The sequence below is a fragment of the Capra hircus genome, chromosome 21 (genome assembly GCF_001704415.2).
Source record: "Capra hircus breed San Clemente chromosome 21, ASM170441v1, whole genome shotgun sequence".
Lineage (NCBI taxonomy): Eukaryota > Metazoa > Chordata > Mammalia > Artiodactyla > Bovidae > Capra > Capra hircus.
Genome location: NC_030828.1, coordinates 64,478,799 through 64,762,431, shown reverse-complemented (window position 1 = coordinate 64,762,431; position 283,633 = coordinate 64,478,799). Strand labels below are relative to the sequence as shown.

Sequence of the window (283,633 nt, the reverse complement as noted above, 5' to 3'; positions counted from 1 at the left end):
AAGGGGACAGGAGGCTGACTGGAGCCAGCGGACCTGCTGGGGCTTCCCACCAACATGAACGTGTCTGGATCTGAGAGCTGCTCTTCTGGAAGCTACTGAGGGCATCCTTTGAACCCCAAGCAGTGAAGCGGACGGCCATTTCCACGGGGTTTTTCTTTTTATATTGTGTCTCCTGCCCCGGACACACGTACACACAGCTGTGATCTGACAGCTGCAGGTGGGGGAGCAGAGGAGACAGCCAACTTTCCCTGCCTGGACCCCGTCTCCCCGCCCCTGCTCCCAGGACCTCCGCGGTTCTCAGTCCTCAGCAGGCCTCGCTCGGCCTTGCCCCGGAGCTGCGGGAAGGCGGCTGGCCCCAGGCGCGGTGGCCGGGATCAGGGGCGGGTTGGAGGGCGGCCCGGCGGCCCGCAGAGCCACCATCTGCTCCTCGGCTCCGAGCGCGGCGGGCTGCAGAGAGGAGCGTGAGCTGGCAGCGCCCCTGAAGCGAGCGGAGCCGCGGCCACTCCGCGCCCCGACCGTGGGCCTGCCGACTGGCTACGGGGAGGCAGGAAGGGCCGTTCTCGCTGCCTCCGATTTCCTTTCGGAAAAGTACACAGAACAAAGAGCGCACAGCTGTGCACCCGCCGCACAGAAGTGACAATCACTGGCATTTTGTGCCGATTGTTTCAACTCCTCTCTCTTTTAACGCAGAATATGGAAACATAACAGATAATGTGAAGTCCTCTGCGAGTCCCCGGGTCGGGTGGGGACCAGCCAAGACTCAGACGTTTCTTGCCAGAGACAGGAGTACTTCGGAGGTACACACCGTGCCCAAGCTGGCTGGGGCGGGGGGGTCCCCACCATGGGCCCCTGGCTCCTCGTACCCACAAGACAAATGGTGACTCTAACCCCCACTTCTCAGCCAGGGACACTGACCTGCCGGATATGACTGCCTCCGCCCCAGGAAGATGGTCACCCAAGAAAGCATCACCTTAGCAGCATCCCTGGAACCCAGACTCCTCCACACATCAGTTCTCTCAGCCCTGGTGTATCAGCCTGGCAAGATGGTCCTTGGTTCCCCGTGTCACTCACAAACACAGCACATCTCCAGGGAAAAGACGTGCTGTCTGTGCTATGTCCCTCTTTCACGGGTCCCCATGGAGCCTTGTACACTCTACCCCGGTCTCCTCGGCCTGCTCCAGTGGGCTTCCCGGACCGCTGCTGATGAGGGCAATGGCACGCTGTGATTGGCTTGGAGGTCACGTTCAGGAAGCCAGGTGACCAGAGCAAATCAAGGTTCCCTTGGTGAGGAGGAAGGGCGGGAAGGGAGTGAGTAGAAGGGTGTGGGCAGACAACTCCAGCCAGCATCAGTCACCCTTGTGAGTGGACCACAGTCAGCAGGAGGAGGAAGCAGAAATGAGGTCAGACTGTCCGCACCAAAGCCACGTCCGTGCGCCGCAGCGGGCACATGGCCTGCACTGCCTCTGCCCCCTGCCTGTGCCACCAAATCACCAAACTCTCCCAGCTCGGCCACACGCCAGCCCCCCACCGCCCTGCCAGCGCACCACTGGTCCACCCTCCCCACTGCAACGTGGCCACACCATCCTCACCACTCCATCTTGTAAGGTGAGTGGGGCCCTGGAGTGAGGGACCGCGGCTAGGGGTGGATCGAGGAACACAAGCAGGGTTAGGAAGCAGAGCCCGGAGCACAGGCCACCCTTGGGCCAGCTATAGAGGGTGGGAGGAAAGCCCAGACCCAGGCTAGATGGAATGACTGGTGACCCGGCATGACACCAGCCTCATCACTCCTCACTGTGGAGCCACGTCCTCTGGGCACTCTTTGGTTGGACGTTTAAGAGGAAAATCGGGGTGGGCTGGGATGAGAGGGTATATCCATTAGAATTAGGCTTGGCTGCAAAGCAGAAAGCACTAAATAATGCAGGATTAAGCACACAAGGATTTATTTTCTCAAGTGACAGAAACTGAGAAGTTGTGCAGAGCTGCTGGGACTGGGCCCTAGGCTCCTTCCATCCATCTCTCTCCCTGCATCCTTAGCAGGTAGCTTTCATCCTGTAAGTCACTTCCTGGTCTAAGAAAGCTCCTGGGGCTCCAGCCATCATGTCTTAATCCCAGATAATAGGAAAGAGGATAGGAGACTGCAAAGGGAAACTTTGCCCAATTGTCTGTCTGCCCTGAGAAGTCATACAAAGCACCTCCATTTCCAGCCAAAATAGAGTAGCAAATTTACCCTCCAGTCTTAAACTACACACACACACACACACACACACACACACACACACACACACACACACGAAATTATGGTTTTCAGATACTTGATAAAATGTATCCCAGGGCAGGAAGCTCTGACAGAAGGCAAACAAATGAGGTGAGTGTGATGAACGACCCCCAGAGAGAGCTTTCAGGCCACATCCGGAGAAGGGAAACCTAATCAGAGTCCAGTGGTGTCTCTGAGTTGGTACATAGAGATCAGAGCATCCCAGACATCTCTAATTCATGGTGTGGACCTCAGAGAAGAGAGAGCTGCACAGAGATAAAGAGCTTCAGTGGTTTGCAGAGGGCTCTCCTCCAGTCTTTAGCCAAGTACTGAGTATGAGGAAATCAGCAAGGCCGAAGAAAGAGCAACCAGAACGGAAGAGACAGAACAATCCCCTGGATTTGTACAGGGAGAAGAATGGTTCATCTTCCCATCAGCCCAAGTGGAAAAACTTCATGACAATAGGGCATAAGTAGAGTCCTCACAAGAGTATTGCCTTTACAGTGAGGTCAAATTAGCCCTAGACTAAAGGTTGATCATAAAAGAATCCGCCTGCAATGTAGGAGACCCTGGTTCAATTCCTGGGTCAGAAAGATCTCCTGGAGAAGGGATAAGTTACCCACTCCCGTATTGTTGGGCTTCCCTTGTGGCTCAGCTGGTAAAGAATCTGCCTGCAATGTGAGAGACCTGGGTTCAGTCCCTGGGTTGGGAAGATCCCCTGGAGAAGAGAAAGGCTACACGCTCCAGTATTCCGGCCTGGAGAATTCCATGGACTGCATAGTCCATCAGGTCACAAAGAGTCAGACACAACTGAGCAACTTTCACTTCACTTTCAAAGGCTGATCTGGATCTGCCTACAAACCTTTAAAGTAAATCTCAAAAGAATCAAATTGTCCCCAAGTAACTTGATTGCATATCAGAACAAAGCCAAGAACATTTAAAGAAATATGAAAAACTCTAGCACCTAACAAAGTGAAATTACAATGCCTGACATCTAATCAAAAATTACCAGGACTATAAAGATGGAGGAAAATAGGATCCATAAGAAGACAAATCAATACAAACGCATCCATAAATGACCAGATGATAGAATGAGGGGAAAAGATGATAAAATAGGTGAAAGAAGGTAGAGGAAATCATGAGCTTGAAAGTGAAAGAAATAGAGTATATTTTTGAAGGCCCAGATTGAACTTTTAGAGTTAAAAATACAGTGTGCAACATGAAAAGATGCTCAACAGCACTAATTATTGGGGAAAGGCAGATCAAAACCACCGTGAGGTCCCACCTCATACTCATCAAAATGGCCATCACCAAAACAACTACAAACAACCAATGCTGGAGAGGCTGTGGAGAGAAGGGACGCCTCCTTGTTGGTGGGAATGTAAGTTGGTGCAGCCATTATGAAAAACAGTATGCAGGTTTCTCAGAAAACTAAAAGGAAAATTACCATATGATCCTGCAATCTCACTCCTGGGCATATATCTGGACAAATCTATGATTCAAAAAAATACATGCACCCCTGTGTTCAGAGCAGCACTACTCACAATGGTCAAAACAGGAAAACAATCTAAATGTCCATAAAGAAATGAATGGATAAAGAAGACGTGGTGCAGATATGCAAAGGAGCAGTACTCCGCCACAAAGAGAAGGCAATAATGCCGTCTGCAGCCACACGCGTGCAACTGGAGACTATTAGACTGACTGAAGTCAGAAAGAGAAAGACAAATGCCATGAGATATCACCTATGATTTACTTATTTTAACTGAAGGAGAATTGCCTTGCAGAATTGTGCTGTCTTCTGTCAAACCTCAACATGAATCAGCCATGGGTATACATATATCCACTTCCTCTTGAGTCTCCCTCCCACCTCCCTCCCTACCCCACCCCTCTAGGCTGATACAGAGCTCCTGTTTGAGTTTCCTGAGACATAAATTTTTTGAAAAAAAAAAAAAATCACTTATATGTAGAATCTAAAATATGTCACAAATGAACATATCTACAAAACAGAAACAGCCTCATAGGCATAGAGAAGAGCCTTGTGGTTGCCAAGAGGGTGAAGGGAAGGGAGGGGGATGGATTGGGAGTATGGGATTGGTAGATGCAAACTGTTACATTCAGAAAGGATAAACAACAAGGTCCTAATGTATAGCACAGGGAACTATATTTGTATCCTATGATAAACCACAATGGAAATGAATATTTTTAAAAAAATTGTTCTCAAACCAAACCAAAAAAAATTCAATATGCAAGACCGAAAAAATACACTAGGCAGAAAAAATACACTAGGTGGGATTTAACAGCAGATTAAACACTTCAAAAGGAAAGATTAGTGAACTGGAAGCCGTAGAAATAAAAACTATCCAAAATTAAACATAGAGAAGAGAATGGGGGAAAGAAATAAATGGGGACAACATCAACATATGTGTAATTGGTGTCATGGGGGGGAAAGGAAAGGGGGCAGAAAAAAATAATTTAAGAAATAATAACCAAAATTTTTCTAAATTTGATGAAAAGTATAAATCTATAGAACCAAAAACCTCAATGACCCCCCAAGCAGGGAAAAAAAACAAAACAAGGAATCTCTTTGAATCCCAAGCAGGTAAAGAAAACTACACCAGGCCATATCATAATCAAATCGCTGAAAACCTATAAAAGTACAATAAAAAGGCAAATTATGTACAGAGAACAAAAGATAAGAGTAACAGCAGACTTCTTGCTGGAAACAATCCAAGCCAGAAGATAATGGTGCAACAGCGTTCTTATAAGAATGAAAGCTGACCACCTTAAATTTCACACCCAGTGAAATTTTCTCTCAAATTTGGAGGAAAGATAAACTTTTTCAGACCATCAGAATCGGAAGGAACCCATCACCAGCAGAACAGCTCAAGATGTTAAAGGGAGTCCCTCAAGCAGAAGAAAAACGATAGCAGAAGGAATCTGGACCTACAAAAAGGAGTGACAAGAACCAGAAGTGGCTATGATGTAGGTAAATATAAATGGCTTTTCTTCTCACTTTTAAAAATCTCTTTACAAACTGCTTTACTGTGTAAAGGGGGAAAATGAATTGTGCAGCTTATAGTATATGCAGAAATGAAATGTACGAAGAAATAATCTGAAGTCCAGAATGGGGGCAGGGTATGGAAGTGTATCATGGTAAATTTTATATTATCCATGATGTAATATAATGTTATTTGAAGGTGGAGTGTGATAAAGTGGGAAGTTCTAAACCACAACAACACATATACTACTAAAGAAGCTCAGCTGCTAAGCTAAAAAAGGGAAAAATAAATATGACTCAAGTAATCAGAAAAGAAGGAAAGAAAATAGAAAAAAGGATCTAAGAACAGATGGGCCAAATAGAAAATCAGTATTAAGATCATCAGTTTAAACCTAACCATAATAATCATCCTAAATACAAATGGTCTGCACTCACCAATTAAAAAGCAGAGATTGTCAGATAAGAGGAACTAGCAAGACTCAACCATGTGGTCTGTACAAGAAACCCACTCTAAGTGTATAGGCATAGATAGATTAACAGTAACATATGTAAAGAAAGACATACTCTATTAACACATCAAGAGAAAGCTGGAGTGCCTATACTAGTAACACAGGAAGCAGATTTAAGAGGAAAGAATATTACCAGGAAGAAAGAGAGTAGTTTCATAGTGATATAGAATTTAATTCCTCAAGAATTCATCTCGAGAACAATCTTAATGTTTATGTACCTAAACTAAGCCATTAAGGCTTGACCGAAATCAAATCCCTTATGATTATACAGTCAAAAGTCAAAGTGTGAGTCGCTCAGTCATCTCTCACTCTGTGAGACCACATGGACTGTAGTCCATAAGGCTCCTCTCTGTCCATGGAATTCTGCAGGCAAGAATCCTGGAGTGGGTTGCCATTCCCTTCTCTAGGGGATCTTCCTGACCCAGGGTTAGAACTCTGGTCTCCCACATTGCAGGCAGATTCTTTACCACCTGAGCCACAAGGGAAGCCCATGATTATACAATGGAAGTGACAAATAAATTCAAGGGATTAGATCTGGTAGACAGAGTCTCTGAAGAACTATGGATAGAGGTTCATGACCTTATACAGGAGGCGGTGATCAAAACCAACCCAAGAAAAAACATACAAAAAGGCAAAATGGCTGTCTGAGGAGGCCTTACAAATAGCTGAGAAAAGAAAAGAAGCAAAAGGCAAAGGAGAAAAGCAAAGATATATCCATCTGAATGCAGAGTTCCTAAGAATAGCAAGGAGAGAGAAGAAAGCCTTCCTAAGTGAACAATGCAGTAAAATAGAGGAAAACAATAGAATGGGAAAGTCCAGTGATCTCTGCAGATGGGCACAATAAAGGACAGAAATAGCGAAGACCCAGCATAAGCAGAAGATACAAAGAAGAGGGCAAGAATACACAAAAGAACTATACAGAAAAAGATCTTAATGACCCAGATACCACCATGGTGTGATCACTCACCTAGAGCCAGACACCCTGGAGTGTGAAGTGGGCCTTAGGAAGCACTACTATGAACAAAGCTAGTGGAGGTCATGGAATTCCAGCTGAACTATTTCAAATCCTAAAAAATGATGCTGTTAGAGTGCCATACTCAATATACCAGCAACTATGGAAAACTCAGCAGTGGCCACAGGACCAGAAAAGATCAGTTTTCATTCCAATCCCAAACAAAGGCAATGCCAAAGAAGGTTCAAACTACCCAACTACCACACTTTGCACTCATTTCATATGCTAGAAAAGAAATGCTCAAAATTCTCCAAGTGAGGCTTCAATAGAATGTGAACTGAGAAATTTCAGATGTTCAAGCTGGATTTAGAAAAGGCAGAGGAACCAAAGATCAAATTCCCAACATCTGTTAGAACATACGAAAATAAGAGAATTCCAGAAAAACGTCTATTTCTGCTTCATTGGGGCTGCACAGACGCAGGAGGGCCAACAGGAGCTACTCCACATTCAAGGTCAGGAGGGGCGACCTCGTCCAAGGTAAGGAGCAGCTGCTATGCTTTGCTGGACCAGCCATGAAGAGATACCCCACGCTCAAGGTAAGAGAAATCCAAGTAAGACAATAGGTGTTGCAAGAGGGCATCAGAGGGCAGACACATTGAAACCATACTCACAGAAAAGTAGTCAATCTGATCACACGGACCACAGCCTTGTCTAACTCAATGAAACTAAGCCATGCCATGTGGGGCCACCCAAGACGGACGGGTCATGGTGGAGAGGTCTGACAGAATGTGGTCTACTGGAGAAGGGAATGGCAAACCACTTCACTGTTCTTGCCTTGGGAACCCCATGAACAGTATGAAAAGGCAAAATGATAGGATACTGAAAGAGGAACTCCCCAGGTCAGTAGGTGCCCAATATGCTACTGGAGATCAGTGGAGAAACAACTCCAGAAAGAATGAAGGGATGGAGCCAAAGCAAAAACAATACCCAGATGTGGATGTGACTGGTGATAGAAGCAAGGTCCAATGCTGTAAAGAGCAATATTGCATAGGAACCTGGAATGTCAGGTCCATGAATCAAGGCAAATTGGAAGTGGTCAAACAGGAGATGACAAGAGTGAACGTTGACATTCCAGGAATCAGCGAACTAAAATGGACTGGAATGGGTGAATTTAACTCAGATGATCATTATATCTACTACTGTGGGCAGGAATCCCTCAGAAGAAATGGAGTAGCCATCATGGTCAACAAAAGAGTCCGAAATGCAGTACTTGGATGTAATCTCAAAAACGACAGAATGATCTCTGTTCATCTCCAAGGCAAACCATTCAATATCACAGTTATCCAAGCCTATGTGCCAACCACTAATGCTGAAGAAGCTGAGGTTGAATGGTTCTATGAAGACCTACAAGACCTTTTAGAACTAACACCCAAAAAAGATGTCCGTTTCATTCTAGGGGACTGGAATGCAAAAGTAAGAAGTCAAGAAACACCTGGAGTAACAGGTAAATTTGACTTTGGAATACAGAATGAAGCAGGGCAAAGACTAATAGAGTTTTGCCAAGAGGATGCACTGGTCATAGCAAACACCCTCTTCCAACAACACAAGAGAAGACTCTACACATGGACATCACCAGATGGTCAGCACAGATATCAGATTGATTATATTCTTTGCAGCCAAAGATGGAGAAGCTCTATACAGTCAACAAAAACAAGACCAAGAGCTACTGTGGCTCAGATCATGAACTCCTTATTGCCAAATTCAGACTTAAATTGAAGAAAGCGGGGAAAACCACTAGACCATTCAGGTATGACCTAAATCAAATCCCTTATGATTATACAATGAAAGTGAGAAATAGATTTAAGGGACTAGATCTGATAGATAGAGTGCCTGATGAACTATGGACAGAGGTTCGTGACATTGTACAGGAGACAGGGATCAAGACCATCCCCATGGAAAAGAAATGCAAAAAAGCAAAATGGCTGTCTGGGGAGGCCTTACAAATAGCTGTGAAAAGAAGAGAAGTGAAAAGCAAAGGAGAAAAGGAAAGATATAAGCATCTGAATACAGAGTTCCAAGGAATAGCAAGGAGAGATAAGAAAGCCTTCTTCAGCGATCAATGCAAAGAAATGGAGGAAAACAACAGAATGGGAAAGACTAGAGATCTCTTCAAGAAAATTAGAGATAACAAGGGAACATTTCATGCAAAGATGGGCTCGATAAAGGACAGAAATGGTCTGGACCTAACAGAAGCAGAAGATATTAAGAAGAGGTGGCAAGAATACACAGAAGAACTGTACAAAAAAGATCTTCATGACCCAGATAATCACAATGGTGTGATCACTCATCTAGAGCCAGACATCCTGGAATGTGAAGTCAAGTGGGCCTTAGAAAGCATCGCTACAAACAAAGCTATTGGAGGTGATGGAATTCCAGTTGAGCTATTTCAAGTCCTGAAAGATGATGCTGTGAAAGTGCTGCACTCAGTATGTCAGCAAATTTGGAAAACTCAGCAGTGGCCACAGGACTGGAAAAGGTCAGTTTTCATTCCAATCCCAAAGAAAGGCAATGCCAAAGAATGCTCAAACTACTGCACAATTGCACTCATCTCACACTCTAGTAAAGTAAGGCTCAAAATTCTCCAAGCCAGGCTTCAGCAGTACGTGAACCATGAACTTCCTGATATTCAAGCTGGTTTTAGAAAAGGCAGAGGAACCAGAGATCAAATTGCCAACATCCGCTGGATCATGGAAAAAGCAAGAGAGTTCCAGAAAAACATCTATTTCTGCTTTATTGACTATGCCAAAGCCTTTGACTGTGTGGATCACAATAAACTGTGAAAAATTCTGAAAGAGATGGGAATACCAGACCACCTGACCTGCCTCTTGAGAAACCTATATGCAGGTGAGGAAGCAACAGTTAGAACTGGACATGGAACAAGACTGGTTCCAAATAGGAAAAGGAGTACGTCAAGGCTGTATATTGTCACCCTGCTTATTTAACTTAGATGCAGAGTACATCATGAGAAACGCTGGGCTGGAAGAAACACAAGCTGGAATCAAGATTGCCGGGAGAAATATCAATAACCTCAGATATGCAGATGACACCACCCTTATGGCAGAAAGTGAAGAGGAACTAAAAAGCCTCTTGATGAAAGTGAAAGAGGAGAGTGAAAAAGTTGGCTTAAAGCTCAACATTCAGAAAACGAAGATCATGGCATCTGGTCCCATCACTTCATGGGAAACAGATGGGGAAACAGTGGAAACAGTGTCAGACTTTATTTTTTTGGGCTCCAAAATCACTGCAGATGGTGATTGCAGCCATGAAATTAAAAGATGCTTACTCCTTGGAAGAAAAGTTATGACCAACCTAGATAGCATATTCAAAAGCAGAGACATTACTTTGCCAACTAAGGTCCATCTAGTCAAGGCTATGGTTTTTCCAGTGGTCATGTATGGATGTGAGAGTTGGACCGTGAAGAAAGCTGAGCGCTGAAGAATTGATGCTTTTGAACTGTTGTGTTGGAGAAGACTCTTGAGAGTCCCTTGGACTGCAAGGAGATCCAACCAGTCCATTCTGAAGGAGATCCACCCTGGAATTTCTTTGGAGGGAATGATGCTAAAGCTGAAACTCCAGTACTTTGGCCACCTCATGCAAAGAGTTGACTCATTGGAAAAGACTCTGATGTACACCCGTGGCTGATTCATGTCAATGTATGGCAAAACCAATACAGTATTGTAAAGCAAAATAAAGAAAAATTAAAATTAAAAAAAAAAAAGGAAAAGACTCTGATGCTGGGAGGGATTGGGGGCAGGAGGAGAAGGGGACGACAGAGGATGAGATGGCTGGATGGCATCACTGACTTGATGAACATGAATCTGAGTGAACTCCGGGAGTTGGTGATGGACAGGGAGGCCTGGCGTGCTTCAATTCATGGGGTTGCAAAGAGTCGGACATGACTGAGCGACTGAACTGAACTGAATTCATATGGGTATATCTTTCCCTTTCTCCTTTGCCTTTTGCTTCTCTTCTTTTCTCAGCTATTTGTAGGGTCTGCCCAGACAACCACTTTGCATTCTTGCACTTATTTTGGGGGGTGGGGATAGTTTTGGTCACTGCCTCCTGTACAGTGTTACAAACCTCCATCCATAGTTTTTCAGACATTCTGTCTGCAGACCTAATCATTTGAATCTACTCGTCACTTCCACTGTATAATCATAAGGGATTTGATTTAAAGGATACCTGAATGATCTGGTGGTTTTCCCTTTCTTCAATTTAAGCCTGAATTTGGCAATAATGAGCTCATGATCTGAGCCACAGTCAGCTCCTGGTCTTTTTTTGCTAACTGTATAGAGTGTCTCCTTCTTTGGCTGCAAAGAATATACTCAGTCTGATTTCGGTTTTGATCATCTGGTGATGTTCATGTGTAGAGTTGCCTCGTGTTGTTGGAAGAGGGTGTTTTCTATCACCAGTTTGTTTTCTTGGTTAGCCTTTGCCCTGCTTCATTTTGTACTCCAAGGCCAAACTTGCCTGTTACTCCAGGTATCTCTTGACTCTCTACTTTTGCATTTGAACCCCTATTATGAAAAGGGCATCCTTTTTTTGCTGTTAGTTCCTGAAGGTCTTGTAGGTCTGCATAGAACCAGTCAACTTCAGCTTCTTTGGCATGAGCAGTGGGGGCATAGACTTGGATGTCTGTGATGTTGCATGGTTTGCCTTAGAGGTGAACCAACGTCATTCTGTCGTTTTTGAGATTGCACCCACATACTGCATTTAGGCCTCTTGGTGACTCTGAGGGCTACTCCATTTCTTCTAAGGGATTCCTGCCCACAGTAGTAGCTATAATGGTCATTTAAATTAAATTTGACCATTACCATCCATTTTAGTTCACTGATTCCTAAAATACTGATTTTCACTCTTTCCATCTCCTGCTTGATTGTGTCTAATTTACCTTGATTCCTGGACGTAACTTTCCAGGTTCCTATGCAATTTTGTTCTTTACAGCATCAGACTTTACTTTCACCCCCAGACACATCCACGACTGGGCATTGTTTCCGCTTTGGCCCAGGCTCTTCTTTCTTTCTGGGGCTATTTCTCCGCTCTTCCCTGGTAGCATACTGGACAGCTACCACCCTGGGGGAGCACGTCTTCCCGTGTCATATCTTTTCACCTTTTCATACTGTTCATGGGGTTCTCAAGACAAGAATACCAACGTGGTTTGCCATTCCCGTCTCCAGTGGACCACATTTTGTCAGAACTTTCCACCATGACCTGCGCATCTTGGGTGGTCCTGCACATCATGGCTCATTGCTTCCTTGAGTTACACAAAGCTGTCATCCATGTGACCATTTCGGTTAGCTTTCTGAGATTGTGGGTTTTGTGCTGGGGGCTGTGGGATTATAATTATTGTTTCTTCTGTCTGCCCTCTGATGGATGAGGATAAGAGACTTGTGCAAGTTTCATCTTTTATAGAAATGTATATTGAAACTACAGTAAGGTTATCACCTCACAAAAAAAATCACCAAGAAATCTACAAACGATAGACGCTGGAGAGGGTGTGGAGCAAAGGGCATCATCTTGCACCATTGGTGGGAATGTAAACTGATACAGCCACGATGGAGAACAGCATGGAGGTTCCTTGGAAAATTAAAAATAGAACTACCATGCATGTGTCCTAAGTCACTTCAGTCATGTCCAGCTCTTTGCAATCCTATGGACTGGGGCCCTCCAGGCTCCTCTGTCCATCGGAATTCTCCAGGCAAGAACACGGGAGTGGGTTGCCAAGCCCTCCTCCAGCGGATCTTCCTGATGCAGGGATTGAACCCACATCTCTTATGTCTCCTTCACTGGCAGACAGGTTCTTTTTACCACTAGCACCATCTGGGAAGCCCCTATATTCCCAGATAAAGACATAATCTCAAAAGATACATACACCTCAGCGCTTATTGCAGCACTGTGTAAAATAGCCAGGACATGGAAGCAACCTAAATGCTCGTTGACAGAGGAAAGTATTAACAAAAAAAGATGTAGCACACATACAATGGAATATTACTCAGCCATAAAAAGGGACAACGTTGTGCCCTTTGCAGAGACCTAGAGAATGGCACATAGAGTGAAGCAAGTCAGAGGAAAACAAACATTGTGTATTAACGCATAACGTGGAACCTAGAAAAATGATACAGATGAACCTATTGGCAAAGCAAAAATACAGACACAGAGGTAGAGAGCAAACATACGGACATCAACGGGTGAATGAGTGGGGGATGAATTGGAAGGCTGATATTGACATATATACACTACGATGTACAAAGCGGATAACTGACGTGAACCTGCTATCTAGCACAGGGAACTCTGCTCGGCACTCTGCAGTGACCTAACAGTTTTCAAAGTGGCTGCACGATTTTACATCCCCAGCAGCCAAAGGAAGGAAATCCAAAAAAGCGGGGATATCCTTGGAAGAAAAGCTATGACCAACCTAGAGAGCATATTGGAGAGCAGAGACATTACTTTGCTGACAAAGGTCTGTCTGGTCAAATCTATGGCTTTTCCAGTAGTCATGTATGGATGTAAGAGTTGGACCATAAAGAAAGAGTGCCGCAGAATTGATGCTTTTAAACTGTGGTGTTGGAGAAGACTCTTGAGAGTTCTTTGGACTGCAAGGAGATCACACCAGTCATCCCGAAGGAAATCAGTCCTGAATATTCATTGGAAGGACTGATGTTGAAGCTGAAGCTCCAATACTTTGGCCACCTGATGTGAAGAGCTGATTCAATGGAAAAGACCCTGATGCTGGGAAAGATTGAAGGCAGGAGGAGAAAGGGATGACAAAAGATGAGACGGTTGGATGGCATCACCGACTCGATGGCCATGACTGTGAGCAGGCTCTGGGGGTTGGTGATTGTCAGGGAGGCCTGGCGTGCTGCAGTCCATGGGGTCGCAAAGACTCGGACATGACTGAACAACTGAACTGAACTGATAGCTGATTCCCTTTGCTGTACAGCAGAAACCAACATAACATTGTAAAGCAATGATACTCCAACAAAAAAAAAAATTTTTTTTTAAAGCACAGTGAGATACCAACACACAGCCATTATGAATGCCTACAATTTAAAAGACTGGCCTTACCCAACGCTAGCAGGAATGTGGAGCAGCTGGATCTTTCATATTCGGCTGCTGGGGATTTAAAATCGTGCAGCCACTTTGAAAACAGTTTGGCAGCTTCTTAACAAATTAGAGATACACCTACCATATGATCAAGCCATTCTACTCCGAGGTATTTGCCCAAGAGAAATTAAAGCAATATGTCCACACAAAAACTTGGACCCGAATATTCTTAGCAGCTTTGCTTTCATAGCCAAAATGTGGAAAAACCCAAATGTCCATTAATTGGGAAATGGATAAACAAATGATAGCATATTCAAACGGTGGAATACAAATCAACAATAAAAAGAAACGAACTATGGATATACCCAACAGCATGGATGAATCTCAGAATCATTATGCTAAGTGGAAGGAGCCAGAATTCCCCCAGCCAAAAAAAAAAAGGGAAAGAAAGAGAATACGTACTGTAGGATTCTACTTATATAAAACTCCAGAAAGTGCAAGCTAATCCATAACGGTACAGAGCAGATCAGGGGTTGCATGAGGACAGGGGTGAAGTGATGGATGGCTTACAAAGAGGCAAGAGGAAATGCTCGCAGCTGATGGAAATGTCCACTGTCTTGATTGCGGTGATGCCTTCCCGACATACACGTTGAAACTTTCCAAACTGTGCGGTTTAAATGGGAGCAGATTATTGCAAGTCAACTGTATGTCAGTGAAGCTATAAGAAAACAACAACAACAACGAAATCCCTTTTAACAACTTCTTCCACTCAATTCCCCACACAACTTACCTGACTGTTCCGGTTCGAGGATGGCTGGAACATGCTGTCCTTCAGCTGGGCCTGGACTGCCGACCCCTGGACAAAGTTCTATTCGGGGGCGGGGGAGGGAGTCACATGGGTGGCAGGCACTGGCCCCAAGTTCAGTCTCAGAATGAACACCCCCTGGGGACTACGGACAGGGTCCCGGGGCTGACCCGGGGCTGAGAGCCGCCATCCAGCCCCTGCCATCTTGCTCAGCAATCCATCTTTCTCAGCAGTCTTCCATCTATGCAAGCTCCTTGCTCCCGGACCTAACGTCCTGGGGAAGCTGAAGGAAGCTGGGGAAGCTAAGCTCCCGCGGAGCCCCCTGGGCGTTCCAGGGCCCGTCCCAGGGCCTCCATAGACCTTGTTTCAAATCTTCCATCTTCTCAGCATCTTTGCAGAGAAGGGAACCCCCTTCCAGATGCAGAAACAAAAGCTGGAGCCACAAATGGCCTCTCCCAGGGTAAGGACAAGGCCAGGCTGAGATCTGAACAAAGCCCTGGCTGACTCCAGAGCCTGCACCCCCTCTGCCCTAGGTGGGCAGAGGTGCCCTAGGTGCTTGTTTTGGCCAGAGAGACACTAGCAACGATGGGGTGGGTATCCAGATGGTCTGAAAGCCGGACCTCATGTCTTGCGGGGAGGCTGCCCTGAGGAAGAGTGGGATCCGATACTGGGTCCCGGAAGCCCAGCTCCCCCTGGAGAACCCCCAAATCCCTCAAGAGTGTGCTCAGCTCTGGCAGAACCTTGAAATAGGCAGACGCGATCTCCCTCCTTGCCAGCACTGCTTCCTCAGTCAACCTCGCCCTCCCCTCCACTAAATCCCCTCTAGCCCTAAAGGCCGCACTACCTCCCAGCCTAAGTTTGGACTTGAACCATCCAAAGTTCTTCATCTGCCTGGGCGGACCAACTGATCCTGGTTTGCCCAGGACTGTCCCATTTTAGACCCGAAAGCCCGCTCAGCCCTGTGCCAGGCGGGTCAGTCTCCCAGGTGTGCCCCAGTGTGCCCAGTCACCAGCTGCTCTGGCCAGGGAAGAGCACGCTGGGCTCCTGGCCCTCAGCTGTGGCCCCTCGGCCCCTGCCCTGCCCCCTCGGACGGGAGGCTTTGGTGGTGTCCTCCAGAAGTCTGAGCACCTAGACATGAATGGCACCTGGCCCCTTTGAAACAGGGGCAGGCTCCATTGCTTTACCTCCCTCTGCTTGGCTGGTCCCATCTGGGGACAGGCGAGCGGGGGCTAAGGGGCCATGCTAGGACGTTGTGGCGGTGAAACCCCACCCCTCACGTCCCCTGAGCACGCCGGCTCAACCCTCTAAGCCTCAGTTTCCCCTCTAAGCTGGGCTGAGCCTCCCTTCCTTGCAGGCCTGCTGGAGGCTCAGTGATCACTTGCAGCAGACGCATGTGGCCGTCCCACCATGCTTTCCTTTGGGGCCCTCCTCTGTGATGTCCGCAGCCCCAAGAGAATCCACCGCCCAGAGGGGAGGTAGGGGGCAGAGGGGCAGAGCCCAGAGAAAGACTAGAGAGGCTCGAGAAAGCAAGCTGGAGATGCTCAAGGGCTCTGGCTGCTGTGGGCGGGCTGCCTCCCTCCACCTCCAGTCTCAGCCGGAGCCGGGGTCCCTGCCGCTGCCTGACTTTGAGGTTCGCAGCAGCCCCTGTTCCGGCCAGCCTCTGGATCTCTTGCAGGCACAGAACCGGCTGGAACACAGAGGAATCAGAAGAAATAATTTTCCTGCCCAGTGGAGTGGAGAAAATTGGCGTCCGCCTCTGCCGCCCACTTTCACCAAGGGCAGCCCGCGCACGTTCCAGCAGCCCCGGCCTGTGCGCCTTCCTCGCTGTCTGTGGGGCTCTGCACCTGGCACAGAGTGGTGTGCCCCATGGTTGGGGTGTTCTAGGCCTTTGACCCCAGGGTTGAGGCTGCAAACTCCTCTGTCCCCGGACTCATGGGCGTGGTTCCCATCTAGGCGAGGAAATCTCAGAGATTGTCTCCCAGTTAATCCCAGGCAGACAGGACCAGACCCACAATCTCCTGGTACCCAGGTTAGAGGTCTAAGCAGGAGACTGAGAGGTCACTCATACCTTGGCATCGTTCTGGGTGGAAGCCACAGAGAAGGGACAAGAGGAGACTCACAAAGAGACATCATCTGGGTAAAGAAGAGGGTTTAGAGCCATTGAAGAATGAAATAGTGAAACACCTTCCGGTCCTGGGGGCCGGAAGGTGGAGATGTGGGCAGAGCTGGCCCCCTGCAGACCCTGCCAGAAGCAGTGGCCCCACCCTCCCCATCCCAGGAGTCAGAAGCACAAGAACCTTTTTTTTATTGGAGTGGTAGCTCAGATGGTAAAGAATCCGCCTGCAGTGCAAGAGACCTGGGTTTGATCCCTGGGGTGGGAAGATCCCCTGGAGAAGGGAATGGTAACCCACTCCAGTATGCTTGCCTGGAGAACTCCACGGACAGAGGAGCCTGGTGGGCTACAACCCACGGTGTCACAACAAGCCGGAGACGACTGAGCGACTAACACTTTCACTTTTCACTTTTGCTTTTCTCCTGTTCTGAGCTGGGACCAGAGGAGAAGAAGCTGAGTGGGCATGGGGGTAGAAGGGGGCAGGGGGCTGTCTAGAAGGGACAGGAAGGAGCAGAAGAGCCTGGTGCATCTGTCAAGAGGGTAAGTCCCACTGGAGACTCCTTGGAAGGAAAGTTATGACCAACCTAGACAGTATATTAGAAAGCAGAGACATTAGTTTGCTGACAAAGGTCAGTCCAGTCAAAGCTATGGTTTTTCCAGTAGTCATGTGTGAATGTAAGAGTTGGACTATAAAGAAAGCTGAATGCCGAAGAAGAGATGCTTTTGAACTGCGGTATTGGAGAAGGCTCTTGAGAGTCCCTTGGACTACAAGGAGATCCAACCAGTCCATCCTAAACGAGATCAGTCCTGGGTGTTCACTGGAAGGACTGATGTTGAAGCTGAAACTCCAATACTTTGGCCACCTGATGCGAAGAAGTGACTCACTAGAAAAGACCCTGATGCTGGAAAGACTGAGGCTGGAGGAGAAGGGGACGACAGAGGATAAGATGGTTGGATGGCATCACCGACTCAATGGACGTGAGTTTGAGTGAACTCTGGGAGTTGGTGATGGACAGGGAGGCCTGGCGTGCTGCAGTCCACACGGTGGCAAAGAGTCAGACATGACTGAGCGATTGAACTGAACTGAACTGAACTGAAGACTTAGGGAAGCCCACAGAAGGCCTTGAGTGGCAAATGGGACATGTTGAGCACTAGGGAGCCATTGAAGGTTCTTGAACAATAGGGGGACAGCATGAGAAAGGTACTGGGGACCCTGCCTGGGGCCCAGAATAGAAGTCAAGCATGATTCAGAGATGGGGCAGTGGGGAAGCTGTGGGGACTCTGTGGAAGGAGACGGGAGCTTCTGGGCTGGGAAGGGTGGGCGTGAGCATCCTACAGATGCCTGCTCCAGGCATCTTCAGCGTTCACACTTTGGGGCCAGCACACCAACTCAGCACTGCCCTGCCCTCCCCATCAGCCATGCCATTCAGCACAGTGCCAGACACGCACGCCAGGAGCTGGCGCTCAGCCTCGAGGCAGCCTGGCCGGTGGCCATCCCTGACCTCAGTCTCAGCTTTTTGATCTGTTTCCACCTCCTCAGCCTCCACTTCCTTGCACCAGCACCCAGGCCCCTGTAGGACCCTCCGACGACGACCTGCTCAGTGAGCCCCAGGCTGCCGCTCTTTGGAAACCACGTGCACCTCTGGGGAGAATCACACCTTCTTCTGAGAGGAGGCAACTTCAGGAGCTGAGAGGGGGAGTTTTCCAGCAGGGCACGCCATGGAAAGGCATCCCAGGGTGAGAAGACATCAGGTGCAAAGGCCCAGAAACAGGAGGGCATAGACATTGACAGGGAGCTTCAGTCCAGGCCAAGGGGTGTGGCAGGAGCATGGGAACAACCCACCCCAGGAACCCAGGCCGGGCCCAGGACCAGGCAGGTGGGCTGCTAGCGAATCCTGGGTCTCCAGGTGCGGCCTGACCACACCTGCCCCCGTTGGCAGGTGACTCTGTCCTCGGCAGAGCTGCACGCAGAGTGGCCACTTCATCCCAACGAGGCCACCTCGGCACCATCCCCTGCCCTGTGATCCTCACCACGCCCAGGCCTGAGGATGGAGGGCCCAGAGACAGGCTCCCTGGCCTCCTGCAGGGCAGCCTGGGGCAGGAAACTGGGCACTGCCCCTCCCCAGGTGCTACAGATCGTCCAGAAGCAGGGGGAGCCAAGCACTGACTAGCCAGAGCTGTCCCAAGGGGATAAGAAATGACCCCGGTCCTCTGATGCCTTGAAGCCCCTTCTTCCAGCGAGGCGGCTCTCATTTCTTTTCTCGGCCTGACCTGACTTGTCTATTTAGGCGTGAGAAGTTCGTGCCCAGTTTTGTTTTGATAAGCATTTGGTAAAAATGGTTTCCCCCGACGTTACAGTTTCTGAGCCCACGTCATGGCACCCAGCCCCGCGTGGCCGAAAGCCCGCTGCAGGGCCAAGTGCTGGAGAGGCTGCTGCCGCCTCCCAGAGACGACCCAGGACAGGATATAGCCAGGAGCGAGGGGCAGAGCCAGAGGGCGTCCCAGCCCGGGGGCTGGGGCCTGACCTGTAGGCCCATGAGCCAGGACCGTGGAGGAGGAGGCGTCAGGGTTCCACCTGGAGTCTTTACTACACGGCATCGACACCCCTATTTTTTTTAATGAATTGAGGAACATTTTGTTCTTTGGTTGCCCAGAAGTATTGGGTTACCCCCAGAAGCAGACGCTGATGACTCTTAAGAAAGTGCTCCCAGGAGAAACAAGTGGGAGGTGGTGGGGGCAATGGGATGGGGAAGTGGTGACTTGGGGGGGATGGAAGAGAGGTGGGGTGGAGGTGGGGTGGGTGGGGGAGGGGGAGGGGCGCTGGCTCTGCAGAGGGCAGCTCTGAGGGATCCTGCCGGGCAGCCTGGAGGAGGCTACATCACACACCTGTAAGGACCTGGAGCAAACAAACGTCTCGGAAGGTCCAGAGCCCGCATTCCTAGAACCTTCTCCATCCTAGCCTGAGATGGGGAAGGCAGGAAACACAGAAGGCTGGAATCAGACTGACTGGCCAACTCTGGAGCCCAAGGTGGAGAGGGGCTATACCCCCACACCTGGGTGTCTACAGGACCCACGCTCTCCATGACCCCCTGACCCGCTGCCCTCCCCCGCCCACTCAGCCACCACACCCAGAAGCCAGGCGTCACACCAGCCTCCTCCAACCCCTCCCTCTGTCCATCCTCCGTTCATTTGTTCATTCTCCTCCCCAGCCCCCGCTGCCTCGTCTCAAAGCACATACTCCAGCTGGGAAGATCAAGAAACAAGTCAACCAGGTAACAGCAGAGGGTCACAAGAGCCATGAAGAGGCAATAAAACCAGGGCACGGGACTGAGAGGTGGAGGGCAAGGACCGCGGCTGGCGGGCAACAGACACCCAAATGAGGGCAGGAGGCCAGGGGACAGGGACCCACCCGGCCCTGCCATTTCTATCTCTTCTTCCCATCTTCAGCTGAAACCTCACCTCCTCCAGGAAGTCTGCCTGAATGTCACTGATGTTCCAGACTGTAGCTATGCCAACTGCAGAGGCCTTTCCAGGCCAGCCCATCCTGTAAGCATCTTCAAGGTTGCACCATCTTGACGTTCTGCGCAGAGACGCCAAGAGGTGGGTCCTAAAGTGAGACCTGAAGCAGGAGTGAGCATCTGACCAGAAGGACCAGGGTACTAAATCCCAGCTTAGCCCCTATTTGCTGAGTGGCCTTAGGTGAGGGACTTTGCCTCTCTGAGCCTCAGTTTTCCCATCTGCCAAAGAGGGCTAGCGCCACCTCCCTCACAAGGCCATTATGGGGGTCAACTGAGACCACCACTGCCCCCCACCCCAGCATGCTGGCTTTCTCCCCACTTCCATCATCAGTGAGCCGGGGGAGGGGAGAAGAGAGGGCTTGCTGGGTGGGGAGTAGGTGTGCAGTGTAGGCGAAGGGCTCTTCTGGGGCCTTCCCAAGCAGGCCCCCAGCTCAAGTGTGCAAGCGGCCTGACCTGGGCACCCCCGCACCCCCCACCCCGCCCCCGCCCCCCACCCCAGCCATCTGCAGCGTTGGCAGCAGCAGAGCCCGGGGCTGATAGCGAATATTCTGGCACCATCTAAGCAGGACCAGTGTCTGGGCAGGAAATGCGCGCAGAGCCCTACGTGTACCCTCCACCTACCTTCCACTGTTACTGCTGTCGCCCTGGGACCTGGGGAGGGCAGGGACTTCAGGGCTGGCAGGCGGGAGGTCGGCCCCCACCTCGTCTTGTGTGCTGCCCCCTTCCCTCTGCGTGGCCTGAATGGGGTCAAAGCCCTCAAGGGCAGGAGCAGAGGTTACAGAGCCTCCCAGCTCACCATGGAAAACCCAGGGCCCAGGTGAGCCAAAAACAGCCCTCCAGGGGGGATTTAAAGAGCCCACGCCCTCAGCAGCACTTCTCATTTCCCATCTTGGGCCCTGTGCGCCAGGCGGAAGGCTTGTCATCTGATGCCTACCCCAGCCCCCGAACCTCCCTGCACCTCCTTCTCTCCATTTTTTCCTCAACAGGGTCCCCAGGGCCTGAGGGGCGGGAGAGAGGACTGTGCCTCCACGCTAAATGGCTCAAATCAGTGGCTGGCTCCTGCTTGCTGTCTTCCTCACTGGTTTTCCACTTCCCTTGCCATCAGTGCCTCTTCACAGCACTGTCCTGTGCCTGACTGTAGTCACCTCCTCCCCCAATTAAGTGAGTGAACAGAACCCGCAAAGTTCACACACGTGAAATGCAAGACGGATGGTGGTGGGGGCTGCACCACGAAGTGAAAGTACTTAGTGCCACACCAAACTGTACACTTCACATCGGCGGACATGGTCAGCTTTGTGTTATATGCATTCTGCAACGATTTTTAAAAGTATATATATATATATATATATAAAGTGTTCATAGGCTGCATCTTGTAATCTGCCACATGCTTGGGACTTATATAAACACGGTGAACCACGAGCACATAGGTCTCAGGGGAAGGCAGGAGGCAAGTGCATGTGCTTTGGGACCTCTCTCTGCACCAGCCAGGATCCTCTGGCCTCCTTGTGTTTCCTTTTCCAGGGTTCCAGCGCTGGCTGCTGCAGGGCTGGCCTGGTTGCCAGACTTGTCCAGGTGCCCTGTGTAAGGCCCTCAGAGCTGAGTCTGGTTTTGAAGAGGCCCAGCCAGGCCTGGACCATGGCGATGGCCTTGCAGCAATGCCTCAGGGGGAGGGCCATGGCTCACTCGGTACCCCTCTTCAGGACTAGGACGGGGCCAGCCTGGAGCTTTGCGGGGGTAGGGAGAAGGGTACTCCAGCTGGAAGTTCCTGGGGTAACCCTGACCCCTCTAGAGGCCACCTCCTCTTCCAGATTGCTGGGGAAGGGGGTGGCCCTCCTCCATCACCTGGCTACCTTGGCACAGGTGTGCTGGGTCAAGCAGAGCGGGAACGCGGGGCCCCGGTCCATTCTTTCCCTCAGCGCTCCCTAGTGCATTCCTTCCTCATTCATTCGTTCCCCCCACTCGCACCGCACTCCATTCACCGCGCCCCACCATTCATGCTCCCACGGGTTCATTCATTCCCCGGCCGGCCGCCATCCCCTCCCCGGCTCCCGAGTGCACGTGGCTCCCCGCGCCCCCAGGCCTGCCCCAGCGTCCCCTAGCCAGTGCGCCCCGCCTGGGCGCTGCGGGGGAGCCGCGGAATCAGCCGCGGCTGCGCGCGGGGCCGGGGCTGGCGGGGAGCCGGGCTGGGGGCGGGGGGCGGGCGCTCCCTGCGGGAAGCCGGGCGGGTTGGGGGGAGCCCCGGCCGCGCCGCGGCTCCGGGCGCGCTCGGCCTCGGAGGGGAGGGTGCGGGCCGGGGGCGGCGGCGGCGGCGGCAGCGGGACCCGAGCGCGGCGGCGGCGGCGGCTGCGGCGGCGCAGGCGAGCCGCGCGGTTGCCCCGGGGCCATGTGGACGGGCGGCCGGCGGCCGGGCCGGCTCCGCCGGGCGGTGAGTACCCGCGAGCCCGGAGGGCAGGGCGCGGGCGCGGGCGCGGAGGCGGGGCGGGCGCCACCCACGCGGCAGCGCGGTCTCGGCTGCGCAGCCGGCGGCCCGCGTGCCCCCTCCCGCGAGGGGGGCGACAGTCCAGCCTCTGCTCCCCCGCCTGTGGCGCCCCCTCCGGGGCCGGTGCGCGGGTGGGAGCGTGGGGGGGTCCCAGCCATGAACGCTTCGCCGGCCGCGGGGGGCACTCGCAGGGCGGGGCGGGGACTCGGCCTAGGCGCGCCGCCCTGCCCCCCGCGAGGCCGGCCCGAGCACCTGGGACCGAGTTGCGGGGGTCCTCGCCCCCCTAACACGTGCATCCCTGCGGTGGGAGGGAGGCTGGGGCACGGCGGGGGGAGGGGAGCAGGGCGGGGCCTAGGCGATCTGGGACCTGCCGCTGTCCCGGGCGGGTGGCCCGCGTGCAGGCAGGCCCTTCTCCTGCCGCGGGTCGAGGCTTAGTGAGCACCCCCGCGCTACCTACCCCGGGAGAGGTCGAGGAGCCAGAAGGAGGCTGAACCAGGGGCTAGTTCATTGAGCGATCGCAGTGCGTGGGCTTGCGCCGGCCCCGGACCCCCTAGGTCTCACTCTGTGCCTGCAGGGCAAGGGGCTCCCATTCCCCACAGTTCGAAGGGAGGAAACTGAGGCTCGGGGAGGGGAAGGCGCGCCCCGGGGGCCGCTCCACTGAAGCGTCCACCCTCCCTGAACCCCAGCACTGTTGGATGGGAATTGCTGCCCTAGCGTTTCCGCTTCCTGCCTGGTGTCGAGGTGTTTCCTTCCTCGTTTGGGCCCCACCCCGTCCCCAATGTGGTTCCTTTGGGGCAGGAACAGCGTGGGCAACATCCTGGAGTCTCCTGGACCAGCCTGATGGGAGCAGAGTAGGGACCCAGGAGTGGGCCGGTGGTGGCTGAGTACGCAGTGCCTGCAGAGGTGGAGCCCTGGTGGCAAGGTCAGCCACAGACCTGGGCTGTTTGCAGATTGGAAACTGACCAGGGGTCAAGTCCTCCGGGCTCCGGGCCAGCAGGACAGGGTCTCTCCATGGGCTTGGCTCCCGTGGAGGTCCCAGCACTGTAGATCTCTGAGGGGCCGTGGACAGGTCCTTGCCCTTCACTGGGCCCCAGTTCCCCTGCCCACTGCCTGCATCAGAGTCCCTTCCACCCCCAGGGCCGGCGGGGACCAGGGAAGAAAGTCCATCATACCTTGCTGTGCCGTCTGCCCAGTCCGGGTGGCATTGCCGGCTGGGGCAAGTGGCCGATAAGGGGCGGCTCTGCCTGGCATGTGTGACGCACAGGGCGGGGAGGCAGCAGCCTGGGCCCTGGCAGCGTCCCCGAAAACCCTTTATTTTCCCGACTCTCACTATAATCAGGGCGGCACAGAGAAGCAGGCGCAGTGGCAGATGCGGTTGCTCAGCGCTGGCGCCGGGGCGAGAGGAGGCTGCCTGTGCTTTCCGAAGGACTATTGTCTCATATTTATAGGTTCCTGCGCTCCGTGTTCCTCTTATCCTCAGAACCTGGAGCTTTTCACACCTGGGATGCTGGGTGGGCAGGGCGGGGGCTTCTGGAGCCTCAGTGCTGTGGTTCTGGCCTTCCACCGGGCCAGGCGTGGAGAGTGGGTCGTTTCCGGGTCAGAGAGTGGAAGCGAGGTAAGGCAGTGTGGAAGAAGATCTGTCCGCCTGCAGAGACGCTTGGGCACAGACTCTGGCCCCAGAGAGCTGCCGTTTATCGAGCAGCTACTATGTGCCAGCCCTGATACAAGCACTTTCACGCCTTGTCTCCACAGCAATGCTTTGAAGTAGCCCTCCACTCCCATAGGCGCTTCAGAATGAATGAATGAGAGGGGAGGAGAGCAGTCCATGGGTGACTGAGGGCTTGGTTGAAGACTGTCCGTGCATGCGTGCGTGCTCCGCCGCTGTCCTGTCCTACTCTCTGCGACCCCATGGGCTGTAGCCCGCCGGCCTCCTCTGTCCATGGGATTCTCCAGGCAAGAATACTGGAGTGGGGTGCCATTTCCTTCACTAGGGAATCTTCCCAACCCAGGGATCAAACCCAGGCCTCCTGCACGGCAAGCAGATTCTTTACCGTCTGAGCCACCAGGGGAGGCCCTGGAGACCGTCCACAATTTCTCAAGTCCTCGGAGGCTCGTGAAGCCCGGGGCCCGGGTGGGAGTTGAACAGGGGAGGGTGGAGGAACACGAGAGGTGAAGGCCTGGAGGTGAGAGAGGTCCTGGGTCTCTAGCAGCTGGAAGCAGGGCTTCAGTCCCCGGCCAGAGATTGAGATCAGACTGTGGCGGTGAGAGCCGCGAATCCTGACCACCAGACCAGTGGTCAGTGACAAGACCCTGGACCTTCGGCTGTGCAGAAGAAAATAATTCCCATAAAGATGGAGAGTGGTGAAACAAATAAAGTGCTTATTAGGAGGAAGAAAGTACAAGACGTGTGGATAGACACAGGGGCAGACTCAGACAGTCTGAGTTGCACCCTCCTGGTAGTTTGACTGACTTTTCTGGGGCATTTCTTCCGGTTTCCCTCTGACCAATCATTCGGATTTGCCTGGTGCAGAGTCCGTATTTGGCGTGTCTCAGGATCCTCCCGTGTGTGCACACGCATCTCTCAGCCAAGAAGGATTCCACCGCAAAGGCCTATGGGTAGTTGGCATCAGTTAGCATCACTCCCCTTTTGACCTCCAGGGAGCCTTTCCGCACATGTGTGTTTGGGGAGGTCTCCTGACTTTGCGAATGAGAAATATGTGGTCTGGGCAAGGCCTAGCTTCCTCTCTCAATCGTCCTGCTATTGATATTTTAGAGTTTTGGTCTGCAGGGAATGAACCTCCAGTCACCTTACCCTGTAGGGTGGGGTCCGTCTACCTCCTGCCTCAGAGGAGGCTCGGTCCAGCCGAAGTGTTGGAGGTCAAGTGTGTGTGTGTTGGGGGAGGATCTTCCTCTCATAGCAGGTAGAGATCTCTGGGGACAAATCCAGGGGTGACCCCAGGCTCACCGGGTTGGCCTAGAATTGCTCCCAGCATTCCCCTCCTGGCTCCCCCTCCTGCCCCAGAGCAGGTCACTAGCCTGCTAGGAGGAGAGGCCTAGATGGGAGTCTGGAGTCTTGGTTTCTAGTTCCTCCTCTGCTGTGTGACCTTGAGCAAGACCCTGCCCTCTCTGGGGCTCAGTTTCTGAGGCACAACACCTCTCTCAGTCAAAGGAGTGGTTTCCATGGCCTGAGAACAAGCCCTTGGTGATAGCCAGTGGCAGAAAGAGCTGACCAGAGCTGTCTCTGCCGGTTCAGTACTGCAGGAATGAAGGAGTGAGTCAGTGGATGACTTCTCCATCCCCCTTAGCATACTCTCCCCATGTCCCCGACTCCACCCTGTTCACTGGGACCACTTAGGTGAATCTCATACAAACCTCGCCCTTCAAGATCTCACAGTCTGCCAGGAGACACAGACCTTGACTAGCATGATGGTGTTAGGAGGGTGATGGTGGTTTTCACGGCCCCCCAGCCAGGAAGGGGGCCGAGCAGTGGCTCCAACCCCAGTAGGCTGTGGATCTGGAGGCTCCCACTGCAGTCCCTGGGGGCTTCTTGGAGCGGGGGCATCAGCTCGTCCCTAGCTCTGAGCCAGGCCACGGGACTGTAGTCATCTGTTCAACTAGCAGCCTTGAACCAAGTCAGGGATGTGGATGGGCCAGACCTGGTCCTGCCTGGGGAAGACAGATGCCAAAAGCTCCAATCATGGTTCTGGTGGTCCATGCTGGGATCCCAGTGTATCCGGGTGGAGAAGCAATGTGGGGTGGACTGCAGAGGCCGGTGGGTGGATTGTAGATGAATGGATATGGTGGGAGGCGTGTGGCAGGGCAGACCAGCGGATGGATGGCCAGAAAGCTAGAGGGATAGATGCATAGGAGGAGAGACTGGTGGACCTAAGTGTTAAGAAAGGGATGGATGAGTAGATGAATGACCAAACTGATACGGATAGGACTGGATGGATAGAAGATATCCGTGGATGGCTATAAGAGGGGATTGATAGACAGATGGAGTTCTCATTCATATGACAAGACTGATACATGTGTGGATGGAAGGCTCTAAAATGGGTGGATAGGTGTCATGGACTAATGGATAAAAGGCTGGATGGATACAGGAGTCCACGTCAGAGGATGGATGGATACAGACATGAGAAAGTGGATGGATGCTTAATGGGTTCAGTCAATGCATGGATGCCGGGGTGGATGGATGGGGACTTGAATAATGTCGATACAATGATGGATGTAAGAACAGAGGAGTGGATGGATGGATACAGGAAGAGTGCATGGCTAGGTGCTTGAGGATATATTAGTGATGCATGGATACAGGCGTGGAAGGGCGGATCACTGCAGAAATGGACACATGTTGGCAGGTGGCTGCATCCATGATGGACGGATGGATGTGTGGATACAAGACACAAATAACAAGGATGGATACATGGATGAACGGGTGGCGGGTGGCAGGTGCAGGCACGGAAGTGTGCGAATGGGTGGGTACCGGCTAGCAAATAAGTGGTTACTGAGGTGGGTGGGTGGAGCATCCAAGCTCACGTAACCCCAAACCTTCCCGTTCCATGATCCCATAGCAGGGAGGCTGCAGGGCTGGGAGGAGGGCAGGGGGCCAGGAGGCCTCTCCAGTTAGGCTGGAAGACAGGTTCAGGGAGCCAGGAGGCCGAGGTGTGGCCTCTTTTAAAGACAGGCAAGCAAGCAGGGACTCCTGCAGGGAGTTCCGTGTCCCGGGAGACTTCCTGGAAGGTCTGGATGGCTCAAGTGCCTGCCCCTGAACTCTGAACTCGGCCCCAGCCCTTCTTCCTCATGGATGTGTGGATGCAGGGATGGATACGTGGATGAATGGGCGGCGGACAGCAGATGTGGGCGTGGAGGCATGCGGAGATTGGTACATGCTAGCAGATGAAAGGTGTGAATGCAGGCCCCAGGGCACGGATGCAGGGCTGTGGCCGCCCTCGCGGGTTCTCAGGCCAGCACAGAAACAGCCAGAAGCAGAGGCAGCATGGTGAACGCGTGAGAATCCTCAGACCTAGAATGTCCTCATCTGTGAAGGAGGGGGCTGTAATAGAAACTTCCGCACTGGAGTGAGGGAGGCTTGGAAGGCAGCTGCGCTCCTGTGGGTGTTGCCTATGGTTTCTGGTGTGTGGCAGGCCGTGGCTGTTTACCAGTCAGCCCGGGTCCTACTCCAAGAGAAGGCATGGCACCTCCCAGCTTGGGGGTGGGGGTTGCCATGAGGGTTAGCGAGGTGATGTTTGGAGCGCTTAGTGAATGTTCAACCTGCCCTCCCGCCCCCCAGCCCCGAAGGGTCCCACCAGCACCCTAGGGCCAGTTCTCACCGGTCCAGATCCAGGAGACAACCCGAAGTTGGGTCCGCCCTCCCTTGGAGCTCACAGACCTTGGCCAGCTTCCCATCCTTGGGGGCAAGGTGGGCCTGGGTGGTGGAGGAGGGGCTGCGGGGGTTTTGGAGTGAAACAGGGCCTGAAGCCCCCTCTCTGGGTCTGCCACATCTGAGCCCCGTGACCTCAGATGAGTCGCTTGGCCCCCGTGAGAGCCTGCTCCTTTAAACATAAGACAGAGTTCATGGCAGTCCCACCTCACAGAAGTGGGTGAGGATTTGTGGAGCTTGGCACACAGTAGGGGCTCAGGAAAGGAGAAGGGGGTGGAGAAAATGAGTCAAGAGGCAGGGGCTGGAAGCCCTCTCAGGAGAGGCAGCCCAGGGCGCTGAGAGGTGAGCCGGCCCCGGCTACGAGCCGGCGACAGCATCCTCTGGGGCCTCGGGCCCAGGCGGCAGAGAGCCAGCGGGTTGTTATGACAACAAGAACTTGTCTGATGCAGCCCGGCAACTCTGGGAGAGGCTCGGAGGACCAGCTGGCCAGGCCCCCAGAACATTCCTGCGACAGCATGTAGCAGGGGGGTGGCCACCTGAGAGCCCCCGGGGCTGAGGGGTCCCGGGGTCCCACGAGATGCCGGGCTCCATGCCGAAGGCTCCTAGCAGGCCCTGTACACTCTGCTGCATCACTGCTTGAGGCTGGGTGCCGCTCAGTTGGCATTTGGCGATCGGGAGAGGACGTGACTTGCCCAAGGTCAGCTGGGGTGTTGGAGGTGAACTTGACCTGGGATCTGCCAGCCTCCAGGTTTAGTTCACACTGGTTGTGGAGCAGAGCTGGATGACTGCTGCTGGGAGGGGGTTGTCCAAGTGTAAAGAGGTGGCCTTCAGAGGATAGCAGAAGTGGACAGGGACACTATGGCCTTCCCAAGAGCCTCAGGCCCTTGACTCCCATGTTCTGTCTCGTGCCCAGGCAGAGGAAGTTCACACCAGGCCACAGATGCTTATGAACGGACAGTCTGAACCTGGGATAGTGATGGTGGTGGTTGTTCAATTGCTAAGCCCTGCCTGGACTCCATGCAAGCCCGTGGACTGCAGCACGCCAGGCTTCCTCTGTCCTTCGCTGTCTCCCAGAGTTTGGTCTGATTCACGTCCTTTGAGTCAGTGATGCTATCCAACCATTTCATCCTCTGCCTCCTCACTCTCCTTTTGCCTTCCACCTTTCCCAGCATTAGGGTCTTTTCCAGCGAGTCAGCCCTTCTCGTCAGGTGGCCAGTGGATTGGAGCTTCAGCATCAGCATTGGGGTGTATTCACTTATTCATTCATTTGAGAACTGCTGGTTGAGCGCCTCCAACCTGCTGGGCCCTGTGCGGAGAGCTGGGGTAAAGTGGAGCCCGCCTTCTAGGGGGACACGTGATAAGCAGATTCTTGTGAAAATGTCAGTTGCAGCTAGGGATCATGATATGAGGCTGCCGCAGGGGTACCTGATCTGATCTGGAGGGTGGAAGGAGTAAGGTAGATGGGGCCCTGAAAGGTAGATGGGAGTTAGGTGATGCCAAGGAGGGGAAGGGAGAATGCTCCCCTGCAGAGGGACCAGCAAGTGCAAAGGCCCTGAGACCAGTGAGGGCTTGGTACGTTCAGGAAGTAGATGGAAGTTCCTGGGGTGTTCTGCGGGTGAGGGCAGAGAAGACCCTGGGCCATCATACGCCCTGCAGGGCGTATGAATGAGTGACGTTATCTGGTTATCTGGTCTGTGAGTTTCAAAGTTCACACTAGCTTGTTTGTGGAGTGGACCAAGCTGGGGTCAGTGGCCCCAGGGAGAGGTGATTATAGGTGTCCAGGTGAGACATGGTGTCACCTGGGACCAGCTAGGTGATGGTGAGGATGGAGGGAGGCAGCCAGGTCTGAGAGAGGCTGAATGGTCAGGTCCTGGTGGTTAGGGGTACAGTGTGGGGAGGGGGAGAGGGAGGGTGCAGACAGCTTCCATCCCTGACCTGGGCAGCTGAGCTCATGAAGTTTTTCGGACGTTCAGTCACAGGTGCTATGAGACATTCACAGAGGTGTTCAGCTAAGCTCAGAGAAGAAGGGGTCCCCCGCACTTGATGGGCGGTATCCAGTATTTGCCAGGTGGGCAGAGGCCCTGGGTATACAGTACAGGCAGGCAGCGCTAAAAACAGCCTCGGCCATCCTCCAAGCGGCGCCACAGACCAGGGCTGGGATCATGGCCAAAGGCCTGGGGACCACGGCCAAAGGCCTGGGGATCACGGCCAAAGGCCTGGGGCTGCACCCACTGGTGAGCCATCCTTTGACTCACGCAGCTGCATCCCAGGAAGGTGTCCTGCCTGGGTCCCTGGCTTCCTGAGAGGCATCAGTGAGTCTCCCTTCATACAAAAGAGCAAGTGCCCAGGACTGGCTCTGGCCCTTCTCTGGGGTAATCTCCCACTTCCCACTCCCCAGCTAACTACACTCTGGGCCCCCATCTGCCAAAAGCTCTTGTTCATAGCCTGGTCAACTGTGATTCCTAACCTTATCCCCTGTGTATCAGTGAAGAATTGCAAACAGCTGCTAGTAACAGAGATTGGAAATAACTATGGCTTAAATAAGACAGGGGTTATTTCTCACAAGTTAAAGAAGTGCCAGTGTCAGAGCCAGGTGGTCCAAGGCTGGTGTGATGACTCTGGTCATCAGGAACCCAGGTTGTTCTGTCTTTCTGCTCCTCTAGCCTTTATATGTGGCTTCTGCCTCAAATTTGCCTCATGGTGCAAAATAGCTGCAGTAGCTCCAACCATCACTTGCATGTTCCATATAAGAAGTAGAGTTTGGGAGTGGGAGCAAAAAGGGCACAGGCAAGCTATCTGATCCCTTTTAAGGAGTAGTCACGCCCAGTAATTTCTCTTTATATCTCATTGGCTGTCCCTGGCTACAAAGGAGCCTGGGAAATCTTGCCACCCAGAATGAAAGGAGGACTCTTCACTAATGAGAAAAGTGGGATGACACTGGGGAGCCAGCTGTCTCTACCACACCCTCCGATTATGCCGGATGGAGGCAGTTCTACTTCCCCTCCATCAGGCCCCATGTTCACCCATGTCCCTGAGCCCAGCTCACACCTGGCAGAGATGAGGAGACGTGGTGAGTGGCGTTTGTGAGGCTTGCCCTCTGACACACAACGGGTGTTCATTCAGCTCAGGCTACCTCCCCAGGCAGACGCAGAGCTCAGGACATGACCTTTGCTTCTCTAGCACTTTCTAAGCCCTGAAGCCCGGCTCCCATTTAGTAAGAATCAATTTAGGGGGCGGGAGGCCCCCTGCCACGTGCTGTCTGAATCGATGGGGGCGGGCACTCAGCTGATCACTCTGGCCAGTGAGGGACCAATGACCCTGCACCGCCCCCGAAGAGGGTGTAGGGCCCCCAGCCACGTGGAAAGAGGGAGGTGGGGGTCAGCGAGGTACTTGGAGAGGCTTGACCTTGGACTGACAGAGGAGGATGCTCTCGGGGGCCGGCTCCCAGACACAGGGCCCAGACCCCGGGAGCCCCAGGCAGGATGGCCCCAGCTCCCTCACGGAGCCCAGGGCCGAGGTCCCCAGGAAGGAGGCCTGCAGGGAGGACCTTAGAGGCTGCAAACCAAGCCCCACCTCAGGTCGGAACCCCAAGGGCCCACCATCTTACCCCGGCTGGGGAGCAGCACAGCCTGACCAGGAGGCTACAAAAGCCTCACCTGGCCCCCTGTCCGCCCCCGAGCTCCCGGGTATGGGCAGCAGACCAGCCCCCGGCCCCCTGGCCTGGCTGGGCCGCCGACGGGAGGCCAGACTGCCCTTCTCCAGGTTCCTGGATGAGGTCGCCGTGCGGGTCCTAGACCCTGGGACGCTGGAGGCCTTTCGGGGGCCCAGGGGCCGCAGCCCGGAGCCCTCCCCTGGTGAGCAAGACCCAGGTCCAGCCCAGGAGGCCCTCGCTGGAACCACCGCCCCAGAGAAGATCCTGGCCCTGAGCCCCCAGCTCTCCTCGGAGATCGCCCCGGAGGCTGTGAGCAGGGCCGGGGAGGGCCGGGCCGTAGAGACCACTGGGCTTCGCGTGGGCAGCAGCAAGCGTGGAGGCCAGGCCGCCTCCCCCCGGAGGCCTCTGGGCCGGGTGAGTCTCAGCCCCTGCCCATCCCCCAGTCGGCAGCGGACAGAGATCTGCTGGGCCCCTGCCCTGTTCCCTTCAGGGGCCGTTTCCCCACCAGCTCTGGCCGACCCTACCGAGCTCCCTCCTCACCGCCTCTTTCATAGTCACTGGAATGGCAAAGGCCGTAAGAACCCAAAGAATGGACCTCTAGGATGAAACCTCCAGATTAAGGGCAGGAGGCCATTTCTGGAGTATGCATGAGTAGACAACAAGGATATTCATAGCAATAATAATAATATCACTCCCCTATTAGCAGAGACCTCACTGTTTTATCACAGGATTTCCTATAATGTTTCCTTTGAGGTTTTGAATGTCAGTCGTGTCCATGTGAGGTAGGATGTCACGGCCCTGTCAGGCAGACAGGTGGGCCCAGGTCCTTCACAGCTGCCCATTTGATGGAGCTGGAAACTGAGGTCCTGAGTTGCCCCAGGTCCTCCTGAGAAACCTGGACTTGGACTGAGGTCTTTGTATTTGAATAGCACCTCAGCATGCCCTCCAGACGCACACACGCACACGTGCGCGCGCACACATACACACACACTCTGGCTTCTGGGGAGTTGGGTTGTGTGGTGCATCAGGGTGGCAGGAAGCCCACCTCGGGACTGACCTTCATCTCCCAAACCATCTGTGTCCCCTGGGGCCGGGGCAGGTCCTTACGGGCTGTTGAGGACATTGTCCCCTCCTGACAACTCTGGGCACAGGACTGAGGTCGGGCCACGGGGCCAGGGCAATGGAGATCTCGCCCAGACCCCTCCCAAGAATGACCTCCCTGCAGGGAGGGATTCTGTTTCTCGTTACATTTATTTCCTTCTTTTGGCTGCACTGGATCTTCGTTGCTTCTTGGGCTTTTCGAGACCTCTCTTGTTGCGGAGAGCGGGGCCACTCTCCAGCTGTGGTCCACTGGCTTCTCACTGCTGTGACCTCTCTTGTTGCGGAGCAGGGGCTCAGTAGTTGCGGTTTCCAGGCTCTAGAGCGCAGAGTCAATCACTGTGGCACAAAGGCTTATTTTCTCCAAGGCACGTGGGGAATCTTCCCGGACCGGGGATCGAACCCTTGTCTCCTGCACTGGCAGGAGGATTCTTTACCACTGAGCCGCCAGGGAAGCCCTGAGGGATTGTTGTGGAAACAAAGTCCTGGGCGACAGGAGAGAGCTGATGCTTGCTGAGTGCTTACCCACGCTGTTCTGTCTCCGTGCCTGACCTTGGTGCACCCCCAGCCCCGTGGGTCGGTGCCATCCTTGTGCTCCCAACATATAGGGTGGGGTGTGGGAAGAGGTGAGGGGAGGTCACGGGAGGAGTCAGAGTTCGATACAGCCACCTTAACTGACCCCTGCAGCCCTGCTCCCTGGTGTCATTGCCTCCAATGACCTGACCTCCTCTTTCTCCAGGAAGAGCCCGGAAGAGGCATGGCTGCTGGGGGGTTCCGGGTGTTGCAGCCTACCAGCCCTTCCCACCAGCTGGGCCGAGCGTAGCCGGTGAGCTCTCAGCTCAGGGTACAGTCACCTCAAGGACCTGGATAGATCACCTGCCTGCTCTGAGCCTCAGTTTCCCCAGCCGAGGAAGGGCGGTAGTGGTCATGAGCTTTCTTTTGCCTTGTCCCTGGAAAGCGTCCAGCAGTCATCCAGTAAGCCTGGCGTCCCCAGCGTCCTCCACAAGGGCCTGGCGATCCAGGACTCCCCTCTGCTCTGGGCTCTGCACACCCTGCCCCCTCACTCTGGGGACCACTGGGTCCCAGGGGAGCCCCATAATGCTCAGGCCGCTGGAGGATTCCGTCTCAAGGTTCCTCGCACATGCCTCCCAGGGCTGCCAGGCCGCACGGGGTCTTCAGGACCTGTCGGGGCTCCACAGCAGGTGCTGGGGGGCAGGGCTCTGTCCCAGGGCCCGGCCAGAATGTCCTTCCCAAGGAGCTGGCATTGGCGCCTTGAAGCGGGAGGTGGGCATCAGCCCCCCACCCCACCCCAGCGTCATGTGTGGTCCACCTCCAGCCTTGCATCACATACTCCAAAGAGGCCAGTGAGACAGATGCTGGGATCAGGCCCATTCCACAGACCAGGAGCTAGGCTCAGCGAGCAGAGCTCGGCAGAGTCCTGGCTGGGCTGCGCCCTGGCTCAGTGAGCCCAGACAAGCCGCATCCCACGGTGTCTCCAGGCTGCATGCATGGCGGGAATGGGAGGTGATGCACGGAAGTGCCTGCACGCAGCAGGAATCCGATCACCGGGCCAATGGGAGCTGCAGGTGACAGGCCCCTCCACCTGGCCTGGACAGGCTTGTGTCCCCGGAACAGTTCCCAGGGTGAAGCTGGAGCTTCAGGGAGGCAGGGCAGACCCCTGGCTTCCTGGCATCGGTCTGAAAGCCGTTTCTCAAGGTCAGTGCCTGGAGTGACATCGTGAACCTCTTTGAGGAGGAAGCGGCAGTGCAGGCCGGGGTTGCGGAAAGCGGGGTGGAGATGAGGTGGACTCTAGTCCTGCCTCTGCCAGGCCTGGCTGAGGGGTCATGGGGAACTCTGGTCTGACGCTTCGCTGTCCAGCATACAAGACGCTATGGTAGATCTCCAGGACCCTGAACTGCCACCACCACAGACCCAGTACCAAGGCTTGCTCATACTAGAATGTGAAAGACTTGAGCCAGGGGTTTCCTGAGAACTCAAGGGGCAGAAAAGAGCAGGAGGCACCAGCCAGTGGCCAGGAAGAAGAGGAGGGCTGGGGGCTCTGCAGCAGCCTTCAGGGGCTGGTAACAAGACCCCAGAGGCCAGGCCTGGGAGTCTCTGGAGCTGCGTTTGGATCCTGCCCAAGAGGCTTCCCCCCGTGGGACCTCAGGCAAGCCCCTCCACCCGCTGGGCCCCAGGCTCCCAGTCAGTGCAGCCAGCCTGAGGTGCGACAGCGCTGCTCCGCGGAGAGTGGGGGACCCCCAAGGTGCCTCTGGAGGGGGCAGCTGCTTGCTTCCCTGCTCCCCAACTGCTGCCACGTGGGAATGTGGGCCGGAGTTGCCAGATCTTCCAAAATTTCAGCAGGAGCCAAAAATATGGATTTTAAAATGTAAACGCTCCCAATTTTTAAATGTTGGCTCAAATGTTTTTTAAAAAAAAAAAAAAATTAAAACCCTCTCGCAGGCCAAATACAACATGCTGGCAGGCCAGATTTAGCTCAGGAGGCCAGTTTGCAGTCGCGGGGCCTAGTCCATCTGCACTGGCGCACGGCTGGGGGCCTGAGGCCCTGCCCTGACCACGCGAAGAAGTGTGGGGTGTGGCTGGGGGAGAGGACAGGGCACCTCTTGGTCCACAGCAGCGTCCTCCCGAATAGCCAAGGGGAAGGACATTCTTGGCCCTGTGTGGGGACAGCTGCAAGCCAAGGTTTGAGGTCAAGTCCCCAACTTGCTGAGGGGCCTTGGGCCAGGACCCGCCCCTCCCCTGTCCATCAGTGCTCAGCTTGCTGTTCCAACTAAGGTATCGCTGTGTGCCCAGCACAGCGGGCCCGGAGACGGCCTCTCTACCTCCCCGGCTGCCCCTTCACAGTCTCCTGGGCTGGCTCTGCTCCTACCTGAACCCCTCCACCCAGCAGAGTCCCTCCTGTCCCCGATCTGGGCTGGCTCCCTGGTGGTCTTATCCAGTGTCCGGGCTCAGGTGCTGTCTCGATGCGGACCACGGGGAGACCCATATCTCCTGGACCCTCCTCTGAGCTCCAAACCCCTGTCGCCTACCCTGTCGTCCACGCCCCCACTGGGATGTCCGAACATCCGCCCTGGGCCCCATTCCCCTGGACTGTGGGTGCCTCCAGCTGGGCTCCCGGGGCACATACTCAAGCCTCAGGGCGTCCTCCACGCGGCAGCCCGAGGGGCACCCCTCTGTTCAGCTGCGGGGCGAGGGGGGGCGTCCCACCCTCTCAAGATAGAAGCCAGAGTTCTGACGATGGCGCACGAGACCCCCGACTCGATCTCTGCTCCCCGCTGGTGAACAGATGCCCCCCAAACTCAGAGCAGGAGGGGCACCTCATGGCTCCCTGGGCAGTCTGCCTCCCGCTGTGGGCATATCAGCACCGTGAGGGCAGAGATGCTCCTCTGGTTTAGTCTGTGCACTGCTGAGCCCCCTAGAACAGGGCCCAGAGGGAACGTTGGTTGAATGAATGCAAGCGGGCAAGGAGTAATGGAAAACCTCTTCGAAGAGGGTCCACCCTGAGTGATGGCATTAAAAGGTTGGCTTAGGAGCGGTGACAGCCCTTCGCCAGCCCTGCCTCCGAGACGGTCCCATGCACTCACAGCATGCTCTGAAGACTTTCCAGCCCCCCTACACGAGGCACTGAGCTCAGAGAGGCTGAGGGGTTTTGCCCAAGGTTACATAGCTGCATGGGAGGCTCAGGACTCTATTAGCGGGAGGCGGGCGGCCGCTGTCTTGACCACATCTGGAATCTGGGTCCCTCCACCGCCTCTGCCCTCAGTAGTTTTGGGCTTGTTTCCTCCCCTTGAAGAGGGGCTGAGGGAGCAGGATACCGAAGAAACCAAGGGAGCTGGGGCTCAAAGTAGATCTCAGGAGGGCCCAGGGGACTGAGCACAGGCCACATGGGAGGGCAGGGACTTGCCCAGGGTCATGGGGTGAGCCGGAGGGGCAGCCTCAGCGCCCGGCAGGCCCCCCTCTGAGCTGGCCTCGCTTTCCTTGTTGCTACAGTTTCGGGTATTACAGGACTGGGGGGTGGGGGCCGTAATAGGACGGGGCCAGACGGTCCAGCAAGGAGTCTCACATCCGCTCTTGGGGGCCGGAGCAGGGCTGCCCCCCCCCCAGAGGGGTTCCCTGGGCAGGGCTCTGCGGGTGCATATATGTCGGGCCCCAAGCGGGCTCGGGCATCCGCAGCATGATCGTGAGCCTTGGGGTGGGGGGGAAGGGGCCGGCATGGGAGTGAGACCACGAGGGACCTTGAGAGCAGACCGGGGGCTTCTGGAGGCGGAGAGCAGATGCCACTGGCTGGGGAGAAAGGGCAACTGCATTCATTCGGGCGCCACCGCCTGCTCACTGGAGGCCGCGGTGCCGGGCCTTAGAGACAGAGACGCCATGGCTGAAGCAGAGGTGTCCCTGCCATCAGGGGCCAGGGGCAGGCCAAAGGGCCAAAGGAGTGGCATCCAAAGGGACAGGGTGTGATGAGAAACCCTTCGGTGGAGAGAGGAGCTCCTCTGGGTGGGTGGTCAGAGAAAGGAAGGCCCCAGCCCTGCAGCGATCCAGGAGGGAGGAAGTGCAAAGGCCCTGAGGCAGGAGCACGCTGGGTGAGCTTGGGACCAGCATGGTGGCCAGTGTGTGCCAAGCGAAGGGCAGGGGGTGGGGGAGGGTGTGGGCAGAGGGTTAGGCAAAGCCAAGTCTGTGTTTCCCAACCCCTGGCTGAGGCCTGACTTGTGACCGAGTTGCCTCCCTCCGTGGGTCCTTGGCCATGCTGGCCGCAGAATGGGCAGCTCAAGGGTGGAGGGGCTGTACCTGGCCCTCCGGAAGCTCAGAGTCTTGAGGACAGGGAAAGAAGGGAGGCAGCAGGGCTCCGGTGGTCAGTGGGGCGTCAGAATAGGGCTCAGGGTGTGGGAAGGCAAGCAGCCAGGGCGGCGGGGACCAGCACAGGCAGAGACACAGGAGGAAGAGGCGGACTGAGGCAGAGGCGCGCGGCACCGTCCAGCTTAGCCAGCACGGAGGGCTTGTGTGAGGCTGGGAAGTAAAGACGATGGCCACCCAGCTGGACCACCTCGAAGGTGGGACCACCCAGAGGGACAAGAGGCCAGTTCAGGGCAGACAATGATAATGTCACAGGTCTGCTGCAGCAATAGGCGTGGGGCTGTGAGTTTGGGGTGAGCCAGAGGGACGGCACCCAGGGCAGGGATGGACTGTCCCTCTGAGAGACCCAGAGTGCCCACCGGGGTTCCCACCTGTATCAGGAGACCACTGGGGGCCTCCCTTGCCTGTGGGTCCCTGGAGGGGCCCGATGGAGCCTTGAGGCTATTTCCTGCTGCCTCTCTTCACGCTGGGGACCATGGACAGCTCACAGGCCCCTCAGAGCTGTGGTGCCCAGCACCCTGCCCCTTCCTGTAACAGAGGCGCTGCTTCCGGCCCGAGGACCGGGCAGTGCCCCTCGGGTCTCCTCTGCCCAGCCCATCCGCAGCCCTCAACTAACCTCAGGGGACTCAGAGCCGGCCATTCGTGCTCCTGCTGGGTTTCCTCATCTCAGGAATACCCCCCGAATCTCGTGGTTATGAACTGCAGAGTTAAGACTCGAACGCGGGGCTCTGGCCTCAACAGCAAGACCGCTGCCAAAGGCACAGCTCCTCCCCATGGGGCCAGCCGCACACAGCTGTAATTGCTCTTGGCTCAGCTTCCCAGAGCTTCGCACACAACTCCAGCCCCCTGGGTGAGGTGCTGGGGAGACACAGCCAGGACACAGCTAGCTGGGAAAGACATAGACCCTGCCCCAGGGAGCACACACCTGCTGTGGAGGCCAAACCCAACAACTCGGCTAGGTCTCCTTCACGGAGGGCTGCCTGGAGGAGGTGGTCTTTCAGGATGAGGACATAGTGACCACATGGGCGCTGGGTCTGGGGAAAAGGTGAGACTTGGTAGGAATAGAGCCAGGCTTCAGGGTCTGGATCATCGGAGTGAAGGGAGAGGCTGCTAAGGTGCTGGGGCTGGACCCCCAGCCCCTCTTCCCTGTCAGCCTCTGTCCCACCCTCACTGCCCACCCCCTGCCACCAGGGCGACTCAGCATCCTCTCCTAGAGTCCCTTCGTGGGGCAGAAAAATCCAAGACAGGCCTTTTAGACGAGCTGAAACATTCAATATAAATAATAAATGCTAGATTTTTATAATTAAATTTTAATACATGCTTATTAATTTTAGACAAACTCGCTGGCAGGTCATTCACTGTGAGTGATGGAGGCAACCGGAGACATTTGAGGAGCGTCCCCAGCCTCTGGATGGGAAAGGTCCCTGAGGCTTGGGGGCCAGTCCTAGCCGGGCTGAGTCTCTGGGCTCAGCTCTCCTCCTCTGTAAAATGGGAGAGACTGCTTCCCGGAGGAAGAGCTGGCCAGCGCGATGACGAACACAGGGCTGCTGGGTGGTGGTGTCCTTGTGACCTCAGCCCTTCTGCTGTGGGTGGACTCCTGGGACAGGAGCCACGGTTTCATTTCTCAACCATTAGCCCCTGGAGGGCAGGGCTCACCTCATTTGCTGCCGCCTCCGAACCCCAAGAACCAAGCCCCGAGCTAATGAATGAGTGAGGCACCCGTGGGTGGATGATGGAACACTTGGACTTTTGGGGTTGGGGCTGACCCTGGCAACGCAGGGCTCCTCCCACCCTGCGTTGGCGGGGTGGAGGCCAGGCCTGCTGGGTGCTGGGGTGCCCTGGTGAAGGGACAGGACTGCTGCCTGGAACTCAGAGCCAGAAGGGAAGAGGCAGGGAAAGAGACGCCACAGAGGAGTAGGATTCAAGCATGCCTCGTCCGTGTTTATTGAGCGCCTGCTGTATGCTGGGATCAAGTGTGCTGAGCGTGCTGATGGGAACCCGGGAAAGGTGGGCCTGGGTACATAGGGGGCGTCGGGGAGGTGTTGGCCAATCGGCCAGCTCCTTGTCTTGGGGGAGGAGGGTATATAGAGGGGTCTGGGCTCGTGGGCTCCGACAACTTTTAGAGCGTCGGGGACTGTGTCTGGCTGCCAATCCAGACGCCTCGGGGATCCTTTCGTCTGAAATCCCTTCCCGCACCCCAACCCCTCCGCAGTCTGCGATGCAGAAGGGCAACAGAACGCCTCGTCCTGCTCCCCCCGCCCCCAAATCTAGCTCGCAGGTGAGGAAACTGAGGCCAGGGGCATCTCGGGAGGGCCCGAGCGAGCACCCGGGGAATTGGTGACGGAGCCTGGCGGAGGGCCCCCGGCCGGGCCTTCCAGCTCGGCTCTGGCGGCCCGGGCTGCGCCCTCGCCCGGCGGGGCGGTGGGGGAGGCGGCTTGGGGCCCGGACCGAAGCAGAGCGCGCTCCCGGCGGACGCGGCGGCGGCGCCCGGCGCGAGGGGCCGGGATGGGCAGTCATCAGTCTTCCCAGGTGTGTCGCGTGGTCCCTGGGCGCAGCAGCCCCCCCCCCCGGTCCCCCTTGAATCCAAGGCATGGTACGGGAAGACTAGGGAAAGCTCCCGGGAGCGGCCTCTCCCGGGCGACGGAGAGCCCTCCCCGCGCCCCCCGCTCCGCGCAGGAAGTGCGATCCCGCCCGGGCCGCTCGCGGTCCCAGTCTTTCGCTGGCGCCCTCAGGGTTAACAGCAGCGGGTGGGCCCCCCGCCCGACCCGCAGAGGGGCTGCCCAGCGGCGCGGGGCTGGGCGGGGAGGGTCTCCAAGCCGCGCGCGGGCGGGTCTGCGCAAGCCCGGCAGGGAGCCCCGCTGGCGAACCTAGTGCGCAGGGGTTAATCCCTTGGGCCCGCAAGGGGCGAGCCAGGCCCGGACCCCAGAAGCTGAGGGCAGAAGGGTCCCCGATCGAGGAGTCTGAGGTCCCGACTGCTAGCACCCTCGGTTCGCGAGCGTGTCTGGTTCTCCACTCCTGTACGGACCCTAACTGCCCGGTCTGAACATTCTCCGACTCGGAGGTTCTGCAATTCCGGGCTTGGCTTCCTCCGGGAGGGAGCATGGGGCTGGAAGGGTTAACGGGCGGGGTGGGGCGGGGTTGGGGGGTTGTGCAGCGGGGGCCGCAGCCGCCGGAGAGTTAACGCAGTCGGGCCGGGTCCCTTCTTTTTCGGGCGGGCGAGACCGGGATCGCCTCGGGCGGTGCGGTCCCGAGTCCCCGGACCAGCCCCTTCCTCTCCCCGGGGGGCGTAACTCGGTGCGCGGCGGCCCGGGCGGGCTCACCTGTTACTCGGTCGAGGCCCCGCGCACCCCTTGAGTCCCCGGGACCGCGGCCGGTGAGTGTGGGCTGGGGGCGCGCGGGCCGGACTTCCCAACCACCGAGGCGCGCCCGGGTGCCCCGCTGCTGTGCCCGCGGTGCCCAGCCCCGCTCGGCGCGGCCGCGGAGCGCACGACTCCTGCCTGCTGACCCTCTCGTTTGGTTTCTCGCAGGCCTCTGCCGCAGACATGGAGAAACTCAGGTGAGTGGAGCGTCCTGCGTGCCGGGGCTCCCGGGGCCGGGGTCGGGGATGGGGGGCGCTGGGGAGGGCAAGGGGTCCGCGGCCGCCCAGCGCGGCTGGCCCGGGCCGGTGTGCCTGTGTGTGGTGCGTGTGTGGGCGCGCGCGCGACTAGACAGCGGGGAGCCCCGCGCGGGGGTCCTCGGCGGGGCTGGGGCCACTGCGGCTGTGGGTGGGGGCCCGCCACCAAGGGCCGGGCCGGCGCGCGCGCGCGCGGGCCTCCGCGATCCCCCGGGCCCTGCCCTGGACTCTGGATTGTCCCCTGGAACCCTCGGGGTCTCTGCTCTGCGGTTACGCACCGAGTCCCCCGCGCCGGCCGCCCCCCCCCCATCCCCCAGCTCGGTTCTGAGCTCTTAAGTTTACGCCTCAGTGGGGCTGAGGGGCCGGTGGGGAATGGAGTCCTCTTTGCTGGCCAGGCCGTCGCGTCTTGGAGCCATTTTGGGGGAATCCCGCGACGGCGCCTGGGGAGTGCTCCCCTCTCGGCCTCCCTCCAGCTGCTAAACTTTGAGCCTCGGTGGACTCCAACTGGGCGCCCTTCGAGGCAGGCCCGGGATCCGTCGATTTGAATATTCATAACTTCCCTCGAGCCCCCTGACCCCCACTTTGGGAATACTGCGCGTGCCCCCCCACGACCCCCCTCCTCGTGTTTTCCTTCCGAAGGCTGAGCCTAGACTTAGTGTGGGCAGGAGGCCCAGCTCTGGCTTCTGGGTTTCAGGACAGTCTCCTGGGCTTGGGGGGTCTCTTGGCCTCCTCCCCCAACTCTCCTCCTTCCCCCTCCCAAGACCAGGATCAGCATCCCAGGGGAGGACGCTGGGTAGCAGGTGTACCCATTCCCCAAGGGGCAGGGAGCCCGCAGAGCCCAGCTTGTTCCAGGACAGGTCCCTGGGTCTTGGGGAGGGTCCTGGGGCCTTCCCAAGTGACCCTCAGTGCTGTGGATGGGTCACTGGGCATGCCCAGGTGGGAGCCTGGGGACAGGTGGGCTCACATGGACTGGCCACAGGCTGGACATGAGAGCAGGGCCATCTTCTGGCCACTGGGCTGGAGTGCAGCCCTCCCCTGTGGGTCCCCGAGGACCAGAACCCATCTGTCTGGGGCTGGAAGGAGGGGTCCAGGCTCTTAGAGCTTAGGAGCTCAGATCCAAATGTCCCAAACGTCCATTGGCCAAGCCCACCTAGTCCTGGTCAAGGTCCAGGGGGAGCTCTGGCCATGTAGATGAGTTCAGATCTGAACCCCCCAGGACCCTCCCCAATACCCCCATTGGCTGTATCTGGCCAGAACCCTCACTGGACTGGGCTTTCTGTGGAGGAGGGGTCCCTACTTAGCTGAGACTTGGGAAAAAAATGCACCATTCATGGGGTACCTTGAGACCAGGGTTGGGGGAGAGCCCTCTAAGGTCCTGTGTCTCGTTCCCTCTTTCTCCATGCCCAGCCTAGACTCTGGAGGACCTGTTCCTGTGCTCTGGGCAGTGGGGACAGAGACATGGCCCCACCTAGCTGGGAACACAGGCAGACAGGCCAGCGAGTTGGGCAGACCCACTGCCCCAGGTGCTGAGCATATAGAGCATCTCTTTGCTGGGTGGGTGGAGGGCTTCCCTGAGCCAAATCCGGAAGACTGGTGGCAGTGGCCGGGGCCCAGGCTTGTGGGCTGCACTCGGGCAGCGGAAGCAGAGTCCCAGAACTGGTGGGATTGGGGGGGTCCCATGTGGCCAGGACCCAGCGTAGCCTCCCAGAATTGGGGCACCTCCTGCCCTCTTCTCCTTCTCACCCCATGAGTGGTGTCAGGGCTCCCTCAGGGCTTTTCCAGACTATTTCTTCCTGGCCAGAGCTGGGGCTGCCCCTGGGAGGTTCTCCCTGCAGCTAGTGTCAGGAGTCCAGGACCAAGAAGCCCAAGGGATGTAGGAGAAGGTGGTCAGCATGGCCCCCACAGTGTAGGTCACAGGCTGTGGGGTCCTCTGGCAAGGTCCTGACCCTCTCTGGGGCTCAGTTTCCTCATCTGTAAAGTGGGTATCCTAGCCACCCTTACCTTGTAGGGCAGTTGGGAGGATGACCTGAGCTATTGTGGATGACAGACCCCACCTGGGAGCTGGCCCACAGCAGGGATCCAGGTAAATGTTCACTGTGGGGCATCTGAGCTGTACAACTATGGGTTCCCAGGCAGGAAAAGACTCATGTGTGGTCCAAGGGAAGGGGTCCTGTGTGTCCAGAGTGATGACCCTGGCCTGGGATCCTTCCTCTTGTTCACTGCAGGCTGGACCTAGGAATCTGAATTGAGCTCCAAGATGGCAGGTCCTTTGCCTCATCCAATGCTTGTCACACAAGCACACACACCGCAGGGCCAAGAACCACAGGGCTCATTGTCATCCTCAGGTCCCCAGCTGGGGTGACCCTGCACTCACCCCTCTCTGCCTGAGATCTCCTTCCCAGCACCCACCCCATACTGCACCCCCACCTCTGGGTCCCGAACGAGTTGTCACCTTCATGCCTCTCTGCCTTTGCCCATGCTGTTCCCTCTGCTCAGAATGCCCTTCCACCCACCTTCTTGTCCACATGGCAAACTAGTTACCCTCCTTGTCATCTTTTCTCAGTGGCTTTTGTGACTCTCTACTCCCTCACCCCCCAGGTGGGTTCACTCCCCTCTCTGTGATCCAGCTCGTGCACTGCCCTCCAGAACAGGGACCCAAACCCTCCACACAGGCTCCCAGGGATGCCAGGTTGGAGACACTGGCTGGGGGAATCAGAGAGGACTTCCTGGAAGCAGGGATGCCAGGTTGGAGACACTGGCTGGGGGAATCAGAGAGGACTTCCTGGAAGCAGGGACACCTGAGCCAAGGCTTTAAAGAATGAATAGAAGTTTGCGAGGAGGACAGATAGGACGAGCCTTCTAAGAGGTGCAGGATCCTGGGGGCCTGAGGAAGCGAGGCTGTGTTCAGGGAGATCGGCGAAGTGTGGGGAGCGGAGGTCGGGGAAGCGGGGTGTCCTCTGTCCTCCCCACCCCAGATAGAAGCCCCTGGAAGTCCGTTTCTCCAGCCCCAGGTCCAGCACCTCTGCTCTGACCCGACGCTTGCCCCCTGCCTGTAGCTCACTCAGCTATCCTGCTTCTGCTTGAAAAACTCTTCCGGTGACACTCAAATATTTGCAGATATTAACAAGTCCCAGCTGGCTCTCTGCGTGCGAGCCACTGCTCGGCTAATCCCCAAGTTAATCCCCTCCTCTGCCGTCCTCCGCACCGGTCCGCCCGCCTTGGCTCCCGCCACGGCCACCGTGCTGCGTGAGCCTCAGTCCCCTCTTCTGTCACAGAGTGAAGTGGGTCCGTCGCCCCGCAAGGCACGCGGGACACAGAAAGGGCGCCGGAAACCCAACCACAAACCTGTTCGAGTCTGCGCCTCTCCCCCACAACATAATTTTTCAAAGTTGTTAACTGTGATAGGCACCTAGAAAAAGTAATAATTCCCTGTGCAGGTTAGAGGTTAACTTTAAGAAGACCACCACCCAGGTCAAGAAGTTGAGTGCCGCCAGCCTCCCAGGGAGCCGCCCCCCCACAACTTCCCACAAGACCCTTCCCCCATCACAGCCCCCTCCACCTTCCCCGGAGGTCTCCGGGATCCCGGCTTTTGTGATGAAGGTTGCTTGGGTTTTTGTTGGTTGTTGTTTTTGTTTTTTTCATCTGGCCGCTCATGAGCATCCCTAACTGACTTGGTTTTTTTGTCTTGTCTGGTCTAGAACTTCACATATACGTGCTGTCTTTTAGCCTGTGCTTTTCAGGTTGGCTTTTTTTAATTCTTTTAAACCCCCACCAAAACAATGATGTTTTGGAGAGGCGTCCTTAGCTGTGCGTGGAGCTGCGGATGGCTGGCTGTCTCGGAACGGCGCGGCGGCGGCTGTGAGTGAAGTTGCTGCAATCTGGTTATTAGCTGATGGCTGTCCGGGCGCTTCCAGCCTGGACCGTAGCGAATGAAGATGCTGTGACCGTGCCTGTCCGGGTTTGGGGGCTGGTGAGGGGCGCGAGTGTGCAGCCTCGCCCCGGGGGACCCTGGAGCCGCACTGCTGGGGTGCAGGGGGGCGGGTCCTGGGGTCGGAGGCGGCTCGCGCACGGCCAGCTTTCGGCCTGGAGGCCACACCCTCCCCGCGGCCCGGGACTTCCTGCATCTCCGCATCCTCCGCGCACCGGGCACCCGGGTACCAGCCCCGGCTTGCCAGGCTGCAGGCGGAGCGGCTGCTGCTCCGGGCGCGATAATTGCGCGGCTCTGGATGACAGCCGGCTGGGGCTTCCTCGCGGGTGACTTCTGCGTGTTTTTCCATCAAGTTGCGGTATTGATTTGGAGCTCTTCAGAGAGAGCCCTCGCCGGTCACATGTGTGGCAGAGGCACCTCCCGCCGGCTGCTGGATTCCGGCTCTTTCAATGGTCCTCTGATGAACAGAAGTTCTTCATTTTAATTCTGTTGAATTTTTCTCGAATCTTTTAGGCTTTTTACTTTCTGATGGAAGCTTTTTGTGCCTTGTTTAAGCAACCCTTCTGATGTCATGAACCTATTGAAAGTGGTTTTTGTGCATGGTTTTGAGGTTGGGTTCCTTTTTGCCGTGGACCGCCGCTGCACCCCCACCCCCTCCACCCTTGGTTGGTTTGGTTGTGTGTGTGTGTGTGTGTGTGTGTGTGTGTGTGTGTGGTTTGCTTTTTCGTGTTTTGGGGGGTTTGGGGGGAGGTTTTGTTTCTTTGTTTTGTCATTGGGGATTTGAGGGGAGTTGTGCTTTTTGTTTTGGAGGTTTTAAATTTTGAGTTTTTTATTTTCTCATTTTTGTGGGTTTTAAATTTTTCGGTTGGGGGGCGTTTTGAGGTTCAAAAAAAGTTTTTTTTTTTTTTGCTTTTTGGTTTGTTTCCTGAGTTTTCTGATTTTAAATTGGGGGGATTGGGTTTGTGGGGTTTTTGATTATTGTTTGGGGAATTTTTGGGGTTTTGGATTTTTGTTTAAGGGTTTAAATTTTGGAGATTTGGGGGCTTTGGCTGGTTTTGTTTTCTGGGTTTTGTGGTTTTGTGGGTTTAAATTTTTGGTTTTGGTGTTTTGTTTTTTGAGTTAAAATCTTTTGTTTTTTCAGTTTATGGATTTTTTATTTTCTGGGTTTTGAGGGTTTTGTGTTCTTTATTTTTTGGTTTTATGAGTTTTATGTTTTGTGAGGGGTAGCTTAGTTTTTAATTTTTTTATTTGAGTGATTTCTTGTTTGGGGGGCTTGTGCTTTTTTAAAATTTTTGTGGGAGTTTTTTGTTTGGGTTTTTGTGTTTTGGGGGTATTTTTTCATTTGGGGGGTGTGTTAATTTTTTGTTTTATCCTTGTTTGGGGTTTTGTGGAGGTGATTTTGGCTTGGGTCTTTTGTTGTTTGGTTTTGTGTGGGTTTGTTTTCTCTTTCTGCTTTTGTGGGGCTTGGTTTTTGTTGTGTTTTGGTTTTGGCTCTTTTGTTTGGGGGTTTTGGTGTTTTTGTGCACTCTTCTTTCACACAGACGCCCAAATGCTCAGTCCCACACGCTTGATTCACTCATGTCACTGATGTGTTGCAGCGCTGCCTCTGCCAGACGCCGCTCTCCATGCTGGAGACTCTGTGCCAGGTGCCAGACTGACGTCCTAGAGGTAGAGACAGACGGTTTTCAGGTCGCCTCACAGATGTCAGATCACACTGACCTCATCTCCGAGAATCTCCCAGCCCACTCCCCCCAAGACACTAGGCCTCCCTGCTGCGCTTCAACTGCATCAGACAGGCACCTGCCCCGGGGCCTTTGCACGTGCCTTTCCTTTGGGGATGCTCTTTCCCAGATGTCCATGTGACTCCCTGCCTCCCCTCCTTTCGCATCTTGCTCAAAAGTCATTCACGGTCAGGGGGTCAGGGTTGGTGGCGCTCCTGACCACTCGCTCCATTTACAGTCAGATTCCCCCTCCCTCTCCTTGCCTTCATTTCCGTCTGCCTGATCCCCACCTGACTCTCAATTTGTTTTACTCATTTATCTTGTCTATCGTCTGTCTTTCCCCGAGAACAGCAGCTCACTGCTGATCCGCAGCATTTAGAGCCGTCGCGTAGTAGTTGCTAAGTAAATGCTCTGAAATGAGGCCCAAAGGTGGTGCACAGGGAGGAAGAGGGATGGGGAAGAGCTCCTCCCCACGCTTCATGATGCCCATGATGGGGGGCTCTCCACTCTGACCCCCCAAAAGGGGAGTGTTGAGGGACACTTGTGCCTCCCACCCTACTCCCAGGGGTTTCTCTTTTTTTTTTTTAATACCACCCTGTGAGAGCCTCCAGTGGAGGGGATTTGGCTTGGACGCAGGGAGATGCTTGGGAGGAGATGAGGAGGTGTGGGGGAGGGTGCTCTCAGCAGGGGGTCCAGCATGGGCTAAGGCCCACTGCAGGAGGGAATGCTCTTCCTCCCGTGGCAGCTGAGTTCTGCCTCTCTCAGGCCCTCAGCATTCTGCCCCCTGCATCCTCCTCCAAGCCAGGAGGGAATATGGAGCTGAAGGGTTTTGGAGAAACGGAGGCCAGAAGCAGAAAGGAGCTTTTCCAGGTGTCTGGGCCTCCCAAAACAGCTGGTCACTGCCCAGTGGGAGGAGGCTTCTCTGTGTTTGGGCGAAAATTTACAGCCCAGTGGCCATCCTCTAGTGACCCCTCCTGAGGGCCACACCATCGCCCTTCCTGAAGTCCAGAGCTGAGGATGCACCTCTGAGACCTCCAGGCCCCCATTTACCCTCAGAAAACCAATGCTTTTGTATGGCACCCAATGCCCTCTTCTGTGGCCACCTGACCCACTGTATGGCCCAGCTGCTCCTCCTGGCTCTGCCTCACTTCTAAACATAATTCTGGGGAAGGAAGTCTTAGGGGCTAATTCTCACTAAACTGTGAATGACTACCTTGCTTCAGTTTCTCCCTCTGGGAGTCAGGACCCACCACGTGGACAGAGCTTCCCTGATAGCTCAGTTGGTAAAGAATCCTCCTGCAATGCAAGAGATGCTGGTTCGATCTCTGGGCTGAGAAGATCCCCTGGAGAAGGAAAAGGCTACTCACTCCAGTATTCTGCCCTGGAGAATTCCATGGACTGTATAGGCCATGGGGTCATGAAGAGTCCAACACAACAGCAACCTTCACTTTCATTGCACATAGACTGTTCTATCTTGACTTTTTCTGCTCTGCCCTTCAAAGTCTCCTGTCCCTGCAGCCCATGAGTCCATCTGAGTGGCCCCTCCTCTGCAAAGGCTCCCTGATGAAGGATATGGGTTAGTAAGAAGGTGAACTTAACTGGATTTGAATCCCATACCTGCCACTTACTGGTTGGGTAGACTTGGGCCAGTTTCTAAACATCTCTGCTTCTCAGTTTCTGCATCTATAAAACGTAGATCCTAATAACAACACCTAACTTAGAAGGCCGTTTTGAGAATGAACTCATGAATGTGGAGCCAGGCACAGGGCTGGAACTATGTGGGCTGCCTCTGCCTGTTAACCCCCTGCCCCCCGCCCACCCCACATGGTCCCCTTTGTTCCCAGGCCCTGTTTGCCCAACTGTCAGGCAGATGAAAGTATTCCTATCATGAAAGAGAGGACCCGGCGAAATGGGGTGTCAGGATGTGACCTGCAGACCTAGACGGAGTTAAAACTGCCAGGGCATCTCAGAGTGGGGCCAGGGGGCCGGCTCTGCTGCGCCCTCAGAAGGCGCTTTCCCTGCGCATCCCCAGGCCCGGCAGTGACCGGGTGTTTCAGAGCAAGGGTATGTCCTAGGCCTGTTTCCCAGCCTCAGCCTCACCCTGTTAACCATGGGCGGACTGGCCCTGGCTGGCTGAGATCTCTGGGCCCCTCCGGCACCTTCTTACTTGACATTCACAACAGCCTGAGAGCTGCCACGTGGCCCACATCTCTGGACAGGCCCTCTGAGTGTACCGAGGCATTTCCATTGGGCACCAGCGACGAGGGCAAGGCCTGGGGGTCTTTCTTGAGTGATGGAGCTGAAGGTTCTGGAAACGTCTGCCTGAGATCACTCAGTCACCCCCCTATTCAGCCATGCAATCACCCAGTGAGACCTACTGCATGCCTCTGACAGCCTCCTCGCTGAGTCCTCACCCAAGGTTCTGGAAGGGACCGGGGGAGGCTGCCCATTGCACAGACGAAGGAATGGTGGCCTGGAAGGCCAGCTCCCTTCTCAAGGACACCTGGTTAAAGAGCCTGGGAGCCAGGATAGAACGCCCCCAGGGCAACCCCTCCAGGTGTCACCACTGGTCGTCCAGCCCTGGCCCTCTGGCCAGGACACAGCACCCCGTCCCGCAGAGTACCCCGTGATGAGGGCTGAGGGTCCCAGGACACCTGTTCCCACCCCACAAGAATCTCGTGTGTTCCCACCTGCCCCGTCTCCATCCTCCGCGTGTCAGTGACCAAAGGATTGAGTAGCGGGCGATCTCAGCGGGGGACGCTTCCAGAAGAAGGCGATGGTCATAAGTGTTCCTTTGGGGTTCGGTCACTGATGGGGAAACTGAGGCCCAGAAAAGCAGCCTCCTTCCTCAGCCTCCGTCCCTTGCACCCACCTGCTGTTGCAGCAAATCTCTTCCATCATAACACCAGTTCTTTTCTTCCAGACTGGGGTTTGGCCCCCAGGACTGCCTCCCGTGGCTGTGGAAAGGTGCGGGGTAGGTGGGGAAGCGAGAGCAGAGGGACCAGGGACCAAGGGCATCCCTGAGGGGCCTGGGGCCACGCGGGGGGCACTGAGTGGGGGCAGGCGCCTTACACCCCACTCTCTGGGGTCAACAGTGAGCTCCCGAAGTCCTGATTACTTTCATGATCCCCAAATTCCAGAAAACAGGCCCTCCCGCTGATTCAATCAATGGATGCCTGAGTCTGTTTGCAGGAGTGAGCCAGCTGGTGGGGTGGTCAAATTAGTGGAGCCAGAGTGGGTTCCATGGGGGGCAGTAACGAACCTGATCATCACAGTGCTGGACGGCAGCCCCTTCTCACCTGGGCTCCAAGGCCGCGTGGCAGGCGCTGAGAGGTTCATCTGGGAGCCCTGTGGGGAGCTGTTCACCCGAAGTGGGGACAACCCATGGTCACGTCACCCCCCCATCCTCCCCGCGAACACCCCCTGAACACCAACTCTGGGCAGAAAGCAGGTGTGACCTTGGGGCAGGGAGGGGCCCAGGGCCAAAGTGTGCACAGCCCCACCCTCCAGGCCCCCCACCACCCGCAGTCTAGAGGGGGTACGAGAGTAGACGAGCAACGGTGCTGGGAGAGAGGGGCCAGGCAGGGGAGGGCCCCCTTCTCCTGAGGCAGCCTCCTTAGGTCTCCCCTCCCAGTCCGCCTGCTAGGAGGACAGCCCCGGCCCAGTCCTGCCTCCCGTCCTGCCTTCTGCCCTGGGGCTCCCAGTGCCCCAAGCGGCTGGGCAGCCGGGATGGGATGCTTGGCCTGCACTCAGAGCCAGGCGCTCGGGGCCTCCTGGCTGGCTGACCCAGGCCTGGGCTCAAGCCACACTCTCCTCCGGACACACCCTGGTCCTGCCAGGATCTTCTCAACCCCCGGCCTTTGCCCCACGCTGAGTCTCCTGCACAGATGGCCAGCCTGCTTCATGACGGGGGCATGGACGACCTCTCCTGCCGGGGCTGGAGGCCCGCCTCCACGGGATCACCTCTGCCTTCGTCCTGGGGCTGCCGGATGAAGTACAGGATGCCCAATGAATTAAATCCATCTAAATACATTTCACTGGGCATCCTCTGCTTTATTGGGCTGCCCAATCTCAACAAACAGCTGGATGCTTATTTAGCATAAGTATTTCCCTGCCCCGTTCGGCACATTCTTAACACTAAACACTATCGTTGGCCCGAAATCCAGATTTGACCCTCTCACTATCATTTCAGGCCTGGGAGGGGGAGTGCGGTCAGCCCTTACGGAAGTCAGAGAGCAACTCCTTTTGGCTGAGGCCGACAAAACAAAGCCAGACCCCTACAGCCCCAGACCTCAGAGGCAAGGAAGAGGCACCAGCGACTGCCGAGGGGCATCTGGGTTGATCGGCAGGAAGCCTGCAGGCTATGGACCCGGGGTGGGCACTGTCTCCCTCGGCCCCTCCACAGGCTCATCTGTAAAACGCGCTCACTGTGTTTTCCATTCACTCAGTGAATGCTTACCAGGCCCTTCTGGTTGCCAGGTTCTGCTGCAGGGTCCGAGGACACAGCCGGGAATGAGGTGGACAAAAAGCCCTGTCCTGGGGAGCTCCCACTCTGGCGGGGTGAGGCCATAGACGGACACAGGCCCAGCAGGGAAAGGGGGAGAGAGGGTGCAGCGGAATTCAGGAAAGTTGCATCTGAATGTTGGAGGAGAGGAGCAGCCATGGGGCAGAGGGATCCAGGCAGAAGAACAGCAGGTGCAAAGGCCCCAGGGAAAGGCGTGCTGCCTGTGGCTGGAAGGTGAGGTCCAGGGGGCGAAGGGACGGCCACCTGCCATCAGGTGACCTGAGTGAATACATCTGGCTTTACCCTAGTGATGTAGGGGCCGTGGGGGCAGGTTTCAAGCAGAAGGAGGGGGTGGATCCAACTTAGCCTTCCACGGGGCCTCTCTGGCTAAGCAGGTGAGGGCAGAAAGCCAGTTAGCAGGCTGTGCAGTAATCCCGTGAGAGATGCTGGTCCCAGGGTGGCAGGTGGGGCTGGAAGAGCCAGAGGATGTGTTTCGGAGGCAGGGCTGTGGTGAGTGCCGCTGGCCTGGGATGACGGGAGAGAGACAGGAGTGGAGGGTGCCTCCAGGTTTGGGGAGGGGCACTTGGCTAGCTGGCGAGGTGGGGAAAGAAAGCAGAGTAGAATATGGAGGACCTTGCAGGTCTGTGCTGCCTACAAGCTACCGAGGCAGAGATGGAGGCCGCAGAGGGTATGCATCCCTGGAGTCGGGGGGGTCAGGGGACAAAAATCTAGGGGGGTCCTCCGTGGAGTGATGGTATCTGTGGCAGGAGTCTCTATGGGGGGAGTGTACCCAGAGAAGGAGGCAGGACCCCAGGGCCCTGCTGGCGTTAGGATGTCAAGGAGACAGGGCCACCTGCAGAGGAGGCTGAGGTGGGTCGGCCAGGCGAGGGCGGGGTCTGTAGAAGGAGGGCGGGGTCCACTGTGCCCCTGGGTGCGGAGGGTTCAGGCCACGTGAGCACTGCGAAGGGCCGGGCAGGAGTCGGCTCAGTGGCATCGAGCGGACGAGAGCCAGGTCGGGCCCTGGTCCTAGTGGGGCCAGGAGCGAGGACACACGACGAATCTCGGGCAGAGAATGAGGACAGTACTGGAGGGTCAGCAGAGGGTGGTTCACAGTGTGGGAAGCGCACCTGCACGTCTGTGGGCCGGAGAAAAGGAGCCGGGAGAGAGGGCGAAATGGGCGGGTTGGGAGACAGGCTGGAGCCGCGCCTGGAGTGGGCGGAGGGGCTGCCTGGCGGGGTGTCTGTAGTAGCGGGCAGGCAGATGCTGGGGGCGGGGGAGGGGGCGCCCAGGCGGCGGCATCTGCGGAAGTTCCCTTCGGGCGGTTTCTCCGTCTTCAGTGGAGAAGGAAGCGAGGTCTTCGGCTGTGAGAGGGGCGGGGCGGTGGGGGCTGGTGGGAGGCGTGGGGACATAGAGCAGAGAAGAGCCCGCGAAGACGTTTCCTAGGCAGGTGAGGGAGGGAACCCAACAGAGGATATGGCAGCTTGCCCGGCCCGTCTGCCGACTGGGCTGAAAGAAGGCCTGGCGGCTCGGCCCCAGGGGGCCGTCGTGCGTCTGTGCGGCCCCAACCAGAGCCAGAGCGAGGTTAGGGAGGTCAGGGAGGGCTTCCTGGAGGAGGTAAACAGAATGAACCGAAGAGCAGAAAAAGGGGGTGTTCTGAGCAGGAAGGGCAGCGTGTGCAAAGGCCCGGGAGTGACTCTGCAGCTGCTCCGTCCACCTGCCCAGGGGTGACACTGCTCGGCCTGGCCCAGAGCACCCCTGGGTCTGCCCGCCCACGGAGGGCTCCCAGGCGGGCTGCCTGATAAGATGCGGGGTAGGCGAGGTAAAAGGTCTCCTGCGGCGTCTCCAGGTCCCTGGGTGGGAGAGCAGTCGTGTCACTGGCCCTGAGGACAGAAGCGGGAGGGTGCCCCTGGATGACCTCAGTTAGTGAAGCAGGAGAGGGTGGGGCCTGGGCAAGCATAGAGTCCCTGCCCCTGTTCGCTCCTCCTGGCTTGAGCACGGGGTCCCCTCCTGGCTGGGGGCCCCAGGCCAGCCCTGTGACAGTCCTCTCCCCCAACACGCACAGGCACAGACAAACACACGCAGGCTTCTACGGGACCTGGCGCTTTGGTGGCCGGGTCCAGAGACCCCATCCCCATGCCCGGGACGATGCTGGTGAGGTTGTGGCAGTCAGCCAAGGGGCTGCCCAGGGGCTGGACGGGCGTGCCTGAGACACGGAGAGCTGCCAGCCAGTCCCCGTGCCCGTCAGCCTGAGTTCCAGGGGGTCCGCTCCCAGGGGACCGTGAGATGCTGGGTGGGGTAAGGAGCCAGGTGGGCCTCACCAGCCCCGCGGGGGAGGAGGGTGGACTTGGGAGGCTTTTCCACGCCCCCCGCCATTTACCCAGCCCCACGGTAGGCCCCAGGGATGTAAACACGCCCCGGATCTTGCAGCCCGAGAGACGAGACCAGCGTCTCTCCTCCCGCCGTCTGCACGGCCTTTCAACAACACGCGCTGCTGGTCCAGACACAGCGCTGGGCACTGGGGCGAGGGGGTGTGGGAAGAAGGCGGTCCCACGGGAGGACGGGCCGGTCCCCGCGGGAATGAGACCCAGTGGAGGAAAGCAGCCTGTCCCGGGAGCCAGGGCCTGATCGAGGAACCCAGAAACAGCCCCGAGGGAAGGTCCCTGACCTAGCGGACAGCAAGGACAGGGTGGGAAGGAAGGGACCCAGGAGGACTCCGGCGCAGCCGGGAGCCGGGCGAGGCGGGGCCACTGCGGGTCTGAGTGATGGACGGGACTGGCCGGCGGAGGAATCTTGTCTGGAGGTGGGCGTGGTCTGGCTGGGTTTTGTGACTTGCCCTCCGGCCAATGGGGAAGCCTGGACTCAGGTCCGGCGTGGAGCATGACACCGTCCTGGAGCATTAAGGCCCGTGACGCTCCCTGGGGGGCTGGCCGGGCTGGCAAGGGTGTCAGGGTCCCCCCTGCCAGGCCCTGGGTGGGGAGGGGTTAACCTGGACCAAGGGAGCGAGTGCCATCCTGGCAGAGGGGACGTGGGGACAAAGTCACCAAGATGAGAAGCCGCCTGCAGCCTGTGAAGAATGACAAGCAATTTGGTGTCACTGGAGCGTGACTGGGGGGGGTGCCTTTAGGGGCACCACATGGACCAGCCGCTCCTGGCTCCGTGTACCCAGCATCCAGCGAGAGAGCGGACATTTGTTCAGCCCTGCCCTGCCCCATTCAGCCCCCCACCAGGGAGCATCGCTCCCCTCCACAGAGCAGGGAAGGAGGTCCCCCGGCTCCCTGGGTCCCCACGGCGCCTGCATCCTTCCCACCCTGTACCTGGCACAAGCATAACAGGTGTCGGGGGTGGGGGGGATCTCATCCTCGCCCTGGACTTGCTGTGTGATCTGGGGAGACTTGCTTAACCTCTCTGGGCGCCAGTCGTGTCTCTAGCAAGAGGTGCCCCACATTGCAGAGGCTGGAGATGATGAGAATCGAGGTCAGAATGAGAGCAGTTGCCAGGGACATAGATGCCCTGCATGTGACCAGAGGCGAGGTCTGGGTCAGATCACAGCAACACCCCCCATTCCCTGTGTTTCCAGGCAAGCCCCCCGCCCCCCTCCCCTGGGCCCACTCTCCCAGTTTCCCTTCTACTCCCCTGAGACCTCACCTGCCAGGGGTCTCCCTGCAGAAGGGCCTTCTGGGATGGGGACTGACGGGCGAGGGCTGGGCAGGGGGCTCCCCCAGGAATCGGTGACCTTGGTCAAGCCACCGAGGGGAGACTGGGTCTCTGGCTGCTCCCACGAGAGCAGAACCGGCCCGTCCTGCCCCCACTGTCTGTTCACTCGACAGCTCTGGGGTCATTGCCCGAGAGTGGACCCCGGGCCTGGAATCCCAGAATCCAGTTTTCAACTGGAGAGCCTGCCCGCTCCCAGCCGGCCCTGCAGAAAACCAGGGCCAAGGGCAGTCCGTTTCACAGAGGGTCACAGAAGCTTCCACGGCACCCCAGCCCACCCCTTGTCAGATCAACACTGGAAATCTTTTTGAGGGGGAGCAGCCAAATGTGATCCTTCTTAAACTTTTTAAAAAGTTTTCATCCTCACTGTAGGAAATGTGATAAATCCAGCAGAGTGTAAAGGGAAACGTCGCACCCGTCCCAAATCCCACCACCTGGCCCAAGCGACATCGGCATTCTTCCCCTCCCTCACCTTGAGTGGCCGTCTGTGCGCCGTCATTTTGTCAATGGTATTGCCCACGTCTCCAAGCCTTGTTTGGACGCCCAACATCCAGGGAAGCATCTTCCCATCAGAGTTCCGCTCTGGCTCGGGGGGCTGGCACGGCCTCCCTGGAGAGACCATGGCAAGGGCATGACCCGGCGAACTCAGGCCCAAGGCATCCTGTTGCCCCCCAGCAGGGCAGTGCCATGGGGCTGGGCTGGTTCTTCCTTCACCCTGCATCCCGCTCACCCGCCTGGCCCGGACAGGCCACAGGCAGGGTTGGCGAGAAGGGGTCCCAGGAGGGCCCTGTCTTGAACTGCTAACATGCACTGGGTCCCCCACGGCCTCCAGAATACTCTGCTGGTGTCCACACAGATCCGCTGATCACCACCTCCCAGCAGGGTCAGGGGGTCACCCTCCCGCCATCCACCTCGCTTCTCAGGGTCTCTGACCAATGGGTCCCACTAGGAAGAAGCAACAGCTGGACAGGAATCTGGAGCTGGGTGGAGCCTGCCCCCCAGGACTCCGCTCTGAGGCTGAGATGGGGGTGCAGGCCTGGGGGTGGGGACCTCACTGCTGGTGGACACGGGGCCAGCAATGCGCCGAGGCAACCAGGGCTGGCAGGTGCCTACACCCTGGCACAGGCACAAGCACCCCACTGCTGTGTTGGTGACGAGGAGCTCTCCTGCCGGTGGGGGGACGGCCCCCCATGTCTCTGTGACTGCGTGCCCCTGGCAGGCCGGTGTGCCCCCTGGTCCCCGTTCTGAGCAGCTCTGTCCTCTTCGCCCACAGGCTGCGCAGCGCCTGGGTGCCCTCGTGCCTCGGGCAGTCCCGCAACCTGCAGGGCCGACGGGCCAGGTCCTCGCCCTCGCTTTGGGACAGGTAATACACCTGTTGTCTCCCCGCTTCCTCAGCCTCTGTCCCCAGACGTCCATCCGGCATCGGCATCAATTCCCCACCACTACCGAGAAGAGGCCCAGCGCCCTCAGCCCTGCTTCCCGGCCATCCTGTCTCGGAGGCCAGGCCCCGGTGACCCCCAGCCCAGCCCAGCCCAGGGCTCGGTCCGTGGGTTCGGGCCTCTGCTGAGTGGCCAGAGGGGCTCCTGGTGGGAGGCCGGCAGGGTCCCTCCAGGCCCCGCTCTGTGCCAAGCAGCTCATCTTTCTCTCCTGTGAGCTGGGAAAGCCTTCCAGGGCCTTCTCACGGGCATGGAGGGCACCATGAACCGCCCACCCACCCACGCACACCAGATTGCGCTTCCGGTAGGGCGTCCTGATCCCCACTCCCCGAGTTGGGAGGGCGCCCCTGATTTGAGGGTGGCCACAAGGGGTTTCCACGCCTGCCCTGTGCACCTGTTTCTAGACTCCAGGGGCCCCTGAGCCACCTCCACACCCAGGGGAGGCAGAGGCCATGGTGCCTGCCCCCAGCATCATCTCCCGGTGGCTCTGATCACAGGGATGCAGGAACCACAGGGAAAGCCCTGCTCCCCGAGAGTGCGCTCCAGGGTGCGGTGCGCACATCCCCATTTTACAGACGCAGAGGCTGAGACAGGTCAGGCAGGGATCGGGTAAATGCCCCAGGATAGTGGCACCACCCAGGTGACCGAAGACCCCCGGTGTGCCCAGCCCAGGGCCCTCCCTGGACCAGGAGGGGTGGGGACGTGTCCAAAGCTCTTGAGTAGTGGATTGCCAGGACTTTGGTGACGGGCTGTGGAGGGTGACCACAGGCAAGAGGGGTCACCACGGCCTCTCGGGGTCTGACTGGAGACTGATGGGCAGCTCAGGAGGCAGAAAGGGGTCAGTGTCGCGCACGCTGGGGGAGGGGTGCCTGTGGGCCTCTGGGAGGAGAGGCTGGTGGGCAGCTGGATTTGGGGTGAGCGTGGAACCCTAGAGAGAGGCGGGGCCTCCAGATGGAGGCCTGGGAGGGGTTCGTGTGGGGCTGGACACAGAGGACATGTGGCTCAAGGTGTGCAGGGAGGGGTGAGGGACAAACCAGGGCCCTGGGATCAGCCTGGGCAGTGGAGCTGGAGAAAGGTGGCGGGCAGCAAGGCGGGAGCAGCTGAGGGGCCAGGGAGGTGCGTTCAGGCCTGGGGCCCAAGCACCTGCACCAGGAGGGGGTAGGGGCCAGGGGCTGGGGGCACTGCCCACCCAGGGCTGGATGGGCTCAGGGGTGGGTGGGTGTGAGGGGCTCAGGGAGGGCAGCAGCGTTTGGGGGCTAGTGGGGGCATAGCCGCCCAGCACATCTGCAAGAGCATCCGGTGGCCACGGGTGGACGGAGGCGGAGGCGGGCTGCTCGATGGGGCCGGCTGCCTCGTGAGCAGCGGGTTACACTGCCCTGGGGCAGGTTCTGGCTCTGCTTCGAGCCCACCCCACCGCCCCATCAGGGCTTCTTCCTCCACTTGCCTTCTTGGGGAGCCTGTCCCCTTGCTCACTGTCTGTCTCCCCTCGAGACGATACACTCTGAGGGCCAAGGACCATGTTTGCTCCTGCTGTGAGGTGCAGGGTAAACGGGGGGCACAGGGCAGGCGAGGAGGGAAGGAGGGGGCAGGGTGGACATGCCATGGCAGGGATAAGGTGGAGAAACAGGAATGAACAATCCTGGGATAGCAGAGCCCCAGCTGTGGCTGCGGGTGGGTGGCCAGGGTTGGGGAGGGAAGGGTGCTGGCTCTGAGAGGTGGAGGGTGGGTGCTTTCACCTCTTTCTAGGGGGCGTGGACCCCCTGTGACCGAGGGCTGTGGGTGCACCTGCAACCCTGCAGGCTGGCTGATTGCAGGGGCTGCTGCCCTGACCCCATGCGCTGCAGGGACCCTCGGGGTGGACGTAGGGGAGCCCTCAGGAGGCCTGGCAGCCCACTGGAGAGACAGGCCTGGGCCAAGGGGGAGCCTGGGATCAATAGCTGCAGGAAGCTCGCAGTGAAATCAGGCAGGTGTGCTGCCTGGAAGAGGCGGCAGGGCCTGTGTGGGCAGCCCTGGGCACTCTGCCACTGGGCTCCCTGCTTGCTTGTCACTTGGCATCTACCTTGGGGATCAACTCTTGGGAGGACCCGCCCCGCCCTTCTCTGAGGTTCTCAAAACACAGGCAACTCTTTATTTTTACTTATTTTGAAAAAATGTAGACCTGGGCAGGGGTCCAGGAATGCTTAAGGGAGGTTTGCTGGGTGTGTGCCTGTGGTCACACGTGTGGTTTGTGTGATCAGGCTGGAGGCTGACAATCACTCTTCCCCAGGCGCTGGAGAAAGCCTCCTGCCCACCCGCAGCAAACCCGCCAGAAGTTATCATCCAAGGGGCCTAGGCTCCAGATGCTCTGCTGAGGGGGGCTGTGCTTCTTCCAGCAAACGATGGGCATTTGGGCCCCTCCTCCCACCTGGGCACCTCTCTGGAACCAGGGCTTTGTGTGTTAAGGCAAGAGGGGGACAGTCACGAGTGCATTGCGGGAGTTGGGGGAGCTGGCAGGGACTGGCAGCCAGGTCTGTGTGACAGCAGGGCCCCTGCCTACCCCGTGACGCCACGGAGCTCTGGGCTTCGTTGTGACTGTAGTGCAGGGGCTGACGGGGCACAGTTCAGGGGGTGACTGAGCAAAGCGCACACCCAGGGCACCGAACAGCAGCTTGAATCTTAGCCTCACTCGTGGCTAACAGCCAACAGAACTCCCCTGGTGCCCCCACCCACCGTGCAGCTGTCCCTTCCCTACAGAAACGAGCCCTCCCAGCTGCTGAAGGTGAGTCCGCCCCCCGCGGCCCCCCTCTGTGTGCTCAGCCAGCCCAGGGAAGGGTGCCTCAGAGGGTCAGCACATGGTCAGCCGTGGTTAGGTGCTTTCTGGGGGCTGGGTGGCAGCCGACAGGAGGGTGTGGCCAGTTACACCTGCCCCTCCTGCCTCATGCCCCAAGATAGCTCATGTGAATGGGTGGCATGTGGCTCAGTGGGGAGCCACCCCCTGTCTGTTTTTCCCTGAGCAAGGGGACTCAGTGGCCAGGGTCCCAGAGGAGCCCTCAGTCTGTGGGGGAAAGTAGAGCCTAAGAGCCAGGCTTGCCTCTGGAAGGCTTCCTGGAGGGAGACATGAGCAGGCCCAGGATTTTCTGAGTTTCTGGCGCTCCGTGCTGCTAGCTGACCACTGTGGTGGACACTGCCTGGGCACGGGGCCCCTCCTCTCCTGGGCCCAGAGAGCACGCAGCCCACCTGAGGAAGAGAGGCCTGCTCTAGGATGTAGAACTGCTGACTCTGGGCCTCACCGGCTTGGGCCCCTGCTGTAGAGAAGCAAAACGGGGGCCCTGTAAGCCGTGCCAGCTGGAGCTCGGCTCCCAGACCAAGGCGGGGTGCTGCTGCTGGGAGATCTTTAAACCAGGGTCCTTTCAGCCGCCCCCAAACACTCGCCCCAAGGCCAGACGGGCTCAGTGTCAGGGACCGTGACCCCCCCCCCAGGGAGGGGCTGGGGAGGTGTGCGCGCTTTTGTGTGTGTGTGTGTGTGTGTGTGTGTGTGTGTGTGTGCCTGTGGGGTGTGGTGTGTGTGTGCCCGCGCGCGTGCAGTGTTTGTGTGCGGTGCGTGTGCGCATGCACTGGTGCGACCGGGCGCGCCCGGGGCGCACCCAAACGCGCCTCGAGCTCATTGCCCGCGGCCTGGCCCGCCGCCGCCACCTGTCGTTGCAGCTCGCTCCAGGAGCAGAAGGGCGAGCTGCGCAAGCGGCTGTCCTACACGACGCACCGGCTGGAGAAGCTGGAGAACGAGTTCGACTCCACCCGCCACTTCTTGGAGATCGAACTGCGCCGTGCGCAGGAGGAGCTGGAGAAAGTTACTGAGAAACTGCGCAGGTGAGGGGGCGGGGCCTTGACGGGGCGTGGCCTTGATGGGGCGGAGCTCTGGGGCGGGGCCCGGGAGGGCGAGGCCAGGGGCCCTGCGGCCGGCGGGTAGCCCCATTTGCAGGCCAAGTGGCTCTTCCAGAGTCGCACCTTGTACCACGAGCTGCCAAATCAGCATCTGAACGTGGGTGTGGCCGCTGCGAGGTACAGGCGCTTCCCTGATACTTCTCGGTCCCCTGCCCATTCTTTCTGTCCTCTTACGTGGTGGGGCGGCATGGTGACACAGGAGCAGCCATCTCCAGACCCAGACTGGCCCACCAGGGCCCCAGCCACTGTCGCCTGGGTCTCTGATAGGAAAACGATGTCTAGCCCCGGACATGAACCAGCATTTAGAGACCGTTCCCTTCAGCGGCCTGGTGTGTGGGACCCTGAGGGATGACTCCCTTAAATACAAAACTCCTGAAAACATCGTTCTGCACAGGTACTAATGGTAAAGAACCCGCCTGCCCATGCAGGAGATGTGAGAAACGCGGGTATGATCCCTGGGTCGGGAAGATCCCTGGAGAAGGGAATGGCAACCCACTGCAGTATTCTTGCCTGGAGAACCTCATGGACAGAGGAGCCTGGCAGGCTGCAGTCCAAATGGCCGCACAGAGTCAGACACAACTGAAGTGACTTCGCACACAACACGCACATTTAATATGGATATTTTTCTTAAAAAATATTACACACTTTACAGCCTTCCTTTAGAAAGAATGTTAAAAAAAAAAAAAACACTCAAACTTTGCCATTGGCTTCAGTTCAGTTCAGTCACTCAGTTGTGTCTGACTCTTTGTGACCCCATGGACTGCAACACGCCATGCCTCCCTGTCCACCACCAACTCCTGGAGCTTACTCAAACTCATGTCCATTGAGTCAGCGATGCCACCCAGCCATCTCATCCTCTGTCATCCCTTTCTCCTCCCACCTTCAATCTTTCCCAGTATCAGGGTCTTTTCAAATGAATCAGTTCTTCACATCAGGAGGCCAAGTATTGGAGTTTCAGCTTGCTGTTGGCTTGGTTTGTTTTAAATATTTACCGAGGACTGTGTGCTCAGTCATGTCCAACTCTTTGTGACCCTATAGACTGTAGCCCCCCAGGCTCCTCTGTCCATGGGATTTTCCAGGCAAGAATACTGGAGTGGGTTGCCATTTCCTTCTCCAGGGGGTCTTCCCGACCCAGGGACCTAACCTGTGATTCTATAGAACGCTGAATTTGCAGGAGGGCTCTTTGTCCGTTACTACTTAAGCATCTCTAGTCTCAGTTTCTCTGTTGGCAAGACACGGGCACTAACATTATACACAGGCTGTTGAGAAGGTGGGCACTGCCCCTTCCACCATCACACCTCAGGGCCGCCATCAATTCCCACCCCACACTTGCTTCCCCACCTCAGCCTCTTCTAGGGAAAACCGTATCCTATTCACCCTGTCTCCAGCAATCATCCCAGAGCTCATTGCATAGTCTTAAGCCTGTTCCCTGCTAACCTGCTGTTGAACTGGACTGTGTGTAAAATGTGAATTAACTGGCTCTGACCGAGTTCCCGAGAAACCCTTCTGAATAAGAAGCTTTCCCTTCTCATCAGTAGGGGTCCTGGGCCCTGGCAACCAGTTAGTTTAAATGAGATGTTTTCTAGCACAGGAACAATTAGACCAGAGAGAGGGCCTAGGTTCAGCCATCAGCGGGCCGTACGGCTGCAGGGGCCACGGGAGGGTCAGGCCTAGCACGGCAGTGACCTCATGGCCTCCACTCCAGGATTCAGAGCAACTACATGGCGCTGCAGAGGATCAACCAGGAGCTGGAGGACAAGTTATTCCGCATGGTGAGGCCACGACCCTGCGCCCCACCCCAGCATGCCCAGCCCCGGGCCCCCAGCTCTGGAACCCTGGTGAGGACCAAGGGCCAGGCCACCATGCCCTTGCCCATGGAGCTGGGCCAAAGGCCTCGTTTCCACCCTGCCCTCACCCTGAGGGGCTGGGCCGTACCCCCCATTTCCGCCCCGAATGGGAGAGTGCTATCAAGCCCTCAGCTGTCACTGTCCCCGCGGTACTGATGAGAAACAGAGGCTCAGGGAGTCAGTGACTTGCCCAGGGCTGTTCGGCTCCTCACTGGCAGAGCGGGATTGGAACCTGGGTCGCTCTGTGCTCTGACCCTTGCATTCCCTGGACTCCAAACTCCTCCTCACTTCCCGGGGAGGCCAGGAAGAACAACAGGGCTTGAGTCCCAGGCCTTGGCTGACCGCTGACCACCCCCTTGCCTGTCCCCCAACCCCAGGGCCAGCACTATGAGGAAGAGAAACGAGCTCTCAGCCATGAGATTGTCGCCCTCAACAGCCACCTGCTGGAGGCCAAAGTGACCATTGACAAGCTCTCGGAGGACAATGTGAGTGTCGGGCCGATCTGACCCCGCGCAGCAGCCCTGAGGGGCTGGCACAGGGCTGGGTGGAGAAACGGGGGGCGGGGCAGGACCTCAACAAGCATGTGGGAAGCCAGGGAATGACAGGGGCTGCCTCTCACACCACGTCCATGAGGCCCTCGGCTGGAAGGAGACAGGACTCAAGGTGAGGAACACGAGGCCACCTTGGCCCAGTCAAAGCAGGGCTTCCCCGACTCCAAGGTTGGGGTGGGGCCACTCAGGACTCCTGCCTTTGGCCACCCCCACTGGGCATCAGAGCCCTGGGGCTGCCCATGGGTCCTGATTTCCTGGGTCCCGTGAGAAGGGTGGCGCCCGCCCCACAGACCTCTGACTGCCAAGCACGCATTCGCTGATCAGCACCTGCTCCTCGAGGCTCTGAGAACAGGGTGTGAAGAGCACAGGTAAGCCAGTGGCCTGTGCACGTGGCATTTACATCCGAGCGGGGAAGGCGGACAGAACCCAGGATAAATAGGTAAACTGTGTAGCGAGTTAGAAGTGCTAAATGCTGCAGAGAAAAATAAGGCAGGTGAGGGGGCTGGGAGCCTCCAGACGCAGGATCAGGGAACCTCAGTCCGGTGCTTCTAGAAGGGGCTGCAGGAGCTGAGACCTGAAGACGAGCAGGGAGCTGACGGGCGGGGGGGTGCGGGGAGGAGGGCTCCCCTTCCAGGCGGAAAGCCACAGCAGCAAACGGGGGCTCTGAGTAACTCGAAGACCAGCAAAGAGACCGGAGGGGGCTCTGGAGGGGAGGAGGGCCCGAGGGGCTGAGGTCAGGATAACAGGAGGTGGCATTTAGGCACCGGTAGGAATCTGGGTTTTATTCTGCGGGAAATGGGAGCCACTGAAGGTTCCTGAATAGGGGGAAGCCTGGCTGGACTTCCTCTTACAGGCCCCACAGCTGCTCTGCTGAGGACAGACCGTGGAGGATGAAGCTCTGAGTGGATGCATGAGCAGGCAGCAGTCTGGGAGAAAGAGGACGAGTCTGCCGGGATGGCGGCCGGGGAGGTGGGGAGGGGGCTTCAGTTCTGGTTAGGTTCTGAAGATGGAAGCAAACTGGCCGAGTAGGGATGTGGGGTCTCAGAGGACGACATGGGTCCAGTCTGACTGCAGAGGTTGGAATCCGCAGGATGGGAGCCACCTGCTGTGCTCTGGGCTGGGGTCTGGGGTAGGGGGGGAGGGGGAGGGTGTAGCGGGAGGGTGCAGCAGGCGCCCTGGCCAGCCAGGTGGAGGTGCCACGGGTAGGAGATGGCAGACCAGTGCATGCAAAGGAGAGGGGAGGCTCTGATGGGGCAGCACGCTGGCGTCTGTTCACGACTGAGTGGCAGGTCTGGGTTGGCCAAACAGTGCCCACAGCCCTCTAGTGCCAGCAGTGGCTGGTCTGGGCCTCACATGGGGCTCAGTTCTCAGCTCTTAGCCAACCATGCCCTTCTGGGGATGCATCGAAGGAGTAGGGGACCCAGGTTCCCTCCACCGTGCCAGCCAAGTGGGGGACACCAGAGTCTCTAGGACCAAGGTAGCGGGGACCGGCAGGGATGCCCATGGCTTCAGCAGCGCCCCTGAGCTGCAGGACACCTGCAGCTGGTTCTGGTTGAATTGAGACTGTGGGTGGATCTCAGGGCCAGGCACCCCCATCAGAGCCCTGGCTGCAGTGGGTCCCCGAGCGGGGGCGGGAACCAAGATCCAGCCGCAGGCATGGGCAACAGAGGTTTCCCAAAGGTAGAGCCACGCGCCCTGGACTCCTCCTGTGTGCATCTGTTCTCAGCTCAGGAGGCTGAGCCAGTCCCCGTCTGAGCCTGGGGTCACACAGGCCCTCCACCCCCACTCACCCTGCCCCTTGCCTGGCCCTGCAAGTCCCCTCCATTGCCAGGCCTCACCCTGAGACCTGGGGGAAGGGTGGCAGGTCCACTCCTAATTGCCAGCTACTGGCAGCACTGTCCACACTGACCACTCCCTCCCTTGGACTCGGAAGCCAAGGGCGGGGAGACGGCTTGGTGTCCATGCCTGGGGGCCTCTGGGACTTTAGAGGCCACTGGGGGGCCTTCCTCCTCCATGGCCCCTGCTTTGTGGGAGGTTCCCACCCGGGTCAGCGGCAGGACTGCCTGCCAGGGGACCGTCCACACACCGGGCTCCAGGTCGGGGCCGTAACCCGTCCTACAGGCGAGAGCCGCAGAGAGGGTCCACGTGTGCACGGCCATCTCCGCAGGCTGGTTACCATGTCGGCAGCGGGGACCTTGGCCGGGGCCGAGCCTGCGCCCAGTCAAGTGGCCTCTTTTGTCTCCTAGGAGCTCTACAGGAAGGACTGCAGCCTCGCGGCGCAGCTGCTGCAGTGCAGCCAGGCCTACGGCAGGGGCCGCAAGATGGCCGAGGTAAGTGAGTCCCGCCCCGGCCAGCCCGCTGCCGCGCCCGTGACCTCCGCACCCCTTCCCAGCAGCTCCCAGACCCCATCCCCCCGGCCCCCTCAATCTTGTCCGAGCCCCTCTGTGTATGTGGTGGAGGGCTCGCCCTGCACGTACCTCCCCACCAGCCTGGATGGCCTGCCCACTCCACCCCAGTTTCCTCCAGGGGGCTGCTCCCGGCAGGGTGACCCTGCATGAGCCTCTCAGAAACCCAGTGGTTTGGTCTGGGCACAGTTCCTGCAGAGATAAGAAAGCTGGCTTCACCCAGGAGCCACTCAGCTGGGGCCACAGGGCGAGTACCACTCAGACCCGGGGCTCCTGTCCCAGCCAGGCTGTCCCTCCCCGTCTGGGCATGCCCCTCACCCAGGCCTTGTCCAGGTGCCCTCTCCTGGAGCCTGGGCCACCCACCGAGATCCTCACAAAACAGATCAAATGGTAGCGTTCCATCCCCCACCAGGAACCAGGCGCTCACGTGGAAACCGCTTGCATGCCTGGGCCCTCGGTCTTTGTTGCACCCGAGTCTGTCTGGTTTGAGCCAGGCCACAGGACTGGGTGTCCCCTGAAGACCGTGGGGCTGGGTCAGCGAGTCAGCCCCTCAGGGAGAGGCCCGAGTTAGAGCCGGGGGTCCAGCCTCAGGGCTCTGCGGGGGGCCCCATCAGCATGACCCAGGGGGCATCCTGCAGCTTGCGGGATACAGCTCTGGCTGGTGGGATCAGACAGGCCCCGGGCAGGTCCCCTGTCGGTCAGCCTTGGCCGCCGGTCCTGGGCTGACCGTGACCCCTCCCTCCTGCTCCTCGCATCACCCCATTCCCCCCAACCCCCCAATCCCCCCCAATCTTCCCCCCCCTCCCCGCCCCGCCCCACCACCAGCTGCCTGCGGAGTTTCAGGAACGCATGAACCTGCACGCGGAGAAGCCGGGCTGCAGCCTGCCCGCCCCGCTCTGCCGCCCGGCCTACGCAGACAGCGTGCCCCCCTGCGTGCTCGCCAAGGTGCTGGAGAAGCCGGACCCCGGCAGCCTGTCCTCCCACCTGTCGGAAGCCTCGGCCCAAGACCTGGGCTTCCCCGAGGGGCTGGAGAAGCCAGGGTCCCGACCCCCCTACAAGGGGGACGTCTACTGCAGCGACACGGCCCTCTACTGCCCTGAGGCGCGGCACCAAGACCGGCGGCCCAGTGTGGAGGGGCCCGGGTCCGATGTGGGCTTCCTGCAGGCCCAGAACTCCACCGACAGCACGGCTGAGGAGGAGGAGGAGGAGGAGGAAGATACCGAGGCCGGCGCGGCGGCCTACCCCGCCAGCTACCGCCATGAGGCCTTCGGTGGCTACGCAGCCTCGCTGCCCACGTCCAGCTCCTACTCCAGCTTCAGCGCCGCGTCCGAAGAGAAGGAGCATGCCCAGGCCAGCACGCTGACCGCCTCGCAGCAGGCCATCTACCTGAACAGCCGCGATGAGCTCTTCGGCCGCAAGCCGCCCGCGGCCTACGGGAGCAGCCCACGCTACGCGGCCGCCGCGGCTGCGGTGGCTGCCCCGCTGGAGGCCGCAGTGGCTCCGGGGTTCCCCAGGACTGTGTCACCGTTCCCCGCCGAGCCCTTCCGCTTCCCGCTCTCCCCAGGCCCCCAGCCTGCCCTGATGCCCCCCAACCTGTGGAACCTGCGGGCCAAGCCTGGGTCCGCCCGGCTGGTCGCAGGGGCCGGGCGCGGCCAGTGGCGGCCACTGAGCGTGGACGACATCGGCGCCTACCCCTTTCCGGCCGCGGCCGCGGCCCCTGCCCCCAGCCTTGCCTCACCTGGCGGCTTCAATGACCGCTACTTTGGGGCCCGAGGCGGCCCCGGCGAGAACGCCGAGGGCCGCGCCAGCCCCCTCTACGCCAGCTACAAGGCTGATAGCTTCTCGGAGGGCGATGACCTCTCCCAGGGCCACCTGGTCGAGCCCCGCTACCTCCGGGCAGCTGGCGACCTGAGCCTTAGCCCCGGCCGCTCGGCCGACCCCCTGCCCAGCTATGCAGCCAGTGAGGGGGACCGCGAGCGGCTCGGGGTGCAGCTCCTCGGGGCAAGCGGCAGCCCCGAGCCTGAGCTCAGCCTCCGCAGCTCCAGGGACTCCCTGGAGCCCAGCTCCATGGAGGCCTCCCCGGAGATGCACCCCGGTGCCCGCCTCAGTCCCCAGCCTGCCTTCCCTCGGGCGGGCAGCTCGGGGCTCAGCCGCAAGGACAGCCTCACGAAAGCCCAGCTCTACGGAACCCTGCTCAACTGAGCACCCCGCGTGCGGGCCCCGCCACAGCCAGTCCCGCACACCGGGTTCCCAGGGGTGCTGCCTCGACTCCCCGACAACCCCACCCTCTCGGCCCTGCACACCAGGACCCCTCTCCACCTAACCCACTCGAGCCCGAGAGGGGGACCCCAACCAGAGCGTCTTGTCCACCCTGCACCACCACTGTGCAACGTTTTCTGACTCAGCAGCAGCCTTCCCCGACTGAAATGAGTATCCTTCCCCCTTGCCACCCCCTCCGCCCCCAGCTTTACCAAGTGCGACTATTCTTATAGAGCAAAGTGTCTTAACACACTCGGCCTCCAGCTCCCTGGACGGCAGCCCTGGGCGTTTTCAGCGCAAACGCTGCTGGATGTTTTTGGGCAAAGGCAGGTGGGGCCTGCCCCTGGGAAGGGAAGGGAAGGGTGGAGATATCCCCAGTGATGAGGGGACTGGAAGCTGTGTCCACAGAAAGGGGGACTGGAACGGGTGATGGGATGTGAAATGCTTCTAGCTGTTCTTTCCGTGTGGCCGACGACCCCCCCCCCAGCTCTACTGTGGTCCGTAGTCCCGTGTGTCCCGAGTGGGGCCGGTGCTCGTCCTCCCCCCCACAGCGTCCCGCTCCCCGGCACCACCTTGCGCTACCTCACACGTAATGAGGCCCTCCAACCCCAGTTTCTGTGACTTGCTTCCGTGTTGTCGTCTGTGATGCATGCTCTGTCTCGGTACTGTATTTTGCGATCATTAAATAAAGACATGGGTGGAAAAGAACTTCTGTTTGGGTGGTTCCTTCTCCCCACTCCCTTTTGCTCTCGGGGCATGTGGCCCTGGGTGTCTCCCCTCTCCATCCTCCTCTCTCTGCACAGCCTCCTGAAACTGCCCTGGTGTCTTTTGTCGTTCAGCATAGAATTCTTCCACTGTCTCAACCTCTGCTGAATGGTGTTGTTGCCCTCATATAATGTTCCCTAGAGACTTTGCTTCTGCCTCAAGATTCCTTAGGATTTCCTTTAGTTTGGCTCTGCCGGTGACAAACACTTCTGGCTTTTTTTTTTTTTTTTTTTTTTTTTTCTGCCCTGTGACAATGTCTCTGCTTTGCCCCATTTCTGAAGGTTTGTCTTACCTGGGAGAATGTCAGCAGGGGTCTCTTGCCCTTGGCTCAGGCGTAAGAGATATCCCCTGGCTTCCTGCTGGGGTGGGATGTGCTGTCTGCCCCTCTGGGAGCTGCTCCTTTGGTGCCAATCTGTCTTTTTTCTCTTCCCCTGCACGAGCTCTTCCCTCTGACTTTGGTTTCCTGCAGTTTCCCTGAGGTGTGTCTGGCTGTGGATTTATCACAGGAAGTCTTGTATCTGTGGACTGCTGTCTTTCATCAGTTCTGGGAAATCCTCAGCTACTTTTTAAAGTAACTCTCTACCCTTCCCTCCTCCTGGGACTGCCATCGGCGCCTCCTCCCGAGGTCTGCTTCCACGTCCCTCCCTCGTTATGACCCACATCTTGGGGTCAGCATGCCCGGTCTGCATGCCTCCCGTCACCAATCCCCTTCCGCTGCTCATCCATTCAGCTGCCAATCAGAGCCAAAGATTTCGGTTTTAGTTATTAATGGTTTCCATTTCTAGAAGTTCTTTCTATGTGGTTATTTTCAAAACACACCATGCCACTTTCTAACAGTTTCCTATTGCCTAGAGATATTTCCACGCTTGTCTTTTATTTCCTTAAACAGAGGGGGCACAGCTGGTTCACAGCTGGGTCGGACACGTATGTCAAGTGGGGTCTATGGAGACCTGTTTCTCTTGGCTCCTGCTCACACTGCCTGGTTTCTCTGTGTGCCCAGTTATCCTTGAGCGTACTCACTGATGCCCTGGAGAAAGTACCTGAAAAATTTCCACAAGGCCTAGGATGGAGGCCGCTCCTCCAGGGCCATTAAGTCTGCTTCTTCCAGGGGCTGGGCACTTCCCCCTGGGAGGGAACCACCTGGACCCAGGTGATGCCTGAAGTTGCCCAGCCCACCCAGCTTTGCATAACTCCAGGGTGCCTGCCCTTGACCCTGAGGAGCACCCCAAGAAGCAGCCTGCTGCAGGGAGGGGGCCTGTCGGGAGGCTCAGGAATCAGCGCTCTTGTCTGGGGCCCAGTTTCCCTGTGCGCAGGTGGGAAAGTAACCCTCGCCAACCTGGGGGGGGCGGTGGGAGGGGAGTGGTGACAGGAGGGTGGTGGGGAAAACAGACAACCTCTGGTGCCCAGCAGGCTCTAGCTCAGTGTTCCCAGAGGGACCCTGAGCCTCATCAGTCCCACGCAGGCTGTGCAACTGGACAGCAGAGCTGGGAACCCCAAGGGCTTTGCAGCCTGGGCCCCTACACTGTCACCTCAGAGCCTGAGTATCTGTCCCCCAAATGGTGAACAGGCCTCACAGAGCTGTCCTGCCATAGCCTCCAAAGCCAGCCACAGCTGGGCGGGCGGGGGGCCCTTCCTTCCTCCACCAGACACCCCTCTTGCTCCACTCCAGTCCTACCTGACTCCCAATGGGACCCCAGCGGGGCACCCACCATCTGCCGACCCTTGCATCCATGTTTCTTCTCAAGCCCCAGGGGGACAGTGCAGGGCTGTGTGACCTTGGGCAAGTCCCAGGCCCTCGGGGCCTGTGTCCCCTCTGGAGCCTGCAGACACTGACTTGTGAGGTTCCCAGGGGCACTCGAGACAGTAGCTGTCTCAGTGCGTGAAGAGCCCCAGGCTGGGCTGGAGGCAGGTCCCGAGGGAGGGGACAAGCACAGACTTCCCGGGCCTGTCCCTCTGCCCTCTAAGCATCGGGGCTCACGGCTGCTTCATGGCGGCTGCGGGCGCCAGCCTCACTCAGAGTCAGGCCACACCCAGCAGCACGCACAGCCACGCCTGCATCTCAAGATGGAACTGCTCTCCTCCCCCAACGGCTTCAGAGCCCTGTTCAGACGCATGGGTGAGGCAAAGGTAAGCGCCCAGCCCTGGGAAGGTGGGTGGAGGGGAACAGCCCACACTCCTTTTGCCTTCCTGCTCTGTACTTTCTAATTTTAGCTCTCTTGTTTCAAAATTGCAAATGGTGAACTCCCAGACACCTTGTGGAGGATCAGGATGAGTCCTGAATGCTCTTTGGAAGTAAGCATTTGGAGAAAGAAACAGATGAGGGTGCGAGAGCACCTGCCTTGCTTCCGTGCTTCCCGTGAAATAACCCAACAAGGGGGCGGGGCTTGCAGGCAGGGAGTGGAGAAAGCAAGCCCATGGGACACGGGGCTAAGAAAGAGCCACGGTGGCTTCTGGTGACCCTGGATGTCCCTCTCCTGGGGGGGTCAGAGCTTCCACCAGGGTGTCCACTTTGAGGACGACAGAAGTTTGGATGGTGTTTGCCCCAAGAGAATGTGAGACAGTAACAACCTACAAAGCCCTTTCCTCTATGCTTCCTCCCTTGTTCACTCCAGCAGGCCCATTTTAGAAATGAGGAAACTGAGGTTCAGAGAAACAAAGTGCCCACAAAGGCCCCGTGCAAGCAAGGGATGGGTATGGGACCCACAGGTTGCAACCAGCCAGGGTGTGGGCTCAGAATAAGGGAGGGGCCGGGCAGCTCAGTGGACATGAAGGTTGGCCCCTGATAAACGCCAGCGCCCACGCCAAAGCCCACTGAGTACAGCCTGTGACTGACACTCGTTAAACACATAAGTGGCCATACCAGCATGTTACAATGGGGAAAGCAGTCAGCAAACCACGCGATGAAAGTCTCACTCGGAAGACGCTCCACATCAAGGCAGGTAGGAAAATGCCCACTTCGGGCTGGGCTAGAAAGCAGGCTCCAGGATCTGGGGCTGGGTACAAGGAGGCGGGCAGGAGAGGTGGGTGAGAGGCACCTGGGAAGGCCAGGACCCCCGCCCACAACCCCAGACAACTGCCGCCTGCCCTAGCAGCCTGTCTGGCTTCATTCACACGCCATCAGTCCATCTGACAAACACTGGCCGAGGGCCCGTTCAGGCCAGACCTGGGGGGACACCCCCTCGTGAAAGAACTGTGGGGGTCCCGTTACTCTCCCCTGCAGCTACACAATGGCAGCTATGCCTGGTCAAGGACCCCTGGTCTGGGGCGGGTATGTGCCGCAAACCAGCCAATCCAAGGCCTTCCCTGAGACTTATCGACTGAGAACGGGGGAAGGAGCAGCCCCTCAGTGGGGGCTGAGGATGGAACCCGACTGCGACCTCTGGCCTGGACAGGCTCAACCCCTGCACCAGTGGCTCGGCTGCCACCAATACTAACAGCACTAACACTGACCCCCCCGCCGCCAGCTCCCGAGCGCCTGCTGCACACACGTCCTGCATGAACCCCCACGAGCTGGGTACTGAGAGTTCTCCTTTACAGGTGGGACACTGCAGCACAGGGCGGCTTGGCGCTGGTGGTGACGGCACGACAGCAGACGGTGGGGACGGGCTTTAAACCCACAGCTGCCTGATTCTGAAGCCCGTGTCCTGTGGGCAGATGACACCTGCAGTTATTCCCGGAACGCCCCCCGTGTGCAGGGCCCTGCAACCCTGGGAAACTTACACTGACCTGTACACATGTGCTGGGAGAGGCCAGGGCTCAGGGCATAGCTTGCACATGGAGCCTTGAAACAGAGGGGGGCAGTGCTGGGGAGGCTGGGGGAAGAGGGGTTGGCAGGGGCGGCAGCAAGGACAATGGGAGGGCTGTGCAGGTCACAGAGCTGCCCACCCAGAGCAGAGGCAGCCTGAGTGGGGAGGCAGGAATGTCCACTGTCTGTCCAGGCTCTAAGTGGATGTGCACTCAGCCTCCCTTCTGCTGAGGCCAGGACAGCCCCTCACAGGGCCTCCACTACTACCAAGGGGCTGACCTGCAAGAGCTGGAGTGCGGTTATCTTTCTTTTCACCAAAGCAGCCCTTCTTGAGTCTAAAAAGAGAAGGTGATTCTTCCCTGAGCTCCTACCACACCCAACCCAACGGCACATGGGGTCACTAGGGCCCTGCTGCATCCCGCCCGGGCCTGGGGAGTTCCCGCCCTTCGCCCTCCAAGGGTCTCAGCCCCCCACCCACGCACTCTGGCCTCTCCAGCCCAGCTTGGGGACCCAGCATCCACTTGACACCAACGGCAGGTCAGGCTCTGTGCGGACTGTGGGGGGCGGAAGACGAGGGACAGAAAAGGAGTCAGCCCTCGGGATTAATCCCGCTTCAGGGCCTTTGTACAGCCCGTCCCCCTGCTTGGGCCCTGCTTGTGGACCCCAAGACTCCAGGGGTCCAGAGGCAAGGTAGACACACTGGAATAAATGCTTCTCCACCAGCCCCAGTTGTTGTTCAGTCGCTCGGTTGTGTCCAACTCTTTGCAACCCCGCGGACTGCAGCAGGCCAGGCTTCCCTGCCCTTCATTATCTCCCAGAGTTTGCTCAAACTCATGTCCATTGAGTTGGTGATGCCATTCAACCATCTCATCCTCTGTGGTCCCCTTCTCCTGCCCTCAATCTCTCCCAGCATCAGGGTCTTTGAGACAGCTCTTCGCATCAGGTAGCCAAAGAATTGGAGCTTCAGCATCAGTCCTTCCAATGAATACTCAGGACTGATTTCCTTTAGGATGGACTGGCTGGATCTCCTTGAAGTCCGAAGGACTCTCAAGAGCCTTCTCCAGCACCACAGTTCAAAAGCATCAATTCTTCGGTGCTCAGCTTTCTTTATGGTCCAACTCACATCCATACAAAACCATAGCTTTGACTAGACAGACCTTTGCTGGTAAAGTAATGTCTCTGCTTTATAATATGCTGTCTAGGTTTCTCACAGCTTTTCTTCCAAGGAGCAAGCGTCTTTTAATTACATGGCTGCTCCCAATCTGCCCAATCCCCATCCCCAGATGAGCTCCCAGGGTGCCGACACCCACCACACACTTGACCTTCCTGGACACTCACAGCAAGCCTGCAGGCTGGGTTCTGACACTGCTTTACAGAGGGGGCAACTACAGCTCCAAGAGGAAATGTGACTCGCTCTCAGCTACATCGACAGCGGAGCCAGGCCAGGAACCCAGGGGCTGGAGAGGCCAGCTGGGCACTGCTTGCCTCTGCGGCCTCCTCCTCAGGTCCTGCGTTTCCTCGCTGACCTCCTGCCAGGACACCCTCCTCACAGGCTCATGGTCAGCCTACTCCAGGGAGACTTCCAGGACTGCAAGGATGCCCCTGTCCAGAGACGGGCACCTCTGGCCCCCACCCTCACCCATCAGGGGACCTTTGGGCTCCTGGGGTAACAGCTCAATCATGATCCTGAGGGGGCTTAGGGCTCCTTGGCCTGTGGGGATCCTCGAGGGCTCCTTGCTTCTTCATGTTGCTCTGTCTCCCCAGGCAGATGTACTTCCTCGGGCAGAGCGTGAGGAGGAGTGCAGAGGGCCCTAGGCTCAGGCAAGCCTGGGAACCCCACTGGCCGTGCTCTGGAGGAGGGAGGAGGGGCCCAGGCCTGAACAGACCCTGTGAGACGGAGGGGAGGCAGACCTAGGACCCAGAGCCCCACCTCTCCAACCCCCACTTGCCCTTTGTCTCCGAGCTCCAGCGGGCCCGCGAGAAACGAGGCGAGAGAAGCTGCCGAAGCATGTTTTCGCTGAAATAATCTAAGAAATAGCAGAACACTCACATTTATTGAGCATCGCCAGCAACCCACCAGGTGCTTTTGCTAACACGTAGTCCTCGGAACCCTGAGACACAAGGTTTTCGTCCCCATTTTACAGATGAGAACACAGAGGCTCGGAGGATGGGGAGGCGGCATCCATCCGGGCCTGGCCCGAAGCCAACCTCAGGCCCTCCTCATCGCACACGCCCGCCGCCCGCCCACCCGGCATTGGGAAGCTTCCACGCCGTGAGGCTCAGAGCCAGATCTTGACGTCACCCTCCCAGGAGCAGGTGGCGAGCATGGAGGGCAGCACAGGGTGGAAGGTGGCACCCACGCAGGCCTGCGTGTGCCCGTGCAGCGTGCGGGCGCGGCTGGCGGTGCGGAAGCTGTACACCAGGATCCGGCCGTCGGCGCTGCCCGTCAGCAGCAGGTCGCCATCCGGGGAGCACTCGCAGCCCACCGAGTAGCCTTCCACCTGCGGAGGGCGAGCGGCCAGCTGAGTAACTGCGCGGCTCAGCGCACGCGGCCCCACGGCCCTTCCCACGGAGGAGCGCCGGCCCGGAGCCGCAGCTGAGCTCCTGCTGTGAGCCGGCGGTCCCCGTGCCCAGGCCGATGTCACCAAGTGGCTCTCGTGAGTCCAAAGAGCACAGCTCTAGCACAGGGACAGGCAGTGGGTCCCTGGAGCCTGTGCCCTCAGGGTGGCCCGCAGGGAAAAGAGGCTGATGGAAAGGGGCCCCCAGCCCCAGGTCCACGTGAGCCAACAAATCACGGAGACCGGCCCTGTCTGGCGGCTGGGGCCCAGGGAAGGGCCAGATGTGGCCCGAGGCTTCAAGTGGACATCAGGCCACACAGTATGGGGTCACCCAGGAAACAGAAATCACAGGTTGCCTGGACAGAGGGTCTGTGCTCTTGGGGACTGCAAGTCCCTTGCCGGCATGGTCGTGGGACACCTTTCCGCCCCCAGGAAGACGGGACGAGACGGGGTACCTTGTGCCCTTCGTAGCGCCGCCTTCTGCTCATCCGGTAGGGCCACACCGCGGAGAACAGGGCCAGGTAGTTGCCGTTGGTCTGCGCCAGGAACACGGGCTCCCGCGGGTGCAAGGTGAGGCTGGGGCAGGTGTACCTCTCCTGAGAGACAGCAGGGCTCAGAGAGGGTGGGGCAGGCTCCCCGGTGGGCTCCTGCCTCTGACGGGCCCGCCACCCACCCTCTGCTCCCGGGGCCTCGAGCCCCTCGCCCAGACCTCAGCTCAGGGGGCTGCAAGCTTCCTGTTGCTGCTGTAACAAATGCCTCCAATTTTGTGGCTAAAAGCAGCACACATTTATTATCTTACGCTTCTGGAAGTCGGAAGTCTGACACGGTCTCCCTGGGCTAAAATCAAGATGCCAGCAGGGCTCTGCTCCTCCTGGGGTCTCTGGGCGGAATCTGTTCCCTTGTCTTTTCCAGCTTCTAGGGGTCCCTATGCTCTTTGCCTCCTGGCCCTTGGGGTGAACTGAAAAATGTCCCCCCAAAGACTTCCATGTCCAAATTCCTGGGACCTGTGTCACCATCTGTGTATTTTTTAAAAAGCAAGGGGATCTTTGCAGGGATTAACTTAAGGATCTTGAGATGAGGAGGTTACCCTGCATTACTGCATCCTTAAATGCAATCACAAGCATCCATAGAGAAGGAAGGCAGAGTGAGACCAGACAGAGAGGCGGGGACGTGGAGACAGAGCAGAGAGAGAGATCTGAGGATGCTGGCGTGGGGACTGGAGGGACACAGCACAAGCCAAGGGTCACCAGCTGCCGCCAGAAGCTGGAAGGAGCAAAGGACAGATGACACAGGCCCCGCCAGCACCTTGATTTCAGCCCCAGGATACTTTTTACAAACTTCCGGCCTCCATCACTGAAAGGACACATTTCTATTGATTTAAGTCACTGGATTTATGCTACTTTGTAATGTGTTACACAGCGACAGAAAACAAATCCACACGCCCATCTCCCCACCTGCACAGTGAGCCGTAGGGGAGCCCCAGCCCAGCCTAGGGTGCAGAGCCGCCAGAACACACAGTGAGCAAGGAGGTGACTGGCCAAGTGCAGAGATAAATGCGTGCCCATGGGGTTCCAAGCAGGAGGAGAGATCTTGCTGCTTAATGCACTGAGTCACACAAAAACACCTCTAAAAGCGCCCTCCTGCACTGCACCTGTCCTTCCGTGTTCTAAGTGATGTCCTGAAGCCACAGCCTCTAAATTAGCCCAAATTCACAGGGCGACACTGGGAGCAGTTGGAACCACAGACTAATGTGCTGCTGGAGGCGCACGGCGACCTCATCATGAGCTCCTGGCAAGAGGCTCCAGGCAGAGCGCCTGCGCACGGGCATGCAGGGTAAGGAGGCGTGCCTCTAGGGGGGCCGGCAGCTTGGGCACACAGCACTTCCATCCACCTCACTCGCTTCCCTGGTCTCGGATGCCCCAGGGGCCAGACACACCCCTCTGGCCCCTTCCCAGGGCTTGCCTTTCGCATGGGGTTGAACTAGAACTCTGAAGTGAAGGTCTAGAGGTGGGTTTGTTCAGGGCCACTTAGAACCCTTTAAGAACAAGGGGAAAAAGTCAGGGAGAGGGAAATGGTGCGTACATACACCTGCTGCTGCTGCGCGCGCCCAGCCGTGTCTGACTCAGTGCCCGTGGACTGCGCCCCGCCAGGCTCCTCTGTCCATGGGATTCCAGGCAAGGGTACTGTAGTGGGTTGCCATTTCCTACTCCAAAGCACACCTGATATATATCTTTAAATTCTGGGTGGCAGCATCAAAGAGATTAGCCATAGCTGACTTGAAATCTTAAAAGATGATGGTGGTGGTGATGACAATGAGGATGATGGTGGCAATGGTACTGATGGTGGTGATGGTGATGGTGATTGATGGTGGGGATGGTGATGATGGTGGGAATGGTGAGGAGAGTGGAGATGGTGGATGGTGGTGGGGATGGTGGTGATGGCAGATGGTGGTGGTGATGGTGATGATGGTGGATGGTGGTGATGGTGGCAATGGTGAGGAGAGTGGAGATGGTGATGATGGTGGATGGTGGTGGGGATGGTGGATGGTGGTGGTGATGGTGGTGATTGATGATGGTGGGGATGGTGGTGATGATGATGGTGATGGTGATCCTGATGGTGGTGACGGTGGTGACGGTGGGGATGGTGGGGATGGTGGGGATAGTGGTGATGATGATGGTGATGGTGGATGGTGGTGGTGATGGTGGGGATGGTGGGGATGGTGGGGATAGTGGTGATGATGATGGTGATGGTGGATGGTGGTGGTGATGGTGGGGATGGTGGGGATGGTGGGGATGGTGGGGATGACGATGGTGATGGTGATGGTGGATGGTGGTGGTGATGGTGGATGGTGGTGCTGATGATGGTGATGATGGTGGTGATGGTGGTGATGGTGGATGGTGGTGGTGACGGTGGTGATGGTGGATGGTGGTGGTGACGGTGGTGATGGTGGTGATGGTGGGGATAGTGGGGATGGTGATGGTGGTGGTGATGGTGATGATGGTGGATGATGGTGATGATGGATGGTGGTGGTGATGGTGGTGATGGTGATGATGATGATGGTGATGGTGGATAGTGGTGATGATGATGGTGATGGTGGATGGTGGTGATGATGGTGGATGGTGGTGGTAACGGTGGTGATGGTGGATGGTGGTGGTGATGGTGGTAATGGTGGATGATGGTGATGGTGGATGGTGGTGCTGATGGTGGCAGTGATGGTGGATGGTGGTATTGATGGTGGCAATGGTGGATGATGGTGATGGTGGATGGTGGTGGTGATGATGGTGGATGATGGTGATGGTGGATAGTGGTGATGATGATGGTGATGGTGGATGGTGGTGGTGATGGTGGATGGTGGTGGTAATGGTGGTGATGGTGGATGGTGGTGGTGACTGTGGTAATTGTGGATGATGGTGATGGTGGATGGTGGTGATGATGGTGATAGTGGATGGTGGTGGTAACGGTGGTGATGGTGGATGGTGGTGGTGATGGTGGTGATGGTGGATGGTGGTGATGATGGTGATGGTGGATGGTGGTGGTAACGGTGGTGATGGTGGATGGTGGTGGTGATGGTGGTGATGGTGGATGATGGTGATGATGGTGGCAGTGATGGTGGATGGTGGTATTGATGGTGGCAATGGTGGATGATGGTGGTGGTGACGGTGGTAATTGTGGATGATGGTGATGGTGGATGGTGGTGATGATGGTGATGGTGGATGGTGGTGGTGATGGTGGATGGTGGTGGTAACGGTGGTGATGGTGGATGGTGGTGGTGACGGTGGTGATGGTGGATGGTGGTGGTGACAGTGGTGATGGTGATGATGGTGGTGATGGCGGGGATAGTGGTGATGATGATGGTGACGGTGATGGTGGATGGTGGTGGTGATGGTGGATGGTGGTGCTGATGGTAGCAGTGATGGTGAATGGTGGTATTGATGGTGGCGATGGTGGTGATGGTGGTGGTGATGGTGGCAGTGATGGTAATGATAGGTAATGTATTTATTGAGAACTCCCTGCACCTGGCACTGTGCTAGACTAAGTATCTACATCTTTTAATTCTCAAAACCACACTATGAGGCAAGAAATATTCTCATCCTCAATTTTCTAAGGGGGAAAAAATGAGAATCAAAGAGAGTAACTACTGGGCCTGGGCCCCTGCTTGTAGGTGGTGGAAGCAGGAATTTAACTCACGCAGGTGGTTTACCTTCAGGGTCTGGGCTCCAACCCTTGAGTCACAGCCCCTATCAAAACTACTGAGCAAGGGGTGAGGTGGACCCTCAGGCTGGCTGGGGTGGTGGAGGGTTAGAGTAGGGTTGACTTGGGGTGGACAGCCACTTTCCTGTGGATGTGAATGAGGCTGCCTCCCACACCCTTACCCCGTGGCATGGCTGTGCTGGGCAGAGAGCAAGTGAGAGGACCGTGAGGGAGTCACCCCGATCCGGGAGCCTGTGGAAGGTACTCCGGGCAGGCCTGGACCTGCATGTTACCTCCCTCGACCCTACAGACTTCAGACAGCCCTCTCCCTCCAAAGCTCCTGCTGGCTGAACCACCTCCGCAGGATGCAACCTGAGACCCCAGACAGCCTGGGGGCTATACGGATGCACCCTGGGGCTGGGGCTCAATCTGAAAGCAATGCCCAATGACAGGGTTTCTCACATGGAAGATCTGGTTGGAGATCTTGGCGGAGCTCTGGAAATCCCAGGCAATGATGGTGCGGTCGGCAGAGTCCCGGCTTGAAGCATCTGTGCTGCTCAGGAACTCGGAGCCTTCCCGGAGGAAGAGGATGTCCAGGGTCTGCTGGATGGTGGCCTTGTAGCTTCTCACCACCTGCAAGAGTGGGCACCCGTCACAGTGGGGCCCCCGGAGTCCACGGGCAGGGCCAGGGGTGTGGGGCGCCAAGTACATGTGGGCTGCAGGGTCTGGGAGGGCAGTGTGTGAAGATGCACCCCGCCCCCCCAGGATGAGCAGCCCAAGCGTGGGGGTGGGGACTGCTGGAGGGAGACCTCCGGGGCCTCCCGCCCCCAGCAGGCACACGTCTGTCTCCCTTTGGCCCTGCTCCCTGACACCCCCCACGACCTTGCCTTTCCCTGTGGATGTCCTCCATGCCCTCACCCTCCCCACACCAACTGGCACGTGGGCCCAGGGAGGCACGAAGATGCCCCCTGGCCTCATGACTGGTCCCGTAGGGAGCAGCAGGGGACGATGAAGGAGAGCTTAGGGAAGGGTGCCACACCTGGCCAAGGGCACATAAGGGCACCATCATGTGATACCCACCAATACCTGGGCCATATTTTGTGCAAGGCTCTTGCTTCTGAAAGTGAAGTCGCTCAGTCATGTCCAAGTCTTTGCAACCCCATGGACTGTAGCCTATCAGGCTCCTCCGCCCATGGGATTTTCCAGGCAAGAGTGCTGGAGTGGATTGCCATTTCCTTCTCCAGGGGATCTTCCTGACCCAGGAATCGAACCCAGGTCTCCCACATTGCGGGCAGACGCTTTACTGTCTGAGCCACCAGGGAAGCCTTGCTTGTGAAGAGTCCCATAATTCATACCTTTCAAGGCCTTGGCCTGTAGCCCCTGGAGTGGTACCTGCAACATGGGAGCCGGCAGTCTCCAGCTCATGGAGCCAGAATCACAGTATGTTAGCTAGTTTTAAAGACACGCTTTCTTTCTTACATCATTGCCAACATTCCACACTCTCCCATCTCTAATTAACGCAATTTAGCATCAAGCCGTTGTTCCGCTTTCTTCAGAGCGTTTCATCACGTGAACCTTCCATTCTACAACAAATGGGCTGGTTAGGGGCAGGGTGGGAGTCCCAGCACCGGGGTCAGCAAGTACCTCTGTGCAACAAACTCCAGGATGATTTTAAATTGCAATAGTGAGCAGCAGGCTGTGGGCACAGCGCCTTGGGCCCGCCTGCCAGGCCTAGCGGCCTGTTTACCAGCTCCCAGGGCGCCACCATGTGGCCATAGCACAAACACAGCTCTCCGGCACCTCGGCCGCCAGTTGGGAAACCACCTGTCTTGACATATATTTCAAAAACTGAAATTTAAAATCTTGCCAGTGTTGCAGACCGAGATATCATAGCATCCTCTTTCAAACATATGTAAGTCAAATTCACGTGAAATGCAGCACTCCATAAATCCAATTTAGACAGAGGGGTATTTTGAGACCCATTCTCCAGATGAGGAACACTGAGGCTCAGAGAGATGCAGGCATTTGCTCAAAGGTGCAGGGCCAGGGCGTCGTGCTTCCCAGGGGTGGAGGGACCCCATCCAGGTCTCCTGCTGGCCAAGACCTGTCTTGATATGTTGGGACAAATTCCTGGGAGGAGGGTGGACAACCAACGAGTGCCTTCTTTGAGCCTCTTCAGAAGCAGTCCCCAGTGAGCATGGTTTCTGGGTAGGCCCCCTGGAGCCTGAGGAGTGGTCCAGGGGCAGCAAAGAGAGGGTGGCCATACAGGCCTTGGAAACCAGGCCAGACTGTGCAGCTGCTCCCCAGACAGCACGGGGCTGCCGGCCTCCTTGCCTCCCTCCCTTCCTCTCTCCTACACCAGGATCCCGCAAGCCTGCCCTGCCCTCCCAGGCAGCCTTGAGTCTCCTGCAGTATGAGCTAGAAGGAACGCTCCAACTCCCAGCCAGGAGGGGCACAGCAGCTGTTTTGCGGATGGATGCTCTGGCCTGCCCATTTGGAGCTAGGGCAGCGGTCTAGGGCCTGTGACTAGACAGGGCACGCCGCCTCAGTGCCCAACATCTGCCCCTATGAGGACACGCTATTCCGACTCACCAAGCACAGCGCTGTCTCAAGACAGGCTTTGGAACCTGGTCTGGTGGGAAGAGCAGGGAGGGGCGGGAGCGAGGCCCGTCACCGGGACACAGAGGCTCTGGACCCACGGCCCCGCCCATCTGCGGGGCCACGCCTCTCCCCTCGCTTACAAACCCCCTCCCCACCACCAGCCACCTTCCACCTCCACCCTGAGGCCACGTGGGGGCTGCATGCCCTCCTGTCCCCCTTCCCAAAGCTCTTGCCATCACCGCATCCAGGAGAGGAGCAGGGGGCTGAGGATGGCCGGGGCAGCAAGGGGAGGAGTAAGCCTGACCCAACTCACGACCCTGAACGTGACCGGTGCACCGAGGAGTTTCTCCTCCCGTGTCGGGGGCACAAGGCCCCCAAGAGCCCCACCGGCTCACGGAGAATGGCCGCCAGCGGGCACGATCGTGAGGCCCGTGGGCACTGGGACCATCTCCAGCAATGGCACCTCAGTCCCCACATGCACTCAGGAAACGCACTGACCCAGGAAAGTACGGGGAAGAGGACCGCTCCAGGAGCTCCAGCGGGGGCAGCGGGAGCACCAGATAATTCATCTCCTGCGGATGCGGGAGGAAGCTTCACCATGGAGGGCGGTGCGGAAGCCCGGAGGAGCGAAGTGCCGGAGTGCTCGGCCCGACGCTGGCAGAACTACCTGCATGCCCACCAACATGCCACCTTGCCTCCCCAAGACAAACTTTTCCAGGAGAATGAAAACCCTTGTTCTGTACGCTTCCTGAGAATGCATGGAAATGGCCCAATTCATTAGAGCGTCGTAAAATCGAAAGGCCGGGAAACCAGCCGTGTTATGGGTGATCCCTGCCAATAACGGTGCTGTAAGTGGAAGGCTGACCTTTGGAGTGATCGCCACCGAACATGATTGACTTGCCTTCCCAACTGCTCCTGCCCGGGGAGAGAGCGGGGAAGTCATTTGTGCATCTAGTTGGTGGGTTTTATGGCGAACTTAATTACACCGACAGCTGGTGCAGTCCTGCCCCAGGGGCGTGAGACAGCGCTACACGGGCCTGACTAGCTGGATCCAGAGGGGAGCCTTGCTCAGGCTCTTCTGGCAACCGGGGCCTCCATCAGCAGATGCTTGGAGACACTTGGCCAAGAGTCTACGGCTCTGGGAGAAAAGGAAGACGTGATTAAGACACATTCAGAGCAATGAAAACCGCCTGATAACCCTTTAAAAAGTCTGCTTGACCCATGATACAATCCTGGGTAACTGGGCTGCTCTGGATTCATCTGAAGGCTCAGCTTTCCCTTCCCGGGGTCCCTGCCACGTCCGAGGTTCATGGGGTTGGAGGGGGCAGGCAAGGCTCCAGTCCAGCCTGCTGACTCACTGGTGCCCAGGGTAGTCCTGCCCTCACCGCATCTGGTTTCGAATCATCACCACCCGGGGACTGGCCTGGACGACAAGCTTCTACTCAGCGCTGGATCCCGGAGAGAGGAAGGGCTGGGGAAGCCAGTTCCCCTCCTCTCACCTAGGCCCGCAGGGACAGCGAGGGAGCCGCTGCTCTGGGCCCCACAGGACTGCCGAGGCCACCTGACCACCCCACAGGACGCAGTGCTCCTGTTTGTTTGTCTGGTCACCCTTGGCCAGGACTGGGTCTGCCCACTGCAGGCAGCAGGAAGGTGTGTTGAATGAAGGATAAGTGAGTGAGCAGCTACACAAACAGATGAATGAACAAAAGTACAAGTTGAAAAGCTGCGACCTGTGGCCTCCAGCTGCCAGGAGCATGCCGGCCCTTGGGCATCACGAAGTTCACCATGGGCCCCTCCACGGCCCTCGACATGGAGACAAGCACACTTCAACCTCCAAGGATCTCTGAGGCCGCGGCAGGGAGGTGGGGTGGCGCTCAGTGCATGCATGCACGGCATCACCAGACATCCAGAGGTGGAAGGGCCAAGCTCTCAGGCAGACGCCCAGGTATCTGAGCGCGATGGCCTGTCTGACTGCCTGGTCCAGGACAGGCAACTCATCTCTCTGCGCCTCAGTCTCCACACCTGCAAGGTGCGACTAACAACAGGACCTATGGCTCGGGAGGGAAGGACGGCGACAGGCCTGGCCGAGCGGCCAGCACAGAGCAGCTGATCACAATCCTCTTCCCCAGGCCAGCCAGAGCTTGTCCCCGGGATGGGGCCGCGGGTCCTTGGACAAATCCCTCCTCCCCAAACCTCAGTTCCTTCCCCTTGGAAATAAACATATTGGTCTCTTTGGGTTCTGAGACAAGACAAGTCTCTGCACAAAGGCATGCTGGAGGGTTGAGCACAGGGCCCCTTTCCGTGGCTTAAAATCAAACAAGGGAAAGTAGCTGGTCACATGGGACAGTGTACACGAAAAGTGCTCTGTGGGTAATCTTTTTTTAATAAGAAATTTCTATTAAAAACAAAAAGACATTATACAAATATGAGAAGAGAGTATGATTAAATTTTTCTACAACCTGAGACTAGGGGAAGCTATCCTGGGTAGCGCTCCAAGGCCAGAGCACCAAGAGAAAAGATGGCAAATCTGAGTACATGAAAATAATAGTAATAACAACACTAAACACTATTGTATGGCACAAGAAACAATAATTAAGAGGAATAAAAAAGACAGATGGGAAAGATACTTGAAATTTATAGGTCTTGTTCTTAATTAGTTGGTAAGTCATGTCCGTCTCCTTGCGACCCCATGGACTGTAGCCTCCTCTGTCCATGGAATTCTCTAGGCAGGAGTACCAGAGTGGGTTGCCATTTCCTCCTCCAGGAGACCTTCCAGACCCAGGAACAGAACCTGTATCTCCTACACTGCAAGCAGATCCCTAACCACTGAGCCACCTGGGAAGCCCCAGTTTATAGCTCACTACCCCTAATAGTCCCTAATACACAGATAGTTTCTAAAAATCGATGAAAAAGACCAATAGCTCTACAGAAAAAATGGGCAAGAGAAATGAACAGAGAGTTCATATGAGAGGGAATGTACCTGTCCTTCAACCCTGCTCATAAGAAATGAAATTTTTAAATTACGTGGAGACATCATCTCTTATCAAATTAGAAGACCCCAAAGTTTGACAACACACTCCGTTAGGTGGCTGTGGGGCATTAGTTACACTATACACTGCTGACAGAAATGTAAAATGGTCCTGTCTCCCCAGAGAGAATTTGGGCAACGCCAAGCAAAACGGCATATGCCTTGTTACTCAGCGACATGTATAACCCAGCACCCCGACTTGTAGGAACTGACCCCAAAGTTACAGGAGCAAATCCCAGAAAACAGAAGCATGAAGCTTCCTTCTCCAGGGGACCTTCCCAACCCAGGGATTGAACCCACATCCCCTGCACTGCAGGCAGATTCTTTACCGTCTGAGCCAAATATACAAAAAGCGACCGGTTAAATAGATGTCAGTCCAGGCACGTTCTGGAACACCATGTGCAATGCTGAGAAAGAGAGTGAGGTCCGCATCCCTGCCCGCTGTGGGCCAGCTGCCAGGAGACGCTGCTCAGTGTAAAGCCAAGGCAGAAAGAGACAGGGCGGAAAGGAAATACGAGAGGTTGGTGTTTACCTCCACAAAAACAGCAGAAAATAAACCAGAAACTAAGTAAATAAAATCGGTCAGGCTGCCTCTGAAGGGGAGAGGACAGATTGGGGAATTCAGGGCTAGAGGCAGAACCCAGAGGATCTCTACAGAGGGGTAGACAGGAAACATATTAGGGTTTGGAAGCTACACCAGGCACTGTTGCACACTCTGTGTGTGTGTGGTGTATATTTGTGTGTGTGTGTGTGGTGTGCGTTACAGTCATTTAAAAATGTAAAAACCATTCTTAACTCAAGGGCCATACAAAAACAGTGTAGCCAAGATTGGGCCCATGGGCTGTAGTTATCCAATCTCTTCTCCAGAACCATGTCCATATTTTATAAAATTATACAACAAAATTAACTTAAAAGGCAGACTCTAAAATGTGAAAGCAAAATTAAGCAAATAAAATTAACCATCTTGAGCTAGTAGCTTAACCACACAAATAGGATTTATTTTAAAAGACATGAAAGCACAGTAGCTGAAGGTAGATCCTCTGTTGATACACATTATAAACTGAAAAACAGTAATTTGATGGTAAATCTTAATTGGATATACTTTGCAAACAAAAAGAACTGTGAGAAACCTCACACTGTCTTCGGTCATTACATTGCTAGTGTCAGCACATACCAAAAAAATTGAATTAAGGCAGAGAAAAATAAAATTTTTCAGTATAAAAGAGATCAAAAAATGTATAAAAACAAAGAAGTTAAAGAAAAGCTCTGTAATGCTAAATCTGAATTGGACAAATCAGCATAAACAATGATATATTTTTTCTTAAAAAGTAAAACATTTCCTAGCTCTGTCTGATGGAGGAGGAAATCGCAACCCACTCCAGTGTTCTTGCCTGAAGAATCCCAGGGATGGTGGAGCCTGGTGGGCTGTCATCTGTGGGGTCGCACAGAGTTGAACACGACTGAAGCAACTTAGCAGCAGCAGCAGCTCTGTCTGAAGGAGCCAAGAAACAATGAGCAAACACCACACTCAGATTTGGTTTCTAAACCCGATGAAACCCACAAGAGACACAGATGACAAAGCAAGGCATCACACTAGTCATTACAACTGTACATTACCTATATTTAAGAAGGTAGAGGAAAGACTGGGCAAGGCTAGAAGAGACGTGGAGGATACAGGAGCCCCACAGAATTTCTAGCGATGGGATACACAATGTTCGAGGGAAAGGTGCATTAGATGGGGCTAACATCAGATGAGACACTGCAAAAGAGAACATTACTGAGCTAGAAGACACAGCAAGTGAAAATTCCAAAACATACTGGAAAGAAAAAAGACTGAATTTTTAAAAATGAACAAAATCTAGTTTTAAACCCAAATGGAGCAAATCTACTAGGGCCTCTCACTCTCTTTCATAAATTATAGCTAAAAAAAACTCTGGATGCAATCCAAGAAGCAACTACCTGAAGACTTTGCAAAGTAAACAACAGCTGGTAGGCTGAAGAGGGAATCTGAAATTTGAAGAAAGACCAGTATGACAGGTAAGGCTCCAGTCTTTGTTTTAGTTTTGTGGGGAGGGGGGCATTGGGGGTTTGTTTGGGGTTTTCTTTTTTTTTTGGCCTTTTAACTCCTGATGTTGACCCACAGACAGACTGAATTAAGGAATTACATAGTAGACATGGACAGCAAAAACTGTGAAATAAATCCATCATCCTGGCCAGAGGAATAAGAAAATGGGTCCTTGTAAGCCAGAGAGTATGGGGGAAAGCTTTAAAATATCTCCTTGCTCTCCTAGCCCTGCCCTGATGCCAACCCCAACAGCTCTGACAGTGCAGGACAAATACCTAAAAACCAGAAGGGAAGAAATCTGAATAGAAGAACCAGGAAAAGAGGGAAAATTCATGTTATCTTTTCATCTATTTTCTCTGGCCAATTTATGTTGAAGGGGATCCCACTTATGGACATGGTGTGACGAGGCAGCAGGCTAACATTCTCAAAGAACCCCATCTCTGGGCGGGAGAACCAGGAAAGGAAGTTCAGGAAGCCAGGCAGCATGGAAGAAATCCCAAAGAGGAGAAAGCTGAGAACGGAATCCTCTGCTTCTGTATATGAACTGACCACACCCCAGGACAATCCCTAAGTTACCTGTGTGTGGAACACAACCGAAGAAGCCCAGTGAAAGCTTTGAGAAGTGACATGACATATTACTGCTGCCCCAGTCTGAAACTAGCCCTTAAGTGGTTCAGCATGACAAAGGTTTTGAATATGGAACTGAAAATAGAGTTACTGCCTACAGGAGAGAAGGAATTCACAATCTGAATCTAACAGGCTTGGTTGCCTATTAAGACAAACAAATCACTATTCTCCACAGGATTTTAACAAAACCAGGATCTTACAACATAATATTAAAAATCACAATATATTCTGAATTTACTTGACATACAAAGAACCAGGAAAATGTAAACAGTACCCATAAGAAAAGTGAAATGATATATGCCAACCCCAAAATGACCCAGATGTTTGGCCCATACTATCAGACACATTAAATAGCTATTAAATAAAAATCCTCAAATAAACATCTATTAAATAATAATCCTCAAGATAAACACCCCTGAAATGAATGGAAATATGATCTCAACAGAGAAATAGAAATATATAAGCAGTACCGTGCATGCTCAGTAGTGCCTGACTCTTTGCAACCTCACGGACTCTAGAGTGGCAGGCTCCTCTGTCCATGGGCTTCTTCAGGCAAAAATACTGGAGTGGGTTGTCATTTCCTCTTCCAGGGGATCTTCCCAACCCAGGGACTGAACCCACATCTCCCATGACCCCTGCACTGGCAGGCAGACTCTTTACCACTTGAGCCAATGTGGAGCCCAGAAATTAAATACACACACACACACACACACACACACACACACATACATACATATAAGTGAAAGTGACTCAGTCGTGTCTGACTCTTTGTGACCCCATGGGACTATACAGTCCATGGAATTCTCCAGGCCATGGAGTGGGTAGCCGATTATCCCTTTTTCAGCAGAGCTTCCAGACCCAGGAATCAAACCAGGATCTCCTGCATTGCAGGCAGATTCTTTACCAACTGAGCTATGAGGGAAGTCTATATCTATCTATATATATATGCACACACTTATACACATAAACACACACACACATATATATACTTTATAGCTTTAAGTAGAAATTTTAGAACAGAAAAAAATATTTTAACAATGGGATAAGCACCATAACAAAATGGAAGTGACAAAAGAAAGAACTGGTAAACTTGGGAAAGGATCAATAGAAACATTTTGACCTTAAGAAAAAATGAGGACTTCCCTGATGGAGCAGTGGATAAATATCCGCCTGCCAATACAAGCGACACAGGCTCAATCCCCGGTCCAGGAAGATTCCAGTGCCACAGAGCAACTAAGCAACCATGTGCCACAACCCCCAAGCCCTCTGGAGCCTGTGTGTCGTGACCACGGAGCCTGTGCACCACAGCTCCTCAAGTCCACACTGCCAGAGCCTACGCTAGAGAACAAGAGAAGCCGCCACAAGAGGCCCAAGCTCCTCAACGAGGAGTAGCCCCTGCCCGCCGCAACTAGAAAAGACCCACTCAAAGCAACAAAGACCTAGCACAGTTAATAAATAAATTCATTCGTTAAAAGGAAAGAAAGTTAAATCCTAATTTAAAAAGAAAAAATGAGTGAACTCTTACGAACTCGTGAGATAATATCAGAACTTAAATATTTTAGTCAATGGAGTTGCTACAGGACAGGGATAAGAGTCGTGCCAAAAAGAAAAAATACTGATTGAAAAGTGTCCAAAATGAGCACACCGAACCTTTACCAAAATAGACCACGTTATAGGACGTCACACAAGTTTCAATAAATTTAAAAGGACTCAAACATACAATGTATGGTGTGTGACCACAATGGAGTTAAATTAAAAATCACTAACAGATATATGGGAGAAGGCAATGGCACCCCACTCCAGTACTCTTGCCTGGAAAATCCCACGGACAGAGGAGCCTGGTAGGCTGCAGTCCATGGGGTCGTGGAGAGTCAGACACAACTGAGCGACTTCACTTTCACTTTATACTTTCATGCACTGGAGAAGGAAATGGCAACCCACTCCAGTGTTCTTGGCTGGAGAATCCCAGGGACGGGGGGAGCCTGGTGGGCTGCCGTCTATGGGGTCGCACAGAGTCGGACACGACTGAAGCGACTTAGCAGCAGCAACAGATATATAGATATGGAAAATCTCCAAGTATTTGCAATCTAAATTCTCCTAAATAATTCATGGATCAAGAGGAAATATAAAATGTCATTAGAAAATATTTTTAACTGAATGAAAATGAAAAACTGTATCAACAGTTGTGTAATGAAGCTGCAAAACCTAGAGGAAAACTAAAAACAACTGAACATCTATAGCAGAAAAGAATAAAAATCCCCAAAGAAAATAAACCTAAGTTTTAAGCAGAAAAGAAAAAAGTTTAAAAAGTAAATTGATCATTTCTTAAAATAAGAGAAATAGAGAAAAATCAGTGATACAAAAATGTATACTTAAAGGTCAAAAAAATTGATAAATCTCTATCCAGACTGATAAGAGGAAAAAGGGAAAAGATGCAAATTACCAATATCATGAATGAGAGAAATGAGGTGATATCACTATATATTATACAGATATTTTTAAAATAATTAAAATAGCATGAAAAACTTCATACCAAAAAGATAATATTGATGAAATACATGCATTTCTTGAAGGACAGAAACTACCAAAGGCCACTGAAATAGAAAAAGAAAATTGGAATAATCCTATATTTACTAAATAAATTTTATTTGAGGTTTCAAGCCTTCCCAAAAGGAAATTTCAGGCCAAGCCAATTTCATCTCTAGTCAATTCTAGCAATCATTTATGGAAGAAATAATATCAATTATACACAAACTCTTCCAGAAAACTGAAAAGAAAGGAACACTTTCCAAGTTATTTTTTAAGGACAGAATTACTCTGATACGAAAACTAGAGAAAATCACTGCAGATGGTGATTGCAGCCATGAAATTAAAAGACGCTTGCTCCTTGGAAGGAAAGTTACGACCAACCTAGACAGCATATTGAAAAGCAGAGACATTTGCCAACAAAGGTCCATCTAGTCAAGGCTATGGTTTTTCCAGTAGTCATGTATGGATGTGAGAGTTGGACTGTGAAGAAAGCTGAGCACCAAAGAATTGATGTTTTTGAACTGTGGTGTTGGAGAAGACTCTTGAGAGTCCCTTGGACTGCAAGCAGATCCAACCAGTCCATCCTAAAGGAGATCAGTCCTGGGTGTTCATTGGAGGGACAGATGTTGAAGCTGAAACTCCAATACTTTGGCCACCTGATGAGAAGAGCTGACTCATTTGAAAAGACCCTGATCCTGGGAAAGATTGAGAGCAAGAGGAGAAGGGGGCAGCAGAGGGTGAGATGGTTGGATGGCATCACCGACTCAATGGACATGGGTTTGGGTGGACTGTGTGATGGACAGGGAGGCCTGGCATGCTGCAGTTCATGGGGTCGCAAAGAGTCGGATATGACTGAGCGACTGGACTGAACTGAATACTAGACAAAGATATTATAAGAAAAGAAAAGAATAGATCAATATCCCTCATGAATACAGATTTTAAAATTCTTACATTTTAGCTAGTAGAATCCAAATTATGTAGAGAAGATAATATGTCATAATCAAGTGAGACTTATCCCAGGATTACAAGGTTGCTTTAATATTTGGAAATCTTTCAAGAAAATTCACCATATTAACACAATAAAAGAGAAAAACTACACTACCCCTTCAACAGATATGAGAAAGGCATTTGACAAAATGTAGTGGTGATTCAAAATAAAAGCTCTCAACAAACTAGAAATAAAAGGGAACGTCCTCAAACTGGTAGGAGCATCTACCAAAAAACAACAAAATACTACAGCTAACATCATACATGACTATGGAAAAGAATATTTTTCTTCTAAGATTGGAAATAAGGCAAGTATGTCTTTTTTCAACATTTCTAAGTCAGCACTGTTCTAGAGGTCTGAGCCAGTGCAATAAGGTAACAGGCGGCAGTGGTTTAGTCACTGAGTCGTGACCGACTCTTGTGACTCCGTGGACTGTAGCCCACCAGGCTTCTCTGTCCTTAGGGTTCTCCAGGCAGGCATATTGGAGTGGGTTGCCATTTCCTTCTCCAGGGGCTCTTTCCCACTCAGGAACTGAACCTGGGTCTCCTGCATTACAGGCAGATTCTTTACTGACTGAGCTACAAGGGAATCCAAGGGAACAGGAGGAAGAAGGAAAGAAGAAATTGCATCTAAATTAGGAAATAACCATTTAAGCTGCCTTTATTCACAGATGACATGATCGTCTTTGCAGAAATAGAATCTACAAAGAAAGAAGCAACTAGAATACGTGAGCTTAGCATAGTTGCAGAATTCAAGGTAAATATACAAATATCCACTATATTTTTATATTTTAACCATGGATAAGCAGAAATTGAGAAATACTTCTTACAATAGCATAAAAATATATAAATACTTATGGATAAATCTAACAAAAATGTGAAAGATTTAATTATATGGAAAAATATACAATGATTATGGATTGGAAGACTCAAAATTGTTAATAATTCAATGCTCCCTCAAATTGATCTGCAGTTTAAAAGCAATATCATTCAAAGTTCAAGCAGGCTTTTCTTTTTTTGTAGAAACTGACAAAGTGATTGTAAAATTGAAATGTAAATTCAAAGAAGCTAGAATAGTCAAAACAACTTTGAGAAAGAAAAAGAATTGAGAGACTTACATTACCTGATTACAAGACTCATTGTAAGATTACAATAATGAGAACAATAGGGCATTGGTGTAGAGACAGACAAAGAAAACAATGGAATTGAAGAGACCGTACCAAAAAGACCTACACGCATTCAGTTATCTGATTTTCCACAAAGGCATAAAGTCACAGATACTGTTTCCAACAGATGCTGCAACACTACTGAATATCTATTTGTAAAACCATTAACTTCTATCCATACCTTGTACCGTATATAAAAATTAATACAAAATGGACCACAGACTAATAAAAAGCCCAAATCTATACAATTCCTGGAAGTAAACACGAGCAAATCTTTGTGGCCTTAAGCTATACAATTTACTTATATTGAGCACCAATAACAAATGTTGATAAACTGGACTTTACTAAAAAAAATTTTAATTTGCTCTTAAAAAGCTGTTATGAGAATGAAAATACAACCTGTAGACTGTGAGGAAGGATCTACAAATCACACATGTGATAAGTGTCTTATGTTCTAAATATAAAGAACACTCAAAACTCAGTATACAAAAGCAATCTGATTTTTAAAATGAGCAAAATATCTGAACAGACCATCCAAAAAAAAAAAAAAAGAAAAGAAACAGATGGCAAGTAAGCTCAGGAAAACATACTCAACACCATTAGTCATTAGGGAAATGCATAGTAAAATCACAGTGAGATAACACATTACATACATTTTAGAAGGTCTAAAATCAGAAAGATTGACCATACCAAATGTTGGCTAAAATAGAGAACAATGGAACCCTCACACAATGTCAGTGGGAATGCGAGAGTGCAACCATTTGGAAAACTGACAGTTTCTCTAAAAGTTAAACATACACCAGACGTGACCCAGACACTCCCCTCCCAGGTATTTATCCAATGCCTCAATCAGTTCAGACCTCCATGATACAGTACCACAGACTTACACAACAGACATTTATTTTCCCACAGTTCCAGAGGCTGGAAGTCTGAGATCAAAGTGCCAACGGAACTGAGGCCTATCTCTTTGGCTTGAAAATGGCGCTCTCTTTTGTGTCCCCATGTGGCCTTTGCTCTATGCAGCACACAGAGAATGCTCTGGTGAAGTTCCTCGTCTTAAAAGACACCAGTCTCTACTTCCCGGTGGTAAGGTGGATGAGAATCCACCTGTCAATACAGGGGACACGGGTCTGATTGCTGGTCCAGGAACATTCCACATACCATGGGGGAACTAAGGCCCATGAGCCACAACTCCTGAGCCCACATGAGGCAACTCCTGAAGCCCATGTGCCTAAAACCTGTGCTCCACAACAAGAGAGGCCACTGCAAAGAGAAACCTGCGCACTGCAACAAAAGCCCAGCGCAAGCAAAAAATAAATGAAAAGACACAGTCCCACTGGATTAGGGCCTCACTCTTAGGACCTCATTTATATGATCTGAATCAACCCCCTTTTGATTATACACTGGAAGTGACAAACAGATTCAAGGGATTAGATCTGATAGACAGAATGCCTGAAGAACTATGCCAAAGAATGTTCAAAGTACTGCACAGCTGCACTCATTTCGCATGTTAGTAAGGTAATACTCAAAATACTTCAAGCAAGGCTTCAACAGTACATGAACTGAGAACTTCCAGATATACAAGCTGGATTTAGAAAAGGCAGAGGAACCAGACATCAAATTGCCAACATCCATTGGATCATAGAAAAAGCAGGAAAATTTCATAAAAAACATTGACTGAACAACTTAGGTCCCCATTTAACCTTAATTAGGTTGTTAAAGGCCCTGTTTCCAAATATAGTCACATTAGGGGTTGGGGCTTCACCTCATGGATTTGCAGGGGGTGCAGGGAAACACAGTTCTGTCCGTAACACCTAAGGAAATGAAAACATGTATCCACACAAAGGCTTGTTCACTGCACTTTGTTTGTAATAACTAAAACCTGGAAACAACCCAGTGTCCATCGATAGGTAAGAAGGAACACTGTGCAACAGCCTTAGAATGGAATACTACTTAGCAACACAAAGGAAGGGACTATTACCGATACTCGGCAAAGCGGGTCCGTCTCAAAATAATTATGCTGAATTGGGGAAAAAAAAGCATGCAAAAAAGAGTTACCTGCCATATGACCAAAAATGGAAACTAACTTCTAATGACAGGGAACAAATCAGTGGAGGCATTAAGAAGGGGCACAAAAACACTTGAAGGTTACGGGTGTATTACAGATCCTGGTGATGGTTTCATGGGTGTATGTGCACATCACCACTGTATGCTTCAAACATGTGCTATTTATTATATGTCAATTATGCTTCCATAAAGGTAATTTTTAAAGGGCTGACATGGGAAAAATGAAGGCAAAACAAAGACTTTTTTGATAAACAAAAACTGAGAATTCACAACCAGCAAATCTACACTACAAGAAATGTTAAAGGTAGTTCTTCAGACTGGAGGGTATTAATAGTAGGTTGGTACTCAGATCAACAGGAGGAAATGAAGACACTAACAGCCAATTAAAAAATAAATTGAAAGAAATAATGGTAAGAGTAATTTTATTCCAACAAATCTGACAACTTAGATGAAATGGACAAAATCTTTGAAAGAAAAAAAATTTACAAAAATGAAGAAGAAATAGAACACCTGAATAGCCTATATATACACTTTCTAAATTTACTTTTTATTTCATATTGGGGTACAGCTGATATGCAATGTCTTGTTGGTTTCAGGCATACGGCAAAGTGACTCAGTTATACATACACATATACCCACTCTTTTCCATAGAAAAAGCAAGACAGTTCCAGAAAGACATCCACTTCTGCTTCATTGACTACGCTAAAGCCTTTGACTGTGTGGATCACAGCAAAGTGTGGAAAATTCTTAAACAGATAGGAACACCAGACCTGACTCCTGAGAAATCTGTATGCAGGTCAAGAAGCAAAAATTAGAGCCAGACATGGAGCGACAGACTGGTTCCAAATCGGGAAAGAAGCATGTCTGGTCTGTATATTGTCACTCTGCTTCTTTAACTTCTATGCAGAGCACATCACACAAAATGCCAGGCTGGATGAATCACAAGTTGGAGTCAAGATTGCCAGGAGAAATATCAGCAACCTCAGACATGCAGATGACACCACCCAACGGCAGAAAGTGAAGAACTAAAGAGCCTCTTGATGAAAGAAGAGAGTGAAAAAAGCTGGCCTAAAACTCAGGATTCAAAAACGAAGATCATGGCATCCAGTGCCATCACTTCATGGCAAATACATGGTGAAACAATGGAAACACTGACAGATTTTCTTTTCTTGGGCTCCAAAAGTACTGCAGACAGTGACTGCAGCCACAAAATTAAAAGATGCTTGCTCTTAGGAAGAAAAGCTATGACAAACCTAGATAGTATATTAAAAAGCAGAGACACCACTTTGCCAACAAAGGTCCATATGGTTAAAGCTATGGTTTTTCCAGTAGTCATGAATGGATGTAAGAGCTGGACCATAAAGAAGGCTGAGTGCCAAAGAATTGATGCTTTTGAACTGTGGTGTTGGAGAAGACTTCTGAGAATTTCTTGGACAGCAAGGAGAGCAAACCAGTCAATCCTAAAGGAAATCAACCCTGAATATTCACTGGAAGGACTGATGCTAAAACTGAAGCTCCAATACTTTGGCCATCTGATGTGAAGAGCTGACTCATTGGAAAAGGCTCTGATGCTGGAAAAGATTGAGGGCAGGAGGAGAAGGGGGCAGCAGAGGATGAGGTGGTTGGATGGCATCACCGACTCAATGGACATGAGTTTGAGTAAGCTCTGGGAGATGGTGAAGAACAGGGAAGCCTGGCGTGCTGCAGTCCATGGGGCCGCAAAGAGTCGGATACGTCTGAGCAAATGAAATGATCTGAACTAACAGATATATGAGAAACAAACAACTGGAAAATAAAAATTTTAATGGTTTTCAAAACCATGAAATACTGAGAAATAAATTTAATGTAATATGTGAAATCTCTGAACACTGGAAACTACAAAACCCTGCTGAGAGACACTAAAGAAGATATAAATAAACAGAGAAATATAATGGTCACGAGTCGGAAGACTCAATATCATTAAGATGTCAATTCTCTTGATATTGATCTGTTTATTAAATATAATCCTAATCAAAATACCAGGAGGCACTTTTTTTTTTTGTAGAAAGTGACAAAATGACTACAAAATTGAAATGGGATGATAAAAACCTAAAATAGCCAGAAAAAATTTTGAAAAAGGAAAACAAGGTTGGAGGATTTGAACGATCCAATTTTAAGAACTACTGTAAAGCTACAGTAAGGGGAAAGATAGCTATATTAATCAATGAACAGGACTGAGAACCCAGAAAGCGACCCGTGCGTACATGGACAACTGGTTTTCAAACAGAGGTCCAAAAGCAATCTAATGGGGAAAGGAATGTCTTTTCAACAAACGGTGCTAAAACAGCTGAGCATACACTGCGTGACAAAGCTCAACAAATCTTACCTCATACTAGACACAAAACTTGACTCAAAATGGACCCAAGACTTAAAAATACAAACAAAAACTATGAAACTAAAAAAACACAGGATAAGGTCTGTGCAACCTTAAAGCGGGCAAAGACTTCTCTGCTAGAACACACAAAAAAGCCATGGAATGGGAAAAAAACATACAAAGAACTCCTGGACCGTCATCATCATCCTCACTATTATTATCACCTTAAATAGGCAAAAGACTCGAACTGACTTTCTGAGAAGAAGGTATTCAAATGGCCGACAAACCCACGAAAAGGTGAGCAGCATCACTCGCCATCAGGAAAATGAAATGAAAGCCATGAACAGATACCACTTACACGTCCACTACAATGGCTAAAATGGACAAGACTGACCACGCCAAATGTTGGTGAGAATGGGGGACAACTGAGACCTTCCTACACTGCTAATGGGAATGCAGAATGGTACAACCCCTTGGGAAGCAGGCTAGCAATTTATTACAAATGCAAACACATACATACGATACCACCTAATGGCTACACTCCCAGTTACATAAAAGAGAAGTGGAAATACATACCCATACAAAGACCTTTTTCATGAACAGTCACAGCAGCTTCATTTATATTAGTCATAACCCCAAACTGGAGACAACCCAGAATGCCCATCAACGGGTAAATGGATAAACAGATTGATATAGTCATACCCTGGAATATGACTCGGCAATAGAGAGGAATAATGAGACATACAGCAACGTGGATGAATCCCAGACAATTATGCTAAAAGAAGCCAGGTACGAAAGAGTATCTACTGCATGATTCCATTTATACAGAAGTCCAGAAAAAATGCATCTTTAGTGACAGAAAATAGATCAGTAGCTACCAAAGGGCTGAAGCAGAGGAAGAGATTTACTGCAAAGGGGCGGGAGGGAACCCATGAATGATGAAAATGCTCTGTATCCTGATTGCAGTGGTGGTTCTGCAAATGTATACACCTGTCAAAACTCATTGATTTGTGCACAATAATGGGTGGCAGTTAACTGTATTAAGTTGTAATATAGTTGATTTTTTTAAAAAAAGGTTCAGAAGCCTACTTAAAGGAGGCTCAACTCACCAAATACTGGGCAATTTGAGCACTGGAATAATAAGAGCCACAACTGATTGACTTAATCAAATATGTTATAAAGACAAAAATTCATAATGATACAAAAAGAAAAAAGAAAAAGTCCATGAAAACCTAATTAGGTGCTTTTAGAGATGCTAGGAAAGCAACTCATTATTCTGAAAACTTGTAAATAAAGGAAAAGACTCAAGCTTTTCTCTTGCCTTTTCTGTCCTCAGGGTAGCTAAGTTTGAAAGCAAAGCTTTCTCTGTAGAAGTAGTCCGGTATTCTACAACCTCTAATGAATTCGTAGATCTCGACAGTGATCATTAGTAACTGCTGAGATCATTAGGTGAAGACCTGATGAGGATTTTATAAATGGGATGCCAGGCAGACAAGCCCTGAACTCCCTGATGAATCACATCATCATCAAAAGTGGCTCAACCAGTCGTTGGGGGCCTCCTGATGGAAGAATGTACCATGACCTGTTCTTCAAAAAACTGAGCCTGAATCTGATCAAATATTCTTGAAAAGGGGAAGAGAGAAAAAAAGGAAAAAAATCCCTGAATCTTATCAAGCATCTATCATAGGTACTACCTGGGAGCTTATTAGAAATGTATCTTCTCTGACCCCACTCCAGACCCACTGAGTCAGAATTAGAATCAGAGTAACAAGTTCCCCTGGTGATTTGCGTGCACATCGCAGCATCAGAAGCCCTGTCTAGCCTCAGCTCCCAGTTTATAAAACATGCAGGGAACAGAGGAATGTGCTAGATGACACCACGGGGGATGCAACGAGGAAAATGAAGGATGAACAACCGGTGTATTCCCCCATAAATAAATTACAAGGAAGGAAAGTAACCCAGAGATTGAACAAGGCTTAAGAGATCTGTCAGCCAGATGTTCAGTTCCTCATTTGAACAAGGCAACTGTTTTAAGAATGTGTAAAACCATGAGGCAATCAGGGCAACTGAAATATGGATTGAAGATCTGATGCTATGAAGGAACTATTGCTAAATTGTTAGAAGGACAATGGTATTACAGCAATCTTTTTCAGTCTTTATCTTTTAAAGAAGGAAGAGTGTGCGCAAATGAAACGCTGGGCTTCCCAGGGGGCACTAGTGGTAAAGAAGCTGCCTGCCAATGCAAGAGACAAGAGATGCCGGTTCGATCCCTAGGCTGGGAGGAGGGCGTGGAAATCCACTCCAGAATTCTTGTCTGAGGAATCCCCATGGACAGGGGGGCCTGGCGGGCTACCATCCTTAGGGTGACAGAGACTCGGACACGACTGAGCGACTTAGCACACACGCACAAATGAAATACTAGCATGTTTATGGGATTCGCGTCAAAATAATTCAGCAGTGGGGGTGGAGAGGGAGAGACTACTGGGGGAAATGAGCAGGATCAGAGCTAAAAGAAGCCTGGCCATATGTTTATAATTGTTGAAACTGGGTGCTGGAGGTTCATTAAACAGTTTCTCTACTTTGGTATATATTTAAATGCTTCAATAATACAAAGTTTCCTTAAAGTGCTCTGTGGGGAGGAATGAGCTTCACAAATGGGGCCGGAAACAACAAGCAGAGGGAGGACCTGAGGAAACCTCACAGCAGGCACAGCACAGGCATAATTAAAGCAAAACCACAGCTACAGCAACATACATCTGTCTTGTCTCGTCCGGAGTGCGGTCCCACCCTGCCAGCAGGGCTCCAGTGGTCTTCAGAGGTAAGGCCGAGTCACCGAGGCTGGAGGCAACGCTGTGCTGCGTAAATGAGACTCTGGAGCTTGGTGATGCTCCTACCTAGGTGCCAGTGGTTTCTATAGAAACCACCAGAGAATGGTATTTCGGAGAGCACAAAGCGTCTCCACTGGTCTCCACCAGCTTTGTTCACACTTACCCATCAGCATCTGAGATCTAGCCTATCAAAGCGGGCCTCGTGGCTCACTTTTTAAAATAGGTACAGCTCATTATAAGGCACCTGCTCTCAAACGTTTCCAAGGAAACAGAGGCCCCAAGACGCCCTTCTCTAAATTCATTAGCATTTAACAGCCCTTAATGAGGCTTAAAGATGGCGCGCTTTAATAACCATATGCTGGGGGAGGACACCTTTCCCTTTGGCATTTAGGTATAACTGATGAGCTGGCTTAGGCTCCCGGAGGACCAGCCTCTGCTCCGAGCCTTCCTTAAAGGCAGAGTCGTGAGCACTAGGGGTGTCCGCGTGCCTGGGGAGGGCTCCTTGTCCCAAAAACCTCCCTTGAGGTGCTCAGCCCTGGGCCCCAACCTACACATGGCCAGGGTGGAGGCCCTGCACTGATATCCGGGCTAGCCTTGACTCCTGACTCTCCTTTACACACACACACACACCAACTTACACACACACACCCTGTGTGCACTTCAGTCACACAGACTCCTCACTATTCCCTTATGTGTCAAGCCCCTCCATGCCTCTGTGCCATGGTGCATTCCTTATGCCTAGAATTCCTTACCCTGACTTGCTGCCTAGAAAACTCCTATGCATCCTTTAAAACCCTCTGTCAACTGAGCCTCCCAAAGAGCCAGACAGACTCATCAGTTCCTTCCTCTGCAGGCCTTCCACCATCCCCCCATGACAACTACCATCACTCTACTCTCTAAGTGTCCGATTCTGTCCCCTCCCCTTGGCTGTGAGCTCAGGGCTAGGCGTGGGGATGAGCCCCTTTCCCCTCTATCCCACAGCTACTCACCATTCAGCAGGTATTTGGTGAGTGTTTGAAGGCTCCCTGACGAATGGATGTAGACTGAACAGCTCCAGGGCCCTGGGGAGTCAGTCAGCAGGTGCGGGGAGGGGAAGCCCCTGTCTGGGGGGTTGCAGCTCCCCTTGGGGAGGGGGTGCTGACCCCTCACAGCATGTGGCCTCAGCCGAGCCTCCCCAGCGACACGCAGCAGAGAAGGGCCCTGCTCCATGCAGACCTCATCTCAGAGTCCAGCCCCTGCCTGACAGATGGGGGGACTGAGGCCCAGAGGACAGGGTGCTGAATGTGGGGCTCACCAGGGCCACTTAGGCCGTTCCCAAGGGGGAGGGGTGGGGAAGCAGAGGAGGAGACTGTCCTTCGGACGACTTGGAGAGGAGGAAGCCGCCACCAGTATGCAGGGAGGGGGCATGTGGGAGGGAAAGGGCCTCCCACCTCTCCCTCTCCACACCCCCTGAAATTGTTGGGCTCACGCCGGAGGCTAGGCTGCTCTACTGCCTCCAAGCGGCAGCAGGATCTGCCTCCTGGGGACCGCCTTCCTCGGCGGGACACCCACAGTGGGGCCTGAGGAGATGATGGAGTGAACAGGGGGGTGCTGGTTACTGGGGCAGGTCATGAGCCTTGGGCCTGAGGGAGCGGGGGATGAAGGGACCCTGGAGAGAAGCAGCCAAGTATGTCTCACTCTCCAAGAGCTCCAGGGAACCCAGGAAACTCCCCCACCCCTGGCCACCTCTGGGTCTAGCCTGTGTGGCCACCTTCCTCTGTCTCTCGGGCGGTTTAGTGGCCAGTCTCTTGGGAATCACAGGACCAGCAACAGCTCCTGGGCGCCTGGGGCTGGGTTCCCACCGAGGCACCTCCTAAGGGCCCGCTCTCCACTCGTCCCTCCATTCCAGGCCTCCATAATCACTAGGCAATAATTAATTCATTTCTCTCTTTTAAAAATTAATCAAAGACACAAGGGAATGTATATCTGGGCCTCTGATCAGCCTGAGAGGACCCCTGTTATCGCACTGGGTTAGAACACCTTCGACCGAAAGCAGGCACTTGACATTTTGGTCAGGTAAGCTGCCTGGCTGGGGGGAAAGCACGACCTCCACTGAGCTTCTAGCAAAACTGAAGGCAGCTGGTGAATGCCGATCACTGCAGGCTCGTAGAAAGCACGGCCCCGCAGCGACTGTCTGAGAAGCCCCAGGATAGCAGGGAGCATTAGCTGAACACCTACTGTGTGCGTGCACCTTGCCAGGTGCTTCCCCTGTGACCCTGCTCCATGCTCACAACCGCCCTGGGGGTGGGGATCCCCAGCCCCACTGTGCAGATGAGGACACCAGGCACAGAGACGTGACGGGCCAGCCGGTGATCACCCTGCTGGGTGGAGGCAAAGTCAACGCAGCTGACACTGGAGCCCCCCCCCACCCCACCCCACTGCACCCCACAGGCTGCCCAGCCAGGGGCAGAGAGTAGCTGCTCAATTAGTGCCTGCTGGATCCGAGCCGGATCTGAACACGACCCACGGAGAGGCCGTCACGTTGGAAACAACTGTGAAATTTCAAATTACAGCTGCAGAACGTGAGGGAGGGGAAAAAAAGCAGAAATAGACAATTACACGTGTATCCACGTTGCTGATCCTCTCAAGTGAAAAATTGGTTTTCCGCACTGTACAATGGAGGCATGAATTAAGAGCAGGTTCTAACAATGCAGCCGCCCCCAAGGCGGCCCGGCTCGGTGGTGCCCGCGCCCCTCTGCTGTGCCCAGCATGCACGCCTCTCTTCCAGGCATCTCAGACCCTCCGGAGACCATGGGGGCAGCACGCAGAGGCTCAGGCCTGCCCGGGGCAGGAGGCACGGAGAGTGTGGGGCTGTCCTGCCTGGGCCTGAGGGGGAAACCAGAGCACAATGGCCTTTGCCCCCTGAGACCCAGTCCATGGCCAGGACAGGGGCCCTGGAAGGAAGCAGGCCCCCAGTTAGGCAGTCCCCTCTCACCCCGCCTCTCCCCAGCCTCCAGCCCATCCCTCTGAACCAGATCTTCCCTGAGGGTGGTGAGTGTTCATACATCTCTCTTATGCCCCAAACAAGCCAGCTAACCCACCAGCCCTGTTCGTAGGGTACACACTGGTCATCCCTTAGGGAAGGAAGTGGCCAGTGGAATCCAGAACCTAAAACCACACATACCCTTAGATCAAGTCTGCATCCGGGGGGTCTCCCCTGGTGGTCCAGGGGTTAAGAATCCGCCTTCCAATGTGAACTGGTATAGCCACTCTGGAGAACAGTATCGAAGCTCCTCCAAAAACTAAAAGCAGAGCTACCATGCATGCGTGCTCAGTTACCTCAGGCGTGTCCAGCTCTGTGCGACCCCATGGACTGCAGCCCGCCAGGCTCCTCTGTCCATGGGGTTCTCCAGGCAAGAATACTGGAGTGGGTTGCCATGCCCTGCTCCAGGGGATATTCCCGACCCAGGGAAGGGACTCGAGTCTCCTGCCATTGCAGGTGGATTCTTTACCGCTGAGCCAGTGGGGAAGCCCAGAGCACCATATGACTCTGCAATCCCACTCTTAGGCATATACCCAGAGAAAACCATGATCTGAAAGGACACATGGACCCCGATGCTCACTGCAGCACTGCTTACAATAGCCTAGATGTGGAAGCAGCCTAAACATCCGCTGACAGAGGAATGGATAAATAAGATGTGCAGGCGGGCGTGCGTGCGTGCGTGCGTGTGTCTGTGTGTGTCTGTGTGTGTCTGTGTGTGTGTGTGTGTGTGTGTGTGTGTGTGTGAGATGGAATATTACTCAGCCATTAAAAAGGATCCCGCCACACATTTTGAAGCAACATGGATGGATCTAAAGACTGTCATCCTGAAATCTGATGGAGAAGGAGAAACATCATATGACATCCCTTATATGTAGAATCTTTTTAAAAAATGATACGAGTGAACTTACTTACAGAACAGAAGAGACTCACAGACTTGGAAAATGAGCTTACCATTGCTGGGGGAAAAGGGATAGTTAGGGACTTGGGGAAGGTCATGTACACCCTGTTACATTTAAAATGGATAACCAACAAAGACCTACTGTACAGCACATGGAACTCTGCTCAACGGTTATGTGCCAGCCTGGATAGGAGGGGGGTTTGGGGGAGAATGGATACACGTATATGTATGGCTGAGTCCCTTCACTGTTCACCTGAAATTACCACCACATGGTTAATCAGGTATATCCTAACACAAAATAAAAGGTTTAAAGAGAAAAAATAAAAAGAATCCACCTTCCAATGCAGGGGACGCAGGTTGAACCCCTGGTCAGGGAAGTAAGATCCCACATGACACGGGACAGCTCAGCCCGCGCACTCTGCAACCCATGTGCCGAAACTAGAGGGCTCACATGCCGCAGCTAAGCGCCCCGTGCCTGTCACAGCCAAATAAATATATTAAAAGTCTTTAAAGTCTGCATCTGGGAATTTACATACAGAGATGTTTACATCAGTGTTGTAGTAATGGAAATACTGGGAATACGATAAACACCCAATAATTAGAGGACCGGTTAAATCCCTTATAGGATATTGGATAACTATTAAAAAATTACATCATCCAAAAACTTTTTAACCATACAGAACACTAACAATGTATTAAGCAGGGGAAAATCATCTAAAGATGTAAACATACGCATTAAAAAACTGGAAGGAAGGACCCCAACTGTCAACGGCGGTTCTGGGTGTGTTGAAATTGAATGGTTATCTTCCTCATTACAGTTTCCTATTTTCCGAGGAGGCTGCAAAGAGCGCAGATTACTTCCAAAATGAAAATGCACATCCAGAGCACAGCCTCCCTCTCTGCTCTCTCGTCACAGGCACACCTGACGCCCTTTTCTGCCTCCACTGATGCACGCTGCTGGCATCCTGAGTCCCCGCCCACAACAGCTGTCAGCCCTGGACCCAGCTCTCCTCCCAGGTCTCCGGCTGCTCCTTCACGAGCTCCTCGTCCTCTATCCTCTTTGGAAAATAACATGCCTGCTCTTTTACTCTTAAGAGTAAATCCCTTGCGTGGCAGACAAGTCAAATAGTCTGGGAAGGTGTGAAGTCCCCCATGCATGTGAGGTGGTGGCTGTGGGGAGGGCTCAGGGAAGGCTGGGCACTCAGAGGCACAGCTGGTGGCCGAGGCAGGGCTGTCCTCACCAGGAAGGCAGGCCTGCACCTGCCCTCATGGGCAGTGTAGGGTCGGGAAGGGCTCTGAGCCCAGAGGTACACGGGTTTGGATTTGCGTTTCCTGAAGATGACCTTGCAGTGTGGAAGACAGAAGGGGTGGACGATGGGCAGCGCTGGGGTCCCCGGGGAAGAGGGTGAGGAGCCAACCTGGTGAGGATGAGAGACAGCAGGCATAAGGGGAAACGATGGGGCCGCAGCCGGCCCACCTGGGCCCTGGTTCATATCAGGAAAAGACCCTCCTTCCAGTGAGATCATCCCTGATGAGGGCAGGGCTGGGCCAGTGGAACACTGGCCGGATTCCAGCACTCAGCCACCTGCTGACCACGTGCTTGTGTGCAAAGACAACCTGCACGACCTCATGTGTCAGCCCCAGAGGAGAGAAACGCAGGGTATGGTGGGGGGTGCGGGGGTGGCGAGGGGACGGCAGTCCTGAAGCTGCCACCGAGGTTTCCCACTTGGTCCAGCAACTCAGTGGATTAAAGATGCCAAGTGCAGGCGTGAGGCATTTCCTGTAGCTTCTTTGAATCCAGAAAACTAGGGAGATGGCCTACACATGATAGGTGCTTGGCAAATGTCAGGGAATAAATGAATGAAACAAGCCAGATAACCAGACCTTTCTTTTAAAAAAAAAAAAAGTAAGTGACAGGCTATAATTAAAAACTGAGAAATCTGCATGATGTGAAAAGGACGTGCAGGGGGTGGTGAGGAGAGACGTCCACCGTTCGTCTCCTCCCTGAGTCCAGGGGATGAGTGGACCACTCAGCACAGTCTAATTACAGGAGGCCCTGCCATTTCCTCCCTCACAGTCCACCGCCTTTCTCAGCTAGCGCGCTGGATCCACAGACAGATACCAGGCAGGCTTCTCGTCAGGGCCGGCGGGGAAGGCTGTGGCCGCCGGCACAGTGGGCCCACTGGCGGGGCTCACAGGACGTCCACGTGCCGAGAACGCACTGCAGTCAGCACCGCCCTCGGGGCGGGAACTTGGATCGCGTGAACTTTAAGTCATAGAATCTCTGCAGAGTTTGGCTGCAGATTCACGAAGGTGGGTATGATCATTTATTTGAGTAACACGGAGCCACTGACCCCATGCCAACAAGACAGGGTCTGGGGACATGATGCCAGGTTGGACGAGCCCTCACATTCCAGTGGAGCGGGAAGCTGATACTTGCCAAGAAGCTACAAGCCGCGACAAGGGAGGGAAGGGGGGCAGTGGGGCTTGAGGAAAAGGCCCTGGAGAGGAGACAGCCGTGGACACCCGCAGGACAGGAGGCATTGGGCCAACGGAAGTGGGGACATTCAAAGCCAGGAGGAAAACATCCACCTGGGGCCACGTGGGGTCCAGCAAGCCCACCAGAACCCCTCGCCCCACTGATTACAACTAAAACTCTGGGGAAAATGTAGAAAGCAACTCCCCAAGGACTCTGAAAGTAAACATAAGCAAATAGACCCCAGAGAGAGGGCGAAACCTGCAGACATGACGAGCACAAAGGTGAGAAGCTATTTTCTTTTCCGGTTCTTTTTTTTTTCCCCTTCTTATTTTCTCTAATAGCTTTGACATACGAGCAGGCCCTCAGTGGAGCTCTGGTGGCAGCTTCAAAATACACAAGTGAAAAAGGACAAGACTGAAAAGAGAAACACACGAACCCATGATTGTAGTTGGCAGCTTCAACACTCCTCTCCCAATAACTGAAAGAACACGTAGACAGAAAAATCAGCCAGGATCTAGAAGAACTAACTGAACAATCCCTTCATCTAACTTGATCAAACTGTCATTTGCAGAACACCCCACCCAATAACAGCAAGACACACATTCTTGCCAAGAGCATACGGAATATTCAATGAAACAAAACATATTCTGGGACATGAAAGTATTAAAATCATACAAAGTATGTTTTCTGAGCATAACAGAATCAGTAAACAAAGAAGTTAGTAACAGAAAGATAACAGGAAAATCCCTATATATTTAGAGGCTAAGTTTTGTTGTTGTTGTTTAGTTGCTGAGTCATGTCCGACTCTTTGCAACTGCATGGACTTCAGCCCATCAGGCTCTTTTGTCCATGGGATTCTCCAGGCAAGAAGACTGAGTAGGTTGCCATTCCCTTCTCCAGAGGATCTTCCTGACCCAGGGATCAAATCTGTGTCTCCCGCATTGGCAGGCAAATTCTTTACCTCCGAGCCACTGGGGAAGCCCAGAAGCTAAGTAACAAGTTCTAAATATCCCATATGTCAAAGAGGATGTTAAAACTAAGATTAGATAATATTTTTTAATTGCATGAAAATTTAAATGTTGCACATCAAGATTTGTGGAGTGCTCTTAGAGGGAAATGTATAGCATTCAAATGCTTATGTTAAAAAGGATTTTGAATCAATAATCTAAATTGCTGCCTTAAGAAATAAGAAGAGGAAGAGCAAATTAAACCCAAAGCAAGTAGAAGAAAATAAATCTCTAGCCACACTAAGAAAAAAAAAAAAAGGCATAAATATCTATATCAGGAATGAAAAAGACAGAACCTAAAGACATCAAAAAGGATAACAAAGGAATATTATGAACAAGTTGGGGCTTCCCTGGTGGCTCAGACAGTAAAGGATCTGCCTGCAATGCAGGAGACCCAGGTTCCATTCCTGGGTCGGGAAGATCCCCTAGAGAAGGGGATGGCTGCCCACTCCAGTATTCTTGCCTGGAGAATTCCATGGACAGAGGAGCCTGGCAGGCTACAGTCTACGGGGTTGCAAACAGTCGGACACGACTGAGCCATCATCACTTTCACCTCATGAAAAAGTTTATGAAATTTGATAACATAGATGAAACAAACCAATTCTTTGAGAAACACAAACTACCAAAGCTCATTCATGAAGAAATACAGTCTGCACAGATCTATATAAAACCTGAAGGAGAGGATTTCCCTGGAGGTCCAGCGGTAAGACTCTGAGCTCCCAGTGCAGGGGGCCCAGGTTCAATCCCTGTTCAAGGAAGTAGATCCCACATGCCACAACAATGAGTTAGTGCGCAGCAGCTAAGTTATCTTGCATGCCACAACCAAGACTTGGCATAGAGAGATGGACAGACTTTCAGCAGTTCCCAGTGAGACACCACTTCATATCCACTGGGATAGAGATAAGCAAAAAGACTGATAACAAGGGAGGTGAGGACGGGAAAACTCAGAACCTTCCTTGGAATGAAAAATAGTGCAAACACTCTGGAAGACAGTCTGGCGGTTCTTCAAACTGTATGATTCTGTGTATACACAATGTCCAGAACAGGCGATCTACAGAGACATCTGGAGAAAACACTTGAGAGTCCCTTGGACAGCAAGGAGATCCAACCAGTCCATCCTAAAGGAAATCAACCCTGAATGTTCACTGGAAATGCTGATGCTGAAGCTGAAGCTGCAGTACTTTGGCCCCCTGATGCAAAGAGCTGACTCACTGGAAAAGACCCTGATGCTGGGAAAGATTGAGGGCAGAAGAAGGGAGCAACAGAGGATGAGACGGCTGGATGGCATCACCGACTCAATGGACATGAGTTTGAGCAAGCTCTGGGAGATGGTGAAGGACAGAGCAGCCTGGCGTGCTGCAGTTGATGGTGTCGCAAAGAGTCAAACACGACTTAGCATCTTAGCGACTCAACAACAAGGACAGAAGGTAGACCGACGGTTACCAGAGGAGCTGGGGTGACTGCTAAAGGGCACAGGGCTTCTTTCTGAGGCGATGAAAATGTTCTGAATTGACTGTCGTGATGGTTGTGTAACTCTGTAAATATACTAAAAACAAACGAGTCCCGTGCTATACATGAAGGCATCTGTGAATTTCATTTCAGCAAAGCCACCACCAAAAAATTTTAATAAGTATTTCGAGTACATTAAGACAAAGAATAACTAGGGCATCAAACCTATGATTTTTTGGATGCTATTAGTTATGGCAAACTAAAATAAGTGTTTAAGTAAAACAAAAACTGTGAATCAATTTCATATACATATTAAATTTTTTAAAATCTGGGAAAAATATCTCAAGGGAGAGATGTTCAGTGTATGTAACACAGCTTATTTCAGTGATAAAATGAATTGCAAAGGACATACACATTTATTTATATAATCATTACAAATTTCATGAAAATATTAAATTTTTTAAAATCTCAAGGAGAGGTGTTCAGGGTATGCAACACAGCTTCTTTTAGTGGCAAAATGAACTACAAAGGACACACACATTGACATTATGTAAATACTGTATTTCCGTCATCACTACAGGTCCATTCAGAATCTGCTTTCTATTTTCTGACAGCACTACTGCAGCTTCAAGAGCCCGAGTGTTCACATGGGGACAGGGCCCTCCCGAGTGGCACCTTCTCCCGTGGACACACACTGAGCTCCCAGTGGCAGGTCCCATTTCAGACTTTTAACCAGCGTCTGCTTGGCACCCCGAGGAAAGTGCTGCTGAATGAAGGTAAAGAGAAGGATCTGGCTGGGGGCAGTCTCTGAGATTCTGGACCCCAGGAACCCTTTCTCCAGCTTTGCCCAAGATTTTGGACGACCCAGGAGACACAGGGGAACTCCTCGGCCGCTTAAGGTAGCCGGTGAGGCCCACAGGTCCACCAACACCAAAGAAATGGCCCTTCTCAGCCCTTCTTCCAGATGCTGAGCTCCTGGCTCTGGGACGATGCCTGGTGTCCAGCAGGGGCTCAGTTACTGAAGTGTGTCCTCCTCCTGCTGTAGGGAGAGGCAGAATTCAGAATGAGATCCGGGTGCAGATGCAAGTTGGAGAAGGCAATGGCACCCCACTCCAGTACTCTTGCCTGGAAAATCCCATGGATGGAGGAGTCTAAAGGCTGCAGTCCATGGGGTCACTAAGAGTCAGACACGACTGAGCGACTTCACTTTCACTTTTCACTTTCATGCCTTGGAGAAGGAAATGGCAACCCACTCCAGTGTTCTTGCCTGGAGAATCCCAGGGACAGGGGAACCTGGTGGGTTGCCGTCTGTGGGGTCGCACGGAGTCGGACACGACTGAAGTGACTTAGCAGCAGCAGCAGCAGCAGCAAATTCAAGTCCGCAGTGGCTGCAGACTCCTGCCCTGAAAGCTGGACCTTCCAGGACTGGTTTCCTCATCCACACGTGGGACACAATGCCCACATGGAGATGCTGGGCTTGTGACTTCTGACCTGAGGCCGCAGGGCCCTGCACTCTCCACTTCACAGCTGGGTCCTCTGACACCAGGCACTAGGCTGCAAGCAGCAGGGCTGAGCGGGCATCTGAACTCAAGGGCTGCCCTGTGTAGGCTTCCCTAGGACCCAAGTGCCTGGCTCTCACTGCCAAAGCTTTCCTTACATGCCAGACTGACGCTTCACTCAACCTGTGAACAGGAGGACCTGCTGTGGTGTGGAAGTCCAGGCTCTGGGTCCAGGTCCTACCCCACTATCAACCGGCCCTATGCTGGCACCTCTGTGACCCTCAGGCTCCCTGCCAGGGGGACAGGGTGACAACAGTGCCTGGCACGCCTCCCAGGATTGCTGTGTTGCTATGGGTGGCACAAGGGGCGGGCCCATCACAGAGTCAGCCGGGCGGTGACTGCCCAGTCCACACCACCGTATGTCGGGGCCAGGAGGCTGCAAGGCTGAGGGCTCCCCACTGCCACTGGACAGACAAGGCTGTGACCACCTCCCCTCGGCGCCAGGCTGCCCACGCCCCTTCCCCACCTCCGCCTCCTCCTTTATCTCCCGCTCTCATCTGCATAAGAAAGTTTGGTTTGAGGCAAAACTTAGTCAGAACTGCACAAGTACAAAGAATCCAAATAAAAAGGCTTTTTAACATTAAGCTGATGAAAGAGACAAATGGAGAGTAATCAAAACCTCATTAGGACAAATAAGCAACCGTCCTGCAACACCGCAAAAATGGACAGCGCCCAGAACCCAGAGCCAAGGGCACTGCGTCTCCCAGGCAGCCGCCCTCGTGGGAGCCAACACTTCAGGATGCTCTCACCGGCCCGGCAGACACCCTGCACAGCACCATTTGGGGTTCAGGATTCTCACTGATGCACCCAAATCCTGGCTCCCAGGATGGTGGTTCACCACTCCAGCTCTGCATTAGAATCACTTGCAAAGTTTTCAAAATGCTGGGCGCAGAGACCACCTGCAGAGGGGCTGGGTCTCCTCTAAGGTTCTGGGTGCTCTGACTACCAGGTCAGCCAGTGAAGACCAGCAACCACTGGCTGAGTGACTGGCTGGTTCATCCCCCCGCCCCTGTCCAGGGCACGATGCCCATGGTGGGCACCTAAGAAGAGCGTGTTAACAGATGCTGGCTCAACTTCCAATTCAACTGGGAGGGCTTATCACGTGCGATTTTTGTTTTCAATTGGTCTTGATTTAGGCCGTTAGTCATTCCTGCGACAATTCCTTCCCATCCGCCCAGCACTCGGCCAGGCGCTGGGAATACAGCAGAAGTGAGCAAATTCCTGCCCTCAGGGAGTCTACGCTCTGCAGGGAAAGTGCACCAGAGTAACAGGTTCTGACAAGGGGCAGAGATGAGATTCCAGGCAGATGGGAAGGCTGGTCCAGAGCACTGCGCTGCCCGCCCCTCCACACTGTCACCTGCCTGAGGACAGACACCTGCAGTGGGTCTGGGACAAAACTCCAGAAGGAGGTCAAGACACCAGTTCAAGATCTGCAAGTCAAGACGGCCCTTTACAAACTTAAAAAGAAAGAAAGGAAAGGGGCTCTCCCGGTGGTTCAGTGCTTAAGATACAAGGAACACTGGTTTGATCCCTGGTCTGCGAAGATCCCATGCCAAAGGGCAACTAAACCCCAGCGCCACAACTACTGAAGCCCACATGCCCCAGAGCCTGTGCTCCGCAACAAGAGGGACCACTGCAAAGAGAAGCTCTCCCGTCACAACTAGAGAGGAGCCCCCAGCCAGAGAAAGCCCGTGAGCACAGCGATGAAGACTCAGCAAAGCCAAAAATAAAGCTGCATTTTTTAAAATTTTCTTTTTAAAAAAAGAAAGAAAAGCTGTAGAACAAGCATGGAAGATTGATGATTCAGGTCAGACCAACAATAGAGCAAAACTGTGTGGGCCTGTCGGAGCGGATCTCATCCTGAGAATTACCCGAGCAGGTGCAGTCAGTGTTTTTGAGGCCCAGTGGGGGCCTGAGTGCACCTGAGGCTCCTTCTTGGGCACAAAGTCCAACAATGCATCAAAGCCAGCTCAGCCCCAGCCCACCCGGGGTTGGCCCTGCTTGCAGAAGGGAAGAGAACTGGGGCAGAGGCCGGGCTCCCAGTTCCGGGAGCCACGTGTCCTAGATTCTCCAGGCCTGCTCCAGTTTGCAGCGCCAGGACCTGCTCAGCTGAGAGGTAATTTGCTGAGGTTGGAGTTCCATAATTTACTCTTGCAAAAAGGATGATTCACTAAAGCAGTTCAGTTCAGTCGCTCAGTCGTGTCGGACTCCCCACGACCCCATGGACTGCAGCACGCCAGGCTTCCCTGTTCATCACCAACTCCCAGAGCTTGCTCAAACTCATGTCCGCTGAGTCGGTGATGCCATCCAACCGTCTCATCCTCTGTCGTCCCCTTCTCCTCCTGCCTTCAATCCTTCCCAGCATCAGGGTCTTTTCCAATGAGGCAGCTCTTCACATCAGGTGGCCAAAGGATTGGAGTTTCAGTTTCAGCATCAGTCCTTCCAGTGAATATTCAGGACTGATTTCCTTTAGGATCAACCAGTTAGATCTTTTGAACTGTGGTGTTGGGGAAGACTCTTGAGAGTCCCTTGGACAATAAGGAGATCAAACCAGTCCATCCTAAAGGAAATCAATCCTGAATATTCATTGGAAGGACTGATGCTGAAGATGAAGTTCCAATACTTTGGCCACCTGATGTGAAGAGCCAACTATTGGAAAAGACCCTGATGCTGGGAAGGATTGAGGGCAAGAGGAGAAGGGGGTGGCAGAGGACAATATGGTTGGATGGCAGCATCAACTCAGTGGACTTGAGTTTGAGCAAACTGTGAGACATAGCGACAGACAGGGAAGCCTGGAGTGCTGCAGCCCATAGGGTCGCAAAGTGTCGGACATGACTGAGCGACTGAGACAGCAACTCACAACAGCAGTCCCCAGTGTGATGATTTCTGGGACTGAGGCCTTTGTGAGGTAATTAGGTCTGGATCCTAGATAGCATATTCAAAAGCAGAGACATTACTTTGCCGACTAAGGTCCGTCTAGTCAAGGCTACGGTTTTTCCAGTAGTCATGTTTGGATGTGAGAGTTGGACTATGAAGAAGGCTGAGCGCCGAAGAATTGATGCTTTTGAACTGTGGTGTTGGAGAAGACTCTTGAGAGTCCCTTGGACTGCAAGGAGGTCCAACCAGTCCATCCTAAAGGAAATCAGTCCTGAATATTCATTGGAAGGACTGATGCTAAAGCTGAAACTCCAGTACTTTGGCCACCTCATGTGAAGAGTTGACTCGTTGGAAAAGACTCTGATGCTGGGAGGGACTGGGGGCAGGAAAAGAAGGGGACGACAGGGGATGAGATGGTTGGATGGCATCACTGACTCGATGGACATGAGTTTGAATGAACTCCGGGAGTTGGTGATGGACAGGGAGGCCTGGCGTGCTGCGATTCATGGGGTCGCAAGGAGCGACACGACTGAGCGACTGAACTGAACTGAACTGAAAGTCATAAAGGTGGAGGGCCCATGGTGACAACAGTGGCCTTAAAAGGGGTGAAGAGATCAGAGGTTGCCCGCTCTCCATCTGTGTGGACACAGCAAGACGAGAGCTATCTACCAGCCCAGAGGAGACCCCTCACCAGAACGCGACCACAATGACACCCTGATCTTGGAGTCCAGCCTCCGGAACCATGAGAAATAAGCATCCGCTGTCTAAGCCCACAGGTTGCAGCGCTTTGTTCCAGCAGTCTGAGCTGACTAAGACATCATCCTGCGGAAACAGAATCCGCATCCTAATGAGAGCCCCGGGTGCTCTCCTACGTAGGGGAGGGTTGACAGGCCTGCTGCAGAGATGACCTCCTGCCGCTCCTTTCCTGCACCACTGGGGAAACCCGATGGAGGGAAGCTTTCACCTAGAGATTCACCTATAATCAGCCAGCTAAGCAAGTGGGAGAGGGAGGCTGGGAGCCCAGGTCTCATGGAGCTCAGGCCAATAAGTTCTGGCAGCCCATCGGGGCTCTGACTCCCACAGTAACACAAAGGTAAGGCCACGGACATCTTGGGTTCCAGACCATACCCACATTTGGGCAGACTGTCAGGAGACAAAAAGCATCAGAAAATCCCATGCTGGCAGCATGGAGCCAGCGCCAATAAGCAGGCTCAGAGGGCTAGTGCGGAACACAGCCTGCCGACCGGCCGGAAATGAAGTCAGGCACTTTGCAGAGATGAGGGATGTACTCTGATCATCAAACCTGAGTGGAGAGAGATCGGCGAAGAAGAGAGAGAGGAGCCAAATCACCCATTTGCTGTAATGAACTGGGCTGGACCAGAGAAGCCCAGAATCCTGACATTGGTCATGCAGCTTAGCTTAAGGAATCATTAAAGTCTATGGCTGGAAAGCAGCTTTAATGTCATCTGTTCCAACTGCTCCTTGGGCCCGGTAGGAGGCTGTCTGGCCCTGCTGTCACGTTCCAATGGTGGGATCAGCCGTGGCCTTAGACATCTACACCTCACCTTCAAAACGTGGACTTGCTTTAACCCAGCAATCTGAATTCTGGGGCCCAAGCTGCAGGCGATAAACTGCAAGTGTGGAAAGCACTAGACGCACAAATGAGCCTGATGGTAAAATGTACAATACAGCAGACCGGCGTCGTTTGCCTGGGGATGGTAACAGGGAGGGAAAACGACCCGCATGCCCGACTGAGGCACGGTTCTCTGGAAACAACGTTCCGTGTGCACACGATTTCCACAGGGTCCCCATAAAAGGGTGAGGCACGGGGGGGCCCACCTGGTCAGCCAGGTCAAGGGGATCAGCCGCGACCAGACGTGGAGTAACAGACGCCACAGCCTGACCCATCTTGGCAGGGGTCAGCCAAATCGTAACTATGCTGGCTCTGCGGACCACGCAGTCTTCGGTTCAACAACCCAGCTCTTGCTGCTACAGTGTGAAAGCTGCTGTAGCTGCTATGCAAGTGAATGACCAGAACTGTGTTCCAATAAAACTTTATTTACAGACACAGGAAGTATGCCAGACTTAGCCCTAAGGCTTCAGCTGGTCGATCCCTCATCACCACCTACTAGCTTTAAATGGCAAACCGAAGGAAAGCAAATGTCCTCCAAACCAACCTCGGGAAATGGTTTAATAAGCTGAACCACTTGAAATATATTCATTTGATCCATATTTATTGAGCGCCTGCTGTGTCAGACACGCGTTCTCAGTACCGAGGATGAGGCGAGGAGCAAACCAGCCAGGCATGCAGTGTCCGAGGGATGTACTGGAAATCTACAAGAACTCATCTTACTGTAAGGAAAACCCTTAGAATGCTGTGTGAAATGTGTGAAGCGAAATACAAAACTGTATAAGAATAAGACCAATCAACGTTTAAAAAAACACACAGTGGAAAAGAACACTGAAATTAAAAAAAACAGGCACATGTTACAACGTTCACCTTCAGCTGGCTCGGCCACCCCTTCTATTTCCAGTTTCTAATTTTTCCATATAAAATCACATATTATATGAAATAATAAGGTCCTTCCCATTGTCCTTTTCATATTTATTTATTTGGCTAAATCAGATCTTAGTTGACGGCACATGGAATATTTAGCTGTGGCATGTGGGATCTAATTCCTTGACCAGGGATGGAACCTGGGCCCCCGGCATTGGGAGCACCAGGGAAGTCCCCTTCCCATGATTTTTAAAAGAGGAAATCTGTCATGATTTTAAGGTAAAGTCTGCATAACCCCTGCAGTTTTCCTGGCTGTCCCTGAAGGCAATAAGAGCCACACTGCTCAGCCCTAGGTGTCTGCACACTCGCCAGGCAAGGCTGGAGAGTTCAGCACGCTGGACAGAGCCCCGTGCCCCGTGGGAGTGCAGCAGGACTGCTGAGAGCCACCTTAGGCGGGCAACCTTGCCCCTCCTCTCTGGCCCTCCTGCTGGATCCACAGGAGGCGCTTGGGCCACACCTCTCAGAGGAAACATTCACTAAAGTGGGAGAGAGAGTGATCCCCTGAGTCTGGCTGGTGCAAATGGAACAAGCCCTGTGACCCAGCAAGGAGGACAGGGGTTCGGATTGTTGGGAAAAAGGAAGCAAAAAGAAACACTGCGCGGCCCCATTACCCACGCTACTAGCTTGGGAGAGGACTGGCAAACATGCCAATACCAGTCACAGCAACATCTGCTCCTAATTGCTTCTCCCCTAGCGTTCTCAGAGCACATCAGCTGGCGTCTGCCCTGGGAGAAAATCCGGTATTTTTAACAAAGTCTTAAATCAGATGGCGTCCTTGATGAGTAATTTCTTACGTGGTTGGTCTTCGGGGCTAAAAACAGTAAGCGCACCTCCAAGGGACGTGGCCGTCAGCAGGGGCTGGGTGACCATGAGGCCCAGCTTCAAACGGCATGACTAAGAGTTTCCAGCTCCAACAGCACTTCCCAGTGTTTTCCTTCATTCACCGTGTATTTATAGCCCAAACATGAGTGTTCCAGTGCTTTCATAAGCCCACGTGTCCACTTCTTTATGGGTAGCTTTTCTCTCTTTTCCAAATATTTTTGTTTAAAAAAAAAAAAGTCTCTTTGTAAAAGAAAAAAATGTATTTTTTTTTCTTTTAAAAAAAGAGTACATCTCTCTATGTCTAATTTTCCCCCCTCCCTGTGAGGCACAATCCTGTAAGCAAGATACATATGGATGGAACATCCAGTCCTCTTGAAGGAAACTGTTTCTGGTTTTAGGTTCTCCTCAAAACACCAGCATCCCCCGTCCACAGCCTGGTGGGAGAGCACCTTCCTGCAGCTACTAATCCAAAGCACCAGCCTGCCTTCTGAATCCAGCACTGGAGACCTCACCCCACCACCTTCCATCCCAGCTATTCGGAAAGGCCTCTGCTCAGCGCAGACCTGCGGAGGCTGCTGCACCTGCCAGGACAGGGATGCCTTTAGGCAGTGGCTTTGATGCTGCACCTTCAGCACAGGACCACCAACTCCCCTGGATCCCAGCTGGAGAACGGCAGTCTCTGACATTCCACACCCTCTTCTTTTAAGATCAAGATCGATGCACGTTTCATCATGAATGACCCTGCAGCATTTGAGAGATTCGGTGCCTCCTTTAGACCAAGGGCATTGCTTCTCTGAAACAGACATCCTGGAACCACTGGCTCCTCAGAGGCAGGAGCACTCAGGCTCTTCCTCACTGCCCCTCCCTGAGCCCTTCCTCAGTCTTGATCCCGGCCCCCTCTGCTCACAAACCTCCCATGGCTCCCCACTGCTGATCCAAATCCAGATGCAGAGCGTTAAACGTCTCTCTGCCCACCTGTCCCACTGCCCACCTGTCCCACTGCCTGGGGCCCATTCCCAGCTGTGTCACTGGGGAGCAGGTCACTGGCCCTGTCCAAACCTTTTATCTCCCACAGTCTGCAGGGTCGCCTCCACCTGCTCATTCAGGCAACCAAGATCTGCTGAATGCCTACCACATGCCAGGCACTAGTCTAGCAGCTAGAAGTCAGCAGCAAACGAAACAGACAGAAAACCCCCCGCCGAAGATTACATTCAAAGGGAGGGAGACAGACAAAGACACACATACAGCCATAGCGCGTGGATGATGATGAATGATACAGAGAGAAGTGAGGTGTCGGGGGGTCTAGTGAATGCCAGGGCTGCCCGGCACCTGGTCCAGGAAGGCCTTCCTGCAGAGGCAGCATTTGAGCAGGACCCTGGAGGAAGGAGGGTGGGAACCTCTCCATAGAAAACCAGGAGGGCGCACTGCAGGCAGAAAGAGCAAGGGTGCCAAGGGCCTGAGGCAGGAGTGTGCCGGTGTGCTCCAGGGATGGCTAGGAGGCTGGTGGGGCCGGAGCTGCAGAGAAGGGGCTGACGGGAGACTATGAGGCCTTGGGGCCACCGCAGGGACACAGCCCTTACTGCGAGTGAGACCTGAGCCTGGACGGTGCTGACCGCAAGAGTGACACGTGGACTTTCGCTGTCGCGGGCCACCCTGGCTGCTGTGTTGAGAACACACTGTAAGCGGCTGGGGCTGGTGCGGGTGGGGTGGTGTTGCCGGGAAGACATTTATCAGAAACGAAAGTGCTGCCACTACCCAAGCAGGAGACAAGGGCAGTTTAAAACCACAGTTACAAATGGATCTGCTGATGGTTCGGGTGGCAGGGGATGAGAGCAGGGGCAGAGAGCGTGATGATTCTGATGGGTTTGGCCTGAGCAACTGGAAGGATGGAGATGCCATGTCTTAAGTGAGGGAAGCAACGGGAGCAGCAGGTTGCAGTAACGGATGGGACTGGACAATCGCTTCTCTATGGGACCGATGGGGACTAGCCTTTAAGCCCCGAAGGCAACACAGTCTCCTCTGTGAAGCCGTCTTTGCCCTGAGCTGAAAGCTCACCCTCTCTGAATGCCGGCCCCGCCCCAAGCCCCCTCCCCTCACATACACACATACACACACACGTGCACACACAAAGAGCACTCCTCCGCACCACTGATCTGTATCCACATATTACTCCCTTGAGTAATCCAAGGCTGATTCTCTTTCTAACATCTGGAAGCATCTGCACACAGTAGGCACTCCACAAATATTTTTAGCAACATGCTTGCAGAGAACTGCACCTACGAAGCTTTAATATCTAATGACTCAAGACTGTTCTTTCAAAACATCTAAAAATTATGCTTTGCACTGATTACATATTAAGTGGTAATTATTCCATCTCGAGGGTCCTATATATAGATGCTGACCCGCCCCCAATCATTCAAATTGTCAAGGAAGCTCTCCTGGAAAGGCTAAGTGAGGAAGGTGGGTGTTACCTTGCTGGTCCTTATGTCCCAAGCTTTCATTTCAGAGCTGAAGCCACCACATACAAAAACACTGTGGTCTCTCGGATGGAACTTCAAGGTGGTGATCCTAAAGTCACTTTGGCCGCTGAATAGCTGGGTTCCTACAACACACAAAACAAAGAGAGTCAGAAAATACTCAGATCACAAACTAAGTATCTTAAAACTAAGACGCCACCTGGTACAGAGCCACAGAACGCAGCTGCCTGGGCCCAGGCGGCCAGTGGAGAATTTCCGGAAACACAGCCCGGGTAGCATCCGCCCCCACTCTCAGGCCACCTGAGAGCCTCTACAAGCTCAACCCCACCGCACCCCCACCGCAGGGATGAGCAGCATGCCTGAATCCACCAACACCACCTTTTAGGTGCGCGGTAAACCCATGCGCATCAACCCAGTTAAAGCACATGTCAACCCTAAACCCACTTTGCAGCTTGAAGAAACCAAGGCTCAGGAAGACTGAATCACAGCTCCAAAGCTACACAATTAATACCATAGCTTACTCATCTGGAGGTGTAAAAACCAAGAGCAGGATGAGCCAAAGTGATTCTTCTTAGGATCAGCACCTTACAACCACACCCTAACGGCTTGCAATAGGATGCTGTGGGTGGGGTTTGCGGTAGAGTGTGGCAGGTGGGGTGCCATCAGACCCTTAGTGATCAATGAGAGTGTGACATCACAGTGACTCAGGACACAGGTTGGAGGAAAGGGGTGTGGACCACCTTTTCTATCTGCCATGATACTGCGATCAAGCACTCCCAGGCATAGTGCAAATGTCTGCCTGTATGCACGTAACTCTGCTGTGGAAAATATCTTCTTTATCACCGAGATCGCTCAGAGAGAGGTAAGCCATAAAGAAAGTGAAAGTGAAGTCGCTCAGTCGTGTCTGACTCTTTGCGACCCCGTGGACTGTAGCCTACCAGGCTTCTCCGTCCATGGGATTCTCCAGGCAAGAATACCAGAGTGGGTTACCATTTCCTTCTCCAGGGGATCTTCCCGACCCAGGGACTGAACCCGGGTCTCTCACATTGGAGGCAGACGCTTTAACCTCTGCGCCAACAGGGAAACCCCAAAAATGCCAGAATTGTCAATCATTTAGAACAGGTCAGACGTGGGGCACGTGGGGAATGGAACTTCTGCGCTGAGCCAAGGTATGTTGGCCTCCAAAACCAGCGTGCCTTCCTCTGCACAGTGCCAGAGCCCAAGAGGGGCATCCTTGACCACCTTTGGCCCTCGGAAACCCTCCCCTGGACTGAGGTGGTGGGCAGTTAGGGACCTAAGAAGCCGGAAGCCAGTGCCCTGCCAAGATCTCAAGCAGAGTCTCCTCGCACAGGAACCCAGGAAGTGCGCTGGGCCCACGGATTTAGAAAGCACTTCCGGAAGGCCACCTGGCTTTGCGTTCAGGACCATACTTAATGAAATGCTCTACCAGCTCACCAGGTGAGGAGATAAAAGTCATCAACTGGTGCTCATGACAGTTACAGCAGAATTCTTGATAAAGCCAATTTGCCTAGGTCATTGGTCTCCAAACTTGTCTGACAGCACAGGAGACACCCTTAGGCATATGATGCCAACATGGGTATATTTATTTAATAAATAAGTGACACAGTGTGCTACTGTACCAATGTATTATGAATATAAAAACAATTACCAAAAAATAAAAGATGATTTTGAGACAAGGATAAAAGGACAAAATAACCCATATTTTAAAACACACTTTAATATGCCATTTACTAAGAGTACCAATAAACCTCTTGGAAATTATTAAACCAAATGAGTTGCGATATTTTTAGTAAGAGCAGCAGGACTATCCTTACTTCCATTTTTGTAATGTAGGGACCTTTCATTGACTCGGGGACTTGACAGCAGCTCAGTTACAGCCTCAGTTTAGACACCAAAGTCTGCCAGAGCCCCAAAAGCCTCCTTCCAGAGATTCGAGGAACCAGAATGGAAGACACTTACCGCTGGAAACGGGAGAGACATTTCCCACTTTCTTCTACCACTGATGAACATTTTGCTAATGAAGCTCCATTTCCCCTAATGCCAAATAATGGCCCCTGCAACTAATCTTTAACAACCCAATTCACAATCCACTGAAATTTTCATTTACAGGGTTCTAGAGCAGATGAGAAAAACACTGTTCCTGGGTTAAGAGTGCAAAAATCGAAGTTTTTAATAGGGGATACATTCACATCATTTGGGGCAACAAAAATTACAGAATAATACAAATGATTAAAAACATCTGTTTTCAAAACGTCCTCTCCATGGTACAAATTTTTTGGAAAGAGGCTACTCTCTTGTTCTTTGTTAAAGTATCACCTTTACCTTGATGGATGATTAAGCATGTTGATTTTTCTTTTTTTCCCTGAATATCTTCTAAGGGCCTAGAGTTGGCAGTCATTTGTCATCAGAGGAAATTCTGGAAACACTTGACTTTTTGCAAATGCAGACTCTATGCCTCCTTAAGCTCAGTAAGCCCTTCCACTATTTTGCTACAAAATGCAACCCACAAAGATTTCCGTGGTCGCCGTGTGTCACCACGACATGCTGTCAAGGGCTGGCCAGTTGGGATCGCACTGCTGATTATGGTGAAGGGACCATAAACAGCAGCCTCGCTGTCCAACCCGAGGCGAGCGGTCAAGGCAAATACGGTTCTCTGCCTGGTGCCACGTTGAAAAGCCATTTACAACTGGGACTGTAAATAGCACTGTGGCAAGAAAGACAATGCTGGTAACTTGTTCTTGACTCACAGGAATATTAAAGAAGGATGGACGTGAACAAAGCTGGGAAGACTTGATTCGCCCAAGGAAATGCATTGTTCGAGGTGTAGTAAGATAACTTCTTAAATTTCACTGACATTGCTGTCTTAATACTGCTTTTCTAATAAATAACTCCCCTGCGAAGCATCAGGAAGATGAACAGACTTGTAGTGTTCTGGGTGCCGTGCCCCTTTCATTAGCTCAAAAGACAAGCAACTCTCTCAAGTTAACCAAAAAAATTGCTTCCCGGGGAATGAATCTCATTGGAAACCTAGTACTTCTTGTTCTTTCTCTTTCTTTTCCTTTCCCAACACCTGTCTGGAACCCAAACTCTTCCTCGCCTTTCTGCTACAGTTGAAACCAAGTCAGAAAACCGAGGTCAGAAGCCAAGTGTGGGACTTCCCTGATGGTCCAGGGACAAAGACACAGAGCACAGCCCCAGGGCAGGCGGCCCGGGTTCGACCCCACATTCTGCAAACTGAGAGTCTGCATGCCACAAGTCAAGATCCCGCGTGCCGCCACGAAGACTGAAAGATCCCACATGCCGCAACCAAGAGTCCGCGCAGCCAAGTACACAAATTAAAAAGATGAAAGAAAGAAGCCCAGCATTTAGGAGCCCAGTTAGCAGGCTCCCTTCCCAGGAAGGATGGAGCGGAGGCTACCAGCCTGTGCACCCCAGGGATGGTCTTTGTGCCTGCAGCGCTGGCCTCAGGAGCCTCGCTCCAGCCAAGGGGCTGGGGGAACCCCATGGGGACTCGGGGAAGGCAATCATCACGTTCCCTTGTCGGAAAAGGAGCCTACAGGTGCCGCTGCAGCCCCCACAATGCGAGAAGGCCCCAGCAGGCCACAAGTCTTCTCCAGACAGAAACAACTGCGCCTAATGCCGACTTCTTGCCCATTTGCAATTCACTGCCAACCCTTAGGTCCAAAAGGAAAAACAAACTATCTGCCTGGAGGAAGAAAAAATCCCCACTGTTCCTTGGACCATATCATATAACCATATGCTTATTTCAGGAAAGGCAGTGAATTAGCCATGTTCTTTTAAAAAGTGTAGTGATACAGTCTTGCCAGCAATGGGGCGGCGGGGGTGGAGGTGGGCAGGGGGGCGGGGAGAGGAGAGGAAAAGTGAAAGTCAAGCTGCTACAAGATAATGACTGAACATTTTTGCTGGGGAAAAAAAAAATGTATTTGACTATGTTATTCCTCTTCCATTCCCTAAAGAGACTGAGAGAGAATCTATGTTTTTTAAGAACTAAAATTTTCCAGTTAGAAGACAAGCCATAATTTATATCTTTTTTCCCTACTTTAACTTGTAATAACTCGGCCTCTGCTGTATTTTCTTTGTTAAAAGGGACCAAAACTAAAAAACTGTTTCCATTTTTCAATAAGCTTCAGTTCAGTTCATTTCATTCGCTCAGTCGTGTCCGACTCTTTGCAATCCCATGGACAGCAGCACTCCAGGCCTCCCTGTCCATCATCAACTCCCGGAGTTCACTCAAACTCATATCCATCGAGTTGGTGATGCCATCCAGCCATCTCATCCTCTGTTGTCCCCTTCTCCTCCTGCCCCCAATCCCTCCCAGCATCAGGGTCTTTTCCAATGAGTCAACTCTTTGCATAAGGTGGCCAAAGTACTGGAGTTTCAGCTTCAGCATCATTCCTTCCAAAGAAATCCCAGGGCTGATCTCCTTCAGAATGGACTGCTTGGATCTCCTTGCAGTCCAAGGGACTCTCAAGAATCTTCTCCAACACCACAGTTCAAAAGCATCAATTCTTCGGCACTCAGCTTTCTTCACAGTCCAACTCTCACATCCATACATGACTACTGGAAAAACCATAGCCTTGACTAGATGGACCTTTGTTGACAAAGTAAAGTCTCTGCTTTTCAATATGCTATCTAGGTTGGTCATAACTTTCCTTCCACGGAGTAAGCGTCTTTTAATTTCATGACTGCAATCACCATCTGCAGTGATTTTGGAGCCCCCAAAAATAAAGTCTGACACTTTTTCTACTGTTTCCCCATCTATTTCCCATGAAGTGATGGGACCAGATGCCATGATCTTCGTTTTCTGAATGTTGAGCTTTAAGCCTACTTTTTCACTCTCCTCTTTCACTTTCATCAAGAGGCTTTTTAGTTCCTCTTCACTTTCTGCCATAAGGGTGGTATCATCTGCATAGCTGAGGTTATTGCTATTTCTCCTGCCCATCTTGATTCCAGCTTGTGCTTCTTCCAGCCCAGCATTTCTCATGGTGTACTCTGTATATAAGTTAAATAAGCAGGGTGACAATATACAGCCTTGACGTACTCCTTTTCCTATTTGGAACCAGTCTGTTGTTCCATGTCCAGTTCTAACTGTTGCTTCCTCACCTGCATATAGGTTTCTCAAGAGGCAGGTCAGGTGGTCTGGTACTCCCATCTCTTTCAGAATTTTCCACAGTTTCTTGTGATCCACACAGTCAAAGGCTTTGGCATAGTCAATAAAGCAGAAATAGATGTTTTTCTGGAACTCTCTTGCTTTTAACATGATCCAGCGGATGTTGGCAATTTGATCTCTGGTTCCTCTGCCTTTTCTAAAACCAGCTTGGACATCTGGAAGTTCATGGTTCACGTACTGCTGAAGCCTGGCTTGGAGAATTTTGAGCATTACTTTACTAGCATGTGAGATGAGTGCAACTGTGTGGTAGTTTGAGCATTCTTTGGCATTGCCTTTCTTTAGGATTGGAATGAAAACTGACCTTTTCTAGTCCTGTGGCCACTGCTGAGTTTTCCAAATTTGCTGGCATATTGAGTGCAGCACTTTCACAGCTTACAGATCCCTAATTTTCAAGAGACACAACCTAAGGAGGTCTGGGGCGAGGCTGTAACTCAGTCAGGACCCCAGCAACCTGTGCAAAGCAAGAGGTGATACTGAGGAGGGGTTGAGGGTCACATAGACCTGGGTCTCATCCCAGCTCTATCACTTTCAGGAGAGCAACCCTGGGCAGGCCCCTTCTCCATGGGATCGCGTGCCCTCAAACCCACACGTCTGTTGGGAGGGCAGTAAGCAGAGTGGTATGGAGAGGATTCTAGAAGGCCCAGCAGACAGCAAACAACAAAGGGAAACTCTTACTGTTTGAAGACAACTAAGCCTCAAATTATTGAATTCATCCTTAGCTAAACTGAAAGCTAAAACCAAGGGATATGAGCTTTCAACAGCAGGAGACTTGAGAGATTACTGACTTAAGTTTTTGTTCTGAGGCTATGAGAATACGATGCCCCGGGCTGGCCTTTACATTTTCTTAAAGAGATATGGATAAGGCTGGCAAATATTTATCAGACACTGTCTTGAAGGTGATAGCCACGACGGAAGCAGAGGTCCTGGCCTGTCACATGTGCTCCTGCACTGAAACGTCTCAGAAATGGAGCGGCATCGTTATCAGATCCCCTCCCGGGGCCATGAGACTCTGAGCACGACGCTTGGTTGTGTACAACCTCTAACCGTGAGACGCATATGACTTGCTTACATGCATGTTATGGAAAATTCCACTACTTCACTGTATGCTGCTTATAAGAAACTGAGTTTTAAAATATTTAATCCACTAACACTGACGTTATTGATCTTGTTCTAATGAACTCGACCGGTATAAGCACTGTTCAGACCCTCTTGGAGTTGGGAAAAAATCACTTCTTTTCCTCCGTGAATCAATAATGATACAAATAAACTATAAATCGCCGTTAAAGCAAAAACATGTTGAAAACAGAACGCAGAACAGAAATCTGTTCTCTCGACACTCCTGTTGCCGCCAGCGCGCCGTCACCAATATTGCTGTGACGAGGCAGCTGGTAACGCTGGCCGGGGTCCTCCTCAGGGAGCCCCCATCCCCCTTTCTCAGAGAGAGACACTGAGCTCCCCGAGGTGACCACCCGCGCGGCTGGCCAACACTATCTGTCCACCCTAAAGCCTACCATGTGGGGCCCTTTCGGCATGAGGGCTCCAGGGCCCTGAGGGGCCTCTCCAGCCCCTCAGTCCTGGCACGTAACAACTCAGGTGAAACCCAAGCCTGGGTCCCCAAGAGACTGCAGGGAAGTTCAGGCCCTCTTCTCAGGGGAGGGGGCCCCTGCCTGGGGCGTGCATGGGTCCCACTACAACTCTGCGAGGACCTGTTTCACAGCAGGGTGCACTGAGGACAGAGAGGGGACGTCACACAAACCGGTCACGCTGGGACAGAGGCTGGACCCAAGCGACCCCGGGGCCCAGCCAGCTGCACCCCGCCTCCCCCGCCCACGGGCGCGCCGTGACCTTTCCTTCTCCTGGGCTCTGCGTGCACATCGCGGGCTGGGGAGCAGGCCACGGAGACGTTGACAAGGGATTGGCTGCGGCTACCGGCTGCGGGTGATAGAGCTCGTGTTCCCAGGCAGGCGGCATATGACTCATTCCACTAAAATCAATATCGTTACACTCATCCTCTGGGAAGTATTCAGCCAGCTGTAAATTTAACCATCCTGACTTGAAGTTAACAAGAGCAGGAGCTTGCTAACTTTCAGATCAAACTCCGCAGATCAGAAACAAGGGCTGCCTTGGGCAAGCCGAGCTGAGTCCTGGGGAGGGGTCCAGGCCACAGCCAGACAGGCCCACGTCTGCACACTCTCCACGGATAAGCTGGAGGCCCTTGGATCAGCTGGCAATCCTCTTGGATCTGTGGGCTCCCGGTACAAGGAATCAGGATAACAGATCTGACCTTCAGAGGCTGTTCTGAGAATTAGAGAGAATGCAGGTAAGACAGAGAGCCCCAGACAAATGACAGGCCTGCAGACAGTAGCTGCAGCAGCAGTCGTAGTAGTAACAGAAGAAATGGCAGTAGTTGTAGAACTTTCTCTTACATCAAGCTTGGCCACTGCGTTTAATTAACTGGACAGGGCTGCATTTTCCAAACTTAAAAAAAAAAAAATAGTTCTCCACTTGCAGAAAGAAAGGGTCCATCCCAAAGGTATAACTTGAGTTGGTTTTCTGGGACTCGGAGGTCACCGCCAGGACATGAACAAGCCATGACCGTGTTTAGGCTCCGGGGTCAATCAATGGAGGTCATCCTACCTGCGAAGGGAGCCAATCTTCAGGGCAATTGCAATTAGACACCCACAGAGATAAAGCCACCACTGCTGTGCAATAACAGCAATGAATGAAATAGCACCGTTGATTAAAAACCACCTTTGATTTATCCAGAGGGCTAGCATGAGCTTAACTAGCGGATGACAAGATGAACGTCTGTGGAGGCGGGGAGGGGCCTCAGAGGCACATTCCAAGCGTGAGATACGGGGCTGGCGGGGGCCTACTCAAGCTTGGCAGCATCCGATTTCGTACATGTCCACAGTTAGGGTCAGCTTCTCACCCCAAAGCTGTGTGGAAAGAAGGGGAGAAATCAAGGTTGGGACTAGAGAGAGATACTCCTGCGAGCGGAAGAGAAGAGCGTGGGCGGGAACGGGGACAGGTGCCTGGATCGGGGGGGGCACAGCCTCCATGTCCGGGTCTAGGGCCAGAGGAGTGATGACGCGAATGTGCCCACACCCTCGGGAGCGCCGCATCCATGCCCACTGGCAGAGGCCGTCCTGCTCTCCACGGGCACGGGGGAATCGCTTAACCAGGGCCCTCTGAGATGCTCTAGAAAACAGTCAAGGTGCTGAAAAGCCGGGGACAGAGACACCCAGGCCCCTCGGGGCAGCGCCGCTCTGCAGGCTGTGGCCCCACAGGGAGCCTCCCCTTGGGCCCCTGCTCCAGAGCTGAGCGAGCCCCTGACACTCTCCTTGGGTCTTTTAATTTGGAGGCTTCTCACCCCTTCCTCTGCCAAGTGTTCTAAAATCATCAGGGCAAACACTCCTGCTGGAATGCTGGCTGTCGATAGCCAGAGAAGCATCATGCAGCCAGTCACTTCATCAGAGGGATGAGTCCGGATCCGTCTGGGCGCGGCTCCTGCCCAGAGGCCCGCACCCCCCCACCCACCCCCGCCCCGAGTTATCCTCTACTCGGCAGGTGGGGAGCCGGCTGCCCGGGAGAGGGCCAAGCAGGCTCTCCTGGACTCAGTTTACACAAACTGTTGGCCCGCAGCCCAGAAACAGACGTGGTGAGGGCACCCACTCCTGCCCTTCAACCGCCAAAGCCTCTGCCAGTCTCATGGGTTGGAGCTGAACCCCAGTTCTGTCACTGCAGGTCACCAAACACACCAGGCCTCGGTGTCTGAGTCAATGAAATGGGGATAAAAATATCTCACTGACTAGCTAGTGTGGAGACTAAATACATAATAAGCAGAGGGCCTACTATCCACTTATTCATTTCAGCTTGATACAGGCCAAACAGGGTGCCGGAAACCAGGGCTAGAGGGCCCGTGGCCTGGCCCACCATGAGCGCCTGGCCACTTTGCCATTCCCTTCTTCCATGTTTCTGCAATGGAGGCCCCAATCATGATGCAAAAACAAGGGAGGCACCAGAAGACACTTTCTAGAAAACAAGAGCAATGATTATTGGTGGGGCCAGTTCCGGAGCCACTTGGGCCCACAAACTCATGCCAGGGGACACAGCCCAGAGCAGGAAAAGCCAGGGAGGGGCTGGGGACAGCAAGGCTGTGGGTGGTGGGGTCTGAGCAAAGAGGACACCCACCCCAAAGAAAGGGCAAGTGCCAACCCATGACAAGCAGAAAGCTGCTACCCCCCACCAGGCCATCCTGTCACGGAGAAGGAAAAGATGGAGGAGCAGCTAGGAGACCCTGAAAGGTGGTCTTCCCGCCCATCTGCCCCCTAGACTCACACGTGGGATCAAGGGCCACGCTAGGGAGCCAGCTCGGGGCCTCTTGGGAGGTTCTCAGAACTGAGCCACCAAAGCTGCCCCGTTCAAAGAAATCACCCAGCAGCTGGGTCCGGATGCTCAGAGGAACAAGGCCGTCATTTGCCACCTTCTGTCAGGCCTCGTAGGGCAGGGATGCAGCGGGGCAGGAGCTGCTTTGCTGAGTGGCCTCCATGCAGCAGGCACTCTGTACATGTGATCTCAGCTATGCCCCTCGACAAGCCCACCCACTGGGCACTGTTACCCAGTTCACAGATGCAGAAAGAGAGCTCAAGGACCCTCCCCCAAGGACACCCAGCTTGCACCCCACCCAAGTTCCTTCAGTCCCACCGTACTGCCTCCAGTATCCAGGAGCCAGGACCAGGTAGCACTGCCCGGATGCCCCAGACGAGCTGGTCACACATCGGGAGAGCTGACCGGGCACAGGAAGGAGAATAAGGGATCCCGACCACCCAGCGCCCTGGGGCTCCAGGGAAACGACCACCTCCTTTGCAGCCAACAAATGCATGCCAAGTCTGATGCCTCACCAGCCAGGCTGGGGGCTGGAATCTGCAAGAAACCAGCACCACTTGGAACTGAACAAGCACAAGCTTGCCGGGGGGTTCCGAGGAGACAGGCTGACTTGCTATGCCGGACACTGGCTCATAAAGAGGGAGACGCTCGCGCCCTGGCGGAGTCGACCAGCGCTCCCCGAGACCGCCTCAGCCGAATGCATCAGAGACGTTTTGTTATGAAGATTACAGACTGAAACGAGAGCACCAAAAATAATTAATCTGTGAGTAGATTTTATTTAAGTGTTGATTCATGGGTGTTCTATAAGCCAACAGCCCGTCAGAACTATAAATTAACGAGATAAAATGTGGCTGGCCCTCCGTATTTCAGGCCGGGTATTGACGTTTCCGAATCCACAGATTTTTAACTGTATTGATTGAGGACACCAGGATAAATGGCCTTGGCGCCAAATTCCCATTAGCGACAATGGGCACCGAGTGACTAATTCCCAGAGCGCGGCGGTGAGAACGCCCTGTGTTGCCTTCTCCTGGCAGGGAGTTCTAATTAGATTGAAATGAAAAAGCCAAATCACCAAGGGCGGAAAGAGGCAGATCAAGTGAAAAGGAAGATCAGACTTGGTGGCGAGAAAGGACAAGAGAAGTCAAATGAGGTCGCAAGCCACGGGGACTGCAGGCTGAGAACATCCCCACACGCGCTGGGCCAGGGCACGTGGAGCCCCCAGCCCACCCCGCGGCCCCCGTGAACCCAGCCCTGCCCAACAAGCGCCAGCCTCAGCTCGGCCTCGTCCACACATCTGCTGAGCAGCTGCTCGAGCCGGCCTTGGCTGGGTGACGGAGACCCAGGGACCACCAGGACAGGCACCCCCCTTCTCAGGGAGCTCCCACACTAAGCGGAGGGGGGGGTCGGACCCAGAAACCCAACAACCCCTCAACAGTAAAGGCCCCGCCCAGGAGCTAGAGGGCTTCCCCAAGGGCAAGGGCAAACCCCTGGCCCCTACCTGCCCCCCTCAAAGCACAGAGCACGTGCATGCTGCTCACCAACGCAGCCCCAGCACCAGGGCCTGCATACAGCTGGTGCTCAATAAGTAACAGCTAAATGAATGAGAGGGGGCCTTCAAGAGGCGAATCAGGTGGTGAGCCCATTCCCAGCAGAGGAGTGCAAAGTGCCCCCTCACCACCCAGAGTGGACAGCAAGGCCCGGAGCCGGGCCAGACCTCCCTCGTCCCACCCCACACACCGCAGCTGGGGAGCAGACCACATTCCCTCCAGCATGGTCCAGCACAGACCGGGTGGGGCGGGCATATTCCCCTCCTGCGGCTCCCACCGTACCGTGGGTCACACCCACCGCCAGGGAGACCTGCCATGACTCCCTCCTGCTCCAAGCTCAGCAATGGCCCCCAACCACCACCTGCTGTGGCAGCCCCTAACTCGGCAGGCGGGAGGCCTTCCAGAAGGCCTGAACACGTCTGAACCCCCGACACTCGCTCACACCCACACTCACACCCAGAGACCGTGGCAGGGCCTGTTTAACATCTGTTGACTAAGGAGACAGATCGTGACAAAGGGCCACTAGGAATTCACTAATGTCGTCAAACCAACTTACATTTGATTAACCCGCCAGCATCACCTGCGTGTGAAACTCATCCCATCTCCACTCTTGGGCAGGCGACGCAGGCACCCGTGGGTGCTCAGTGATGCTGGTCTGGGGAGCAGTATGTGGGGAAGGAATGCCCCATGGTCTAGGAAGCGTGTGGGGCTGGAGCTCCCATTCTTGCACCCCCAGACTCACCTCCCCCAGCTCCCTGCACCCCACACTGCCACACACACCACATGGTTCATGCTCCCATGATGGATCCATCCTCGTTCCATCTGCTGAGACTCCACTTCCCTCCTCCTCACCAGCTCCCCTCCATCCTGCTTCTCTGTCTCCCCTATTCCTGTATCAGCTTGGGCCCCACTTCTTCAAGGAAGCCTTCCTTGATCTTCCAGGCTACATCATCTCAGCCCTTCACTGTTCTCTGGGACTCTCTGCACGTCTGTCTTCCCCAGCAGATGGGAGCTTCTCCAGGGTGGATCCTGGGGCTTGTTCACCTCTGTGTCTCCAATACCAAGCATGGCTTCCTGGATCCACGGGCAACACAGTGTAGCAGTCAGGCCACCAGCCTCAGAGCCTGGTAGACGGGTGATCATCCTGGCTCGGCCACTGTCTGGCTGTGCCTCTGGGCTGCGTGACAAAGGGGACTCTGGAGGAGCCAGTCTCAAGGAGTAAGTGGGGCCTTACCCCAAATGGAAGGCTACAGAAGACCCTGCACACAGCAGGTACTTGGCGACAGTACCTCCTGCTGTCGTTGACTCAACGGTCACCATCACCCAGCGGTACCAAACCCCTGGAGCCGCAGCTCCCTCTCGGCCCGGACGGGCTCCCAGGAAGGTCACAGTCTGAGGAGCACACACACCCAGCATGGTGGAATGGGCATGGAGTCTGCAGTGGCACAGGTGTGGCTCCAAACCCCACCTTCCAGACAGCCCGGAGGGCCCGAGCCAGTCCCTCGCCCCTCCGAGCCTCAGTTTCATCACCTGGGAAATGGGGAGAATGGTGGCTGGCAGGATCGATGTGTCAGAAGCAAAGCCTGAAACACTGCACCCACCGCCCTCACAGCTGTCAGGCTGCTCAGCACCCCTACCGACTGACGGCCACCAGGGCTCAGTCACAGGCGCTGCAAGGCACCCACAAGGCCACCCTGCACGACCCAGCAGGAGACAAGGACACTCAGGGTAAGGAACAGACCGCTGCATCTGAGCCGCAGGGCAGAGTGAGGGCCCAAGCTCTGGGGGTGCTCACCCCCGTTTGCTGGGCTCTGGGAGAGGCCCGGGCCCCAGCACCTCCCCAGCTGAGCCAGGCAGGCAGGGGCATCCCGGGGACCAGTGTGAACCCAGGCCTCCCCTCCTGGCCTTAGCAGCAGTACCCAGCAGAAAGTGAGCCAGGAGGAAGCCAGGGAGGCACCAAGGGCAGCCAGCCTGGGGTCAGGGGGAGAGGCTGGAAGCCAGCTCCGTCCTCATCAGAGAACCACGGCCAGGCCCGTGGCGCTTCCAGTGCCTGCCGCCCAGGAAAGCTGGGGAGTGGAAAAGTTCCCTCACTGACTTCTCTCTCCTTCTCGCCTTGCTTGTCAAGCACCCCCTAAGGACTCAGCCAGCACAAATCCATCTCACCCAGAGGCCTGCGCGGGGCAGGCGGGCATGAAAGCAGAACTCGTTTGCAGACTTCCCTTATGAGCTGGAATCGTTCCTTACAGCCTTTCAACGGTAATGAATTGACAGGAATTCTAAACTGATTCCAACCAAAGGACACTATGATAAAGCTAAATCTATTTCAGTACAAATTGCATGTCAGAAGTTGATTAAAAAGCCACCTCTTTATCCAGCCCCACAGCTTGAGGCCGAGACAACCTTGGGGCTCTGCCCTCCGGGCGAGTTGGCCAAGGCCTACCATGAACCTCTCTGTGGAGAGGCTCCGTTTCAGCCAAATGGCCTGGAAACACACTCACCAAGCTGCGTCTCCCCTGATCCCAGGTGCCCCAGCCCTGAAAATGTCTGCAGCTTGTGGCCACAGGATTCTGCCCCTGCGCCCCAAGCTGGCCAGGAGAAGCCTCCCCAGAGAGAACGATGGCTCAGCTGCCAGCTCAGAGAAGGAGGCGCCTCAGGGGAAGGATACAGAGAAACATACCTGTCTCGAGGTCTGTGAGGTGCAGGGCGAAGTCAAAACCGCCGCTGAGGATGCGCTGGCCACAGGGGGACCACCGGGCGGCCCGCACTGCCTCGCTGTGCAGGGAGTAGGTCTGCAAACAGCTCCCTGAGTCCACGGCGTTCCACACCTACGAGGCAAACCGAGATACATGTCATGAACGGGACCCTGACCTCAGGGGCTCAGCTGGGCCCCTCTGCACGGGGAAGACGCTCCCACAGTGGAACCAGACTCCCAATATTTGACCATCCAAACAGTATCTAGATGTGAAATTCTCTTGGTGGAAATATAATAAGGCCTTGGAACTGGCAAGTCACGAGGGAGCCGTTCCCAAAATTTTTTCTGGGGTTAACGGAGCCCACAAGGAAACAGCCTGTCCTGTGCCCTGCCATGCACCTGCCCAGCCCCTCTCACCTGCTTCACACCTGCTCGCCACCAAAAAGTTCCAGCCCAGTCTTGCCTGTACCTGTGACATCTGTCCTCTGAGACAGGACTTTATGAGCCCCGCAGTGGACCGACAGCAGGCCAGGCCATCTGCATGTGTCCCTCTTTAAGACTAAAATTCAAACTAGAGCCTGCCACACCGGTGCCTGCAATCAGGCCAGCAGCAGACAACCTGCCCGAGGGGCACACTGTCCTTTTTTCTGGGAGAGAAGGTACCACCCCTCACTGGCCCCCTGCTCTCCGTGAAGAGTGATGCTCATGGCAGAAAGGCCTGTGTACACTTAATGACCTCTGAAATGTGTTTTTAAGCCCTCAAGTACAGAACTGAACATTCCAAGAGCAGGGACCATTCGGGCGTGAAAGAGCTGCATTTGGCTTCCCACCAGCTCTTGCAGCAAACTCTGCCAACCACCATGAGCCCCCGGGGAAAGGCTAGCAAGCAAGGAGCCTGAGCAGGCTAGCCGTAGTCCTGACACAGGGAGGTGCTCAATAGTACAAGTATCCCCCTCTCTGGTGTCACCCCAGGAAGACGGGGACACTCTCACCGACCCTCTGAGCTGGGTCAGAGGCGTGAACACAAGAGCCGGAAGGCACCTGCCGTGCCTCCCAGGTGACGCTGCGGCTCGCAGGCCATGCGGCCTGGCCAAGAAGCTTGGCTTCTCCTGGCCTCAGTCTCCACCTCCACACGACGCGGGTAGGCAGGGCCCCAGCCCGGGCAGCAGTGGTGGGGAACAAGAGAGGGCGGGGCACGCTGCGGCCTGCCTGGCACCCAGCAGGAGCTGCGGTGCTGGAGGCTGTGTTTTCTTGAGGCGTGTAGAGCATGTGGTTTTTAACAGCAGGATTCCCTGACCCTCTCTTATTTCCTTAATAAGAGTAAACCCAAAGCATGCCCACGCGCATCCACAAACTGGATGTGAGCAATAACCTCCCCTTTCAAGATGAGAAAACTCACCCTGTCACACTCTGAAGGTTCTCAAAATGCATAGGATCAGAGTTCTGAAAGCGTTATTTCCCAGGCACATGTAAATGTCTAAGATTAAGAAAACAAGAGGTCAACAGTGGCCTTCGAAGGATGTTGAGAAACCTCAGTTCCTTTCTTCCTTGTGAGGGGTCAACAGCTGGGGTTTCAGACTGAAAAGCAAAATCCAGCAGCATTTACATTTAGAAATATGAACAGAAATAACAGGGGAGGCAGCCAGAAGACTTCAAAGTGAAGTGGGAATTCATGGCGGAAAGGCAGAGCACAGGGAACTGCTGGTTTTTCAAAACTATGTACAAGTGTGACTTGAATAGAAAAAACGAAATTAATGAACTAGCTCTACAGGGCTATAATCCTGAATACATAAGACAATACACACTGCCGCATATATTCAGTACAACGTCATCTCAGCTTTAAAAGCACATAAAAACACCACCTCACAGCCATTAGAATGGCTTCTATTATTTAAAAAAAAAAAAAAAAAGAAAGGAGAAGAAGGTAAGTGTTGGCAAAGATGTGGACAAATCAGAACCTTTGTCCATTGTTGATGGAAATGCAAAATGGTCTGGCCACGAGAGGGGAAAAAAGTATAGCAAAACCTCAAAAAATTAAACACAGAATTATAATATGAACCAGCAATTCCACTGGTGTATACATGCTCAAAAAAGTAAAACCACGGTCTCAAAGACATATTTGTACCCCAGTGTTCATAGCTATTGAAGGATGAGGCTGTGTTCCCTCCCTGTAGTTTGGCCTGAGGCCAAACTGCGGTAGGGATAAGGGTGGTAATGGTGACCTCCTTCAAAAGGGCTTACACCAGAACTGTTGTATTCAGTGCCCCTGACCCCATGGCAGCCACTCAACCCACGCCTCCACCGGAGACTCACAGGCAAGTCTGGCTCAGTCTCTTGTGGGGCCACTGCTCCTTTCTCCTGGGTCCTGGTGCACACAAGGTTTTGTTTGTGCCCTCCAAGAGGCTGTTTCCCCAGTCCTGTGGACGTTCTGTATTCAAATCCCACTGGCCTTCAAAGTCAAATTCCCTGGGGGTCCTCAGTCCCTTTGCCAGATCCCTACACTGGGAAATCTGTTGTGGGCCCTAGAACTTTCACAACAGTGACAAAAATCACTGCAGCTGGTGACTGCAGCCATGAAGTTAAAAGACACTTGCTCCTTGGAAGAAAAGCTATGACCAACCTAGACAGCACATTAAAAAGCAGAGACGTGACTTTACTGACAAACGTACGTCTAGTCAAAGCTATGGTTTTTCCCGCAGTCATGTATGGATGTTAGAGTTGGACCATAAAGAAAATTGAGTGTCAAAGAATTTATGCTTTTGAACTGTGGTGTTGGAGAAGGCTCCTGAGAGTCTCTTGGACTGCAAGATAAAACCAGTCAATCCTAAAGGAGATCAGTCCTGAATATTCATTGGAAGGACTGATGCTGAAGCTGAAGCTACAATCTTTTGGCCACCTGATGTGAAGAACTGACTCATTTGAAAAGACCCTGATGCTGGGAAAGATTGAAGCCAGGAGGAGAAGGAGACGACAGAAGATGAGATGGTTGGATGGCATCACCAACTCAATGGACATGAGTTTGAGAAGGCTCCGAGAGTTGGTAATGGACAGGGAGGCCTGGCGTGCTGAAGTCCATGGGGTTGTGCTGCAGTCCGTGGGGTCACAGAGAGCTGGACCCGACTGAGCAACTGAACTGAACTGGACTGAATGTCCATAGCTGCATTCATTATTCACAACAGTCAAAAGATGGAAGCAACCCCAGAGTCCACTGATGAATAAATGGATAAACAAAAGGCGATCTATATATATACATATATATCACACACATGTACACTTACACCGTGGAATATTACTATCTTAAGAAGAAATGAAATTCTGACACATCCCACCATATGGATAAACCCTGAAGACCTCACGCTGAGTGAAGTGAGCCAGTCACAAAAAGTATAATCTCACATACAAGAGGTTCCGAGAGCAGTCAAAAGCATGGTAGAAAGTAGGGCAGTGGTCACCTGGGACTGCCGAGAGGGGAAAATGGGGACCATGTTAACGGGAACAGAGTTTCAATTTTGCAAGATGAGTTCTGCAGATGCGCGGTGGTGATGGCTGTACAACAACGTGAATGTACTTAGATTTGTTGTTGTCTAGTCACTAAGTGCTGTCTAACTCTTTTGTGACCCCATGGACTGTATAGCCCAACAGGTTTCTCTGTCCACAGGATTTCCCAGGCAAGAATACTGGAGTGGGTAGCCATTTCTTCCTCCGGGGGAATCTTCCTGACCCAGGGATCAAACCTAGGTCCATTGGGAGTGCGGAGTCTTAGCCACTGGACCACCAGGGAAGCTACCTTAATGCCAATGAATCTACACTGAAAAATGGCTACATTGGTAAATCTTATGTGTATTTCATCATCATTTTAAAAACAAACAGGAGGGACTTCCCTGGTGGTCCAGAGGCTAAGACCCCACACTCCCAATGCAGAGGACCTAGGTTTGAGCCCCAGGCAGGGAATTAGATCCCACATGCCTCAACCAAGACCCAGCACGGCCAAATAAATAAATTAAAAAGTATTTTTAAATATTTTAAATAAATAAAAACTCACATAAAGCAAAACTCTATCATGTTTAGTTGCACACTTGGAATAAGACTATAAAAATATTCATGGAAGGCCTTTCCTGGTGGTCCAGTGGTTGAGATTCTGCATTTCCACTGCAGAGGGCACAGGTTGGATCCCTGCTCAGGGAGGAAGATCCCACAGGCCTCCCAACCAAAAAAATAAATTCAAAAAGAAAATACACATGGAGAGACTGGTTGCTTCTAGAAATGGGGGGCGAGGGGCAGGGCTGGGGGAAGGGAGCTGTAAATACTACGCTGTATTTCCCCTAAAGAGAGGCAGAGAGAGGGTCAGAAAATGAATGTGCTCTACAGCAAATGTGCCCAAATGCTCCCATCTATTAAATGCATTCATTTACTTATTCATTCAACAAACATCTCCTGAGTACCAGACGCTGGAGCGGGAGGGAGGGGAAGGAGGAGGAGGAGAGGGTAGATGGGAATCCCAATCAAAGAGAGAAGAGACTCTGAACTCTGTGATGCCAAGGCCAAATCAGCGACCAGAGAGGCCTGATTTCTCGGCCACCGCCTCCTGAACCAGTCGTGGAAACACATTTCAGGAAATCCATCCGTCCCTAAACTGCCCAACAACTTCCCTCCCAAGTGAAAAATGCGTACTCGGCTCTCCTGGTTGATATATACACAGCGATAGCATCAGAATCAATGCAGACCAGTCAGCCGCTTCTCAAGGTACCCGGAGTGAAGGAGAGAAGAATCTTTGCTAATCGCTCTCCCTAATTGAATTTAATGTTCACTGTCAAGTTTTAAAGATTAATTCCCAAACACCGCAGCAGCCTGACATGTGTACCTTTCTTCAATTAAGTAATTAAGAGATCCCAATCTACCTCCGTGGAATTAAGGAGTTAAGGCTTCTGTCAAATGTGCTAAGATGACTTGATGTATTAACTGCAGACATTCTATGTGTCCAACGATAGTCAGATTTAGAGAGAATATGACAAGTGAAATGTGCTGTAGCTTTCTCATCCCACATTTCCTGGGGTTTCCGTCTCCTGGTTCCTGAGATGTGGCCCCACCAGGAGCTCCCCCTAGTCTCTCGAAACCGATTGCTTCAGCCACAGGTCATGTTCTTTCGGTCTGTCTGCCTGCCTTTTGTTCTTTGTTATAAAACAAATACAATCTCCATTTAAAAATACCCAAATTCTACAAAAGTACTGAAAGGAAAACCCCGTAGGAATCAACAATAGGACTGCTGTTTCTCTGATGACATTGGAAATAGTTGTGTTCTGTGAAATTTAAAAAAAAGAGAGAGAGAGAGAGAGAGGAAACACAAAGAAAAAAATAAGAATCTGCCATCCTCCCACCACCTGGAGACCACAGTTTCAGACTTCCGGGTGAATCTTCGTTTGGCCTGGTCCTGCCAGCTCCTGCCTTGTGGCTCTTCCTGGTTTTCAGCCCCAGCTCCTGGCCTCCAGTCCATCCTTGACAGCCCTTGCTGCCCTCCAGGATATCATTTGAGAGACCACCATCAGGCTTGCACAGCTTAGCAAATTCCTGTGCAGTCAGTGACCAAGCCTTCACCATGCCATTTACTGGCAAAAGCTTTGGGAATCCTTCAGGGTAAGTGTGTTCAAGGGCTGGGATTGTGCTGAATCCACCAACTAATTTGGGGAGATGACTTAACAACACTGAGTCTTCTGATCCGTGAACAGGATATATGGCTCCTTTTAGTTAATTTATCTTGCTGCTGTTTAGTCACTAAGTCATGTCTGACTCTTGCAACCCAGCAGACTATAGCCCACCAGGCTCCTTTGTCCATGGTATTCTCCAGGCAAAAATACTGGAGTGGGTTGCCATTTCCTTCTCCAGGGAATTCTCCCAACCCAGGAATCATCTAAGCAATGGTTTAGAGTTTTCTGATAAAAAAAAAATCTTAGACATCTTTTGTCAAATTTATCCCTATTAATTTCATGTTTGGATGACATTATACACGGTATTTGAAATTTTTTCATTTCAGGTTCTTTTCTAATAGGCAGAAATACAATTAATTTTTGTATATTGACCTTGAATTCTGCAAACTTGCTAAACTATTAGCCCTAGAATCTTTTTCTGAACACTCAGTAGAATTTTCTACATGAACAATCATGTAGGTGAACAAAAATAATTTCACTTCTTCTTTTCCAATCTAGATATCATTTATTTCTTTTTCTTGCCTTATTGCACAGGCTATAATCTCCAGAACAATGCTGAATAGATGTGGCATGAGTGAACACCCCCGTCTTGTTCCTGACACTATGGGGAAAGCAATCACTCTTTATAGTTAAATAAGATGTTAGAGGTAGGGGTAGGAATGGGTGGGAGGTGGGAAGGAGATTCAAGAGGGAGGGGGACATATGTACACCTGTGGTTAACTCATGTTGATGTATGACAGAAATCCAGCCAATATCGTAAAGCAATCATCATTCAATTAAAAACAAATACAATAAAAAAAAAGAAAACAACAAAAAAGATGCTAGAGGTGATGTTTTCATAAATGTGCCTTAACAGTTTGGAAAAATTATCTTCTATTTCTAGTTTGCTTAAAGTGAAGGGATGTATGTAGGATTGATTTGCTAAATTTTATTTAAAATTTTTATATCCATGTTCATGAGGGATAGTAGCCTATCACTTTCTTCTCTTGGTTTGGTACCAGGGTAGCCTCATAGAACAAGCTGGAAAATGTTTCCTCTTCTTTTATTTCCTGGAAGAGTTTGAGTAGAATTATGTGTTAATTTTCTAGGGCTGCTGTAACAAAGTACCACAAACTGGGTGGTAGATAGATAGATATGTACTATCTCACAGTTCTGGAAGCCAAAAGCCTGAAATCAGGGCAGGACTGGTTGCTCCCACAGGCAGTGAGGAAAAGATCTGTTCCAGACCTCTCTTCTTGACTTGCAGATGGCTGTCTTCATGTTCATACGCTGTTTCTCCTTCTATGCCTGTCTCCAAATATTCCCCTTTAATGAAGACGTAAGTCATACTGGGTTAGGGTCCATTCTGAAGATTTCATTTTAACTTGATTATCTGTATAAAAATCCTATCTTTCAATAATGACATATTCTGAGCCACTGGAGGGTTAAGACTTCAAAATACAAATTTTGAGAGAGACACAATTCAACTCACAACAAATTGCTACTACTTCTTCCTTAAATATTTGGCAAAATTCACTAGTGAAGTTTTGGGGCATACAGTTTTCTTTATGGGAAGGGTTTTAAATAGGAATTCAATTTCTTTAATAGAGACAAGGCTTTGGGAGTTATCTAATTTTGTCGGTGAGCTTTAAGTGTCTGACTCTCTTAAGGGGTTTATCCAGGTCATCTAAGTTGCAGAATTCCTTGCCAGAAAGTTGATCATAACATTACCTTTGTTCTTGTTGTTTAGTTGCTAACTCATGTCTAACTCTTGCAGCACCATGGACTATAGCCCACCAGGCTCCTCTGTCCGTGGGATTTCCCAGACAAGAATATTGGAGTGGGTTGCTATGTCCTTTCTCAGGGGATCTTCTTAACTCAGGGATGAAACCCATGCCTCCTGCATTGACAGGTGGATTCTTTACCACTGAGCCACCAGAGAAGCCCAACATTACCTTAGTACTCTCTTAATATCTTCAGAATTTGTAATTAAGTCACTTCTCTCATTCCTAATATTGGTAATTTGTATCTTTTTTATTCCTGATGAGTGGTTAAAGTTTTATCACTTTCGTTGATTGCAAGGAACCAGTTTTTTATTTCACTGACTTTACTATTTATCTGTGTTCTATCTGAATTATTTCTGCTCTATCTTTATCGCCTTTCTTTTGTTTATTTTGGGTTGAATTTTCTTTTTCCATATGTCTTAAAGTGGGAGCTAAGACCATTGATTTGAACTTTTCTTCTTTATTAATACAGGCATTAATGCTATAAATTACCATCTGAGAACTGCTCTAGCTACAGTCCACAAAATTTTATACATTGCGTTTTCATTTGCATTTGGTTCAAAATGTTTTCTAATATTCCTATCAGCTTCTCCTGGGACTCAGAGATTATTTACAAATGTGCTGTTTAGTTTCCAAATATTTGGAATATGTTATTGATTTTTAATTTAGTCCTATCATCATTAGATAATGTACTTTGAATAATTTCAATCCTTCTGAATTTACTGAGAGCCTTGTTTTATGGCCTATAATATGGTCTATCTTGGTAAACATTCCATGTACACTTGAAAACAATGTGTACTCTGCTGTTACACGGAGTATTCTATCAGTGTCAATTCGACCAAGTTGAGTGATAGCGTTGTTCAAGTTTTCTATACCTTTACGATTTTCTGCCTACTTGATCTATTGATTATTGAGAAAAGGGTGTTGAAAGTTCCAACTGTAATTGTGGATATGATTGACTCTTCACACATTTCTATCAGTTTTGCTTCATGAATTTTAAAACTCTTATTCAGTTCAGTTCAGTTCAGTCACTCAGTCGTGTCCGACTCTTGGCGACCCCATGAATCGCAGCCTGCCAGGCCTCCCTGTCCATCACCATCTCCCGGAGTTCACTCAGACTCACGTCCATTGAGTCCGTGATGCCATCCAGCCATCTCATCCTCTGTCGTCCCCTTCTCCTCCTGCCCCCAATCCCTCCCAGCATCAGAGTCTTTTCCAATGAGTCAACTCTTCACATGAGGTGGCCAAAGTACTGGAGTTTCAGCTTTAGCATCATTCCCTCCAAAGAAATCCCAGGGCTGATCTCCTTCAGAATGGACTGCTTGGATCTCCTTGCAGTCCAAGGGACTCTTAAGAGTCTTCTCCAACACCACAGTTCAAAAGCATCAATTCTTCGGCGCTCAGCCTTCTTCACAGTCCAACTCTCACATCCATACATGACCACTGAAAAAACCATAGCCTTGACTAGACGGACCTTAGTCGGCAAAGTAATGTCTCTGCTTTTGAATATGCTATCTAGGTTGGTCATAACTTTTCTTCCAAGGAGTAAGCATCTTTTAATTTCATGGCTGCAGTCACCATCTGCAGTGATTTTGGAGCCCCAAAAAATAAAGTCTGACACTGTTTCCACTGTTTCCCCATCTATTTCCCATGAAGTGATGGGACTGGATGCCATGATCTTCGTTTTCTGAATGTTGAGCTTTAAGCCAACTTTTTCACTCTCCTCTTTCACTTTCATCAAGAGGCTTTTTAGTTCCTCTTCACTTTCTGCCATAAGGGTGGTGTCATCTGCATATCTGAGGTTACTGATATTTCTCCTGGCAATCTTGATTCCAGCTTGTGTTTCTTCCAGTCCAGCGTTTCTCATGATGTAGGCGTATACATATTTATGCCCCTAATGTTAAGCACCTCGTGTAGCTGAACCCTTTATCATTATAAGTTGAGATTCACTGAGGTTTTGGTTACATGGATTTCTAATTTTTCATCAGATTTGAAAAACTTTTAGCCATTATTTATTTAAATAATTTGTTCTGCTCTCCCTTCTTCTGAAGACTCTGATTTCATGTATATTGGGTAAGCATGAAGTTGTCTCACAGTTCACTGATGCTCTGCTTATTTTTCTCCCAAACTTCTTACTATCTGTGTTCCACTTTAGATAGTTTCTGGTTTTCAAATTTGCTAACCTCTTATTTTACAGTTAATGATTTGCAAATAATTACATCTAGTTTATTTTTCATCCAAAACACTTTTCATCTCTAGAGTTTGATTTGGATTTTTCTTCTATCTTCCTTTACATGCTCAAGCTTTTCTCTACTTCTTTGCATATATATGGGGCATATTTATAAAAGTCGGTGCCACATTCTTATTTACTATTTGTGTCATCTGTGACATTTGTGGGTGTGTTTCTATTTTTCATTTTTCTTCTCATCATGGTTCAGATTTTTCTAATTCTTTCACATGCCTTCTAATCTTTGTTCAGAAGCAAGACACCATGAATTTTACTTTGGTGGATTTTTTTTTTTTTTTCCTATAATACTCTTAAGGTTTGTTCTGGGACACAATTAGATTACTTGGAAAATGTTCACTTCTTGAACTATTTAATGATAGTCTCTAAGCTTTGATAGGAGGAACCACAGCAGCATTTATTTAGGGCTGTTTTACTTCACTCCTAAGGCAATACCCTTGTGAATTACAAGGATTTCCCACTCTGGCTTATAGGAATATGAAATATTCATGGTCCTGTGAGCTCTGGGGATTGTTCATCTTATTCCTTTCAAGTGGCTCTTTCCTCACCTGGGGGAGCTTCCTCATACACATGTACTGATCAGTATTTCCCTGAAGATGTTGAGGGAAGCTCCTACAGATCTCTGGAGCACCCCCTCTCGCCCCGGGGAGCACTCTAATGCCTGATTCTCTATTTTGAGAACACTAGCTGCCGTGGCGTTCCTGGATTCCAGCTCTGCCTCCTCAACTCAGGCAGATCACTGGGACCTGTCTGGGTGTCTCCTCCCTGTGCTACAGGCCAGAAACTCTCACCTGGCAGTAGCCTGAAACAATCTCCAGGACCATGTCATTTTTCCTCTCTCAGGGACCACTGTCTACAGTACCTGGTGTTCACTATCTGAAAATCACTGTTCCCTTACATCTCCTCTGTTATTCTTTAAGCCTGAAGCATAAATCTGGCCCCATATTACTCCATCTCTGCCAAAAGCATAAGTTCTCATAAGTTATTTAGAAGTGTGTGATTTAATGGTCAAATGTTTGTGGAGTTATTTTTTTTATTTTTCAGTCATTATTATTTATTAAAAATTTAATTCCATTGTGATCGGAGACTAGGCTATTGTTTAAACCCTTTTAAATGTATTGAGATTTGCTTTACATCATAGCTCATGCCCTACCTTAGAGAAGTACTATTTGCATTTGAAAAACATCCATACCCTGAACTTTATGTATAGCGTTCCCTAAACTTTAGTTAAGATAGCTGACAGTGTTATTCAGATCTTCTGTCTTTATTGATCTGTCTAGTTGTTCTGTCAATTACTTGGAGATAATATCCAATTACTTGTTATAATATCCAACTATGACTATAGATTTGTTTATTCTCCCTTTAATTCTGTGAAAACATCTTCATGTATTTTGAAGCTCTGTTATTAGGTAGAGATTGCTATGTCTTCCTGATGAATTGATCCTTTTATCATTATGAAAAGTCCCCCTTATCTCTGCTAATACCTTTTGTCTTGAAGCCTGTTTTATGGTTCAATATTACAATACTTTCAGTCTTCTTAAGCTTACTATTTGGACGATATCCCTTTAATCCCATGCATTTACTTTTAGCTTCTTTCTCTTTTGTTTGAAGTACACCTCTTGCCCACAGTATACAATTTAGTCTTGCTTTCATATCCATTCTAACAATCTCCTTTTTGAAGATTTTTTTTTAATCTTAAAATTTTAATGTGGACCATTTTTTAAGTCTTTATTGAAATAATTTTTTACAATATTACTTCTATTTTATGTTTTCTTGGCTGACAGGCGTATGGCATCTTAGCTCCCTGCCAGGGACTGAACCCACACCCCCTGCGCTGGAAGGTGAAGTCTCAACACTGGACTACCGAGGAAGCCCCCTGACAATCTCCTTTAAGTGTAGCATTTAATTGCTATACAGAGAGTGTAATTGTTAATATGAGCAGATTTACACCTATCACTCTGCTCTTTTTTTTTTTCTGTTTTCACCTGTGCTTTATTCCTCTTTTCCTCCTTTGAGCTATGCCTCAACATTTTTTACACATGCTTAATATTTTAAAGTCATCTTAGAGTTAAACTGTACCAGTTTACATAAAATATAAGAAGCTTGCAACCATAAATATCTTTTCTTAATCCCCTATCCTTTATGCTATACACCCACATGTTATGTATTACACCCACATGTTATAAACCCACAATGTAATGTGATAATGTTTGCTTTAAACAGTCGTGTATTTTTTTAATGTAAGAGGAAAACACAGCCTTTTATATCTTCCCACATATTCACCATTTACAGCCTCTTCAATTCTTCCTAGAGATATGAGTTTCTATCTGATACCATATTCTCTGTCCTAAAGAACTTCCTTAACATTTCTGCAGAGCACACCTGCTCAACAAATTCTCGCCTACTTTTCATTCATCTGAAAATGTCTTTATTTCACCTTCATTCTTGAAGGATACAGAATCATGAGTTGAAATGTTTTTAATGGCACTCTAAAGGTGCCATTCCACTGTCTCTGAACTCCACTATTTCTGATAAGAAGTCAGTATATATTTTTTTATATCATTATTCCTTTCCACACGACATTCATTTTTCTCGGGCTACTTCTGAGATTTTCCTCTTTATCTTTGGTTTCCAGAAGCTTAACTACGCCAGGTCACAGTGTGATTGCCTTTACATTTGTCTCATTTGGGATCTGCAGGGTTTGGCTTTCCTTTTCTTTTGAATCTGGAAATGTACATATTTTCACCAAATTTGGTGAGGTTTTAGGCATTATTTCTTTGAAGAGCTTTTTCTTCCCCACTCTCTCTCATCTTTGACACCAATTAGGAAGCGACAGTTAGAACCAGACACAGAACAACGGACTGGTTTCAAACTGGGAAAGGAGTACGTCAAGGCCGTATATCGTCACCCTGCTTATTTAACTTAAATGCAGAGTACATCATTCAAAATGCTGGGCTAGATGAGCCCACAAGCTGGAATCAAGAGTGCCAGGAGAAATATCAACAACCTCCGATATGCAGATGATTCAACTCTAATGACAGAAAGCAAAGAGGAACCAAAGAGCATCTTGATGAAGGTGAAAGAGGAGAGTGAAAAAACTGGCTTAAAACTCAACATTCAAAAAAAACCGAAGATCATGGCATCTGGTCCCATCACTGCATGGCAAACGGGTAAAAGGTAGAAACGGTGACAGATTTTATTTTCTTAGGGTCCAAAATCACTGTGGACAGTGACTAAAGGTACGAAATTAAAAGATGCTCGCTCCTTGGAAGAAAACCTGTGACAAACCTAGACAACATACTAAAAAGCAGAAACATCACTTTGCCAACACAGGTCCGTATAGCCAGAGCTATGATTTTCCCAATAGTCATGTATGGATGTGAGAGTTGGACAACAAAGAAGTCTGAGCACTGAAGAATTGATGCTTTCAAACTGTGGTGCTGGAGGAGACTCTTGAGAGTCCCTTGAACAGCAAGGAGATTAAACCAGTCAATCCTAAAGGAAATCAACCCTGAATATTCACTAGAAGGACGGATGCTGAAGCTGAAGCTCCAATACTTTGGCTGCCTGATGCAAAGAGCCGACTCATTAGAAAAGACCCTGACGCTGAGAAAGATTGAGGGTAGGAGGAGAAGGAGGTGACACAAGATGAGATGATTGGATGGCATCACTGACTCAACGGACATGAGTTTGAGCCAACTCTGGCAGATAGTGAAGGACAGCGAACAGAAGCCTGGTGTGCTGCAGTTCATAGGGTCACAAAGAGTTGGATATGACTTAGCAACTGAACAACAACAGTGCATGTACAAATACTACTATATATTACACATACACTATTCAGTTCAGTTCAGTCGCTCAGTCGTGTCTGACTCTTTGCGACCCCATGAACCACAGCACGCCAGTCCTCCTTGTCCATCACCAACTCCCGGAGTCCACCCACACTCATGTCCATTGAGTCAGTGATGCCATCCAAGCATCTCATCCTCTTATATATTACACAAATACCTCTGGCTATTGTCCAGAGATCCCTGAATATCTATTCCTTTTTCCCTCTATTCTTTTTCTCTGCTTTCAGTTTGAATAATTTCTATTACTCTTATTTCCAGATTCACTGGCTCCTTCTTCCGTCCTCTCCATTCTGCAATAGAGTCCAAAGCACACACTCTTTATTTCAGACACTACTATATTTTTCAGTTCTAGACTTTTTGTCCCCTTATAAGTTTCTATTTCTATACAGAGATTTCCTATTTTTTTACTCACTGTGACTATATTTTCCTTTGTGTCTCTGAGCATTGTCACAACTGTTTTAAAACAACTGTCTGCTAATTTCAACACTGGGATTATCTTGGAGAGAAGCCCTTTCTCTTGAATATAGGTCCCCTTTTCCTATTTCCTACTATATTGAGTACTTTGGAGTGAAATACTAGGGATTATTGGGCTTCTCTGGTGGCTCAGATGGTAAACAATCTGCCTGCAATTCAGGAGACCTGGATTGAGAAGATCCCCTGGAGAAGGGGATGGCAACCCACTCCAGTATTCTTGCCTGGAGAATTCCATGAATAGAGGGGCCTAGTGGGCTACAGTCCATAGGGTCACAAAGAGTCAAACATGGCTACGTAACTAACACACACTAGATATTATTAATACAAAATTTATATTGTATAAGTTCTGGATTCTGTTATGTTTCTCTGAAGAACATCAACTTAAATTTTTTTTTAAACAGGGAGCTAACTTGCCTCTAGTCAAATTTCAAACTCTGTCTCCTCTGTTGCGTGCAGCAGTAGAAACTTCTGTTCAGTTCTCTTAGTACGAGCTGAGCTTCTTGGAATCTGCCCCATCCGTGGACTCAGGCGTCATCAGAGATTCGGGTCGAGTCTATATGCAGAACTTGTGGCTTCCCCTCTGACTCCTTCTTTTCCGAGATTTCCCTCCTCACTCTCTAGCTGCTCTGGTTGCCCCCAAATTATGTCCTCTGGCTCTTCAAGTCAGTAACACTGCAGGTTTTCTATCTGAATTTTAGCTGCTCTGCCTGGTACAGACTGGAGCCTGGTCTCCTGCAGAAAAACACGAAGCAGGAAATTCACCCAGTTCCATTCCCCTCTTCTAAGGGGAGGCTCCCTTCTCGGTCCACTTGCTTTTTGCTGCTCTCCAATACCTTTAGGCAGTTCGTTGTGTTTTTGTTCAGTTTATAATTGTCAGCTGCGGGAAAGTTAGTCTGATGGGAACTGCTGCTTTGCTACTGGAAATCAAATCTAATATTCAATTTTGAGCATCTAGTTTGCAGAAACAGAGTAATACCCCACCCTGTTTCTTCCCCTCCACCCTCATAGCCGACATATACATACTTCTTTGCCCCAGTACTTCAGTCAAAATCTCCCTACATCCTGAATCCTGGTAGGAGTATTTAGAATAGTGAGACGATTGGACCATTTGTCCTGCACGTGAGCCACTGTGGCACAGAGATGACAGAGCAGGCCGGTGTGATGTACAAGCTGATGTCATCTACTGCAGGCATGAAAGCGGAGCCAGGAATGATTTGAGGAGATAGTCCCACCCACACAGATCTCCCCACCCTGTCAGCTTCAGGAAAACTTGTAGAGAGCCTGAGAAGCCTGCAGCATTCCTACCATATGCAATTAGAGGAGTCTGAACCAATTTCAATGCAATCTCTAGGAGCAGGGTTACTCGGCTGGTATGTGTATTACAAGGGGTTCACATCTGCAGAAACAGTGAGAGCTAAGGCAGCATTTTCATCTTACACCATCCTTCTGAAGACTTCCTAAAATTTTTTCTGTACCAAATGATGCAAGTTCCCTCAAAGTAAAGGTTGAGGAGAATCTTGACCAGAATCTGTAAGTACACGAGCATTCATTATACAGAGAATTCCAAGAAATTATGCTCTCTATTCAATAAGGTCAGAACAAAGGGAAGGAGTTTTAAATGTCAACAGAAGATATAAAAGGGCAAAAAAGAGTTTTCTTTGGGTAAAAAGGATTAAGAGCAAGACATCTCACAGAGGTTGCTGAGGGATGCGCGGACAGTGGGAGATGGAGACTCTGGAGGCCATTGGTGCCACCCTCCTGGCAGAGTGGGGATGAGCCCTCGGCGGCCTGCAGGGTCCCCAGCAGGGGGGTGCTGCCTGGCCAACGGTGGGGAGCGCAGGCTCCAGGAGGTGCCAAAGCCCCTTCTGAGAGTACTGCGATCTTGGAAATTATTCTGAGACAAAATACCACCTCACCTCCCACCTCCAGGTAACAATAATCACGCATTCAGCAGTCACCAAAATATAAATAAATAAATAAAATGCTTCTAAGGGCAAGAATTAACTCAATCCTTACCACTAAGTACAAGTACAACTCTCATGAGAAGAGTTGACTCATTGGAAAAGACTGTGATGCTGGGAGGGATTGGGGGCAGGAGGAGAAGGGGACGACCCAGGATGAGATGGCTGGATGGCATCACGGACTCGATGGACGTGAGTCTGAGTGAACTCCAGGAGATGGTGATGAACAGGGAGGCCTGGCGTGCTGCGATTCATGGGGTCGCAAAGAGTCGGACACGACTGAGCGACTGAACTGAACTGAAGTACAAGGTAGGTATTATCATAAACATCATCTGACAGACGACAAACCTGAAGCAGAGGGAGGTTATCTACCCTGGTCACAGGGCGAGAGGTGGAACAGGGAATCAGACTCAGGCCGACTGACTGCAGAGCCTTCAGGTTCAACCACCACTGCTCATCCACCTCTCACCTACAACACGCTCCCATCCACAGCTCCTCACCCTGCTCTCTGGACTAACACAACACAAGGCCAGACTGACCCCTCTTCCCATTGACAGCCCTTTAGGGACGGATGGGTGAGGGACAGATGGATGGACAAATGTATAGATGAATGGAAGAATGGCCATCCTAGGTTTTACGTATCTATAGGACCAATGCTGAAGCTGAAGCTCCAATACTTTGGCCACCTGATGCAAAGAGTCAGTTCATTAGAAAAGACCCGGATGCTGGGAATGATTGAGAGCAGGAGGAGAAGGAAGCAACAGAGGATGAGACTGGATAGCATCACCGATTCAATGGACATGAGTTTGAGCAAGCTCTGAGAGACGGTGAAGGACAGGGGAGCCTGGCATGCTGCAGTTCATGGGGTCACAGAGTCGGACACGACTTAGTGACTGAACACAATAGCCTGGACAAGCAGACCGCATTTCTGTGATGTTACACAATTTATTATTAAACTGTGGAACAGAAGAATGCTAAGCTTAACGGCCTTTGATCATGAGAAACCCCTCCCATCTCTAGGAGTAAATCATTAATTCTTTGAGATGGGTGCTATTTTCAACAAGTCATGGTCATCCAGTTGGACTGTATCACGTGGCAGACACCCCCCCCTCTCCATACTCACAGAATGAGCCAGAGATTCTCTGCCACCAGGAGGACCTGGGGTTCCAGCTCTTCTGCAAAACAAGGATGAGATGGAATCACCAAGGTTCTAAAGCCCTGTGCCCTGGGAGTGAGAGGTGCCTTTCCAAATCAAGACACACACTGGCTCTAGCTTCAGTACAAACAGATCCTGTGAGTCTAAGAACTCAGAAAAGAGTGAATGGTTTGGGGGGAATGCATGCTGGCTCCTGGCAAGCACACAACTGCTTTTTAGTCCTGCAGTGCCGTGGTTTCTACTGGCTGCCCGGTGTCCATTCACCTCCTTCCTTGGAGAACCATCCGAGCCCCACGCAGTCAGTGTGTTACTGGCTCAGAGCTCCTATGAAGGACACGTCACCCAGGCCTGGCCAACCCGAGGCCATGAGGTGCCAGCCCCGGTCTGCAGCAGGCAGGAGAGGGGAAGAGGCACTTCCTCACCAGCTGGGCTGCAAAGCAGATGAATGAAAGAATGGCTGGGAGCCGGAGCTGAAAGGGGGTCACCACAGGGGTAGCCAAGAGGGACAGAGGTGGGACCAAGACACAAGGACATCTGACCGCGAGGACAGCCACACCAGAAGCTGCACGGTCCTCAGCCTTTTCACCCCTAGACCAATGGGTTCACTTTTTTTTTGCTTTAAGTTACTAGGAACTGAGTATTCTGTCTCTTGCAACCAAGAGTTCTCTCACAAACCCCTTGTAGATTTTTCCAGAAGTCAACGTTAATTTTGTTGATAGCGGGCTTCTAACACCACCTGTTTTCTCTCCTGGAAAGCCCATCTGGTCTCCTCAACCCTCCCCCGCTCTTCACAGCTCCCAGGCACCAACGCAGCCCACCAGCAGGGGGAATGCTCTAGGTCCCAGGCTGGAGCTCACTTAGGCACCGCCAGGTGCTCCTTCAGTCCACACCAGAAGGCACCGGGAAGGGCACTCGGAGACCCTTCCAGGCTGAGGGTCACATCTGCCCTTGAGCCGCAGGGCTCTCACCTCTCTGCTGTGCCCACTCTCAATGCAGATCACCAAATGGGGCTTCACCCTGCTCCCCGATCTTTTTATCCTAAGAAGTACTCGCTCAAAAATTGGAGGGGGGACGTGGAGGGTATGACCTTGTTCAGTTCAGTTCAGTCACTCAATCATGTCCGACTCTTTGCGACCCATGAACTACAGCACGCCAGGCTTCCCTCTCCATTACCGACTCCTGGAGCTTGCTCAAACTCATGTCCGTCAGTGATGCCATCTAACCATCTCATCCTCTGTCATCCCCTTCTCCTCCTGCCTTCAATCGCTCTGACCTGGTCAGAAGGAGTCATGACATTATATTTTAACTTTGGTGCATCACACTCCACGTTATGGCTTCACATGATCCTCATGCAGACCCAGGAGGTCAGCGGGGGATGTTCTCTCCATTTCAACAGTGTGCAAACACAGCCTTGGAAAGATTGGGCAACTGTCAGTCATTCATCGGGTTTATTCCACAGACATTTACTCAGGGTCCACTATGTGCCAAGGACATCACTCGCTGACTGAATCTCTGGGAAACAAAAGGGCTCACAACAGTCTGATGGAAGGGGAGATATTACGCCAACGTATAAACAGGTAGCACCAGTGGAGACACCATGAGAGGAAAGAGCTGGCCTCTGTGAAATAACTGGAGCCGGTGAATGGGGCTGCCCTGGTGGTCCAGTGGTTAAGAATCCGCCTTGCAATGCAGGGGACCCAGGTTTGATCCCTGGCCCAGGAAGACCCCACATGCCACAGAGCAACTAAGCCCACACGCCACAGGACTGAAGCCCGTGCACCCTAGAGCCTGGGCACCGCAACAAAGAGCAGCCCTCGCTCACCGCAACCAGAGAAAGCCCACGCCCAGCAACAAAGACCCAGCACGGCCAAAAGTTAAATAAACAAAGTTAGATAAATAAGTAAAAGAGGTGAAGCTTAATTTCAACTGGGGAGGTGGGCAGGCTTCTGAGCAAGGCGGGAGGCAGGAGGTCGGGGAAGAGCCGGCCTGAAGGGGACCAGGAGCCCGTGAGGATGGACACGAGACAGGAGTGGGGAAAAAGAGATCGGAGAACTTCAGAGCTGTCTCCCTCCATGAAAGATGGCGGGGGGAGGGGGGCAGCTGAAAGGGTTAAACCTAGGAGAGCAAAGTAATAGTCAAGATTTTCCTTCCGAAAGAACACTCGGGCTAAGGCACAGGAGGCCAGAATACTGCGGGAGACTGGTGATGAGGACGTCTGCCAGGGCAAAGGGCACACCGGGCATCATACAGGAGAGGGGGCGCCAGGGCCTCGGGGGCGATCCGAGCGGCAGCGAGGAAAGCAGCTGGGCTGCTGCAGGCAGAGGGGGCACCGCTGGAGGAGCAATGGGGAGGACGGAGTGATGGCAGGGGCAGGGAGCGGGGACACCCACCACCTGAGTGGGCGTGAGGGGCCAGCTCACCCCCAGGTCGGGCCGGGGTGCCCCCAGCAGTCACTGAGAGGGCTCCCTGAGAGTGCGGTCTGACCCAGCTCCAACCGAACCCTCCTGCGGGCCCGGCCTGGGGGCCCCTGTGTCCTGGGCTGTCACACACACACTCCTGTCCCGGCAGAGCGCCTCCTGAGCACCTGCTCAGAGACTCAGCCACGATGACTCCCCCCACCTGACAGCCAGCCAGAGCACGTCCCCATGACAGGGGAGATCACTCTAGGAAAGTGAGGGTCACTTGGGTCCTGCTGCCATGGCAACCACCACAGGCCAGCGCCAGGCTGTCTCCACTCCCCAAAAAGGGCTTTCAGGGCAGTCCTGTGGGCGGCTCCGTCAGGCCCACACTGCCCACCAAAGCCACAGTTCTCGCTAGCCTCCCTGAGTGGGGTGGTCATTTTCGTTAAGACTTCTCAAAAGAACGCGGGCCTCTAACCCTAGAACTCATCCAAAAAGCCAGCAAGAAGGTACACCTGGTGCCTTCTGGCCAAAAGGCCTTGTCTGGCTGTGGGCTCCTGCCAGACACACTCAGGGACTCAGTGGGGTTTGTAAGCGGATCCCCGTCTAGCAGGGAAGCCTTCAGCTGACCTGAGACCCACACTCACCGCCAGCCTCACCTCCCACCACCACCTCACCTATACATGACCTTACATTGAGGCTTCCCAAACCCACCCTGCCCTTTGCCACCTGTGGCTTTACACACGCAGCCCCACCTCCTTCTGCTTGAAGTGAATTCCTCCCTCTCCACCAACTGGCCCCCACATTTTCTTCTGGTCTCAGCTTAGATGTTCGTTCCTCCAGGAAGCCCTCCTGACTACCAGGGGTAAAATCCCCACAGATGTTTCCATCATGCTCCATGCTGCCCCTCTGGGAGGGCTGGATGCACCTTGCGCCATCGACTGCCACCCAGCTTCCTCTTTCCTGAAGACAAGAGCAGTCAGCATGGTCAGGACGGAGCGGTCAGTGGAGGAGTTGTGTGGCCAGAAGGACTCCACTGCTTTCCCATTTTCCGTCGTTATTCCTCTCCCCTGTGATTTACCTCGTCTTGCAGCTTTTGATAGACACACACATGCACTTGTATGCTAACCCCCACAAGAGCTGTCATTTCTTTAGACCTCCATGGCCCCACACTGCCAAGTGCTGAGTCAGATAATAGAGTCTCCACAGCAGCCCCCTTGAGGTGGACGCAACTGGGCCCCTTTACAGGTGAAGAGACTGAGGTTCTAGGTATGAAGAGAGTGGCCCAGGTTATATTAAGCCAGTGCACAAGTGACAGCCCCCGAGCCAAATTCCACGCGCTCCTCTCTGGGTGCCCAACCCGGGGCAGTGGACAGTGGGTGAGGGGCTGGGAAAGAGCAGAAGGGGGCGCTGGGTCTGCTCCCTGCCCTCGGACGGTGGAGCTGCCGGGGACCTGCAGGCGCCATCTGCGCCGTCTTTTTCTCTGTGTACCTGCTTTCTCCTGAGATCCTGCTGAATATATAATTTGGCATCCTGCTTTCCTCACTTAACATTTTCCAATGTTCTTAAAAACTTCATTTTCAAAAGTGCAGTTACTCATCAATTCCAGAAGAGCCGAGCACGGATATGGCAGGGGCCTTGAACTTGACCATTTTTCCCTGGTGCTGATAGCTATACGCACACAGCAAGAGGGTTTAACAGCCTGATTCAGCACGGTAGGAAGGAGTAAACTGCTTGAGTCTGGGAAATACATTACCTCAATCTCGCAAATGGTTTTTGAAAATCATTAGGCCACAGAAATGTCATTGTGCAGGCCCGGCTTCCTCCACCTCCCCCACCTGCCCAGCTGCGCCCCATGGCACCACACCAGGCATCAACAAACTCAGAGCGCTTGGACCTGGAGGCGGGGAGGGGTGGCAGGCTGAGTCCCTGGGCCCAGACACCCTCAAATCCCTCCTGAGAGACAAAGAGAAAGTTTCGATCTGCTCAACTCAGAGACACCCAACAGGAACAACTCTCATCTCCCCCTGGAGGCTCCCAGGCCCACCTGCAGCAGAAGCCAGCTCTGCTGCCCAGTGCCCAGATATGGCCTCTGTGACATCTCCAGGCTGGTGCCAAAGTCAAACCGTAGTAGATTTATGGGTCTCCAGTGGTTCCAAATAGGAAAAGGAGTACATCAAGGCCATATATTGTCACCCTGCTTACCTAATTTATATGCAGAGTACATCATGAGAAACACTGGGCTGGAGGAAGCACAGGCTGGAATCAAGATTGCCAGGAGAAATACCAATAACCTCAGATATGCAGATGACACCACCCTTATGGCAGAAAGTGAAGAGGAACTAAACAGCCTCTTGATGAAAGTGAAAGAGGAGAGTGAAAAAGTAGGCTTAAAGCTCAACATTCAGAAAACGAAGATCATGGCATCCAGTCCCATCACTTCATGGGAAATAGATGGGGAAACAGTGGAAATGGTGGCTGACTTTATTTTTCTGGGCTCCAAAATCACTGCAGATGGTGACTGCAGCCATGAAATTAAAAGACACTTAGTCCTTGGAAGGAAAGTTATGACCAACCTAGATAGCATATTGAAAAGTAGAGACATTACTTTGTCAATAAAGGTCCGTCTAGTCAAGGCTATGGTTTTTCCAGTGGTCATGTATGGATGTGAGAGTTGGACTGTGAAGAAAGCTGAGCGCCGAAGAATTGATGCTTTTGAACTGTGGTGTTGGAGAAGACTGTTGAGAGTCCCTTGGACTGCAAGCAGATCCAACCAGTCCATCCTAAAGGAGATCAGTCCTGAATATTCATTGGAAGGACTGATGCTAAAGCTGAAACTCCAGTACTTTGGCCACCTCATGCGAACAGCTGACTCATTGGAAAAGACCCTGATGCTGGGCAAGATTGAGAGCAGGAGGAGAAGGGGATGACAGAGGATGAGATGGTTGGATGGCATCACTGACTCAATGGACATGGGTTTGGGTGGACTCCGGGAGTTGGTGATGGACAGGGAGGCCTGGCGTGCTGCAGTTCATGGGGTTGCAAAGAGTCGGACACAACTGAGCGACTAAATTGAGCTGAAACTGAGTCCATTTCTCAGAAACAACCCCTAAGTCTACCTACTTCTAAAAGGGCCAGCTAAGGACCAACTAACCAGTTTCTGGTAGCTTTCAGTTAACTCAAAACCTCAGTGCCCCGATCTCTTGCCCAGGCTTGGGGTTCTTGGGGATTGAATAGCCATCACTCCCTAACAAACTGTACCTGGAATGCATTGTGCTAAGTCGTTCAGTCGTGTCCGACTCTTCGCGACCCCATGGACTGTAGCCCAACAAGGCTCCTCTGCCCATGGGATTCTCCAGCCAAGAATTCTGGAGTGGGCACCCATTTCCTTCTCCAGGGGATCTTCCCGACGCAGGAACTGAACCTGAGTCTCCTGCGTCTCCTTCACTGGCAAGCAGGTTCTTCACTACTAGTGCCACCGGTAGCTTTCAGTGAACTCAAGCCCTCCGCGTCCAAACTCATGCCCAGGCCTGGGGTTCTTGAAGGCTGAAAATTCATCACTCCCTAACAAACTGTACCTGGAATGCATTAGGTGGTATTATAAATGGAGCCCCCCAAATTTTTCTAATAGTTTTGCATTAGTCTATATAATTACATTACTTCAATGAGCACAAAATTATTTTACCTATAAAGGTTTAACAAGTCATTCTAAAGGATTAAGAAGAGTTATATAATCGGATAATAATGATAAGTCTGCAGCACTTAAGTCAACGATTTTTGTGGTCACACAGCCTGTAATTTACAGAAGCTGCCTGGCTGTGAGTTTAGCAGCCAGAAATCCCTTTACCTACACTTGTGCTGACAGCAACAAGGACTCATACATCAGAGAACAACAGTTCCCCCAAGAGCCGGGTGTGATCAGCAATGCCTGTACTGATTACAGAAGGCCCATTTGGCCATTAGTCAATCTGTCTCTCCCACACTCTTGCTCACGAGCTTCCGGATATGGCACGTGGCTTCTAGCTTTTTTTTAAAGAGGAAAGCAGCTCAACTGCTGCTTAGCTTTCAAGCTGTTCTTTTATTGTGGTGTGTGGGCTTCCCAGGTGGCGAAATGGTAAAGAATCCGCCTGCCAATGCAGGAGATTCAAGAGACGCAGGTTTGATCCCTGGGTCGGGAAGATCCCCTGGGGAAGGAAACGACAACTCACTCTAACATCCTTGCCTGGAGAATCCCATGGACAGAGGAGCCGGGTGAGTATAGTCCATGGGGTCGCAAAGAGTCGGACACGACTGAGCGACTGAGCAAACAACTGCGCTGTGTGCTGTGTGTTACAGTCTATGTGCATCTTTACTGATGCTGACCATCGACGTCGGCAGGGTACCTGCTGCGGCTCCGTGCCATTTGTGAAGACCCCCGGGGACCCCAGGAGCAGGTGTACACGCCAACCTGCTTTCGCTCTGGACTCTCTGATTGGGCCTCCGGCTGCTCCTTCCCACCCCACCAGCTGGAAGATGGCCCAGGGCAGGCACAGTGCCAGGGATGGGCCACATGCAGCGGTTAACCAAGGGTTCCAAATCCTCATGGCTGAGCCTCCTTCTCCTTGGCCGGGACAGCCGACCTAAAGTCCTTCCCCTGAAGGCGGGTATCACCCAGGCGGCCTGTTACCAAGTCAGAAGTGCACCCCGAGGCGAGGGGGCTGCTCCCCAGCACCACCTCCAACACTCAGGTTAGGATGGAACACAGTGTCTTTCTCGCCTGGACCCTCTCTGCCCAGATGGTCCAAGCCGGACTCCGACCCCACTCCTTCCCAGAGAGGAGTCAGGAGCTCAACAAGGCAACCCGGGGACTGGAGAACAAAGGCGGAGGGGAGGTCCCCGATAATCCAAAAATGAGAAGCCTGCCACCCAGCAGGCCTCCCTTTCAGCTCTGGCAACTGGGGAAGCCTCCAGTGATTTCGGGGCTGGGTCAGCCGGCTTCGGCACGTTTTGCCACCCCCACCCCCGCCCCCGAGCCACAGCGCTGCTAAGCTTTCTTTTCATCCTGACGATGGTAAGCCTCAAGATCCTCTTGTCACGCTTTAAGTTTTTATGATAAACTAGTTTAAAACCTCTTCTGGAAGTGGTCGTGGCATAAATTATAAATAAAGACCAACAAAGCGAAAACTCTGAGGCGCAATCTTATTACCACCTTGAAGGCGCTTGGTGTCATTTTTCTTCCAGTAAACATGTAAATCTGGTGTCCAAAACAATACAAGTTGCCTTACCCCGTGGCTTATTTGCATGATTTTTAATGGCAAACAATAATAAAGTGTAACTGAATCCTCTCATCCTAAATTCATCTAGACATCCCCGCAGAGAATGCATTCACATGCTCCCGTGTTCCCCGGGCAGCCGTGGGGCGGGGCTCTGCGTCCTGTGGGGCCTGAGAGCAAGCAGGCGGCCTGGGGAAATCAGGGTGAAAGCTACGGGGACGTGAAGGCCAATTCCACAGGGAACTTTGGACACCCCAAACCCTAACCCCGCGGTGCCCTTCCATCAACGTGTCCTGAGCAGGCAACCCCACCTCTGGGCCGCCACGTCCACAGCTAGAAAATGGGGCCACCCCCTTGCTTCCCAGAGCTGCAGGGAGGCTCAAAGAGAATTACGGTAATGGAGTAGAAGGTACAACGGCAGGCGCTGCCGGCCGGCTGTCTGTTCTCCCTCTCATCCTTTACCACCTGCCACCAAAATGTCCTGGTGTTGGAGCAAACAGGGCTTCAGACTCTTAAAAACAGTTAAGGCACAGCATGAGCGCTTCCCTCTGGTAGGCCGGCCAGGCCAGGCGTCTCAGCTGCACACGGGAGAGCACCTGGAGGCCCAGGACCCAAGCAGGCACGATGGACATCCAGAGATGCAGAGACCGGTCCAAAAGTCTGGCGGGCCCTTGGGGTCAGTGTGCAGAGAACGAGGCCTGGGCCACGCATGTCCAAGCAAACGCAGCTGCCCTGGGACCGCCGTCTTGGCTTCGGCAGCTGCCCTGGCCTCAGCCTCGGCTGGCAACGAGACCTGTCCTAAGCTAGGCAGGGCTGGGCCGGGCCCCGGCCGGAGGGGAGCCCAAGCCAGACAGAGCTTCACACAGCTGGGCTCCACCTCGCGCCATGGGCTTTAGAGCGACGCGCCCAGCGTGGTTACCTGCGGCGGCTTTCCTGACCCACAAACCAAATGGGACAGGCTGGGCTTGTAAGCAGGCCTCTCCTCACCCCCTGCCACTACTTTCAAAGTCGACAAAATCTTCAGCAGCCTCCGTGGAGCATCGGCCCCCTCCTGCCTGGCTCACCTTTCCTTTTCATGGGTCCAGCCTCAGCACTCGGCCAGGCACGGGTTCAAGCTTCTCAGGCCCACCCCAGGTCTTCATGGGGGCAGCCCTCATGGGACTGAGACCACTGCTGGGGCCCAAGAACCAGACAGGGGCTTGGGCTGGGGGGTGCTAGCCCCAGTGGCAGAGGGGCCTGGCCCTCCCTCCAGCTGCCTGGGCGGACTTGGCTCTGTCCTCCCTTTCTGGGATCTGAGGGACGGAGCAGCGGGACCCCCCCTCCTCAAGGTGGCCAGGAGGATAAACTGAGAATGTACAGGAGAAGCACCTAGCCATAAACGACAGCCGTGATTATGACTCATGATCCAATCACTCGGCGCGCGCTCCTCAACGCTTCCCAAACGCTCGCACTCCACATCAGCCCCGAGCGCTCCCAATTAATGAAAGAACAAATTAAACTGTCATTACTTTGGTTTAATTCTGTAATTAAAGAACTTCAGGAAGCGACAGGCTCTAAATAATGCATGCTTTTATCAAAAAAAATAATAATAATAATGTTGAGTTCTGGGCAAAGAGGAAAAAAAACACGGTGGGGGGAAGCTTCGAGAAAAAGGAGAAGAGATCCGAGGCAGGAGCAATGATATGTATCCCCAAAGATCAGAGGGAACAATCAAGTGACAGCTGAAGGACTTAATTTGTTTTTGAATTAAGGCTTCAGCTATCACCGAACACAGGAAAATAGACGGCCCCCACCCCGGGCTCCCGCCCCACATCTGCCATCCGCAGAAATGGTGTCGGGAGTAATTCAATTGGTGGCTTTTCCAGTTGATGAGGCAGAGCACGGCAGTCGTTCTGACATCTGCTTGTGTGTGACTCTCCTTTTTATGTCAGTTCAGGGTGGGGGGAGAGCAATAAAGAAAGGGAAGGCGTGTAGCACGTGAATTTGGCTAAAAGTGTGTCTCTCATCCAGCAGATCATGTGGCTGCCACATGTTACAGACCTAACGAGGTTGCCCTGGCAGGGGTGGGTTCCTGAGTCAGGAGGACGTGATTCTAACCCAGCTCCGCTTTGCCCTGCCCCCAACCCCCCCTCCGAGCGAGTGCCTGTGGGCTGACAGCAGGGCTGAGTTAGGAACCAGCCGCCAGGCCTGCAACTTCAAATTAAATAACTTATTGAGATGTTTGCTTCTTGTTAGGCATTAATGTTTTCATAAATCTCATACGCGGGGTAATTGCAGTGTCCTGGTTCTCTGAATCACATAAAGAAATGGTTTTCAGACACGGCTCCCATTTAGGCTACTATTAGCTGCAGAACCCAAAGGATGAAATGTTATTAAATATAACTTTTTTTTTCCCCCTGCAGTATCGCCAAGTTCCAAGAACAGCTTGGAGATTTCCCTGAAAAGGTTGGCAAATGTGCTTAGTACACAGAATAGCAGCTGCTTTATAAACTGCATACTTTTTATTAAATTACTGCCCCTGCAACATCCTGCCAGCCACAGGATTAAAAGGTAGAAGAGATTAAACTGATGGGAAAGGCTCCCAAGCAACAGGTCTAAGTAAGTCACAAGGGGTAAATCTCCTTCTAAGTCTCTGCAATGGCAGCGGGGGGCAGGGGCGGGGGCGGTCAGTTAGGGTTGGCAGGGGGCCAATACAAAACTTTAATGACATGGACTCACTATTTCAAGGTTGAAATGGCAGTTATCCACATTGCTAGACATGTCATAATTTTCTTTTCTTTCCTTCTTTCCCCACCACGTACCCACCAGGGTACTCTGGATCTCACAGAATGCCTGGAACACAGTGTGCCATGCTAAGTCACTCAGTCGTGTCCAACTCTATGCGACCCTATCGACTGTAACCCGCCAGGCTCCTATGTCCATGGGATTCTCCAGGCAAGAATACTGGGATAGGTTGCCATGCCCTCCTCCAGGGGATCTTCCCATCCCAGGGATCAAACCCACGTTTCTTATGTCTCCTGCACTGGGAGGAGGTTTCTTTACCACTGAGGCTTCCCCGGTGGCTCAGGCGGTAAAGAATCTGCCTGCAATGCAGGAGACCTGGGTTTAATCCCTGGGTTGGGAAGATCCTCTGGAGAAGGAAATGGCTAACCACTCCAGTATTCTTGCCTGGAGAATTCCATGGACAGAAGAGCCTGGCGGGCTACAGTCCATGGGGACGCAAAGAGCCAGACATGACTGAGCGACTAACACTTAGGACTTTGACTTCACCACAAGCGCCACCTGGAAAGCCCGTGTGGCTCAGACGGAAGGCAGTAGGTGCCTAGTAAATACTGCTCAGTGACTGAGTGAACCCCCAGCAGAGAGGTGCTCGGGAAACACCCGATGCATCGCTCCACTGAGGGGCACTATGACTGTCCTATTCTCGCTGTGATGGGACCACTTCCTAACCCCCTCGCTACACAAGCTCGCTCCTCTTAGAGGAGGCCCCTGCCCTCTCCCAGGCCCTGCATAGCCACGTATGACCCTGCACGGCTGCCTGACCCTCTCAAGAGGAGGCTTCTCGGCTCTAAGATGGGAAGCCAGGGTGGCGGCTTCTGCCCAGCGCTTGGCACCGTTGATGGGCGACTCTGCACCCCGACAAGCCCCACTCCTCCACTGTCAGCAACCCCGTGGGATGCCCGCTGCCTGGTGCTCTGCCAGGACCAGCGGGTCGAGAGCTTTACTCCAAGTGCCACAGCCTTGACGGATGTGAGGCCATGATGATTGCTTCTGCTTTGCAGGTGAGGGAGCTGAGCACAGAGAGCCTCGGTGACTTTGGCAGCAGGCAAGGCAGCACCAAGCCCATGTTGGTCTCCACTGAGCCCCCAGCCTATCTGCAGGGCTGCACCAAGCTGCCCCCGGGGGATGCTCCTGCACACCATTCACTGCCCTCTCCAATTCACCCCCTTCCACGTGCCCTGACACTGCTTCCACCTCCACCTGGAAGGCCCCCGAGGTTGAGCTCTGCCTGGTGAGGGGATGCCCTCCCTTTGGGACCCGCGTCAGCCCCGTGCCGCCGTCCCTCCTCCCTCAGCCGTGAGGGCAGTCCCGGTCCTGCTCCCAGCACCTGGGCCACACAATTGCTCCCATGGACGTCTACCCATCCCCCCTCTGCAGGGACAGCTCCTTTGAGGAGTGGGGACCCCAACCTGCCGCTCTGTACCTCTCAGGACCCACTGCGAAGCAGGGGCCCAGCTAACGCCTGGCGCTCAATGAACAGAGTGCCTTCTGAGTGTCCATCATGACGCTAGTGCCAGAACATTTTGAGAACCTGAGCCAGGAAGCAGAGCCTGGGCTCCCAGGCCTGCTTTCAAGACCAACTCAGGCAGAGCTCCGTGTGCCTTGCTTGATGGAATCGATGAGCAGGAAGTAAACACAAGGCTGCTCATTGCCTCCAACGTGGAAGCCTCACTCGGAAGGTCAGGGACCAGGCACTTTGACACAAATTCAGCAGCAGCGTCTTTAATCATTTCAGGGTTAATAAAAAAAATGTCAATTACATTTGTCATCATGGCCACCCTGGGGGAACAATCCAGGCGCAGACAATCTCTGGTCAAATGACAGCCTGGTCTGCTTGTCACACGTCCCTCCAGCTGCCTCACTGACGAGTTAATCGAGTTGGTTACCTCCCTCCTGGCCTGTCCCTTCGTAAATAATCAGTGGTAATATGGATCTTCCAAATAATCTGACCTGAGAATTGCTGCTCCAGCTCACCCAAAATGAGAAAAGGGGACAGAAACAAGGACTGAGCCTCCAGATGCCCTGGAGGGTGGGGGCCACCTGGAGAGCTGGGCAGGGCACAGCCCCAGATGCACGAGCTTCTCCCGCCTCAACGGGCCGGGGCCTGTCCTTCCATCCCTGCGTCCTTCAGCGCCCAGTGTGGTCCCCTGCCCCCGAGAGCTTACCCTGTATCACACTGGCCAATCTCCATGGCCCCCATGACCTTACGAGGAGTCCCGTCCTACCCCACTTACATAAGCTGGCCAACGGCGGCTGAGAACGGACTGAGCAGCAGGCCCTAGTGGGGCTCAAACCCAGGTGTCTGGCAGCAGCCCGCTGCCGGTGGCCGAGGGGCTCCTGAGTGCGGCTGCCTGTCTGCCTTTTTTGAGAGCAGCTATTTTGCAATCAAGGAATTCCTGCACAAATTGCCAGGTGCAAACGCATCCAAGAGGAAAACGCTCCCCTGGTATAAACTGACACTTAAAACACACAAAGATAGGAATGAAGTCAGGTTGAAATGGAATAAGGAAAACATTGCTTTCTACCCCAGGACTACACCAAATGCTCTGAAACCATTAAATCTGCCTAAATTAAGCGTTCTATCTTTATCAGAGAATGACTTGAAAATGACTGTTCAGGGACTGTTACGCACATTTGTTTTTAAACAATGGATCCTCTCCTTGACATAAACCTGGCCTCGGGCCAAATGCCAGGGGTCCTCGTTCCCCCAGCCCCAACCAGAAGTGAAGCTTGAACGAACCTCTTGGCTTCACAACCCCCCGGCCCCCCCGCAGCACAGAATATGCTGTGCTGGTCCTGTCCCCAGCCCCAGCAACGTACTTCACAAAGGAGAGGCATTTCTGTCACCAGAATCTCAGACGTTCAAGATCGCTTTTATTTGCAGAGAAAACATGAGGAGTATGAAGAATATACACAGCTATTTCCTGGACTCATTTTAAAGCTGCTGCAACTCAAAGGGTTAAGCTGAGTGGGGTGGTGGGGCGGGTGGCTGCTCCTTGGAGACCACTGCTAATTTCTCCAACTCACTGTCATGTAAAATGCGTCCCCCGCCCCCACGAGGCGATCAGGGGCTTCACGACTGCCCTTCCGGAGAGTTCTGTCTCCAGTGAGACATCCAGATGACACTTTCTCGACAGCCCAGCAGTCATTAGGTTTGCAAGTTAACTTCCATGAGACAGGCGAAGGCTCTTATTTTGATGGCTTCCCTCCATTTGGGCAATTTTATCCCCTTCATAAACACTAATGGCTCTTGAATACTTGCTGTGGGTGTGGTGTGCTGTGCCAGGCTGAAGTGCACAATGCCACACAAAATGCCATCGCATGAGTCACCGTCTCCATTGGCAGTCAGCTCCGTGACACACAGGAGCCCGGGACTGAGGCAACTTCTCGGCCGTGGCAACAAGCAGGTTTCCAGAGGGCAGGGCTCCTCAATGCAGGGCCCGCCGCATGACAGACACTGCCAAGTGCCTCCCACATAGCATAGGTAATCCTACAAAAAAAAAAAAAACCAGGAAGTTTCACGATGCCCACTCACTCACTCATGGTAGAAGAGTGATGGTCAGAGGGGAGGCCTGGCTTGGGCTCGGGCTCAGAGTTAGAAAGGGCCCGGGAAACCGAAGCCCAATCCACCTCCGCACCAGCCCTCACCTCGGTCTACAGGAAGGGGCCACTTCCACCAGCAGGTGGTCAGTCATGTGCTGGCAGAAATGCAGACGCTCCTCCCGGCCCGACCGGCACACTCCCTACCGCCACCCCCTGCACCAGGAGTCGTAGAAAGAATGGCAGCCTTGGACCCAAGGACTCCAAGTTCAAACCCGTGGCTCCGGCTCCCACCAGCTCCATGACCAGGCTCAGCACCACCCCGTTTCCAGCCTGAGTTCCTTCAGATGTAAAGTAAAGGAAAGGCAACAAACTTGAACTTCAAGGGGTGGTTGAGAAGATTAAATGAGATTAAAGGAGATAACATATGCAAAGCCACTCAACCTGTCTCTTCTTCCTAATCAGCTGGGGATGAAAGAGCATAAGCCTCAGCTCTAATTCCAAATCCCACCTCTCAGACTGAACCACGGGATGCCCTGAGCTCAGGGCAGCACCTCGCTGGGCCTCCCTGGGCTGGCTGGCTCCCCCTCGCCACCATTCAGGCGGTGCACGGGTTAAGGAGACTGTGTCTGGCAGGGAGTGGGCGCTCAATAAAAGCTCATTCAATTCAATTTGACTTAATTAAAAAACCCTACTCATAGCCTCGAGAATGGCAGGAGCGCAGAGGGCTAAAACTACAAACTCAAATCCATCTGAAGCCCATAAATTTTATATCCTGCCGATGAATGCATTTTCTTATTAAGCAACAATATTATAAACCACTTCTGAATTCCTGGCAATGTTTAACAGTCATATCTTCATCGGGCTAAAAGCGGTTGTCAAATCACAAAGAACTTGAAGGGGTTCTAAAAGAACTGATGAAAAGGAATAACTGAAACCAAGTTTACTGAACAAATCAAATTATTTCACTGCTGTGCCTCACTTTGCAAAGCTTCTCCAAATTACACTTCATTATGAGACTCAGAAATTAGACACCAGTAACAAAATGAGAAAGCCAGAACGCATAAATATTTACACAATCGTCAGAATAATATTCTTCTGTGCAAATCCACCTACTAGTTTGTTTATTCTTATTAACTCAAGTTTAGAAATGGGACAATCGTTTGAAACAGGGCCCTGGGGATTTCTCTCCCTGACTCAAATCACTTCTTTTTTTCCTTTTGAGAAAACAATGGTGCATCAGGAGAAAAGAGAGAGAAGGCAGGGGAGAGTGGGGTGGCCACTCCCCGGAAACCCCTTCGAGCTTCAGCGGTCGGCTTGGGACTCGGAGCAGCTCGGCAGATGTATACACTGATAAGGGCACCTCTCTTCTCCCACTGAGGGAGCCCCACCAGGGCTGTGGGTGGCCATGCAATGGGAACAGTGGGCTAGCAGAGGCAGCAGACGATTGCTTTGGGGTGGAACGGTAAGAGGGATCGCAATCAGAACAGTAGCAACTAATGACCGCGTGCCAAGGTGCCAGGCAGGACACACAGCATCCCACATCCCCACAAGAGCTCTCTGCAAACGGGAACACACTCTCCCAACTTGGAGATAAGGGAACCCAGGTGCCAGAGCCAGCAGCCACCTCATTCAAGCCCAAACAGCCTGTGAGCGCCAGAGCCAGTACCAGCTCTGGGTGGCTTTTCCTGGCGCACGAGTACCATGCGCTGGGTGCTGACACCACAGGTACAGCAAACACCCAGCAAACGGGCGCTGGATGTTTCCATGGAGGTGGGTCCTGCAGAAGCCAAGGAGAAAGCGGGGCTGAGTCTGGATGGCGGTAGAAACGTTGGAGACCTGCTCTCTGTAGCCAGGTGTTATGCCAGGAGCAGGGCCAGTGACTGCGCTAGTCCTGGACAGGGTCCCAGGGTTGAGTTTCACCGCCTCCTTTCTTACTGCGGTTGTCAGCCTGCAGCCACACGAATCAAGCCTTCATTCATTCATTCATTCATTCAGCGAGCAGGCACTGGGCCCCTGCTCCGGCTCCGGCTCCTGCCCATGCCAAGCACTGGGGGGGGACCCAAATGGCTGAGGCCCAGCCCAGCCGGAAAGGGCCTTCTGTGCTTCACCAGGCAAGACTCGAACTGTTGTGTCACATGTTCCAAGACAGAAAAGCAGAACAGATGCTTCAGCACATGGGGCGGCGGCGCAGGGGCGACCGAAGGCAGAGCTGAAGGCAGAGCGCAAGGCAATCCGGTGCCCTCGGGCCACGTCCCCGCTCCAGGGGCGGGGCGGGGACCAGGACTTCCTCTTCTGCACCTCCGGCCCGCATCCCAGCTCCAGGGGCTGCCGGCAGGGACCAGGACTTCCTCTTCTGCACCTCTGGGCCCATGTCCCAGCTCCAGGGGCTGCGGGCAGGGACCAGGACCTCCTCTTCTGCACCTCTGGCCCGCATCCCAGCTCCAGGGGCGGGGCAGGGACCAGGACTTCCTCTTCTGCACCTCCAGGGCCAGCGTCCCAGCTCCAGGGGCTGCGGGCAGGGACCAGGACCTCCTCTTCTGCACCTCCGGGCCTCTTCTGCACCAGGGGCTGGCGGCAGGGATCAGCACTTCCTCTTCTGCACAGGCGACTCCTGGTCAGACACTCGTAAGTGGGACACAACCCCAGGAACGACCCATCCGCGTGGCAAGAGGGAGACCGATGTTCCCTTCTCCTCTCCTTGGGGATAAAGGCCCCCTTGCCCTGAGACAGTGGACACCCAACACAGAGGCTGCCCAGTGGGCCTGGAGGGGAGCTCAGGCCACAGTTCACGGCCACACTGCCGCATGGTGCCGATCGTCTGGCGGGGAAGTTAGGATAACAAAAGTGTCGGTCGGCAAATCCATGGAGACACCATTAAGATGCCATTAAAATACCATTAAAACATGTAAGCTCAGTGTAAAACTATTTCATTGCAAATTATACTGCTGTAAAATAAACAAAGGAAATGGATTCCAAAAAGCATTAGAGTAACATTAAAGCAAACAGAACCCCTCTATCAAGTGCAGGAGAAGTCTAAGCAAGAAAAGCACGCAGTCCATCCAGCTGAGCCCAGACTCTGCAATAAGCCCTGCGTTCCAGCCGAGCCTCAGTCTCCAACTCGCTGTGTGACCCTCCACCCGCGTTTCACCTCTCTGGGCCCCAAGATCACGTATGGAAAACATGCTGCGCTGATGAGAGGGTTAAAAAGGATGAGAGGAGAGACAGAAAGTTACACACTCAGACATTTCACATCTCAAGCTCACGTGGCCGGCCAGAAGAGTTGGGAAGTGACGCCCAAGTCTGGGCTCTGAGCATCTGCACTCGTCTGAGAAGAGCTCGCCCTGAGGCTGGTGGTACAGAGAAGCCACCTGAAGCCCAGGAAGACGCAAGATCTATGCACCGTGAGCTCCATCCACAGCCTGAGTCCCCCTCCTCCAGGCCCTCGTTGGCTCACAGGCATCTCCTGCACTGTCTCTTGTTTCTCCCTGGAAGTCCAGCCACCAAATCTCACTCAAGAGCTTCTCTAGGGTGACCCAGGGCCTCGTGTTCTTCCCTGAGGGGCTGGAAGCGCCCATCTGGACTGGACGCCTCTGGATGAGGTCTGGGCAATGCACTCCTGTTCACTGCATTAACCTCACTGCCCAGCCAGTGAGCAAACGAATCAGTGAATGCCCAGCTGCTCGCTCGTCCCACGTGGCGGGGGCAGGTGGGGTCACAAGAGTCACCCCTGGACCAAAGGCCCACTCCGGCTTAGAGAGCAACTCTTTCAGAAGCCTCCAAACTATTCGGATTACATATCACTATCACTTTATTAAAATAAAAAATTTTTTTGAGCGCACAACTTTGAGTACATAAATACTATTCTACCCATACATTAGACACATTATAAAACACACACACAGGACTTTCAGAAGCATACTGTGAAAAGTAGCTGTAAGTGGAGCATTCAGCAGTTTCTCCTGGGTTACCCTCCCTGCTCCAGGATCCTCTGACCTGGCACCCAGGGATATGGCTTCCCGAGCGGCTCAGTGGTAAACAATCTGCCTGCAACGCAGGAGCCACGGAAGACACAGGTTCAGTCCCTGGGTTGGGAAGATCCCCTGGAGAAGGGAATGACTACCCATTCCAGTATTCCTACCTGGAGAATCCCATGGATATAGGAGCCTGGTGGGCTACAGGCCATGGAATCACAAGAGTCGGACACGACTGAGCAACTGAGCAGGCACGCCTGCTGTGAGACAGGGCAGGGCTGGGAAGAGGGTAGCTGGGATACGGAAATGGTGTTGGGGGGCGGGGAAATGCTTCTCTACACAGAACTTTTCTGTATAGATTTGACTTTTATACACGTTAGTGGTTTACACCGAAGGAAAGGAGGAAGGAAAGTAGGGAGAGAGGCGGGGGAACGGAAGAAGGGAAAGTAGAACAGAAAGAAAAACAAGCGCACTGAATGGTATTTCAAACAAACAACAAAATTACACTTGAAAGGGACAGCGGAAAAGAACTTAGCTCAAGGAACCTCTAAATGTTTGGACAATATGCCCTCAGGCTACAGGCCAAAAAAAAAAAGAACTCTAATAATGTATTCAAATTAATAGGGTTTTTGTGTTTTTTTTAACAGAGGTTAACAATTCTGAAATGGTGTTTTGACATTCTAGAAATAAGCAAGTAAATAAATATGTTGTGAAAATAGGAGTCAAGTTTCACATCACTGGAGAAGGGAGATGCAAATACAGAATGGAAAAGGGCAGAATGAACTTCACAGTACTGGGTGGGATGCAGACGAATCCACGTGAACTCGAGGGTTTCACAGTAGGAGTGGGTAGAGGTATACATGGATATACGCGTGTGTAAATCTACTGATCTGTCTTCTGAGAGGCACTGACAGCCCGGCACTAGCGAGCACACTGAAAACCCGAATGCTGGCTTCTATACACCTTTCTCCAGTGAAAGAAGGCAGAGGTCCTTAGAGGTCCTCTGCAAACAGCTCCTTGGAGACAGAGCAAAGACAGAGGAAGACAGGCCTGGGATATGCTGCTGAGCCAGAAAATAAGCAGGTATTCAAAGAACAGTGGAGACGTCTCAAATGAACATGGGAGCCAGCTTGAAGGAGCTTCCACCAGTCAGATGGTAAAAACAGATTAGAATTTATCAAAGAAAGAGTCCGTGAATCCACACTGATATAAAATAAACAGACTTATGGGGGGGGCCTCTTTATAGTAGGAGGAAATGATAGGATCAGAAGTCACCGTTTTCCAACCACCATCATAGAAATTGATAATCAGAGGAAACACCAGTTCAGTTCAGTTGCTCAGTCATGTCTGACTCTTTGCAACCCCATGGACTGCAGCACGCCAGGCTTCCCTACCCATCATTAACTCCCAGAGCTTGCTCAAACTCATGTCCATCGAGTTGGTGATGCCATCCAACCCTCTCATCCTCTGTCAGAGGAAACATCAATGGACATGAAAACTGGTGGGTAAAAGGTGAGGAATAACAGGCTATTTGCATAGTCTCAAAGTGTCTCTCTACACGATACTTCAGCATGACAAAAGGTAAAACCATAACTATACTGGAGAGACCTGGCAGACAACTCCCTAACCGAACCATCACAGCCAGGATCTCCAACAACAGGACTAATTGACAGCATGTGCCTCCCGACGTGGGGGACCAAGCAGGACACAACAGCACCCCTGGGACACTCCTGCCACAAAGTCCACAGCCTGAATCTAACCATGAGGGAGCACCGGACACACCCAAAATGCAGGACAGGCTACAAAACACCTGGCCTGTCCTCTTCAAACACGTGACTGTCATGAAACACAGGAACTGTTCTAAACTACGGGAGACGGAAGAGACAGGACAAGGAAGGCGACACGTGAGCTTGAAGTTTCTTTTGCTGCAAAAGACATTGTTAGGACACTGTCGAAAAAAAAATCTCCACCAGGTGTGCTATAGGAGATTAGATAATAACGTCGTTTCAATATAATTTTCTTGATTTTGATAAATGCACTGCCCTTATGGAAGAGAATTTGTTGTTTTTAAGAAACCTACATTGAAGTATTTAAGGAGAAAGGACCATCAGACCGTAACTTACTCAAGTGGTTCAGGGAAAAAACACACCTACAGATGAGTGTAAGAATGCACATGCGTGTTGCTGCTGCTGTTGCTTGGCTGCCAAGTCGGAGCTGACTCTTTTTTGACCCCATGGATCGTAGTCTGCCAGGCTCCTCTGTCCACGGGATTTCCCAGGCAAGAATACTGGAGTGGGTTGCCATTTCCTTCTCCAGGGGATCTTCCGGACCCAGAGATCGAACCCTCATCTTCTGCACTGGCAGGCGGGTTCTTTATAGCTGAGCCACCAGGGAAGCCCAGTATGCATATACATCTGTATCTCGAGAGAGAGAGACTATAAAACGGCACCAGCAGCATTTGGGGAATCTGGGTCAAGCATGTCTGGGAAACTTCTGTACTACTCCCACAACTTTTCTGTAAGGCTGAAATTATGTCAAAACTTTTAAAAAAGGAAGGAGAAAGGAGAAAATAATTTTTGTTTTTTCTTTTTGCAGGCTGGTAAAAGTTGGTGGCATTATCTGCAAGGTCTCTCGGCAGGCTATGCTCGGGGGAGACTTTGGCGCTGTGACAGTACGCTTTCTGAAAATCACTAATGAGAGGGGTCGACTCTCACAAGTGGGGTAATATCCACTTATTACGTCTTCTTTACCGCTGCTGTTTCTAAAGAAACATTTCCTCCCTTTCTTTCCTTTCTTTTCAAATGGCTACCTCTGGCAGGCATCCTCACCTGAGTGAGATGAGAATAAAACACCAGAATTCTCCTCAGCTCTCCCATTTCCAACACTGTCATAATCCACAGCTCACGGATGCTGAAATCGAGATGTGCGTGGGGTAACAGATCTACCGCACAGAAAAAACTCCAGAAGAGAAGTGCTCATCCTGGAGGGAGAGTCCCAGAGGAGGTTCTAAACAGAAATGTGCTTTCTCCGGGCCAAATAGCTCTCCAGCTGTCAGAGGTTCTCACATCATCCTCAAAATTAATTCAGCTCTTACGGATGTTTTTTCCCCCCAATACATAAAGAGGGAGACTTTAATAAATAATCCTTTAACTGCTTTCATCAAATGTGTATTACTTTTAATTCGTATTAAACAAAACCAAACGAAAAACCAATTTCTTTCAGTTAACTAGGGAATTGAAGTACCTTGCCAGGCAGTTATGATTCCAGAAAAAAAAAAAAAATCCTTTAGAAAATATAATTAAGTCTAAATGTTCTAAAGCCACTAGTCTTACCCAAAGTTGTTTTATTATCTGAAGCTCCAAGGATACAGATACCCAAATCAATCCCCGTCAATATTTTAATGTCATGCATTAATTAGCCACGCTAATAAAAGAAGAATGCACCTCAGGATGAATGGCAGGGGCCAAAGGGAGTAACAGGTCAACCAGCTGAGCGAAATGGCCTTGATTTAAGCCTGTGAGGCTGGTTAATATGCCCTTCCATTGACTCACTCACTCACTCACTCCAGAAACCCCAGCCGTGGAGACTCAAAGCAGGCCAGAAGGGGGGTCAATGGTTTGCTCCCGCAGGCTGAGGCCGGGGGCACTTCGGAGTGGGCATCTCCTAGGCCCCTCCCCACCTGCTAAAAAGGTGCTTGCCAGGTAGGGTGCCCGAGGAGCGAGCCCGATCTGTGCAAACCCACACAGCCTGGTCCTCCCAGGACTGTCCTAAGCTCAGCAGGGCCCGGACCCCCTCACTGGCTCACCTACACAGGTCACAGGTCCCCTCGGCACCTCCGTGTCCTCACCTACCAGCTTCCCTCCAGGCTTGGCGGAAGCTGCCAGTGCAAGAAGCATTACATGGGTCATAGGGCCCTACAACCCTTTCTCAGTTGAGTTAACGTCCTTTCAGGGAGTAACCACCTGTGCCGGGCACAGCACGTGCTGGCCACAAAACTGTCAAACTCCATGCGATCCTGGAGCTAATTACTCAAAAATAAGGTATTATGATTAGCAAAGACACTAAGAATTTGGGTCTCACAGTACGTGGCCCCATTAGCATCCTCCTCCCATCCTGGCCAAGCCTGGCGTCTCTTCCACTTCTCCAAGAGGGTCAGGATGTCAGAGACTGGGGATCTGGAGGTGGCTCAGATGAAAGGGCGGAGGTGGGCCTGCCCTCCCGCCTCACACCTGACACTGGCCGATGGTCACGACGTGCCCTCCTGTGAATACACACCACTCCCCAGGGCCTCACAGTCTTCAGGATTTGGCGAGAACCTTTGGGCCCGATTCCATCTCACCTAAGACCTTCCAGATTCAAATGCAATGAGTGCTCACTGAGCAGCCCCCACCGTGTGTCAGGCAATGTGCTAAGCCTGTGGTAGGCTGAATTGTATCCCCCAGATTCATATGTTGAAGCCTCAACCCCCAGGGTGGCTGTATTTGGAGAAAGGGCTTCTAAGGAAGTCAATAAGATTAAATCGGGTTACAGATGTCACTGGCAGTCCAGTGGTTAAAACTCTGAGGTCCCAATGCAGGGGGTACAGGTTCGATCCCTGGCAGGGGAATTAAGATCCTGCACACTGCTTGGCATGGCCAAAAGTAAAGGTTACGTGGGCTCCTAACAGTGGGGCTCCGACCTGATAGCATTTGTGTCCTCGTAAGAGACACGAGACAGCCTGCTTGCGCTCTTTCAACGCAGCAGAGTCACGTGAGGATACAGCAGGAAGGCGGCCGTCCACGTCCCAAGGGAAAACCCTCCCCAGACACCAACCCTCAGCACCTTGATCTTGGACTTCTAGTCTCCAGAGCAGTGAGAAAACAAATTTCTGTTGTGTGAGCCACCCGCGGTGGCTCTGTCACAGCAGCCCAAGCAGACTAAGACATGGCATTTCACATACATCACTGGGTTGAATCCTTCATTTTCTTAGGCTCTGAGAAGCTGGATGTATAGGACCGTGAAGGCCTCCCCCAGGCCACAGGGGCCTTGTTTATAACAGGCATCTTGACAGATAAACAATGGATTCTCCTGCAAGAGGACAGGCTTGTATCTGAACCCCTCAAGCTCCTGAGACCCCAGGGGATGGCTCCATGTCTTTCCTTCCACTCTGGGTCCCGCTCACGGGTGGTAGGTCGGTCTCCTATGAGCCCCAAGCGATGGAAGCAAGCAAGGCCCCCTTCCCTCTGCTGTGCCACCCTGCCCCCACACCTCCCTGGTCCCCAAGGAGAGCAGGAGCTGGTGACAAGCTGACGGTCAGAGTTCTAGAAGGCGGGCGGGCCACGTCAGGGAGAACAGCAGGGCGGTGGAGACAGCCCTGCTCTGCAGCCCAGATCAAAGCCTGAGGACAAAAAATACAAAGTGCCAAATAGAAAAACAAAATGTCCTAAAGTTTCACAAATGAGTACCTGCGGCTTGGTAAGAAGTTTCCAGTGACAGCATCACTCACTGATTCAATAAGTGCAGGATCTGAAACGACTTAGGTGGAAGTGAAGCTGACACGCTCTGGAAAACTCTATTAGATGACTCAGAGTGGCCCGGGGGAGCGCGATGACTCGGGTGCCAGAGACGTGAGAGAAAGCGCGATAATACTGCTTCGTGAAAGGCGAGAAGAGAAAAAACCAATATCATGAAATAAATACACATGAGATTTTAAATATAAATGTGCAGCTAAATTAAACTTACAAAGTAGAATAAAAACTAAGGTGCAGTACTTTTGAAAGGGGTGTCGGATTAAAAAAGAAAAAAATACACGCACACCCCCTGGGTTCAAGAGAAGTGAGGGGGCTACTCCTGGGGGCAGCCGCAGGCCCAGCGCTGCACAGGAAACAGCCATGGGGAGGGGACTGCCCGCCGGGAGGGGCACAGGACCGAGGGCTCAGAGGGCAGGCACCCTCCGAGGTGAGGGGACGGAGCCCAGAGGGGCCGGTGAGGACTCCACGCTGGCCACCCCCCCACTACGCTGGAGCCTGGTGGTCCCAGCCTCCTGCCCCTGGACCCTACAGCCCAGGCCACCACTGCCGTCTGTCTGGGGGGCCTAGCTGGTGTCCAGGGTCCCACAGCACAGCCTCCAATCTCATGGCAGGGGCACACATTAGAGGTTTCCTCAGCAGGGAGACGTGGCCTTGGGAGGCACTCCCCATGGAGCCAGGCTGGGGAAGGAATGGGAGACGCCTCCCACCTAGGTCGGGGTGGGGGCGGGGGGTGGGGTGGGGTGGGCTGGGGGGTCAGCAGAGTCCCCACAAGCGCCGGCTGGCCATCAGGACAAGGAAGCCCACTCCCGCCCACAGGCCCCACCTTGCTGCCTGCTCAGCGCCCTCTCCTCCCGGGAGAAGCAGCAGGAAGGAGCCGCGGACCCGGAGTCAGGAGGCCAGAGCCGCAGCTCCTGTCCCTGCCCTCAGGGTCCCGCCAGGTGGGCAGGGAGAGGAGGCTGGTCCGAGTGCCTCACAGCAGCCCGCCCGCCCGCCCACCCGGCACTCTTGCCAGGAGTCATTTTTCTCCCCACGGCCACAGCCCCGACACCCCTGAACTTGTCCTCAGAAACAGGCTATTTTTCCCTCGGTGGTGAAGGATGTCAAGTGATAGGGCCGGTTTAATAAAGGAAGTGATGCCTGGGAGCCGGTGGGCATCCTTCACCCACACGCCACCTCCAGCTCCTGCCTCGCGACCCCTGCTCGCACGCTGACAGCTGCCGCAGTCACCTGGGGCACCGGGTGTGGCTTCTCAACACTGACAAAGCACCTGCTGCGTGGTGCCTGCCTTGTGCACGCCGGGATGCCACCGCGAGCCGGACCCGCGCCCCTGCCCCGCAGTTACCCGAGGGGACGCCCTGCGGGAGATGGCAGACAAGGGCAGGGAGGGAGGAGATTCGGGGGTTGTGGGGACACACTGGGAGGGCCCCTCCCAGTAGGAGGGGGGGATCCTGGGGAATTACTCGGTGAGGCTGCGCAAGGGAAGAGGGAGGCCCAGGAGGCCCCAGGGGCCCCGGGAGCAATCAGGACTCTTCGGAAGACAGGCGAGCCTCTGCAGGACCTGAAGCGAGACTGGAGCCAACGAGGACCTGGGAGCCCCTCTGTCGGCGAGTTCACCAGCTGCCGTGGCCAGGCGGGGCCCGGCTGGCAGGGGAGGCTGCTCTGGGGGCAGGGCGCACCCCCATCCTCCATGTGCGACTGCCCAGGCCCACGCCTGGCACCCAGCGGGTCCCAGTAACTGGAAAGATGCTACGACAGATGTGTGGACCAGGCTGCCCCCCAGACGGCTGGGGCTCAGGCGACCGCGCGCTAGGATGGGCTTTGGGGAACACATCCTAGTGTGTGGGATGTGCACGTGGGATGAGAACCGCTAGGGAACTCACTACGACACCACCTCCGAATCCCGCGCAGACTCCACGCACAGCGCTTGACAAACGCTGCCTGGGTCCACGTAGGCGCCTGAGGACTTCATTGGCTTCTGACAGCTCCACACGCCCGCCTGAAATACCGCGCCAGAGCGCCATTGTCTAAGATTCATGCTTTCTTCAGAGAACTTGGAGCACAAATTTATAACTTGTTGTCAAATAGATGCCCACTGTTCTCTAGAAGGGCAATCCCATTTGGGGAAAAATAGCCAATAACTCTTCCAAGTTGGAAGACCATTCTCGGGTTGATTTCCCCAAGCACAGGGAGAAGAAAGGCAAAGCAAAGTGTAACTGCAGAAACAATAACCCTACAGACATAACCCAGTATCTTCCCCACACTGACCTTGCAATAATTTTGTGATGGATTCTCCCAGAAAGCTTAATTTGTACTTTTAACCACAAGAGTTAGTGGGCCAGAAAAAATTAATTCCCAGCATTGGCTCACGGAGAGAGAAATAAAGGCCTGTCTATTAATTTTTTTTAACCACCCCATGCGAAGCCCCAGAACGCATACGAGAGGTGACACCATGTGGAGAATAACCGGTGGCTGCTTGGTGCTGATACCGACCCACTTTGGGGTGGAAACATCAGCCCAGGCCCCGGGCAGGCTCCAGGTCGAACTCTGGCCCCATTCAACAGCCCTGGGCTCGCGTTGAGGTTTCCTTCCCCCCAGGCAGCACACCTGCCCGAAAGGAAGCCGAAATTGTTTTAATTCTGCCCCGAGCTCATTACCGGCAAAAGCTTTAGTAAACAGTCCGCACATTTCAGCCGGGGAACACTGTTAGATTAACAAAGACCCCCGAAATGAAGCCTGTCATTTTCGAGAAGTCTTTTTAAAACAAAAACCTGCCAAGGCCTTCATACAGCCTGCCGAGTACGCGTCAACACGGGTGATCTCAGCGTTGCCAGCCTGTGACAGCGCTTCCTAATGGGTTTCAGAGAGGCGCGCTGGGCTGCCAGGGACACTTACCATGAAACGCACAAGTCAGCTTTCAGCCGGGGTACCGTTCCCCCATCAAGCCTCGAATCGTCAACGCGAGCGGACAGAGAGGGTGGGGAGTTCTGGAATCTAGCCGATGTGAGTCCAAATCCTGGTCTCCCCGATTTTAGCTGTGCATCCCCTGGCAACACGTGTATATCCACCCAACCACTAAGCAGAGGGTGGGGGTCAGTCCCTGGGGAGGTGCAGGCCAGAGGGGCAGATGCGCGGACCGAGGAGGCGCTTCGCTGGGCCTCAGTTTCCCCACCAGCACAATGGCTCGAGTCAAATCCTGCTCTGCTTGACGGCGAGGTGCCTGGCAGACCTGGTCCCTCACAGGTGCACTCCAGGTGGTGACAGTGTCAGCTGCTGAGGGGAGGAACCTGGGATCCGCCCAACCCCTAATCTCACGGACTAGGGAACCAAGACACAACCCCTAATCTCACGGACTAGGGAACGAGACCCAACCCTTAATCTCACAGACTAGGGAACAGAGACCCAACCCCTAATCTCATGGACTTGGGAACCAAAACCCAACACCTAACTCTCACAGACTAGGGGACGAGATCCAACCCCTAAACTCATGGACTAGGGAACAAGACCCCAGGTGGGAGGGCTATCCCAGAACCTGGGGTTCCAGGCTCCTGGGTGCAGGATGGGGGTCGGGGGGAAGGAGTGACTTTGAGACCCACAGGAGGTTGGGACCCTTGGCAAAGCATAGGCAAGTCTCACCTGGGTCAGCAGATAAGGAAGCCCCAGCGTCGGTAGTAGGTCCCCAATAACTGAGGACACGACCCGCTAACGCTCCTTAAGCAAATGAGCTCTCAGTGTGATCAGCATCAAAGGCGCCTGCATTGCTTCGGCAAGATGCAAACTGTTAGGCTGTGAACAAGCCCGTCACAGAGACAGAACTAAGGCCCTGCCCTTGTTAGACTCGAGCCAGCACCTAGAATGCGGTGTGGAAACTCCACGGGCTCTGAAACTTGGCTCCCCGGAAGTGGGGTGGTCGTGGGAGTGCCCGGGCCTGGAGGCTCCCACCCCACCAGCCTAGGAGGCCTTGCCAAATAGCTTCGGATGACACAGAGGCTCCACAAAGGTGCGAATGAACCACCCCAAAGCCTCTTCCCCCTGAAAAAAACAGATAATGGATTCTTCATCTACACACACACACACACACACACACACACACACACACACACACACACTCTTGGTTGGTAGAGGGCGAGCCCGGGGAGACCAGCATTGACAGTCCAGGCTGGCCGCCCTGTTTTGGGAAGTGACACCCATCAGTGACCTCCCTAGGACCAGCATGGCGCTAGGCGAGGACAGGAGCCCCCCGGTGCTTCCTGTGGTGACCCACGCCCCTACCGCAGGGTCTGGATGGCAAGGCACCAGTGACGTGGGAGGACACGCTGCAGGCACCCCGTCTAGAAGCTTTAGGCAGCGGCACGCGCCATTCAGCAGGGGCCCTGGTGTGGATGCAGAGGTTGCGTCTGCAGAGGACCTGAGTCCTCGCACAGGCGAGGTCTCAAGTCCAGCACAGAGGCTCCGTTTCTGAACACAAATAAAAAGCAGTGGAATGTCCCTCAGGACAGAAGTGGGGAAGACCATGTTCTCTGGCAAGCCACAGACAGAGTGTTCAGCCAGAACCTGATCAAATTAAAAAGTAGCCAAAAGTTTGCTTTTCAAGGAAGGCTTAGGAATTCACTTTAAAATCTGTGATTGAGACGTGGCTGTTTTTCCAGACGTTCTTGAGAGAAGCTGGTAGGTTGGATTGATCATTACAATAATTGAGCATTCGGAATTACTTGGTTCAGTGAGTAGCTGCTGAATGCTCCCAGGTGTCAGGCTTTCTGGAGGTGATAGATGCCTTCTGCAACCTCACAGAGCCGTTAAGCAAGGCGTGATTGAGGGGTGGGGTGCCAAGCAGCCTGGGGAGGACTCCAACCCAGCCTGGGGGTCCCAGTGAGTCTTCCAACCCAGCCCGGGGGTCCCAGTAAGCCTCCTAACCTGGGGCTTGCCGACTCTGACAGCGCCTAGTCCCGGGAGGCCTTCTCGCCGGAAGCTTCCCCCACATGCTGTCCTAGCAGGAGACAAGGGTGGGGGCGGGGAAACGGTACCAGAAGTAATTAAATGACCGAGGAGACAGCAAGACTCGAAGACAGATGCGTACTGGCATCATTTCTTATTACTATTATTGTGATAACACATAGCAAGAACAGGACTCCCAGACAAGAAGCAAGCAAGCTTCGGGGCATTTTTAAATTGGGCAAATTATAGAGAGGTGAGAGATTAAATGAAAATCCATCACATTACAAATACAGCCTGCAGTTACTGAAATCATATTTTTTTCATAAGTGAGTCATACCAATAATAACTCCGAGGTCTTCATAATAGTTTGCAATAAACTCGGTGGGATACTCACCACTTCCCTTTTGAAAAACTGACATCATAAGCCAAAAAAAATAGCACTTTGGCATTTCTGTCTTCTTTAGGGCAACCAGCTGGGAAACGGAATACGACACTCCCCAGGGGGCAGCGTGGGGCTCGGCCTCACCCCCCGAACAGGCAGATTAAAACAACCAGATCCTATTTCACACCCACCAGAGGGGCAAGAATCAAAATCCCCAGCACCAAGGGCTGGAGAGCGTGTAAAGAAATGGAATTCTCAAGTACTGTGGTGGCCTCAGGAGAACAAATACCCAGGTCAGCAGACCGGCAACATCGGGGTGGCTTAACGGGGACTCACGCCGAGGCACTTCAATCCATCTGGAGGGGCCCAAGAACCTCACTCAGGGCCGCACAGGAAGAACAGCTAAGGCCGTGGTTTTAGAACAGCTCTAAACACTGGGACATCTGTCCCATTAAAAGTGAAAGTGTTAGTTGCTCAGTCATGTCCGGCTCTTTGCGACCCCGTGGACTGTAGCCCGTCAGGCTCCTCTGTCCATGGGATTTCCCAGACAAGAATACCGGAGTGGGTTGCCATTTCCTTCTCTAGGGGATCTTTCCAACCCAAGGATTGAACCCGGGTCTCCTACATTGTACCAGCTTCCCTGGTGGCTCAGAAGGTAAAGCGTGTACCTGCAGTGTGGGAGACCTGGGTTCAATTCCTGGGTCGGAAAGATCCCCAGGAGAAGGAAATGGCAACCCACTCCAGTATTCTTGCCTGGGAAATCCCATGGATGGAGGAGCCTGGAGGCCCACAGCCCACGGAGGCCCAAAGAGTCAGACACGACTGAAGCGACTTCACTTTCCCTTTCTTTCACTCCTGCATTGCAGGCAGATTCTTTAACGTCTGAGCTATCTGGGAAGCCCTGTTAAAGAGGGAGCCTGATCCCCCTGAACAGGATCCCCCTGAACAGTCCTGGTGACTTGCTTCTGGTAAACAGAAAGCAGCAAACAGCAGGCAGCAAACTGCGTCTGACTTCTGAGGCAAAGTCATAAAAGCCATCCGGTTCTGGCCTGGCTTTTTCACACACAGAACCAGATGCCACGTTGTGAGGAAGCCGAGCCCACCTGGGACAGTCATGCGTGGTGCTCCAGGGGATGATACCTCAGGGGCCCGCTGGGACAGCCAGGGGTCACCCTCGGGCGCACGAGTGAACAGCCCTCAGAGGGCATCACCCCACACGACACCCAGCAGAGGAGAGAGGAGCTCTCCCCAGTGAGCCTGGCCCAAAGTACAGATTCATAAGCAAAATGAACGTGACTAAAGTTTTAAGGCTACTAAGTTTGGAGGTGCTTTGTTACACAGGAGTGGATGACTGGAACAGGTTTGCTGAAATACTATTTGCCGAGGGACAAAAAGTGAAAACCTTCCATGAGTAGGGAAAATGAAAAAACAAACTCTAGGTTATTCCATCTGGAGGAATACGACACAGCAGTTAAAAGTGAATAATCTAGAGAAACACACAGATGTGCGTGTGTGTGTCTCTCTGTGTGTGCGTGTGTATGGAAAAACTGCAAAAACATCATGTTTAATGCTTCACAAATCACAAAAGGATCAAGAGTGTGGTCACAGTTCTCTAAATCCTTAAAGCACAAAGCCAATATTCCATACTGCTATGGACAAGCACATGTAGTAAGGTTCAAAAGCAAACCCACCAACCTCACGAGGGAGGCAGGACTTTGGCTATGTCAGTAATATTTGTTGTTGTTGGCAAGAGTACTAGAGTGGGTTGCCATTCCCTTCTCCAGGGGATCTTCCTGACCCAGGGATCAAACCTGTGCCTCTTGCATTGGCAGACAGATTCTTTATCGCTGAACCACAGGGAAGCCCTCAGTAATAATTCACTCTTTACAAAATAAAAAGAGGGACCCAACACAAACATGGCAAAATGTCAGTAACAGTTAAACCTGGTTGGGGGTAAGGGCGGTCCACAGGGATCTTTTATTATCTTTAACTTTCTGGAGGGCGGAGCGGGTCACAAACTGCTCATTTCTATGCTTGGCCTGGCTTACTCGGTGATAACCAGGTGATGGCCTCTCTGCCTGATTCCTCCCCTCTCCCAGGAGCTCCCTGTGGCAAGGCCTGTGCTCTCGATCACCCACTGCACACAGCAGGTGCTCGACAGAGTCCCCTTTGCCAGATCAACCAGAGGAACCGACAGGCCCCAGGAGGCGTGCAGCTTGCCCCTGGTGCTCGGGAGCCAAGCAGAGAGCAGAGGAGACCTGCTCCCCCAAGGAGCCCAGCAGGCCTCGAGACACGGGACGCAAGACCAGCCCGCCAAACAGGAAGCCGAGCCCCTTCCCAGGCCTGAGGCGCACGAAGCCCCCTCCTCCGCCTGGACTCTGTGAAGATTTCAGCTGTGGCCAAACGGTATGTCACCAACACCCAGGCAGCTGCAAAGGCGAGATGTGCAGGAAAAAGCAGCAAATATCTCATTATAAGAACAGCCCAAACACAGGAGACAGTCTCTCTGAGGAGCAGAAGCAGGTGGAAATCAAAGACTCCTCCAGTGGAAGCGGCAGGCAAGGCTGCAGCCAGGCCCGAAGGAAGCTGCCACATGGGAAAACTGAGCGGAGGATGAGGGACGGAGTGTGGACGGAGGCCAGGCCACCGACGACCGAGGGCAGAAGAGAACAGGGGCGTCTCCAAGGAACCAGCCGGGGAACCCCCCTCGAACGTCCTGTCCCCTGAGTCACACATCTTCACCAAGGGGCTTCCTGTGACTTACAGTCCAGGGCACTCCTAGTTGACACGGTGCGAGCTCCACGTAAGGGGATAGCCAGTCATCTTTATTTTCCTTTTCTTCCCTTTTCCCATTTTCCAAATTTGGCTCAGATGGTAAAGAATCTGCTTGCAATGCAGGAGACCCGGGTTCAATCCCTGGGTCAGGAAGATCCCCTGGAGAAGAGAATGGCAACCCACTTCAGTACGTTTGCCTGGAGAATCCCATCGACAGAGGAGCCCGGTGGGCTATAGTTCGTGGGGTTGCAAAGAGTCGGACACGACTGAGTGACTAACACACACACACACACACACACACACACACACACACACACACACAACACATTACCATCATAAGAAAATGTTTATGTTTTTCTTTAAGTTGATCTGAGTCTTGGCTAGTAATTCCAGCCCTAGGAATCAAGCCTAAGAAAATAACTACACAGAAGCTAAATATTATGTACATAAAGATGATCATTGCAGCCGTGCCTATAAAACAACAATAAAAAACCTGCTGGAACAAACCTCAATGTTCAGCAATAGGGACACAATCGAGTAAATTGTGGTGCTACCACATGAAAGAAGAGGACTATTTTGAAGGCTATAAAAATAGGGAGATACATTAAGGTTTAGGAACAGGATCCAAAATGATATGTGAATAATGCCTACAGAACTATAGCAAAATCTGTTCACAGGGGAAAGGGAAAGCACAAAACCCAGGTCATTTGCTGTGGGCAGTGACGGCCAAGGCGGCAGAAGGAGGTGAGAAGGGGGATGACCAGGGCACAATGCCGTAAGTGGGCTGCAGGGGGGCAGAGGGGGGACGTGGAGGGAGGAACAGCCGGCTGGCCCAGAAGGTGGCATCCCCGGGCCACCAGGGGCCGTCAGAGGTCCGAACGACACAGCCAGGGGAGGGGGGCTCTCGTGGGACTCGGTGGGTGCTGCCCCCCTGCCCAGGGACATCGTCACAGAACCCCAGGGCACAGGGCCATCTGATATGAAGAGCCCAGGAGGAAGCTCAGGGCAGAGGCTCGTGTACTTGAAATTCTTCAGCAAAGAAAGTTTCCCCCTAACTTCAGACGTGCACATTCCCTGAGAACTGGGTGCAGGAAGAATTTCTGAGCATTGACCTCCCTAGCTCCAGACACAAGGCCTCATCCGCAGACGTGACCCAGTTTGCCTTGGCGTGCCAAATCAAATGGGGGTCTCCACCTCTTTATCTGAGATCTCCTCCAGCTATTAAAAAAAAAGAAAAAAAAACTCTGGATGTCAGGGTCTGAAATGACATGCTCACAATTATAATTATTATATTCGTATGGATGTCTGTAAAACTCCACCTCGGCTTGCTAAATGAAAACACCAGGCTGCCAAACCTTCTTGAAGAAATTAAAACTGTTAATGTGTTAAAGACTATTACAGCCCCAAGATATTACCATAGAATTCTCCCCCCCATTTCAACAAGGCAAGATGCTGGACTATATTGGAAACCTCTGTGAATTGCCTAATTATAGTTAATAAGGTCATCATCTTCCCATGAAATAGCCTTTTCTGTTTTCCAACAGAGCTTTCAACAATTCTAAAAACTGTTTCATTTGAAGGCTCCCTGAGAAGGCGATCACATTACAGGGCAGAGGCGGGGAGAGGCAGGCAAGAGGCAAGGCCCGGGGAGGTCAGAGAGGGCGCCCCCGTGGAGAGGGGAACACAGCTGTCCTGGAGCTCAGCCTTTCAGGGCCGGCGTCCCACGTGAGGAACAGGGGCTAGGGGATGGCATTCACCGGAGCTGTGGGCGTGGGGACGAGTCCCGGGCAATGTGGTGACCCCAGGGCTGTCCAGGGACGCCCCCCTACCCCGCCTCAGCACACGCCTGCCCTTGACGCTGGTGGCTCAGACGACGGCACCGTTACTCAAAGCTGCCCTTTTTAATAGATGCAGCGAAGTGGGAAAGTGAATCCACAGCGGTCACGTGTGCATGGTGCAGAAACTTAAGGGGAGTGAGGAGGTCAGTAATGACCTTCTTGTCGACCTAAAAGTAACACGCGCGGAGTTTAAGTGTCCGGGCCCAGTGTGGGAGAAGGTCACCGTGACAGGGATGACGGACGGTGGACAGCAGGGGCCAGGAGCAGCTCAGGGTCACTCCTGCGGCGGCCCGGGGGGATGTCAGGTGGAAAAAGCGACGGCGGCTCGCTGTCTGCCGCCCAGACAGACGCGACAGCCTCAAGGTAAGGCTCGCGCTCCCGCCTGGCCCGGCAGGGCGGCCGGCGCGAGGCTCGGTCTCTAGCGCCCCTGCCGGCGAGCCGAGGGACTGCACAGCGCTCCCCGCGGCGGGAGGGAGATGCTCGCCGCCGCCTGGGGAGGGGGCAGGGCTGGGGCGCGGGCCTGCAGGAGCCGCAGCACCGGAGCCGCTCATCCAGGTGGGTAAGAAAGAGCCTGGCTCCAAATCTGGCTCCATCTCCGCAGGCCTGAGGTCCTCTGCCTCCCCAACTTGCTGGGTGACGGGAGACTGAGGACCCTGAAGCCCCCAGGGTGCTAAGTGTCCTGCTAAGGCGCTCTGGGCTCGGCTGGTGTGGGCACCAGCAGGGCTGAGAGATGCCCACAAGTACCCGGTCACACCCCTGCTCAACACAGTCGGTTTTCCTACACAGTTGGACACACAATGACCATACAACCCAAGGGTTCCACCCCTAGATATTTACTTCAGAGACATGAGAACAAACCGCCACATACAAAAGTTCATAAAAGTACTATCTCTTAACAGCTCCAGGCTGGAAACAAACCAAATGTCCCTCCACAGAAGAGCAAGATAAAGGCACTGTGCATATTCACGTCTTGGAATACTACTCAGCAATAAAAAGGGAGTGGTACTGGCAACACATAGCAACGTGGATGAACTTCAAAAACACGACGCCGAGAGAAGCCAGACACAGAGGTTACATGCTGCGTGATTCCATTTACCTGAAATTCTAGAACAGGCGAAACTGATCCATAGCAACAAAGCAGATCAGTGGTTGCCTGCAGCCAGGGTTGGAAGGAAACGGTGGACTGATAAAGGACACTGGGAACTTTCTGGGCAGTGGAGGCCTTCTGTATCTTGATGGTGGGGGAGGGTGGTTGATTGGAGGCACAAACTTGTCAAAACTCACCCAAGAGCACACTTAAAATGGGTGTGCTTCACGACATGTAAATTGCACCCTGCGATTCATGGGGTCGCAAAGAATCGGACACGAGTGAGCGACTGAACTGAACTGAAAATGAATTCAATTTTTTTTTTTCAACTTAAAACCTTTTAACTTCATTACGAATAAAATCCTAAGGCCCCATCAGGTCCTTGGAGGCCCCTCATAATCTGGTCCCTGCCTGAATCGCCAGCCTCAACTCAAGCCACTCTCCCTGCTGCTAACATTCCAGATCTAAGGCAAACCAGCGGGACCTCCCTCATTTTCCCAGGGAGAAGATTAGAAATAAAACAAAAAGGTTAGAGGCCATCTTGAATATATAGACTTGTAGAAATATTGGGGAAATGAGCAAACATCTGTATTTATCTTTAACTTAACATACATGCACATTTAGAAATACTGTGTCCTTCGACTGCCATGCCCTCTCCCTAGGCATCCTCAGGATCAGTGGCTTCACCACTGTAGAGACAGAGGCATTTCTACACGTGTCCAAGCAGGGAGCCCAGTGGTTACTAAGCACTGAGGACAGGGAACGGCCTTGAGCATTTGTATCAAACATCTCATTTAACCTTCAGGAAACCACCAGAGGGAAGTACCACTACAGTTCCCAAACTCTGCACCAAGGCACCTCTGGGCACCTCACAGCGGTGTCAAGAGAGATTTTAACTTTCTAAAGGTTAATACAGTACTATCTGTTGACACCATGCAGACTGCAAGCTGAGACAGATACCCATTTCAATGTTAGATCATTCTGCATTTTCTGTATTCCATGATGTCATATCCAGGTAAAGCTGGGTTTTCAGGGGTTCTGTGACGAAAAGCAAGTATCACATGAAGACTTGGAAGAGGAAATGGCAACCCACTCCAGTATTCTTGCCTGGAAAATCCCAGGGACAGAGGAGCCTGGCGGGCTACAGTCCACGAGGTTGCGAAGAGTCCGACGCGGTTAGCAACTAAGCACGCACATGAAGTTCGATGTGGGACAGAAAATCAGGATGGCAGTGCCTCTAACAAGCTGGAGAACCTGTGCGTGCCCAACAGGTACCACGCTGCTAGGATACACACATTAAGTGGTTTGGCCTGAACTCCTTGGTAAATAGCACCACTGAGGGGCTTCCCCTGGCCTAGGGAAACATGAGAAATGTCGCTGTTGACACTAACGTTGTCGTAAACTGAGACCCTCTGTGCCACTTTCTCAGTTTACAGGTGGAGAAACTGAGGCAGCAAGCAACTGCTCACCCAGCATCACAGAGCCGAGAAGCTGCAGCTGAAGACCAGCATAAAGCAACATGGCCTTCATAAATGCACTGAGTGCTGACTGACTTGCCAGGGACTCGCGCGCGTGTGTGTGTGCGCGATGGGCAGATGGCTAAAACAAATTACGTGGTAGACAAAATATCAAAAGAGCTGCTTAAACTTTGTGCTCCAAAATTAAGATGTTCTAAGAAACCTGACAGGCTTGACTATAATTGAAATGCCTACTTCTCTGAGGACAACCTGGGGCCCAACCCAGCCTCTCGTTCCCCTTCTTGCCACATCGATTCCGCTCCCCACCGCCAAGCCCAGCCCTCCACGCCTATAGCCTGCTCTGCGCCTCCATCCTCAGTCCTGGGTCCTTCCCTCACATTTCCAATCTCAGCCTGATATTGTCTTTTTTATGGTTCTCCCCTTGTTGCTGTTCAGTCGCTCAATCCTGTCCAACTCTTTGTGACCCCATAGACTGCAGCCCACCAGGATTCCTTGTCCGTCGCTATCTCCCAGGGTTTGCTCAAACTCATGTCCATCCAACCATCTCATCCTCTGTCACCCCCTTCTCCTCCTGCCCTCAGTCTTTCCCAGCATCCGGGTCTTTTCCAATGAGTTGGCTCTTCACGTCAGGTGGCCAAAGGATTGGAGCTTCAGCTCCAGCATCAGTCCTTCCAATGAATAGTCAGGGTTGATCTCCTTTAGGATGGACTGGTTGGATCTCCTTGCCGTCCAAGAGACTCTCAAGAGTCTTGTCCAGCACCACAGCTCGAAAGCATCAATTCTTCAGCTCTCAGCCTTCTTTATGGTCCAGCTCTCACATCCGTACATGACTACTCCCGTACCCACAGGCCACGTTTCTCTATTTCCCAGTAAACAGCACTTCACTATGTATAATGACCTTGTTAATGAATGAATTTATTAGGCTGTGAGCTAGGCAGGGCAGCCCTGGCATGAGGTCTGCCCCCCGCAGGCCCTTGGTGGGCAGCGGCTGCCTCTACCAATGGCTGTCTCCCCTGGGCCTGCAGGGTCAGGAGCTGGGCCTCGGCAGCACGGTGTGGTGGAGGCCACGTGTGTGGCCTCCAGCCTCCCTGGGAGGCCCGTGACATCTCCAACTCCAAGAAGCAGTTCCCAGAGAGCTCCTGAGGCCAGGGGTTGGTTGTCCCACGTGTGATAGAGGTAGCCCTTTTCCTGATCTCAGTGGCTGCCATCCTCAGAATCCTCAGAAAAACAGAGCTTTTAACTCTCTCCTTCTGGAAGCCCAGAAGGACTCCGGCCCAGAGTCTTCTTATTTTGAAACACTTCTTTTCTAAAATGGTAAACTTTTTTTCGGCTACTTGCAAACAATTAAAATCGAAAGCAATCCATGGGGAGATGGATGAGGGGGTGGGTAATTATTATCAACAAAACCAATGAGAGGGAACAAATGTATTGGGCCAAAAATCTAATAAAATAAGTGGGAGAATTCTGGCGCGGCTCTGCGGGAAGCAAATTACTCTTCGGCGTCTTCACAGACAAATACACGGGAGAGGCAATTTATTAACTTGCGCCATGTTGGCCTCAACATTAACCTGTATCCCTAAAGTACTTAACTCTTACCCAGCAAACGGCTTCCTTCACTTGCATTAGGACACGCAGGGCCAATGTAGGCTTGCTATTCACAGCTTCAAATTCAATTTAAAGGGATCCCTGTTCCAATTTCCTGTAGAAAGTTACTCCGTGTTCTAATACATCAGTGTCAGGAAACACGGCCTTTACTTAATTTCTTCTCATTATTCATACAACCAGGGATCACCCGGAGCAATTTCTCCTCCTTTGTGGGCCTAACGGCAATGATGGGGCTTTTACTTTTCATCTTTTCAAGCGCCAGCTGCTCCGAGGTCTCCCCTGCCTTCCAAAGGGACCCTTGCTTTGCCTCCTGGCAGGGGGGGGTCTCTGCGTGGCGACAGAGCTTATGACAATGATATTTAAGCCTGCCAATGTCTGTGATTCATATTCTAAAAGGCAGTGCGGAGTCACAAACCATGGAGACGAGCCCCAAGCCCCCATGTCACCTTAGGCCAGACACATCTCCCCACGGGCTCAGACTCCATGCCCATGAAATGACAGGCTGGACCCAGATCACTGAGCCCCCAGCCTGAGAAGTCACGGAGCCATTTGCTCCAAGGCAGCCATGTGAGGAAGCCCAGTCACGAGACAGATAATGCAGAGCTATGGGGTGGGGCGGCTGGAGAGGGTGCTGGAGCCCCCCCAGCTCAGCCTCCCTGCAGGGAGCCCCCCAAAATTTCCATGAAGCCCTTGGAGCTCCACCCCCCCAGCCAAAGCACAGGTTGAAACCAACAATCTGAGTTATCTCGACAGGCCCCTCTAAGAAAATAAGTCTAGTGCTCTGAATTTCCTTCACACAAGCAAAACGCTCTTAATAAGACTGTAATGGAAAAATAATTCATGCATTTTATTTCCTATTGAATGCATTTATGTGTTTTCTACGATAAGCATACATTATTTTAATAATCAGAAGAAAACAAACATTATTAAAAAGACAATAATTCACAAGGCTTTAAAAAAAAAAAGCAAAAGAAAACACCCGAGGCACAGAGGAGACAAGCAGGGAAGGTTTTGTACTCTTCCGGCGTCGTCTGCCAGCGTTAACGGCTAATTGCTCTCGTCCCTTCAGAGCAGCAAAATACCACGGTGTCTAGAAAGGTCTGATGAGTCACCCAGCAGCTCTGCGGCTCTGCTGCGTCACCGAGCCCTGTGCAGGCTGCGTAAACACTCATCACCCCGGCTGCCTTCGGCTTCAGAGACTGGGGGCGAGGGGGGTGCACCGGAAGGAACAGATCCAGCACTGGGGGTGGCAGCTCTGTGGAATCTTCCAGAGAGATCTTGACCTCCCCACACCTCGGATTTCTTCATCCCTAACAGCCACCACACAGGGCCAGGCAACATCAGAACTCAATGTATGTACAAGCCGGTTTTCAGTAAATGCAGGCATTTTTAAGCCCCTAAATTTTAATTACATTTATACTGAAATCTTGGGAGTCTACAATAAAGGAATGGGTAAAGCTATCTGAGGTTGAGGTTGACACAACCCTCCCCCATCTGGTCCATCTTAATGGCCTAACTGATCACAGGCGTCACAGAAAGGGTCTCTGCAGAGGGGCTTCCCTCAACTCCATACGCACCAGTAAACAAACTCTCCAAGGCTCCCAGTGTTTATGTGAAAAACTCAAGATCCTCCCATATTCCCCACAAAGCCCCGATCCCCCACTACAGGTCACTCCCCTGTCCACAGCTCCCCGCCCCAGACCCCTCCTCACCACCTGCTGTGTGGGCACCTCCGCTCTGGGGTCCTCAGCCTGCCCTGCCCCTCTCCCACCCCAATCATCTCCCGACCCCCAGGACCAGCCCAAGTGTCCCCTCCAGCCCCGTCAGGACTGGCCCTCTTCCTTGTTGCTCCCAACCCCTGGTTTACACCAGCCAAGGGCTCCTTCTACAGCCCACCTCAGGAGAACTGTCTGGACACTGGCCGGACACCGTGAGCTCTCAGGGGAGGGGTTGGCCACCTCTGTCCCCACTCCAGTCTCCGGCACCCAGACTCAGTCTAGCAACACTGGCCATCGGGGCCTGTTTGGGCACCAAACTGTGAGACTGTGGTCCCCACTCTTAGTAATTTTATGCTTTAGGGGACAGCTGCCTCCAAAGCCTCTAGGAAGAATACAGCAGAGCTCCTAGCGTACATGTGGCCTCAAAGGTTTCTCTGATTTGCATGTAATAAGCAGCCACCAGCAGCAGCAGCTGCCCTGGGAATGCACTGTCTTCCGACAAGGGCACCCTGAAGCAGGAATCAGGGAGCTGAAAGGCAGCCATCTGCCCCTGCCCACGACCACTACCCAGGAGGCCAGCCTCGCTGCTCTGAGCCAAGCTGACTTTCTAACACCATCTCACCTGACTTAGGAAGATGAATAGGGCTTTGAATTAAAAGCTCTTCCTCACTGCCTCCTGGACCAGGAGAGGTATGTGGGCTTGAGAGTCGACAGGAGGGGAGGGTTATTCATGACAAAGGAGAACAATCACCCCAAAAAATGTGAACACATCAATAAGAATCTGAAAGCGACTTCTCAGGAATATAGGACACAATGCAAATTAAACGTCTGAGTGCTGCGCATACCTCATTGCCTAACGTCTCACACACTCCCTGGCAGTATTAAGATGTTAACTGCAGGCTCAGCCCGAGCATCGATCTTTCCCTGCGAGGACTTCTGAAAACTTTGTCGTCTGCACTTAACTCACTCCACTCCCAAATGCTGCCACTGTCTTGCTGAGTCCACACGGCGCACACCCTGGGGCTCCCCTGACAAGCTGGGCCCATGGTGCCATCAACATCTCAAGGTTTGGGGAGGAGCGAGCGTGTGCGTGATACCACGCACTGAGCCAGGAACGGAGTGGGGTCTCAGCAAATGGACTTGTCCTCCCACCAGAAGTCAATCTCCCCTTGAGCTCTGGTGGTACCAGACGCAGGCCACAGTCAAGACCACACCAGCATGGCCCCCGGTGCCCCAAGATACTTTCTCAGGCGAGTCAGAAACCAGGCCAACGGGAATTAAGTTCATGCTTCCCTGGGTCCATCATCCACTCTATTCCCTGGAAGCTGCCAACCAAGCAAACTGGAATATTGATCGCCGCAATCATCTCGATGCAAGTCTGAGGGCCGAGCACTTTATGTGCGTTTCAATTAGAAGGGGAGGCTGGCCGTTCTAATTCTACTTCATTCCAGCCAGCTTCACTCTGGGCAACAAATGGGCTCCTAAAAAGTTGAGTTAATCAGCAATCTATTAATGGAATCACACCTCCACATTGATTTTACATTATCATTACAGAATGGTGCATATTCATTCTCCGCCCTGAATTTTAAGCACAGGGAAGGAACCAGGAGTTACCACAGCTGTGCCAAGCTCCAGGCGTCACTCACAACTGCCATCGCGCTGAGTGTGCAAAAGTGTGCAGGTGGAGTGACACGGGAGAGAGGCTGACAACCTTCCCGAGGCCCCAGAGAGAGAGAACACAACTCAGGAACAGCCTGGCCAGCTTCTTCCAGGAGCCCCACTGGTCCCAACAATTCTGAAGCCTTTCCCTCCGATTCACTCGCTTGGTATCTGGCCACATGTGCTCTGGTTGGAAAGGCAGCCGGGTCCTTCTAATTCGACTGAGCCCAAGTCTGTTTGCTTCTGCACTCAGGCTGGGCGCACCCCAGGATTTAGAAATGAGTGAGGAGTGGCTCCCCCAGCCCAGGACAGGGCACCTGGGACCACAGTGGCCAATTGGAGGAGACCTGTTTTGTTCTGTACATCCTTTGTCTGCCTTGATTTCTTTTAATTGCCTTTTTTTAAACTTAATCTAAAAAAAAAATACAAATAAAAAAACAGTTCACCCATTTCTTTTTAATGTTACACCAAACTCATGTATCGGGTTGGCCATAAGTTTGTTTTTTAATGAAATGAGTGAAAATGGTTTATTCCTCCTGAGAAGGCTTACAATCAAACAAGCGAGATGAGATCCAATCCACAGGAGACATTTTCATTCACTCCAACAACCATCTTTTGGGCCCTTGTGCTGTGGAGGCCCTGAGCTCTGCGAGAAAGGTCACAAACATGGTGACACTCAGCCGTCAGTTCCTCGGAGAGCGAAAGACCCGCTCCACGCTGCTGCCTCGGGTCCAGTCCCCCGGCATTTGATTGCATGTGGTGGGGGGGGGCAGGGTCACAAGGTGTTAGCAACTTCCCTGCTTGCTCAGTGACTTCCTCGGGAGGTCACGTGGAGAGAAAACCTACTTGGAATCGGGAAGGCGCATTTCAGCAGCTCTGCCCGCAAGAGCTGGGCTGACACCTGTGATCCTCTCATTATCTCGTTCAGCCAAAGTCAGTCTGCAGATCAGAACACACTCGGCTTAAAAAAGGCCTCGGAGAGCCGTCGAAGCCTCCCATTTTCCCAGCAAGAAACCAGAGCCAGAGCTGGCCTGACGTGCTCAGGGTCCCAGCTGGCACACGCTGACCCGCACGTGGGCCCCTGGCCCCCCACAGCCAGCTCACCACGCTCCGCCCCCACAGCTCACCTGTCTTTTCCCCGTCCACAGGGATAACTGCACAGAGAAATGAGTCACTCGCTCACCCAGATCATGCCTGTAGGATCCCAGCGCTGTTTTCTTAGGAAAAAAAGTAATAACAAAGAAAAGGTGAGGGGTGGGGGAGTGTCTTAAGTAAAAGCTGTCCTTCCTGACGTGATGGGTGGAAAGCTTTTCAGCGTTAGATGGAATGGTGGGTGATTATACCAAGGTAATAATGCCTGTCACCTGTCAGGAGAGCGGATGTCACTACCTTTTGACAGAGGGCACTTGGGAAGAAGAAGTTACAAAGAGAAAGCTTTCCTCCCTTTACTTTCTGGGGGGTAGAATACTAAATCACCTGAGTCGTCAAGCCCTGCTCGGGGTGGCACGCGTGCGCCAGGCGGAGGCTCCTAAGCCCCGTGCCTCTGCAGGCGTGCACCGCAGCAGCAGGAAGCACGGCGCTGTTATTTCGTTCCCTTCACTTGGCTGTGCCGGGTCTCAGTTTCAGCACGCGGGTTCTTTAGCCGTGGCGAGGCCGCCTCCTAGTCACACCATGTGGGATCTAACTCCCTGACCAGGGACTGAACCCCGGCCCCCTGCAGTGGGAGCATTGAATCTTTCCCACTGGACCACCAGGGAACTCCCAGGAATCAGCAGGTTTTAAAAGCGTCACACGCTCCAGCACAAGTCCCATCCAACAGTTAACTACTCTTTCCCCAGCGCCGACTAACGCCAGTCAGACCCTAGGACGCTGCACCAAGGAGAGTGAGCTGGAGCTCCTCCCAGGAGTCTGTACTAAGATGACACCCCAAATTCCAGGGGGAAAATGGCAGGTGCCCGAATACAGAGGATGCGCTGAGCTGAGAGGGCAGAGGGCATCTCAGGAAGGAGAAGAGAGCCCAGGGTGTGAGTTACGAGTGAGTCACTGTCCCCCTGCTCCTGGTCCTCTCCCATAGCCTCCCACTCCTCTCTACGAACCCGTTTAGAGTCAGAAACAAAATGAAAAGCTAGAAAAACAAAAAACTTGTAAACTAACAACAAAAAAAAACACATTGTTTTTGGCACAGCATGCGGGCTCTCCCTTCCCGACCAGGGATGGAACCCGCGCCCCCCCTACAGGGCAAGTGTGGAGTCTTGACTGCTGGACTGCCAGGGAAGTCCCCGCAGTTGTTTGTTTGTTTTTAATGGGCCACAAGAGCCTACCGGTCCAAAGCGATGAGGAGGAGGGAATGATCAGTTCCGGCAGGGGGTGAGGGAAGGCCTTCAGCAGAGGGAACTTGGGACAGCCCAGGAGGGCAAGGACCTGCCCCGTGGGGAACTGGGGGGCATGGGGACGTGGCTTGAGCTATGGGAGAGGGTGCAGAGAAGGCGAAGACACTGCAGGAAGGAGAGGGGTCTCGCCCCATGACACTTAGGGCTCACAGATAGGACTGGACTGAGACCCCTGAAGCAACGGGAAAAAGTAATAAGCAAGGGGTGTTTAGTTAAGCAGCATGAGGGGGTTACTGTTTAACTACCCCCCCGAGGCCACCGAGGAAGCCACGTAGATACTCGGAGGAGCAGGGGCTGCGTATGAGAGGGAGGGGGACCCCCCCCCGCCCCGGGAACGGGAGCAGCCGCCGACGCGCCCCGGAGGCCCAGAGGAAATATTATTGCAAGACAAAAACTGAATTATGAAATCCGCAAGCAATAATTAGTTTAAATTACTACTTCTACTTGAATAATTAAACACGCTTATTTTCACTCACTGATGTTTTATTCATTACCATACATCTTTCCTGAAAGTTGTTTTTAACGTGAATATTCTTTTATTTGCAAAGATCCCACAGAGATTTACTATGCTAATTTCAAACCTTTCTTCTACAATAAAAACAACAATAACAAAAACACTCCAGATTATCATCCATTAGCGACTGCTGTGTGGGGTACATTATCAACTTAAGTCATAGCAATTGGCTGCAAGTACTGTGGGCTGCTGTAAAGTTATTCACACACCAAAGCTTCCTTCCTTTAAAATTCACTGCTGAAAGGACGATATTTAAATAAGCTCGAAATGACTATGAAAATAAAAAGACCCAAGTGCAGCAAGACCATTTAGGCACCAACGGGAAGCGCCTTTTGCTTTTTATCACACCCTCTATTAATGAAAATGATTTTGCATTTCCACAAATAATGTTTGGATTTTATAAGTCTTATTTTTACACCCCGGAGCTAAGATACCCATAAGCACAGTAATAAAGGCTTAAGGTTTTTATTAAGCAAAGTTACCTTTGGGAATAAGTACTAACTTAAATGTAATCCATGAACTAAGTCTCCCCTGCTGGGCTATTAGCTGGTATTGGCTGGATGGCAAAACTCCAAGTCCGAGCTAATGCCAACAAGCTGGGCCTAAGTCAGACCCTGAACAAACAGAAAGGAGTGGCAGTGGCATCACCATAAACTCCAGCTCCACGAAGTCCTCTGGGCGGGTGGTGGGGGGACCATGAACCCCACTTCCTGTGTGGGCATGCAGGCTACCCCACAGAACTGCCAACCGCTGGACCCACTGGACCTAAGACAAATACCAGGCATGTGACCCTGCACGAGCACGCGCACACACACACACACACACCACTCCACAGGTGTGACAATAGCCAGACCCCCTGGACTGCTATGACAAATACCAGGGCATGTGACTCTGCAGTGAGGCACGTGTGTGTACACGAGCGCACGCACGTGCACACACACACGCCACGCCACAGAAGTGACAATAGCCAGGCCCCCTGGACTGCTATGACAAATACCAGACATGCGACCCTGCAGTAAAGCGTGTGTGTGTGTAGACACGTGCGCACATGCACACACACACATACATACTCTGTTGCTCAAGCGTGGGCTTCTCCAGGGGAGCAGCACCTGTCCTGGGATTGGCCAGTCCTCGATGAACATTTGTCAAGTGAAACCGAGTATCAGACTTTATTTTTTAAGGCCCCAACTATATTTCTCTTTCTCCCAACCTCCTCAAAGAGCAGTCAGCCATCCATGCCAGGAATGCAACTAGTGTGGCATACCCGCTTCCCACGGAGAACGTAAAAGTCACCCTGGGAACCTGGCCACCCCCCCGCCACTGCCTCTCTTTCCCCTGTGATTTCCTCCCCCCTCATTAAGTAAATTCAGCCAAGGATTTTTCACACGGGTTGCAACTAGTCTTCTGGAGCCATGGGAAAGTGGATTACTCAAATTTAGAAATTGCCATATCAAAAACGACCATCTACTGAACAGATTTATGACCCGTGGCACTAGCTTGGTCTTTGGAAAATGAAGGGGCTCCGGAGGCCACAGGCCGGGGGCTCAGCTGATTCTAGAACTCAACATTATCTGCGTCATCATCGTTAGAAGCATCCGGACCGCAGAGCAGAGCTTCTGCTGGGGCTCCTGTTTCCGTGGCAACAACTTCACTGGCCTGTCACAGAAAGGAGGAAACTGGAGTGGGGAGAGGCAGGAGGAAGCGGGGGGTAGAGAGGAGGAAGAGCTAGGAAGAGGGCAGGCGAGGACGGGACGTGGAGGAAGGCAGGGGAGAAGTACAGAAAGAGATGAGAAAGAAAGGATGGGAGGGGAGGGGCGGGAAGAGGAGACGCAGGGACTTCCGTCAGGCCAAACCACCCACAGGTGCACTTCTATCTGCATGCAAAGAGCCTCCTGGTTCCACTTGTTAAATGCAATCCATTTCAACTCCCAGTTGCTGCCTCAAGACACACTCAATTATCTGATAAACCCCAGGAAAGCTGTGCCAGAACGTGAATGTGGTGAGAGGTCTGACTCCAAACTTTCAGTAACGTCAACATCCGCCCAGAGGTCTGGCTGGGTTAAATCCAGAAGGGAAAAAAGGGAAGAGAAAAGCAAAGGCCCGGGAGACCTGTTATCACTAACCTGCAACCATTAGGACGCAGCCCCAGTGGTGCCTGATAAAGCGAGCGCGTTTGCGGAGCCTCATTAGCAGGCAAACCCGCTGGTCCTGCTCGCGGCTGCACGAGGAGACTGGTCTTGAAAACCAAAATGTGTCCAGCCAGAGCCTGGCTGTAGGGCCCTGATATGGGCCGCCAGCCAGGCCTGGAGGTCGGGGGCGGTCCTCAGTACAAGGAGCTCAGAATAAGTGGCCAGGACAAGTTTCAGTCCACTCCCTGCCCCCCCCCCACCCCCGCAAAAAAAAAACAACAACAATAATTAACAAGTAAAAATTACAAGAGCTCTAAATGCAACCTGCTATCCTGGGTTGGATCCTAAAATAGAGAAGGACATTAAGGGGAAAACTGGTGAAATCTGAATAAAGTCTACAGTTTAGCGAATGGAGTTACACTGATGTTAACATGTTGATTTTGGCAAACGCATCACGGTTGTGTAAGATGCCGGGGAAGCCTGCAGACGCGAGCCTCGGAACTCTCTGAATTACATGCACGACTCTTCTGTAAGTCTAAAATTATTTTTTTTAAGTTTTAAAAGAAGAACAACAAGGGCTGTTTTAAAGTAAGACTCCTGCTTTTCTAACCGTGATTTATCTTTTTCATATAAAACCAATGCCCTTGATAGGGTTTAACTCATAAAGTTTTACTGGAAGGCTGGCTGAAACATTACAGCGAAAGCTGGGCTCCTGCAACAGAAGTGAATTATTACACTCGGAACGTGTTAGCACTGCCACTGTGCTCTGGAACTGGGATGCAGGGAGAGACGTGCCCCTCGCACCTAGGAGCAAGGGCTCTGATCCACAGAAACGGAGAGGCTTGCAAGAACCTGCCTTTACAGCCTCTTCACACGCCACACTCATGACTTCCTGCCTCCCAGGTCTTCTCCAGAGAGCCCGCTCGCCGGCTCTCTGGGTCCAACACACCAGCCCTGCTCACAGCCCTGAAGTCTGCATGTTCCTCCACGCTTTCCAGCCCTCACGCGGTCTATTCCCTCTTCCCCAATGCACTTCCACCTCTTTCCTGCGGAACGACTTTTGTGCATCCGCTAAGACCCCACGTGACTCTCACAGAAACGGCACCCCCTCCAGGGCTACCCTGTGTGCCCGGGGGGCACCTACTCCTCCACCCACCGGAGCAGTTCCGATGGGATGGAAGTACATGTCCACCTGCTTCTTCTTCCCAAAGAGGCCTTTCAAGGAAGGGTGAGATGCTGAATTCAGCCCTGTATCCACGCTCACCCCCAGCACCCAGGTCTCGCAACAGATGCTCAATGGAAGAAAGACTTGGGAGTCAAGAATGAGGGCAACTCTTCTCAAAGAGAAAATATCAGTACAAAACCTTCCATCTTCTGTGAAAGGGTCAAAAAGACTCTATTTGTGAGACGCAAAAGCAGCAAGCCCTTTTAAGAGAAACAGATTTTGTTACAGAATGACGGGTCCATTTCCACAGACAACATGAGCCCTACGCGAGTATCCTCTTCCAACCGGGAAGCTGAAAAGCTTTTCAAAGGTTTCAGTTTCCTTGACAACAGCATTGCTGGAGACAAGCAGGGAAATAATTAAAAAGTATGTTCTCTTCGCTTCGAACTCCTTGAGTGTTTATAAGCAATAATGAACAGGCCGGGCTCAGTGTCCACAGCGTCAGTACGGACGGAGCCGGGGGCACCGGGGGGGCACCCCATCCTGCCAACCCCTCCAGCCGGGTCTCCTCTGAACCTGGGTGAGGACCTTCCCAGGACCACACTTAGCCCCAGGAATCACAGCCCACACAGGTCAGATTCGCGACAACTGTGCTCGCCAAGGGCCAGGTCTCAGGCCACGTGCCAAGGCCTTACAACAGCCCACTGAGTCTTGGCACCACTTAGGAGGAGGGTAACTGAGGTGCAGAAAAGCGAGGGGCAGCCCAGGCAGTTGGCCCAGGGGCCCCGGGAGAGCATGGCAGCTCCTCAGGCTGACCCCACACAACTGCCCGGGGCCTCCACTCTGACCCTCCAATCTCACCGCGGGGCGGCCAAGGCCCTGGGGGAAAACGCCTGCCCTGGCACTGCCAGTGCCCGGCCCACATCCCCAGGCGGGGCCACTCGCCGTGGCGACAGCCTCAGGCAGCAAGCCTGGGCAGCCCGCGCCCCCGCCCGGCAGCCACGAGCACATGCAGAGCCCGGCCAGCCCCGCGGCGGCGCTGGGCCCTGAGCTTGATTTATGGGCCTCCTTCTCCTTCCAGGGCGGCTCTTCACGGTCTGTTCTGTCGTAACAGCTTCACCATGTGCCTGTCTTTTATTGTAAGCCTCTTCAAATCTTTTCTGGATTTACGATTTATAAATAACAAATAAACAAATGCACAGGCTGCAAGCATCGGCCTGGGCGCGTTACCAGAGAGTGGAAACGCAAACCTCCTGATGGATGGAGAGCAAGCCTCACTCTGACTCAGTTTCCAGCTCCACTCTGGTCTTCGAAGCCCCTTCCCCAGCCCGGCCGCCTCCACCAGGGCGCTTCCTACACAGATCAGAGGTGTGGAGGGCATCAAGGTGTGTGGACAAGACCACCCTGGAGAGTCTCCGTGCCTCCAAGATCCAAGGGGCCCACCAGGGTGTGGGACTGAGTAGGTGTTATTCATTCATTCCCAGGTGTTTTTAAAGCACCTACTATGTGTTCAGCCCTCTTCCCAAAGGGGAGATACAACAAAGGAAGAAAATAAATTCCCTGCCATTATGGAATTTACATCAGTTCAGTTCAGTTCAATCGCTCAGTCGTGTCTGACTCTTTGCGACCCCATGAATTGCAGCACGCCAGGCCTCCCTGTCCATCACCAACTCCCGGAGTTCACCCAAACTCATGTCCATCAAGTCGGTGATGCCATCCAGCCATCTCATCCTCGGTCGTCCCCTTCTTCTCCTGCCCCCAATCCCTCCCAGTATCAGAGTCTTTTCCAATGAGTCAACTCTTCGCATGAGGTGGCCAAAGTACTGGAGTTTCAGCTTCAGCATCATTCCTTCCAAAGAACACCCAGGACTAATCTCCTTTAGAATGGACTGGTTGGATCTCCTTGCAGTCCAAGGGACTCTCAAGAGTCTTCTCCAACACCACAGTTCAAAAGCATCAATTCTTCGGTGCTCAGCTTTCTTCACAGTCCAACTCTCACATCCATACATGACTACTGGAAAAACCATAGCCTTGACTAGACGGACCTTTGTTGCCAAAGTAATGTGTCTGCTTTTGAATATGCTGTCTAGGTTGGTCATAACTTTCCTTCCAAGGAGTAAGAGTCTTTTAATTTCATGGCTGCAATCACCATCTGCAGTGATTTTGGAGCCCAAAAAAATAAAGTCTGACACTGTTTCCACTGTTTCCCCATCTATTTCCCATGAAGTGATGGGACCACATGCCATGATCTTCGTTTTCTGAATGTTGAGCTTTAAGCCAACTTTTTCACTCTCCTGTTTCACTTTCATCAAGAGGCTTTTTAAGTTGCTCTTCATTTTCTGCCATAAAGATGGTGTCATCTGCATATCTGAGGTTATTGATATTTCTCCTGGCAATCTTGATTCCAGCTTGTGCTTCTTCCAGCCCAGCGTTTCTCATGATGTACTCTGAAGAGTCTTCTCATTTCACAGAGGAACTAGTTAAGGCTCACTAAGAGGACTTCCTTGGTGGTCCAGTGGCTAAGACTCTGTGCTACCAATGTAGGGGGCACAGGTTCGATCCCTGGTCAGGGAATTTCCACATTCCGCAGGGTGTGGCCCAAGAACAAAACAAAACCAAACAAATAAAAGACTCACAAAGATTAAGGGCCTTGGCCCCCTGCCCCACTCTGCCCCCCACCGCCAACCCCCCCCACAAACCCATACACCCACACCCACACAACTACTTTCTGGAGTTCCCAAGCAAGAAGGGGACAGGGGACAACCCCAGAATGCAGAAGCAGAAAGAAGGGAGCTCAAATACCAGCCCCGTGCTGAGGAGCTACACATCTTTCAGCGCCCCTCTCTACTCAGTTTTCTCATCTGTAAAATGGGCATAAAGATGGGGCTAACAACGGTGCCAGCCGACATTAGGGAGCACCTGCTGTATGCTCTCAGAGAATTTTCCATGAGTTTTCTTGTTTTATCGTCAGACAACTGAGATGGATGCTATCCTGCTTTACTGATGGAGAAGCTGGGGTCCCAAGAGTTATATAACTTACCCAAAACCACACAGAACGCACAGGGGTGGGGTGGACACCCCCCACCTCCACTGCAGTGGGACCTGAGCTTAGCTGATTGCCCTATGACCCAGCTGGGGGTTATTAAGATGCAAAATCCCAGTGTGGGGCAGACCCAGCCAGCCTCTTGCCACTGACTGTCCAGGCCTAAAGCTCACAAAAGACTCCCCGCTCCCCAGTTACCTTCGCTAGGCCCCAACACTGCCCAGACCTGTCCTCCACATCCCCCCAGGCCAGCACAGCACCCAGCACACCCTTGTCATCCATCCTCTGAGACCCGGCTCAAGCGTGTCCTTCCCTGAAGCCTGGCTGGTCCTCTGCCTGATCCCAACAGAGCCACCCCGCTCCCCAACACCGGTGGGCCCCAGGGCCCATCACACCATCAGTCTGTTTTGACACCTGTCCCTCAAGAGCCTTCTTGACAGCAAGGGTGTCTGGTCCCCTCTGAGCCTGTAGAGAGCCAGCGTTCAATCGATGGCTGGACAGACGCCCAGAAAAGAATGCAATGGGGGAAGCAGGTCTCCCGATACAGACCCGGAGGGGCCACTCATGGACTCTGACACCCAGGCACCCTCCGGGGCCCTTGCTGCTCACACCGCTGACAGAGCCCCCAAACAAGGCCTGAGAAACGCCCCCGGCCACACAGCAGCGAGTCCAGAAGGCCTGGCTGGCGCACCGCGCCGCCCCCAGGTCAACACCCCTGCTACGAGCGGCCAACGTCACGCTGCTGAGCCGGAAAATAGGCAAGCACGTCCCGGGCGGCCCAGGTGCCCGGAGCAGCCTGCTGGCGTCGGTGGGCGCACGCCGGATTATTTGTTCAGCGAATCAAGGCAACCGGAGGCAAATTGGATTGCAAGCCTCCCGTGCTTAGGAACGCGGCTTAGGAGGCAATTACAGAATAAACCCGGGCTTGGAGTTCTTGATAATACCTTCCATTTGTAAGGGTTTAGAGTTTACAAAGTGGTTTCACACGTCTAACCTCATCTGATCCTTACAGCCCGGTGAGGTAATTATTTCACAGATGAGAACACGGAAGCCCCGACGAGTCCCGGGAGAACACGCGGCTTCGTTCGGAACCGGAACCAGCGCGGGGGCCAGGGGTGCCGCAAGTCGGGACCAAGCCAGGGGCGGCTGTGCACCCGCCGTCCAAGAAAGGGGCCTCGGAGCCCCCGGCCCAGCCTGCAGCGGCCTCCCTGCCCACTAGCACTGCGGGCCCCAGCCTGCCCCGAACGCTCCCATCCTCAGCGCCCCCAGAGGAAGCCGCTCCCGTGGCGACCGGCTCCGAGTGCTGGAAGGTTCTTCCCCACCTGTGCTGAGTGGCCCCTGCGAGCCCCCAAGCAGACATCTCCTTCCTCTCCCTGCTGCGGCCCCTGCCGGAGCCGGAGGGCAGCCCCGCGCGTCCCACCCGGCCCCCTCCGCCCGGCTCGGAGCATCAGGACATTTCAGAATACACTTGAAATGAGAGCCAAAGAACAGGAAGAGAGATGGGGGACGAAAACAAACAACTTTTCCACCCGAAGGTGACAATGGAAATGAGTTTTAATTTGTGTTTTTGTGCCTTTCAAAATAACACTTCAACTAGTTCAGAAAAGAGACCACTTCTGCTTATAAAAGCTCTTGAGTTTTCCCTCTGGTTGCCGGGGCTTGTGTAAATACACTGCGAGCAGGGAGAGAAAAATTGCTACTTGGGAAACTTTTAATGCTAGCATGTATGCGAATCAGAATCCTAGACTCAGCAGGTTAAAAATGTTCTCAAAGCAATTTCGGTGTTAGTCTAAATAATTATAGATCACATTCACTTAGATAAGGGCCTTTGCCCCCTCGGGCTCCAAAGGAAAATTCTAGGCATGATAGTTAAGCAAAATAGTTGGTTATTACGCAGGCTTTGCAGTGGCAGTGCAAATTGGTATAATCCTTTTGGAAAGCAGTCTGACAGGAGATGTATCTGGACCCATGGAAATGTACAACCCTTTGACCCAGCAGTCCCATTTATGGGAATCAATCCGAAAGAAATAATCCGACAGAAAAGGTTCCATGCATGAAGATAACCACTTCAGCATTAGCTATAATAGCAAAAATTAGCAACCACCTAAGTGTCCGAGGACAGCTAAGTAAATTACAGTTAATCAACTCGATAGAGCATCACGGAACCCGCGGAAATTGACGGCCCTCCAAAGACGCGGAGGCGGCCGGTGGTGCTGCGGCCCGAGAGGCTGGGAGAGAATGTTAAGTGGGGAAGCGGGCTGCAGAACTGTGCGAGCGCCCCGTGAAACACACAGGCCCGTGCGGGCCACACGCTGACAGGAGGGTGTTAAAAGGGTAATCATACTCTTAGTCTAGGTTGGCATTGGAAGATTTTTCCCCATCATCCTGTAATGCTGTCGCCTCATCTTCGTAATGGGCAGAACAGAGAGGCAGGGAGGAGGGGGAAGGGGGACCAAGAGAGGTTGGGACCCTGTACGATCGTGCAGGGGTCGCCCAGTTTGGAAAGCCGACCAAGCAGTGTGGAGGCAGTGGCAGAGCCTGGGCTGACCTGCAGGCAACACATCCGAGCTGGGAGGCAACACTGTCTTTAACAACACAGACAGCCCCCGCCCCCCGCCATGAAATTCTAGATGTGAGTGAACCGGCGGCTCTCAAACCCTTCGGTCCCTTTGACGCTCTCTAAAGTCAGGGATCTTTGGGGTCGCAAAGATTCGGACACGACCGAGCGACTGAACTGAACTGAAAGCCAGGGAAGGCTCCAAAGAGCTGCTGTTTACACGCGGTTTACCCCTCCACATTTAGCATATTAAAAATTATAACAAGGACATAGAAAAATACTTATTAATTTATGTAAAAGGAACAATAATAAAGCTGTTACATGTTAACATAGATAACATATTTCTTATGAAAAATAACTGTCTTCCAAGATAAAAAATAAACGAGTGAGCAAGCACTGTTTACATTTTTGCTATCTCGTTAATGGCTGGCTTAATACAAGACAGCTGTGTTCTCATAACTGCTTCTGTATTTAATCAATTGCAGCAGCACACATACCCTAGCCTCTGGAAAACTCCACGTACACTCATGAGAGAACGAGAGTGAAAAGGCAAGGAACTTCTAGTGTTATTATGAAAATAATTTTCACCCCATAGACCCCATGAGAGGGTCTCTAGGACCCCCAGGGGTTTGCAGACACACTGAACACCACTGCAATAAACGACACTAAACTGCTGCTATCATGGGGGGTGGGGGGATTTAAAATTATACGTACAGTTAGAATTCAACAGGGTTGTGGGGTTTTTTTGTTTGTTTTTGAAGAGTAGATGGAAATAGACTAAAACGTCTGCAGTCATTGCTTCTGGGTAGAAAGACAATGGGCATTTTTTTTCTTTATGCCTTCCTGTTTTTGTCGGGTTTTTTTTTTTTTTTTTCTATAGTGTGTACGTATTTCTTTTATGGTCAAAAACATTTCTTTTTTGAGGAATGGTTTGGGTGGCTGTGGTGTATCTGTTGCCCTGCGGAATCACCCAGTGGGAAGGTCATTTTAAACCACCGGTGGCGGGCATCCGCGCGGGGCGTGGCGGCTCCGTGCGCGCCGTCGATCCCTGGCACCCAGCACACATCCATCACCCGCGCCGCCTGCCCGGGCCCGCGGGGAGAGATGATGAGAACTGAAAGTGGCTCCCACTAATCACTGCGAGATGAAGCTCGAATACTGGCGACTGTTCCTCAGCACCTGGGATGCGGGGGTCGGGGGGAGTGGGACCCGCTCCAAGGCCAGGGGACAATTACAAAGGGGGAGGCCCTCAGACTGGACCATAAAATACTGTTAGGTCCAGGACCAAAAAATAGGTAAAACAATGAGATACTAAAGTCAAACAACACACGGTGGGGTGGGGGGGGGGGCGGGGAGGGGGGCAGGTTATGACGATGGGTCAATATTGTTAGCATGTAAATTGCTCCGCTAAGAGAAATGCCAAGACTCTAGGAGATTAATGGGTGAGAACCATAAACACTTATTCAGCATTCACGAGGTGCCAGGCTCCGTTCTAAGAGAGCCTCTGGTAAATGAACTCCTTTGGTTCTCAAACAAGATACCCCTGGCTTAGCCAGTGTTGTGCTCATTTTAGCGCGGTCGAGGGTGAAGAGACGCAATCAAGTCTACACAAGAAGTGGTGGCGTGGGCCACGAGCGGAAGGCTACGGAGCCCCTCAAAAGAAGGGTGCGAACCTGGGCGCTTAGGGGGACAGACGTGCACGGCACGCGAGTGAAAAACCAGTTGGAGGACGGCACCGGCAGTGAAACGCGCGTGCTACACAGAGGCCCCGGCCTTCGCTCCGACCAGGACGCAGGGGCTGAGCGCATCGCAGGGCGGGCGGAAGGTTCCTTACCGGGCCTAGAAACAATCATCGGAGACGCGGACATTCGGGAGTCTAGCCTACCTCATCATTCTGTAACATCCTCACCGTCACACACACACACTCTCACACACACACACACACAGTCACATCAGCTTTTTCAGGATCTCCCTCCTGAATCAGAATAAACAGCAGAATGTTTCTCACGTAATCACAGACGCCGGAACAAGAAGACAAGGGCCTGGAGAGAGATAGCGTTTTCGGCGAACTTTCAAAGAACTCAGCCAGGAAAAGACCTTATCAGTAGGCAATGAAAATAATCTACTGTAAACAGGGTTAGAAAGAAATATCCAGAAAACAAGAAACAACCCTTGAAATGTAAAAAGAGGATAGAAGGGAACACTTCTCTGAATACATGGAGGAAAAAGCTCACGCATTGGACAGCAGAGATAAAATCGCCAGCAGGTGGGGGGCTGGTGGGTAAGGATGGAAAAGATAAAAGTGGAGGAGATTTTCCCCCAGAAAAAATAAAACAGGAAGGCAAAGCAATAGAAAATTAGATACGAAAAAATTAGCTCAATCCAGAAACACCCGGATAATCCAATTAATCAGAGTGCCAGCGTCAGAGCCCTTGCCAGGCAACAGCCCTGGGGGCTCTCGATATCTCCACGCGGCCCCTGTTCTCTGCGAGGCGCCGAGGTCCGCACGTCTCATCCTCGGGAGGGAGGCCGGGCCTGGATCGGCTCCAGGAGCCCTGGCCAAGCAGAGCTAACGGGCTCTGTGTTACTCTGGGTCAGGGCACCTCGGGTGGGGGTGGGCAGGGGGGAGGTAGCTGAGGCATGCCTGCTCTCTCTTATCTCGTAAAGAAACTTCGGGAAGCTGGCCAAAGGGAAGCCATGTAAAGGAAAGCTTCCAGGGGTGCTGGGCCGACCCCGCTGGCCTCGGTCCAGGGCTCTGGTCCCCACATCCTGCCCCGCTCTCCCGGTTCCCGGGGTCTTCGCTAGGGCCGCGTCCGTCTGTCTGGGAGAGGCGCCAGACGGCAGAAGCAGGGGTGGGGGGGAGAGGATTGATTGGAGTGACTTACCCACTCCTTCTTTTCAGGGATAAAAATACTAGCGACTGGGAGAGGAAATGACCTCCATGGAATTTTTAATTGCTGGTTACAAAAATAAAGTACCTAGGGGCATGATTAAAATCGTTGACGCACGTGGGAAAAGGGCTGGACGCACTACCGGTAGAATGTTCGCAATCACTATGTCTGAGCGGAGGGTCTACGCTTACTTCTTACATTTCTGTCTTTTTTTTTTTTCTTTAAAGGAAAAGGACAATGCCATCCCTGGGCACGAGACAGGGGCCTTTTAAGAGTCTTCTGGGTCCAAGTTTTAAAAGCAGCAAGAAATAATTTGCTAGGCTCAACTTCTAAGTGTGCCAACTTTGCAATCTGCATTTTTCAATTACATTAAAAGCATTTTCCCCAATTGTTCTATTCTTTCCTTAATGATGTGGGTTGGGCCTGGATGAGGCTGGTTCCCCGAGGACAGAGGCTGCACCTTCACATGGAGCTGCTTTCTCCCCGTCAGCATCCTGCACCAGGGACACTGAGCTGTTTAAGTCTAAACCGAATAAAGTTCTCCAAGAGCAGAAAGCACAGCTTGGGTTCTGCCACAATTTTCTTTCTTATTCCTCTTTCAACCCAGGGTTTTTTTTCCTGTGAGGCAGGCACAAGCTTACAAGGCCCTTCTGGCAAGCACAGAAGTGGGAAATGTCTCATTTGTTGGCCTCAGAAACGTCGCAGCTTTCATATGGAGGAGAGGAGTGTCAAAACTTCACTTCCCACGAGGAGAGGGTTCCAGCCCAGAATCACAGCTCTTCCTGGAGGCTCGGCAGCCCTGCTGGCTCGACCAGCCTGAAGCCCTCGCTCCCTGCCCTGTTATCATTGAGATGGTGGTGAACTCTCCCTGGAAGGAGAACACTCCAATGGTGGGAACAGAGAGCAGCAGACACAGGGTGCAGAGGAGGAGGTGGCTGAACGCTTCCTACACCTGACCCCGCTGTGTGCCCCCGGGCAAGTGTGTTCCCCTCTCTGGGCTTCCATCAAGTGCAGATGGAAGAGATGATCCCTGTGTGCAAGAGTGCACACACACACACGCACGCACCCACACACCACCCATTCTCTCCTCGCCTTCACCTAATTACCCGAGATGCGCTGTTAACCGTTCAGCCCCTGAATACCAGCCGCCCACTGCCGCAGCCCAGCCCTCCTCCCCAGCTGCACGGCTCTCGTTTCCAATAGATTGGCCTCGTGCTTGGAATAAATTGCAATCATCTACATAATGCCCCGAGACTCCTCACTCCACACATCAAACCATTTCTCAATCGCATTTTGTAAAATCCATCAAGAATAATTCTTTCAAAACTGAAATAAAAACCCTCACTCTGGCACTTGAATCCATAAATTCCTTGTCTTTGAATCTGAGATATATTACTTTCTACAAAGCACATCTAAGACACCTTAATATAATCAGATACGCTAACAATGATAAATCAGCGGGGTCCTGTAATACATAAAAATGCAAATCCAAGCCCCCGCGGAAATCACCTCATCTCCTCACGCCCGTTTTACGGGAACCATAGGGCTCCGAGGCTGGACAGCGCTGGGGACCACCCTCGAGACGGGGCTGCTTTTCCGCCCTTCATTCTCAGGGGCAGGGCAGCAGAGCAGGCTCTCTGGCTCTGTGTGCTCGAGCTCTGGAGCCTGATGGCCAGCTGTGTGAGCATGGACAAGCCCCTTAACCCTCTGGGCCTCAACTTCCTCACCCGTGAAATGGGAAGAACGGCGCTGGCCCCATACACCTGCTGTGAACACGAGATGGAGGCCCTAGGGCTGTGCCTAGCAGGGGGTGGGCACCCCAGGATGGTCGGCTCTCCCCTCCCTCTCATCTGTGCCACGGACAGGGGTCCGTGGGCCACCTTTCGGGCACCCCCGCCCGGCCCTCACGCTCCTGGGTTTCCTTGGGCATGACGATGACATTGCCCCCCACCCGCCGCCCTGTCGGAGGCTCAGACACAAAAACACTCTGCGGACTGGCAGACGCAGCTGGGCCTGTTCTCACCCACAAGGCACTCGGGTGCCAGCAGTTCAGAGACAGGGAGCCAGCCCTCCAGGAGGAACTTCCAAGTGCGCAGTGCATGAAAAGGGAGCGGCTGAGTGGCTGGGTACAATCTCAAAAGCTTTTTAAATTTTAAAAGTATCTACCTCGGGAACAGTAACATCGAAACTCTTGAAAAATACATTATCGATAGACAGACTGGGAAAAGATTCACAAGAACGAGAGAGCTGCATCCAGTCAGAGGACTGGGGGTGACTCGTCGCTCCTCTGGTTGCTTTTTAATGAACAGATCTGGGAGCAGGGAAGTTGGGAGCCTGTCTTCAGCCCTGCCCGCTGCTAGGCTCTGGGCTGCATCTTCTCACCCCTTTTCCAACTGGTAACCATTATCCCCATTTTACCATTGAGAAAAACAGGGTATCAGAGAGGCTAGGTGATTGTCCCCCAAGTCAGACAGCTACCAGGCAGCGTGGGGATCGGGAACCCAGGAGTCTGCTGTAACAAAGGCACGGACAGAGGCTGGCACATCTAACCTGGTTCTACTCAGCAACACCCACAGGGCTGTAGCTGCAGACTGGGAGCAGGGCAAAGCCTGCCTTCGCTGCATGAAGGCAGCAAAAAAGCCCGCACTAACGTGGGGCCGTGCTAGGCACAGTACTGTCTGAAACACAAAAGCAGGAAACGCAGGACACAGCATGGAAATGACCAAACAAAGTTCGGAATCTGAAGACGGTCAGAAAAAACATGTTTGGGGAAAGTTTCTAATGAGGTATAAAAATGCTCTGGCGCAAAAGACGGGGTGGGGAGGGAGGCGCAGACTCCAAACCCTGAGACGTGCACTCGGGCACCAGCCGGATGCCGCAGGCAGTAAACACCGGGGACACGCTGGCCCCAACCAGGGAGGGCCCTGTGCTAATGAGCCGCTGGCTGGGGAGAGGACTGTCAGGGATCTCTGCTTTCGCCTTCCCCCTTCCTGCTTTCTGCATTTCAAAGTTGGTCCCAGGCAGCAAGAAACATGCCCAGATGCCTCTGGGGGTCTTCCTGGTGTCTGGCAGAGGGCTCTGCGAGGGGGGCTGCCAATCAGGGCTGCCCATGTTTGGTCAAAAGCACAAGATGTTTTTACTTTTCCCTTCAAAAAAGGGCTTCAAAGTCTGAATTCTACCTTAACATGCAGTGGGTATTCAAGCTTGTCAAGCCAAACAAGGACACAGGGAAATGAACAGAGTGCACAGGAGGGTATTCGCGCTGGGACCACAACCACGGAGAACAGAGGCGCAGGGAGGGGGCCAGAGGGGCGGGCGGGAGAGAGAACTTGGAGGCGCGGGGAGGGGGCCGGAGGGGCAGGCGGGAGAGAGAACGGAGCATCGGTAGCAGTTATGAGTCATTGTTTTGTTTTACTTAATTTCTCTAGCTGTAAATTTTTCAAAACTAATACAAGCATATTTTACAGCTCACGGAACATTTAGAACATATTAAAATGAGTATCTTTCCACTGTAACGTACCCAATTGAAATTTATTAATTCCGAGGCTACGTTTTTAAGGAGATGAAGGAACTGGCACTCCACGTTCTTTAGATTAATCAGATGGATTGTGTTGTGTTTTTTTCCTCCTGATCAGAAAATAAACCGTATTTCAGTAAATGTTACCTTGAATCAAGGATTCTTCCACCTTCTAGAAGCTTGGGGAAGCGACTCACCCTGTCTTACTGTGCCCCCTAGTGGCAAAGAGCATGTGTGCAATCCTCTCCCCAAAGGCTGGAAGGAAAATTCAAAAAAAACGTTTTCAATCTTTTTTGATCACTTAACAGGTACAAAACCTAGTGCCAGGTGCTATGAAGAATGTAAAAACGGATTTCACACAGTTCCCCTGCTCAAGAGGCTTAAAAGTCTGCAAGACCTAGCAGGCACAGCTCCATGGCCCGGTCGCTGGCATGAGATACGCTGGCATGAGATACCGTGCCATGGTGAGGAAGGGAGAGCATTCCCAGAGGGAGCCAGAATGAGCACACGGTGAGCGCCTGCCAAGAGCCAGGAGTCACACCAGGTAATTCAGAACCAACGTCACTTGTTTTTTCACAAAAACGCAGCAGGTTATGCATCCTTGGGTCTTTATATATAGAGCTTGAGGCTCAGAGAAGGTGAGTCACTTGCCTGAGGTCACACAGCCAGTCGGCGGCAGAGGGACGGTCAGAATCCAACTCCTGTGACCCCAGCCCTCCTGACCAGGTGGGGGACAAGAAGGCACTCTGGCAAACTTTAACCAAAAAAGATGGGAAGAGGGAGACTTCCCTGGTGGCCAATGGTTAAGACTCTGGGCTTCTACTGCCGGTGGGGCATGGATCAGGTCCTGGCCAGGGACCTAAGATCTGGCATGCTGCAAGACACAGCCAAAGCAAAAGCGGGGGAGGCACCCTCAAAAGGGAGCACAGGGTAGGGGCTGCTTCGAGCAGTCCACCTCTTCGAACTCCTTCCCTGGTCACCCACCATCTGCTGTCCACCCCGGAGCCCTGCCTGCACCCCCGCCCCACTCTAGACTCCACACCCACATGCCTCCCATGCGCCCCTCGATCTCATACCAGACCACAAGGACCCCCATGCTGCCCACCTGCTGACACCAGGGAGGGAAAATAACACCATCCTGCCAGAACTGCCTGCTGCCACACACACACCCCTGGGGGCCCAGCACGACCAAGGTCTCAGCCAGGAGGGCCCTGGCCCCCACCTGCTCCCCACCCAACTTCCATCCTGGCTCCTCCAGCCCTGCCACATCGTCTTCTCACAGAACAGTCGCTTAACGTCAATTTGCCATGAGACTCTGTCACTGAAAACTGCCAGATGTCATAAAGCAGAAAGAACCCTGGACCCTTGGCCTCTAATGCTTATAAACGCCCTGATTTTCAAGACACCTTCAAGTAAGAAGGTCAGGGGACATGGACCCCCATGGCCACGACAGCAGCCACACTGCCCCTGGGGGCACCTCTGTTGCCACTCCGCCGTAAGAGATGGACAGCGCAGTGGACAGGACTCCTGGCCGCAAGCAAGTGGCCCGAGACCATGTCATTGCCTGCAGCACACACCACCCACCCCGGGACGGGACTGGCAGGCAGCCTGGCAGCCAGGGAGGGGGTCTCGGAGAACTGCCCCCAGAGGGTGGGTTTTCCAGGAACACAGTCCCTGTGCCTGAGCGGCCTCCCAAGGTGGACCAACTGCGCCCCCGTGTGGTCGTGATGTGTCACTGCCGGCTGGCGGCTCCCAGGTCCCCTCCACCGGGCCTTCCCCACGCCCCGCGCAGGGCACGCTCATCTACTCCACTGACACCCACTACACGACAGAACCACCGCCCAAGTCAACGGCTTCACTCAGATGCCCTCCATTCCAAAACTCATGGGATGGCCTTAGGAAATCTAAACTTCCTGGGCAAAAGAGACCAGGGCAGAGGCCACAGAGCACGCCACCGGGGCCAGGTGCAAACCAGTTCCCGCAGGGCTCCAGGCCAGGAGACGTGACCCCGAGGGCAAGCGGGTGGCAGACACCCACCAGGACACACCTACCTCCACCACAGCCCTCCACCCAGCTCTGCCTGCCTTCCGAGACCCCCGGGAAGCCTGCCGCCTCGAGCCTGAGCTGCCAATGTCTGCCGGTCTGGTCCCTCCCTCCAGGGTCCCAGAAAAGGGCTGCCCACGCCCTTCAGGCAGCCCACCTGGACCCATGCCACCCTCCACAAAACACCGTACCACGCACGTGCCCAGCATTAAACTGGGAGCTTTAGACAGAAGCCTCAGCCATAGGTCTCAGGAACTTGTCAAGAGGAAAGAGGCTCAGAGAGGTCAAGTGCCTTGCCCGAGATCACGAAGCTGTTGGTATGGAGCCAGTACTAGGCCCAATTCAGTTCAGTTCAGTCGTTCAGTCATGTCTGATTCTTTGCGACCCCATGGACTGCAGCATGCCAGGCCTCCCTGTCTATCACCAACTCCCAGAGCTTACTCAAACTCATGTCAATTGAGTCGGTGACGCCATCCAACCATCTTATCCTCTGTCGTCCTCCTCTCCCACCTTAAATCTTTCCCAGCATCAGGGTCTTTTCAAATGAATCAGTCTTCCACCGAGCCCAGATCATTCTAAGTAACTCCAGGGGCCAGCCCACCAGGGATACTGCCCACCAAGAACCCTCCAGGGGGGCTCCTGACCAAAGCAACAGGCCCCCACAGCCGCCTAGAGCTGCAGGCTCCCCAGAGGGAGAACAGAGAAGCCCCTGGCCTTGCGGTGCGGGGTTGGGAGTGTCCAGTGCACAGCAGGAATGCCAGGACCTCCTGAGTCAAGCACAGGTCCCCAGCCTCTCGGCGAAAGCACCAGAGATGTGTGTGCCAACCCCAGGGCTCCAGACTGCAGACGCGACCTGGCACCGTCCCCACAGAACTCCGTCAGCCTCGCAGACGTGAGCACAGACACGTCGTTTCGGGACTCAAACACGCCACCTAAAGTGACTCTCCCGATGGGAGCTCCCTGCCAAGACTTCACTGCACTTGGACTTCCTGTCTCGGCTTATGAAAATGCCTCCTATGCGAAAAGCTCAAAACAAACCTTGCAAATACAATGTTCTGGGTAGGAGGGCTCCAGAGCTGTGAGGACAATTTTGGGGGTGGGGAGCCGATGTCTAGTGAGCACCTGTGGGGCTCCTGCCCTGTGCCAGAGCATTGGAAGTGAGTTCTCACATGGCCTCGTGGCCCAGGTACTGAGCAAATCAGGCCCCCACAGATGAGACCCTGGAACGTGAACTGGGCGGCCGGGCCGCTGACCAGCTCCTCCGCAACCATGAGCCACAGCTCCAAAGCCACCTTCTCCCCAGGCAGCTTTTGTTCAGATCACGTGTATTTGGCACCTACTGTGCACTGAGACATTACTTTGCCAACAAAGGTCTGTCTAGCCAAAGCTATGGTTTTTCATGTAGTCATGTATGGATGTGAGAGTTAGACTGTAAAGAAAGCTGAGCGCCAAAGAATTGATGCTTTTGAACTGTGGTGTTGGAGAATACTCTTGAGAGTCCCTTGGACTGCAAGGAGATCAAATCAGTCAATACTAAAGGAGATCAGTCCTAAATATTCATTGGAAGGACTGATGGTGAAACTGAAACTCCAATACTTTGGCCACCTGATGCAAAGAACTGACTCATTGGAAAAGGCCGTGATGCTGAGAAAGACTGAGGGTAGGAGGAGAAGGGGATGACAGAGGATGAGATGGTTGGATGGCATCACTGGCTCGATGGACATGAGTTTGAGCAAGCTCCGGGAGTTGGTGATGGACAAGGAAGCCTGGCATGCTGCAGTCCATGGGGTCGCAAAGAGTCGGACATGACTGAGCGACTGAACTGAACTGAATTGAACTGATGTACTGTGCTTGGGCTTCGCTTCCCAGGTGTCCCTAGAGGTAAAGAACCATGAGCTCAGTCCCTGGGTTGGGAAGATCCCTTGGAGAAGCAACTGGCAACCCACTTCAGTATTCTCGCCTGGGGAATCCCATGGACAGAGGAGCCTGGCGGGCTACAGTGCATGGGGTGGCGAAGCGACAGACACAACTGAAGTGACTTAGCACACACGCACATGCGCTGTGCTTTGCTGGGCGCTGAAGAGAGGAGGCGCAGGGGTGTGCAGGTCCATTAAACAGACCTCCATTTAAAAGCACCATTAAAAGCAAAGATCTCCTGGGCTCCCCTGGGGGCGGACACAGACAGAGGACAGTCCGGGGACCAGAGGCAGCTTCCTGGCGGGTGGGACACCCCTGCCACACTGCCCACCTGTGCGCCTGGGCACTGCTTCTGTGAGTCTGCCTTACTTCAGGAGCTTTCTGTGTATGTGTGTATAACTTTATTTACTTACGCGTTTTTGGCCGTGCTGGGCCTTCGCTGCTGTGCGTGGGCTTTCTCTAGTTGCAGGCTTCTCACTGCAGAGGCTTCTCTCGTGGCAGAGCACAGGCTTGATAACTGTGGCACGCGGGCTTAGTTGCCAGGTGGCACCTGGGATCCTCCCAGACCAGGGACTGAACCTACCTCGCCTGCATTGGTTGGCGGGTTCTTTACCACTGCACCTCCAGGGGAGCCCAGGAGCTTTTGTTTTTTAATGGAGCTTTTAAAATAAATAAATAACAACCCAAAAAGTTTCTGTGTAAACCAGAATTCCCCAGCAGGGCACTCGAGGCCCTGCCTGGTGTGACTCTGCCTTCTTTCCCACCGCTTCCCCCCACCCCCTGCCCCTGTGGGCCCCTCACAGCCTCCCCTGCTTAGAGCCAAAAATGTCTTCTGCCCGGCCCACCCAAAGGCCCACCCGCTCCTTCGCCAAGCCCTCCCTGCTGGGCAGCTGCGTCCCCCCCCACCCCCCGCCAGGCACCTGCAACCATGGGACCCCCTGGGGCCCCAAGCTCACAGCCCCAACCCAGGCTTGTGAGCACCTCTCTGCTTCTCCACAGCCCCTACCCCCACATACTGGCTCAGAAGCCAGGGTCAGGTCCAGGGGCCTTCCCACCCTCTGCACCCAGTGCAGCGCCGGGCACGGAGCTACCACCGCTCCGCACTCAGCCAGGGTCACCAAGGATGGCCCCAAGTCCCCAAGATCTGGGTCCACTTTCCTCCCTTCTCACTCAGCGACCTCCCCCTCCCAGGGTGAGAGAGGGTCTGGGCGTCCTTGGTGGCCTCCATGAGGATGACCCACGTGGGGTCTGGACTAGTTACTGCCAGTGGCCTGGGTAAGGCAACCTTGGAGGGGCTGCAGGGAGCAGAACAGACCAGCCATACAAGCAGGCAACCGAGAGCCTTCTCCCGAGGGCAACAAAGAGAATCCCAGCAATTCCTAGAAAGAAACATCCGGCCTGCAACCAGGCCGACCTCGCCGCTGGGAATAACGAAACTTCCCAGCGGCTCATTCCCAAGAGCCGCTTCACTCAAGGCCTCACCTTGAAGGTTTTATCCATAGACGTCGACAGAAGCATGTGGCTCCTGGCAGACACTGGACACCACTGGACACTGTTGACGGGGCCCTGGTGGCCCCGCAGGTGGAAGAGCACCTTCTTGGGAATCTTGGTTTCCTTGTACTGACTGTCGAGATACGGCTGGATAAACTCGGATGCTTCGGGGGCCACACAGAGTGGGGCCGGGACACGGCCAGCGCGGGGACCCTGGGCCTCCGTGTCCTTACCGCTGTCTGTTTCTGTGCTTAGTGCCTGCAGCGGCCTTAGTCTCTTTGGGGTATAAGGTATGACACAGTCCTCACGCCGCTTCCTCTGCAGGGAGCTGCCGCCTTTCCCTGGGCCTTCAGACCCGATTCGGGCATCGAGAGACAGCTCGGGGGAGCCGGAAGGTTCCCAGAAGACTCTCACCTGCTTCGAGCAGGCCGCTGCCAGGGGCACGTGGCCTGTGGGGGCCTGGCAGGTCCACAAGGAGGGGCGAGCCGGCGGGCTGGCGGGGAGGGCGGCCTCAGGCTCTGGCCTGGGCCATCGCAGTCTCTGGCTGGGGCAGGACCCCGGGTCCTGGCTCCAGAGCCGAGCCAGTGGGAGACGACACGCGGCGGGGTCATCATGAGGGCCGTGCTCCAGCGACGGCGCCCGCCCGCCTGTTGCATCCAGGACCCTGGATCCAAAATCCTGCCCCAGAGGTCTGAGCGCAGCCGACGTGTCTTCTATCTGGCCAGCAGGATGGAAACCGCCTGCAGGATCGGTCTCGGCCTCTGAGTCCGAATCCTCGTAGGCCACCAGCGAAGCCATCAAAGGCACCGTTCCACGTCGTCCTTCAAGGGCGAGCTTCCCTGAGGCCAAGCAGAGCCGAGTGTCAGAAGATGTGAGTGGCAGAGCGCCTCCTACCACACGCAGTTAAAAGCAAATGCGCCACCGAACAAACCCAAGACTGAAATACCCATGAGAGTGATGCTGCTGCTGCTAAGTCGCTTCAGTCGTGTCCGACTCTGTGCGACCTTATAGATGGCAGCTCACCAGGCTCCCCTGTCCCTGGGATTCTCCAGGCAAGAACACTGGAGTGGGGTGCCATTTTGCTCCCCAATGCAGGAAAGTGAAAAGTGAAAGGGAAGTCGCTCAGTCGTGTCCGATTCTTCCCAACCCCATGGACTGCAGCCTACCAGGCTCCTCCGTCCATGGGATTTTCCAGGCAAGAGTACTGGAGTGGGGTGCCACTGCCTTCTCAATGGCAAGAGGGAGGGACATAGGTATACCCACGGCTGATTTGTGCTGCTGTTTGGCAGAAACCAACACAACGTTGCAGAGCAATTATCCTTCGATTAAAAATAAATGAACTTAATGATTTTTTTTTAATGAGGCCTTGGGACTTCCCTGGTGGTCCAGTGGTTAAGAATCTGCCTTCCAATGCGGAGGACATGGGTTTGATCCCTGGTCGGGGAACTAAGATTCCAAATGCCACGGGGCAACTAAGCCCACTTGCTGCAAATAGAGAGAGAGACCTGCCCCACGACTGGAGAAGCCTGCACTCTGCAGCAAAGACCCAGGTGCCACAGTCAAGACCCAGCACAGCCAAAAAAAAAAAAAAGAGACCTTGTCTATGCACCAAGTATAATTAGTTAGAAGATACAGTTTTTTAAAATGAAGACTATGGAATATCTGGGAATAAATCTAACAACAACAATAACAAAAATAGCAAGACCTACACAAAGAAAACTAAATTTACTGAAAGACATAAAGGAGGACTTGACTCAATGGACACAGGATGCCTGCACAGAAAGACTCATGGCTTCAAGGAGGCCTTTCGAAAGGCCCATTTGGGGAGGATCTACTACAAATTTAAACAGTTTTTACTGCAACAACCCCACATTAGAACTCTATCCTACACAAACACTAGCACATGTTTGCAGAATAGGTATTCAGAGGGGCTGCAGCGCGGTTTATAAGTAACAAACGAGAAGAGCAAGCACTCATCAACGTGAACGAAGTTAATTCTGAACACGCCGGAACAGAAAGATGACCAGGACCCGCCACGTGGCAAAACGCTCCAGGCCTTCCTTCTGTTCTCTCCGCCTAGAATGCTCTTCCCCAGACATCCCATCTCAACTACAAGCCAGTGTAGACAGACAGACCTACAGCACAGGGCCGAGGTACTCGAGGCATTGCCCCCCCGCCCCCATTCCCGGGGTGCGATCCAAATCCGCCTGTTTCACTCCAAACACACGGAACCACACAACAGTCTATTTCCCCTTTCTTAAAAACTCTTCCTGTAATTCTGAACCATCACACACGATCAATTGAAGCCAAGGAATTTCTACAAAGAAGCACCTCCTGGAATTCAACGCTGGGCAGTTAGTTAACACTAAGCCGAATCAAGAGGAAAACAAAGGTGCTGCGCACATCCAAGACAGCAGAGGGCGCGGTGGAGCAGCGCCCAAAGCTCCAACAGCAAGCAACTTCCGAGAAAGCCCGAGTGTCCTACCTTAACAGACCATCCTGAGCTCCTCTTCCCACACGTGGGGTCAGGTGAGACCTGAAGATTCCCTGGGGGGCCTCGGTTATACCATTCCAGACAGCCTGTCTATCACTCATGTCCTCCCCTGGACGGTGGGTTTCATGTCCCCTGGAATCAACCATCCCCACCTTTCCCGTGGGCTTCCCTGGTGGCTCAGAGGTTAAAGCGTCTGCCTACAAGGTGGGAGACCCGGGTTCAGTCTCTGGGTCGGGAAGATCCCCTGGAGAAGGAAATGGCAACCCACTCCAGTATTCTTGCCTGGAGAATCCCATGGACGGAGGAGCCTGGTAGGTTACAGTCCACAGGGTTGCAAAGAGTCGGACAGGACTGAGCGACTTCACTTTCACTTTTTCACCTTTCCCATAAGGGGTACCGTTTGCCTGAAAGGCTCCACTGCCAAACAAGTTACATCATCACCCAAAAATTGTTCTGTGGTCTGCCTCCTCCAATAATCCAACTTCATCTGCAGCCCAAGCCAGGCAGGGAACACCCACACACAGAGCCCCTATCTAAATAAAACTCCAAACCTGAGCCAGCCCATCTCAAATGGAGCTAATACAACGGACTAATTATAAACTAATGGGACAGTTGCACTGCGAAGGATTTGGCATTTCCTTAATGACTCAGTCCGGTCCTAAAACCTAATCAGACAGCTCATCTGTCTCAATTCCTATGCACAGCCCAACTCACCACAGTATCCCATGTCATCCCGCCAAATGGAACCCAGCAGGTTCCCACCACAAAGGCACCTGTTCTCAGCCTTTAGGATGGACTCCTAACCACCCAGCTGTCCAGTCAACGGAGAGGCACGTGGACTTGGGATTGCAGTTTCCCTGCAATTGGGAGGCCAGGGCAGGCCTCAGGCATAAAACGATCATCTTAAGGCAAGGAAGCAGAGGCGATAAACACCGAAGATGGAACCAACAAAACTGATCAAAATGGGGTGGGAGAGAAGAAGGCAAGGACGAGTCATGGAAAAGAGGCGAAAACGGAGAACAAAATAAACTATAGAGAAAACTGTTTGCTGCCTTTTGTGTGCCTAAGGCAAAGGAGGGGGAAAGGAAGTTTTTTTGTTTTGTTTTGTTTATGGAAATGAAGGAGCCAGTAAACCAAGAAGAACAGCCAGAAGAAAAAGTCAGGTCTTTGGAAAAATAAGGCTATAAAAGCGGGGAGAGTGCCATGGACAGTCATCAACATGTCAGTTCCACCAAAACATAGGACTTTCTGTGTTTTGTTCACTGTTTAAATCACCAGCATCTAGAAATATTTGTGAAATACAACCCAGTGAGAGGGGGGACACAGAGAACGTAAAAGGAATAGGATGTTGTCATTCAACAAATATTTCCTGATTACCTACTCTGTGCCAAGTCTTATGTTAGGTCTTATGGACTGAAATGAAACACAAAACACAGACCCTGCGCCGGAGGTTAAGACTAATGAAGGCCACTAACAAGATACGACCAGGGATGGGTTTTGAAGAATGAATAGGAGTTAGCCGGGCTGTCAAGAGCGAGAGGTGAGGATCGTCAGGAGGGAGCAGTGAGCACCGTCCAGGGCACTGCGCGCTCGGAAGGAACCTGAGATACAGGGAGACAGATACACGCGAAAAGGGCGGGCAGCGTTCGGGCCGCCGTCAGATCGCAGTCCCCTCCCGCCCCCGGCCCGCCGCTCACCACACGCACCGGAAGCTCTCGGTCCTCCGGAGGGTCGTCCGGCCAGCGCCCTGAAACCCAGTAGCGTTCCGCCCGTGTTGGGACCGCCAGCCAATCAGCGGCGGCCTCCGTCCGGCAGCCCCGCGCGAAGAGCCAATGAGGGCGCAGCCTAGCCGGAAGTTGTTCCAGCCGGAAGGCGTTTCCACGGACGCCTAGGAAGCCACCCGTGGCTGAGCCGGCAACGCTGACGGGCCCGGCTGGGCCGGTAAGTGAGGGAATGAAAAAAGCAGGGGGAGGCCGGGGCGGAGCCCAATGATCTGGCCCTCCCGGAGCCGCTTGCACGCCAAGCCCTGAGGTATTCTCCTCAGAGCCCGGCTCTCTGCTCGCCGGCTTCTGGCCCCTCGCCCCCTTTTCCCTCAGCGCCGCCGACCCTGCCCTGTCATGCACTCGCGGCGGCACCGGACCTTCATCGTCTCCCTCCCTAAAGGATGAGGCCCCACTTTTAAGTGTCGGCCGTGTGACAGGGGCTTTGCCTCTGGTATCGCACCTAGTCGCCTCCTCGGTGAAGTTGTGTGTTTAGTCACTTCAGTCATGTCCGACCCCTTGCGACCCCCACGGACTGTAGCCCACCAGGCTCCTCTATCCATGGAATTCTCCAGGCAAGGATACTGAAGTGGGTTGCCCTGCCCTCCTCCAACGGTGAAGTTAGGAGGCTGCTTTTTTGCCCATTTCACAAGTGAAGAAACGGAGGGTGATGCAGAAAGGTGATGTGATTTGCGCGAGGTCTTGTAACAAGGAAACGCCCAAACTGGGATTGAATACCCAGGTCTCATCCCAGGACTCAGCGGTCTTTCCAGTGCCCTGCGTCGCCTCTGTGAGCAGCGGCGGCAGCGAGGAATTTGTCATCTGCTTTTCCACCCCGCCTTCCCCCGCTGTCACTGCATAACATACACAGTTCTTCACACTGATGCCGCGAACGGGGGAACAGAAACAGGGCGAAGAGGTTATGGGAGGGCCAGCCTGGGGTGTAGGGTGGCTGATGCAATGACCAGCTAACAGCCTGGTTCTCAAGAGAGTTTCCCTGGTCTCCACCTGCATGCCCCGCCCTCCAAGAGGTTGGTCATGAGATTGAAGTGTTTCTGAGAAACTGGGTCGTTTATAAGAAACTCCTACGGGCAAGTGGTAGAGGGTGGGGCAAAAAGGAAACCAAAAAGGGAGAAAGAAAAGAGTCTTTTTTGAAAAGGAAACTGAAAGAAAGAGAGCAAGACTATTTAAGAGCTGGAGCTGCACTGGGCAGTCTCAGCTCCTGGCTCCAGTGGCCACCTCTGCAGTGATTCCTGCCGCCCGGTAGGTATTGCCATCTTTTGCTAGGTTTAGCGTTTATTGAGTATTGTTACCAGCTTTTTCCCAGAGTGTTGGAAACCCTGGCTTCGGGGATGGGGAGTAGTCTTAGGACCACAGAGTTGTGCATTTCATTGCATCTATTGACCCAAAGCCCTGGTGACTCACAGCTTCTGTAAGGACTGGAGATCCTGGCTGAGCCACTGCCTGTTTGGAGTCATAGCTTGACTTTCAGCACTTTGATGTTGGCTGTCCTGCTCCAGTGTTCTTGCCTGGAGAATCCCAGGGACAGGGGAGCCTGGTGGGCTGCCATCTGTGGGGTCGCACAGAGTCGGACACGACTGAAGCGACTTAGCAGCAGCAGTCCTGTTTCTCACTGGTGAGGTCTCTTTAAGTAGTCCATCTCCATCCACAGTATCTCACCTTGAACTCCTAAGTAGCTTATGCCTGGCTTAATGTAGATTAATGTCCTCTTTGCCTTTTAAGATAATGTTCATCTTATCATTTAGAGGGGAAAGTAAGCTTTCCTCTCAGTATTTAAAAGACAGGGGAGTTCCACCTCTTCCAAGGTTTGAAGCATTAAAGGACTCATTGCTGGAAAGAAATCATTTTCTTGTCCTCTGGAAACTTGACAGTCCAAGGCCATTGTCATCCACACTCAGGTGCCAGGGTGTGGTGGGTGATACCCCACCTTGGTAATATTCCAGGCGCCCAGAAGGCCCCTGCTCTTCTGAGCTGCTCCAGGGCTGGCTGTCGTGCACGATGCCGCCCTCCCCACAAACTGCAGAGTCAGTGTATTCTGGTCTCATCTGTGATATGACTTCGCAGTGGCCCAAGGGATTGTCATGTAGCTCTGTAATTGCTCTTTCCATCCCTCATCCCAAAACTGTCCCCTGTTTCTTCAGGGCCTCTTGTGCTCCTGGGGAACAGTGGAGCCTTTCACAATGAGCTCAAGGTTCAACTTCCATAGAAAGAGGGGGGAAGAGTTTGTGATCCAGTCGTTTTCGTTTTCCCCTACACTGTCCTACTCTGCTGTGGAGTGGGCAGTTCTGTTCTGCTCACTCCCAGCCCTTTTTCTAGAGGAGGTCATAGGTTACCTCACAAGATGATAGCTTAGTCCCTTTGCTTTAGATTGTAGTATTTGTGAAATAGATGAAGCGCTTTCCCTTAATAAAAACTCAGAGCCCTGTTTGCAGTTTACATGGTAAACACCGAGGACAGTGGTCCTTAGCCTTTGGGTGTCTTGGGCCCCTTTGAGGAAGTAGCAAAACCTGGTTATTCTACTTCGAACCACATGCTGTGTGTAGGCAGACTGTTCACTTTGTTTCAGAGGTTCTGAACTCTAGGTTAGAAATCTCTGAAGTTAAATTCTAAAAGTGATTTAACAAAGAAATGAAGGAGAAAGTTGACTAGATGGGAAGGAAAACCGAGAATATATGCCCGTAAGTGGGCTAAATGGATGGATGCCCGAAATGAGAGCAATGGTAGTTCCATTCTCTTTGTCTCTGATCACTCTTGAAGTTCTGTACTCATTCAGGAAGTTGCATCAGACACACACACACGAGATTTATAGTGTGGCTGATTCCCATGCAGTGAGTGTATGCCTCATGATCCTGACAGCAGGGAGAATACACCTGCCATTTCCTCAGTCTGGTTTCTTACTTAAATGGGATTCTGATATTTAAAGGTGCATGTTTTTTCCCCACAACAGGGATCCTAAATTCAGGCTCAGTTCATCTCACTGATGCTCTGCAGTTGTCTGCTCCATGGCAGGGGGGGATTGGCCACCCAGGGCTCACTGAGTCATTCTACCTGGCACTTTCCCTAGGAATTTAGTAGGGTAATTTTAATCTATACTTGATTTTGGTCCTGCTCACTTGTGTCCTTTCATGCAGAGCACCACATATTTGGAAGGACAGGGGGAAACCAAAGGGAATTCTAAAAAGAAGGACCAGGATAGTGGCCAGATGTTCACAGTGATTGAGGAAGCCAGACGTGGGGCAAAACTAAGGCTCTGTGCGTGGTCGGGACATTTTAAGAGGCCTGCTGAAGTGCAGACTGGGGGAAATCTACCTTAAACTGGAATAAGTGCTTGCCGAGATATTATGAGGATATAAGCCAGAGGGGGAAAAAGTGAACCAGTTGATTTATGAGATTTATTCAGTAACCTGCACTCATAAATCATCAGTTTGTTTGATAAGCTACTCTGTACCAGGTACTAGAAGCACATGAAAGAGTAAAACCCAGTGCTTGCATTCTCTGTGGGGTGGATTTTCATAAATTACCACATGCAGTGTGAGTGCTCTAATAACCTCACTAACAAGTCTCGGGGATCGCCAAGGACAGAGCAGCCAACTTGGCCCCTCAGGCGCAGGGGCCAGGAAAGGCTGCAGAGAGGAGCCAAGGTTTGAATTAGTGAGAAAGCGGGCAGAGGAGGGCGGGAAGCACGCCAGGCAGGGGGAGCAGTAGAATTTGAGAGAGCACGACACGGTCGAGGGGGTTTTGGCATCAGATCCTGGCTCAGCTGCTCTGGCATGGAGCCTCAGAGGGTGGTTCTCACTTGCCTGAGCCATCTGCCTCCGGTCGCTAATGCAGAGCAGATTCTGTGCCACCCAGGTTTGCAGCTTGGGAGAATTGGGGATCCTGTGTAAAGCATCTGGACATGATGTTTGATCATTTGTGCCTTGAAGTCACTTTGATTGCTCTTTGATATGGGCCTGAGAGTTTCCCCTCTCCAGCACTTGTCAGAAGGTTCTTCCACATTTCTTTCTTACAGGCCACCCTTTCCGGGAATTGAGGCAATTCCCGGAAAGGAAAGGAAAGAAACTGGCTGCTCTCCCACCCTGGTTTCAATATTATGGTTTCATTGACTTTAAAGATTGGTTTAAATATTACATATTTTTAAACAGATACTTAACAAATGGATGAGTAAAAATAAATCATCCCCTCAAATTTGTGTGTTTTGTTCATAGAGCTCCTAGAAAGAAATTTCTAGTGAGTAAAGAAACAAAATCATCCTTCATTAAACCTCTACTCTGCGACTGATGCTGTGCTAGGCTGTTTACTTACCTGTGTTATCCCACTTAATCCGTGACCAGCCTGCAAGTCAGTGTCATTATTGTTATTCCCATTTCACAGTTGAGAGACTGAGGCTCATGACAGTTAAGTACATAGGATAATGTTAGAGAGTGTAGGCTCTAGGGTCCAACTGCCTGAGTTTATGTCCCATCTCGACTACCTACTTACTGTGTTGTCTTGAGCAAGTGTTTTAGCCTCTCAGTTTGCTCGTCTACACAACAGAGACAGATCTGTCCCATAGGATTGCTGTAGGCATCAGTGAATTGATATGTATCAGTGTTACATAAGGTGCTTGCAAGGGCTTCCCTTGTGGCTCAGCTGGTAAAGAATCCGCCTGCTATGCAGGAGACCTGGGTTCCATCCCTGGGTTGGAAAGATCCCCTGGAGAAGGGAAAGGCTGCAGTATTAAGGCTACCCACCACAGTATTCTGGCTTGGAGAATTCCATGGACTGTATAGTCCATGGTGTCACAAAGAGTTGGACACGACTGAGTGACTTTCAACTTCACTTCTCACTAGAACACCAGACACAGGACTTCAGTTCTGGAAGTTAGCTTCTCTGGCATAGCCTTGTCACTGGCATCCTCCTTGTTCAAGGTGTATCAGCAGGTTTCAGATGGAGCTGTGACTCAGCCGACCTCTGGAGTCCTGACATGTAACTCTTGCAGTGGGCTTGTTCCTTGCTTTACAGCCTGTAAAATGCCACCATGTCACTTTTTTCTCATTTCTCCTCATAACAGCCCTTGCGGTAAGTGATAGACATTCCCAGGGGTTCTGCTTTATAGATGAGGAAGCTGACACTCAGAAAAGGGAAGTAACCGACCAAGAGGGGCTGATCCTGGCCTGCCTCAGCCCCAGGGCGACCTCAGGTAGCCTGCCCTTGCCCCACCTCCAAGGTTAGCAATAAATAATGACTAATAGGAGACCCAAGGATATCTTCATCAAAGGTTCGCAGTTAATTAAGGCAGCCTGTGGAGTGAACAGGCTGTATATGGTTCTTGCCTCACTTGCAAACCAGAAGGGATAAGGCCCTGCCTCCTCCCAGGCTCCCTTTCTCCTGAGAACAGGACAGCTGGCCAGCAAAGGAAGCTGTTTGTTCAGCAAAGGAAGCTGTTTGTTCAGTAATATGTTGGTTATGACTGCAAAGGCCTAGGAATTCATCCCCTAGAGCAATTAAGATAAAGAGTAATTGCAGTTTACCAAGTGTTTCTAGCCATGGTGGACTTAGGTTTACTAAAGCACTTTGGTATCTGCTCCCTGAGCAAACATGAGTCCTTCCTATGGACACGAGGTGTGAGGCACACGGACACCTCAGCACATGCTCACTTGTCCTTGGTTGGGAGGGGTCTTTCTTGGCCCTCCCTAAGCCTACAGATCACAGCAGTTCTTTTCAACCCCACCATTAACATTTGTTCTTCCTCTCTTTCTCCTGTTTCCTGGCTCCATATTTCTGTTTATATTTTTACTAATGTTATATTATCTATGCCCTTTATCACAATTCATCTCCAACCTTTTTGGAAAGAAGAACCAGGTCACGGTAAAGGGAAAACAGCTTGCTGTGGTTTGTTCATCTCTTTCTGTCCCTCTTCTCTGCCCACAGTCTTGTCTGGACCACCGAGCAAATCTGCCAGCACCCCAGCCAGCTGTGAACATCTTCCCGGAAGATGGCAGACATGCCCAATGGCGAGCAGGGCTGTGGGTCCCCCCTGGAGCTGTTCCACAGCATCGCTGCTCAGGGGGAGCTCATAAGGGGCCTCAAAGCCAGAAACGCAGCCAAGGTAGGTCATTTTGCCAATCCTCCACACGTGTCCCAGCCAGTCTGTAGGACAGTCACCTGTCTCTGTTCTCTCATCACCTGAGGCATTTTTGGCTCTCGTGCTAAATGTCTTTTCTCCTTACTCGCCCTCAATGCCTATGGTCTGAAGGGAAGCCGCTGGGAAGCACAGCCACTGTCCACCCTTGCTCTCCACGTGTCCTGCTCGCGGAAGCAACCACTTTCAATCTGTTAGCCGATTCTTTTGATATGCAACACCCACATCTCTTAGACTCACTCATCATTTTGCTCCTTATGGATGTTCAGGTTTGGGGCTTCCACTGTGGAAGACAAGGCATTAGCTGTCTCGTAGCACTTCCCACCCCCCAGTCCCCGTGTAAACCCCAATGACAGCTAACCCCCCTGAGAACAGCACGCATGCTTCTCCTTTCCTGCCCGACTTCTGTTTTTTTCCAGGGTTGTTTTAATTGCTCCTTGCTTGGTTTGTCTTTGTTTTGGCCATGCCTTGCTCTCTGTGGAATCTCAGTTCCTCCATCAAGGACTGAACCCAGACCATGGCAGTGAAAACCCAGAATCCTAACCATGAGGCCATCTGGGACCTCTCCTGCTTAGCTTTATGTGTACTGACGCTCATGGACCTCCAGGCCCTCCCCCAGTTGGGTGAATCCCCTCTCGAGCCACAGCAGGCTGCCGATCAGGTCCATCCTCCCAAGCTCTCTCTCCCAGGATGCCCTGCCTGCTTCTGTCCCGGTGGTGACCCGCCTCCCACACGGCCCATCTCAGGACCCACCCTCTCTGTCCATGCAAGCCTTCCACGCACTCTCTCTCTGGGGTCCCTGTTCCTGACCCCGTGTCTTACTCCTCCTCAGTTTATTTTGGCAGAGCAAATCCTCTAGAGGTTTCTGCAAAAATTAGTGCTCAGGAAGTGTTTTTTGAGCTCTTGCCTGGTCTGCAAGCATTTTACTTCATATTTGGCTGATAGCTAGGCTCGGTAGAGAATTCTCAGGACGACGTGACTTCCCTCGGAATTCTGAAGCCGTTGCCGCATCCTCCCAGCTCCCAGGGCTGCTATGGAGAAGCCAGTGCCACTCTTTTGTCCCCTCTCCTGGGTGTTCAGGACCTCTCCAGCTCTGAAACGCCCTGTGTTGTGTGCTCAGGACTCCTTTCAAACTAGAAATACATGCCCTTTAATTCTCAGAAATTTATCATATTTCTTTGATTTATTCTGGGTTGGTTTTTTAATTTTCCTGTTTGTGTATTTTCTTTTTAGTTCAAAGACTGTGTCCTCCAAATTTCTTAGTTTTTGATTTATTTTCCTTTTATTTTTTTCTTTTAGGTATGTTTCCTCAACCTCTAACACTGCTGTTGTTTTTCACTCATTCTGTCACTTTCGATTTCCAAGAGCTCATTTGTTCTCCAAAGGTTCTTTCCTCGAGGCTCTCTGTTCTTATTTCACAGGTGCACTGGCCTGCCTCTGCGCTCGTGGTGACAGCCTTCCCTGTGCTCTCTCCCCACGTTATGCGCCCGATCTTCTCCAGCGTAGCTTTTTGTTCCTTCTGCCTGTTGTGGTAGACTCCACTGTCAGGCGTTTGGTGACACAGCTGCCTTGGAGGGCGCGCTCGGAACCAGGAGGAGCTTAGGCTGTAGCCTTCCCCTCCCTGGGCGGCGCCCACAGCACTCCTTTGCCTCAGGAGGTCTCCAGTGCTTTGGAGCTGCTCCTTGCGGCCAGTCGAGTCCCCAGAGAGGGCTCCTCCGGTTGGCTCTCCAGAGGTCGCGGTGTGGCCGCCCGCGTTGAGAGCTGAGTGGGGCTGAGGAGCTGACCGTGCGGCCCCTCGCTGAAGCCCCTGTTTGCAGTGTACTGCCGCCACCGGTCCCCCTCACTGTGCAGGGCACTTCCGCGTGGACGCTTGGCTCTCCTTGCCGAGACACTAAACCTCTGGACGGGGTGTGCCGGCTGTGGGCGGGGCTCGCGGAGAGACCGCCTCAGCTGCTGCTCAGACTTGCAGCTACTGCTCCTGATCTTGGAGCCCACTCTTAGCTCACGTGTGTTAGGATCTAGGGCCGCCGGTGCCCGAGCCTCTCGGGGATCGCAAGCAGCAGGAGTCCAGCCGCCGCCCCGGCTGCCGCTCGGTCTCAGCCTCTGCTGCTCTGCTGTGCTCACACAGGCTGCGCGCGCCTCCGGGCTCCCCCGGCTGGGGCCTGTCGCTGCCGTCCTCTTGTGCTTCCTTGTCCTCGCGGGCTGTGCCTTTTTTAAAGACCTCTCTGTCGTTGCTGCGTTGGGTTTCAGAAGCATAACTCAGTCAGTCTGCAGCTATAACCAGCCCTTCCTTTCACTCTGGGTCACCCAGCTTCTTCAGCTCCGCAGCGTCCTCATCCATCACTTCCAACCCCTGTTGGCGTCTTTTCAAAAATCTCTTTCTAAGTTCTCACCAGATGGGGTCAACCATCTCACACGCGTTTCAGTAGTTTGCTTTGACTCTTGGGACCCTAAATAATCCATTACTTTTTAAAAGAAATAAATAGTGATGTCCAAAAAAGGAGTTGATTATTCACAGAAAGAGGTTTACACAGCAGATAGGGCTCAATAGATAAGGATGAATTGTTTTGTTTTGTTTTTTTAATCTATAAACCTACAATAAATAAAGAACTCATGTTGGTCATTTACTCTATAAACCCATTTTAGGAACCTAACAGTGATATTTTTGTCACATAACATTAAATTTGAATAACGTTAATGAATGCTTTTAGTTAGTTGTTCTTAGTGATCCTACTCACATTCAGCACTTTAGCAAACAAACAATGCTTGGTGCACTTTAGAGTGAGTCTTCCGAGCATAGTCTTTGACTGATGCTAAGTCAGATGGCATTCAACAAAGGACAGCAGAGGTTACATGATGAAACCAGAGTTAAGTGAAGTAAATTTGTACCAGTGTATTATACTAGAAGCACCTGATGTTTTAGAAATTCACTTGAGGCGAAATAGATGAGCCGCTCAGGCACGGCTGGTCCAGCAAGGGTGCCTTGGGCTCTTCCTCCGCAGTCTCTGTGCCATTGAGGTCATGGTCTCCAGTGTTCTTTCTGCTCCGTGTACCGAGAGAAGAACGCCCATGGCTTTCAGAAGTAGCAGCTCAGTAGAGGTTCTCCTGGAGGACAGGTCAGAATCTGGCGCTCTAACGGGAAGGCAGTTTGAGCAGGATTCGAGAGATGACACTGGGTCATGAGGCTGAAGATAGGGAACAGAGCCTTTTTTGTTTTCCTTTCAGTTTAAATAAACTTTTAAAATTAGAATACACCATTCGTTCAGAGAAATATGGAGATCACAGACAGGCAGCTCACTGAGTTTTCACAAGATGACCAAACCTGTATAACCAGCATTCCAATGGAGACACAGCCCAGAAACCATCTCAGGCCCCTCTGCTCCTCGCCTCTTCCCTCCTGAGAGAGGCGTCTCCCTCCCTCTCCTTCCACGGAGAATTCCTGTGCAAGAACTGTATATAATCACCCATAGTATATATAGAGTCTTCCGTGTCTGGCTCTTTTCAGAACATCAACTTTTAAAATCTGTTGCAGCGTCCAGGTCCGTGTTAGATTGGGAACAGGGAAACAGACAAGGGAGGCTGCTTGTCTCTTCGGTCCCCTTCCAGATGACAGACGGTCCTTGAGTTGGGACTCTGGTCAGATGTTTGACTCTCACGGAGCCATCTAGTTGGAAGCCGGGTTAGGCCAGATAGAGTATGAACTGCCACACCACTGGTGACCAAAGGTGGTGAGGACAGGGCACTTGGGAGCAGGGTACTTCCTGCTCAGGTAATAGCTCACAGAGCAATAGGGCGTGCCCTCAAAGCCTCTGCTCCGCTACAGCGCTCAGCCTGGGCAGCGCTGAACGAGGGAGGGGAACGTGCCCACCTGCCTGCCTAAGGTGGGCCAGCACCCAGCCTCTGGCATGAGCTATATCCATGGGCTACTAATTGCACACTCAGACTGATTTAAATGACAAATTCCAGATGGCTTCAGTTTGAAACACAAACCTGCATCTGAAGTCACCCCACAGTAACAGCCTTCTGTGGCCCCGGCGTACCCGATGGAAGGGCTCTCGGAAGGCAGTCTGGGACTGCGAGCATTGTTTCTCCACTGGGAAGCCCAGCGTATAGCACGTTATATCTAAAGTTTAAATGGAACTGCTTGTATTTCCCTTGGCAAGCAAATTGGACTGTGTATATTCTTTGTTTGTGATCAAATCCAGCAAGGCCAGTTATGGGAGTGGAGCTTTAGGGCACAGCGCGACCAATCTGCTTCATCAGGTTTACTCTTTTAAATGCCAGGCTTCCAGGGACAGCTAGTGTGGGCTCCTGCAAGAGGAAATCTTTAATAGGTTTCCAGCGGACCCACAGATACACTTTATGTTTGTCTTGTTTGTTTATCTTATACTCATTTTAAAACAGTAAATATGCAAACGGTTTGGACAGCTGGATAAGACTCCAAAATGCTGTGGTATAACTGTTTCCCAGTGAATCCCCCCTTATTTTCTGAAAGTCTGTATTTTTTTCCTTGCCCTTATCTGTGAAGTTCCAATGTAGAGCTCACTATAATTGATTAATGGAGCATGTCACATATATTCACTGGCATCAGTGAAGTTTAAGTAATATTTAGCCATTTACTCTGTCATGTGCAAATTGTGTTGCTACACATAGCCTGTAGTGTTTGTGGTAGGAACCCATGACACTTGACCCCCAGATAAAAATAAAATATGTTCAGGCCCACAACTTGCTGTGTGTGCATGGGCGAGCTCCTTCACATCTCTGAGTCTCAGACTCTTCAGCCGGAAAAGGCCAGTGACAACACTGCCATCCTTGTAGGATTGTTGTAAGAGTAAGTGGGAGAGCGTTTAGCACACTGCCTGCCACCCAGTAGCAGTAACGTTCAGCAAACGCTGATGTTTGTTAATATTTTCCACCTTTACCCTTAATTCCTGTGTACAGGATGAAATTGATTCTGCAGTGAAGATGTTGTTATCCTTAAAAACGAGCTACAAAGCTGCCACAGGGGAGGATTACAAGGGGGACCATCCTCCAGGGGACCCGGCGCCCGAGAGTGGTGAGGGCCTAGATGCCACCGGAGCAGATGAGGACTTTGTGGACCCCTGGACGGTGCAGACAAGCAGTGCCAAAGGCATTGACTACGACAAGCTCATTGGTACGTTCATGGGAAAAACCTCAACTTTTAGAAGTGATGTTATTGATGTTTTCTAATTTGAATTAATCATAAATCCAGTCAAACTTCAATGCCAAGGGAAAAAAGATCCTTAAATCTTTTGTTGGTCCATTATATTCCCAGAGGTTTGTTTTTAATGAACAATATAAAATATGTTTTGAAATAATAATCTATAGTAGACAGCTTAACGGGCTTCTCTCGTGGCTCAAATGGTAAAGGATCCACCTGCCAACGCAGGAGATCTGGGTTCGATCCCTGGATGGGGATGGAGAAGGGAATGGCTACCCACTCCAGCATTCTTGCCTGGAGAATCCCATAGACTGAGGAGCCTGGTGAGCCACAGTCCACAGGGTCACAAAGAGCTGGACACGACTGAGCGACCAAGCACAGCACACACAGCTCAGTGTTAGCTTTTTCCTTTTCTTGAGCGATTCAGAACTCAGGGAAGGTCCATTGCAGCGAGTATTTTCACAGTGGTTTAAATTCTTTCACTGAGTGGGTACAATTCAGGCATGGATTGCATAAGAAGGAAGCCTTCTCACAGGTGGCATATCCTCACTGCCCAGCTCTGCCGTGGAGGGCTTCCTGCTCAGGAGCATCCTTACCCTGAGGTCATTGGTGGTGTCTAAGAAGAAACAGAGCTAAAGCTTTCTCATCTGAGTCTAAGCCATTTTCCATGATTTATGCCTAGACCATCAGGGAGAGAAAACTCGCTGGAAGACAAACTTTAATTTGGTTCTAGGCTCTAAAATGATGGTTGTGAGCATATATAAATTATACTGCAATAAGTAATAAGCAGCTGTGTGTAGGAGGTGAGGCAAGGGGGCCTGGGCGGGTTATCTAGAGTTCCTCACTAGGCTGCATTCTGGATCTGTCCCATCAGAATCCAGTCCCAGACCAGAGAGTCTTTAGCCCTGCATTTATTTTCTGTTCTGTTGGCGGTGACCTCTGCTCTGGACTGATGGAAGGGTCTAGAGCCAGTAGCCCAAAGAGGCCTGGTTCTGCTGAGACAGTGCGTGATCATAAGTCTTTCCCTCTCGTCTCTGCAATGTCCCCAAGCCTCCCACCACCTAAGTTCAGCATCTCTTCTTTTCTTCCAGTTCGATTCGGAAGCAGTAAAATTGACAAGGAGCTGGTAAACCGAATAGAGAGAGCCACGGGCCAGAGACCACACCGCTTCCTGCGCAGGGGAATCTTCTTCTCACACAGGTCAGGGGCTTCTCACTGCAGGACCTTCCCCCGTCCTCTTGTCTTAGAGAAGGAAGCTATCAGGACGCTGGGCCCTCAAACCGCCGGGCCCTCGGGGGACCTGGCTGCCAGTTGGCAGAAAGCCGGTCCCGCCTCCTGTCCTGCCAATGACTGGCTGTGGGATCACACCTGTCCCTTCACCTCTGGCCCTTAGTTTATTCATTTGTAAACTGCCCATCTCGCAAGGTGGAGGTCAAGTACACACCAGATGAGATTCATGCCAGATTATATGCTATAAACCATAGCATGTCACAAAAGAGATTAATGTGACCAGGTCCAGCATTTCCCGTGAGATAAGCAGGAGGCTTCCTGAAGTTACATACGTCTTCCTCCTATTGTACTGGCCTGCTCATAAATCATGTCCAGAGAGAAACTAGTAGAGCAAACAGGACACAGAGTATCCCTACCTGAGACCATAAATTCCATGCAGATCACATCAGAGAACGGGCAGGTTCGGAGCCAGCTCCTGGCTCTCCCGCCCCACGCACCGCCTCTGGTTGGGTTCGAGGGATCTTGGAGCTTATAGTCCGAGGCAGGGTTGTTCTGTTCTGCCCACACCAGGGTTACAGAGAGCACACACAGGACAGAACTCAGCACTCTGCCAAACGTTTGATTTTATTTTTCTAATTTGAAGGATAATAGCTTTACAATGTTTTGTTGGTTTCAGTGGCACTAGTGCTAAAGAACCTGCCTGCCATTGCAGGAGATATAAGAGACACAAGTTCAGTTTCTGGGTTGGGAAGATCCCCTGGAGGAGGAAATGGCAACCCACTCCAGTATTCTTATCTGGAGAATCCCGTGGATGGAGCCAGGCAGGCTGCAGTCTTTGGGGTCACAAAGAGTTGGACTTGACTGAAGTGGCTTAGCATGCCTTACAACACTGTGAATCAGCCACAAGTATGCATATGTCCCCTCCTTCCTGACTGTCCCTCCCGTCCCACCCCTCTGGGTCATCACAGAGCACCAGGTTGAGCTCCCTGCGCTACACAACACACCCAACACTTTAAATTCTACATGGGGAGAAGAGGCCCCCACTCAGCCCTCTTTCTGGGCAGAATACAATCACAGTTTTTTCTTGAGATTTAATTCACATGACATAGAATTCACCTTTGCAAAGGACATAGTTCAGTGGGGTTTTTTGGTCTCTTCCAAGGTTGTGCAAACATCACCATGACCGGTTCCTTACATTTTCATCACCCCAAACAGTAGCCCTCTACTCATTAGCAGTTGCTCCCTATTCCTCCCACCACCCCACCCCATCCTACCCGCACCCCTGGCCACCAGTCATCATCTTTCCATGTCTGTGGATTTGCTTGGGATACAGTATGTGCCAGTGCTCATTGCTTTTTATGCCTGAACGCTGTTGAGTGGATGTACGCCCATTTGACAGCTGACGGGCATTGGGAGGGGGGGATCTTCCCTTTGGGGTTAGCACTAGTGCTGCTCTGAGTGTTTGTGTACAGGTTCTGATTTCTCTTGAGTGTGTACTCGGGAGTGGAGTTGCTGGGTCCTAAGGTAACCTTAGCTTTTTTTTGGAATTGCCAAAGTGTTTTCCACAGCAACTGTACCATTTTGCATTCCCACCAGCAAAGTGCAAACAAGGATTCCAATTTCTCCACATCCTTGCTAATATTTGTTGTTATTTTCCAGTTTGTGTTTTTCTGTAACCATGCTAGTTTTTTATTTTAGTTTTGATTTGTATTTCCATAATGACTAATGATCATGAGCATCGTTTCATGTGCTCACTGGCTATTTTTATATATTCTTTAGAGACATGTCTCTTCTGATCCTTTACCAACTTTTTAATTGGGTTATTTACCTTTTTATTGGATTATAATAGTTCTTTATATACTCTGGATACTAGTTTCTTATCAAATACTTGATTTGCAAATATCAGCTCTTTATTTATAGTATCCTTAGAAGCATTTAGAAGCTTTAATTTTGATGAACTCCAGTTTGGTTTGGTTTGGTTTCGGTTGCTTGGTGTCATATCTAAGAAACCATTGCCTAATTCAAGGTCATGAACATATCCAGGTGTGTTTTCTTCTAAGAGTGGTATTTTTTTAGCTCTTACACTTGGGTCACTGATCCATGTTGAGTTAATTTTTGTATGTGTATGAGGGAGGATCCAGCTTCCTTCTTTCTCATGTGAATATCCAGTTGTCCCAGCCCCACTTTTTAGAAATTGTTGTTGAATTTTCTTGTTGAAAATCAATTGAAAATATATTTAAGGATTTATTAAATATACAGTCCTGATGACTGTAGCTTTGTAGTGAATTTTGACACTGGAAAATGTGAGTCCTCCAACTTCGTTCTCAAGATTATTTTGGCTGTTAGAATTTAGAATGTTTGGATTTTAGAATCAGCTTGCTAATTTCTGTACAAAGACAGCAGCCAGGTGTTGACAGAGACTGCGCTGCACGTGTCGGTCCGTCTGGAGATCTGCACCCTAGGGTGGGGTCTAAGGTGGAACACTAGGCCTCCAGTCTGTGCGCAGAGAGCAGCTTTCCCCGCATCACTTTGGCTTCTTCATGCAGTGTTTTCTAGTTTCCAGTGTCCAAGCCTCGCACTGCTTTTGTTAGGGTTATTCCTTAGGTTTTGTTCTTTCCAGTGCTCTTGAAAAGAGTATTTTCTGAATTTCCCTTCTGGACGTTTCACTGCTGTTTCTGAAGGGGAAGTGTACCCCTGCGTGTCTCCTCTAGCTCAGCCTCACTGCAGCTCTGCTTCAATGCTGACACCAGAGAGGTAGGGTTTTCACACATCAGGAGGTTGGTTTTTCACCCATTGGGGGTTCTGCAGCATAAGTTGGGTCTCTTACAGTTTAAACCAGTTCTGACACCATCGACCTGCAGATGGTGTCCAGTCCAGTCCCACACGACTGCCCCCCAACCCCCTACTTCAGACACAAATCAGAGTCTAGGTTCTTACCTGTGCCTTAAATCCCACAACTGATCTGGAATTAATTTGCTTAAGCAAGGGAAACATTTTACTCACTAGATGGCCAGTTTATTGTAAAGAGTGTAAGTCTGGAGCAGCCAGATTGGAAGAGGCATGTGGAGGCGCTCAGAGCTCCCCGCCCCCCAGGCACCACGCCCCTGTGTCTCCCTGTGCTCACCAACCCAGAAACTCTTTGACACTGTCTGGGTTTTTACAGAGCCTTCATTACAGAGATTATATTTATCACTGGCCATTAGTGGTTAAACTCAATGTCCATCCCCTCTTCCCTCCCTAGAAAGAGGGGCGGGGGTTGGGAGCTGAAAGTTCCAACCCTGTAATCAGAGCTGGTTCCCCGGCAACCAGCCCCCTTCCTTAGGGTATCCAGGGACTTTCCCAAAGTCACTTAAATAACATAAACTTTGATGTAGTTGAAAGGGGAACTTTTTATGTGAATAACACTCTATTGTTCTTATCACTTAGGAAATTCCCACGATGGTTTAAGGAACTCTGTGCCTGATATAGGATAAAACAAAGACAAAATATATGATATTTCTTATTATCAACCACAATATTGCTCTATTGTATAGAAATACAACTGATTTTTATTTGATCCTACATCCTGCAACTTTGCTAAGTTCATTTATTCTTATTTAAAAAAATTCAAAAATATAAATTTGAAGATTTAATTGTATAAGGGATATTGGTCTGTAGTTTTCTTTTGATGTTTTTGCTTTGGGTATCAAAATAATACTGGCTTTACAGAATGCGTTGAGAAGTATTCTCTCTTTCATTTTTTGGAAGTTTGTGAAGGATTGTTGTTAGTTCTCTTGAAAATTTGATAGAATCCTCTAGTGAAGCCATCTGACCTTAGGCTTTTCTCTTTGAGACTTTGTTACTGGTTCAGTTTCTTTGCTTGTTCTGGATCTGTTCAGATTTTCTGTTTCTTTCTGAGTCAGTTTGGTGGATTGTTTCTCTAGGAATTTTGTCTGGCTCATCAAAGTCACCTCACACACTGGCATGTGCCCCAGATTATTCTCTTATAACCTGTTTATTCTTGTGAGTTGTTTGTTGCTCAGTCACTAAGTCCACTGTTTGCGACCCCATGGACTGCAGCGCACCAGGCTCCCCTGTCCTTCACCATGTCCCTGAATTTGCTCCGACTCATGTCCATTAAGTCAATGATTCCATCCAACCATCTCATCCTCTGTTGCCCCCTTCTCCTCCTGCCCTGAGTCTTTCCCAGCATCAGGGTCTTTCCCAATGAGTTGGCACTACGCATCAGGTGGCCAAAGTTCACCATCAGTCCTTCCAATGAATGTTCAGGGTTGACTTTTTTAAGATTGACTGGTTTGATCTCCTAACTCTCCAGAGGACTCTCAAGAGTCTTCTCCAGGACCACAGTTTGCAAGCATCAGTTTTTCCACACTTAGCCTTCTTTTTGGTCCAACTCTCACATCTGGACATGACTACTGGAAAATCCATAGCTTTGACCATTCAGACCTTTGTCAGCAAAGTGATGTCTCTGCTTTTTAATACACTGTCTAGGTTTGTCATATTTTTTCTTCCAAGGAGCATCTTTTAATTTCATGGCTGCAGTCACTATCCTCAGTTATTTTGGAGTCCAAGAAAATAAAATCTGTCACTAATTCCATTTTTTTCTCCATCTATTTTCCATGAAGTGATGGGACCAGATGCCATGATCTTCATTTTTTGAATGTTGAGTTTTAAGCCAGCTTTTTCACTCTCCTCCTTAGGGACTTGATGAGATCCGCTGCGCACTGTCGGGCGGCAGCACCAGGCAGGTACTCCCTTGGAGCTGAGGGGTCCCTGCTGGGATCTGCCTTCACAAAACTGCGCTCGGTGAGGGGGCCTAGTCAGTGCCCTGCCCTCGGGATGGCACCTCGAGTGTTCAGAGACTTCCTGCAAAACCATCTACAGCAGCTCGCGTGACAGCCGCACTCTTTTTTTCTTCCATAATCCAATAAATGTTTGATTTGTTATTTGTAAGAACCAAAAAAGGACTCTTTTTCTTCCAAACTCAGCCATTTTCATCTTTCCTTATTTCAGAAGCAGTGTGTCACCATCAAATCAAAGCTAAGTACAAAATCCAGAAGCCCTAATCCTGTCAGCCCACAGATAAGCACTGCTAACCCTGGTCAGGAGTAGAAGTCATTTTCAGAATACTCTTGTCTGGGTTCTCCTACCCAGGCCTCTGGGAAAGGGAGCCAGTCCTCTTTTATTTGACACACTTTAACGCTACAGACTCCAAATGCCACCCCAGACCCACTGGATCAGAGGCTGGGAAGGTAGGGCATGGGCAGGTGCGATGTAGAGACGGCCAGTCAGGTGACTGGCTCACCACCAGGCAGGAGGCCCTTTGTGTGCGCTGGGTGCCGGCTCCAATGCTCATGTGGTACCCGATAACTCCCCAGATGGGGACCCCTGGTCCTGGTGTGGCCGAGGGAGCCTGAAGCAGACCTCCAGCTGGGGACATCCCCGCCATCTCCCACTGAGTTCAGACTGTAGGGAGCCCTGTGATTGCCCCCTCCTGAGCCAGCAGAGTTGGGGCTGCATGGTTCTCAACAAGGACTGGGTGGTGTCGACCTGGTGTCACTCCTAGGAAAGATGTGAAGCAGACAGTACATCAGCATCGAAATCTGGAAGAATTCCGAAAGAGGCCTAGTGGCTGCCCAGCCATATCCAACCTTTAAACGCATTGTTCCCAACCTTCACGGCTTATGCTTTCACAGCAGGCACAGGAGGAACCGTTCGGAAGCAGCTTCCTGTCGGCCTTAAACAGCAGCAACAGCAAGGATAACAGGCTCTAGTGACTGGGCTGTCTTGTCTCGTTTTCATTCCCACTTGAGCATTCACACCCTGACTCTCTTCTCAGAACACCTCACTGTTGTCTTGTCCCCTCTGTCCTTTAGAGACATGCATCAGATTCTGGATGCCTATGAAAACAAGAAGCCATTCTATCTCTACACGGGCAGAGGCCCCTCTTCCGAAGCCATGCATGTGGGTCACCTCATCCCATTCATCTTCACCAAGTAAGTATTGCAGCGTGGGACTGTGCTCACCCGTGTCAGTGAGTTTTGAAACATGGAGAGAACAAACCAGCAATATATCTGCCAATTATAGGCAATAAATGTATTATTAGTATTATTATTTTGCCCCCCCCCAAAAAAAAAAAAAACAAGGAAAAGAAATGTTAATCACAAACTTTGTGTAGAGCTGAGGAGACAGTACCAGATCACATCTGCCTGATCAGCCAAGGCCTCGGGGAGCTGGTGCCCTTGTGGCTTCTCCCCACCCTGTCCCTAGGGTCACTTTAGCAGGATTGGGTGGTGGGGAGAGCACTGCTGTGGAGTCAGCGGACCTGTGTCCTCCTGTCCCTGTCCAGGTGACCGTAGTAGAGTTACCTCTCTGGGCCTTAGTTTCCACTTCTGCCAGAGGAAGTGACAGCGCCCCCCTCCTGCCGTCCCTATAAGACTTCAGAGTAGAGTACAGAGCGGCCAGCTCGGAGCTGACATGCATCGTCTCCAGGCTAATAATTGGTGGTAGCCTGCAATGCAGGAGACCTGGGTTCGATCCCTGGGTCGGGAAGATCCCCTGGAGGAGGGCATGGCAACCACTCCAGTGTTCTTGCCTGGAGAATCCCATGGACAGAGGAGCCTGGCAGGCTGCAGTCCGTGGGGTCCCAGAGAGTTGGACAGGACTGAGGGACTAAGCACACACATGGCACAGCCCTTGTTAACGGGGACTTACACAGAGTCAAGTTCAGAGTGTGTTCCTGTTTACAGGAGCCAAGTTCACAGTGTGGTCAGAGGGTGAGATTTCCTGGGCGGGGGAGTTTTGACATACACTGTTAGTAGGAGCTGTGGTTTCAGAGGCACAGCAGAGAAATAAGGTGTGGGCCTCTCTCCCCCGTGTCTCCCAGGTGGCTGCAGGATGTGTTCAACGTGCCCTTGGTCATCCAGATGACCGACGACGAGAAGTACCTGTGGAAGGACCTGACCCTGGATCAGGCCTATGGCTACGCCGTGGAGAACGCCAAGGACATCATCGCCTGCGGCTTTGACATCAACAAGACGTTCATCTTCTCTGACCTTGACTACATGGGGTAAGGACAGAATGCCTGGCCACCTTTTAAAGGAGTGAACACAGGCTGTAGACAGGCCATCGTGGCCAGGCCTGCTTCAGAAACATCCTGAGGTCTGGAAAGTGTTTTCTTACTTTATTGAATGTTATGGTCTGGTTTCCTGGTTTATTGACAGCTAAGACTTCCATCCTCAGCTTGTAGAGGGGTAGCGATGGCCAGATGCAGGCCGGAGCAGCTCACAGAGACAAACCCTCCTTCCGGGGCCCATCAGTTTCTACCCAGATACTCTGTCCGGCCGCAAGTTGCCAATCCCCTTGAATGATGAGACGGTTAATCTGCCTTTAACTCACCACTGGCTCTCTCTAGCCATGGTTTCCCCACATCCGCAGACTCAACCAGCCAAGCACTGCAGTACTGAAAAGTACCATGTGTAAGTGGACCCGTGTTGTTCCAGGGTCAGCAGTGATCTCCCACAACAAAGCACACAGTCCGTCCCAACAGATAAACTGCCCTGGAGCCCCCAAACGTGAAGCCCCGCATGCTCAGCCCGCAGTCCTGGCAGAGCTGACACCCTCACGTGAGCCCCTGAGTCTGCATCGGCTGTGCTCCTGCCTCCTGCGCTGCTCAGCTTCGAGCTGACTTCCTTCCACAGGCAGGGGTGTGTCCGCCTCGCCTGCCACCGGCCTCTCTGCCCACAGGGGGCGTCAGAGCACCTTCCTCCCCAGCTGACCCGGCCCGCATGTGGCCGTGCTGTCTGCTGCCTTGCCCTCGGCCACCACCCTCCAGTTCTGGCTTTGACTCTGACCTTCTTCACAGGATGAGCCCGGGCTTCTACAAGAACGTGGTGAAGATCCAGAAGCACGTCACCTTCAACCAAGTGAAAGGCATTTTCGGCTTCACTGACAGCGACTGCATTGGTAAGTCGCCACTGCCCACAGCGCCCGCTGGGCCCTCAGAAAGGAGCCAAGTGCAAAGGAGGGGTGGGCGTGCCTGGTGCCTGCGCGGGGCTGCACTGTGTCTGGGGTGGCAGTGTTTGCAGTTTGTCTCTTTAAAAAGGAGGGTTTTCCCTGAATGTAAAGTGATGCATTTGGCCCCTTTTCTGGGCCACGTGGAGTATCCCCTCAGGTCACACTCTGTCCCTCTCCTGCCTCGTCTGTTTTGAGGTTTAGAAGGAAAAGGAGGCTGTTGATGACTTTGACCCTCCACCTGTCCCTGGGAACCCGTCGGTGTGGAGGCCTTGGCAGGGCCCAGATTGCAGGAGGGCTGCTCTGTGGCTGGAACTAGCCGTCTTTGTCTCCCTGGGCCTCACTCCCCACCTCCGGGAGGAGCCACCCTGCCCACCTGCCTGCCCTGCTTTTCTGCCAGGCTCAGTGCCCAGCAGACAGGCCTCTGTGCATGCACTGACCTCCCTTTTCCGTGTTTCTGCACCCCTTTCAGATGCAGTGACCATCTCTTCTTTCAGACCCTCAGCTCCTTGAGCTAAGAGTCAGTCCTGAGACTACCGGCTGGGTCTCCTGACCCTTCCCTTTATTTTAGGTGCCCAGCCCCTGGCCCACTAGCTGCCAGCGTGGAGCTCCCAGGATGTACCTGCGGGCGCCTGTACCAGGCGTGCCTCACTGTTGGGGGGCACATTCTGGGGCCCAGCTGGGGGGCCTGTCAGAAGAGAAACGTCACAGAGGCTCTGCTGGGAGGCTTTTCACAGGAGCAGAACCCTTTGATGCCTCAGTCAGATTCATTCCTGACACTTGGGGCATAAATCCTTTGCTTTTGAAATGGTTTTGGGGAGGTTTGTTTGTACTTTTTTCTACTTTGAAACGGTGTTTTAATCCTGGGAATCCAGGCAGCAAATGGGGAAACGTCTCTGAAGCTGCCCCGAGCCAGTGCAGAGCCAGGGCTGTAGCAAGAAGCCACACATTCTGTACTGCTAAGACCCAGGTGTGAGTCCAGGCTCGGCCTCTCAGAGCTGTGCCCTAGCTCTGGGAACCCAGCGATGATCCGGGCTGCTGTCCACATACATAAAATGGGGACGCGGTGACACTTCCTCTGTAGAGTCACGGGGTGTAGACAGGAGGTCCCGAGCCCAGGATGCTCAGTGCTGTAAAGGAGACAGTGGTGCCCACGGAGCTGCTGCGTGGACCCCCAGAGACAGGCAGGAGCCCAGAAACAAGCGGCGTCTTTCCGCAGAGAGGAGAAAAGAGCTGCCAGGAACCAGCGTCACAAAGACAGGACTCCAGGCTGGACCCACCCCAGGCCATCCCGGAAACTCCCCGGCCTGGCCTGCCTCCACGTGTCAAGGGTCACACCAGGATCCATGCCCTTTGACCCCAGAATTCTGCTTCTGCAGGTCTGAGCAAATATAATAGCAGTGTTAACAGCAACAGCATCCAAAACATTAAGAACAGTTTTATGTCCCAAAATGTCATAATTTATAATAATTGAAACTGGGGAACAACCTGGACACCGAGTGGCTAGAGAATGGCTGAGGTACAGGATAGAGCGTGGGTAAGTGTCACAAAGTGGAAGCTGTGAAGAACAGACCAGAGGAGAAGCTCCCTGAAATGGAGGGGAAATGGATGAAAAAGACACAAACTGGGACTGCAGATTTTTCTTCTTCCAGTAATCCTTCTCTGTAGGTTTCAGATTTTCTTTAACGAGTGTTACTTTTCCAGGGGGGAGAAAAGCCCGTTTTTGTCCATCCCTTCTACAGTTCCAGACAGGAACCAGTCTTGGGTATAGAAATGTTTTGTCCTTCCTCCCAGGGAAGATCAGTTTTCCTGCCATCCAGGCCGCTCCCTCCTTCAGCAACTCATTCCCTCAGATCTTCCGAGACCGGACGGATGTCCAGTGCCTCATCCCATGCGCCATCGACCAGGTTAGGAGGCAGAGCCGGGGTTCCGTCAGCCTGGATGTTAGCAGGAGTCTTCACCCGCTTCAGGGGTGGGAAGGAGGGTCTGACGGTGGTGCTGGGCAGAGTTACTCAGGAGGTGCCCAGCAGCTGATGGCAGCCCTCGTCTCCCCCTGCCCCTCCCTCCCCACAGGACCCATACTTCAGGATGACCAGGGACGTGGCCCCAAGGATTGGCTACCCCAAGCCAGCCCTCTTGCACTCGACCTTCTTCCCTGCCCTGCAGGGGGCCCAGACCAAGATGAGCGCCAGCGACCCCAACTCCTCCATCTTCCTCACGGACACAGCCAAGCAGATCAAGACCAAGGTGAGCACGGCCCAGGCCTCGGGGAGACTCATGCACTAACTACCGCTCTGTCCTTTGGCCACCACGGGCACCCTGAATTCCAGGGTCCAGGCAGCCTGCCCTGTTCCCAGATACGAAGTGAATGTGTTTGTGTCTTTTCATGTAGGCAAAACTTGGGATTTTTTTTTTTCTTTTGTTTCTTCTCTGATTTCCTCACCAACACTGTTCTGAAAACAAAATTATGGCAGTTTTCTTCAGTCACAGCTAAACAATAGAGAAAATTTAGTGCACTGATGAGCACCAGTTGTATTCCAGGAACTGGACCATGCACTCTCTGTATGTTTTGGTTTTTATTCTCACTGGTGTGTCCCTTTAAGATGAGAAGGATGAGGCCCAGCGAGGATGACCAGCTTGATCCAGTTTCCCCCAGAAACCGAAGGTGCCCTCCTAGCCCACGCACCATGTTCCCGCACCAGGGTGTGGGGGCTGGTTCTCTCCAGAGCGTTCCCGCTGAGACTCAGTATTGACAAGTGTCCTTCCACAGGCCAGTCAGGTCCTGGCCAGGAGTGCTGCTCCCAACCCACATGGAGCAGGAGCTCAGTAAATATTTTTCAAGTCACTAGAGAAACGAGAAATGGAAATTCGTTTGAGCTTCCCTACTTTTCAGGCCTGCACTTCCGTTCCTCGATTCTGAGCTGCCCGTGTGTGTTCAGGCCCCTCGCTGTTGCACACTGTGGACATTTTCGTTGGAACTGTGTGTGTGTTTGCAGTCTGGAAGATTACTACGACAAGAGTGACCGAAACTACATTTGGGGCGTGTAATGCAACCATGAGTCAGTCCAGGCCCCTGCCCCTCCTGGAAAGTCCCGCTTTCTGGTTGTCAGTGGGGAGCCCTTAGTATCAGAACAGTCCTCTAGGAAGTGGCAGCTGCCAGCTTTCCCAGCCTCAGTTGGAGGCTGGTGTAAACAGGTCTTTTTCTTTCTCTTTCACTTCTGGCTAAAAATTCCAGCGCCTGGAATGCAGAAGACAGGGAGAGACACTCCTGTTCCCTCCTGCAGAGAAGTCGTTTACGTTCATTTTTTGGGAAGTTGTTATAAAAGAAGTCCTTCATGGTTCTGGGACACTTTTCACTCAGGGACCAGCAGGGACCCAAGGCTCAGGAACCACCCTGGCTGCCGAGGTCACAAGCACCTTGGGGGACAGGACAGAGTCAGGCCAGGCCCTTGTTCCCAATCCCTAAGCCCCCCTTCAACTCCAGAAGCAGAATCTTCAGCCCAGAGAGAGGGGGCATCTGCTCCAGCCCCCTCCCAAGAATTAAGAGTAGAGTGCTAGGAACACTGTGGCCTGACTGTGTGGTCACCTGCCACACGCTCACCTGTGTGAGCTCACGGAGTCCTCAGACCCTCCTGGACGCTGCATCCATTGCCTGGGCAAGGAGATAGGCCCAGAGCGTCTGGCAGCTTCTCTGCGTTCACACAGCCGGGTCACAAAGGGCCAGCCGTAACCCAGGTTGGCCCGCAGCCTGGAGTCAGGGCTGTGCCGCTCACCTGCTGTTGGTAGGGACCACAGTCATCAGGTACCACTGTCCAGCGGGAGCCACTCTACAGAACTGCAGACTAGAGGCAAGGCTCACATGAGATCGCATGTGCAAGTGGTTACTGCCTGTAGAGTGTGGCCCAGATTTGAGATTTCAGTCCCGTCATGGATCACTGAACAGCTGCCTAGTAGCAGGGGCCTTGTCAGAGCTTCCAGGGTTTCTCAGAGCCGCTTAGCGCCCGCACCAGAAAGGCCTTGCCCGCCAGCCTCTGCCCCCACATTCTTCTGGGCGATCCAGTTAAGAATCTGCCCGGAGTCCTTCTGGGGGGTTTACCAGACATCTCCTTGAGACCACTGACTCTGCGCACTCTTCTCCCCGCGGGAAAATACGTTTGTACATGGAAGGTTTCTCGGACACTCGCTAAAAGAATATTGGAGGAACGTTGTCTCCACTTTGGGGCTTTTCTTCTCTCTGCTCTTGACCCTGACTTCTCTACGGTTATCTTCAGTCCTGCAAGCCATTTTGTTAGTTTCTGAACCTGTCTGTCTTCAGCTTCTGGAAGTGCCTGTTCAGGTGGGCACTGCCCACAGGCCCTGTCCACCTCCCGCTCCACCCAGGCCCCGCACAGGCTCTGCCTCCCCGGAGCTGTCACTGTGCCTCCTGTCCTCGTCCCCAGGGAGGGGCGGGTGGCTGTGTCTGTCCTTTAGGTGAGCCTGTGGACAGCTGAGGACATTTGCCCAAGCGTCTGCACGGGCAGTGTCGTGGTTCTTCCGATTGTGTTCTGTCTCTGTGGGTCGGGGGAGGGGGTCAGAGCTCGCCCGCCCTCTGGAGCCCCTTTCTCTGCAGTGAGCCCCACAGTGGCCAGTCCCCAGGCTCCACAGGAAGGGGCGGTTTGCGGGCTCCCCTCACCACACAGGGCGGCCGCCTGGCGAGCATCTGTGTGCCCTCTCCTGGTGCAGGTCAACAAGCACGCCTTCTCCGGAGGCAGGGACACCATTGAGGAGCACCGGCAGCTTGGGGGCAACTGTGACGTGGACGTGTCCTTCATGTACCTGACCTTCTTCCTGGAGGATGACGACAGACTAGAGCAGATCAGGAAGGTAAGGCAGGGCTGTGCCCTTGCGGGCCCTGGAAGGCCCAGCGGCCAACGTTCCTGGGGCCTGGGTCTACGGGGCCGGCGCTCAGCTGAGACGAGGTCAGAGCTGAGTAGGTTGGTCGTGTTCATGACCACGTGCCTGGAAACCTCGTGCACGGATGGTTCCCAAAAGAGAAAATACAAACTAGTAGTAGCCACACTGTAAGATTTAATCCTACTAGTCATCAGAGAAGTAGAAGTTAAAGGGGACCCCGTCAGTGCTGACACAGTCCCCAAGCCTTACCAGCGGGCTTGTGTTGTATTTACAGTGATTATAATTCCGGGACTCAGTAAGCCCAAGAGCCCGGGGACCATTCATAGCCCTGCCTCAGAATTTCCAGTCCTTGGCATCTTTTCCAAGAAGCTAATCCTGAATAAGAAAGAGCTCTGTATGCAAATATGTTGAAATGGTGTTGGCAAAAAGTTCAGAACAGACTGCACAGCAGAGGAAGCCTTAACTAAGAATTGTCAGGAGGGATTCTCAGGCAGGTGTGAGGCTTTAATCACGCAGGAGGATTGGCCGATGCTAGTGGCAGAAGGACCCCAAATTGGCCGTGCAGCAAGATCCACCAAGTCTAAATACAGTGCAGAGAAATCTGACAGAAAACATGCCAGGATATTAGCGGTGGGCTCAACCTCTGGGCCCTGAATTTGCAGGGGATTTTTTTCCTTTCCTTTGCTGCTTTTTGTCACCTTTGGGTACTTTGTTAAGTTTGTTCAGCAAGTACATGTTACTATCACAATCAGAAAATGAAAACAAATTCAGCGAAGATTTTAGAGACGCCAGTAGGGTTGAAGGGCAGAGCCACGGGTTCAGGTCTTGGACTCCCCTGACCTGGCGGGCAGGTGGGGTGCCCAGCCCTGCTGTTCACCCTCATGTGTCAGCTGAGTCACAGCTGCCCACAGAGCCCGGAGGCGTTTCCAGAAAAGGGTGGTTTAAGGGCCTTGTGTTTCCGTGTGCCCAGCGTGCCAGGCTCTGCGTGGGTGCTGTCGAGGGAGGGAGGTGCCCGGGCGTGCACAGCCGCCTCATGTGGCCTGTCTCCTCCTGCTCAGGACTACACGAGCGGGGCCATGCTCACCGGCGAGCTCAAGAAGGAGCTCATCGACGTCCTGCAGCCCTTGATTGCCGAACACCAGGCCAGGCGCAAGGAGGTCACCGATGAGATCGTGAAAGAGTTCATGACCCCCCGGAAGTTGTCCTACGACTTTCAGTAATGCTCACTTCCTCTATGCTCACTCAGACACGTAATTTACCCGTAATCCCAGCCCAGTCGAATCAGCACCCCCTAGGCTCTATCAGATGGTAACTGCTGGCCCAGGTCTGTAAGTCCTGTGTTTGTCTCAGCGCTGCTTCTTCCCTTGACTGTCATTCCGGCCCGTGTGGGTGAGTGGGCGCTGGGTAATATCGTGCCGTCACACAGACAAGTGCAGCTGGAGTTCCTCCCACAAAGCAGCCCCTTGGGCTGGATGTCCACCGACCAGCCTGTTCTGGTCCACAGGACGACTCCCTGTTTGAAAGCATCCTGTGTCCAAACACATTCTTCCACTTGCTCTATAAAAGAATAGTCTGTTTATGCATACCTGGAATCAACATGGTGTTGCCATAAAACTTTTTTTTTTAAGTGCTTTGAAATATTAACTTAGTAAGGAGGCTTAATGGGCGCAAGAGGCATTTCAGCCCATGCACCCCTCCCACCTTATTGAAGAGGAAGTGCTGGCCAAAGGCTTTGCTAAACTTTAAATTCCAAGATCTCACAGCTTAAAAGCTGCCTTTAACATTTCTGAGTATTGGCCTGAGTTGGCCAGTTTTTACTAAGTTGAGTCTTTGTGGGTGAAACTTCCAGTTTACTTACTAAACTCCAGGCCATGCATGTACTGTACTCCAGAAGTGACGCGCCTTTCCCTGAGCGAACTAATACTCTATCCACCGAGTAATCCTAGACACTCCATCCGGGAACCAATGGCTGCTCCGTTCTGACTGAGCCGGACGCTGAGGCTGGTCTGTTGCCTTTGCAGATCCGTTTGTTTTGACACCTGACTGGTGTGGAGGTCTGTCTGCACAGACCAGGCCCTGCCTGTGTCCCCAGACGGGCGGACGTAGCTGGGTAGCGCCAGCAGCCCTTGAGGCCTCGGCCGTGTGTCCGTGGGAGGCCTGCTTGATGGAGCACCCTGTGTAGTTGGGAAACGCTGAGACCTATCTAAAGGAAAGCCCTCGGTCCGAGTATCTGTCCTTTCTGGAGGCACAGGGTCCATTCCTGGGCACCCTACTCTGGTCTCTCTCATGACAATAAACTTCCTTCGGTCCCACCTGTGTCGCTGTGCTGTCTGGGGTTTGAGGAATGAGCAGGGGCCTCACTCCAGCCCAGGGCCGTGCCGTGGATGCCCTTGAGCCCGCAGAGGTCCCCCTGGCATGCATGCAGGCTGGGATCACAGCCCTGGTAGCCACCACGGCACGGAGGTATGGCTCCGGGAATGAGCCGGACATGGCCCGTCCGCCTTCCTAGCCCTCAGCCCTGCGTGGTGCTGGCTCCCACACTCACTGGATGTTCCCCACAGCCAGTGGAGAACGCAGACAGATGTCCGCGTTTTGTGGTCGAGGGAGGCGGCCATGGGGGTGGTCTGAAAGGTTCTGTGTAGACAGTGGCCCCAGGCCATTTGCAGGGGTCACAGAGCAAGGACCTGGCCAGATGAGGGTGAGCTTGCGCTGCCTGCCCGCCTCGTACTGCAGGCGGGAAGACTGAGGCCGCGTAGAGAGCATGGCGACTTGTCCGAGGCCGCCCCGTGAGGCTGTGTCAGACGGGCCTGCCCTGCCTCGAGCTGTGCCTGCCCGTGGGCCGTCCTGCGGGAGGCTCTGAGGCTCCCCACCGGGCGGCGCCGGCATCCAGAGCGCATCCAGTCTCCACTCCCTCCGGACTGGAGGTGAGCCCCCAGCAGAGGGTGGGGCAGTGCAGCTGGGCAGCTAAGGTTATCTCTCTGCTCCCCTGTGCCCGCCTCTCAGGAGGGTCCACAGCCAAGGCCCCGGGGAGGGTGGGCATTGTCCTGGGATCTCAGAGGGCAGGGCTGCAGCCCCACAGCAGCCAATGACTGGGGCGCGGCAGGGACCTCATTCCCACCCCCTGATGTAACAGAAGCAACAGACACCTCGTGTTTGGGTCAGCTGGGCCTTGGGTCAGAGGTCAATGCCCAAAGTCACTGCTGGTAAGGGCCACAGACGCTCCCATCCCCCATGTTTTGCAAAAAAACAGAGGATTCTTATAGTTGCCAAGAGAAGCCCTGAGTCGGGATGGGCAGGTGTGCGGCCCAGCTCTGTCTGAGCGGTGAGGTGAGATTCGGTCCCCAGCTGCCATGACTGTTCGTGTCCACCCCTCAGACCTCACGGCACCTCAGGGGTGCCCAGTCTGCTGGGCCTGATGGAGCTGGGTCTGGGGGCAGCGAGAGCCCACTCAGGTGGAGAGGTAGGCCGGGCCCAACTGGGCTCAACCCCGCATCCCCACGTCTCCGGTGTCGGCAGGTGGGATCTTTATCACTTTGCCACCTGGGAAGCGCCCTATCGACTCTGGGCCGGCCCTTCTTCCCACCCTTCATCTCCGCGCTCCAGAGGGCCTCGCCTCCACGGCTGTGGCCTGAGCGAGGCAGAGCCCCTTCCCCAGCACAGCAGGGCCAGCACGAGGTGACCGACAGTCCCCACCCTTCCCTGGAGGAAGGCGTGACTCCGTTTCCAAGGCCAAAGCCCCTGGGCAGGCTCACAGCACTCTTGGCGGGAAGAGGACACAGGCTTCGACAGCCATTGAAACCTTTTGTTGGCTGACCCCCTTCTGCCAGCACCTGGCCAGGACATCCCACATCTTCACCAGCTTGCCGGCGAACCCCAGGAATGCTCTGCAGGGCCTGTTCACTCAGGCATTCGTGCGTTCCACACACACATCACCCCCAAGCACCAGCTGTATGCTACACAGACACACCCCGAGCACCAGCTGTGTGCATACACACACACCCCGAGCACTGGCTGTGTGACACCGGTATCACACACACACACACACACACCCCAAGCACTGGCTGTATGAAACCGGTATCACAACAAACATCCTCGAGCACCAGCTGCATGACACCGGTATCACACCCACACACACCCCCCGAGCACTGGCTGTATGACACTGGTATCTCACACACACCCCGAGCACCAGCTGTATGCCACACACACACCACACCCTGAGCACCGGCTCTATGCCACCGGTGTCACACACACACACCCTCGAGCACCAGCTGCATGACACCGGTATCACACACACACACACCCCCAAGCACTGGCTGTATGACACTGATATCACACACACACACCCTGAGCACCAGCTGTATGACACAGTATCACACACACACACACCCTGAGCACCAGCTGTATGACACCAATATCACACACACACACACACACACACCCTGAGCACCAGCTATATGACACCAGTATCACACACACACACCCTGAGCACCAGCTGTATGACACCAATATCTCACACACACACACACACCCAGGCACTGGCTGTATGACACCGGTATCACACACATACACCCTGAGCACCAGCTGTGTGACACCAGTATCACACACACACACACACCCTTAGCACCAGCTGTATGACACCAATATCTCACACACACACACACACCCTGAGCACCAGCTGTATGCCACCAGTATCACACACACATACCCTCGAGCACCAGCTGCATGACACTGATATCGCACACACACATACACACCCAAGCATTGGCTGTATGACACTGGTATCACACACACACACACCCTGAGCACCAGCTGTATGACACCAGTATCACACACACACCCTGAGCACCAGCTGCATGACACCGGTATCTCCCACACACATACACACCCAAGCATTGGCTGTATGACACCGATATCTCACACACACACACCCAAGCACTGGCTGTATGACACTGATCTCACACACACACACACACACACACACACACACACCCTGAGCACCAGCTACATGACACCGGTATCACACACACACCCCCTGAGCACCAGCTGCGTGACACTGGTATCACACACACACACACACACACACACACACACCCCTGAGCACTAGCTGTATGACACCAGTATCACACACACACACACACCCTGAGCACCAGCTGTATGACACCAGTATCACACATACACACACACACACACCCTGAGCACCAGCTGTATGGCACCAGTATCTCACACACACACACACACCCAAGCACTGGCTGTATGACACCGGTATCACACACACTCACACACACACACACCCTGAGTACCAGCTGCATGACACCGGTATCACACACACACACCCTGAGCACCAGCTGCTTGACACTGGTATCACACACACACACACACACCCCTGAGCACTAGCTGTATGACACCAGTATCACACACACTCACACACCCTGAGCACCAGCTGTGTGACACCGGTATCACACACACACACACCCTGAGCACCAGCTGTATGGCACCAATATCTCACACACACATACACCCTGAGCACCAGCTGTATGACACCGGTATCACACACACACACACACCTGAGCACCAGCTGTGTGACACCGGTATCACACACACACATATCCGAGTACTGGCTGCATGACACCAGTATCACACACAACCCTCGAGCACCAGCTGTGTGCCAGGCTCTGACCTGGGTATAATCCAAACCAAGCATGCTGCCCATAGGCAGCTTGCAGTCTCTGGTGGGGTGGGGGTGGGGGTAGAAGATGGATAAGTGACCAGACGGTGAGCGGGGGCCCAGCGGGGCAGAGCAGGCGAGACCTTCCCGCAGCCTAGAGCAGGCAGGGAGAGTTTCCTGGAGGAAGTGCCATCTGGGACCTGCAGTCATCCAGGCAGAGGGGGGAGAGGTGCCCCCATAGAGAGCACAGGGCGTAAGCAAATGCCTGGGTCTTGGGACAGGAAAGGCCAGAGGAGGGTCCACCCACATTTTCTGGGAACAGGAAAGAGTTTTCCGTTCAGCCAGAACCCTGGATGTCCTTCAGTCCAAAGTCACGGTCAAGGCTGGTGTCTGAATGAGTGAGTGTCCAGGCAGGAGTCGCCTGGCTTTACCAGAGGGCTGCTTCAGTGGGCACCTGGCCGTTCATGCTGGACCATCCCTGGAAGCCACATGGTGCCTGAGAGAGGGCTGGGATCTCAAGTGCGGGTGTGAGGTCCCCCGTCCTCCCTGCCGTGTGGCCTTGGGCAGGCCTGGCTCCCCTTCTGAGCTGTCGTGATGACCTGCCTGAGGACCCAGCAGTGCTGAGGATACACAGACCGCCTCCCCTGCAGGCCCCAGTCTTAACTCAGAAAGCGGGTGGGTTTGGGACAGGGTGGAGGGGTGAGGAGAACCGGCTTCATGCTGTGGCGGGCTCCTTGCACAGACCTGGGGAGTCGGGGGGAGCTGGGCTGGGCCTCCATGCACTGTCCGCCTGGTGGGTGCCCCGGCCACTCAGGTGGCGAGGGCCTTGGCCTCTGAGGACCAGCTGACAATGGGGAAAACCAGTCACCAGTTCCACAGACCAACATGCCTGAGCAGCCTGAGAAAAATGTTTTATTAGCAACAGCTGCCCGCTGAGTCCTGGCTCTGCAGACAGAACAAGGGGGACCAGACCTCACACAAAGCTCCCGGGTCTGCCTGGTGCAGGGACCGAGCAGGCGGGCGCCCGACAGCTGTGCCTGGGTCCCAGGCCTGCAGGGCAGCCCGCACAGCGGGGAGAGCTGACTGAGGAGGGGTGGGGTCCAGGAGTGGGTGTCAGGCGGACGCAGGGGCGCCCTGAGGACACGGGGCGGCGGGGAAAGCCTGGAAGGGAAGCCGGGGATGGCCCCACCAACCAAATGCACAGACGGCCCCAAGCTAACACATCTGTATCCCCGCCCCTTTCTGGCTTTGACCCTCAGGTCAACCTGGCTGTGGCCAGGCGGGTCCCCGTACCTCCCCTTGTGCCTGCCTCCGGGCGGGGAGGCCCTGGCCGTGCTGGGGGGTAGTAGCACCCTGGGTCGAGACCCTCGCACTCCCCTCCGCCACCTCTAGCTCCTGCAGGGGCCCCTGGGAGCTCTTGGCAGGTTGGCGCCGCCCCCCCCCCCGGGGTGGTTGTGGGGCACCAGCTATGTGAGCAGGCCCCGCGTGAGCCTCAGCACGGCCTCGTAAGCCACGAACACCACCATGTTGACGGGGAAGGCACGGCAGCAGTTGAGCAGCAGCCCCTTGAAGAGCACGCGCGGCCCCTCCTCCCGAACGCTGGTCAGCACGCAGTGCAGGAGGCCGTGGTACCGCTGGCGGCCCTGGCCATCCGCCTGCAGGCGCGCCTTGATCACGTCCATGGGGGTGGCCACAGCCCAGGCCAGTGTCCCGGCACAGCCACCGGCCACCAGCACGCCCGAGACATCTGCGGGGAGAGCATATGGGTGCCTCGGTTAGAAGCCGTGCCGGGGAGACTGGACAGGGTGGGGCAGGCACCCGGGGTCTTGGGGCCACAAGCATCCCACCTGGGGGCCCTGGGGCCAGCGTGGCCTCAACCCGTCTCCCCTCCAGGCTGCAATGCCGGCTGGGCTGACCAGCCCCCTGCATACCCTAACCTGCACCGTCCAGGGCCCCAGCCACCCCCCCCCCCACTCACCTGGCCGGCTTTGGCCGGCGGGAGTCAGCCACTCACAGAGGATGGCATACGAGAGAAAGTAGGTGGCAAAGGAGTGCCCGTCCCGGAAGAGCAGGGCCGAGCTGCCCTTGTAGAGGCCGCGCAGCCCCTCCTCCCGAGCTACCGTGGCCAGGCAGTGCAGCGGCCCATGGAACCTGGGCCCGGGGAGTGGACCCGCGGGGGGCACGGGGCAGGTGGGAGGCACGGCCGAGGGCACCGACGGCCCCGAGGCTGAGGGCTGCCGCCGCTGCTGCACCTGAGTCTGCGTCTGTAGGCGGACCTTAGCCACCTCGGTGGGTGAGGTCAGGAACACCTGGGGGAGGGAGGCACGGTGAGGAGGCAGAGCCGCCGGGAGCCCTGCCCCGGGGCTCCCTTAGCCTCCATGGCCCACAGTGCTCTCCAAGGGAGCGTGAGCCCCGGGAAGCCCCGTGCTGGCCCACGGGCCACGGTGGGGCGGGCGCGAAGCTGGCTCTGCCCACCCGGCTAGAGCCAGCCCTTCCTTCAGCTGCGCATCCCCGCCAGCAGAGCGCCCGCCACACAGTAGGTGTCGGGTCAGTGTGACTCCAGTTCATGCAAGTTCAGTCACACCATCCATCCGTTCGTGACTGCCGCTGCTCAGGCGCTCAGTCATCCCCGACGCTGTGAGACCTCACGGACTGTAGCCTGCCAGGCTCCTCTATCCATGGGATTCTCCAGGTAAGAATACTGGAGTGGGTTGCCATTTCCTCCTCCAGGGGATCTTCCTGACCCAGGGATCGACATATTAATGTGTTATTTAACTAAGGTTAAGAGTAATGCAACACTTAATGTGAGCACCGACAATACTGACATATATTAATAACATAGGATCGTTTTACTCATACTATTGGCTGCCATCTCGTGGGTGCTCCCACCGGTTAGCCCCCTGGCTGGGGGCTTCACATGTGTGACCTCAGCACACCTCTTACAGATGAAGAGACAGAAGCTCAGGCCCCCTAGCCAGCTGCATCCTCAGCCACAGCACCACCACCACCCCCGCCTCCATCCACCTCCCCCCCCCAGCTGGGGTCCCCCAGACCGCCTCTCCTCCCGCCTACTCACGCGGACGAGGCCAGAGGCAAACCCCGAGAGCGTGATGTCGGTCTTGGCGGGCTTGGCGCCGGCGCTGCCGTAGCGGACCCGGCAGATGTGCGCGAGGCAGTGGCGGTAGGTGCCGAAGGACACGGACGAGACCAGGGACACGGTGCACATGGGCAGCGAGAGGCCCCTGTAGAAGCCCCGCAGCTGGCCGCGGGGGCAGAGGCCCCGGGGCCCAAGTCAGGCCGGAGGCCCGGCCAGCAGTGGGGCAGGCGGGACGGCTGCCCTTGGGGCCCCTGGACCAAGGAGCCGGCTCTCACCTCACCCACCGCCACCCCCCGCCATGGGACCTCAGCACGGCGGCCTCAGTTTCCTCAGCTGTACAATGGGGCTTGTAACACCCCGGAGGCCAGGCCCCCCCCGGGGGCTGTTGTGACGATAGCGGTGCCGAATGAGCAGCGTAGCCACTGCCCTTTCTCTTTCACTCCCCTCTGGCTGGCACCGATTCCCAAGTTCACTTTGGCGAGTGTCCCTGAGACCCCTCCTCCAGATGGGCTCTGAGCTGGACCCCTGATGACTCTACCCAGCATTCTTTGGAGGGGTGCCCCACCTGGTGGGTCCTCCCCTGAGCTTTGAAGTCCCCAGATGCCCCCTCCAGACCCTCTCCTGGAGGCAGGAACTCACTCTGAGCGCCTCCTATGTGCCAGAACCCTAGCTCTCGTCCTCAGAGGAATCCGGGGGGCTGGTACAGCTATTCCCATTTGGAAGGCTCAGAGAGGAGCTCAGGATTGCCAGGCTGGCTGGGGAGTGGCAGCCCCGGAGTCCACCCACCTACCCATGACCCTGGCCCCAGGCCTACCCGCTCTCGGTGATACGTGTCCCGGACGCAGTCCCAGATGCCCGTGTACTTGGCCTCCGTCTGGATCCTGACCTGTGGGAGAAGTGGGCTTCAGGAAGGGGTAGCTCCAGGCCTGGGGAGAGGTCGGCAGGCCCCGGGGAAGGGAAAGAGCCAATCCCTGATGGTCACAGCCGTGCTGTGGGCAGAGCAGTGACAGTGACCCCCTTTAAGGTGAGCAACCTGAGTCTCAGCAGGGAAACGGGGGCGCTGATGGTCCTGAGTACACAGGGGAGGTGGAGGGCAGAGACAGGGTCTGACCAGCAGGCTAGAAAGTTCTTCTGGCCATAGATGGGGACCTAAGCCCAGGCAGGGGTCTGGCAATGACTGTACCTTCACCGTGTCCAGGGGGTAGCCCACAGCAACACCGCAGACACCTGTCAGAAAACCAGGGGGGCCAGTGAGGGGAGCAGGAGGCTGAGCCGCCTCAGTGAGGGAGGGCCCCTGACCACGCTCCCGCAGAGAGACCCCCACTGGGCTCTTCTTGTCCACACCCACATCTCAGCAGAGGGGGAGCACGACCCCCATTTTACAGATGAGCAAACTGAGGCTCAGAAGGGTAACGTGATGTCAGCCAGGCTGCCAGTGGTCTCTCCTTCCGAGTCTTGGCCCCCTGGACCCTCCTTCTGAGAGGCAAGGGTGCTCCACGGCCTCCCCTCCGGCATCACGTTCCGGAAGAATTGGTCCATTTGCTGGGCCCTGTCTCCTAGCCAGGCTGAGCTCACTCTCAAGCCTCAGTCTGTGAAGGGTCTGTCTGCAAGCAGGAGGCCAGTGCGCCTCACAGCTGCGGGGGGTGACAGGGAGCACAGTCCAGGCAGAGGCTGGGGGCGGAGAAAGCCCGGGGCACCAGGCCTCCAAGAGGGATTGCTGGAAGCATAGGTTTGCATGAAACGGAGTAGAACTCGAGTCTTCCCGGGCCAGGGCTCTCTGCCTCCTGCCACGAGGACAGGTGCCACCTTCTTTCCCTTTCTCCTCTCCTAACACCGGGGACTCCAGGTCCAAGCCCCTGGCACTACCACACGGAAGACAGAGAGTGGGCAGGTTCCTGGGGTTTCATCCTGGGAGGGGGGCTCAGTGAAGGCCACCTGAAAACAGTAAGGTGTGTGGGGGCTGTGCCCTATTTCTTATGTATCCCAGGACTCTAAATACGCACGAGTGAAATAATGAAGTGAATGAATGAACAAGTGAAGGAACAGAAAGAGTGAAGCCGAAACAATGACTCACTGACTTGAGAATTACCTTCCTCGACCCTTGCATGTGGGCTTCCCAGGTGGCTCAGTGGTAAAGAACAGGCCTGCCATGCAGGAGACGTGGCAGGAACCACAGGTTCAAGCCTTGGGTTGGAAAGGTCCCGTGGGGAAGAAAAAATGGCAGGCCACTCGTGCCTGGGAAATCCCATGGACAGAGGAGCCCGGCGGGCTATAGTCCATGGGGTTGCAAACAGTCGGACACAACTGAATGACTAAGCATGCACGCAGGCACAGCCCTTACGTATACCACACCAAACTCCTACTCATCCATCAAAACCCTGCCACACCATCACCTCCTCTAAGGAGCCTTCCCTGACCCCCATACTCAGGGCTGCCCCTGTGCCAGAAAACATGTTGGTCACATGGCTGTCACAGGGCTTTGCTGCAATCCAGAACTCGAGTTCCTCAAGGAAAAGGCCCAGGTCTGCCTCCCCATGTCCCAGAGCCAGGCACAGAGAGTAGGAGCCCTTTCCACCCAGGCCTTCCCAGGGCCCTGGTGCGAAGATGTGGGACTCAAGAGCCCTTCCTGCTGTGAGATCCGGGGCAGGTCAAGCCCTGGCTCCTTAGGGAGCTGATGACCAGGGAAGCCTCAGGCCCGGCTCCCCGCGGGAACGTCAGACAGCCCACTGGTAAGGCCGGGGCCCGGGTCATTCCCATTTCAGCACTGCCCACCCCTTCTGAAGAGAACACCCCACGCTATTCCTAGAAGTATTGATGAGCAGCCCCTGCCGTTTCACAAGAGGACAGAGGTCAAGGGCGCCTCACCCAAAATAGCCTGTGCAAGCCAAGCTGGGAGGAGCAGATCCCCTTCCTGGATGCGGCTTTCACAACAGCCTTCTCTCCAGAGGTGAAAATGGGCTGGAGGCCCAGCCAGGTGGGGACGGGCCCACGGGTGCACACAGCCAGGGAGCCAAGGGGCTCATCCGGGACCCTCCCCCACCACACCTCTGCCCTTGCCGTCGGTCCCCACCGCCCACCCTCTCCTGGAGTCTCTCGTCGGTCCCCACCGCCTACCCTCTCCTGGAGTCGCTCGTCCCATCCTTCTCCATGCACATGGCTCCCAGCCTCCCCCTGGCCAGGCGGAGAGACCATCCACCCTCTGCACCCCCACCCCTGCCCACCCCTCAGCCTCCAGGCCGAGCCCCCCAGGCCGGAGCAGAGTCACCCCCACCCATCTCCTCCTGGGCTCTGGGCCACCTGCCCCGTCATCTACGGGAAAAACTCCTCTCTTCTCCCAGCACCCGTGGCCACCCCACCAGGCACCGGCCACTTCATGGAGGCCTCAAACCTCACTGCTGGCCTGGGGCAGAGCACCCCCTTCCAGCCCCCTCACCCCACCCAGTTCCCCCGGGAGCAACGGCCCCCTCTGAGGCCCCACGGTGCCCACTCTTACCTCCAATGGCTCCAGCAACAAAATCCATGGACAGCGCAGGTGGCGGGGAAGGCACAGGGGTCAGGCTGCGTGAGAGGTCGGTCTGGTGCCACCACCAGGGCGGCTTCCGAAGCTGCCCGCTGGCTCCTCGCAGACCTTAAATACCTGCGGTGGGGGCAGTGACAGGAAGCTGAGCTTGCTGACCAGTGGCCCCAGAGGCAAAGGCCGCACCGGGCCGCAGGCAGGTCAATGCCCACCTGGACTCCCTCCCACCTACCCCAAAGGACCGTTGTCCCAGTGCCCTCAGGATCCAGGTGTCGGGAAGTAAGTGAAAGGCCATGGGTGACGTCAGATTCAGAAAGTATGATCACTACTCCCACCACCTGCAGGCCTGGGTTTCAGACCACCCCCTGGGGAGGCTCTGATGGCCCCCACCTCTACAAACCCAAGCTCAGCCCTTATCCATCCCTGGGCCTCCCTGACTCCCCTGGAGTTGCTCCTGCCCGGGTAACCATCAATGCTCCCTCACTTATTCATTCAATAAACACTCTCTGAGTTGAGGCTGCGCTCAGGCAGCCCAGTCCCATCCCCAGGGAGCTCCAGGTAGCAGGGAGGGAGTGGGGGATGACAGGCCACCAATGACAAAGCCTCAGGGAGGCTGGCCAGGGCCCTCCTGTGAGCAGCCCAGCCACAGGCCAAGGTCTCCTCCACGTCCTTCGTACCACCCTGGGCCCCAATCCCTTTGCTGCTTCCACATCCACCTCCATGTGCCCAGGAATACAGCCAGATCCAACTCTGAGTCCCCAGCACCCAGCACGGATCCAGCTCTGAGCAGGGCTCGCTGAGCAAGGGGACCAGGGACCAGGGCCCCCGACCTTGCCTCCAACCAAATCAGGGTACTCCTAAAGGGGTAGCCACTCCAGTAAGAGGCTGCTCACTGGGAACCACAGTAAAGGATGGTGACCTCTCCCTGGCTGTGCCCCCGTCTTTAGTTAACCTAGCCCTCCTCCTTCACCGTCTCAGGGCATCCTTGTTACAGCCCCAGGAGGAGGCAGGGCTGATGGTCCCATTTTACAGATGAAGCCAGTGAGGCCCAGAAAAAGGACTCATCCAGGGCCATGCAGGCAGCAGGGCCGGATTTGATCACCAGATACTTACCCAACCAGCTCCTCTCTGATGCCGCAGGCCAGGCCCTGAGACCCATGGGCCCTGCCCTCATGACTCACCCCCCCATGTGACACCGGAACACAGCCCTTCATGGACACTGAAGTTCAGGGAGGCTGTTCACTTGCCCAGGGTCATACACGGTGTGTATTCTGCCAACATGGAAGCTGGCAGGACCGGGAGAGTTGTTGACACGGCAGCCCCCAGGCAGCCCCCTCCAGGCAGCCCTGGGGCAGGGGTCGTGTGTGGACCGCAGGCTGACCCTGAGCAGGTCACACTGACACAGGGGAGCCCCGCATCCTGCCCAGGAGTTTGTGGGGTGGGTGGGGGACACAGGCTGGCAGTGGCCGCTGCCACGACAGAGGACAAAGGGCAAGAGGCAGCCCGTCCAAGGCCGGTCCTGAGGCCAACCTTGACCTTTGGAGAGATGCAGGCCAGCATCCGGTTAGGAGCCAGGCCGCCGCCCTCAGATCCCAGCCCCGAGACCTCGGGAGAGCCCTCGACTCCTCCATACCTCCATCTCTGCCTCCACGAGAGGAGGACAGCACGCGCGTTGCGTCGGGGACCACTCGGGGCACGCTCCGGGTGTGTCCCTGGGGGAGTGGCTGGCAAACCGTGCAGGCTGTGTTAGTAGGAGCGCAGGTTCCGGAAGGAGGGAGCGGACAGGCCTGTTCTGAGCAGGCCACGTCCAGCTGGGACACTACACTGCAGAGGCCAGTCCTTCAGATGGTGAGGGAACTTGAGGCATGCGGTCTAACTGAAGAAACGGAGCGGTCGAATCCCATGTTTCCTGCAGAATGTCGGCCCGGGCACCCGAGCCAGAGCCCAGGGACGGCCCTGGGCACCTTTCCCCTGCACCCCGCATCCTCTGAGGCACCCAGTCCTGAGGGCAACCCCTTGACATTCACGTTCAGATCCACCCCCTCTACCCACCTGCACAGCCCCCAGCTTGGCCTCCCAACAGCCCACCCTGCCCATGCCCCCTACCCACGCCCCCACCATTCCCCCAACCATCCCTCCAACCATCCCCACAACCACCCCCCAACCATACCCCAACCACACCCCCAACCACCCCCCAACCATACCCCACAAACATGCCCCTCACCATCCCCCCATCCCCCAACCACCCTCCCAGCCACCCCCAACCACGCCCCAACCATACCCCAACTGCCCTCCCAACCACCCCCTAACCACCCCCCAACCATACCCCCAATCACCCCCCAACCACACCCCCAACTACCCCCCAACCATACCCCACAAACACTCCCCTCACCATCCCCTCATCCCCCAACCACCCCCATCCACCCTCCCAACCACCGCCAACCACCCCCCAACCATACCCCCAATCACCCCCCCAACCACCCTCCCAACCACCCCCTAACCACCTCCCAACCATACCCCCCACCATCCCCCAACCACACCCTCAACCACCCCCTAACCACCCAACTATACCCCCAACCACCCCCCACCATCCCCCAATCACCCTCCCAACCAACCCCTAACCACCCCCCAACCACACCCCAACCATCCACCCAACCATACCCCCAATCATACCCACATCCATACCCCCAACCATACCCCACAACCATACCCACAACCATACCCCCCAACCATACCACCAACCATACCCCCAAACCACATCCCCAACCACCCCACAACCATACCTTCCAACCACCCCCAGCCATGTCCCCAACCATTCCAACCACCCCCCAACCATACCCCCAACCATACCCCAACCACCCCCCAGCCATACCCCCAACCATACCCCCAACCACCCTCTCAACCACCCCACTAACTACCCCCCAACCATACCCCCAACCACCCCCCTAACCACCCCCCAAGCATACCCACAACCACCCCCCAACCATGCCCCCACCGTCCCCCCAAACCACACTCCCCAACCTTACCCCTAACCACACCCCCATCCATACCCCCAAACACCTCCCAACCATGCCCCCAACCATCCCAACCACCCCCCAACTATCCCCCAAACATCCCCCGAATCATCCCAAGAATCCCCCCAACCACCCCACCCCCCCAGCCATCCCCCAACTGCCCCCCCGCCCGTACCTCCCCCCCACGCCACAAACACTCTGTGCCTACTGCATGCCACCTCCTAGGCACCAGGCCACTTCCATAAACACAGCAGTAAACACAGGCAAAAGTCCCTTCCTTGTGGATCTTATGATTCGGGGGAGGAGACAGACAACCAACACAAAAAATAATCTAAATAATGAGCCTGCCAGAGAGCAGCCTGTGCCAGTGACAGTCGGAGCAGGCGGGGCTGGGATGGGGCTGTGAGGGCAGCCCTGGAGGTGGCGTTTCAGACGAGCGTGCTTTCTCGGTCACTGTCGCCAAGTTTCACGCGCCCTTTGCCTCCTGAACAAACGTGTCCAAGCTACCTTCGCCTCCTCACTGTAGAGGCTGCCCCGTGCAGGTCTGAACACGCCCCTAGCTCCGAGCTGCTGACAGGCAGGGCCGTGCTGCATCTGTCTCTGAGCCCACAGTGCCCGGCCCGCGGTGGGCACCCTGGGGGAGGTGGATGAATAAATGCGTGAAAAAAATGAGTCAGTGAGTGGATGGGTGGATGGACAGACAGATGGTCAGAAGGACTGACAGACAGAACGGCAGACAGAAGAATGGAAACGTGGATGGATGGGTGGGTGGGTAGATGCTGGATGATGGCTGGACAGACAGATGGATGAACCCAGGGCAGAGTCATCTGCTGGCACCTGACCCAGGACACAGCAAGGAAGCCCCCTGGTGGCAGGTGGGCAGGGGTTTGGGCTCAGGAGGGGTTGTGGCTCAACCCCCGCATGGTTTGGGGAAGACACTGGGCAGCCGGCTCAGCCTGGACTTGGCTCCTGGCTCCACCCCTCCCAGCTGTGTGCCCTTGGGCCAGTGGTGCAAGCTTTCTGAGTCTTGCGTGCATGGCAGGAGTCAGAGCCCAGGGCACCCGCTGGGGCCACCGGAAGGGTCACTGTTCCAAGCAGCAAGGTCTTCCTCCTCCAACAGTGGGGCTTCACCCCGCGCGGCCCAAGGGAGGAGTTCTGAGCCATCCTGTAGGGGGAGACAGACAGGGCACAGATACCAGGGGCCCCGGGGACAAGGGGAAGCGGGGCGCAGGCCTCACCGGACATGGTGGTGGGGGTTGGGGGGGAGCTGCAGGCCGAGGTGGTGCGGAGGAACCTGATATCCTAAAAGGCGTGCTTATGCTTTATAACAAGAGGGATAAGTTCAAGTTACTAACAAGACAGCCAGACCAAAGAGCCGCAGCCGGCATTGAGGCTAAGGCCCCGCCTCCCGGCAGGACGCAGGCAGACACCTCTTTTTTCACTATTTTGTGACTTGCTGCCTTTGCTTCTCGACCCGTCTGGGATGCCGTGCACCTGGGGACTCACGCCCCCTATGCGTCCACAGTGCCCGTGGGGTGGACCAGGAGGCTGAGCCAGGCTGCCTGGGTGTGGCCCTCACCCTGAGGGTCTCTCTGTGAGGTCCCCTGGGGCCTTAGTGTCCTTGTCTGTAAAATGGCAGCTCTGTTGCCATCCCCCCCCCGTAAGGCTCTGGGAGGTCTAAAGGGTCAGCAGGCCCTGGGGTCCTGGAGCCACACCTGTAGCTCTGAGTATCACCGTTACGGGATTTCACGGGAGGCCCAGGGGTTAAGACTCCCTACGCAGGGTGGGCACAGGTTCTATCCCTGCTTAGGAAACGACCATCCCACATGCCGCATGGCGCAACCGAAATGAATAAATATTACTGTTACGATGTAACTTGCAGGTGATGTCAAGAACAGGCAAGTGGGATACGCCTGTAAAATACAGAAAATGCTCCAGGAATTATGCTTCGAGGTCTTTGTGTTTCAGTGGGTACGTTCTCAGAGGGGAGTTCTCTGGGTCAAACACCCCTGAATGATTCACATCTGTTTACTTCTTTTTGGCTGGCCTGGGTCTTTGCTATTGAGCCCAGGCTTTCTCTAGTTGTGGCCTAGTGGGGGCAGCTCTCTCTGTGGGTGGCTCCTCTTGTTGCAGGGCACCGGCTCCAGGCACACAGGCTCCGTAGGTGTGCCTCACGGGCTTACTGCCCTGTGGCATGCGGGATCTTCCTGGACCAGGAACCTAACTCGGGTCCCCTGCATTGGCAGGCAGATTCTTAGCCACTAGACCACCGGGGAAATCCACCTGAACTATTTTTACCTATCATGCACTTTACCATTTTGGCAGGATTTGGAAGGGAAGGGGTGGGGGCAGGGGGACTTCCAGGCAATGAGTCCAGAGTGGGACACTGGGCCAGCTCCAGAGCGGGGCATTTCCAGAAAATGAGGCTCCTTGGCAAGACTTGGATGAGTTCAGGAGACTCCAGAGTCTTCCTGGCTCACTCTGTGACACTCTAAGCCTCCGTCTCTTCATCTGTAAAATGGGACAGACCAATTTATACACTCAGGGGCTTGGCGCCTGCCACGCTCTACCTGCATCCCACAACCCCCCACTGGGTGCTGCAGACCACACAGCCACAGGCGGGAGCTGAGGCTGCACCCACCTTCAGGTGGGGGAGCATCTCTGGGGTGTGACTGGTTTGCAAGGTGGATGACCGCCCACCTCAGACCTCCCAGACACCCTGGCCTCCCTCTGACATCCTCCCTCTGGCTCCCATGGTCTCAGGGTCACAAAGCATACAACAGGGCGTCCCCAGCCTGTGCCTCCACTGGGGCAATGGCGCCAACAGGAAGGGCTGCCCTCAGCTCCCCCGCCCCCATGCCCCCCAGGAGCAGTGTCTTCATGTCTGAGCTCAGCACAGAGCTCCAGGCCCCTGGAGCCATCCCCGTGTTACAGACGAGGACACCACAGGCCAGAGAGCAGCAGTGACAATTAGGGGAAGACCTGGAATTTGAGCCCAGCGCTGCCACGGGGGCCACTGATTAACATGACCCCGAGACTCAGTTTTCCTATCTGCAAACAGGGACGGCAGCCACCTGAAGCAGGGCTAACGCAGGTAAGGACTGTGGGGGCTCCCCAGCACTGGTAGTCTGACGGAGCAGAAGCGACCCTTGGAGTGCCAGCCAGCAGCCTCAGGCCTGGGCCAGCGGTCAGGTGCATCCAGCCCTGCCCTGTCCCCACCCACTCCCTGGCCCGTCTCTTCCGTTCCCAGATGCCCAAGCCGTAACCTAAGCCCTTCCAGTTACTTCGTGCAGCCCCTCCTGTTTTCCAGGCCCCGTGTGACCCCTTCAGCGATGCACAGGAGGCATCCTGGGGGCCCACTGGCTGGGAGGTTCTCTCCAGGACAAGGTAACCTCTGACACCACGAGACCCAAGGCCCCAGAGGGTGGAACTGAGGAATGAGGCTCTGGTCAAGGCAGGGCCTGAGGCCTATCTGATCTGCTGATCTGGGAAGGGGAGCTATTGACCGCTGTCAATAATTCATTCCCTCATTCCAGCGCACACCTTCTTGTGCAAACCCCACACGGGGATCCAACAAAGATTCAGAGGCTTGCCCAGCCTCCCTGCAGCCCTGGCCTGCCTGGGGAGTACACTCTTTCTCTGGTACTGCCCGAGAAATTATCCCCATGCGGAGAAGCATCTGACACCAACTCATCGTCTCACAAGTTCTGCGGGTCGGCACTCGGGACCAGCGTAGGCGTGTGGCTCTGGCTCAGGGTCTCCCATGCTGTGGCCATCTGAAGCCACCTGGGGGTGCTGGAGGAAGCCCCCTCCAGAGTGATGCACTCACAGGGCTGTCGGCCGGAGGCCTCAGTTCCTGGCCTCGTGAACCTCCCCACGGGACTGCCCACACATCTTCACAAGAGGCCCAACGTCCCCCGCAGTCAGGGGTCCCAGAGAGAGCAAGGGGAAGGCCACAGGGCCTCCATGCAGCCATGGTGCTCCTGAAGGGGGAGACCCCAATCACAGGCAGAACTGGAGCGCCCGCCGGGGGGTGGGGGGGCATTCCCAGCATGGCCAAGACCCGCAGGCGCGCAGCACCGGGTAAGGCTGAGTAGATTGTCGGGACTGGGGGAGGCACCTGGAACAACCCGGCTAGAGCATGTGGACCTGGCTCATTGGCGCGGGCACGGCACGTCCAGCGGAAGCAGTGGCCCTGTGGGGCAGAGGCTGGGGAAGGATGGGAGGCTGGGACAAAGTGTCACAGAGCCAACTGGGAAGCAAAGACAGGCACTTCTTTTTTATCTTTTATTTTTTTTGCCACACCGTGCAGCATGAGGAATCTTAGTTCCCTGACCAGGGAGGGAACCCGGCACACTTTAACAGGAAGTGCCTGAGGGCAGGTTCACCAAGGACCAGCCCCTACACACACACCCACTGAAAGGGTTCATCTGAGAGGTGAGCCTGCCCCCCCCCCACCCCCGCTGGGGGCAAGGCACAGGAACCAAGGGTCAGGCACTCAAGCGGCCCGAAGACGGGGCTGTGGTGGGGGCTCCAGGGGGCAGAGCCCAAAGCAACAGGACGGGAGATCGTGGCGGGGGCAGAGGGGTCCATGCCCCCTGCTGGGCCGCGGATGACTGCCCGAGGCTGGGCCGTCAGGACTGAGGAAGCCACAGGAGGAAGGAGGAACACAGGGCTAGCGAAGGCTCTGGAAGGGGAAGCTCGGGCTTGGATTCCAAGAACCACAGCAGGCTCCTGGGTTCCAGGAGGCCCTTCTCTCAGCCCTTTCTCTGTCCCCTCCAGCACTCCCCAGGGCACCCGCCTGCCATCCCAACACACATTCCCTGCCCGGGGCAGCACCCCACCCACTCCCGCCCTGCTGCCAAATGCACCCACACAGCCTCACCCTGCCGCCCCAACCCTGGCCCCAGGCAGGGGCACACTGCCCTGGGTGCCAGCTCACGCTGCCCGACAGCCCCAGAGCATCTGCTGGTCCAAGCATCCCCCAACCATGACAGCGGGTACCCCCAGAGGGCACTGCCCCAGGGGCCTGATTCCATGAGGCCCGTGAGCAGCAAGCACACCCCGTGTCCGCGCCTGGCTGAGCCAACCCCAGCTGGGGTCCACCCCTGTGGCCTTCCGGGTCTGGGGCAGCCCGGGCAGATCCCTTTAACTCTATTTTTACACAGAAGCACTTGCACATCTATTTTTGTCACGCCCCTTCTTGAGTTTCTGGCCATCTCTCCCTCTGGCCGGAGCCTCCCTTGCTTCGGCCCACCCCCTCCACGGCCAAGTGCGTGCCGAGCGAGGCCACACCTGCCCTGGGGACTCGGCCCCAGGGACCATGGTGACTGCGTCCAACTGAATGAAGGTGCCAGAAACCCGCACGGCGTGGTGGCCCCTTTGGAGCTGACGAAACTCAACTGAGAGACATGAACTCTGCAAAATCCACCCAACAGGAGAACGCTGAGCATCTCAGACTCGGGAGGGGCCACCAGGACAGGGACTGGCTATCCCCAGGGGTCTCAGGCCCTCCCCGCTTTGAGGCACAGGGCCGACTCACTCACCAGGGAGGCTGAGTCACTCCCAGAGTGGACCATACCTGAGGCCGGAGGGACATTCAGACGGAAGACGTTTATCTGCCGGGAGAAAGACCCGTAGGGCGGAGCCAGCTCATCAGCACCTAGTGCTGGGTCCAAGTGGACCCCCTGGCACAAAGCCCCACCCCACCGTGTTCCTTGCAGGGTCTTCCACACAGCCAGGAGGGCTGCAAGTGGAGACGAAAGCAAAACTGAGCCAGAGATCCCTGAACCTGTCCTGGGAGACGGTCTCCATCCCTGAAGAGGCCAGTTTCAAAGTAGGTTTTACCCCCACCTGCTCCCTGAGACTGAGGTGGGGCCTTGAAATCTGCACTTTTGGCTGTCTCCTGGGAGACTCCAATCCCAGAGGTCTGGGGGGACCCGTGGCCACAGGGCAGGACAGTCCAGAGCCCCGGGCCCCTCACCCAGGGCTGCCTGCTCACCCCCTGCTGTGTGCCAGGCCCTGTTTAGCGTTACTTAAAGATGATAAGGTCCCGGCCTGGTGGAGCAAACATTCGAGAGTAAGAGAGGTTTTAAACATTTAGAGGAACAGGCCGAGTCATTCTAGGAGCTGGGGGAGAACAGGGCATGGGTTGGGGTGGGGGGCTCCGCAGCCAAGCCCCTTTTGAGGAGCTGAGAGTTGAGCAGGTACTTGAGCGTTGTAAAGGACTATACCAGGCTGGGAAGAGGAGCGACCCCCTCCTCAGGGACACAGCCAGGGCAAAGGCCCTGGGGCAGAATGAGCTTGCAGTTGTGAGGGTTCGGCCAGGTACCTCAGGCTCTGAGCCTGGGTTTTATTCCAAGTGGGGGGTGTGGGAGGCAGTTAACAGCCCCACCCTCCCCACCGGTCTGTGCCCAGGAGCTTTGGAACCTGTTCCAGTGGCTCCCATCCTAAAACTACACCTGCCCTGGCGCCCAGGCCTGCCCTGCCCACCCTCCAGCTGAGCCCAACTCCCCACAAGGTCTACACAGTGGGTGCCTCAGACCACCCCCTACCCCACTGGCCCTGAGACATCTCGAACTCCAGCCTTGCTCCCCACCCAACCCCAGGGGCCAAATAACCTCCCACCATTGAATTCAGTAGATTCCAGGGTGAGAGACTGCTGTTACTAATTTTCCCACACCCAATCTGTCTTGTGTCAGGAATTACAAACACCCTGCAAAACAAAATCTCTGCCACAGCTCTCAGTGACCTGGCCTGACCCCTGGTGCCCTGTGGCATGTTTCCCCTTCTTGCTGTCCCCCTACTGCTCTGGCCTTGGGCCCCTCCCACTTCTTAAAGGCTGGGGTCTGAGCACCCCCTGCAAGGTGGCCTCCCCTGGGAGGGTAGGAGGGTCCTGGGGCCCTGTGGAACGTGAGAAGTTTGAAAAAGCAGACTACTGTAATCTTCTCAGGAAATGAAGCAGAACAGATATGGACCCCAGCGGCTGATGTAATGACGCAGGCCCATTGCCTACAAACTCATTTCCTTGGCTAAGGCATCTTCACTTCTTTTGGGTCTCCCTGCCAGCTGCGTGGGAGGCCCTGGAGACCAGGGAGGTGGGTCTGCCCTGTGCCCCCTCCAGGTGCAGAGCACCACCCAAGTGAATGAATGATTCTCAGGCAGCAGGAATAACTTTTTTTAAATGCATGATTTTTTTAAGTTACTTGGTGGCGTCAGGTCCTAGTTGCAACTCTCGGGATCCTTGAGGCACACGGGCTCTCTAATTGCAGCGTGCCAACTTGCTTGGCCGTGGCATGTGGGATCTTAGTTCCCCCATCAGGGATCGAACCTGTGTCCCCTGGGTCGCAAGGTGGATTTCTAACCAGTGGAACCACCAAGAAGTCCTTGCATGATTCTTTAGGGAGGGACGGCTTTCAGGGTAGTCTTGTGGTTTAGTAAGCCAGCAGTACACACATCCCAGTGACCCCAGCCCCTAGCAGTGCCTGCCTTCGCCCCTTCCTCACGGCCTCCCAAATGCTGTTTCCAGCAGACTCTGGGATGCACAGGCACCTGCCCTGGGGTGCTCCTGGTTGAAGGTCAACCCCCAGCACCCACCGTGGGCACACCTGCCCCAGAGCCCACCCCTCTACTGCTCACCACTTGCTGGACCTCTGTCCCCAAACCCAACAAGCCTCAGCCTGAACACTGGCTCCCCCAGTCCAGCCCCTCTCCAAGTCCTCCCTGCAGGGTGCACAGCTCACCGCCTGCCTGACCTGCAGGATCCAGGATCCATCCCACCGCTACCTCTGTGGATCCCCCCACGTGGATGCCTACACGGTCTGCTCAAATGCAGCTTTCCCCAAGGAGCTTTCTAAATACTGAGTGCTTATTGCGTACCAGGCTGTTGGGCTGGCCCAAGGACAGGAGTCAGGGCTCACGCAAGCTGCCCCAAGCACAACATTAACTTAAAGGCACTTGTGTTCTCTTTGTCTCCTTATTAATCAGTCCATAAGAATTTTCTGACTTACTGCCCTGTTAAGGTTCTTGACTCTCCTCTCAAACCTCCAAAAACAGATACGGAGGCTGCAGGCATCTGTGCTTTCCCCCTTGAGGCCTCAGCAACCCAGGGACCCCTGTTCCTAGAGGTGAGTCACCCGGATGTAGGTTGTCCAGTTTAATCTCCGTGACCTTGAGGCCTCTGGCCAACTCCCACCTGGGTTTTGGATCTGGGCTTCTCCTAGGGCCCACGCGCTTTCCTGGCTCATGAGTGTTGTCAGGGGCTGGTGATATTCAAACCCAGGCCTCCAGACCCCTAGTTCAGGGCCCACCAGCCATCACAAGCACTGGACTAGGAGTCAGCAGACCTGGGTTTGGGTCTCAGATCAGTGGATGTTCTCTTTAGATTCTAAGAATAAAAGGACACCATGCAGAATCATTGGATTTAGAGTGGCCTCTGCTCACTACGATAGTTAATGCACCTGACAGGTATCCCCTAGTAGCAAGTATAATCTTTAAAACCTGTCCGTGAGGTATATATCCATGGTAACCTCCTTGTCGATTTCAGAAATAGTAACATGCAAATAAAAGAACTGTGTGATCTGCAACCCGGAAACACCGGACTGTGTGTCCTGATTGCAAGAGCATGAAGGAAGTTGGGCGAAGGCCTGAAGTTGTCATCTGACTCACGGTGAGGGAGAAAGCGCCCGGCCAAACCGAGTCCCAACCGGACAGTCCGGACTTCACAAGGAGCTGGAGAAGGGCAAGAGGGAGTCTTTGACCCGGACGCTCCCCAGGGAGGGGTCCCTGGCCGCGGCCAATCCCAGGGATGGGGGAAAGCGGACGCAGAGCAGAGTCGGATTCTGCTCTTACTTAATCCACCCCCACCTCCCGCCGCCCAGCTACCTGAGTAAACCGGGGCCCAGCGCCCTCCCACTTGGCCTTCTCACATTCCCTCCCTTCCGCCAGGCGGTCCAGGCCCCGAGGCCTTCCAGAGCCGCGGCTTCGTGACCGCCCCCTCTGGCCACACCGCGCCCGATCTGGCCTCTCGCTCCGCGGTTCCTGGAACCTCCCCTCCGCACAGCTTTCCACGGCTCCCGCAAGTTTGCGCCCCGAGGTCCTGGCCACGCCCTTCGCGCCTTTGGCCAGGAGGCCGGGAGCCCCAGGCCCACCGGCCGGAGGGCGCACAGACAGGGGGCGTGGGGGTGAAGACTCCCCCGAAGGGGCGTTCCACCGCTCGAGGAGTGTTACAATTAGTGTTCCAGCCTGCAGGCCTTGGAGGGTCCCGGCGCTCCACCTCCGTTAACCGCGGCGCGTCCCCATTATGCAAGCAAGGACCCTGAGCTTGGGCGGTGGAGTTGGGATCTGAACCCAGGCCACAAGGATCCCAGGCTTCCGGTCCAGAGCGAGGGCACGCCACCCGCGGCCCCGCTGATCCGCGTCACGCACGCCGGGAAGTTCCCAGGCCGCGCCGGCCCGGAGCTCCCCGCACGCACCGGTCCCACCGTCCCGCCGCGGCGGCGCACGCCCGGCTTCCTCTCCGCCTGGGGCGGCGCGGGCGGGCGCACGAAGCGCATTCTTTGTCTGCAGCGCCTTCGCGCCTCCCCCCGCCGCCGGCCGGCTACGTGGCCCCGCCCCACCCCGCCCGCACCCTAGGTCCGCCCAGGTTCGCCCGGCCAATGAAGCGCCGCGGCGGCGCGCGGAGCCCGGGGCGTTGTCCGCTCCTCGCCCGCCCATTGGCTGAGCTCTGCGCCCCGCCCGAGCCCCGGCCGGCCGGCCCGAGGGGCGGGACGCGCGCCCCGAGGTGAGGGACCACGGGCGGCGCACGGATCGCAAAGGCCGGCGAGCCGGCCAACGAGGGACAAGCGCCCGGCAAGGAGTCGCGCGCTGAGCCGCCGCCGCCGCTGCCGCCAGACCCCAGCCTGCGCGGGGCTCCGTGCCAGAAGGCAGCGGACAGGCCAAGTCCCAGCCCAGCAAAGCAGGGAGGGCCCCCGACGGCGACCAGCCCGGCGAGGGGCCAGCGAAGGGGGACCCGGAGGAAGGCGGCTTCACCGGAGACCCGGCAATGGCGCTCGACTTTCTGGCTGGATGCGCTGGGGGTAAGGAATTGGGCGGGTCCTGCCCGGGCGCGCGCGGGGGCCGGGGACGCCCGGTGCCCAGGGACGAGGCGTCCGGCCTGGGAGGCCAGCTCACCTGCGACCTCTCGGCCCCGTGGCTTGCCCTGTGGCTGAGATTTCCTCCACTGTAAGATGGGTTAGCTGTGCTCCTGTTTCACGGGATTCTTGTGGGCGTGAATTGACATCAGGCCCGGAGGGCCCCTAGGGCTCTGTCCACCAAGGCAACTGTCTTTTAAGTCTTTCGCAGCACGTTCGGACGAGCAATCTGGGGCTCGGGGATATTACCGTGGCTGCCAGGGGACCGCCAGAAGGATGCCCCACCACCCTCCTCGCCGAGGCCAGCGGACGGCGAGGCTCCGAGCCCATCTCCCTCACGCCGTTCCCCAGCCTGCGCCGACCCGGAGCAGGGTCCCCTCCCCGGGCCCAAGAAGTTTGAAACTGGCTCCACCCCGTCTCCCGCAGCCTTGCGGGTGGTGTGGGGCCGGGGGCCACCGGACGACCCCCTAGTGAGATGGCCTAAAAGGCGTGGGCCTGACCCCAGGCGCCTAGTTACGCCTTGGCGCCCCGCCCCCTTCCTGCGCGGTTTTTCTGGGGAACAGACTGGAGAGGGGTGGGGGCGGGGAGCCGTGAAAGTGAAAGTCGCTCAGTCGTGTCCGACTCTTGGCAACCCCATGACCTATACAGTCCATGGGATTCTCCAGACCAGAACACTGGAGTGGGTAGCCTTTCCCTTCTCCAGGGGATCTTCCCAACCCAGGGATCGAACCCAGGTCTCCCACATTGCAGGCGGATTGTTTACCAACTGAGCCACCAGGAAAGCCCCTGGGAGCGGGCAGAGTAGGCCCGAATCGTCGCAGGATCTAGGTCTTGGGCTCACGCGTGCATGTGCCCGATGTGGGGCACCTTCCCTGACGCCGCGCTGCCCTGCAGCGCTGAGGCCCTGTGTCCCCCGCTGCGGACATTGAGTCCGCGTTCTGCCTGGGCTGGCTGTGGCCTGCCTGTGGGCATCAGGCACTGGCACTTCCCTCTTTGGCCTTTAGTGTCTCTGTTTTTTCTTGTAGAGTTAATTTATTCAACAGGTATTCGCTGGGAGCCAGGTTTAGCTGTCAGGGACTCAGCAAGCTGACAGAAGTGCCAGAGGACTGGCTGAGTATCCCCAGGCCCTGCCCAGGCTGACACTGGGCGCTTGTCTCCTCCAGCAGGTCACCTACCCCCCAGGTGACTCTAATCAAGCTCTCAGCTATCTGCCCGCCGCTGGCTCCCTGGAGGAAGAGGAGTGTGGAGAGCAGCCTTAGGCACATAAACCCCTGTGGTGCTAGCTTCCTGAGAGGAGGAGGCTGACGCAGAAGGGAGTGTGCTGGGAAGTGACCCAGACGGTTGCCCAATCAGGCCTGCAGGCCCCAGAGCTTTCTTCCAAGCCCACGTGCCAGAGGAAACAGGAGGGGCCGACCTCCTTGGACCAAGCTGTCAGTTTCGCCCTGTCCATTCCCCTCTGCTGTTCCCTCCCCCCACCTCCAGGGACCTCCCCTTGTGTCCTGCCACCAGGCTGTGGGCTCCTCGTGGGTCGGGGGTGGGCAGACCCTTCTCTTTCCCACCCCCAGTGGGTGCTCAGTCCCAGGGCCAAGGCCCCTTCTCAGCTTCTTGAGGAGTGTGGGTTCTTACCCCAGAAAAGCAGGACCCTTCTGTATTCACACAGGTGTACTGGGAGCCGCGGGGTTTGGGGCAGGAACACTCTTGGTAAAGTCAGACCCATCCCTCCGGACACACACGGTCAAGTCACCCTGGGCTGTTGCTCACCAGGGCCCCTGCCCATCCTCACCACGCCCACCTGGGAGAGATCCTAGCCGGTTCCTGGGTTGGGGAGCAGAGGGTACTCCACGGCCGCCAAACCTGTGGTTCTACCTGGGTCCAGGTGGACGCCTGGGGCTAGAGGTGTCTGTGCTTCCCCCGTGGTGTGCACGGAGATGGGCGAGGGTAGAAGGGACCCTCTCTCCTGGTGTTACTTGACCCAGGAGAAACCTAGGCCCTGAAAAGTACAAGGTGGCCGCCAGGCTTGTCCCTTCCCCCAGCCTCAAGGCGCTAGGGACAGTGACCTGACTGTGTCCCAGGCTCAGCTTTCAGAGCAGAGGGGCCGTCCAGGAACCACGTCCGGGTGGCACCCTGAGCCTGAGCCCCAGAGGTTGCTTGGTTTCCTTGGGGTTGAGCTCCTCACCGGCTGGAAGCTCAGAGCAGGTGCAGGCTGTTTCTGCCCCTGGGAGTGGCTCTTAATTCAGCATCCCGGGAGGAAGGAGGATAGATCCCTTCTGATTGGCTACGTGTGAACCACATGTCCAACCTCGCCCTCTGGGAGGCACGGTGGGGTCTTGATTGACAGCAGCCCTGAGGCCTTGCAGGGGACTGGGTTAGAAGGGTCCCAGTACCCATTTCCATTCCCCCAAGAACTAGAATTTCAAATTCAGAAAATTTAAAACGTGAAATGAAAACGGGGGTGGGTCTCAAACGATCAAAACAAAGTGTGTCTTGAAGACCAGAAACACAAAGGTGGGAGAGCTGAGGGAACAAAAAAAGACAGGCTTGCGGTATCTTTTCACCCACCTGCGAAAGTCAGGGGTTCCAGAAGGAGGAAGAGGTCTGGAGGCGATGAGTATGATGAATAAATAATAGTGGAAATTTTCTCAGATCAGGAGTCTGCTGAGTGAAAGGGCTGAGGGCGTACCAGGTAGAGTTCTTTAAAGAAAAAAAGACACACACTTGATATCTCCTGGTGATATTCCCCAAATCTACAGATTAAAATCTCAGCAGCTCTCTGATAGAATAAATTATTGACAAAGGTGAACAGACAGGCTGCCTGGGGATTTCTCATCTGGGGTGCTGGAAACCACAAGATTCATGGCTGTGTCCAGAGGTAATGACCTGGGCTCAGTCCTCGCAAGAGCTCAGGACTGTCTTCCCTGATGGCATTAAAGAAACAGGTTTTGCAGATGAGCGGGAGTTCAGATGTGTTACATCTGAGGGTCGTAATCAAGAGAGGCTCCAGTGATGAGTGTAGAAGCCCTAAGATGGAATAGCCCTGTTAGGTTTTGGAGGTGAAGGTCAGTGGAAGATGGGCAGGGTGGGAATGTGCTTGGGGGTAAGGTGGGGCAGTAGGGGGCAGAGAAGGCCTCCTACTCTCACCTTGTGGTGGGGCGCTGATAGTTCTTAACCCTGTTTCTACATGTGGGTTCCCTGATAGCTCAGTCGGTAAAGAATCTGCCTGCAATACAAGAGACCCTGGTTCAATTCCTGGGTTGGGAAGATCCCCTGGAGACGGGAAAGGCTACCCATTCCAGTATTCCAGCCTGGAAAATTCCATGAACTGTATAGTCCATGCCATCACAGAGAGTTGGACACGATTGAGCAACTTTCGCTTTCACATGTAGGTTATGAGTGTTCCAAAGGAGAGGTAACTCTTAAACTTACAAGTGAACAAGCAGAAAGGGGATAAATAGTAGTTTGCCTAAACCCACAAAAATGTGGAGAGCAAAGGGGTCGTACCCATAAAATAAGACGGAACGGTGTCAGGTCTCTTGTCTTCTCAAAACCTCAAGCTGCTTCAGACCAGAGTAGAAACCAAAACCCAGCTCTAGTTTGTTTACAGAACGTCTAAAAGTGGTAAGACGGAGTCGAAAATTAGGAACGTCACCAAACTATACCGGATACTCGTGGCCAGAAGTAAAGCAGGATTGGCAAAGCTAGTATCAAATAAGGTGGACTTTAAGGTCTGAGGGCTTCCCTTGTGGCTCAGCTGGTAAAGACTCCGCCACAATGTGGGAGACCTGCGTTTGATCCCTGGGTTGGGAAGATCCCCTGGAGAAGGGAAAGGCTACCCACTCTAGTATTCTGGCCTGGACAATTCCATGGACTGTATAGTCCACGAGGTCATAAAGAGTCGGACACGATTGAGTGACTTTCACTTTTAAGGTCTGAAGCATTAAACAAGGTGAAGATGACATTATATAAGGATTAAAAATACAATATGTGAAGGAGCATAATAACTCCTATTTACTTGTGGACATCCACTAACGGGGTAACCAGCTCTGATGGGGAGCAGGAGATGAGTGGTTAAGAAGGAGGGCTCCAGGCCCAGAAAGTCTGGGTCCAGATCTTGGCTCCACCACTTACTGTGTGGTGTGGACATATATCACTTTTCTGTGCCTCAGTTTCCTCATCTGTAAAATGGGCTAATGGTCCTTTATATACATAAGAGGGAGAGTTGGTACACATACAAAGCTAAGAATGGTAACCAGCAGGTAGAAACATGACTGTGACTCAATGAATATTAGCCTGTTGAATTGCTATATTATACATTGAAATATAGCAATAAACACAGTAATGAATCACCAATGCAATGGACATTAACTCAGGCAAACTTCGGGAGATGGTGAGGGACAGGGAAGCCTGGCGTGCTGCAGTCCATGGGGTCACAAAGAGTCAGACATGACTGGGCGACTGAACAACAACTTAGCAATAAAAGCAGCGCTGCCAGACGTACACATGTGCAGTTCCAGGGAGGACAGCGTGGGAGTCAGTGGGGCAGTTCCCTGACCTCTCAGCCTCACTGTCCTTCCGTGAAGTGGTCTAACAAGACTGTGATTCACGGGGATGTTTGTAGCCCACACAGCACACAGGACTCTGACAGGTGCTCGTGAGCCATTCGGGCTGGCGGAGGGGGGGGCTTGTCCGTTTTTGGGAAGGCGAATCTTTACAGGTGCTCGTAAGCCATTCGGGCTGGCGGAGGGGGGGGGCTTGTCCGTTTTTGGGAAGGCGAATCTTTACAGGTGCTCGTAAGCCATTCGGGCTGGCGGAGGGGGGGGCTTGTCCGTTTTTGGGAAGGCGAATCTTTACAGGTGCTCGTAAGCCATTCGGGCTGGCGGAGGGGGGGGGCTTGTCCGTTTTTGGGAAGGCGAATCTTTACAGGTCCTAGACTGATACATAAACAAGCGAACAGAGTCATGGGCTGCCACCCTGGGCACAACGTGGCTCCCGTGCAGGGCAGGGGAGCGGTCAGCCAGCAGCTGCGATGCCTCATGTCCGGGTCAGCACTGTGGGACCGGGGGCAGCCCTGGGGAAGTTTAACTCTCAGTCCTGTACAAGCGCGGAGAGTAAGGCTCAGACACTGTCTTTTGTGAGCTCAGCCAGCTGGTAAATGGCAGAGGGAAGATCCAAAGCTGGGTAAGGGGCTGACCCCAAGTCCAGAACACCTGGAGCGCCCGACCACGCCAGGCATTTGGAGTGAAGGGAAAATTGAGAAATGGCATCGACAGCCTCCCAGGGGGCACCTTCTCTCTTTTTTTAACTTTTTATTTTATGTTGGAGTATAGCTGATTAACAGTGTTGTGAGAGTATCACATGGACAGTGAAGGGACTCAGCCATACATATCCAGGCACCCATTCTCCCCCAAACCCCGCTCCCATCCATGCTGCCCTATAACATTGAGCAAAGGTCCCTGTGCTCCACGGGCAGTCCTTGTTGGTTATCCATTTAAATACAGCAGTGTGTGTACACATCCACCCCAAACTCCCTAACCATCCCTTCCGCTCACCCTTTCCTCCAGCAACCCTAAGTGCATTCTCTAAGTCTGTGAGTCTGTTTTGTAAGGAAGTTTATTTGTATCATTTTCTTTGAGATTCCACACATAGGGGAAGTCATACAGTATTTTTCCTTCTCTGTCTGACTTACTTCACTCAGTATGACCCTCTCTAGGTCCACCATGTTGCTGCTGCACCAAGGGGCACCTTCTGTTCCCGGCAATGGGCAGCCGGGTGGAGAGAGTCACCAGCTTTGAGTCTGACAGATCCTGTCTTGGCCTTGGGATGGCCACCCTCTCTTCACCCCACCCCAAGGATCAAGGGGCTCCCGGGATGTGGCAGGCACATCCTTGTTGGACCCATGCCCCACCTGGCGGTCTTTGGGGCGTCTGGGTCACAGGCTGTCCTTTTTCCCCCCAGGTGTGGCAGGCGTGCTGGTGGGACACCCGTTTGACACGGTCAAGGTGAGTCTCATCGCCATTTTATCCTCAGGCCGTGGTGGAGGTGCAGACATTGGAGGGAAGCTTGCAGGGTTGGGGTGGCGGGATACCCCTTTCTGGTGACCATCTCAGGAGCCCTTCAAGGTCCTCCCACAGGTCAGAAGGTAGAATCAGGCTTCTCCCTGATGCCCAGGTGAGCAGCGGCCTGTCCAGCTGGCCGGCCCGGCCTTTCCAGCCGGCCGGCCCGGCCTTTCCTCTGGGTCTGTTCCTCCATCTCCCAGCTGGGGCTGAACTTGGAGGTCCATCCTGACGCTTGATGGAGGGACCGCCCAGAACGGGGGCATCCACCCTGTCCTCACCCAGGACGCTTCCAGACTGCTTCCTGCAGGCAAGGATTGAGAGAGAATTAGAGAGAAATCACACATCAGCCTTTCCCGTGACTGCGATCCCCCCAGAGTGGTGGGCCTCACAGCTGACACGCTGCCCAGGCATTTCCTGGGAGGCTGCAGAGTGCAGCTCCAGGGAGGCGCTCCGCTCCCCGCTCTGCGAGCCCATTCCTCCGCACAGTGTCGGTCCCGGGTTCCCTGATGTCTCAGTGGAAACCAAGAGAGTCCGCATTCCCAGTTAGAAACTCCCAAATAAGATCTGCCCTCTGTTGTTGGAGGTTTTATCCTTAAATTAGCCAAGTCGTGCTCCTTCCTTGAGGGCTTCCCTAGAGCCCGGTGAACTGCAAGCAGTGGGCCCTAGGCCAGACCCTATAGCCCGCTAAACCCTGAACTTGGCTCCTCTTCCTCCAGGGGCGAAGGTGGAGCAAAGACAAGGATGTCACCTATAGGCAGGTTTGAGAGACCGCCATCTCCTCCTTTTTCAGGAACCCAGGTGTCCCTGGGCCGAGAACAGGTCCTGTGAAGTAGGGCTGCATTTCCTCCAGCACGGGTGAGGGCCCTGCCCTGAGCACTGTGCTCTGACCTTAGAAAGTTCTGTCCCGGGCACTCCTTCGTTGCCCAGTGGTTAGGACTCTGCGCTTTCACTGCTGTGGGCCGGGGCCCCATCCCTGACTGGGGAACTGAGATCCCCCAAGCCACTCCAAAAGCAAACAAAAAGAGGTCTCTCTCTGGGCTGTGCGCAGCTAGCTCCAGGCTCCCTGGCAGCCCACCTGCCGGTCACTTTACCCCCTGACCTGCACAGTCAGGGACTGGCGAGATTTCCCGAGGCCTTTGGGCCCGGCACTCAGCAGTGTGGTTTGTGCTGGATTGAATTGTTAGTTCCGAAGGGCATGGGATTCCTTCTATCCCAGAAGGCAAGGCCAGGCTTTCTTGCCACGCAGTGGCCCCTGAGTCCCTCCAGGGCTGGGGGAGCCTGTCCCCACGATGCCGTGGTCCTGTGCTGTGCGTGCCTCTCAAAGCTGCATCTAGCCCAGAAGTGTCTCTGATTCACTTCCTCTGCCCAGCTCTGCAGAGGCCTCTCTGAGCCTGGACTCGGCCAGGGCTTCTTGGGGCACCGCCCCTCCTGTCCCGCCCCAGGTCAGTCCCTCCAGGCTGGGGACCACTTTGTTCTGGTGCCTCCAGCTCCCTCTGAGCTCCTGAGCCATGGCCAGCGCCCCAGGAGTAGCCTGAGCTCAGGAACCTCTCCACTGCTGGGTTCCTGCCTTGCCCCACCTTACCTGGACCCTGGAGGTGGTCTTTGAGGAAATCCGTTTGTAACTGTTTTTGTTTTTGCCACTGCGGCCCACCAGCCTCACCTCTGCGCAAACCTATCTTTAAAAAGCCCAGCCTTTTATTCCAAAGGGGAAAAAAACCCACCCCTAGCAAGTCCCCACTGTCACTCAAGCTCGTGACCCTTCTTGTCCACACCCCCCCCCATGCACTCAGACACTGTGACCTTGTTCTGATTGGAGGTAGAGATGCTCAGCTCATTTTCTTTTTCCTGGTTGTTCTGCATTATAAAAGTTAAGCATTCTTGGGACTTCCCCGGTGGTACAGAGGCTAAGCGTCTAACGCAAGGGGCCTGGGTTTGATCCCTGGCCAGGGAACTAGATCCCACATGCCACAACTAAGACCTGGCACAGCCAAATAAATAAATATTGAAAAATAATAATAAACATTCTCAGTCAAAGAAAACAGGAAAACGCTGGTTTTTTTTTTAATGTGTTTTAATTAAAACACATACATACACACTTTTTTTGGTTGGCTTTCTATTACGAAAGTAATGTAGGGTATAAAAGAATGTTCACCATAACAGACACACATAAACAAACAAAACAAAAACAAAACCAGTCCTTTATGTAACCTTCCCCCCGACCCTTGTTAATGATTTCTACCAGAAAACAGACATGCACACAGGCCCATGTATATTCCTGGTTTTTGGCAAAAGTGGGATTTACCTGCCAGTCTTGCAAGTGGTCCTGCCGCTGAAGCACACGCCTGGGAGGAGAAACGAGGAGCCCCCCACGGGAACCCCCTTCCTCTCCTAACACCTCCGGCCTCCCCTCTTCCAGGCGGCTAGCACCCTAACTCTCATCCACGGTCCAGTTTTCCTTCCTTATAAACCTCATGAACTTGGACCTGGGCTTCCGAATGCGTGAGGGGACACCCACGTTGCAGTTCCATCCACACCATCTCGTGAGTGCGACCTTGGCAGTGTGTCCCCCCAGGTCCTTGGAACTGAAATTTGAGTCCAAAACGTGGCACACCTCCGTGGCGCCCAGAACCGCAGCCACTGCCCTCGGACACAGCGCCTCCCCACGCGTTTCTCTGGGCAGGTCGTCTTCTGGCCCGTGGACGTCACTGGACGTGGCAGCCCCTAGGGGCGCGGCGTCTGAGCCCTCTCTCACCAGGGAGCAGCCGCCCCGGGCGGGGGCGGGGGCGGGGCGGCCGGGGGCTGGCCTCGGGGGTCCCCGGCCTGGATGTGATGTTGAAATTTTGTGTTGCTTTAACTGCCTTTACTTTCTGAGCTAGGGGCTGTCTCCGTCCATAGCAAAATGTAACTTTGTTGTAGATGAGCGTAAGCCTCATCCCGGAGAGCCTAGTAAGTACAGACCAGGTGAACCCAACGCTTCCCTTCTCTGTCCAAACCAGGCCCCTGGCCTGGCCCCGCCCCACCACCCCACCCACCAGACTGCCCCCCGAGACTGGCCCGGGCAGGGAGGGTATGAAACGAGCCTGGGTCCAAGCACAGGTCCCGGGGTGGGGGCCTGGGGGCTGGTTGAGAAAAAGTAGCCCCGTCTCGATCAGGGGTTCTTTATGTGGGATCTCCCAGCCCTGGTGGGGGGAAGCTGGGAGCCTCCTGGGGTTGGTGTGTAAATGACCAACTTTTCCAGGGGTGGGTCCGTCAATCCTCCAATGAGATCCTGCTACCCCCAAGTGTTAAAAACCTCAACTCTAGATTCTATAAGACTCGGGCCACATTTTACCCCAGAATCCCAGATGGCGGGTGCCCATCCCAGCCCCCAGGGGTCAGACACAAAGGGGAGATCCCCTGCAGCCTCTTGTGGGACCCGAGTTGGCCCGAGCCTAGGCGTGAAAACAAGTCCAGCCTGATAAGATGTCACTGGCGTGTCTGAAAGTCTGACCCACAGAGGGCAGGGCCCAGCTCCATTTCACATCATCTCTGCTGACATGGCGTCCTTGATGCCGGTGTCAGGGGCCACAGGAGGAAAAGTCAGTCCTCCAGAGACCCCCGGACGTCGAAGGGGAAGTGGGAAACCTCCCATCACAGAAGCAACCCGAGGCAGAGCTCGTGGTGTTATGATGCCCTCAGTGTTCTTGAGTGGCTCTGCTTTTCTCCGAGCTGGCAGCCAGGGTGGGGAGGGGTGCTGGGGTGGGCAGCGGCCTCTCAGAGTGGTGGCCTCCAGCGCTGAGGCCCCCGTGTCGACGTGAGGTTTCTTTTTTGCTCACATTTTTTTTTTCTGTAAGTGCATTAGCCAGCACCCTCAACCCCACCCTGGCCCCGACCAACACAGCCACGCATGTCCCTGGAGAGGACAGCCTTGACCGAGTTGCAGAATCTCTCTGAGCCTCAGCCTTCCCATCTTTGAAACAGGAGTGACCCCAACCCCACTTTGGCCAGTGATCACAACAGAGCCCCTCTCCACTGCCCTGCACAGAGGGGCGCTCACACCACGGCCAGGGCTGTAGTGGGGGTCATGTCTGAGTCAGAGCTGAGTCCAGGGCTGAACCTAGCTCACCCGCCTCCCCCAGACACAGGAAGAAAAGATGCCCCCGCTCTGACCCTGGGGTATGAGTATCAAGGACTGAGATAAGCTTTCTGTGGACAAAGAGTGCTTTCACAGTGAGGTTCTGGGCTGCTGGGGTCCGAGGGCCCCCGAGCTGCTGACGTGGTCCCAAGGAGGTGGCCAGCGGCTCTCCAGTCACTGCTTTGCTAACTCATGACCACTGCCCTCCCCAGGGGCCACTGGCAGAAACCAAGGGGAAGGCCCACAAGGCCCAAGGCTCCTCACTGATAGCACCCAGTGGGCATTCCCAGCCCCGACACGGAGAGTGTGGTGGGGTGTTAAGCCTGGACACCCCGTGGGCATCAGCCAGGACTTGCTTCCGGGACAGTGGGAGGTCTCGGGAGATGCCTTAGGCCCCACTGTCAGTACCTCGTGCGGAGATAGTGAACAGGGGTCTTAAGGACCCCCACCCCTCTGCAGCTGGCTGTCTCCGTGACTGTTTGTCCACGGACAGCCCTCCCTAAAAACGGCACAGACACCCAGCCTCCCTCCCTGGGGTTCCAAAAGCCACAGAAAGCCCCCTGGCTCCCTGCCTCATGGGTCCAGCCTCAGGCCTCCTGGCAAGAGTCTCCCCGGGGGTTCTGCGTGCCAGCAGCAGAGAGCTGGGCACTCTGACTCCACGCGGCCATCTTACTTACACTGGGCCCTCCTTCCAGGTGCGGCTTCAGGTCCAGAGTGTGGATAAGCCCCAGTACCGAGGGACCTTGCACTGCTTCCAGGCCATCATCAAGCAGGAGAGTGTGAGTGCCTGGGGCCCGTGGAGGTGGGGTGGGACGCCGGCCTCAGCATTGCCTCTTCCTTGCTGCGGGCCTGGACCACAGGGGGCTTCCCTGACAGCTCAGTTGGTAAAGAATCCGCCTGCAATGCTGGAAACCCCAGTTCAATCCCTGGGTCAGGAAGATCCGCTGGAGAAGGGAAAGGCTACCCACTCCAGGATTCTTGGGCTTCCCTGGTGACTCAGCTGGTAAAGAATCCACCTGCAATGCGGGAGACCTGGGTTTGACCCCTGGGTTGGGAAGATCCCCTGGAAAAGGGAACAGCTACCCACTCCAGTATTCCAGCCTGGAGAATTCCATGGACTGCAGTCCATGGGGTCGAAAAGAGGGGGACACGCCTGGGCCACTTTCACTTTCTTTCACTGGACCACAGGAGGTGGAGCAGGGCACACCAGCTCTGCGATGCTGTGCTCCCTGGAGTACAGAGCCGGGAGAAGAGGCGGTGGGCAACTCCGGGGCACATCCAGACTTTGGAAACAGGAGGGCGGGAGTGCCCGGGCCCCTCAGATTGAGAACCTGGGTTCTGATCAAATTCTGCTTGGTTCTCAGGAGCAGCTGAGGTGGGCCCGGGCAGCCACCACCTGCATGGAGGGTCCCCCGGGGAGGTGGGCTTGGGCAGCTCTATAGACTCCAAGCGGGAGCGCACCTGACGCCTCTCTGTGCGCCCCGCAGGTGCTGGGCCTGTACCGAGGCCTGGGGTCGCCGCTCCTGGGGCTGACCTTCATCAACGCGCTGGTGTTCGGCATGCAGGGCAACACCCTGCGGGCGCTGGGCCGGGACTCGCCGCTGAACCAGTTCCTGGCGGGCGCGGCGGCCGGGGCCATCCAGTGCGTCATCTGCTGCCCCATGGAGCTGGCCAAGACGCGGCTGCAGCTGCAGGAGGCGGGCCCGGCACGCACCTACCGCGGGCCCCTGGACTGCCTGGCGCAGATCTACCGGCAGGAGGGCCTGCGCGGCGTCAACCGGGGCATGGCGTCCACGCTGCTGCGCGAGACCCCCAGCTTCGGCGTCTACTTCCTCACCTACGACGTGCTGACGCGCGCACTGGGCTGTGAGCCGGGCGACCGCCTGCTGGTGCCCAAGCTGCTGCTGGCGGGTGGCACGTCAGGCATTGCGTCCTGGCTCTCCACCTACCCCGTGGATGTGATCAAGTCGCGGCTGCAGGCCGACGGGCTGCAGGGCGCGCCGCGCTACCGGGGCATCGTCGACTGCGTGCAGCAGAGCTACCGCGACGAGGGCTGGCGCGTGTTCACGCGGGGGCTGGCCTCCACGCTGCTGCGCGCCTTCCCCGTCAACGCGGCCACCTTCGCCACCGTCACCGTGGTGCTCAGCTACGCACGCGGTGAGGAGGCCCGGCTCGAGGGCGATGCTGGGTCCGCCACCCTGGCCCAGCCCTCCAGCCTGTGATGCCCCCCGCCCCACCTTCCCCGGGGCGGTTTTTCCAAAACGCAGCCCAGGCTCTTCCAGAACTGTAAATGGGTCCCCTGCCGACCGCCCTGCCCCAGACACCCAAGACCCCATGGACTGTGGGCTCAGTCAGACCTGGGTTGAATTTCACTCCTCAGCTGGGTGGGCCTTGGCTACAGTATTTGACCTCCTTGGTTTTTCTCCACTGCAAAATGGGGACCCTGTTCCCCGTGTTATACTGTCGGGAAGCTCAGAGATGCTGCCTGTGGGGCACCCAGCCTGGCACTGTTACTGGCTTCTGGAGTCTTCCAGAAGCCCAGCCAACACTCCAACCCTTTCCTGGGATCCTGCCCACACCTGGCGGGGGCGGGGCGAAGCGGGGGGGGGGGGGGGGCGGCGGGGGGGGGGGGTGGTCTCTGAAGACCCACCAATGGGCTTGCCAGGGACTCATTAACTCTGAACTCCTCCACCTGGCAGAGCTCCAGGGATACTTCTAGGCCACTGTCCGGTCTGCGTTAGGGACAGAGGGGCAACTCGGGGGCCTTCTGGGGTCCCAGAACCGAACCCTCTGCCAGCACACCCCAGCTTCTCCGAGCTGCAAGACTGGTAGTACCGCTACTCCTGCCACTCCCACTGGAGGATAGCCTGGGGACTACTAAAAAGCCATGGAACCTTTTGGAAGTTCCACATTAGCTTAGGAGCTGGGGTGGGGGAGCAGGCACAGGTCAGTGGAAGGGGAGATCTCCACAGTTAAACAGAGCCATGGCAAGGGGGAGTCTTTCCACTCTCTCTCAGCCTGCCCATCTGTGACGTCATGACGCAGCTGAGGTCTGCGGCTCAGGCCCACTGCCAACAGTCAGGGTTTCCCGAGGTTTGCAGAGGGGTCGGCAGGGAGAACCTGTGGGATCCCTGAGCCCTGCGAAATGGTGTCTTTCCCAGGCAGTCAGTCTCAATGCTGTGTTCCTGTGAGTCCAGGCAGGGCCTGTAAATGGGCACAGGTCTGACCAGTTTGGGCCCCTCCAGGCCAAAGGACATCTGCACCCACATGACCGGGGCTGTCACTAGAAACCAGCCGGTGGTGTGAGCTCTGGCAGCCTGGGTACAGCTGGCACATCTTGGCCGTGAGACCGGACAGGGAAGCGAATACTTTTGCACAAGCTGGAGGTGACTGTGGCCTCCACAGTGACTGGAGGTGACTGGCCCTACTCCTGGGAGGTGGGCTGTGCTCAAGGAAGCCAGGATGACCCTCCCCCCAATCCCTCCACCCCCTACCCCCACCCCCACGTGGCATCATTGTTGTACAGAAAACCTCTGAGGGAATAAAGTGCTCTTTGTTTTTTTAAGAGAGTGAGGTTTCATTTGTGTATCACAGAAGAAGGGGGTTCACCCCCACCCCCTCACTGGAGTCAGAGAGGCCAGTTTGGTGGTTGGCCTGACCTGGGCCAGCGACAGGGCACCTCCAGACCCTCCGTTTCCTCATCTACAAAATGGGGCTAATGGAGGCGTGAGGGGCGGACTGAGTGAAGGTGTGAGGGGCTGGGTGCAGCCTCAGCCAGGCAGTGAGTGCGTCTCCGTGTCTGTTGTGACCCAGGGAGGGGAGGCCTGTCCCTGCCCAGTGGGAGGGTAGGCAGGGCAGGAGCTGTGTGCCTTGAGCTCTCTGGAAGGACTGAGGTGGGAGGGCTCCAGGTACCCTAGCTGAGGCCAGAATCCGGAGGAGAGAAGGGTGAAGCAGAGCTCAGCGGGGAGGATGGACTTGTCCTTCTAAGCTTGGACCTAGACTAACCTAAGGATCCCTGAGGGCTTCCTGAAGGAGGCCTCGCTTGCCAGAGGGGTGTCTTCCTGTCCACCCACGCCCACCTCTGCTTAGCCTCCCAGATTCAATCTGGGCCACCCTGGGTCTCCACAGCTCTGAGCCTAGAGACTCCTTCCAACCACTGAGCCAAAAACCTCTGCCCCTCAGCAGAGGAGAGAAGCGATCTGGAGAGAGAGGCCCAGCTTACCCCCAGGAGCGCTCCAGGGCTCCTTTGCCCTTACACCCCGCCAATCCCCCATACCAGCCTGTGACATCAGGCTCGTCTGCAGTCCCAGGACAGGAGGGCAGGGAGGAGCTGGCTGATGACCCCAGGCCGGGTGTCCTCAGACAGGTTAACCCAGGAGGGCCCCCACGCCCCAGTCCTCGGCAGCAGCTCCTTCCCCAGTGAGGTCCTGCTGCCTCTCATTTTTCTTTCCTCTGAAAGAGACCAG

The 283,633-nt window shown here is 53.6% G+C and overlaps 5 protein-coding genes, 1 long non-coding RNA gene and 1 other non-coding gene across 15 annotated transcripts; 3 read left to right on the top strand and 4 right to left on the bottom strand.

Annotated features, from left to right (window-relative positions):
- On the top strand, positions 22,629–68,335 carry BEGAIN (brain enriched guanylate kinase associated). Of its 2 annotated transcripts, XM_018066605.1 has the most exons (8): positions 22,629–22,678; positions 41,259–41,287; positions 56,482–56,571; positions 60,329–60,490; positions 62,271–62,337; positions 62,790–62,897; positions 65,210–65,293; positions 66,194–68,335. In XM_018066605.1, exons 1-8 carry the CDS (start codon positions 22,637–22,639, stop codon positions 67,568–67,570), a joined length of 1,959 nt encoding a protein of 652 aa, XP_017922094.1. In that variant the 5' UTR covers positions 22,629–22,636; the 3' UTR covers positions 67,571–68,335. The 2 variants fall into 2 exon arrangements, with proteins under 2 accessions (XP_017922094.1, XP_017922095.1); XM_018066606.1 differs by lacking the exon at positions 56,482–56,571.
- Positions 74,173–218,132, bottom strand: WDR25 (WD repeat domain 25). Its single transcript, XM_018066203.1, has 7 exons — positions 218,061–218,132; positions 213,852–214,699; positions 132,110–132,257; positions 118,279–118,409; positions 79,349–79,519; positions 75,151–75,291; positions 74,173–74,638 (listed from the first exon to the last, which is right to left on the bottom strand). The coding sequence occupies exons 2-7, from the start codon at positions 214,656–214,658 to the stop codon at positions 74,417–74,419; spliced, it is 1,620 nt and encodes a 539-aa protein (XP_017921692.1). The 5' UTR covers positions 214,659–214,699; positions 218,061–218,132; the 3' UTR covers positions 74,173–74,416.
- Positions 162,563–176,146, bottom strand: LOC102191088. Its single transcript, XR_310922.3, has 3 exons — positions 174,610–176,146; positions 172,664–172,846; positions 162,563–163,195 (listed from the first exon to the last, which is right to left on the bottom strand). It is a non-coding gene; the product is annotated as an uncharacterized LOC102191088 (long non-coding RNA).
- On the top strand, positions 218,218–245,889 carry WARS (tryptophanyl-tRNA synthetase). Of its 2 annotated transcripts, none has more exons than XM_018066204.1 (11): positions 218,218–218,295; positions 224,049–224,226; positions 229,201–229,414; positions 230,533–230,641; positions 236,548–236,667; positions 237,558–237,740; positions 238,536–238,636; positions 240,479–240,591; positions 240,758–240,931; positions 243,407–243,547; positions 244,636–245,889. In XM_018066204.1, exons 2-11 carry the CDS (start codon positions 224,113–224,115, stop codon positions 244,795–244,797), a joined length of 1,431 nt encoding a protein of 476 aa, XP_017921693.1. In that variant the 5' UTR covers positions 218,218–218,295; positions 224,049–224,112; the 3' UTR covers positions 244,798–245,889. The 2 variants fall into 2 exon arrangements, with proteins under 2 accessions (XP_017921693.1, XP_005695465.1); XM_005695408.3 differs by lacking the exon at positions 218,218–218,295 and adding an exon at positions 219,158–219,377.
- SLC25A47 (solute carrier family 25 member 47) lies at positions 250,137–257,934 on the bottom strand. The gene is made up of 7 exons (XM_018066612.1): positions 257,490–257,934; positions 255,833–255,976; positions 253,523–253,566; positions 253,154–253,225; positions 252,319–252,501; positions 251,221–251,551; positions 250,137–250,989 (listed from the first exon to the last, which is right to left on the bottom strand). Exons 2-7 carry the CDS (start codon positions 255,858–255,860, stop codon positions 250,709–250,711), a joined length of 939 nt encoding a protein of 312 aa, XP_017922101.1. The 5' UTR covers positions 255,861–255,976; positions 257,490–257,934; the 3' UTR covers positions 250,137–250,708.
- MIR345 (microRNA 345) lies at positions 267,130–267,230 on the bottom strand. Its single transcript, NR_129715.1, has one exon. It is a non-coding gene; the product is annotated as a microRNA 345 (primary transcript).
- Positions 268,623–282,732, top strand: SLC25A29 (solute carrier family 25 member 29). 7 transcript variants are annotated; one of them, XM_018066357.1, is made up of 5 exons: positions 268,623–268,946; positions 274,953–274,996; positions 277,926–277,999; positions 279,863–279,946; positions 280,655–282,732. In XM_018066357.1, the coding sequence occupies exons 3-5, from the start codon at positions 277,970–277,972 to the stop codon at positions 281,387–281,389; spliced, it is 849 nt and encodes a 282-aa protein (XP_017921846.1). In that variant the 5' UTR covers positions 268,623–268,946; positions 274,953–274,996; positions 277,926–277,969; the 3' UTR covers positions 281,390–282,732. The 7 variants fall into 7 exon arrangements, with proteins under 7 accessions (XP_017921846.1, XP_017921844.1, XP_017921849.1 ...); XM_018066360.1 differs by having other exon boundaries at positions 268,932–268,946; positions 277,930–277,999; XM_018066355.1 differs by lacking the exon at positions 277,926–277,999 and having other exon boundaries at positions 268,624–268,946.

What these genes read in the sequence shown, in the direction of transcription:
- BEGAIN (XM_018066605.1), top strand. Translation starts at nt 22,637, where the DNA reads ATGTGGACGGGCGGCCGGCGGCCGGGCCGGCTCCGCCGGGCG. An exon ending in CGGGCCGGCTCCGCCGGGCG is followed by an intron (nt 22,679 to 41,258) that starts GTGAGTACCCGC and finishes GGTTTCTCGCAG; the next exon opens with GCCTCTGCCGCAGACATGGA. An exon ending in GCAGACATGGAGAAACTCAG is followed by an intron (nt 41,288 to 56,481) that starts GTGAGTGGAGCG and finishes CTTCGCCCACAG; the next exon opens with GCTGCGCAGCGCCTGGGTGC.
- WDR25 (XM_018066203.1), bottom strand. Translation starts at nt 214,658, where the DNA reads ATGGCTTCGCTGGTGGCCTACGAGGATTCGGACTCAGAGGCCGAGACC. An exon ending in CTATGGATAAAACCTTCAAG is followed by an intron (nt 132,258 to 213,851) that starts GTGAGGCCTTGA and finishes TTTGCCTCGTAG; the next exon opens with GTGTGGAACGCCGTGGACTC. An exon ending in GGGACATAAGGACCAGCAAG is followed by an intron (nt 79,520 to 118,278) that starts GTAACACCCACC and finishes CCACTCTTGCAG; the next exon opens with GTGGTGAGAAGCTACAAGGC.
- WARS (XM_018066204.1), top strand. Translation starts at nt 224,113, where the DNA reads ATGGCAGACATGCCCAATGGCGAGCAGGGCTGTGGGTCCCCCCTGGAG. An exon ending in CACTGACAGCGACTGCATTG is followed by an intron (nt 238,637 to 240,478) that starts GTAAGTCGCCAC and finishes CCTTCCTCCCAG; the next exon opens with GGAAGATCAGTTTTCCTGCC. An exon ending in GACTAGAGCAGATCAGGAAG is followed by an intron (nt 243,548 to 244,635) that starts GTAAGGCAGGGC and finishes CCTCCTGCTCAG; the next exon opens with GACTACACGAGCGGGGCCAT.
- SLC25A47 (XM_018066612.1), bottom strand. Translation starts at nt 255,860, where the DNA reads ATGGATTTTGTTGCTGGAGCCATTGGAG. An exon ending in ACCCCCTGGACACGGTGAAG is followed by an intron (nt 253,226 to 253,522) that starts GTACAGTCATTG and finishes CTTCTCCCACAG; the next exon opens with GTCAGGATCCAGACGGAGGC. An exon ending in ACACGTATCACCGAGAGCGG is followed by an intron (nt 252,502 to 253,153) that starts GTAGGCCTGGGG and finishes CCCCGCGGCCAG; the next exon opens with CTGCGGGGCTTCTACAGGGG.
- SLC25A29 (XM_018066354.1), top strand. Translation starts at nt 279,743, where the DNA reads ATGGGTCCAGCCTCAGGCCTCCTGGCAAGAGTCTCCCCGGGGGTTCTG. An exon ending in CCATCATCAAGCAGGAGAGT is followed by an intron (nt 279,947 to 280,654) that starts GTGAGTGCCTGG and finishes TGCGCCCCGCAG; the next exon opens with GTGCTGGGCCTGTACCGAGG.